This window comes from Argiope bruennichi, chromosome 1 (genome assembly GCF_947563725.1).
Source record: "Argiope bruennichi chromosome 1, qqArgBrue1.1, whole genome shotgun sequence".
Classification (NCBI taxonomy): Eukaryota; Metazoa; Arthropoda; class Arachnida; order Araneae; family Araneidae; genus Argiope; species Argiope bruennichi.
Genome location: NC_079151.1, coordinates 31889675 through 32148182, shown reverse-complemented (window position 1 = coordinate 32148182; position 258508 = coordinate 31889675). Strand labels below are relative to the sequence as shown.

The 258508-nt window shown below is 31.1% G+C and overlaps 3 protein-coding genes across 5 annotated transcripts; 2 read left to right on the top strand and 1 right to left on the bottom strand.

Moving 5' to 3' along the window:
- Positions 1-22634: 22634 nt before the first annotated feature.
- On the top strand, positions 22635-23630 carry LOC129972214 (uncharacterized). The gene has a single exon (XM_056086254.1). The coding sequence runs from the start codon at positions 22635-22637 to the stop codon at positions 23628-23630; it is 996 nt and encodes a 331-aa protein (XP_055942229.1).
- Positions 23631-64638: 41008 nt separating this feature from the next.
- Positions 64639-169593, top strand: LOC129964684 (cAMP-dependent protein kinase catalytic subunit 3-like). 3 transcript variants are annotated; one of them, XM_056079123.1, is made up of 8 exons: positions 64639-65347; positions 140650-140818; positions 142823-143086; positions 145509-145628; positions 146279-146374; positions 151863-151920; positions 159258-159335; positions 168851-169593. In XM_056079123.1, exons 1-8 carry the CDS (start codon positions 65209-65211, stop codon positions 168974-168976), a joined length of 1050 nt encoding a protein of 349 aa, XP_055935098.1. In that variant the 5' UTR covers positions 64639-65208; the 3' UTR covers positions 168977-169593. The 3 variants fall into 3 exon arrangements, with proteins under 3 accessions (XP_055935098.1, XP_055935097.1, XP_055935095.1); XM_056079122.1 differs by lacking the exon at positions 168851-169593 and adding an exon at positions 161421-161689; XM_056079120.1 differs by lacking the exon at positions 168851-169593 and adding an exon at positions 161418-161689.
- A 3686-nt stretch (positions 169594-173279) lies between these two features.
- Positions 173280-185643, bottom strand: LOC129963832 (protein SEC13 homolog). Its single transcript, XM_056078410.1, has 9 exons — positions 185506-185643; positions 185245-185288; positions 184197-184312; positions 181926-182077; positions 180519-180652; positions 180269-180429; positions 177177-177297; positions 175823-175963; positions 173280-173422 (listed from the first exon to the last, which is right to left on the bottom strand). Exons 1-9 carry the CDS (start codon positions 185513-185515, stop codon positions 173339-173341), a joined length of 963 nt encoding a protein of 320 aa, XP_055934385.1. The 5' UTR covers positions 185516-185643; the 3' UTR covers positions 173280-173338.
- Between the last annotated feature and the right edge of the window lie 72865 nt (positions 185644-258508).

The window sequence follows — 258508 nt, the reverse complement described above, 5'->3', positions numbered from 1 at the left end:
AGCTGAATTTGAGAACCTTCAGTATTTAACTTCGAACCATTTAGTAGTCAGTAGTTATTGTTTTCTTTTCTCTGTTCTTTCCATAGGAGTCAGTCAAAGCGACTGTTAGTAGTTCCAGAAATTTTGGATCAAATAAAAAAAAAATTCCCCAAATTCTTCTAATCTTGTAGAGATATATGCATATTTCTCGGGAAAATTTCTGGATGTAAGAAACTTTAGTAATCGAGTGAATATGTTCTCAATAACAATTTTATACTTCTACTTAAAGGTCAAAGGAACTGGTGTTTACAAAATAAAAGGAGAAAAAAAAATGTGAAAGCCCAATAAAATGATTCCTAGAAGAAAAAAAAAAGGGTTTTAACTCTGTTTTTTTAATACAAGAATGAAATTAAACTTTTTTCCATCATCAAATCCTTCGCTTTTTGAACGGTATGAATTTCAAAATGTAAAAAAAAATATATTTCAGAAAAAAAAATTAAGAATGTAAGCGATTTTTTTTCACCTGTGCGTGTGACGATACTTCTGTGTGTGTCAGTGGATGTATCTGTATGGCGAAAGAACCTATAATTTCAGTATAAACCAAATCATCATCTCCATTACATCTGTCTTTCATGGAAAGGATGGAAAACAGGGGGAGCTTTTTCTGACTGTGTGAGCGAAAGAAACGTCATTTACATATTATATACATTGTGGCTTTGTGAATAAATGAATTACTATTCTTAACCTTTTCAAATTTCAATATAAGAGCTTTTTTAATAGACTGTTACATCATTGATGCAAATTTCGTCTTATTCTTCCTTTTTCTTGCTATTACAACATGAAATAAAACAATGTTACAACCACTTGTCCTTATTTCCTTTGCCTCTACATGTGCTCACTTCAACACAACGATTCCCAACTTTTTCAGTTATGCTGAAATATGTATAAAAACATATTTTGAGGTCTACTAGCTAAATATGCAAATAAAAAAATACTAATACACATATATAAATACTATTATTGAAAATTTCAATTCAAAATGTGGTGGATGTACTATTAAAATCCAACAGGTTCATTAACGGTTTCATTCTACGCAATAGCACAAACATACTGTAGCAGAGCACAGTCGAAGTATGCACAAAACCAACAACATACAAGCTGGAAATCACTATATAGCAACAGCAATAGCACAAAAAGCCCAGAAAGAATTCGTTGAATATCAGCATTCCAAAGACAGACTTCGCTCAATTACTCGCTTGAGCTCAACTCAACTGACCGACTCCTCTCTAATCTGTGAGCATTAGTTTTTTTAACTCCCATGGTAGGGCATCGGGTGTTTTAGAACAAGCTCAGAACTAAATTCCTAATGAAGTTAACGCCGCGACTCTCGAATATTCAGAATCTTTTGTTTCCAATAATAGTTGAAGTAGAAAATTTTCGAAACAAATAAAAAAAAATAAACTTATTTATTGAAATTACTTGTCAGAATATTTTAGTTCTATATTCACATATTTAATCCAATAATCGCGTTCAATTTAATGTGTGAAACCTTCCTAAAGTCGTCTGAAAGCTCTATGATCTACCTCGATTTGTTTAAACAACTTCACCAATAGAAAAAGATTTTCTATTCATTGCAGTTTCAAGAAGTAATGAGATAGAACAGTTTAAAACATAAAGAAAATCGATATGCATATTATGAAAACGATCGCCCTCTCATCTCAGGGAAGAAAGTGACAATAAATATACCATGCACAATATTCAATGTGCCATCTACCACCTCGCAGAATGTATACGCGAATGCACCGCCCCCTCCCAATTAACTGAGATTTTTTTTTTTCTTGATATAAGAAGGTACGATGCCAAGTACTCATGAACAATCCAAATACCCTACTAGACAAGATTATTTTGTGAATGTTTACAAATAAACCTGTATCATGTACACAAGCTGTTGATTTGAATGTGGGTGTGCATTAAAAAAGTGTCCGTGGTTTGCATCGGAGAGCCTATCTTTTGCAACGGGGGGGGGGGGAAGTGAAAAATAGGCCTCAGACTAGTTCTTGCATTGGAATTTTACAGAACGATTCCTGAACCAAAATGTCAGACATCCGAATTGGTCTTCTAGTGAACTTTTTTCAGATGAAATGATTTTCGTTCTTGGAAGCAAAATAAATAAAGTTACTGTTACGAATCTGTGATGCGGCTTCCCAGCATAGTTGGTTCCATAGGAGGTCCCAGAGCTTCGCGACAAACTTGGCGACCATTTGGCGACGAATTTGGAGACTTTGGCGCCAAAATAGATTATACCCGAAACATCGAGAATTTTCCCGATCCGTCCAGTAGGAACGGAGATATGCCTCGAACGTTCCTGATTGGTTGAGAGGCTTCTAACCCCGCCTCCTAAGACCTATAAAAGGAGCTGCAGCTGCTGGGGAGTAGTGGTGAATTGAGTAGTCGAAGAGTATTCGGAAGCGACAGAGAAGAGTGGTCGTGAACCAGTGGAGTCGACAGTGAAGAACTGGTCTTCCAAGGATAAGCGGAGCAGCTACGGAGTCAAGATAGTGCTGAACTAGGCTGTGCGCTACTGTCTGCAGTAGAGTCTGTTGGATGCTGCACGTCTCGGCTGAAGATAATCGTCTTTTATGCTGTATATAGTTGTCGTCTTTGTGCTGTCCTGTGTGTCTTCGTGTAAATAAACGTCGTTGTTTCATTTTCTACTGCCGCCTGCTGATTGAGTGTTCTCCACACCATATAACACCCACTATCCAAACGAACCCCGGAAAATTTCGTAACGTTACCATACTTTTGAGTAAGCCAAACTCCTCTTGGTACTTGTTCACTTGCATACGGTAACAGATTGTCGTAACTATATTGATAAGGATAGATCATAAATCATAAATGTTTGATTAGATTTTACCTATTGTACAATGAGAGCAAACATCATATTTTCCTGGAAGAGTTTTACTACTTCAAGTTATCAGGACAACTATCCGCATTCCTTTTTTGAGTAAATAGAACCCTCCGTGATAATTGTACACATGCATATCTGCAGCAGATTGAACTAAATATCTAGGCTGAGATAGACCTTAAATGTCCTCCTAAATGGATCCTATTGATTGTCCCCTGAAATAAACATCGAGCTTTTTTAAAGAATTTTATTGGAGTTGCTTCAGGATATTAGTAGTCATCTGCAATCATATGCGATTCCGATATAACAAGAGATTGCTCATCTTCTCTTTGACGGGAGTGTGCATCTTAATAAAATGCATGGAAACACTAGACTGGGCATATTGAGTTATCCTGTGCCTTCAGGAATATCTAATCGTTGTTGTTTTTTGCCAGGATATTTTTATGGGGCCATTTAAAGAGTCCTGGGTACACAATACTCGTATAGTCCACAAAAGACCAAATGACTTGATTATCCATTGCGGCAATCATTGTAGATGGAAAATCCAGCATTTTCTACGAAATACGTCAGTACTTATTACGCCCCTGAATTGCACGAATAATTTTTGATGGAGGGCGTTTCACCATTTATCATAACGTTCTCCAACAAATTTCTACGTTGTAGCATGTTTGCATCTAATAATAAAATTGGGCTTGATTTCTTGTATGTTTGCAAGATGTATAGATTTTGAATAAGTTCCAATCAGTAATGAAAGATTTAGTTTGATATTTCACTATTAACGAGTAGGGCATAAATTCTGGAGTGCCTTTTATTTGTTTATATTTTTGTTGCTAAAAAAACATCACATATATTTTTTAAATTCTTCTTTATAAAATTATTTTATGCATTTTACAGAATGTTAGTAATTAACAGAAAATTACATTACATTAACACATTATATAGAATGTTAGTAATTAATAGAAAATTACATTAAATTAACACATTATATAGAATGTTAGTAATTAATAGAAAATTACATTACATTAACACATTATATAGAATGTTAGTAATTAATAGAAAATTACATTACATTAACACATTATATAGAATGTTAGTAATTAATAGAAAATTACATTACATTAACACATTATATAGAATGTAAGTAATTAACCTAAATCGCTCAAAATCATCTGTTGTATGACTGAATAGCTCTACACAAGGTTGACGTACTTAACACGTTGACTGCCATGCGACTCACCAGTGGGTCACACTTACTATCCAATTGTACCAAACCATCAATCTAATTAGATGACTTCTTTTCTACTATACTTAAGAGAGAGCAAAAAAAGGGGCATCTAATTAGATAGATGGTCTGAATATTAGATGTAAGTCGTTGCGATGAACACATAAGAAAGAATAGGAAAAATTATGCTTCCAAATTTTTTTGGTGGGGTGAAAAAATATGTGCAATGTCAAAAAGTGATACAAATATTAGGAATGGATATAACAAAATTGAAAATGGAATTGAACATAGCAATGAAAATGGTCTATTTCAAAACGATTACACACGTCATTAATGCTCACTGCACATTTTCAACAGCAAAATATAACAAATAACAAAGATTATTTATGACTTTCAATACTACTTTGACATTTAAAATAATTATATCTTCGTTTCCAGCGACGTTAACTGGAACCTTCATAAAGTGTAGGAAGGTAAAACGAAACATTCTGCTTAGTTGGTTCTCGGATTGCTTGTTGGAACTCTCCCCATGTCTTTACCATCTGAATTACAAGCTCTACTTTTGCCTATGTAACTGTAAGTTTGCATTTTGAATTTTTACCAACATTTTTTTGAAAAATTTCAATAATGCAAATTCTGGTAGCCCCTCTTTACATTATATACAATTCCTGTTTTCGGATTCATTATCTGTCTGCCTGCCAAATGTGGTCTATTCTAGTTGTTTCATTGAATACAACTATGATGTCAGTTTAATTAACACAATTCGTTATGTTAATGAAACACAGAATAATGCATTCTATCTTCTACTAGTTCTTGGCTTTGGATTCGAACAAAAAATTTTTTTTAAAGATGTCACTATATAGATTAGACTAACGGGATTGTGTTACATTTTATGGATACAATCTATAAGTAAAAGGAATTGGGATCGTTTATACCTTTAAAATCATTAATTTTTCAATTTTAATCTAATAAAATATGGAAAATTTCTTTGATTACAGAAATGTATAATTTGCATAGGTTTGAGAAGTTGAAATTTTATAAATGATCTTTTAACAATTAATATAATAGGAGTGCCTTTGGCAGAAAGATAAGTTTTTTTGCCTTTTTCTCGAAACATGCTTTTTTCGAATTTCAATGCGTTTACGAAGCATATTGTTCGTTACAATAGTATAATACCTTATACAACAATATTTGTGTTCTGGGCGTCCTGGGTTCGAGTCCCAGTTTGGGCATGGTTGTTCTTCATCTGTTCTATCTGTGAGATGTGTGAATGTGCCCCCCTGTAAAAAGGGGTTGTGCAAGCGAATGAGATGTGTAAGTAGCTAAGACGTACTCTTGGCCCTAGTTGGCGCTACTAAAACAAGAGACGCTCCCTTGGCTTAAAATCGCTGACTTCGTCAGTGAGCTTGTGCATGGCAAGTGCCATTATAAACAACAACAACAATATTTATAAATATTATGTATCTGTTATTTTATTATTTATTTTATTTTATGTTATTTTTACTTTTTCTACCCAATACTATTAATATTTAGAGTTTATTTAACCTGTTAAATATCATGTATTATTTAGATTTTAAAATTAATCATTCATTACTTTTTGAAATATATATTATTAGGATATCATCCAGAAAATCGGTTTTGTTCAAAATTTGACTGCAATCTGCTAGTTTAGTGTAAAGTTGGTAAAAATCATTTCGTTCTAACTTGAAATGTCCTTTATTTATCGTGCTCTAAAGAGACTAATAAACATTATTCTAAAAAATGTGCTTTTCGTACTCGGAGATTTGTTAAAACTCCCTGGAAAGTAACTGTTTGGCGTTTTCTTAGTCGTTGCTTCCGATAAATGGAAATTTGCATATATTTATGTAATCATATTTTAATATCTAATTTAATCCAAATTAATTTTCTAAATTTTTGCCTAATTCAGCCCATGTCGGGGTCATTCAAATGTGTTCTCTTGTTTCCTGATCCCATTTCACTGTTGAAGCTTGGTAAAAATGATGCGCCATCAGTTCCACGTTGTCGTGGCTGGTTCGTGAGTGCTTTCAATAAATAGGCAAATAGAAAACTTAACAGATTTATTTCAGATACGTTCGAGTTACTCTGCTCAGTAACTCCTTCTCCTCCAAGAGCCAACCCTCGAATGACCTCACTCTTTTAATTACACTAGCGCTAGTTGTCTAGCGCCATCTATGAACGTTTATTTCCTAACGCTTCAAAATCCAATTACTACACACGTGTCAAGTGAAAATGATCTCTTCGGTGCCCTTACCCAAAGTCAAGACGAGTATTAAATCGACATGTGGCCGGAAATCCCATGTTATATAAGACTAGTCATCATTTGTTTCGCCCCTTCCTTACTTCTTTTTGTTCCGTGCTGTTGGGGATGTGTTCTGTCCGCGCCTGCTTGTAAATAAATCGCCTTCCCGGGATGGATTAAAAAGAATTTAAAAATGTAAAAAGTCTCTTCAATGTCTTTAAGCCTACTACTTTAAACAAAATAATGCTTACATTTATATGTGAAATCTGATCTCGATGTACACGAAATCGATTTTACTGCTTCTTGTCACCCCACTTATGCATCTACTGGTGTTGTTGTGTATTTAGAAAGGGAGTTGTAACCATGATTCAAATTTTCATGCACATTGGGCTCTTTGCAACAATGTAAGCTGTTATTGCTCATATCAATCAGAGAATCATTTTTACTTTCTCAAATATGAAGTATACAGTGAGAATGTATTGTAAGCGTCAAAAAAATTTAAATTCGAATTTTAATGAATTTTTGCGTTTTATACTTTCCTGAGCTCGAAAAACACATTTTTTTTGGAAAATGTCTGTCTGCCTGTTTATGAAAAAATAACAAACACACTTTGAACTAGATAGTTGAAATTTTGTATTTGGTCTTTACGCCCAATTTGCAAATTTCTATCAGATTTTGAGTAAAATCTGTTCAGAGGAAATCTGTCTGTCTGGCTGTTCGAATATAAGTTAACACTATAACTACAAAACGAAAAGAGCTAGATAGATAATATTCGGTACACGGAATAAACATCTATAATGTAAACACTTGCCAAATGTTGAACCAAATCCAACTACTGGTTGATTGTCTGTCGGTCTGTACTTTTAGAAACATGTAAACACGACAACTCAAAAACGCTTAGTTTAAATTTATCAAATTTGGATGGGATTTTGTGACTGCAAGTGCAGTGCTATGTCAAATTTTTGTTTCAATCGGTTCGGAAAAATGTTCTAAAACACAAATTCGATTTTTGTATACTATAAAGTATGCTTTTTGTATACTATAAAGTATGCTTTTTGTATACTATAAAGTATGCTTTTTGTATACTAAAAAGCATATCAGGGATTAATCCCAATAACTCGCCAAGGATGACATGATAGATTCAGTGAAAATGCTAAATTCAAGCCAAAAGATAAAATTTCGTAACTATTGCTCACTAATGGCATGTAAAGCGTTCTCTGACATGACAAGTTTATGCGAGAAAGTTTGGGGGAGACTTCTTCACCTGGTTTAAAACCCAGTATCGGACCATGGTCAATCTAGAAGCCGTTAAGAAACGTTGTCTTAGATTGGACCTAATTTCCTCTTCCGAAGTTAATTTTCAAAATAAATATTCTAAAAGCGTTATCGCTTTTAGTCAATTAATTTATTAATTTTCACGTTATTATTTTTACCACTAATACTGGCAATAAAATTGCTTGTCTCTTTGTGCTCAATTTGAGTAAAAATACTCGAACACTAAAATTCTATTAAATGTCTAATTTCAGTCGAATGAATGCCTTGAGAAAGAAAATATGTTTTGTACCAGTCGTCATTATTCTTGTTGTGCCAATAGAATGATCTTTTGTGATTTAAAATATAAGCCATAAAAGTAATGAAAAATTATAATCAATTTTTTCCCATTGTTAAGGTTTCCTAAAAGATTATTACATTGGTGAAAAAAAGGAATGAATTTTTACCTACAAAAGTTAGTAGCATTATTTTTCAACAAAAAATATTGCTTGATAATTGCAAGATCATTAACTTTGTTACAAAAATCCTCGTATTTGTTGACAAGAGAATATTACCGATGATTTTGAAATTCAAAATGTTTCAGATAAATAGTTTTCTACCTTTTTATCGAAAAGATAATTCAATTCAAAATATAATTGGATAAATGGCAGAAATAAATATAAGATGTTTCTCTTCCATTATGTTTAAAATGTACATAACAGATTTATTCCATTTATAATATTATATTTCAGTAAATCAATAAATGCATTTATGAAACATGTGAATCAATGTACGGATAGATCTATCTAGATTTTTTTTTTCGTAATTTACGTCTGACTTCCATAGCAGATTCTCAGTGCATTCTTAATTTCATTTTATAAAATGAGATTTAGTTCAGAAATTCTAATAAATTCTTAGGAGTATATAAATGTTTTTAAAATGTATCTTCAAAAATGTGTAAGCAAATGATTTTTTTTTCTGTGAAAAAATCAGACATCATGTTTTTTCTGAAAACATAAATAATGATTCGATTTTTAATGATGAGCTGATTGGAATGATGTTAAAAAGGATTAATTAAGAGTTCTAAGGAAATTCTTCAAATAAACTACCGTCAAAGGACTCAGTGTTTTCAAAGATACTTTAAATGTAACTGGTGTTTTTTTTTAAGTATTTGGTACAATGATTATTATCCAAAAGCCAAACAATCATCCAGTCACAATTCATAAATTCATTTTCGCATTATTTAATATCTCTGCAATATTCCATACCAGCAGACTATGTGGACGTGGTTGGAGACTGAAAACATATTTTGCACTTTTCTTCAACATGATCTTTTTCTTATTTCAAGTAACGATACTTATTTCACTACGATCTCACAGATTACACATATTCATTTATTATTTTATTTCGTTTTTAATATGTTCATTTAATCGATGGATGCTATGCTACCATTTGAACGATTTGAAGCATCTAATGCTTCAAGTCTTAAACGATTCTAAATGTTTCAGTGTTCACTTGAATGAAAATAAGAATGAGTACAAATGTCTTTACCTACGAATGGCTGTTATTCTTTCAACAAACATCGTTTTGGTTATTATTAATTCTAAAACTTCAATTTCCTCATGGGAATTCGAAAGTGATTATACTTATCTCGCAAAAACTGTTTCGTTGCTTCTGGTAATTTCAGAAAATCTATATTCAGTATTACCTCATGGAATATTTCCTGTTTCTTATATGCTTGTTTGTCACTGTCTGCTCAAGATGTTGAAAAGCATAAAGGAAATGATGGAAGGTGGTTCACCAGAAGATTTCGAAAATATCACGAAATCTTATATTCGCATCAGAAGGTTGGTCGGTGCAGCAGATGATGTACTGTCAATACCTATGTTCCTTTTCTGTCTTTTTCATGCAGTGACCATGCATTTTTGTGTGACGTGTCTGATTCATCCGTCTGAATTCGCCAAATTATTGATCCGGGCTTCACATTGGATTTTGTTTCTTGGAATTAACTTCGCTTTCATCTGCATGTCGGGTGAAGCATCACTGATTTACGAATATAACATCAAACTCGGAAATATGGCTCAAGAATTGATGGCTAAAGAACCAAATCCAAGTGTTTGGCAGAAAAATTTTGTTTCCATAGTGGATAAAGAGATGTCGCTGAGCGTGTGGAAAATTACATCGGTGAAACGTAGTTTCATATTAGTCACTTTAGGAACTGTTTTAACCTATAGCATATTGTTTGATAGTTTGAGAATTTAGGGAGAACACAAAGGCTTAAACTAATGATAAAAGTTTGTATAAAACATCTTTGAAGATAGTAATACAAAATTCTTTTTTTTTTTAATAACTGAACAAGTGAATATTTTAGAGTGAATAAAATTTCAACTTTTAACGAAATGGGGTTTTGAAAAATTACTGTTGTAGAAGAATTCAGACGTTATTATGGATGTTTGCCACCCCATTTTTTGATAATGAAGTTATTGAATGTCTTAAAACTGTCCTAAATTGTAGTGTTATTTAATACTTTGCAATAAGAATTTAGGGACAAGACAAATTCTTGCTCAGATGACCAAATGTCAATATAAAATAACATTTGAAGGCAGTAATACAAATTTTTTATTATTACTTAGTCCTGCTCATTTTTTTTATAATTGAACAAATGAATTTATATAAGAGTAAATGAAATTTCAATTTTTAATGAAATGGAGTTGAAAGAAATTACTCTTCTAAGGGAATTCAAACATTTTTTTGAGTGTTCACCACACCATTTCTTAATAATCAAGCATTGAAGGCAAGACAACAGATGCTGTGTCTAGTGTTATATAACAAATTTCTGATAACCTACGGTGAAAACTAAAATAGCACCTTGATATTTTTCGAGCTATAATAAATGAATCCAAATAGTTTTTGCGCAAGAAGTTTTATAATCTGACGAAAATTTAAAAATACTTTCAAGATTTCCAAAGTTTTATATCCCAGTATAAGGGATATAAAATGAAATACACATTATTAAAATTTATTTGTATAACAACGATAAAGTAATTAGTTTTTCTCTAATCCCGCATTTAAATATTCACCAAATACATTTTGATATCACAGAGCGTATTTTTTATACATTTTAATGAATTTGACTTATTTCATGTTTTTCAGAGGGGGTATTTTTATAATTCTGCTTTTTTTGCTGCTTTTGAGACAAATTATTAAATAAAATCCAAGAAAAAATTCATCTTTCTTCATGCTACTTAAAAATCTGATTAATTTATATCATGTTTCCCTCCAGTTTAACATGCCCATGTTTTAGATAGGGTCAGGATGTGACATCTCAGCACAAAATAGGCATTGTACAATTAATTATCAGATGGCAAGTGCGATTATATTCTATTACACAAATTATGTAATTATAAAGTCATGCAAAAACTGATTCCGTTGGATGCATGCACTATTGTGAAACACTACTATGATACAAGTAAGATATTTTTATATATTTTGAGAACTTAATTATATGTTAATCAATAAATTTTAGTTCTAACTGTTGGTGATATAAGGAGATAGATTTGAGGGAAAAAATCATTTAAAATGATGGAATATAATATATAATATAGACAAAAAAAATTAGGAAATAATAAAGATAAAATTATTTCTTTAAACAAGATTATATTAAAATTATTAGACGTAGAAACATAACGTAGAAATGATTATTAACGTAGAAATGATTTTGATTCGGAATATGACCTTCAAAATAAATCGTACCAGCATCTTGTATTAGTACAAATACTCAGAAAAAAAATTAGAGTTTCAATTGCATTTATAACACATTTAAATATAATGTAATTTATATTACCCATATTTATCTCAAATAATTTTTAATATCCTTTACATATAATAAATGAGAATATGTGCATGTATGTGTTGGCCTTTTACAAGCTTGATCGCTAGATTTAAGTGTACGCAATTTAGCACAAACATACTTCGGAAGGTGGGAATGTGCATTTTGAAATCATTTTTTTAAGTTAGTAGAAAACTATTTGAATTTGAAAAAATAATTTCGGGAAAAAATGATAAAAAACGTTTTTTTTTTTTTTTTTTTTTTTTTTTTTTTTTACGTCTTCAGAAAATTATTAAACAAATAGATTTTTATGTATCATACGATATTTTCTCTACAATAATAATTTTAGAATATTTTGCACCACTAATTTTGACTGTTTTAATCAAATTCGTTTTCATTGTTACTAAAAAATACTTTTTTTCACAGGTTTCTATCTATGAAATATTGGCCTATTTCTTGCATTTTATGTAGGTTCCTTTTAAAACACTTCTTTATTAAAAGTTTGGATTATTTTTATATTTTGTGATAATATTACAGACAAACACTAAATTATAAGTAAGCAATAATAAACATTTTATATAGTTTCAGCATTTCTCATCATTGTTATCCATGTTGTAATATAACTAATTGGATGCATAAAAATATATAATAGCTCATTTGGCTCTTTAAACTTGATGTTTTGTTTCATAGCGTCGTGCACTATATTTGACTGAGTCAGTAAAAAAATCACGTATACGATATTACAAAAATTGTGAATCCTATTCAGTATTATAAAAAAAATCGAAGAATCGCTGAATGATTTCTCTTCCTATATTTATATATTTTACAAACATTTTTCGATCGACAAGTAATTTGGGATTCGGTGGGTAACTGAAGTTTCATCATTTTATGTTCCTCATCAAATTTCAAACTTAGAGTGAGATTGTTTATAAAGAGAATAAAGACTTGTCAAAAGTAGAATGAGAAGATGAGACTTCTGAAACAGTAAAGATTTCATATCTATTAAGATTAGAAAAAAAATCCAAAAATATTTATTTTGCTGAGGAAAATAGTTAAAATCACATAAAAGCTTTTATTAAAATTTTTCTTAAAATAATAATTCCACAAAAATGAAAAATTGTCTGGTCGACCAAGGCGGCTTGTATAATATATAATCCAACAATAAGAATATTTATATATTTTATTGTTATATAATTTGTGATTAATATTCTAAAAAGAATTTATATCAATAAATATATGCTTATGTTTGCAGGTTAATTTAAAAGAACCATTTCTATAAATCTATAGCAATTTATCACATAACTTATTCTTTAGTATTTAATTTATTTTATTTCCTCTATATAAATAATTAAGTAATACTTTAATTACATTATATTTAATATATTTCAAAATTCATTAATTCCATCATGATTCATTTTAAAACGTAATATATCTAGTGGAAACAGATTTAAAAAAATTACCTTTAATGGAAAGCTTTAAAAAAGTAGAAATTTTTATAATTTAATTGATTCGCATATTTTAGACTTTAAATTATAAACCCAATTTTTATCCAACTAGCTTTCTTCGCTTTGTATTTAGAATATTATGTTATTTTCGAATAAGGGACAGAGCAGACTCTCTCTGAATGGATTTTGCTCAAAATTTGGTAAAAATCTACAAATTTGGTATTAAGTCCATATATCAGATTTCATCTGTCTAACTGAAAATGCTGTTGAATTATCTTTGTCACAACAGGCAGACAAACATTTTCCAAAAATGTTTCTTTTTTAACTCAGGGAAATCTAAAACATGGAGATTCCGCAAAATCCCATGGTTAGTAAATTTAAGGGTTTTCTCTGTGCTTCGTATATGAGGAAATGAAAATGATCAAACTCAAAGCTGCATCTGCTCTGATTGCTGCTCCAGCGCATCTAAATATAAAGGGAGAATATAGTTGCTTTTTTTCCCTTGAAATCAATCAGTTAGTTAGTTGTATGTGCTGTGGACCTTTTGTAAGTTGCACGATGAATCCCCCCCCCCTCCCTGACCTCATTCCTCCTGCTAGTTGGTTCATTTTCTGTCTTATCTTTACGTTTCTATTCCTTTATTGCATTTTCCTTGTTTATTGTATTTTCTAAGCGAGTAAATACTAAAAAGCATCGAAGTCCCAAAATGAAAAAGTCAGAAAATTCGATTTTAAAAAAAGAAAATTTAGCTTTTAATATAAGTTTAGGAGATTTTGCAATTCTGCAGCCCTAATGGATTAACAACCATTGCGTTATTGTTAATGAATCATTCTAGGAATTCTTAATTGCTGCAATGCATATACGAAGTGCTTCGTTTTATTTTATCCACAATCGTTTCTAATTGCTTTTTATGCAAGACAAGTGACATTAGTAAATATGAAAATAATTTGTTATGAATTTCAAAATTAAAAAATATACTTCTTTGTGACGAATGATTTTTTTTTCTTCTGCTTTCCAAAGAATTTCGAAGCACAATAAGAGTTTAAGATTTACAAAGAATATTAACAAAATCTTTACTGAAATCCCGCAAGCATATTTAAACACAGTAATTTTCATAATTAAATTTACACTTCTCTTGTTTCCGACTGTTTTGACAGCTTAACGCTGAAATATTAATACCGAATAATGAAAACGAAGTTTTAAAAAAAACTTAAACTTATTCATATATTTATTGACAGTTTCCTTTGTATAACTTGCTTTTGAAATCTTTTGAAAGCTTTATTCTAAAGCGTTTAAATGGGAAAGTTACTTCTCATAAAAATAGAATCTGAAAGAATAGAACCGAACACAGCTTTAGGACGCATAAACAAAAACCTTGTTTACATCATATGCAGAGAAAATTGTTTATTTTTAGAACAATGAAAATAAATCGGGTTATTTACTTCGTTCATTGCTCATTGTAGTTTTATCTAGAGAATTCAAATATTTCAAAAGAGAAAAAACATTTTTTTTTCGTCTTTTCAAACTATGTAAAATGAAATATTTAAGCTTAAAATATGCAAACGATAGTTTTGCGCTTTATTTTTGCAAAATAGTGTTGAAGTACATGTGACATTTTCCCATCATCGTGTTTCCAAGAATATTTCGAAACATTTGATCTTAGATTTTCAAATTGAAGTTGACTAAGTTTTTAAAATACGATATTAATTATATTTCAACAGTATTAATTACTTTATTTTAATCCTTTAGATAATATGCCGAATAATTTAGTTTTAGAGAATGAGTTGTTTTATTTTGAAAAATACATATTATTAATAAAATCAAAGGAAACATCTTTTTTTCATTAATCAATCATTTAATTCTCAAAAAATATAACACTTAGAGTCAATGGATTTACTGGCACTTTCGAAGAATTCGAGAATGTTGGATGCTATTTCCGATATTGCTTAGGTCTGGATCTCAATTAGATCACAACTTTAAAAAAAATCTTGAGAAATAATATTGTTACGGAAATTTCCGGGGTTCGTTTGGATAGTGGGAGTTGTATGGTGTAAAGAACGCTCAATCACCACGCTGCAGTAGAAAATAAAACAACGACGTTTATTTACACGAAGACACACAGGACAGCACAAAGACGACAACTATATACAGCACAGAAGACGATTATCTTCAGCCGAGACGTGCAGCATATAATAGTATACACAGCAGCTCTATCCGTCGCTGCTCCGCTAGTCCCTGGAAGACGAGTTCTTCACCGTCGCTTCCGACTACTCTTCCACTCCACTGGTCCTCGACTACTCTAGCCGATCTGGTTCACCCTACTCTGCTCTGACGCTTCCGACTTCTCCTCAATTCACCGATGGTTCACCACTCGACTCACCACTGCCCAGCAGCTGCGGGTGCTTCCTTTTATAGGTCTCAGGAGGCGGGGCTAGAAGCCTCTCAGCCAATCAGGAACGTTCGAGACGTAACTCCGTTCCTACTGGAAGGATCGGGAAAATTATCGATGTTTCGGGTGTGATCTACTTTTGCGCCAAAGTCGCCAAATGTTTGCCAAGCTCTGGGACCTCCTATGGAACCAACTATGCGGGGAAGCCACATCACAGGTTCGTAACAATATTATTTGAAAGTGAAGAATAATTTCTTAATTTTGAAGAAAGTAACTATGAAAAAATATAAAACTTAGAGTCAATTGTCGTTTCATTTCAATAATTTGGAGAGTTCCATTTAATAAAAGTTCAACGTAATTTACATTAATTTTAGATATGAATGTGATACACATAATTATCTCTTATTGAACAATTTCATTAAAGAAAAATAAAATACAACAAGCTATTGATTGACCGGGGATCATTGCCTAAAACTTAAAATTTGATTTGCTAGCATTTTTGAAGAATTTTAGAATATTGGATATTCTTTAAGATTTTTTTTTGGGGGGGGGATTTAGATATCGATTAGACCATAAACTTAAAAAAAAAAATCATGAGATATAATTTTACTTGAAAGAAAGATTTCTTGATGTTGAAGGCAGTGTCTATGATACTAAGGATATAAACTCATTATTTTACAAAGCATAAATATATACTGATGAATTAGCAGTGGTTAAACGAATGAAAAAAGTTAGACAGCTATGAAAAATCGAATTGTATCGATGAAATAGTATAGTCCAGTATTGAGGCCGTGCAAAATGAATCAATATTATAAGAAAATGAAGAAAGGAACCTCACTCAAACGGAATTTTCCATTAGTACATGGAAGCACTTCTTAGTTAGTATCTACACCAAGAAGATACCAGCTTCGTGGAGAAATTAAACTAGAGAAATCTACATAAGTACCATTCGAAACAGCCTATTTGAAAGACATCAATTTATTGTCTTACTCAAAACAGTCATCAAATATGTAAACTCTATCCTTTATAAAATACTAATACCTTCTTCTTCAGTTTCGTATATATAGTGATTTACCTGGATTTTTATTTTCCGTGATTTTTTTTGGAGAGGGATAACTGAGAGTCTTAATATACAAATTTGTGTTTCATTTCTCTAAGTCATTTACAATTCGGTTTCCCAATATTTTAACGAGTAATTGCAAATTAAAGCTTACTTTTTACCTTTACAGATATGAAATATAACAGAATAAATTTTTGTGTTCGTTAAGAAATTGAATAGATTTAGATTGTTATTTCATGTAAGGAACTTAAAAAGGACTAAACGCGAACCACTGGTTGCAGAAACTTTTCAGCTATTGTAACTATCTCTCATCTGCTTGAAGTTCAGTGGTGTATCAAAAATAAGGAGCGCCCAGGGGAAAGCATGATCTTTTCGCCTGCAATAGTCATCATGTCCTGGAAAGGGTAAATGGCTCCAAAGATATAAAACTATTTGTCACTCCTAAATAGTTTTATAATATAATAATATAGTTGAAATCATATAATTTCTCACACTAAGAACTATAATTTGTTTAAATAATAAAGCATGTTTTTAATAATAAAGCATGTTTTACCAAATATAGTTTATCTAAATCAAAGCGAAATATGCCTACGAATATACAGAAGGCAAACAGTCTATCTTTGACGGATTTTGTTCAAAATTTGATACGATCCTAAGTTTTAGATGCTAAAATTGTATACCACATTTTATTTATCTAGCTTTTTCCGTTTTGAAATTATCTTATTTACATGAAATAGAGCTGACAGACAGATGCATCTCCTGTGAATAGATTTCATTCAAAATTTGACAGAGATCTTCAAATTTGGTGCAATGACCACATATCAATTTTGATCTCTCAAGTAATTTTGAATAATCGTGTTCATAAACAGATAAGAGGACATAATTTCAAAAATGTTTTTTCAAACCTAGGGAGCTGGTAGTTAAATCAAAATTCCATTTTGAATTTTTTGACGCTTGCTGGTTTTTCTCTTTGTATACATCATATATGAGTGGGTAAAAAGAGGTGTTTTAGTACAAAGGAAAAAACAACCAATAACAATTTTTTGTAAAAAAATAAATCAACACTTTTATATAAAAATCTTGTTTATATACATGTTATGTCATGCTTATATTTTATCATCTATGTTTATAAGTTATATGTGTAACCTCATCTTTACTATAAACAGAAATTTCTCAAAAACATTTTAGTATTGATTTGTGTTCCTTTTCAAACATTTTCGCATTAATCGCGAAGTTCGCTTATTTATCATTGACAGTTTTTCCTCGGTTCTGTGAAAAATTCGTTTTTATTTTAACTTTTATAATTCAAAGCCCACGTTTGATAAGCAATTAATAAGCATGTACAATAACATTTAACTCAATGAAGACAAATAGCAAAAATTCTTTTTAGCAGTCTAAATTTGCCATACTCCAAATAGCTGACACTCCTAAACATAAATAAAGGGCGGCACTACAAGGAGCTTCCTGGGGTCCATGTCCTGAGTGGCCGACAGTAAACGACGCCAATTTTTTTTTTCTTATTTGTTGAGTTTAATGCACAATTTGCATTATCTAACTAACTCAAATGTCTTTCGATCTGACTTGGCTCAAGTGATACTATGTATTCCATCTTATGGCTCTTTGACAAAGAGCCAAAAGAGTAAGCAAATAGAAACTCAATACGAAACAGCAAAACGATGCAATGAAGATAAAGTTAACCCATTAACTGGAACCAAAGGGTTGAGCTGACTCTCCTGGAATGAATGCATCTATTATCTGCTCCTAATATTACGAATCCTTCACCAAAGTGCTGCTATAAACGTATTTTAAAGAAAACAGATAAAATACATTGTCAACTTCTTAGTTATTAATTTGTAATTCATTTTTATAAATAAGGCGAAATTTTGTAAACATTTTTTTCTGAAATTCACTACCAGATGGCATTTTTTGTATTGAATCAAAATATAATTTAAAAAATTGATTAATTGATAATAAGTAAATAATTGATAGGTTGAGCTCAGATAAATAAGTAATTAATAATTATTTTACTGATAAGTAATAATAAAGTATCAAAATAATTGATAATTAAATAATTTAAAATATCACATTCTTAGGAATTCACTAGTATACGTCGGAATATTAATTAAATCATTTTTTGTGAAATATTAAAAAAAAAATAAACGTACGGGTAGGCAGCATAGTCCAGTGTTAAACGGTAGTTAATGTAGAATTATAAACGTGTGTGTGTGTGTGTAATGATATTTTAAAATCTAATTTAAGTTTAATTAATTTTCTAATTTTTCGTTCAATTCAGCACATATTAACTTCATTCTAAAATATTCTCTTGTTTCCCGATCCCATTTCACTTTTTTTATTTAATTAATGCAACAGAAAGCTCTGTAAAAATGCTTTCGTCAACAATTCCCACGCCCCGAGTGAGAGGATAAAATATTGCTGACGTAAACAAATTCTTCTGAAAGATCCCTGTGATTCCTTTGCCTGTGGTCGACACGTGTAAGAAATCCCTATCAAAATCTCACAGTATATATTCACAGGGATAAAATTCATCAAGCTTTTCCTCTGTGTTGTTTTGTGTTGTGTGTGTGTGTGCTTGTCGCTTCAGCTTGTTCAAAAAATCACGCCTCCCGAGATAGAAATAAAACGATGTTAAAAATTCAAAGTGTCTTTTCTGTCACCGGCTACGACTCTGCTTCAAAAATTATGTTTACAAATATATATATTATCAAATAAAGCTATTGTGTATTTCTGTATTGAAAAAGTATGATGAACTAAATGCAATTTAGCTCATCAGCTACTTATTAAAAGATAAAAAGAAAAACCACTTGATTCTTTTTTAATAAAACTATTAAAAATATTTGCCAACGATGAGATTTTTAAATTAATTTCAGAAAAATCTTTGAATTTATATTGAATGTTTTAAATAATTTATGAGCAATTAATGTTTTATAAGGAAATGCAAAGGATACCAAATATGCTTGCCATGCAAGATGTCTGAGAATTATTGGTTACATTAAAAGCTTTGTAATATAAATAATTAGAAATAATGGTGTTTCTTCGATGCTTCATATTACTAAAACATCTCAAAATGCCTTATTTTGTAATATTATTATTCCTCAGATCCGATAGATGGCACCAAGTATGGTTTTATGATGATTTAATGAGAAAATTTCTTATTAGTTATCCCAAGCGATTTTTTAAATTAAATTTAATTGTGTGCATTAGATGCCTTGTTCTAATTTTCAGTATTTAAAGCACTGTATCACAACTGCTGTTCAATTTGTAACTTCTCAAGCGTTTAGCGTGAAATTAATCTTTGCTTACAACATACATAGAGTCATCTATTGTATTCTGAGAAATAATGTTATTGTGAAAAAAAATACTTAATGGGCCATATCAGCAATATTCAGCACCGTAGAAATGCTATTATTTCTAATTATAGTTTTTTATTTAATTTTGTAACATGTGCAAGAATTATCCGATATAAGATACGTCTTATTCTTTCGGTGAATTAATTAAATAATAACTCATTTGTAGAAATGTTTATTATGTAAAATTGATTGCATTATTTTTTAAAAATTATTATATAGTTTAAACATAATAATTTCTTAAAAATACAAGAATGTGTGTGAATTATGATTCTCAATTTTCAAAACAATCCGATGTATTTAATAGATTCGGATTTTTACCAGATATGCCCTCATATGCTCGAAGGCCCCTGAACGAAAATATTTTCATAATAACAATGCTATTAATACATTTAAAATAAATATTTGCTCGAAAGGTTTCAAATTTACATAGGAGAATTTTAAGATGCAAGAAAAAGAACTTTTAAGACTTAGCCGTTAAATTAAAAAAAATAAAACATGTAAGAATATAATGAAGTTTTTTAAATCGCTATTATCGCTCATGGCTCATTTATGTACAAACATATGAGAAATGAGACGAGATTAATTCTAATAATGAAAAGATTATATGTAAAAATTGATTTTATTATAATTTTATGAATTCATTTAATGTTATTCTGTTATTAATAAATTCATTTAAGAAAAAGCTATGTTTATAAATTTATTAGGTAAAATATGGAAATATTTTACTATCACAAAAATTTAATATTCTTATTTTAATATTTAATTTTTGAAATTTATTGCAAAAGATAAAACTATCTCCTATAAATATATCGTTTGCAAACTTTTTAAAAATAATGCCTTTTTGTTGCTTTTTTTTTAATTAACGCGTGGGCTTTTAGTAAATCTTTCTTATAAAAATATCTTGTTTTAATAATCTTTCTTAAAATAATAACAACATGTTAATTCTTTTAAATTTTATTAAAAGAGACCATAGAAATGTTATTTCCTTTTTCTTATTGAATGACTGTTAGAATTAATTCGAATTCTATATATGGAAGATAGTCAGTGAATTTGAGTTTTAAATATTCATACTCAATTTCTTTCGCTCTATGTAAAAGGCAAATATTTTTGGCGATCTAACTGATTCGTTAAGAAATCTCCAAAATATCGAAGACTAGGAAAATGAAATTTGGCAGTTACGTAAAGAGGCATTAAGTCTCTTGAGAAAATGGATGCTCTATAAAAAACAAAAAAAGATAATTTTTAAATATCTACTAGATCCTATTTACTTAAATGCTTAAGTCATACTAAATGTTAGATATATTTAGCATAGCTTAAGCTAATTATAATACATTTATATTAGCTACTATATTTATATACTAGCGTATTATTTATATTAGCCTACTATGTATTTTGACTTACCAGAAATAGTTGATTCTACATTATTGATTCAAGTTATAATTATGGAATCACAGTTTGCTCCTGGGAGTAACTATCTACATTTTGCGGATTCCATCACACTATCGCTTCCAATCCCAATTCCAGTCGCTGTGATTTCCGGCAGCGAGGAGAATTGGTTATTTGGAAAGCTCGGGGGCAGTTTCTGACCCCTGAGGTTTGCCACAAGCAAGTCCCTGTTGTGAGTCTGAGGCCGGAATTATATTCCTGTGGATATTTTTAATGTCTGTTCGATTATAAATGCTTCTAATTTTATTTATTTTTCCTTAAAAAATAATACTTAGTAAAATATTTTTTACTTTACTATCAACATATATAATAAAGTAGATAGCGATTTATTATTAACTAAAATCATATGTAAAATATTAATAATCTTTCTTATTGCCTTTCCATATTATGTTGTTCACATAAACACGGGCGTTCAGGCAGAATTTCCATAAACGAATCTCGTTCATCATTTGATTGATGCCAACAATTTCAGTGTAATTGAATTTCGGTCCTTTTAAGAAATCGTTTAGTTTAGTTTAGTTTACTTATATTAACGACCCGTTTGAAGCAACGCTAGGGCTATTTTAGGACGGACTTCGTCATTTTGAACCGCGGTCAGATGACGAGGACGACACCTGAACTGGCAACCCCCTCACCACACCACACCAGCGGGAGGACGTTTGGTCAGGACGGATTTAACGTGCAACAGACCCCCTTACACGACGGTTCTTCGGTGGAATCGGGTCTCGAACCTGAAACCTTCCGGTTCCGAAGCCGAGACCATACCAACAGGCCACTTAAGAAATCGTGTTCACCGTCAGATAAATAGACCAATACTTGGGAATTGTTCGAAAGATACAATTTTTTTTTTCCTTTTTTTTACTCTCTTGTATACGTAGTACAGAGAAAGTATAATAATCGTCAAAAAATTCAAACTTGATATCTTGATGAATCCCCACGTTTTAGCTCTGTTTGCTTCCTGCTTCTCATGGACAGCCAAAACCCCACGTGTTGGCCGTGCGTGGCGACCCATTTGAAAGACGGGTGGTGTACTGTGGTCCCCTGTGCATCAATCGGCTGGTCGCTAACCACCTAAGTGGTTAGTTTGCTAGGGATCAAGCCAAGGGGTTACTCCTTGGGCTTGGCGTTAAGGGTGGTCACTGTCCCCGGGGGTAACTCCCAGCGTATAGGTACCGATTAGCACTAGGGTGGATGCCGAGGCTGGGAATAACCAGAGCCGGTAATTGCCTTCCCTTGTTGGGCTCCGTGGTGGGCGGTGCCGTCGGACCCGAATCATTCTCTATATCGTATGGGCTCCTCCAAACGTGGTCCCTTTAGTGGGCGTCAAAAAGTACACATTAATTCTAATTTTAAACATTTCGACCGATATTTTATTATTAAACGTATATCTGACCAAAATGAAACTTTTGATACTGTGTCTCCTTTCTTAGTGCAGAAATCTGTCTCCGCAACAGTTGGGGAAGTTACGTCTATTAAAAAAATGAGATCTGGTGACTTGCTTATCGAGGTCAGTACTCGAAAGCAAGCCCAGAATATTCAAAAAGTGAAAGCTCTCGCCACGATCCCTGTTACTATCAGCCCTCACACATCATTAAACACGTCTCAAGGCGTCATTACTTGCGGGGAAATATTTAACCTCCCTTTAGATTATATTCAAGACGAGTTAAAATCACAAGGTGTTATAAAAGTTCGCCGCACTACCATCCGGCGAGAAGGACAAATACTCGAAACCAAACATCACATCCTCACTTTTAAGTCACCAAAACTGCCAGACTTCATATATGCAGGTTATATCAAGCTACCTGTCCGGCCATATATCCCAAACCCACTTAGATGTTTCAAGTGCCAGCGTTTCGGGCACTCGAAAGCTAATTGCCGCGGAACTGTTACTTGCGCTCGTTGCTCTGAAAAAGGGCATGAAAGCCAACAATGCTCGGCTCCAGAGAAATGCGTAAACTGCAAGTGCGAGCATACTTCTTACTCCCGGTTATGTCCACGCTGGAAACTGGAAAAACAAATCACCACTACCAAATTTAAAGAGGAAATTTCATACCCCGAAGCAAGAAAGAAAGTACTTGCACAGACACCGTTACCTGGTGTAAGCTATGCATCCGTGGTCCAGAAAAGCTTTTGTGAAAACTGCAGTTGTGGAAACTGCACTAAGAAGGCTAAGCAAATAAAATCTCAAAAATCGTCGGATTCTGACACAGAAGAATCCATAAACAATATTTCTGACTCTGGAAAGCCAGATAAGAAGCAAAGGAAATCGAAATCTAACAAATCCCTAAAATTAAAACTTGCAAAGCGAGGACTGTCAAAGTCAGACCTATCTTTGAAACTAAAGAAAACCGTTTCTAAAAACTCTGTAGCTTTGGGACTTGCTAGTCAAGGGATAGCTCATAGAGATTTAACATCCATTTTTGGAGTCCTGATCTCAAACTTCATCCTTCTGAGGATGAGGATGAATTTAGGATGAATTGCGATATATCAGCAACACAAACCACTGCCAATATTTCCCCTTCTGCAACTAGAATTTCTTAATGGGTACCTTCCTTTCTTGGAATTGTCGTGGCATTCGGTCTAAAATACAAGACATCAAATCTATTTTTAACAAATTTCCTCCTGTTTGCTTCGGTGTTCAAGAAACCTTCTTGACGTCTAACATTCCACTTAAATTAAGAGGCTATAATTGTGTGCGGAGAGATACAGACACTGGATCTCGTAATTCGGGTGGTGTTTGTATCTTTACTTCAAATTTGTATCCTAGCACACCTCTTGCTTTACATACTACTTTACAGGCTGTGGCTGTACAAGTCCACATACAAACGTTGGTCACAGTCTGCTGTATTTACTTACCGCCTCATGATGTCATATGTCAGCAAGAACTAGATAACTTAGTAGACCAGCTTCCTTCACCTTTCATTTTATTGGGCGACTTCAATGGACATAGTACTTTGTGGGGTTCGGATAGCACAAACTCTCGTGGACGACAGATTGAGCAGTTTATTACTAACAACTGTCTTTGCCTGCTCAACAGTCAAGAGAAAACATACTTCCACGAACCCACACGTAACTTCCATAGTCTTGATCTGGCCATATGTACACCTGAACTGTTGCCATTTTTCACTCTAACAGTTAGCAATAATCTTTACGGCAGTGATCATTTCCCAGTTATTGTCTCCCATGTTGATGGAGGTGGTGCGACTACTTGTCCACCAAGGTTCTTATTCAAGCGGACAGACTGGGATGTGTTCACTCAATTAGCAGATATCACAGAAACTATGGTCAGTACTTGTGACATCACAGAAGCAGTACAACATGTCATTGACAGAATAATAAGTGCCGCAAATGCCAATATCCCGAAGACTTCCCCACGTCTAAGAAAATTTCTTAGACCATGGTGGAACGAAGCTTGCCGTGATAGTCATAAACAACAAAAAAAATTATGGAACATCTTTCGAAGGTACCCGACAACAGAAAATCTTGTTGCTTTTAAACGAGCCAAAGCCCTTGCTCGTCGAATTCGTCGCCGTAGTCAGAGGGAATCTTGGATTGAATTCGTATCATCTATCACATCCTCCACATCCAGTAAGCATTTATGGAAGAAAGTTAAGGCTGCTAGTGGAATATATTGGGAAACCTCTATTCCTGTTTTAAATACAGGAAATAAGACACATTCCGATCCACTAGACGTGGCCAATGCTCTCGGTCAAGCTTTTGCACAGGTCTCCGCATCAGATTCGTATAGTCCTACATTTCTAGCAGTTAAAAATTCCGCGGAACGGATGCATCTGCGCTTTAATGACAGATCATCTTTCCCCTATAACTGTGAATTCAGGATGTTTGAACTTCAAATTGCCTTATCTCAAGCCCATGATACCAGCCCAGGGCCAGATGGAATCACATATAATATGCTCCGCCATCTGAATACAACTTCCCTTTCGAATCTGTTATTACTATTTAACAGAATATGGATTGAACAGAAGTATTCTTTACAATGGCGTGAAGCTATTGTGATCCCAATCTTAAAGCCTGATAAGGAACCATCAAATCCTATGAACTACAGACCAATTGCTCTGACGAGCTGCCTTTGTAAGACCTTAGAGCGCATGGTCAATACACGCCTTGTATATGAACTGGAGAAACAAGGATGCATCTCATCGTTGCAGAGTGGTTTCCGTAGAGGTCGATCTACATTTGATAACCTCGTTTTTCTGGAAACCCAGATACGCAACACATTTGTTAGGAGGAACCACCTTGTCTCCATATTTTTTGATATTGAGAAGGCATAAGACCGAGCATGGCGCTATGGCATACTTTCGACACTTTTTAAATTTGGTTTTAGGGGAAATCTTCCCATATTCTTGCAGAACTTTTTATCACATCGGACTTTCAGAGTACGTGTAGGCAACTTTTATTCAAGCTGAGGGAGTTCCGCAGGGAAGTGTCCTCAGTGTTGCACTTTTTGTTGTTCATATTAGCCAAGTTTTATCTGTTTTACCTTCAAGTGTTCAGGGATCACTTTATGTTGACGATTTGCAGATCTCATGTCAAGGGAGCAATATGAATTTAATCGAGAGACAATTGCAAAATGCAGTAAATAAGGTAGTGGCTTGGTGCGATAACAACGGGCATACTATCTCTACGGAGAAGAGCCGATGCGTCCATTTCTGCAGGAAAAGAAATATCCATTTAGATCCTGTCATTCAAATACGAAATACACCCATCTCAGTTGTGGATGAAATACGATTTCTGGGAGTGATTTTTGATCGGAAACTCTCCTTTCTTCCACATATCTCAAACCTTCGGAAGAAATGCGAGAAATCTTTAAATATTTTAAAGGTTCTCTCCAAAACATCTTGGGGGGCCGATCGGACATCTCTGCTCCATATTTACGAAGCCGTTATGCTCTCTCGCATGGATTACGGATGTATGGTGTATGGTTCCGCACGTGCTTCTATACTGCGACGCTTGGATACCATTCACCATTCTGCCTTAAGGATTTGTTCCGGAGCATTTCGTACCTCTCCCGTTGAGAGCCTCTATTCTATTTGCAACCAGCTACCTCTTGATTTAAGGCGTAAAAAATTGTCTGCCTGTTATTATTTCCGTACAAAATCTGTGCCCAGTCATCCCATTTCTAATATAACACTACCAGTTAGTCTTCGCAGACTTTATGAGGCCCGTCCCTCTCACATTCTTCCATTTAGTGAGAGAGCAAAAGTACTTTTGCATGACTCGGGCCTTTCAAATGTTACAATTAAGACTGTAGATTTATTTTGCTTCCCCCCCTGGGATATACCACAATTTTCATACATGAATCCCTTCTCCGGATTTAATAAATCGTCAAATGATCCAATTATTTTCAAATGCCTGTTTTTGCATCATCGCTGTCGGTATTCCTCTTTTATACCGATTTTTACGGATGGCTCAAAATCAGATGGTCATGTTGGATGTGGCATAATTCTTCCTTCTGATACACTGAACTATCGTTTACATAATTGCTGTTCTGTATTTACTGCTGAGTTGATGGCAATTTTCTGTGCTCTGGAAAAAATTTCGCCGTCCTCTCAGCGTAACTTTATTATTTATACCGATAGTTTGAGTGCTCTGGAGACACTCTCGCACTATAGCAATCGGATGGATCCAATTGCTATTAGAATCCTATTTACTTGGCGTCTCCTACAAAATGAAGGCTTTCATATCCTTTTTTGTTGGATCCCGAGTCACGTAGGCATTTCTGGGAATGAAGAAGCTGATTCAGCGGCAAAATCTGCCGACTCCATTTTGTCCCATAAACTTCCGTATTGCGACATTAAGTGATTTTTCATTAAACATATTTATTCAACATGGCAATTAACATGGGATTTGAAGACGGAGAATAAACTTCATTCCGTCAAGCCTACAGTTGATTTATGGCCTGTTCACCCTATACGGGAGGTTGATGTGAAATTGACTCGCCTCCGAATAGGACACACCCGTTTTACACATCGTCATCTCATCTTGGGTGAAAGGGTGCCAATTTGCCCCACTTGTCATATTGCTTTTAGTGTGAACCATATTTTAATTGAATGTCCCGATTTTAATGTTCATCGTCATAACTTTTTCTACTCGTCTTCTTTTACCTTGCAAGACCTAGTGGGTGAAAAATACCACCCACTAGGTCTTGCAAGGTAAAAGACCCAAATATTTTTAAATTTTTAAGAGCGATTGGTTTCATCAACTATATATAACATCTATTTCATCTGTTTGTTCTTCCTTTTATATTAAATGTATTTTTTATATGATTATTTTACATTTACGTTACTCATTGTCCTACTTTGAGACAGTTTTTCAATATTTGTATCGACGCATTTTACGTGGTTTTTATTACTTTTACTTGTTATTAAAATGTGTTGTTTTAAATGTCTGATCTGATTTTACCGTGTGCTTGGCGCAGTATAGCCAAATATGGCTCTTGCGCCAATAAACCATATACAACAACAACAACAACCCCACGTTTTAGACTTCAAAAAACACATTTATGGAAAATGTCCGTCCGTTCGTCTGCCTCTTACTAAGATAACTAGATAACTCAAAAACGCCTTCAGCTAGGTGGCTGAAATTTGATAAATTTTCTTTAAACCAAATTTGCATATTTCTGTGAAATTTTGTGTAAAATCTGTTCCGAGGAAATCCGGCTGTTCGAGTATGAATTAATACGATGAATACAAAATGAAGAGACCTAGAAGATAAGATTCTGTGCACAGATTTAACATCTGTCAATATTCATATGAAAAGTTTAACCAACGAATGTTTAATAACTCAATCCTCGATAATTTTTAAGAAAACCTATATAAAAAAATTAAGCATGTATGGATTTTTTGAAACCTGTATGTAGTACTGAATTTTCAGTTTCTAATTAATGAATAGTATAAATGATATCACGTGGCTTGTATTTTCTGCAATCCTCGTATATTTATAGAATTGCGTCACTTTTAAACCGTTTGGGATGTATTGATTATTTGAATGTAGTGGTCATTTTAATTTAGACCCAAAGTGGTCCCTCATCTCTACAAATCAAAGTAATTTTTATAACTGGACTCTGAAGACGACTAGTCAATTTTTATCTAACGATGGATAAGCAAAATATTGAATCATGGATCAAGACGTTTTCGTTGTCCCCCAAATATGTGAGAAAAGGTTTTGAACCCAAACTCTGCTATGTGTCAAACGCGTTAATCTTCTTTAGATACGCCTAAAGTCACCTCCTCTTCAGATATCATTCATTAATGTAGGATTGATCATGCTTCTTTCCTATAAAATGTGATTATCAACAACCATAAACTCCTCATCTATAATCTCCAAATCACTGACATTATTAAAAAATTCTTGTAAGTTAATTGTCGAAATGTCATGGTCGATATATCAGTAATATATAATCTGTATTGAACTGCGATCCAATCTGATTTTTCAAAGTTCCAATCTAGAAATTAATCCCAAAAACATGGTGATAAAAAAGTATGTGAAATAGAACTACACGGATCGGGTATTTCGTTAAATAGCTGGTTACATAATGCGAGTTTTTTCTTAACCTGCAATACGCGCCACTGACCAAGCATGCGCTTACGATAGATTAGGATGTAAGAAACAATAGAAGTAGTTTTTCTTTTAAGTCAACGAATGCCAGTTGCAGAAAGACAAAATAGTTTTCTTTTCATTTTGTCCAGTGGCAGCGCGTGATGTGATGACCTTTGTGATAAACAATGTAATTTTTAACAGAGGTTTATTTTATGAAGCAATAAGCATAACGAAAAAAAGCTGCAAATAGTTATGATGGCAAAAGGATAAATAAAATTCTACGTTTCATTATGATAAAAGTAATGACCTCATGCTTATTTATATCACACATGATGAATTTGCGGTTTATATCAATTGTCACTGAGGTCTATTCAAAGTGATAGAAATCTTATTAACACTTACACGAAAAAATGCAAAGAAAAAGATTTGCAATCTTCAAGGAATTCAAATTTGATATTTTGACGTTTATGTTTCGTCGAAATTTTCCAAATGCCTTCAAAATTTTCACTACCAATTTTTGAAATTATGCTTGTCTGTGGATCTGTCTGCGACACTTTTAATCAAAAATGTCTTGAGAGAAACGGATGAAATTTGGTGTGACACATTGGCTACTACAACCCACCTTGAGGTACACGGAAAAATCTGAATGACCGGACCACCGCGATAACATTAGCAGGAACTACTGTTAAGTCGTGAGGACTATGACTGGCCGTCATTCTGTCTTTGTAATATCGATCACAGAGCAAGTTCTCGAACTTTACGCAGATCGCTGTTACTGTTTTCTATTTAGCGTCTGCTTATGTTATTGGCATTTACAAGAAGTATTCTATGTGTAAAATATGGCCGTGTTTTTGCTATGTGAGGTACGTGTTTTCTTATGGTGCAAAATGTCATTTTCCATATTGTTTTTTTAAGGCAATATAACCAATTAAATGATTTTCTTAGCAATGCTTACTTTAAGAACTCGAAAGGTTTGTGATTGATATTTCTTCGTATTGACGTTATATTTCTCGTGCTGCATACGATTCGTTATTCGTGTAAGTGTTGCTATTCTTTTATGAATTTGTATTCCTATGCTGAAGACTTTATGTCGTGTATCCTTTTCTTTTACTAAATTCCTTAACACAGATCTCCTGTTGCATTGGTATTAGCAGTTATTTTTTGTAGTAAAACTGACTAATTTTGATATGCCTTATTCATAAGTAACGTTCACACGAGTCCAATTATTGAGATGCAATAAAAGGCTAGGCCTAACTCAAGAAAACCAACTGACCCCATTCAAACAGTGTCAAATCTTTGCACCTTTTCAAATTAGGACAATAATGAGACAACAGCAGAATGACAAATAGTATGCCTAATAATTAGGTTATTGTGAACTTTCAATTTATAAACGACATCTCTCTTGCATAAAGTGTGCTCTGCATTGTAATGGAAATTTTCATATAAAGAGTACTAAAAGTAAACAAACATGTTCCTTGCATAATGGATTTTCCGGTAAAAGTATTGTTAATTAATTTTTAAGATGGGATGTTTCATAATTTTGAAATACATTTATTAATTGCTTCCAATTTTCACTTATTCAAATATAAATGCAAAATTTTATATGGAAGCCTATTCTTTCTTTTACAAACTTAATATGAAGCAGGCGTCCTGGCATAGGGGTAGCGCGTCTTCCTCGTGATCTGGGCGTCCTGGGTTCGAGTCCCGGTTCGGGCATGGTTGCTCTTCATCTGTGTTCTATCTGCGAGGTGTGTGAATGTACCCCCCCCCCTGTAAAAAGGGGTTGTGCAAGCGAATGTGTGAGTTTCATCTTCATATGAGCTAGAAGTCAGACTTCTGCCCTTGGGTTCTCAGGGGTCTTTACCCTCAGAAGCTACTGGAACCCCTTTCCGTGGTAACGCGGAAACGACATTATCATCACAAACTTATTGTTTTTTTTATAACTACTGTTTTAACTGTTCGACATACTTTTTAAATTTAAACGCACGAGCACACACACGCACATATATTGTTCCTTTTTCACGGAAGAACTTGATTTTCTTTTCCGAATTCGAAAGTAACATTACCGAATAATTGTTTTTGTTAATGATTTTTAAAATAATCATTCTCATTAAAACTCGGGCCTCATTAAAAATAGTTCAATAATATTAAAATGAAACTTTTAATATAAAAACACCTTTTCTGGAAATTGAATAGAATATTCTTTCCGTTTTTTTTAATTTCTTAGTTAAATTTTTCATTTTGAATGGATTTGGCGTTATTTCAAAACACATCTCAGTGAATAGAATGAACATAATTAGGCAGTTGGCAACATTTTGAGAATTTCGGATTCACTATCTAAGTTGCAACGAAATAAGAATAATTTTGTATCCAACTTGAAACAAGTGTAAAACTCTCTAGACAGCAGATTATTCTCAATATTATTTGATTTGGTTCCATACTTGCTGCTCGAAATATAAAGATTTAATTGTTACTGAATTGCACTGGAAAATAAATCCTCTGTATATAAATTTTAATTGAGGAACATTACTGTTACTATTTTTCCATGCTGCTACTTATTCGTAGGAAATTTTCGGCATGCTTTGAAGCACGTAAGTTCTATTAATTTTATAAAAATGAAATATTAATTTTACTGTTTCATAAAAGTCTCTCTTAGTTTGATTCGATTCTTTGGTGAAAAAAAACTTCTAAAAAATAATTGTTCTTCTAAAAACTTCTAAAAAATAATTGTCCGTTATTACTTCAAGTTTAAAATAGAATGAATCAACTGTGATACAATAATAAATTTTGGTAAAATGCATTAATATAATTTTTTTTATTTATATAAATACTAGTTGAAAAGATAAATAAGATGGTGATATAATCCACAAAATATTCGGTCTCAAATATTTTAGAGATTCTTGAGATTTGTGGCTTTACCAACATAAGTCAAAAATCTGAAGACTCTAAAAAAAAGAGAGATTTCTGAAATTATATCTCTTCATAAACGAAATTAAAAACTCAACAACTTCAGTGGAGGAAAAAGTGATAAATGGTCTTTGCATTAAAAATGTAGATTTCCATAAATTTTTAGGACGAATTAGGTCAATGGAAAATCTGCTTCTCATCCTGTTCGTTTCTTTGCTTGCCAAAGTGTAAATTTCAAAACGCAACAACTAAAAAATTGAAATTATTCCTTGCTTTTATAACTACAATTATATATCTCAATCAAAATTTAAAATACAATATCAATGAATGAGGAGAACTGAGTGTAATTTATCTTATTTTGACCAAACTTCGATAAAACTCTTAGAATCAAGTTTTTTATACAATCAGATTATTATGATTACATATTCCAGGGTAAAAGTATATAGTCTACCGGCTGAATGAGTTAGTCTAAAATTTGTCATAAAGCTTCACTTTCGATATGAAGATGACATGCAAAATTTCATTCATCTTTTTTTTTTTTTTTTTTTTATCTTCTGTAGTTATCTATTGTACAAACACATGAGCAGACTACCGACAGATACTTAACCATTTGATGGTTTTCTTACAAAACTTGTAGTTGATCTACAATTGAGGAAATAAAAGTATGTTTCAAATTTCATCTGTATACTTGTACTATTTTTCAACTATTGTGATCACAGCCGAAGCTTATCCTCAGAGTTGTTCTCTGAAATGCGCTGCGAGAGACTCATTCAAATACTAGTCTGAGATAAGAAAAAAAAATGGTGTAGAGGGTAAACTTACCTTTTATTATTTCTACATATTGTCTGTATAAAGAAGTTTAAAGCTTTGTATATGCATAGATAAATGTAAGTAAAAACATTTTACCAATTAAACATTTTTATTCTGTATATATCATATAAAAATATAAATTAATTTTTTTTGTGTCATGAATTAACAGAGATGTACTCATTTATCTTATTTAATGAAATTATTTAATGAATTATTATTAATTGTTATGAAATATTATTATTTATTAAAATAATAATATTATTTAATGAAACTATATAATTAAAAGTATACTTCCAGATGCAATATTTAAGGAAATAAACGATAATCCCATTTTTTTTGGGGGGGGGGAACTCATGCCCTTAGTATAGCTGATAGTACAGTGGTTGTTTGGGTGTTTAAAAGCACCAACTTTCAGTAAAATCTAACATTAACATATTTTGACTTCTAAAATGCCTACTATTAAATATAAATTTCCGCTTATTAAATATAAATGCAGCTGTTTTGAACTTCCGATGGACAGTAAAAAAAAGATGTATAAACACTTTTATGTTCAACACTGTTATCCTCCGAAATCTTCGCCGTTAAAATTCGAAAATTTATCGCAACGTTGAATCAAGTTTTCGATCCCCTCTTCGAAGAACGTCGAAGCAGTGCTGTAAGATGATGCTTAACTTTCGTTTGAAGTTTCTCGTTAGTCTTAAAGATCTTGAAGTTTTCTTTAATGACAAAAATATTGAATTTCTGGAATAAGGAATGCCTAAACATTCACCTTCCATAATCACAATTTTGGCAAGAGGGTCGACCAGCTCGTTATCTGGAAATTCCAACTTTTATCTGCTCCTTTCCAACCACTTGTTGGAAAAAATCTATTGTTGCAAATTTACTTCCTTGTCAATTTTGATCGAGAACATGTCATAAAATCATGTAATTATCATGTTTTACCAGAATTGAGGAATTGTTTAGGAGAACAAAATTTCCAAATAAAGAGGGGCTTAAAAGAAATGTTAAAGCCTATTTCACTTAACAGGTGACAACGTTCTTCAAAGAGGGAATCGGCATATGACAAATGCCTCTGACATCATAGCGTTTTAACCAAAAATTATAAAATAACATTTCACCAGATGTTAGTGCAAATTATATCAGATCAGGGAAAATTTACTGAATTACTACTACAGTTTCGGAAAGATGCAAGACAGCACATGTGTTTGTGAGGAAAAATCCTCAGTTCAGTACTACAAAACAGAATGTGTCGAACTCACAGAAAGTAGAGGAAGACTCATTATGGATAGTAATTTTAACACAATATTAAAATTTCCTGGAAATTTAAAAAGACTATAAAAACGGGTGGAAAAAATTTCTAGCCTTTTACCAACAATGTGACGATTCTCTGAACTTTAATTGGCAATTGTTCTCTTATTCAAAAGTTGGATAGTTGATGTTTACAACAGCCAGTCACAATGATCCCTGTTTGTACGGCTTAGTTCTGTGGTAACGGAGGGACTGGATGCAATTAAAAAAAACCCCATTACGGCGATTATGTCAAAAAGTAATTGTGTTTATGCATAACTTTTGATGATAAATTCATTTTGTTCTCTACTTTTTTTATTATGATCCATTAGTGATTGAAAAAAATACACTAATGAGATTGCAACAGTCATGGTTTCACAGTAAATTTAAAATCGTCTCAATCTGCTAAACAAAATACAAAGACATATTGTAAAAGGAAGAAACAAGCACACGGAGCTCAATTTTGTCGTTTTATCGATGGATCCTTTTGACGTGATGAAATAAGATATTTTCAACCATAATTCACGCTCATTATAAAATGGCATCGGAAACCCTCCTAAATGGGAAAAATGAAAGATACGACATGAAAAATTCCTTCACTCATTTCTTAGCGGTTCGGATAACAATGGCCGAGTCTTTTCATTACTGTTCCTTTTTTTTCATTCGAAACGAGTCGGAAAAGACATTAATTTTAATTTTAACGTCAACTCTTCTAACAAAAGGAACAAACGAATCTTTTATTGAAAGACCCGACGCGTGTATTTCGCACTCATAAAAGATAAGCAACGATATAAGCTCAATCCTTGGCTCTATTTTTAGCCGCGGCGAAACATTTAATTATTGCTGCTGCTGATTTTTCATCTTTCTTGCAAGTTAGGGTTAATGAATTCTCGACATTTATGACAGATTTTTATGAGTTGTAGGAAGGGGTCATTGTTCTTCGCCTTTATTTTCATCCATGTTTTATTTCTTTCAGCGAGGCTATGTATCTGGATACACGAAACGGTTTATGTTTACGGTCTAGAGAAAGCTCACTGCTTAAGAATTTCGAGGAGCTTAAGACAGAAAATCGGGTGCTTTCTGGTGAATCACAGCATGGTGATAGTGAGAGGGGTTAAACAACAAAAAGGAAAACGTAAAACGGGAGAGAGATTGAGAGAATATTATATTCGAATCTTAAAGATTAGTACCAATATAATAAAAAGATTCATTTATGTTAGTGTTAACCCTTTCTAGTACGTGGGAAGTACGCTTCCCACCAAATTTATCAATCTTTGTATGAAATGATGTAGGTTGGCATAAGTTCTGACAAACTTTTTTAGAAAGACAGAAACTTAGCTGCTTCAGCTCTTTATCTCACACAAAATGATGTGTCTTGGTTTGTCACTTAATTAGTAATTAACCAAATTAATTAATGAATCAAATTAAATTTATCTAATAAGCTAAATGAATCCCTTTTCTTATTCTAATTTCAAGCCTAAAAATATTTTAACATATGACTAGAAAAATATGGCCCTTTAAAGGGTTAAATCAAGAGCAGTTTGCTGGTAGTTAAATTATTTTCAAAGATGTTAAATCTTCGTTGACTGCTTCGGCAAACATTTTGGCGCAAATCGATGTAGCAAGCTAACAGAATCACGCAGGAAGGGGGGGGGGGAGGTCATTCGTTACTGCAGTAATTTTTAAGAATTTGCATAATTACTAAACTATCGAATGTATTCGGTCAGTCTGAAATTGACTCCGAAAGAATTTTGTGATATTTATATTATTTTTTGGCTTTGACCCTTTAAAGGGTTAATTTAAATGATGCCAGAAACGCATGCTAATGATGCATGTAAATACCAGCAGACATAACTGTTTGTGCTAACTCATAATATGCTGAGTTAAGCTGTTTTTTTTTGCTTGAACGATATGCAATGGATTTCAAAGTTAAACTGGCATGGCACATTTTACATATATAATCGGATACCCAACTGTCTTCTTACTGTATATTAGTATATGCTAGTTGTAAATGGTAGTTCAGAATATATTAAGAAGTGAAGTTTTTTGTTCATCTTGAACGTTGTGCAATTGATTTTAGAATTAAATGAGCGCGATGCGTTTTACTTGTATTATATTCTTCCTTATAATCTTCTTATTTCATAGTAGCTGGATTTGGCGGCCAGCATGTCCGCCAGGATCAATGCTTACTCATTTTTTTAATTAAATATTTGATTTAACTTGGTATTTTAACAACTTTTTCAGCAAAATATTTTTAAGTTCACATTTTTGATATTCGTATAACCCATACATACTGTTGAGCTGATACTATATGGAATAAATTGTTGGAAAATATGTTTAAAACATTTTTTAAATTGATAAAAAAAATCAATTTTATTAAAAATATTATTTTTATTTATTTTTTAAAAATTTAAGTTAATTTAAAAATTAAATTAAATTATTTAATTTATTTTTATTTATACATTTAAAAACCTGATATCATTGAAAGGATAATTTTTCGACTTTAAAGATGATGTAAAAATCATTTTTGGAAATTATCGTGGTAAAAACTGCAAAATTTCGCCTAATTTTTAATTCATGTGGCGTAAGATGGACTTCTTGATTGGGGACCTGTTCCTGCTCACTAGCGCTACAGACGGATTGGATAAAAATTAGCGAGTTTGACGCCAGATTCGGTATAAAACGACTAGACGAAGTAAACGGCTCTTAGGAGAAATTTAATGAATATAGCTAATTGTAACTTAAAGACGATGACGAACTGTGTTTTTATTTTTCAACCCTTTTATATATTTTCCCTTTAATATCCTAATTCCAAATCTGTAAAATCCTTTATATCAATTAAATATTTATATTTCAATAATCGTTGATTATTGCCGCCTGCCATCCCCCCACATTCATTTAATTAAAAATTTGAAAAAATCGCTCCAAGGTGCGCATATCCGCTCTGCAAAGTATACAAGTGTCACTTTTAGCAGCTCTGGTTCAAATGGTCTAAATGTAGAGAGAAAACATATACATACATCTTTATTATAAATAAAAATGAGTATATGAGAACTGTTGCAAACACAACTATATATGCCATCCTAAAATAATTCTATATGGCTCATAGTATGATACAAAGTTTTACCCTTTACCCTGAAAGATGTGCAATTAATTTTAGAATTAAACTGGGGCGCCACTTTTTATTTGAATCACATGTTCGTCTTCTGTTTTCTTATATTACAGTACTTACTTATTTCTTACATTTTGAACAACTTACGGACGATAGATTTATTTGAAAGCCGAATTGAAGTTACTTACCTTTAACTATAAATCATCTTAATTCGTGTAAATATATTGTCTCACAGTCACTAGCCAAATTCGGCGAAAACTTTTAGCTTATTATATTAACATCATCATTTTAATTATGCTAGTCAATTTCATAAACTACATACTATCACAAAAAAAGGTATTATTTTAAATTAAAATTCCACAATAAGCATTGAGCATTTTTATTGGCGCATGTTCGTAAAGTGGCGATTATTAGTTAGCGAAGAAAGTATAATGGTTATAGAACTTACCAAATTTTTTTTATTTATATCACGAAAATGGAGGGTGCAGAAGAAAATTGGGCACTAATAATGTATCTAAATAATATGAGCATCCATAAAATAAAAATTGGTAAAATTGTAGCAGTGATTGGGCTTGGGCGATTTAGTTAATGTTTTTCTCTTAGAAAATATAGGGTGTTAGGGCAACTATTGATTATGTATTTAGGGGTGATGAAATTTCATATGAAATGAAAATTGTTGGTATTAATACAATGGTTTAGTTTGGGGAACTTTGTCTGGGTTTCGACAAGAAGCATTTGAATAATAGTTTTGAAATTGCTCTGAAATATGAGGTGGTCGGTGACAGGAGACCATTGGTGGCACAAACTAATCATAAACTTTCATATAAAATAAAAATTGTCAAAATAGTTATTTCAACAATAGTTATATCTATAGTACAGGTTCTTTGTAATTCTTAATTATTTTAAATGTGTAGAAAGCTAAAAAAAATAAGTTATTTTCCCACTAGCATTTTTTAAACTCTCTATATCTCACACATATACCTTCATATGAAAAAAAGAGAAATACACTCTGTCTTAATATTTCTTATTTAAAACAACCAAAATCCTCTTTCCATACACTGTAAGGCTGATTTAATGAGCTGCAGATGCAAAAAAGTAAAATGAAATCTTGGCTTATAAATATATTAATGTCCAAGACAAAGTTAAATTCAAGTTCTTCTGGAGCCATTGACGACAAATGAGATTTCACCGCACAAATAACTCTTAGATAAGCACTTATGTCAATTTGAAGCAAAATTCAAAACAGTAAACACTATTATAATTTTTAAGGAAATTCTTAAGATTATTAATCATTTAGCTGAGACTTCATTTCGTTTCAGAAAAAAAGCCAGAACACAGTTTATGGCGTTGACTTCCAAATTTTGAACGTATATTTAATTTCGTGCTCAATTAGTCAAATAAAGACATCCAAAATGTTAATTTAATTTTTTTTGCAATACTACCTGTATATTTAAAATAATTAGGAAAATAAAAGTTCTTCAGTTACAATTACTTCTCCGATTTCGCCCATTTTTGTTTCATGCAAAAATTTGTGGCCACAGAAATTATATAAATGATGGCCTGCCTTCCACCAGCCCTTAGTTTTGAGAAACAATTCAAAAATACTACTTCAAGGCACATTCTCTGAGGGGAAAAGACCATTATAGATACCCCATCCACAAAGATAATACCGATTTCGCTATCTTTATTTCATATTAATCTAAATTCATGAGCCTTAGTTATGTTATGAATGGTCACTTGTTTCCCTCCATCCCTCATTTTCGAGGGAACGTCGCTAACTGAAAATTTAACGTAACTCTAACAAATGTACCGAATTTTAAAAATTAATTTCGTCTCTAATTAGCATTTTGTTACAGTGAGATATAATTAATAAAAGTTGATTGACATTACCAAATTGAGGCTATTGATATCGACAGCAAACGACTGGTCGCCAAAGGCAGCTTGTGAAAATTAAAACAAATCGAAATACACCGGAATGTGTAAGAATTTGAGAAAGGAAAGGAAGTTAACTTTCATCGCTTTTTTTTATCGTAATAGATATTATTAATATTGTTTTGCATTTTTATTATCTTTATTTATAAGAGCTTTTAATTAATTACTTAATTGTTTTTAAAATTAGGTTTTTTTTTATTTTAAAAGTTGATCAATTATTATTGAAAATAGATGATTTATTTCTCCTTAAACTTCTATTATAAGACATTTACCGGAATCGGATTAAGCCATCTAGTGTCCTCTAGACATCACAAATCTAGGGGGTGCCTACAACCGTTTTCTTTTAAAATCAAATATTTTTATATACTTCAATTTAATACTTATATAAGAAGTCAGAAGTAACAAATTTTTACAAACTAGTAAAATATTTAATTGCGGATCATTTTCAAAATAAGTGATTTTAGTAAATTCTGAATGAAAAAAAAAGTTTTCGGCTAAATATTTAAAATTAATTTTAAATCAAATATAAACCAGTGAAATTATCTCCCCAAAATTTTCTCCAATGCTCTCTAATAAAGGTGTTACACCAGAGAACGCCTTGCGTGTCATTGAAGTACAATAGTTACAAAATACTAATTTTTGGCGTGAATTTAGCCTTTTTACTGAACCTGTCATATGATCCTTGGCGAGTTTTTTTGGCGATTAATCCTTGGCATGCTGTTAATAGCGTTCATAAATCAGATTTGTGTTTTAGACAAGTTTTTTTAACAACCGTTTGAAACAAAAATTTGACCCAAAGCTACGCTTGTAGTGAAAAAATTATATACAAAATTTGATATATTAGAGTCATTCCATTTTTGAGTTATCGCTTTTACATGTTTCTGAAAGTACAGACCGACGGACAGTCAGCTCCTTCAGGGTTTGGTTCAAATTTGATATATGTTTACACTATTGATGTTAAACTCCAGTTTTATTTATCTAGCTCTCTCATTTTATTTATTTTATAATGTCTCCCGAATTTTATTTTCCTCCATTTTATAATTACCGTATTAACTTATATCCAAACAGCTGGACAGACAGACTTCCTCTTCATGAATTTTGTTCAATTTTTGATAGAAATTTACGAAATCTGTGTAAATACCCCATACCAAATTTCAACTGTTTAGTTCATAGTGTTTTTGATTTTCACAGAAAGACGGACATTTTCCAAAAATGTATTTTTTGAAATCGGGAATGCCTTAAATGTGTAAATTTATCAAATTCGATTCAAAAATTCGAGTTTGAATTTTTTAATGATTACAGTACTTTCTTTATAGTTCGTAGACGAAAAAGTAAAATCAGAGATATCTAAAAAATTGTATCATTATTTAATTAATATTTATTTCATAGAATTTGATTTTTTTTTTTATTTAAAGGAATATTGTTTAAAATAAATGCAATAGTATCAAATTATAAACTAATAAAAAATAAAATGGCTATTAGAATAACGCTCAAAAATGTAAACAGTACTTGATTTTAATTTAATACAAATTCGGGTATAATAAATTCAATTAAATTCGTTTGCACAGGCTTTATGACAAAATACAGCAGGCAATTTGCCTGTGCATAAGTACTTTATGACAAATACTTATGCACAGGCAAAGTTACACAAAATACAGCAGAAATTTGTGTAACTTTGAAATAATCGCCAAAAAATCTAGTAAATGCGGAACCACCTAAACAATTGTCTACTTTTCCTGTTTTATAATCCAGGTCTGACATCCGCTCTCATTTAATCAGACGAACAAAACAAATTGCATTTATAGAAGTGAACATCTGATTCCTAACTAAATACTTTACGCAAAAATGTGAACCATTTTGATCTTCCATTCATTTATTAAAAGCGAGTCTATGAAGTGAAATCTCTGACGATTCACTTTCGGAAAAGTATTTCAAACGATGAGATCTCGAGTTAATTTTCTTTCTGTCGATTAAACACTCGAATCTTTTGAGGTCCAAAAGTCGATTACTCTCTTCAGGTGGAGAATACCGAGAGTGTCACTGTGGAAAGACACGTAGGCGCTCTTCAACCCCCCTCGAAACCATCCGCGTGTTTTAATCGGGAAAGAGAATTCATTTGATTCAAGAGTTCATCAACAACTCACCGAGGAGGAAGTCTGATTTTTGTCGTGCAAATATGTTTCTCTCGTGCAGAGCAGAATATCTCTGAAATGGATTTGTGGTTCCATTCAACAGATGAATGTTTAAGTTCCTTTAGAATAAATATCTGACTGTGGTGCGAAAGTTTAAAAATTCCCTAAAATGGAATTCTTGTCTTTTAATTTAGTACTTAGACTATCTTGACTTTTTGGTTTTCCTTAGATTTTTGACCATTCACATGCACATTGTTACGTTCCTGTAATACCGCTTTCCTGCAATTTTAGAATCAAAGCTAACAAAAGATTTGCAGGTATTTTTAATATATGTTGAAAGGATACCAGGTTAATGACCCCTGACCTTGACTACCTTTCAGTGATTTGACGACGCATTTAGAAATTGAACGACAAAAATAAAGGTTATAAAAACCACAACAATTATGGCCCTATTTTTATTAGTACCTGAGATCTGGAAGATCTTTTCGAAAATTCCATACCTTGTTCGGAGACTGTAAAAGACGAAAACTTCACACAACGAGCCATTCTGTCTCTAGAGTTGATAATAGAACGAGCTCTCTTACTATACAGTGTGACAGTAATTATTGTTTCCTAATTAGAGAATTTTTTTTTTTTGTCTACATGTGTTGTGAGTTCTTTATGAACCCTTTGGCTGTGTTTTTGCTAACTGTGTAACATAATTCCTGGTGAAATAAAGCATCATTATCCATCATTGAGGATGTTGGAGGTTTTGCATCGTACACCAACAGGCTTATTTTTTTCGTAACAATGCATATTTACTTTGTAAAAGTTTATCGCATAACAGTATTTCGTTTGTGCATACAGCCGAATAATTCCTTAAATGAACTTACCCGAGTAACATTTTAAAATAAATATTTCTAACAGAGAACAAGGTTCTACATTTAGTGTTTTAATGTCAATTTCATTCTCCGATAGTTTGGGAAATGAAATTGATATTTTAAAAAGTATCGCTAATATCTGTAACAATATATGACCGGGATAGCCTGGTTGGTAGGGCATTGGATTCGCATCTCTTGGATTGTGAATGCGAAGCCCGCCGGCAGAAGTCTCTCCTTGTGTGTGGTGGCTGGCTCACGTATAAATCTGTCGTGGCCACAAAGTCCCCCATGTCCAGAGTAATGCCACTGGGGGTACTAATTCAGAGGTGATCGTTCTCTGATGCCGGTCTAAATTACGATTTGTGGCTGAGTGATTGAAATGCATGAATGAAGTCAGCCCTGTGAAAAGGGTTGTGATGCTTGAACAGTTAAGACGTACTTTTGGCCCTAGATAGCGCTACTGTAAAACAAGAGACGCTCTCTCGGCTTAAAATCGCTGACTTCCATCAGCGGGCTTGTCTATGAAATTAGAAACAACAATATTAGAATTACTGTAGAGTAATATTCTGTAACACTTCTTTGCTACCTAAGTGACTTACATTAATGTATTGTAATTGAGTCATTGCTCTGAAATTATTATTTTACGTTGGAAGAAAATAAATCAAAAATTTCAAAACAAACATTTTTTAAAACATTTTTTTTTTTTTTTTTTTTGAGAAAGTAAAACACACCATTTTAGTTTTAAGACTTTTCCTATTCAAAAACGGCTATGTTTTAAAAAATATTTAATTTATTAAAAGGAGATTATGGAAAATTTTCAGCAAAAATAGTGTCAAATTTAAAAAGGAAAATTAATTTATTTCCATTACATTGAAACATCGAAATAAATTTACCTTAGAATAAAATGCTAAAAGCAGAAAGATACTTTGAACATGATTTTATTTCTTATTATAACGAAATTGAAAATTAAACAATTATAATGAAAATGAACATAAATTAATAATAATAACGAAAATCTCTTTAGAACGATAAGAAATGAAAAGACGGGTAATATACTTTAATAATTGTAACAAAATTTTGAGAACTTTTTTGTTATTCCTTTGTAGTAAGTATTTTCAAATCAAAAAATTTCGTGAAAATACTATCGTAAAGTCGATGTATCTTACTCTGTCAAATTTGATTCATACCTCGAATCCTATTGCAGTGTTAGAAAAAAACTTAAAATTATTGATAAAAGTTATTTTTTAAAAAATAGCATTTTTTAATGTATTAAAGAGTGAAAAATAATTCTATATCAAAATGGTAATGATAAAAAAAATCTCTACACAAAATGTAACTCTTATTACATCTGAAATTTACTTTCATTTTTAAAAAATATGAAGGAATTCTCTGTTTTATGATACTCATTGTGACTTATCGAATTTTTAAAAACGACCTAGGATTTAACGATTTTTGTTTTTGATTATTGATTTTTCTCATAAAAAATCCCTTTCCTGTATAAACATATTTCGGAAAGCGCTTTCTTTTAATACTTTTTAATACTGTAGTTCAAAATTCGTCAGATCATTATAAAATATTGTAATCAATTTTTCGATCAAATTTTCTATGTGATGAGACCTCTAATTTAGAAACAAAATTAAATTTAAATAATACGATTTATTAATAATTAAGTTAAACGAATGTTAAAATATCATATTATCGTCGTTAATATATATATCTACAAAAATTCAGAATTCTTGGATATTTTGAAGTGATAATTTGAAGTGAAATTCCATATGTATATATTCCATATATATTTTATATATTACATATATAAATTATTCATCCATTAATTCAATAAAAGCTTGTAAAATTTGTATGAAATTACAACCGAGAACTGAAGGATAGAATTTATAACACATTATTTTCGGTAATTAATTCCTGTAATGGTCCTTATCCATGACTGACTTTATTAATATATTTTAAATATTAACCAGCCGCCTTCAACGAGCAATTACTCCCTCTTTATATTAAAAGTAATTTTTTTAGTCATATCAACAAAATTTTATAAACTTATCACAATAAACACAAAATACTATTTTACCTGACTAATATACATAGAACTCTATGATTGGTTATCTGTTCTTGCGAATTGATGAAAGTAATTATTGCATAACCTAGGCGAAATCGGTCCTGCTGTTAAATCTGGAATCTCTCATAAAATTTTATTTTGTGGTGCCTTTCGGAACAAGCATGGTGGGTGGTGACTATTGTTGATATATATAAAGGTCCTTAGTTTCCATATGAAATAAAAATGACATTGGTTGTGACAGGGGATGGCTTCTGAGATTTTTTTCTATAAATAAAGCATAAGAAGTAGTGTTTTTGAGATATCTCTTGAAAATAGGGAATGATATATAGGGGGCAAGCGGCAGCTGATGACATATAGATATGTCAGGATATTCGATAGATGTACGGTAATTTTCATTAAATAAAAATTGTCAAAATTGAACCACTAGCTGGAGTTGGGAAACGAGATCAGTGATTTTTTTTCTTATTATTTTAAATATGTAGACATTCATAGCAAATATTAATATATTTTAAAATCCACAAATTATTCTATAAATAGAATTTGTAAAAAAGAACCTGAAATTTATTGATTTGAAACTTCTGTGAAAAAGTAAATATCTGCCCGTTACTGTATCACAATTCCATTCTAAAAAGTCATTTATACCCACATAATTTCACGAAAATGCAAAAACAAAATGTCTACATTCTTCTAAATCAGCTGCAGAAAAGGACCGAATCATTTGAACCAGACAGAAGCGGACGAGACAGTAAACAAAAATAACTAGCAGTCTACACAAATATCAATTCATTTATACAGGACGCAATTTTATTCATTTTTCATACCATGAGAATAAATGCCATTTAGCCACAAGGGATGTTTAAAGACAATGATGTAATCTTTATAGCCATTTTCATAAATATTGTCGCAGAAATCTTTATTTACGAGATGAAGAATTCAGATTCGAATTCGTGGTCGGCCAAACATGGAAGCTATCCGTATTCTCCGCAAATCATGTTCTAATTGAATTATTGCTTCCGGAAGATTAAATCATTGCATTTAGCTGGAAAACATTTCTCGCTCGTTAAAAACAACTTCCAGGCACCGCTCCCAACATCAAGAAACATATGAATGGATTGCAATGAAAATTCCAAATAAAAGTAGATACATTATTTTGGCCTGTTTACTTTTCCGTCAAAAATTAGGATTAATATGTTTATTATTCATTTCATTTCTTATACATGAAATATACCGAGAGTAAGCATTGTAATCATTAAAAAATTTGAACACGGAACTTGGGCAAATCTCCGCGTTTCTAACCTACCTTAGTTTGAAAAAAATGAGGGCCGCGGTGGCCTGGTGGTGTGATCTTGGCTTCGGAATCTGAGGGAACCTTCACTGGAATCGTGTTCGGTAAATATCATAATCTAAATCTGTTAATAGACATTTAGCATACGATTCGTTTTCAGACATTTTATAACTTCTACTATTTTTATTATGTTAAAATATTATTAAAAAGTAAAAGCAAATGATTTTTTACTTTGATAAACATATTTTGTTAATATTATTTCGTTTATTTTTTGTATAATAGCTGATGATCAATTGTAAACCTTCTGGAATCTGGTAATGTTTGTGAGATAAGCTGTTATGTTGAAAGAATAAACAAGCCGATGGAATTCTAAATTGCTTGGAGTAGTATTTTAGTTTTAAGAATTTAAGATGCTCTGCAAGCTATAGTTTGAAGATTAAGAAAACGGGTAGTTTTCTAAAAAGCATGCAAAAAAAAACGAGATCCGATTTCCAGAGAAGAACGGACGTGCAAGCGAGTCTGACGCATATTAAAACCGTAAGGGTCAAACGTCCTCACGTGGTGTAGTGCAAAAATTAAGAGTAGGGGATTGCAGCTCAGGTGTCGTCTTCGACATCTGATTGCGGTTCAAAATGGCGAGTTCCGTTCCGAAATAGACCTTGTGTTGCTTTTAAACGGGACGTTAATGTAACTGAACTGAGCTGAACTCAGTTTGTAAAACATAAAAATTTTGGAATGAAGTCAATGAATACAATAACACAGAAACAGTTTTGGCTATAAGAATGAAATTTGATATATAGTCTTCATATCAAATTTATAGATTTCTATCAATGTTTGAGCGAAATTCCATTTACAGGAAATATGTTTGTCCTGCTATCAATACAAATGAACACAATAACTATAAAACATAAAGAATTAAATATGGGAAATTTAATACGCATCTATAATATCTATATATGCTGTTATGCAGCATATAAATGCTGTATATGCAGCATATAAATGCTGTTATTCAAAAAGCAATAATCTAATAAATGGAATGTGGTATGTATTGTTGTTATTGAAAAATGTAGTTCTATGTTAAATTTTGACTTCAATTGGTTCAAAAAAGGCGTTCAAAATGCATTATGGGTCTTTTTCATTATGCTACGAAGTACAAAATGCTCATGTTCGAGAACCTGAAAATGAAAATCAGAGCATCTAGTCATATCCATTGTGGGTGTGGGTGGGGATAACACCTTTATTAAAGAGTATGTGAGGAAATTTTGGGGGAACCACTGGTTTATTATTTTCATGAACTTTGGTTTTGTTCTTTAAATTCCAACAATTTACATACAACACAATCTCGTTATCCAAAATTCCTCGTTATTATTTTTTTACGATAGAAATCGGAATAAAATCTAGTCTAATATTTATAAACTAAGTCTGCTCATACAAAGTTTCAAATATTTATAAAATTTTCATTTTATGGATATTTAAAAGTAAATCAACTGTATGTTAAAATAATTAGAACACAGAACTATTGTCCCAACCTCATTTATTGACTTGATATCATCAATTTTTATCGCTTTTTGAAGTTTACGACTCCGTAAATAAATGATCAATGACCTATATGTCCTACCACCACTCATTTTCTAGAGGTATCTCAAAACAACGTGTTTACTTGTTGTTATTTAGACTCTGTGGGGAAAAAAAAACCCCGATAGAATCCTCCAATCTCAGCTATTGCACCTGTTTCGCGAATTTTTATTTTTCTGTGAAAATCCGCTACTTTAAATGCATCATTAATGGTCGCTTGCCTTTACGTTCCTGCAGTTTCGAGAGAACATGCAAAGTAAATATCTGTCAGAGCGCCCATACTAAACAACTGAACCGATTTCGCCATTTTTGCTCCACATTTTTCAAATATAGCGAACCAATCGGAATACTCTACGTTAATTTGAAAGAATCATTTAAAATAAGATTTTCTCTGCTTCTGAAATTCATTCAATTGGCTTTGATCAAATGAATACAATTAATATGATAAGTAAACCATTGATCAAAGAATGTAGCTAATTTTTACTTAAGCCATTATATATTTCTGCCATTCTATTAATTATGAAAAACTATCCAACTTGTACCTTTGCAAGTTAATTTAAATAATAATTAAATTATGTCTAATTTATCTGTATTATATATCATATTTATTTTTTCATCATTCTTATTATATTGTTAAAATTTAAAAATAGTTAATACATCACATTACTAGACAAAATACTTACGTTTTCATTTTAATATGCCTTAACAAAGCCATGTGTATAATAAAGTTCATAAATTTCTAAAGAATTAATCTACGTTAAAATAATCATTATATAGGTTGCATGTAATAAAATGCAATTTAAAATAATGTATTCAATTAGCTATGATTCAAAATAATATGAGGAAGATTAAATACGAGAAATGCGTCTCTTCTTTAATTAATTTTCATAATTAGATTTCATTTTAAATGTAATTTTATTCTATCAAAAAATTATTCAGGCCTTTTTAATGATTATCATGTTAAATTATAATTTGAACTAATAGAAGGCATTTTAAAATTATATATAGCCTTAAAGTAAAAAATAAAATAAAATAAAATAAAAAATCATGTAGTGCCGATGTTGGCATTAGAAATTGAAATATTAAATCAATAATTGGGATAATAATTATTCCTTTTCTCCTTTCTCGTATACGAAGTACGTATAGAGAAAATATTGCAATCGTCGAAAAATTCGATCTCAAGATTTTAAGAAATCTCCATGTTTCAATTTACGAATCCTCGCGAAATTTCCGAATTCAAAAAACAATTCTTGGGATTGTGTCTCTCTAGTTGTGAGCATAATAATTCATAAACAATGTAAGCTAGACAAACGAAACTTGGTATAAAGTTGTTACATGAAATTTATAGCGCTCCTTCAAATTTTAAGCAAAATCCATTCAGAGAAAGTCTGTCTTTCGGCTGTCCAAAAACCAAAGAATGCAATAACTACAAAACGTAAATAACAAGAAAGATAAAATTTGATACACATATTTAGCATCAAAAGTATCAAATTTCGTGTCAAGTTTCGAACTTCATCTATCAACGAATTGACAGTTTGTCGGTCTGTATCTTCGCATGCGAAGTGCAAACAGAATGCGATAATTTAAAGATGCCATGATTTAGATAAATCAAGTTTGTTATGGGATGGATGGATGGTAGGATTTAGTGCCGCAAGAGCCATATTTGTCCATACTGCGCCAGTCTTATGGTTAAAATATATAAGACGTTTTTATGGAAGATTCTGTAGAATTAGAAACTGATTAATAAAATTGCAAGGCCATGTCTCCTAACATTGTAAAAACTGGCAACAAATTGAAACGTTAAATAAAATTATAAAAACCAATTGCTTTTAAAAATTTAAAAAGGTTTTTGTAGGGACGTTCCCCCACGAGCATTTGCATGTCCACTGCTGAAGCACAGAAAAAGCTTAAACGATGATGATCAAAACTAGGACACTCTATTAAAAGATAAAGAACGGTTAAAATCATGAATTAAACGGTTTGTTATGGGATCTTGTTACTAAAATAGTAATTTTGAGTCAAGTGTTGATTTTAATCTATCGAAAAAAATGGCATACAAAATACATATTCAGTTTTCTTTACTATTCTACGAAGCACACAATTCCGATGTGTAAGACTGTAAAAATAGAAAAAAAATCTGAGAGCTTGTGACAGTCACGAACTTGCCCGAGATCCATAATTTTATGCAGATCGGAACGATAATATCTTTAATAAGACATGTGAGAAAACTTCGATGAAATCACTCCCGTGATTTAAGAAAACGTTCTCTTTAAGGCAATTCAAAGTTCATGTTTCTAGCGATCAATTTCATGTGTTGATTATTACATTAAATTGTCTTCTAAAATAATAAAATGCAATTCTTTTATGAAATCTTGATGTAAAGAACAGAATAATAATAAAATAAATACAACATAAGTAGTCACCATTCAAAAACAATTATTTGCCCACAATATTAACAGAGTAATTTAGTATAACATAGTTATAAGAAGATATTACAGCAAACGAAAGCACTGCTTAAAATTGTAATCGAAAGGATAAAAAAACCATCAACATTCTAATTGATTACATAACGCCACAAAATGCCGGCGTCCTTGCATAGGGGTAGCTCATCTTCCCCGTGATCTGGGCGTCACGGGTTCGAATCTCGGTTCGGGCATGGTTGTTCTTCATCTGTGTTCTATCTGTGAGGTGTGTGAATGTGACCACCCACCCTGTAAAAAAGAGTTGTGCAAGCGAATGTGTGAGTTTCATCTTCATATGAGCTAGAAGTCAGACTTCTGCCCTCGTGTGCTCAGGGGTCTAGTTACTGCACCCCCATTCCGTGGTATATAACGGAACACGACATCATCAACAACAACAACCCCACAAAATGGCGAACAAAATTGGTCACATTGTTCCAGTTGTTGGAGTTGAGAAATTGAATAAAGAATTTCTGTTATATTGAATAAAGAATTTCTGTTGGCTGTGGAGTACAGTGGGCATGAGAAGATGATTAATTTATGGCACTGAAGTATCCTGTGTCATAAATTTGCAAAATTAGCAACATCGGTACAGTGGTTGTGGCTGCACTGAGGAACACTGGAGGATTGGGGACTTCTTTGTCAAAAATAGAACAAAGAATTACTATTTTTGGAGATTTTACTTTAAACTTTTCAAAGTAGAAACTTTTTATATCAATAAAAGTTAATTGGATCATAATAATTCTTTGTTTTTTAAGAGATAAATCTCTCGCAGCGAATGATAAAAAAAGTGTTAAGAATTGATTAATGATAAATAAATTTCATATTTCACATCGTTGCCAAAAGGCATTTTTATTCCTTCTCTATAAAATTCAAGCTACTAATTTAATTTTATTTTTTAAATGCAATCTTCATTGAAAATCAAGCTATTTAACTATAACTGAAAAATAAATTATAAAACTCACAATTAAACCATTAACTGCGAATTTTTTTCTTTGAAAATTTTGGCCACATAAGATATGTATTCATAAAAAGTTGTATAATAGTATAATTTGATTCAAATTATGTTTTGTTTTAAAAATATTTGATATTTTTGAAAAAAGGTATAATTATAAAATGATCAATAAATTCATTTCAATAAAAAACAAGACTCCATAATTAACGACCGCATCTTTAAATTCTAAATTAATTCATAGCTATTTATGCTCGGAATTTCATTATAATATAAAAAACATTCCAGAATATAATACTACGTATATGAAAATTCTGCTATGTTCAACTTACAGACGATTTTCAGATTTGTTCACTGGTTGTAAAGATACGAAGCACAAAGTATATACTTTCTGCTACATGCAGTATTGACTGATATATATGTAAACATAACTTTTTAGTCGTGGCTGCAGAGACAGAAGACACTTTCGTAATTTAAACACCTCTTTTATTCCATCCCGGGAGGCATAATTAATGTACAACCACAAGTGACGAGGAACATTAACATAGAACGACACAAGAGCGAAAGGAGGAAAAGCTAATGAAATAATAATCCCTATGATTATATACTATGAGATTCTGATAGGGATTTCTTTACACGTGTCTATTTAGCTAAGGGAAATTATAGGGATCTTTTAAAAGAATGTCTTAGATCGACACATTTTTATCCCTTTACTCGGAGTGTGGGATCCGCTGACTTAAGCATTTTTACAAAGCTTCTGTTGAATTAATTAAATAGAAAAAGTGGAATGGGATCAGGAAGTAATAAAATATTTTAGAATGAAGTTATTAAGGGATAAATTAAGATAAATGTTTGGAAATTCATTAGGATTAAATTAAATTTTAAAATATCATTACATATATATAGAGAGAATAAAACTAAACTATGAGGTAAACTAAATATATTTTTGGCACCTAGAGATATAAGTAAAATTTCAAAATCCGCAAATATGGATCATGTCAGCTAATGGGTTAAACTCCAGTTGCTTTAATATAGATGGGGTAAAAAAATAAAGTTACGAAAAGAAGCTTCAAAAAGCGACGATCCACTTTTTAACCTAAAATCATCACTTCATTTAGTTTTCGGATTAAAAAAATTAGTAGAACATAATGCGCATCAACCCCATTCTTGCTTGCCACATCCGTTCGTTTGCACAAGAAGGCTTGTATAAAGTTACATCAGTATAACAGCTGGTGAGGCAAAAAATGATTGAATAATTACCTAATTTCTCGGAAGTTCTGACCTACTTTGACTTAACGCCTCGAAACGTTTTAATTTTAGAAGAAAAATCGACTCACTTTTTACTACTCTAAAGAATTGCGGTAGTTCCAGCGAAATGGAGGTTTTAATCACTTTAAATTTTTAAAAAAATGGTTAATTATTGGAGTTAAGTAAAAATAACCTCATATTAAGTTACCTTGGTTTTGTGGATGTTATTAGGTTTCTTATTTATTGTTTTTTATTTAAGTTATAACATGTTACACCAGTTCTTGGAAAAAGTTTAATCATTTTCTCTGTAGAAAATGCTTATATGTATGTGGTAGCAACATTGATTTAATCAAAAAAAAAAACGCTCATTTTATAATTCTATTTATTTAATATTTTTCCTGCCTGATGTGATGTTACTATGTGCTGATAATCTTCTCGTATAAATAATTCATTTTCATAGTATTATTTGTAAATATATTCATCTGTTTTTACAAATGATCAAGTTTAAATGAGTATCAAAATCATCTACACATATTTATATTAATTAGCTCCCATTATAATTTTGTATTTTAACTAGAATGTATAATTTTTAAATCTATCTGAATGTGGGTATTATAGAAATCACAGAAAAAGAAAAATTTTCAATTATTCTAGAATTTTTGATAGTAATTTGATACAGTTTTTGCCGCAATATCCAGATAGACATGATATTTATTTAATAACTAACCGCCGTTCGTGACCAACTTGTTCGCCATTTTCCGCGTTTTTACGCGATAACTTCCGAAAATATTACAACACTAAATTTATTTTTATAAGATCTCATACTTTAAAAAAATAGTGTTTCCAATGATATCGCTGATTTAACCTATAAATTATTTTTCTAGTTTTAATGAGTTTTTCAAAAAAATATTTTAATTACAATTTCCAACAATTTATTTCAGAAAAAAAAAATGAAAATAAAATGTAACCTGCACAAGCATGTTACAAGTGAGAGGGAAAATTAACTTTTGCTGCTCAAAATTAGCATCACGCTGATCAAAACACAATTAAAAGATTAAATGAACTCTTATTGCAAACTAAATCTAGGAAAGTGTACTGTTCAGCATGTGTTTGTATGAAAGGGAATTAACATGAAAAATGACATTTTCTTTAAAAAATGATGATGCTCTGTGATGTTTTAAAATAGTTATTTTAATAATTCAATAATTCAGTTTTATTTCATACATGTATACATGATTTAATATATACAAAATATCCATTCTAATCAGAGTCCAACAGCCAATATTTAAAACTTTATTAATTAACGTATATATCTATAAAATATGGTCTAAATTTAATAAATAATTATATTTTATGTAGTGGAATCAATAAATGTTCTGATGAATAACGAATTTTCAATTTTTACACAAATCTTCTGTTTTGTGACTCATATTTAATATGATATTCATCAGACATTAATACTTCAAAGAAAAACGTTCGACTCTTTTGAATTAAAATTTATTTAAAAAATTTGAATGTCTCTATTCTGTATAATCATTGATAAATAGATAATAATTAAAAATACTGCAATGTTCAATTCTTTTTGTAAATAAATACGAAAGTGGTATTTCTTACATGTGTATTTATTTTATGCTACAGCTTCATGTTTTGTTTTTCCATCGTTTAACCTCATGCCGGGTTTACACTCGGCCAATTATAAGACGGCCAATAACGCATGCGCAGAAAGGGACTGATTTATGTTTACTACAATTTCATAAGATAAATGCAGGCATTCCATGCTTGGCTATAAATTGCCGTTTTGGTTTCTCCTGAATTTTTCTTTTTTATTGTGTATTGTATTAAAATGATGAGAATCTACACAAAGAAACATAGTAAAATAAAAAAAAAGGAGCAACATATCTAAATTTGGAAAACTGTAAAAAAGAAATGCCAAATGAAATGGAAAAAAAAAAAAAAAAAAAAAACCCACACACACGCCTCCAAATTCTACAAACGCATGCGCAGTAAGAAAATAATTCAGTACAGCGACATGTTGTTTTCCAATCTGGACAATTACTTGCCGTGGACTGAACAGCATTTTTCAGTCTCTCTACACATGCACTGTCTACTGGCCGTCTTATAACTAGAAAGTGTAAACCCGGCATCGGTCGGGAAAATTTTTGCAAGCGCGGAAGTATTGATCGTCAAAAAAAAGTTGAAAATTTATTTTGAAACTTTATTTTTTATTTTAAAAAATTAATAATTTCTTTATTAAAACTTACATACATTAATTCAAAAATATTGTAATTATTATTCATTAACTAATAATGAAATTATTCAATAATTAACTTGAAGCAAAGTTTTTAATTTTTGCAAAAAAAAAAAAAAAAAAAAAAATCCGTCACTGTTTTTAACGAGCTTTAAGGGGGAAAAAAAGGGAATAATTTTTTGTAAAAAATAATTCAAAACTTTTACCAAACTATAATTGGAGACACATCTCCGTAAAAAAAAAAGGTTTTGATAGAAGTAGAAAAAAGAGTTCAAGAAATAATTAAATTTAAAATGCTTTTAACACAGAGAAGGCAAAACAAAGATTTATCCACTCTCATACATACTAATGACAACTCTTTTAACACTTATTATATGAATGCGACAGAAATGTAAAGAATGCGACATTTCTTTCTTAAAATATGTTATTCCGACTGGTAGAAAATACGCCATTCTGACATAGCAAACGATATCAAACCTTGTTGCCATAACAAATGTAATCAATATTATGTATTTATCTCATTTGCCCACGAATATTTTTAAATGGAATAATAATTTACTTTGATACATTATTGATTTTACGAATTAATTAATTTGCTTAATATTTAGAAAATTCAAAATAACATTTTTCTCATTAAATTGGATATTTTGTAATATAGATATTAAAAGTAAATTAAAACACCATTTAAAATATTAAAAGAAAGAATTACTTCATTTGTTATGCAGAGTACGAGCAATTTAAAATATACAGATATATGATTTATGAAATACTATAGAGATTATTGAATTCCACCTATTCTTTCAAAAATAGTTCTTTAGGAACAAAGAAATTCCTTTAACTCTGCTGGAAATTAATTTTAAACGATTAATTATCTCTTAAAAATTTTTTTTACATTTCAACTATTAGTAAATTTTCAATAAAATGAGTCATTCGTATTCAAAATTTAAAAATTGAAACTAAAAGAAAGGAATCATTAGAGAAAATCATTTAAAAAGTTTCTTTTTCGAAGTTGTTTCAACCTAAATAGCATATTTATTACTTTATTCGGTTTTCGGCTATATGTTTTCATAAATGCATTCAAAATAATGTCATGATTCCATTGAAAAAAGAATCTTAATTTACAAACCATTGAAAGCATATAAGTATTAACATGTCTCAAAAATCTGTATATCACAAGTGAAATAGATTGATTATATAAAAAGGAAAACTATTTCTAAATTAATAATTTCTTACAGGTATTTGGATTCTTTCAAGTGTGATAAGTTAATAGAAAAATTAATGTTGAAATCTATATCTATATCTATACTTATAATAAAGCTCAATGTGTGTGTGTGTGTGTTGGCGCTCTACAGGCCAGACCGTTTGACATACAGCTATCAAATTTGGTACATGTATACCTTGGAGGTTGGGAATGTGCACCTGGGGTTTCTTTTTTCGAATTTTTAATTAGAATTTTAATTATTAATTAAAAACTAACTTTCCCGCCAAAAATATCTTTCATTTTCCCCACCGCCAACTTTTTCCGCCAAAAAAATCTTCCATTATCCCCAGCGCCAAACGAGAAAGGCTTCAGTTTTTTTTTTTTCCTCCCAACAGTAATGAGGCTAGGGTTAAAATTTTTCGGCGGATTATTTCAATCGGTTCTGTTTATTTTCTTAATGTTTGATGCATTTAAAATTAAACATTGTTAATTAATCAATCTTTCAGATTCATTCTGAAGTACTTTTAAATTAAAATAAAACAGAATAAAGGAAATTAAAAATTTCTAATCCGCATAGCGTTACCCCAACTGGCGTAGAAAAAATCACGTATTTGCGTTACGTAACCGGCGAAGAAAATTCACGCATGCGCATTCTGTTCTGATTGTTGCCATGACAACGTTATCAATGGATGATTTAAATTATTTTTGGGTTAGTTGCATGCTTTTGTAAGTAAATTGTATTTATGTTAGTTATATATTTTTTGTATATGCTTATAGTTTTAAGTACATCGTTTTTTAAGTAGTTTTTTTAAAACCTGTTTTCAACCGTTTATTTCAAACGATTCGTTTTATTTTCTTAGTGTTTGATGCATTTAAATTTAAACATTGTTAATTAATCGATCTGCTCATAATGAATCTAAGAAAATTTTGTTGACCAACTCTTGAGATATTACATAAATTAAAAAAGATATTCTTTAGTGTCCATAAAGTTTAAACGCTTAGTGACTCTATTTTCAGTAATCAGATTATAAAAAAATGCTTTGTTTCAGTAAAAAATATTATTATATTAATTGAAGATAAATTCTTTCCACTTTAATTTAAAGCATAAATTCTACGGGTGCTAACAGAAAATGAGAGAGATACATATTACGTTATGACTGAAGGCCTTTATAATATTATGAATGAATTATATGATAATCAAAATTTGAAGTTTTAAAATATTTTGATGAAGAAGCTATTAAAGTAGAAATTGCATAAAATATTTAATTATTAAAATTTTAACGAACATTAAGATTGGCGAACCGGCTGGTCGCCAAAGGCGGCTAGTTTAAAATAAAATTAAATGAAATACTTAAAAACGCTGTATTTATGAGCAGTTTAGCTAAAAAAATCTAATCTTTTGCAGGGAAAGAAAAAAATCAAAGAATAATGTTGCAGTATTCAATGTTAAAATACATAATGAAATAATTAGATTGCTTCATTCTAGAGTACATAATACATACATTGCAAGATAAATTATATAGTAAATTGTAAAAAACAGTTTTTGATTGAAGCTTCCAATTCAGAGTTGTAATTATTCTTACTATTTTCTTGCTGTCCTGCAATCAAAGAAGTGGTAAAAATTGCTAGGTACCTGAAAGAAAAGCAAATTTAGAGTAGAATGTATATAATATAAATTTCTTTTTATCAATCCCACCTAGTCCACTGGCATATCTATTATTACGAATTACTTGTACGAATTACACCTAATATCGTGTATAATTAATATCTAGTATTTAGAATTCTAAGACTTTAAAACAACTAGATTGACTTTCTTGTCTTTTGTTCTTTAAAACAGATACAAAATATTGTAATATAATATCAATAATATATATTGGATAATAAGGTTATTAAATAAAGTTTCTTTTTGAAATCTATTTAGGCAAAGGAAGCATAGTATATATAATTTCGTTTCACAACAGGCCATTTGTAACTTAAAAAACTTTGCGTTGGCTATAGCTACTGTGACTAACTATATATATTTTTAATATGTCATCATAAATTATTTTACTAACTAAGAGTATAAATAAAAACAACTATTTTAATGCTATAAATTTCCATTTTAAATTGATCCCTTAAAAGCAATTTAAAATGGAAAATCCAACCCAAAAAATTTATGAAATTTAATTCCATATCTATATTACAATTAGGACTATATTTATACTTTACAGTGGCATTTCTATATTTATGTTTTCAGCTTGAAATCTCTATATGATCTTAATTTTATTGATAAAATAATTAAATTTCAAAATTTTCATGATGATTCTCAATAAGTAGCAACGACAACACAAATTATAATAATTAAGGGTTTTTTTCCCTTTACAAATGTAGTCAAAGATATCAATAGACCTTTTACAATTATTTTTATTATCTCGTTATATTGCACAGAAAAAAAAAATAAAAAACAGTATAGGATCACAAGAATTTAACAACACACATTCGAGAATGTAATCAAAATAATGTAACACGTGATAGTAAATTCCATCTGAAAATCATTTTACGGAAACTATATTTAAGGAAGATAATATAAATTTTTACATTTTTACAAAAAAAAAAATCAGTTAAGTTCATTCAGTTAAATAATTTTTAATAAAAAATTTTGAAACACATTTTAAATTTATCGATCTCGTACAGAAGAATTTTATATAATTGTCTAATTTTGCCACCAAATGTTGTATAAATGTTTAAATGAAAATTAGATTGATCAAATATAATGCAACCTTTGTACATAGATAATGTAAACGATAAGCCGTTAATAACAGTAATGTCCAAAGAACCATCTAAAATATTTTTTCACACCGGTAAAACCTTTTACTAAATAGAAACAGAAAAAATATTGGTTTTTTTTTTCGGTTTTTCAATTCATCTTTGCTTTATTAAATTTTATAAGAAATAAATTTGATAATGCTCAGATGAATTCATGAATTTCTTCTTTGTTGAATATTTGGTCAAAGTCTTAATGCCGTAGGTCTGTAAATGACTTTCATAATGAATAGATTTCTTAAAAGAAACAAAATCACAGTTTCTATAGCAACATCAGACGATAACTAAAGCTAAATTAATAAAATCATTTATGTAATTTGTATTTATTAAAATTTAATTAATTTATAAAAATTTTACTCTTCGAATATATTATTAATTCTTATATTGATAATATTGAAATTTGAACAAAATTAATAAAAAGTTTCCTTTTCAGCATAAACTAGTATAATTTTTCCTTAATTTCAGTGTATGTCAATTTATTTAACATTTCTTATTAAAAATTTCTTAATTTGCCATTATCATTCTTATTTAAAAACATATCGTTTAATATTCTTCATTTAACCATTATTGTTCATAATTATTATTGTTCTGAAAATTAAACATGCATGATTCATAAGATTATGAATCTGAAAACCTTGGAGAGCAACCCATGGCATTGATCTCAAGGCTATTTCATATTTATGGAATTAAATTAAATTGTGCGAATGCAAGGAAGAAATATGTAGGACAAAAAGTTAAATATAATTATATATTTATAATACATTGGTGAATCGGCATTTTCAAAATATTGCTTGATGATATTCTGATATAGTATTTGCTTTTTTTTTAATAATAAATTATATATTCATTCGTTTCAATAATATTTTGATATAAGGTTTATGAAAATAACTTTCTTGTTTCTACGGGATTAAATATACAGAAATTTTACTCAGAAAACAACAGGGAAATGTAATTAAATTTTTTTGATAGAACACAAAAAGTAAAACTCAAATATATCTATTATACAGTTTTTATCCAGTGCAATTTCACAGTCTACTGCGTTCTAAAGAAAACATTTCAATAAGAACAATCTGGAATAAAGCTGTATATTCGATTTCGGAGAATTTATATCAATAAATGATTAAATCTGCTTAAGAATTGTTTTTATAATGTTTGTTCTTCGTAAATGATAACATTATTTTGTAAGATTCAAAGAAATTAAAAAATCAAAGTTTTGAGAATAGAGACGTGTTTAGAACAGGTTTGCAACATTACTATTTTTTTAATTATGGACATTTAGCCTTTTTCGAAGAACCTGGCCTTGAGTATTTTTATTTTATCTTCTTTATAATTTCGGTTTAATTTATAATGATTGTATTTTATATATAAATTGGGAAAAAAATCTCTGAACATTATAATAATTTTGAATATATATTTATAATTTTCGAAATAATTAATTCATTGGAGAAATGCGGAGATGAAGCATGGAATAAAATATGCAAAAAAAATTCTTGCTAAAAAAAATATGCATCTGTTTTTGAGTTTATACCAGCATGTTAAAAAAAACTCAGAAATAATCAAATGATTAAAAATAATATAAGCAAATAAAATAAATGTATACTAAATTTTTCTGTTTGATGTTCGAAAAATTGTGTTGAAACTACAATGTTCTTAAAAATTTTACTTATGAATTTTAGAAGTATTTGATTTAGAGTTTTTATGAGTTTTCTAAGAATATGTAAGTTACAATTTATATATCTTTGTTCGAGAATTTGAATTTGTTCGGAATTTTTAAAACAATATGAAAATTAATATCTTATTAATTGATGATGGAATTTCATTGCGAATATTCGAGGATATTGTCAAAAAATAGACTTATCTGGTTGGACTTATCTAAGAATATCCAAGTAAAAATATAAATATCTTTATTCAAGAATTGAATTAGTTCAAGATTTTTAAAACAATATTAAAATTAATATCTTATTGACTAATGATGGATTTTTATTTCAAATATTTGAGAATATTGTTAAAAATGAACGTCTCTGTTTGGTCATGTCTAAGAATAGCTAAGTAAAAATTTAAATGTCTTTGTTCGAGAATTTATATTGGTTCAAAATTTTTAAAGCATTATGAAAAGTAATATCTTATTAAATGACGACTGATTTTCATTGGGAATATTCGTGAATATTGTCAAAAAATAAACATCTTGTCATCAAATCATAGCGGTTAAAATAACTATTATGACCCCAAAAAATGTATATTACTGAAAACTAGAGCTCAAATTACCACTATAAAATACATTTATTGAAGATTGCATAGCCAATTTCAAAAATTACTACTAATTAAATTCACTCCCTCTTTTATTTATTTTTATTTTATTTTATTTATTTATTTTTATTTTATTTTATTTATTTATTTTTATTTTATTTATTTATTTCTATTTTATTTAATTTATTAAAAAAATTACACTGTTAAAGTTTTTCTTAAATAGTTGAGAAATATATCAAGTGAAACAGATATATATGCAAAAGAAATAACAGCTTATGAACGACTAAGTAAAAATAGTAAATTAAAATGATATTTTAGAATTATCAAGCACTGAATTAAAAAAGAATTTGTTTTATTCCGAGAAGAATTTTGAATTAAAAGCAAGCATTAATCATTTAAACAAAATGAAAAAAAAAACGAAAAAAATACGGTGGAACATAAAATGTAAAAGATTTACGAGAATTTGTCAAATATTCACAAAGGAGAAGAATAACATGGGGATATAAAAAAAATTCTTTGGAACTGGAAAACTAAAATTTATTGCAATCAATATCAAGTTCAACGACTTAGATGTACGCATTGGTACGTTATAGCTAGAACTACTTCAATTTTCTTGAAATCTTGTTAAAAAAATTTAGCCCAATTCCATAAAAAAAAAAAAAATTGTTCGGTTTTCGAGAATTGATTAAATCTAATGCAGTTCTCTTAAAAGTTTAATGAGATTCGAGTCAATATTTGAATTTCATTTTCTCTATGGACTGGTAACCCTAATTTAGAATATGTTAATTTTGGTCAAAAGAAACTTGTTTAGTGAAACGTATTTTTGAGGATATACAGGACGATTTTGAAAGGAAACTTACAATTTCGGTGGATAGTTTGGCACTAGCAAAGAACAGGATTTCACACAGGAAAGTCGAATCGTGAGTATTATATGGAAGAATAAAATATACTTGAAAGATGAAGAAATGGTCAGTAAGTAGTAAGTCAAAAATCGCCATTTATTTCTTATTCATTATAATGCAAGCAAAACAGGTACTTAGAATTGAATTTCTTATATTTAATCCAATTTCAGGCAGTAGTCCTTCGAATTTATTGTAATAAAAGAAGTACCGAAAATGTTTTTATTAAAATAAAACATTAACTCATAGATCCATAATTATTATACCTGCTTCAGACACTTCTTTCTCCAACTATAGAGCATTCCTAATTTCATATCATACTTTACAGTCGTTTTTACAAAACCTTTCAAGATTTGTATTGTATTTTCCCTTATTGTATCAATAGTTTCAAAAAAAATATTCAGTATTAAAATTAATTTCTTACTTATAGAAAAAGAGAAAAAGAAATAACCGATTTTTGTTCCTTTTGTGAGGATTTTCTGCATTTCTTTACCAATATATACTATTCCTATTACTATTGTTTTCCACTCACAAATTGATTATTTACCACTTTATTTTACGAGTATAGAAAGTGGTTCATTCAGTTTCCAATTTCCTTACATGCTTTATTGGCAATTTAGTGTTCTATAAAAATAGATTTCGATTAGAAAGATTTCACTATATGAAGATATGTGTAATATAAGATATATACTTTTTACAGATATGGAATGGAAATCGCAGAGCTTCATTCTAAATTTCCATTCATTTATTCTGCATATCATTAATTTCCATCATTGTTGCATTTTTTAAAACTATTGATTATACTGCATTATGCTGCTTCTAATATAAATAGAAATTTAAAAGCAAGTATAATTCTAGGGATAATTATTACATATATAGTTATAAGAATAATTGTTCCATTGGATGCCTTTAAGAAGTATTCTGTTTAATAATTGAAAACTTATATAATATTAATTATGATTAAACATTTAATTAAATTGACATAAAAATGCAACATTTATCAACTAAATATATTAAATGGAATAGTAAAATTATTAAAAAAGAATTACAAATTGTAATAATACATATAAATGTAATTTATCAAAAACTAAATAATTATTTACACACTTACATAATAAAAGATTGTCAGTATATATATATATATAATATAAATTTTGTAATGTTTAATTTCTCAAAGGTTTAAAATTCATTCAAAAATAATATAATAGCAGCACTTAACAGAATTATTTAACAAATTGCGATTATTCATATAACTGATATCAAATAAATAAAATGACCCCAAACATTTTATGAAAAGTCGTTTATAAGCTCTTATCTTCTATGTAAGAATCAAACCTTTTTTTTTTTAAAAAGTAAAAACTTGTAAATGAATTAATTTCCTTTGAAATATTGAGTAATTTTTTTGTTTCAAAATATTTTTGTCTATCAAGAGAAGTTCTTATAAATTATTATTTTATAAAATGTTAAAATTCAAACAGATTGAAATGTATTGTTTTAAAATTTTATTTGATACACTTTTAACGCCACTGTATCTTGTGCCTCCCTTTCTTCATATCAGCAAATGACCTGAATCACCCTTGAAAATAAATCTGACTGTTGTGAGAAGAATACATACCAGCCTTTGATCCAGCTAACGTGATCTTGTCTAACGCAAGCGAGCTTTTCTATGCCATCGATTAAGTTTTGTCCATTTAGTGTGACTGGTCAGCCTACACAAGTGATTTTCTTGCATTTAATCCTTTGCTGAGAAGATACCTTCGTAACATAGTATCGGATATTCTTGTCCCTGTCGCAGAAAAATAAATAGTTTATAATTAGTTGAAGCACATGTGTGGTCCTCCTTCTGTCCGATAGTGCGAACAAACGATCTTTTAAAAGGGAGGTAATTCATGGCCAACACTTTAGGCCGAATAATATGTTCCGGTATAGAAATTTCTGGGTTGAAACTATTTACAAAATCTTTGAACTATATCTCTATATTCATTAAACCTTTTAGCAGCGCCAATTTCTGTCAAGCCCATTTCTATTCACCCTATCGCGCGTTATTTCATCGAATTGGATAAATGACTACTTGAAGATATTACTTATAAAATTTTTAATTGCGAACAATTCTATCAAGCATTCATAGAATTGTTCACAAATTCAGCTTTCTTAGGTTTCTATAAACATACAATTTTTTTTTCTCAAAAACTATGAATCAGATAAATTTTCTTGGCTTAATTTAATCAATGTTACCCAGCATACTTCACATAAACTATATCTGTTACTTTTATTTGCATTCATTTAATAGTGAGTTCCAAAACGGGTTGTACATTAATTTATAGATGCCAGTGATGTAATAGCAGCTTCTACTAAAATATGATGCACGAAGTAAAAAATATGAATATGGTTATCGCAACTTATCACAAAGCCTAAAACATTTATTTAATTTTTAATTTTTTTAAAAGTGACTACTTAAATTGTCAAATGTCACGAATCAGTGTGTTCTTTTTTAAATAATCGAATAACGAAAGAAACCAATTCGACTTCCATCTATAAGAGACAAAAAGAAATTACTATTATGTGAGAATTTACAATTTGTTTTGTTTTGCTTTCTTAGATATGTAACCATAAGCAGCTACTCTGACCTGACCGAAGGCACACTATGATCAAAATTCCTATAGGAGATCATCATGATAAGTGAGCTGACCCCACATCATTTCTATACCCGTTAGAGTGGCGAAATCCAACCATCATACTGGAAGTTTTTCATCTCCATACTTGAAAGGTCCCCCGTGTAATCTTTCAACCTATCGGATATATTGCTTAATATCTCAAATGCCTTTAAAATAGGCTGCTTCAAATTTGATAAAATATTTTTTAAAAAATCAAAATTCTTAATGAAAGTGCCAAATATGAATGTTTTCAAACATATAGGTTTTCCTTAAATATCAAAATATATAAAAAAGGATACATATGTTGAAACAATGAAAACTGTTTCAGTTTCATTGTAATCATAAAAATCATTATTACAAATATTACACAATTTTTAAAGTTTTTTTAATTTGATAAAAATTTTCTCGACAATTAAATTAGTATAATTGAAGAATCAATTTGTTTTTAATTTAATGTTCGTGTAAAAGTTTAGTTTGATTCTGATCATATTTTTCATAAATTATCTCCAAAAAATGCAAACATTTTGATTAAATTTTAATTAAATAATGCACTTAATTTTTTTAAAAAAAATGCGTTCCAAAGTACACTTTGCAAATTTTTTGAAGTATATTTTAACCAATTTTAATAATTGCAGTTCTAGTTATCTTCTTTGTCGAGTTCCAACGAACACGCACATGTAATGTAATCTATTCAATTTAATTTGGAAATTGATAGAACTATCAGGATATTTCTGAGAAGAAACATTAAACGAACTTCTTCGAAATAATAATAAAAGAATTCGTCAGATATTTTTTTTAATAAATTCTTGAGCTGATTTTCGAGAAAATGTAATCGTTTATAGAACGACAGTCAGATGTACCATGTCAAAAAAAGGAACAGGAAAATTAAGCTATTTGAGAATAAGAAGCATAAATCTTCGAAGCACCAAAAACAACTTATTTTCATTCATCCATCCTGTCATAAAGAAAAGAAAGAAGAAAAAAAAAAAAACTACTCCCCTACTGTTACGTCACGCTAGGGATCGTTTGGTTATCCATACTTCTTTTGCCGATTCTATCATACAACTTTTTATTTTATTTTTAACCGTTTTAGAAACTTGTTCTTCGACGACCCTTCAGCGGTTGCCTTGTTTTACAATAAAAATAGTGGAAGGAAAAGGTAGTAGAAAAAAAAATAGCACACGTGACGCTCTTCACCAATCACAGAGCTTTCTTCAACTACAGAACTTCAGCAAGTTTGGCACCACATTACTTCAAAGGTGAACCCGGAAGTGAGAGGACTGTAAGATCGTTTGCTCTTGTGTTCCATCGTTTGGTTCCTTCCCTTCAGATGATTTCGTGAAGGTTTTATTTATTTATTTATTTTAATTCTTTCGTGTGTTCGACTTCAAATTCTCGACTAGGACATCAAATTAGCGTCTGAATAACGCATTTTCGAAACGTTATAATCAATCAAATAATACATACCTAGATATTATGTATCAGAATATAGTTTGAATAATCAGAAAGAATTACATTCGTTCTAGTCGTTTCATTCTAGAATTTTCAGAATATTGTGCAATTTTTTATTCTATTCGAAAGTCAAAGTATTCTGATTCGACGCTTAGAATTCTTTCAATAAGAAAACGTGCAATCGCAAGTTGCAGTCTTAGCGAGGTTTCCATTATTTTGCAAGTCCCAAGTGTAAACAAGGTCTGACAATCGTCGCTTGAAGTCATAATTAAAGCAACGAGTAGCTTCTTATGTGAAGCTGTCAGTTCATTTTTAGTTTTCGGTTTTTTAATTATGTTCTGTGGACTGTGCATTTGTTGACATGGCATCCTCTAAAGTAAGCAGAGAAAAACTGAAGCGGAGTGGCTCTTTCCAAAAAAAAGAACCTCCTCCTCCACCACCAGATGAAAATCAATTTCCTGATGTCAAATTAGAAGATTTTGAGATGCTAAAAACTATCGGTAAGTAAACAATGTTTTTTTTGTTTACTTTTTTTCTCTGTGTTTGAATATTTTTTTTTGCTATTAATTATGTAAAGAAATATTAATTTGATGCAGTTATAAAATCTGAAATCTTCTGATAAATGTTGTATTTAATATGGAAGAGCGCCTCTAAGTGTATAAGTTGGTTATGGAAAATGAAAACCATTCCATTTTGTTGCCCAACAGTCAATTTTAAATTAAATAATTTATTTTAGAAAATTATATCTTTAGAATTTTTTTCGTAATACATTTATTTCAAACAGTACTTTTGTAATTTGATTCCGAGAATAGCAGATTATAAAACTATAATTGGCAATGCATTTAAAGTCCTATAATTATTCTTCCATGTGATGACGAAAACTAAAATATGAAATTATGTTTATTATTATTTATAGCATTCTTTAAATCTGTGATTTTTTTAGACTTATTTTTGTAAGCAACTCAAGGTCAGTAAATTGTTTAATATATTGGACTATTTAACTTTTAAAATGATCTAATATTTACTTTTAAAGAAATATATAGTATTGTAAGATCAATATAGGAACCGTAATTGTAAATAATAAGTTTTTATGTAATTGTGTATTTTTTAAAATTAGATTTCATTAAATTTTATTCTGAAAATGAGGAAATTGTCGTTAAAAGATCTGATTGTATTATGTAATTGTACAATTGTTAAGTTTTCGAAATCTACTTTTTCAATAACAGTGTTAACGGATTTCCAACTTTTTCAAAGTATGTAACTGCCTACGGCCTCTAGACTGAGAGGGTAGGTACAGGCATGTCGATTAAACATATTCTTTGTCTATTTACTAAATAAATTTGTAAAAATGTTAAATTCTAGGAATTATGAAATACTATGTTGCGATATGTGTTAACATTAAATTATTAAAATCACCATTAAACTAATTAAAATATAATTAATCACTTATAATATTTTGGAATATTAATTATTAATTTAACTTTTTATGCTCTAATCCATTTAAACGATCCTGTAAAATATAAATTTCAAATATAATAATAAAAATTATTTATTTTCTTTTAATCTTTCATAATAATCGAATGCTTTTATTTGTAAATAAAAATCATTAATAAATAATTATGGGTTATTCTTCATTTTTCAAAATAAAACAATATATATTTTTTCAAAGTTACTAAAATAAAAAAAATGGAATAAGATGAATTTTTAAAATGTTGACTTAACAAAAAAAAAAAAAAAAAAAAAAAAAAAGTGCTGAAATGTGAAACTAATTTGACCTGTTATTAAAAGAGATATCCCAGAAAGTTCACTAGAACTCGAAAATGTCTAAATTCACCATTGGCTGTTAATTTATTTTATTGAAACTGTGCTATATTATTATTAAGAATATTTATTATTTTCAAATATTGAAAGATTTTATTTTAAATGGGAACATTTATCATTTTCATTTTCTTAAATGTTATTATATTAAAGCATTTATCCTATGTATTCTTTCATACTCTTCGATGTATTTTACGTGTGCGATATGCAGTAAAGGTTAATGAACTCGTGTGTCTCTAGAGTTTTGCGTGTTCTTACAAACAAAACTATTCTCACATCAAGCTACGGTAATTATATGCGAAGAAAATGAGTCTACACTGAAATGAAACGGAAAGACCTGAATAGAAGAGGGAAATAATGGGGAAAAATAAATTTTCAATCAAACTAGGTATAAAGATGCGTATGTCACATATGAGAATCACTTTTAATAATATTTGCTTCACTTTTCGACATTAAAATCCAGAATGTGCATATTTTACTCAACCTCTATCCTGTTTTCTGAATTATTTTTGAAATCTACGAACTGATATCTCGGCCGGTACTATAAGTATTAATTCAGTTTATTTAAAATTGCTTACAATGACACTCAGTCGCTTCAAAATCTCTTCTAAATTTTTAATTTAAATAGAGCAAAAACATATTTTTTTCACGAATCAAAGCTTGAAAAGTTTAGTTTTCATTATTGTTTATTATAAATTTAAACGACTCTACTGGGTGCGAATCGTCGTGATGAATTTAAATAACATTCTCTCGATATTCATGAGAATCACAGATTTAAAAAAAAAATAGTGGCTGATCATAAAATAACTTTCCTATTTGGTAGCATTTGCAGCTAAAACTAGAGAATGAAACGAAACCAGCATTTTATACAGGTATAAAGTAAAGGTATGAAGCATCATATAAAGGTAAAAGGTGCAGGTACTGTAAAAGGTATAAAAAGTAAATAAAACGAACGTAAAATTTTGTTTTCAGATGTGACTACATTTAGGATGAATTTTTGTAAAACTTTCGAACATAGCTATATTTTGAATTTTTGTATGAAAAAGATCGAAAAAACATTTGTAAAATTAAAATATACCATTTGAATGGCAAAATATTAACTGGAAAAAATGCTTTTATTGAACCACAAAAAGGCATAATCAATTTTTTTTTGTTTGTTTGAAGGTTTATCATATGATTCTCTCAAAGTTTTGACGATAACTGAAGAAATATTTTACCTAGTTCATGAACTAAAAAATAAGCTGTATTCTTGTATTCCACTCTTTAAAAATTGAGATTCAATTAATAAATAAAACAAAATTTACAAATTTTTTTTCGCACTTCGAAGCATTAAAACAATTATAGAATATTTCTAAATGGAGAGATTACTTATTTTCTACCTTAGGAACTGCAGAACATATAGAAAATTTGTTATATCAAATTCGAACAAAAAAAATATACATTATATTTTGATTTATGAGAATTTTCGTACAGAAATTCTACCATAGATTAGCATTTGAAGAAATAGCAGTTGAAGATGCAAAATAGTATTGAAACGTGCATAAATGTATATAAAATTCAGTTTAATTTCCCAAAATAATGGACTTAGAAATAAAATCCAAACGGTTTTATAAAGAAAATTGTCGAAATATTAAATCTTTTAAAAATTCGTATTTTTGCAAAAAATGGACTTTTTAATATAGTAGGAGAAGAGCATTGATGAATTATTTACTGTGCGATATGCCATTCATTTCTGAATGTGCGTTTTTACTTTCTCCTAAACGTAATATGCAAAGTATTGCAATCAAAAAGAAATTTTCGAACTCGAGATTACGATAAATCTTCATGTTTTAGGCCTACCTGAGGCCGAAAAACGCATTTTTGCAATTTCGGATACCTATAAACATGATCATTCAAGAACGATTAATTGGTGTGCGATCTTAATATTAATTTTTTCAGATTTCATTGAAATTTTGAACTGATTCCATTCATGAGAATTTTGTATGTCTGTTCAAATACAAGTGAACACCGCAACTAGAAAACGTAAAGATCTAAAAGAATAAAATTTGGTTCATAATTTCAGTATCTGAAGTGTAGAGGCAAATTAAAATTTTGAACTAAACCCTCTTTTCGGTCAGTATATTTGAATACATGTAAAACTTATAACTCAGAAACAAAAAACGTCGCAGACAGATGAAATCTTTTGTGATCTTTTAACTAAAATTGCGATTCTGTATTAGATTTGATTTTCAGATGATCGGCAACAAAGGTATGCAAAGAATATACTTTTAGTCTCTTTAATAAGAGGTATACTTCTAGGTTTTACTGGGAAATATTTCATAGTAACTAATTAATTACTTACTTTTACAAAATTTCTTTAACAAACAAAATATTTTGCAGAATTCATTTCAGTTCCGACAATACTTAATCTTTATAATCAGTGACTTTTGCTACTATTTTTTAAACATTTACTTTTTAAAATTTATTTCCCTATGCATTCGATTGTCTGTAAATGTAATGATTTCCGTTTTTTAATTTTAGTAATGCAGTAATTAATTAGTAATTTTTAGTAATGCAGATGCTTTACAACCGAACGTTATTTTATGACCACATCTTAATATTGATTATTTATATTAGGAATTTTTTGTTTTGCATTGCGTTTTCATATCAGACCGACAGATTTCCAGTATTCGATTAGATGATATAAGTTTTCTCCATGAGTAATCAGTTACACAGTTGCTTGAAATACTCTCATAGTATTCCGTTTATCGGCAATAAGAAAATTATAAATTCTGTGAACTCCAATCTGCTACAAAAACTGCAGAATAATTTTGAACAATTTGGCACTATGCCAATCCATTCTTTTTCTCTGTCTTAAATTGTAGGTATTTTTAACTATTTGCATATGATATTCACTTGATTAAAGTACTTTCGATTCAATATATAAAAAAGATTAAATGCAAAGGATTAAAAGCGAAGGATTAAATGCAAAATTAAAATTATATGTAAATTAAAAACAAATAAATTGTGTTTTAATTTATTGACCTTTAGCACTGAATCTAAAAAAGTGAATAAACATAATTTTGGATCCAAGGAGTTTCAAAACTTAAACTATATTTTTTATGGAACTGTTTAATTTCTGAAATGGCTCTTGTTCTCGAACATTTCTTAACTATTTAACTGCCACATTTCACGCTTGATATTCGATCCATCTAATTAGATGCTATGCTGTGTGTTTATTATCAAGTAGGGGCCACCTAATTAGGAAATTAGTATGAATCGCAAATGATTCACGCAATAATCAATATTGTAAAAAATCAGGATTCTGACTTCGAATCAGAAGATTGCAGATTCGAGTCCTGTCACAGGCGCCAGTTTGTAAAATATCTTCAATCATTACTATGGATGTGATATGAGAACACCTTAATTGCGAATATTTACATACAAATTTTGAAAGTGTATTTACATCGATAAAACAAATCTGAATTGAATATTTTGCTTGCTTTCTAGAAAACTACCCGTTTTCTTAAGCTTTAAAATATAGCTTGCAGAGCATCTTAAATTCTTAAAACGAAAATAATACTCCAAGCAATTTAGAATTCCATAGGCTTGTTTATTCTTTCAACATAACAGCGTATCTTACAAACATTGCCAGATTCCAGAAGGTTTACAATTGATCATCAGCTAATATACAATAAATGTTAACAAAATATGTTTATCAAAGAAAAAATCGTTTGCTCTTACTTTTTAATATTATTTTAACAAAATAAAAATAGTAGCAGTTATAAAATGTCTGAAAAGGAATCGTCTGCTAAATGTTTATTAACTGATTTAGATTATGCTATTTACCGAACAGAATTATTCCATGTGGAGTTGAATTCTAACTGGTATGTCGCATACAAATATGTTAAATATTATTCGCTTAAAACTCCATGACTTTATTAATATATTTCTGTATTACAATCCATTTTTGTATTGTATTTAATATAGTTCATATATTAACGATATATTAAAATGGAACTTATGATATACCTTTCCCGCGCTTGTAACGTCATTACAAAACAGAACAATGAGGTCACGATTTAACGAGGTTTGACTGTATTATTCGTCCGTGACTCTGATATTTCATCCGAACCTAATCACGATGTCATCATCCTTAGCTTCTTTATGGCAACTAAACATTACGCGGGCACAATCACAAAGAGTCGTAATATTTGATAGCTTCACTTTATATATCTGTAAACTTCCGAGTGTGTGCGTAAATTCCTTTGAAACCACCTACCGGGGGGATTTGGCAACCTTTATTTTTCATAGGAAGGTTTAGTTCAGCTGCAGGATATAGCTGCTACGATAGTAAATAAACCTTTATTGTTTGCTTCTGTTAAAGATGCGTTGAAGGGGGATCGTTTTTATTACTGTTTGGCTTATGGTATTAAAGAATTTAGGTAGAAACGGAACTCGGGTTTTAGAAGGCTAATATTTGCCTTCATTATGTGAAAATTTATATACAATTTCAATAGTTTTCATCTCTGCCAATAATAAATTTGTATGTGTATGTGTGTGGCACTTAGAAGACCTTGAGCTGCCAAACTTGGCATATTATATTACTTTGGAGTGCAAAAATGTGCATCTCCGAGCGATTTTTTTTCATAAGATTTTAATTAATTAAAAATTAAACGAAATTTTGATTTTTCCCACTTTTAAAAATATTCCCGCACAAAAAAGATTTTTATTACATTTTCTGCACAAAAATGGTTAAAGATTAACGATGATAAAATTAAAATGATTTTAAAATATTCCGCACAAAAATGATTAATGATGATAAAATTAAAATGATTTTAAAATATTCCGCACAAAAATGATTAATGATAAAATTAAAATGATTTTAAAATATTCCGCACAAAAATGATTAATGACGATAAAATTAAAATGATTTTAAAATATTCCGCACAAAAATGATTAATGATGATAAAATTAAAATGATTTTAAAATATTCCGCACAAAAATGATTAATGACGATAAAATTAAAATGATTTTAAAATATTCCGCACAAAAATGATTAATGACGATAAAATTAAAACGATTTTAAAATATTCCGCACAAAAATGTTTAATGACGATAAAATTAAAATGATTTTAAAATATTCCGCACAAAAATGATTAATGACGATAAAATTAAAATGATTTTAAAATATTCCGCACAAAAATGATTAATGACGATAAAATTAAAATGATTTTAAAATATTCCGCACAAAAATGATTAATGACGATAAAATTAAAACGATTTTAAAATATTCCGTACAAAAATGATTAATGACGATAAAATTAAAACGATTTTAAAATATTCCGCACAAAAATGATTAATGACGATAAAATTAAAACGATTTTAAAATATTCCGCACAAAAATGTTTAATGACGATAAAATTAAAATGATTTTAAAATATCCCGCACAAAAATGATTAATGACGATAAAATTAAAATGATTTTAAAATATTCCGCACAAAAATGATTAATGACGATAAAATTAAAACGATTTTAAAATATTCCGCACAAAAATGATTAATGACGATAAAATTAAAATGATTTTAAAATATTCCGCACAAAAATGATTAATGACGATAAAATTAAAACGATTTTAAAATATTCCGCACAAAAATGATTAATGACGATAAAATTAAAATGATTTTAAAATATTCCGCACAAAAATGATTTTTCATCTTTATAAAATCAAAAAAAAAATTATCTTTTCAATGATATTAATTTAATTGCTGTAACATTCTTTAATCTAGATTTAATTCACTTTTAAATATATTTTTAAATATATTTCATAACAATATTTTCATTGCTGTAAGTGGAAACTCCAATCGTTATAATTGTTTCATCAAATATTTGATCGCGTGATTTTTCTTCCATTGTAGAAAGATAAAGAATTCTGTTTAATATCTGTGTAATTTACAAGACAAATAAAAAAAGTGAAGCTACAATATCGCGAAATTATGAACCGGATATTTACATTTTCAATAGCGCTACAATGTTACGGGTCTTTCTCCATCAGAATCACTCAGATGCATGATAAATAGAATTTTACTAAGATAATTAAGATAAAACGGTTTTAATGTCAGACAACTTGGCGGTATCATGAACATGAAGTCATAAAATCCGATTTATCTGAAATCATATATAACCAACTGGTTGCCTGAGGTGGCAAGCTTTTATTAAAAATGTTAAATATTTTAAGTGTTTTTCACAACAATATATATCATTGTTGAAGGGACTTTCAAATCGTTTTCATCGTTTCAACTAATATTTTATCTTAGCTTTTTCTTCATTTTTTGCGCGAGATATGGAGATATGATTTATTTTTCTTGTTGAGTATCAGTATAAGGCATAGTTTTGATGACATTTTCGAAATTTTACTGTACTTACAATTAACGTTTCATTCAGAATCTTGCAGTGGTGTAATGTTTTTGAAGTATATCCATTTTTATCCATTACATATCTATAGTTTTTGAAGTATATCCAAATTGTGTTGCTCTTTCCTGTAATATAATTGGAAGTATGGAGGTTTAGGCAGAAAATTAGTGAAATGCATAGCTTAGTGAACAGAATGGTATAAGCTTCTTAAACAATATAAATTATATATATATCTGTCGAAATTGAAAGTTTATAATATTTACCTGCCATCTCACCATACTCAAATTTCGAGACTTATAAAAAAAAATAAAGTTTTGTTTAGAACCACGTTTCTACAAAATTGGCCAGATTTTCCCAATGTTATTTGCCAATATACTGAGAGAGTTAGTGTCAGATTACTCAATGCAATTATGCAATTTCTAATATTACTTTTTTTAGTTGTTCTAAGATGTTATCCATCAAAGTTAATTGATAAAACTAATTTAGTACTATTAAAACGAACGGCAAATAGTAGATGCCGTGAGTGGCTTGTTTATAATGAATCTCTGAAGGAGATAATTCACTTGAAAGTTGATAAATTTAATTACGTTTATTATCTAATTAGATGGCAATAATCTTGTGGTAAGCTCCCAACTTTGAATCATGATGTTTCCAGGTTCTAAGCCAATTCCATCGTTGATTCACTGAATATATTTGAAATTTAGACTCAAATGCCTTTCTGCTGGTGTGTCCTGGAAGTTCTGATACGATATGCAAATGTCATAGTCATATACAAACGCTTAAAAATATGGCAAGACCAATTCCAAAATAGAGAAATTGACTTGCAATCAAACGGGTTTAGTTTTAACTAAACTGGCATCTGACGACAAAACATTTTTCTGATGCACCATCCGGAATAATGAGTGAATAGCTTCCAAAACTGATTCATTCACTTATGAATTAATCATAGAAAAAATCTGAATGATCAGCAAATGATGTTCACAAGAAGTATTCATCAAGTCTACTTGTTGTATGCAAATTTTTGTTTTCATTCACCTTATCTCTCGGGTTCTTTAAACATGTCAACAGTCGTTAAACGTTGACGTTTGAGTGTAAATTATCTATAAATAAAGACAAACCCAAATAACCATGTCAACAGATTTGTAAGTCTGCTGTCACGGTGTGCAGTTTGTGGACGAATTGGGGATCATGAATCATGTCTTTTTATACCTCATCGCCTATGTGTGGCACAGTAATTAATGCAAACTTTGGCCATGAATGAGTGCTTTTATTTAAATTCGAAAAAGGAGGGAGAATTTAAAAAAAACAAACTTGTATTTTGTGAATGATTGATTTTTTTTTTTTTTTTTTTTTTTTTTTTTTGATTTTCAGTAATTACCTGTGGCTGAAATCGTCTTCTTGCTGTAACCATCTTATTCACAAACTCTGTGATTCTTAATAATAATTATTGGACATTCTTCCTGCTTGTGACAGCTGCACTTTTTCTGAGCTATATTAATGCTAATGTTAATACTGCAGATTTTGACCTAACCACATTGTCATTAGGGCAAAGAGATCAGCAATTAAGAGATCATAATTGTTTATCTCTTTGTTAAATATATCTTTCCTCCGGTTTTGTAATCAAGTGTGAAGAATTCTTCCCAAATCTAAGTGAAAAATTATATCTGATAAATGCCTATCATAACGCTTTTACTGTTCGTTTCATTATTCTGAGACGACCACTTTTCGGCGGTTCTATCTCACTAAGGGGTGACACACGAAAGAATATGCACCATTTCCGGAATTTACACTATTTTTAAATGTAAACATCTCCTTTCCTCTCACCCCTATTTTGCCAAATTAAACCCATCCAAACGCATGCGCAAAAGCGCATAGAGTTTCAGAATCCGCTGTCAAACAATACTTAATCTGAGACGACCTCTTTTCGACGATTCTATCTGATTAAGGGGGGAGACGCGGAAGGATGAGCGCATTTTCGGAATTCTTCGTCATTCTTTGACTTTGATTTTCGCCCTATTAGATACTTTTTCGTTAAATTTTTTTTCACATGTATGTGAGTATGATGTGGTTTCTGACCGTATTATTTTAATTCAGTCCGCGAGTTATCCGAGTTTTTTTTTATTGTTACATATAAACATCTCCTTTCATCTTTCCTCTCACCCCTATTTTGACGAATTAAACCTATCTTAACGCATGCGTAAAAGCGCATAGAGTTTTAGAATCCGTTGGCAAACAATACTTAATATTTACTGTTCGTTTCAGTATTCTGAGACGACATCTTTTCGACGATTCTATCTCATTAAGGGGAGAGACGCGGAAGGATGAGCGCATTTTCGGAATTTTTCGTCATTCTTTGACCTTGATTTTCGCCTTATTAGATACTTTTTCGTTAAATTTTTTTTCACATGTATGTGAGTATGATGTGGTTTCTGACCGTATTATTTTAATTCAGTCCGCGAGTTATCCGAGTTTTTTTTTATTGTTACATATAAACATCTCCTTTCATCTTTCCTCTCACCCCTATTTTGACGAATTAAACCCATCTTAACGCATGCGTAAAAGCGCATAGAGTTTTAGAATCCGTTGGCAAACAATACTTAATATTTACTGTTCGTTTCAGTATTCTGAGACGACATCTTTTCGACGATTCTATCTCATTAAGGGGAGAGACGCGGAAGGATGAGCGCATTTTCGGAATTTTTCGTCATTCTTTGACCTTGATTTTCGCCTTATTAGATACTTTTTCGTTAAATTTTTTTTCACATGTATGTGAGTATGATGTGGTTTCTGACCGTATTATTTTAATTCAGTCCGCGAGTTATCCGAGTTTTTTTTTATTGTTACATATAAACATCTCCTTTCATCTTTCCTCTCACCCCTATTTTCACGAATTAAACCCATCTTAACGCATGCGTAAAAACGCATAGAGTTTTAGAATCCGTTGGCAAACAATACTTAATATTTACTGTTCGTTTCAGTATTCTGAGACGACATCTTTTCGACGATTCTATCTCATTAAGGGGAGAGACGCGGAAGGATGAGCGCATTTTCGGAATTTTTCGTCATTCTTTGACCTTGATTTTCGCCTTATTAGATACTTTTTCGTTAAATTTTTTTTCACATGTATGTGAGTATGATGTGGTTTCTGACCGTATTATTTTAATTCAGTCCGCGAGTTATCCGAGTTTTTTTTTATTGTTACATATAAACATCTCCTTTCATCTTTCCTCTCACCCCTATTTTCACGAATTAAACCCATCTTAACGCATGCGTAAAAACGCATAGAGTTTTAGAATCCGTTGGCAAACAATACTTAATATTTACTGTTCGTTTCAGTATTCTGAGACGACATCTTTTCGACGATTCTATCTCATTAAGGGGAGAGACGCGGAAGGATGAGCGCATTTTCGGAATTTTTCGTCATTCTTTGACCTTGATTTTCGCCTTATTAGATACTTTTTCGTTAAATTTTTTTTCACATGTATGTGAGTATGATGTGGTTTCTGACCGTATTATTTTAATTCAGTCCGCGAGTTATCCGAGTTTTTTTTATTGTTACATATAAATATCTCCTTTCATCTTTCCTCTCACCCCTATTTTAACGAATTAAACCCATCTTAACGCATGCGTAAAAACGCATAGAGTTTTAGAATCCGTTGGCAAACAATACTTAATATTTACTGTTCGTTTCAGTATTCTGAGACGACATCTTTTCGACGATTCTATCTCATTAAGGGGAGAGACGCGGAAGGATGAGCGCATTTTCGGAATTTTTCGTCATTCTTTGACCTTGATTTTCGCCTTATTAGATACTTTTTCGTTAAATTTTTTTTCACATGTATGTGAGTATGATGTGGTTTCTGACCGTATTATTTTAATTCAGTCCGCGAGTTATCCGAGTTTTTTTTATTGTTACATATAAATATCTCCTTTCATCTTTCCTCTCACCCCTATTTTAACGAATTAAACCCATCTTAACGCATGCGTAAAAACGCAGAGTTTTAGAATCCGTTGGCAAACAATACTTAATATTTACTGTTCGTTTCAGTATTCTGAGACGACATCTTTTCGACGATTCTATCTCATTAAGGGGAGAGACGCGGAAGGATGAGCGCATTTTCGGAATTTTTCGTCATTCTTTGACCTTGATTTTCGCCTTATTAGATACTTTTTCGTTAAATTTTTTTTCACATGTATGTGAGTATGATGTGGTTTCTGACCGTATTATTTTAATTCAGTCCGCGAGTTATCCGAGTTTTTTTTTATTGTTACATATAAACATCTCCTTTCATCTTTCCTCTCACCCCTATTTTGACGAATTAAACCCATCTTAACGCATGCGTAAAAACGCATAGAGTTTTAGAATCCGTTGGCAAACAATACTTAATATTTACTGTTCGTTTCAGTATTCTGAGACGACATCTTTTCGACGATTCTATCTCATTAAGGGGAGAGACGCGGAAGGATGAGCGCATTTTCGGAATTTTTCGTCATTCTTTGACCTTGATTTTCGCCTTATTAGATACTTTTTCGTTAAATTTTTTTTCACATGTATGTGAGTATGATGTGGTTTCTGACCGTATTATTTTAATTCAGTCCGCGAGTTATCCGAGTTTTTTTTTTATTGTTACATATAAACATCTCCTTTCATCTTTCCTCTCACCCCTATTTTCACGAATTAAACCCATCTTAACGCATGCGTAAAAACGCATAGAGTTTTAGAATCCGTTGGCAAACAATACTTAATATTTACTGTTCGTTTCAGTATTCTGAGACGACATCTTTTCGACGATTCTATCTCATTAAGGGGAGAGACGCGGAAGGATGAGCGCATTTTCGGAATTTTTCGTCATTCTTTGACCTTGATTTTCGCCTTATTAGATACTTTTTCGTTAAATTTTTTTTCACATGTATGTGAGTATGATGTGGTTTCTGACCGTATTATTTTAATTCAGTCCGCGAGTTATCCGAGTTTTTTTTTTTATTGTTACATATAAACATCTCCTTTCATCTTTCCTCTCACCCCTATTTTGACGAATTAAACCCATCTTAACGCATGCGTAAAAACGCATAGAGTTTTAGAATCCGTTGGCAAACAATACTTAATATTTACTGTTCGTTTCAGTATTCTGAGACGACATCTTTTCGACGATTCTATCTCATTAAGGGGAGAGACGCGGAAGGATGAGCGCATTTTCGGAATTTTTCGTCATTCTTTGACCTTGATTTTCGCCTTATTAGATACTTTTTCGTTAAATTTTTTTTCACATGTATGTGAGTATGATGTGGTTTCTGACCGTATTATTTTAATTCAGTCCGCGAGTTATCCGAGTTTTTTTTTATTGTTACATATAAACATCTCCTTTCATCTTTCCTCTCACCCCTATTTTCACGAATTAAACCCATCTTAACGCATGCGTAAAAACGCATAGAGTTTTAGAATCCGTTGGCAAACAATACTTAATATTTACTGTTCGTTTCAGTATTCTGAGACGACATCTTTTCGACGATTCTATCTCATTAAGGGGAGAGACGCGGAAGGATGAGCGCATTTTCGGAATTTTTCGTCATTCTTTGACCTTGATTTTCGCCTTATTAGATACTTTTTCGTTAAATTTTTTTTCACATGTATGTGAGTATGATGTGGTTTCTGACCGTATTATTTTAATTCAGTCCGCGAGTTATCCGAGTTTTTTTTTTATTGTTACATATAAACATCTCCTTTCATCTTTCCTCTCACCCCTATTTTGAAGAATTAAACCCATCCTAACGCATGCGCAAAAGCGCGGAGGGTTTTAGAATCCGTTGTCAAACAATATTCGAATATAATATTTTCACTAATTCTGTTACTAATTATTCTATTACGCTGTTGATCGCGTAAATATAGAAATTTATTTAATTTTACTTCTGTCTGTAATATGTTATTAATTTATAAAGAAAATAATAAATAATTGAACAAAAAATATATCATAAACCAGTTGGAGGTAAGACTGCAGAAATAAAAAGTCCTCCTCCTCCACCACCAGCAAAAGCGTTGTTGGGAGAAAAAATATTTTGTTGACAATATTAAATGTTTTGCTTATTTGATCCCATTAACATCCCGTCCTGTAAAATAGCGAGAGGTGCACGAAATTAAAAGTTTTAAATAAAATAAAAGTAAATCTTGATTTTAAATTTCGGGTGACAAAATAATTTTTTTCATAAAAGATGTATCGAACTTAACATTTTTTTTCATTTGTGATTTTATTTTTGAAATCATTGCTTTTTATTACAATTTTACTAAAAATATTTTTAAACTTTATTCCATTTACGATTTGATATAAGATACTTTACGGTAGAAGATATGAGATTCTACATCCCTAGAATCAATATTTAATCTGTTTGCAATATTTAATAATTAATTCTGTAACACAGTTTAAGTAAAAAAAGTTGTTTAAGAGAAAGTTTATTGCTTTAACTGCTTTTATTTTAAACGAAAGAATACAAAATCCTTTTTATTTGTCTGGGACGTTTTCCCTCGCGTCGTTTTACGATGATTAGCTATAAAAATAGGAATTCTTCTCTGCTATAAGAAGTAATTTTTTTCTCCGCTTTGAAGGAGCGCTCTTTTGAGATCTGGGGACCAAGCATGTAAGAATATATTTTACGAGGCTGTTATTCGTATTTCATGAGATGAGGTGGTTGTTTCATCAAGCTAAAGTACACTTTAGCTTATTACTCTGTAGGAGAATCTGGTATAAACCAGAGTTGTGATTTTTTTCACAGTTTACTGAGTCTTGCTTTCAAAGGCTATGATTATTTAAACAACTGAAGCTTAACCCCAAAGTGAACAAATGAGTCTGGAATTTTTGAAATAAAAATAAAGTTGATTTGAAAAAAAATAGGAACGGAGGCTAGCGAAATTACTTTTTTGGGGGTATTTCTTAACCTTTTCCTCAACAATGACGGGGTAGACTGGTTATGACCTTGTAATGAGTAGCTGTACGGCGACGAGCTATAGCCTCAAACAATTAAGAATACGCTGGCGCGCTTAAACATGCACAAAATGTGTGCAAGTGCAATTTCAAAAAATTAAAAAAAGTCGTTGCTTTCTTTCTGATATTTTAATAGCTAACACAAATCAAATTATGTAGTGCTTTATTGCAAATTTTGTCAGGTTTAAATCATAACGAATTACTGATATAAAATATACAATGCTTAGATATGAAAATCTATTATTTTAAATGTAAAGAAGTAACACAATTTTTAATTTAGTTAAACATGACATGAAATATTACTTACCAGTCGCTTCCATAGACTGAATATAGAACATTTCTGTAAAATTTTTTATTCGAATCTTAATCGAAATCGTCTCCTCATCAGAAATACTTTACTAAGGGGACCGTTCAGAACCAAACCAAAATTTTGCCACCAAATTTTCGAATTTTGATAAGCACGTAATTTGTATTATTTAAAAATCATAATTTTTTTTTATGCGATGCATGTTCCAATTCTTTTCTGTCCGGCATCTCAACTGAAATTTGAGTTTTAATTTTAAATGAGAAATGGTTAAATTTCAACCAACTGATAATGTGCTTGCTGAATCAATTTACTGTCATAAAATATATATAAATATTTTTAGGAAAATGAAATCCCTCAGAATTATAGTGTAAACAGTACCAAATGTATTTCATACTTTTTGCAATATTGTTGATATATATATATATATCATATTTTTTGTAATATTTCAACCAAAATGTTTATTAACTGATCCAATAAGAATTTATAATACTACAATTAGAAATCAAAAGTTTAAGTTTAAAAGGCAATAATATATTATTCTTCATTCCAATTATATTACAGAAAAGAATAGTAATGTTTAGAAATATACAAATTATTAAAATTGTTCATTCATTTCTTACTTTTGAAACTTGCCTGTATCTGAAACTACCATTACTAAAAGAAAAAAAAAATTCAAAATTTTTATTGCAACCAAAATTTAAATAAGAACGTATTGAAACAAAGAAACAAAATCAAAATCTCCATAACAAGGCTGGCTCACAACAATGTAATAAATACCTGGAATAAAATATTTTTAGTCATAAAATAATTTGAATTTCGTTACAAAAATAAAAAGTCTTGTTATCTTTAAAAAGCATTTTTATCATTAAGCATTTAAAAGCTTAAAAGCATTAAAAAATTTATTAAAATTAGAGGAAACAATTGTACAGCAACTGAGAAGGTATCATAGAAAATCAATTTTTCAAATTTCGGATAGTTTTTAAATTTTTTTTATTATTTTCCGAAGTTATGAAGGGAAAATTTCTGTAGTTTGATTTTCCAAATGTGAGAGACTCCTGCTTTTTTTAGCCATATAACATGGAAGTACGTTTCTTGTGGCCTTTTTCACTTTCTTGTACACAAAGTAAGGAGAAAGTATTGTAAATGTCAAGCAATTCGAACTTAAGATTGTGACGAATCTCCACATTTTAGACCTCCTTGTCTGTTTTTGAATACGATAATTCAAACCACTTTTGAATAAAAACCAGATGAAGTCTGCCTATTTAGTTGCTAATTGCAAGTGAACTCGATGGTTAAAATACAAATATTTAGATACATAGTATTTGGCACACTGGTTTAGTATCTAAAAATGTAGATTTTTATCTGATTTTGAACCAAAATTTGTTAGAGCTGACCACTTGTTAGTGTCAACTTTCACTTGCATGCAAACACTATAATTCATAAACCGAAAAACTTAAATATACAAATTTCAAGTTTTATTTTATAATTATCTCTGAAGAGTTCCGTGTCCAATTTTCGTTTCATTCGGTTTACAAAAAATATTCAAGCAATAGATTCAGTAAAAATCCTGTATTCACGCCAAAGATCTATATTTCGTAACGATTATTCGCCAAATCCAAACAAGGTATTTAGGGCCTTATTCAAAGTCCATAATTGCATGCGGCGTGAAGAGAATAAGACTTTATTTGGAGAGTATACGAAAACGTTTCAGGCGGACCACTTATGTTGGTTTGCCGCCCACTTGAAACTTCATTTTAGATTGCTTTATAACTTGTATTAATGATTATAGATAGATAATATTCCAAAAAAAAATTTCTCTAAGATGAAATTTTCTGCCAAACTGTTACAAGAATTAAAATGCGCCGTAGTCCTGGCAAGGGGTAGCGCATCTTCCCCGTGATCTGGGCGTCCCGGGTTCGAGTCCCGGTTTGGGCATGGTTGTTCTATCTGTGAGATGTGTGAATGTGCCTTCCTGTAAAAAGGGGTTGTGCAAGCGAATGAGTGATGCGTGAGTAGCCAAGTCGTACTCTTGGCCCAAGTTGACTCTACGATAAAAACAAGAGGCGCTTCCCCTTAGGCTTAAATCGGCTGTCTTTGAACAGCGGGCTGGTCCGTGGCAAGTGCCATAAGAAACAACAACAGAATTAAAAGGCGATTTGCTTATTCAAGAATTATGTCTTTGAAATGTTGATTGTTGAGCGAGTTATTTAGCTGTTTAAAATAAGGTGACTGTTTTCCTTTAAACGACTTTGTCTACTTATGTTGTTAGTATCTACAGTTATTATTCCTGGCGTACATCTTGGTTGTGTTTCCGTTACCTGTGTTCAATATTTCCTGGAATATTTGTCGAATAAAGCATCGTTTTTCATAATCCAGCGGGTTAGACTACTTTCTTTCCATGATTTTCGAAACAATATTAATGAAATTAACGAGAAAGTCGAGGAAAGAAAAGTTAACCCTTGATTAACCAAAATTTTCCTTTCGATATAATATATTCTCTACGTCTTTTATGAATTACTTACTGAAATATTCTCGTTTGTACAGTGCAGACGGTTATATATTGTATCGATTTCATTCTATCGCTAACCGTGAGTTGAAATTTAATGATCCTTAGTACTTAAATCACAGTGGAACTTCAAGCCGAGACCTTCATCTTTACACGAATAGCTAGGCAATAACTTTTCTAGATTCGCAAACTGACAGTTGTCAACAAATGTAGCCATTAAATATCTGAAAAGTAAACAGAAAACCATAACTTAAATTTCTGTCTTCAGATTTCTACAAATTGAGCTGACTTTAAACACATTGCTTCGTTGATTTAATAGTTTTCCTGCACTTACATGTTTCCTGTCTGCAGACTGAATTTTCTTTTCTAGAGCGATTGTAATTTATTAACTTGATAGTACGTATTTATTGCTTGGTTATTATCTGTAAATTGTATGAAACGACATGCACGGCTCCAAAATATAATTCATTGAATATTTATTTCGTGCTTAATAAAAACATTTTTAACAAGCCTTCTTGCGTAATAAAAACGTAAAAGAAAAGTTTAAAAAAATTTTTAATCAAATTTCAATTAGAAATTGAAGGAAATGTCATCTTTTTACCTCGATAGTTTTGAAAAATATTATCAGACAAAAATTAATTTTACATCACTTTAAAATTCAAAAAGTTGACTTTTCAATGATCACAATTTTATTTCCGTATTGATTGTATTTTGATCTAATCTCGGATAAGCGAGGTTCTTGCGTCATTAAACTGCAATAAGTTAACCACCGAATAATCAGTGTTTTACTTTTTTAGAAGCTTAAAAAGAAAAATATTTCATCTCTTCCATAAGAACTAATAAAAATACTTATAAAAATCAATTGAAACTGGATTCTTATAAACAGCACGAAAATTATATTATTAAACTAGCCGCCTTTGGCGACCAGCCGGTTCGCCAATCTTAATGTTCGTTTAAATTTTAATAATTAAATATTTTATGCAATTCCTACTTTAATAGCTTCTTCATCAAAATATTTTAAAACTTCAAATTTTGATATATAATTCACTCATAATATTATAAACGCCTTCAGTCATAGCCTGATATGTATCTCTCTAATTTTCTGTTACCCCTCGTAAAATTTATGCTTTCAATTAAAGTGTAAATGATTAATCTGCAATTAATATAATAATATGTTTTACTGAAACAAAGCATTTTTTTAATAATATGATTACTGATAATAGAGTCACTGAGCGTTTAAACTTTATGGGAACTAAAGAATATCTTTCCTAATTTATGTAATATTTCAAGAATTTGTCAACAAAATATTCTCAGATTCATCATGACCAGAACGATTAATTAACAATGTTTAATTTTAAATGCATCAAACACTAAGGAAATAAAATGAACCGTTGAAAATAATCGGTCGAAAACAGGTTTAAAAAAACTACTTAAAAAACGATGTACTTAAAAATATAAGCGTATACAAAAAATATATAACTAACATAAATACAATTTAATTACAAAAACATGCAACTAACCTAAAAATAATTTAAATCATCCGTTGATAATTGTTGTCATGTCAACAATCAGAACACAATGCGCATGCGTGAATTTTCAACGCCAGTTACGGAACGCAAATGCGTGAGTTTTTCTACGCCAGTTGGGGTAACGCTATGCAGATTAGACATTTTTAATTTCCTTTATTCTGTTTTATTTTAATTCAAAAGTACTTAAGAATGAATCCGAAAGATCGATTAATTAACAATGTTTAATTTTAAATGCATCAAACATTAAGAAAATAAATAGAATCGTTTCAAATAATCAGCCGAAAAATCTTAAGCCTAGCCTCATGACTGTTGGGAAAAAAAACTGGGAAAAAACCGCCAAATGAGCTAGTTGGAAACTAGCTCATTTGGCGGATGATTTGGCTCAAAAAAAGGGCTATCCTATCTTTTAAGTTAGATCAAACTGCACACGGTGTGCAAATTTGATTAAAATCGGTTAAGTAGTTTAGGAGTTCATCGCGGACAAACAATGTGACACGTAATTTATATATATTAAGATGATTAAATAAAAAATTAAATTATTTGGATTGTGCTATTTAAAAGGCATGGTTTGATGGTTTGACTAAGAATTAGAGAAATATATGTAATACTTCATGATAAATTAGAATTTTGTCTCTTAAATATGCGTACTTAATTCAGATTTCATTATAAAAGAAAAGAAGAAAAAAATTTAGAATATGAACGCTTATCGATTGTATATAGTTATACGAAATTTACGTTAACATTTTATATGATTACCAGCCGCTTTTGGCGACCAGTTTATTCACCCAGGTTATTAACATTTTAGGCTGTTAAAACATTAATATAGAATTTTTTTTTTTTGATTTCATTTTTCTTTTTCATAAGACTGAAAAAATGGGAATTGAATCGAATCAGTCTATTGCATATTCTGTGAAATAAACCAGAAGTGAAAATTCTACTTCGGAGTTGATATTCAAAGAAGGCAATTTTAAAAATTTAATTTTTACAATGGCAGAAATTACGCGATTGAATGTTTTGATGGATGATTTTGAATTTCATCATTATCATTGCACTAAAAGCATTGTTACAGATTGTGTATCAAATCAAATTTAAAATAAAAAAATATATGGAAATTGATACGTTTAAAAAATAACTATTTGAATTTTAGTAATAATATTTTGTGATATAATAATTTAGGAACATATAAACATCAATTTTCATTTGATGAAAATTATCTATTGGTACCTACTTACCTGTTTGGTAGCCATTAACCTATTTTCGCACTTATTTCAATCTCTTGTCTGACACTTATTTCTTGTCACCTTCATCTTCTTTTGGATTTTATTTACTGTGACTGAATAAAGGTTTTGGTTATACAGCGATTCCTCCTCCTAGCATTTCTAATATTTCTAGGAGAAAGAACTATTTTTAAGATAAGAACGATTTTTGTGCTTTGCGCGTTAGCGTTTTATATCATAGATGATTTTATCTGGGAAAAAACATAACAAATTTATATTTTATCTCTTTTTGTGTCTTATTTGAACTACACTCGTATTCAAAACGAAAAAGGGATCAATGACCTTAAAACGATACTATTCCTTTCTCAAAAACAATGACCGCATTTTCATGTAAAACAATACTTCATAACCATGTTTTCAGTAGTTACTTCAAATCGATTTGCTTCATCACGTTTCTTGGACAATATCACCATGATTTATTATGTATTATTTTTTTAACTCGCGCTTTGCCTCCGCTTTACCTCACGAATAAAAGTGCACTTTATTTTCATTTCGATTTAACCTACTTCTAAACGTTTTGCTTTCATTGTTTAGATTCGACGACAGTTTACAAAAATGGAAATGCGGATTCGATTCCATTTCATTTCTAGAATGTGATTGCTTAATGGAAGATAGAGCCCTGGCTTGAAAAATACTTTTTGGTTTTGAGATTCTATTTAGAACTATAATATATGACGTGTAGTGGTATATATACTTCTGTATGTAACCATAGTATATATTTTTATAATCTTACATTGTCTTGAATCAAATTATCGAATTATAAAATTAGGATTTTACTTAGATGCGCCATTTTGATATCTGACTTCTATTAAAAGTTTATTGCAAATGACTCTGGGAACAGTTTAAGAAGAATCACTATTATTAAATACTAAATATACCTTTATATTTATTATATAAAGTAATATATTATAAATATATATATTATATATTTATTATATATATTAAACACTAAGATATACCTTTCGTTTTGTTTTTTCGATTAAAACGTTGGGAAAAATCAAAGAATTTTTGACTGAATTGATTTCTGGAAGGAAATCGGAAAAAATTACGATCTTGTTTTTTCACATTGATAAAATTATATTTATATGATTTACATGCCGTAAAAAAGGCCATTAGATTTATTAAAAGTTTCTTGTCCATCCTAAATGGAACGATAATCAAACCTTAACCTATATTCTCTGGTTAAGGTATTAAAATGGTTAACATAACTGGTTATGAAGAGCTAACTGTCTAGTTAATCCTTTCTAGGGCCGTGGGAAATATGCTTCCCACCAAATTTATCAATCTTTGTATGAAATTATGTAGGGTGTCATAAGTTCTGACACATTTTTTTAGTAAGTCAGAAACTTAGATGCTTCAGTTCTTTATCTCAGACAAAATGATGTGTCTTGATTTGTTACTTAATTATTAATGAACCAAATTAATTAATCAAATTAAATTTATCTAATAAGCTAAATGAATCCCTTTTCTTATTCTAATTCCAAGCCTAAAAATATTTTAACATAATATGACTAGAAGAAAAGGGCCCTTTAAAGGGTTAACTTAACTTTTCATTTTACTGGCTCTATTGGATTCCTTATCTTAGTTAAAACATTTATTTTTGAATCCGGCATGAATCTCTTAATGGTATTATTAATATGCCCATTATCATACTCCAATGAATCTCATTTTCTATCTAATTCAATTACCAATTGTTTACTATTAATCGTAGTTAAAGGAATCTTCATCTAATTGGATAGGTTTGAATCACAGGTTGTTTCAGCTTTCGTCAGCAGTAGCCAATATATGAATATGCTTCTGAAATTAGTAAGAGCTTAGAAAGATTAAACTTAGACAAATTTGGGTAGCTGCGTTAAAACTCTGGCAAGAGAAGTGAGACAACGGATAAATCGGCGAAGCGCATATAAATAGTACCCAAAGTCTCAAACAAGTCTATGGGATGAAGGTTGAGAAGATGCTATGCTCATTTCAGGACATGGTCCTTTCTCATCATGCCTTTTTTTCGCTATAGCCTCCGAATCAGTGCATCTATGATAAAAAAGGCGGTGCTGGCGTCCTGGCTTAGGGGTAGCGCGTCTTTCCCGTGATCTGGGCGTCATGAGTTCGAGTCCCGGTTTGGGCATGGTTGTTCTATCTGTGAGATGTGTGAATTTTCCCTCCTGTAAAAAGGGGTTGTGCAAGCGAATGAGTGATGCATGGGCAGCAAAGTCGTACTCTTGGCCCTAGTTGGCGCTACTGAAAAAACAAGAGACGCTCCTCCACCGGTTTAAATCGCTGTCTTCGTAACAGCGGACATGTCCATGGCAAGTGCCATAAGAAACAACAAACAAAAAGAGGGTTCATTGTACTTCTCTACAAAATATCCACTAATCATCTTTTAGCATTTCCAATCTTCTATGATAGAAAATAAACTACAATAAGGTGAAAAATAATCCTCACAAATAATTTTTCAAAAACCCGATTTCAAATTCTAATGCGCCTCGTATGATGAAACCAACTGCCTTCTAGAAAAATGTCATTTTGAATCTAGCAACGTAAAACTTTCCCATTTTATAAAGGGTGTCCTAAAATTACCGCAAGATTTGAATTTGTCACCATCCGTGCAGTTATGTATTGGCAACCCTGTTTAAAAAAACATTTGACAACTGATAGTTTAGGGTTAAAAAATCAAACATTACATGATAGAAGAACGTGTTTTCGTTGTTGAGCAATATTTCAAAAATAATGAATTTCTGGCGGCCACAGTTCGAAAATTTGAGAATTGGCCCCCCCTAGATCGTGTGATTTAACACCAATGGATTTCTTTTTATGGGGTTATTTGAAGTCAAAGGTGTATATCAACAAGCCCACAGGCACGCGTACATTGAAAGACGAAACTTAACGCCACATCAACGAAATTCAGTCATGTTTATGCAAAATGTTCATGGAAATTTTCGACAAAATTGTGCGTATGTGGCAGCAAAGCCGTGGAGGCTATTTACCCTATTTATTATTCCATACTTAACCCTATCCTGTGTACTTTACAATTCAATAGAAGTATAATAAATTAAAGAAAAAAACTGTTTTTTTTATTATTATTTAATTCAAATCGTGTATTTACACGTTGTTTTATCGTGTAATGCTGCATTTTGACTAACCCTAAACTATCAGTTGTCAAATGTTTTTTAATAGGGTTATCAACGTTTTTCTGCACGAATGGTAACAAATTCAAATCTTGCTTTAATTTTGGGACACCCTTGATATTGTTAATGATATATAGTTACTTTTCTACTGCTTATTAATTATTAATTTACTTTCCTATGCCCATTATTTATGTGCAGTGTTTTATATTAATATCTTTCTTTTTTAATTTATCCCAGTTTCTTTTTCCTTTTCGCACCCATCCCTGTCAAAAGAATAATAAATAAATAAATGATATTTATTCTCTGTCCACCTAAATACGAATGAAGCTTTTTGGATCGCAAACTCTGGTGGCTGGTGGTATAATATGAAAAATAAAATGCGTTTATACTTAGAGCACTACTCTTCGAATAAGCTGAAAGCATGGATCAACCGCTCATTCAGTTTGTTGTGAGGTCATTGAGCAGCCTTTCATTTCAAGGCAGGCGTATTTTTAACTCGTGGGGCATTTTGTACGAGTGATAAGCATCTCCTTCGTATTGTTTGCGAAGGTCTGACACGTCGACACTCTTTTGAAATTTCCTTCCAACTATTGTCTAGACCATAAGCTAACGACCTTGCTGAACTAAGATGACCTGCGACCATACCTTATATAATATGTATTTTTACACAAATCTCTATTTCGAGTAATTCTATTAAACTTGAAGTCCTTCCTTGTTTCGCCTGTAGTAAAATTCATACCAAAACGAATTTCTAGAAGTAATATACTTTAGTTATGAAGTTAGTTACCATATTGTGCTCTCATTTTTTTTGTTAGATTATAGTTTTATTAAACGAGGAAGTATTTTTGTTCTTAGATTGAGTGAATAAAAATTTAATGGATTGAAATGAAAACTGCCAAAAGAAGATTTAAACCCCAGTGCAAAAAAGATTCAATTTCTTTGAATTCTGTCTGTCAGCGGATGAAAAATTATTATTAGAAACTAATTAAAGTATATATTTTTTGTTGTTGTTGTTGTTGTTCAAATGGCTGTATAGTGATCACTAAAACTAAATATTTAATTATCGAAATTTTTAAAAAATTAATCATGAATTTAAAAAAATTAATCTTTTATTTATCAAATTTGTTTATAATTTATATATTAATTAAAATTTTCATTGTTAAATACAAATTGCTGATGTTTTTAGTTTTAAAAAATCATTCATTCATTCATTTAGTCTGATTTTTTGTTAGTACTTTTTTTTTTGTCAGAGTTCTTTGTAACCAATTTTTATTGTGAACCAGTGGCTTTAAAATTAACTTAATTCATTACACAATTTCTACATAAGTGGTAGTAACAAAAAGCGAGTATATCAAAGTATAATTTTGCGTATAAACACATAAAATTAGCTAATTGGAACAAGGGCTTGGAAAACAGTTCTTTTGTAGAAAAGTATATAATAAAAAAGACAGTTTTCACACACGTTGATTTAAACATAATATAAAACTAGTTGGAGTAGTCACCCCCAAGCTCTCTAGTATATTCTTTAATAAAAGTATTTTTTCCCACTCCTGCAAATTATGTGAACCTTGGGTAAAGAAGAGAATGGCTTGCAAAGCACCGGCGTACATTAGTTGAGTATTTAACATTTTAACTGAATCTATCGTGTGATTCTTGGAGAGTATTTTTGGCGAGCATTTTTTCCCCTAGCATGTTGTTAATAGCATCCTGAAATATAATCTGTGTTTCAGATTCGTTTTACCCAATGACTGAACTCAAAATTTGGCACAGAACTATAACTGTAGTCGCAAATTTACATACCAAATTTCATGTATCTCATTGGTTGCGTTTTTGAGTGATCGCCTTTACATGTTTATGGAAGTACAGACTGACAAACCCTCAACTATTTGAAAGATCTGGTTCAAAATATAATACTGCAGGGGTGTTTGTGCTCCGGGGATTTTGAACTTCGATACCCGGAAATTCCGGGGATCGTCGTTCAGAAGGAAGTAGGAATAATAATGAATTATTTATTTTGATCTGGGTAATTTTGTTTGCTTTGAAAGCAGAAAATGCAAGGTCAGTGTGTGTGGTGAAAACTTTTCCTTTCTTTCTCCAAAGGCAGTGATAATGCGTGAAAAGGGGGAAAAAACTTCTTTTTTGTTCTTTCCTTATTGCGAGTTATGACTCATTCCCCCGGTTCTCGGACATTCTCTTCTGGATTCTTTTCGGCAAGTAGGCGCGGCAGAAAAAAAAGGGAGAGACTTCGTTCGACCAGATGTGCGATCACGTGACCTGGGTTCAAAGGTCTTAATTTTGCAAAAAAAGTAACTCATTGAACTTTTATAATTAGGTCATTCAATACTTCATAATCGTAATTTTTCATTTCTCCCCCCCCCCTTCTCGAAACTCCAAAATGTCGGTAGTAAGTCCGTAAAAGTTTCCGGGGATTTTTTGGGGTCCCACAAACACCCCTGATACTGATCTTTGCTAACACCCGGGGGGGGGACACCACGAAAAGAGGATGAGATGCTTCCGGTACGGTGGTTAGATCTCGCCACTCTGGAGAATACACAAAAAAAGGGGGGGGTCTGGCTCCTCCCGTCGATGATGGGACGTACTTTCTTCAGGAAGGGTTGTACCGTGGCCGGTGATGGCCCTTAGGACTCAACCACAGTTCCCACCAGTGTTGCTGTTGCGGCGGTCCGGTCATTCAATTTTCTTTATCTGTGTGTGGGTCGGAGAGTCAGTGATATGACTTAGTGATCTATGCTTATGATGTTATAATAACGAAGAGTTTTCTAAATGTAATACTGTTCTGTTGAATTTCTGTTCATTTGAACTCTAATAGGTGAACAGACAGACTTCATGTGAATGTATTTTTTTCCATGTTTGATAGAAATATCTAAATTTGGTGAAGAGACCCTGTACCAAATTTTATCCGTCTAGCTCTAACAGTTCTGAGTTATGTTAGAGATATGATGTAAAAATGTACTTTTCAGAGTCGGGGAGGGGATGGGGGTCTGAAATGTGGGGATTCGACAAAATCTTGAGTTATTTATTTATTGAGAATTATAACACTTTCTCCATACTTCGCATGCGAGAAAGTAAGAATAAGTGTCGCACAAATAAGAGTTACTTAGATGTCGGTGGCGTAAAAACTTACAAACACATCTGACCCTTTTTTCTTCTGTAATTTTTTTTTCACGATAAGTTAATATTATTTTTACAAAGAAAAAAATACTGTACAGTTTATTATCGTCAGAAAAATTCGACGTGGAGATTTTGACGAATCTTTACATTTCAGACTTTACGGAGTCTGAGAAACAAATTTTTAGAATTATGTCTGTTTGTGAACGTGGTAGCTACAAAACTTTTGGAGATAAACGGATGAAAATTGGCTTGTGATCTTTTCGCCAGATTTGTAAATTTCTATGAAATCCATTGATAGATGTTTTTGGATCTGTCTTTTTGTCTGTCCAATTACAAGTGAACACAGTAACTGCAAAGCTACAAAAGACCATGTAGATTACATTCGGTACACAATGTTAGTATTTGAAGCTGGGATCCGTATTAGATTTTGATTGAAATTCGTTTATTGGTTGAGTGTTTTTTGAACTGTATCCATTAATAGATTAACTCAAAAATGCAATGACTTAGATAAATAAACTTTGACTTGTGATTTTGTTACTAACCACTTAACTGTTTTATTTTCTTTACTATCTAATAAGATGACACCTTCTATTTTGGGAATATTTTGATTCAAACCCATTGAATACTTGACTCATCTAAGTATTCGAAGTAATTTTAATATTGAATTATAATCGTTATGAGTAGTTTATTTTTTGATTACAGCTATCAAAATTTGATAAATCGATGCACGTATGACACTCGGGCAAAACAGTTAAGCGGTTAAAATAGTAGTTAGGTATCAGATTGTGACGTCACTCGATCAATAAAATGTATATTTGTTATTCTTCATTGTACTATAAAACACAAAACACACTGTGCGGAACACTGAAAATAAAAATCTGAACCCTGGTGGTGTTCGCAGCCTTCTTGTGAGTTCTACCGTTTTTATGCTGAATGGAAAGAGATGAAACCTTTATAATGAAGTATGCGTGAAAATTTCGGAGGGACCACTCCTCATCCTCACTGCATCCTCACAGTCTCTTGGCGTATGAGAAAACCATCGCCAAGTCTTAGGAAGATTGAAAAAAAAACGCCAACTTTTTTTTTTTACATGCAAAACTTGCATAGGGTAATTAAATTTATAAGTGAAAATAGAGATCTCATCTTGCCTCCAACATCAAGTGTCATACACTCAAGGGAAAAGAGGGGGACAGCACCACGGTTTCTTCACATTCATATGCCCATAAATATCCTTTTAATAGATATTTTCTTTGTAATCATTAACCAAATTATATTAGATTTTTTAACTGCCCTTTCATCTGTTATGTTATAATGAAAGCAATAATCACAGAACCCTTGTTTCATTTTTTTTAAATTCATAATATCCTTCTGTTTATTACTATTCCATATAATTTTCTATCCTGTTTCAAAGTAGAAAACCGTCATAAACAGTTTTATATTATTATCATTGATTATATGATTGTTAATTCTATGCACACTTAATTCTATTTTATTTTCTGTAAATATTCTGGTGTTTAAGAAAAAAAAAAATCCCCGTGACATGCCTATTGTTCAGTGACCAGAATGGTTACAGATATGGGAGTATGAGGCGGCATTCTGTTATTTGTTTTTATTGGAAAAATGTAGGATAATATTTTACAGTGGAAGGTATTCAAAGCTGGAAGAGGAAATAAGAAATAACATAATTTCATATTAATCATATAACGTAAATCCATATTGGTCGAGATAGCGTCATTCGGTCCTGAAATTTAAAGAGTGCACGGACTTGAAGATGACCTTGCTTATATCATTATCATCAACCTACATCGTTACCAAAGTATTTTTCATCATTAGCAATAATGGGATACCCATGGAGCCATAAATGTTCATAACATTATAACCAAGTGTCATCTGGATGATGATCGTAACGCACAGTTGGCGATTCTTCTCCCCTATCGCATTAGAGCGCATGACGCTTGTCACAACAAGGATTAACTGTTGTTTTTGATTTCCTCACCTGCGTGTTGGCGGGGTGCTCCTGAACCGGAACCGATTCCCGCCCACGCATTCGCTCTTCTCGTTTTTTTTTTTTTTTTTTTTTTTTTTTTTTAGCTGGTAATTCTCGGGTGAAATTTGAACTTGATTAAACTGATATGAGGTAAAAAAATCGGGTCATTAAGTGATATGGTGGGTGGCCATCCTGCTTGTGGGGGTGTGAAAGAAAAGTGGGTCTGTGTCAGTGTTGAATCTTTCCGGATTTATTCTTTTGGTGTTATTTTTTTTTCTTCCGCAATAAAACAAAATTATTTTAGAATTTTAAAAAAAAGAAATCATTTTTTTTATTTAAAAAGATTTGTTTTTAATATATTTTTTTAAGATTAAATTAACTGTGTTCCATTGACTATATCTCATTTTTATTTCATTCTTTTTTTTAACTTCTTTCATGATTTTTTAAAAAAAATGGAGTTTTGTATTATGGCTTAATTTTTTTAATATATTACTTTCATCGCCTTTGGTTTTATTTCTTTTCAAAATTTTGATAAAGAAATTGATTTTTACATTTTAGTTTACCGATTAAAATGCATTTTTTTTAAAAAAAATTAATTTTTAATTCTTTAATAAATTTCATAATTCATTCCTATAATTATTATGGAATCTTATAATGTTCTTCTCAAATTCGCTCCAGATAGCGCCTTTCGTATTGAAAATAAAAAAAAATATTTTTGATATTTATTTATTAATTATTTAATAAGTTCCGTAATTCATTATTATAATTATTATGGAATCTTGTAATTTTTTTTCTCAAATTCGCTCCAGGTGGTGTTTTTAGTATTTATTCCTAAACAAATAAAATTGAATGATTAATTAATAATGAAGTTCTGAAAATAATAAAGCTAAAGCAATTTCATGTTGCTAAATATTTCAGAGTTCAATTCTTCGAAAAAAAAAAAGTAGTTAAAAATAGAACAACGCAGTTCCATCTTTGCAGTAAGGAATCGATAACATTCTTTGACGAAGATAGCATGGAATTCTTTAACAACTTCTATTCTTCGTGATTTAATGAAATATTCCAATTTTTATCTGTTAACAAGATTTCATTTTTAAAACCCATGATGAATACATAGTAATAAATAGAAGTAGATAATAGAAAGTAATAAATAGAAAGAGAAATAGCAGGAAAGAACAATCGTGAGAAAGTATTTTGAGCGTATATAGTTTCAGAAAGAACTTTGCCAATTTAGCCCTTTGTTGGAAACTGAAAGCCCATTCAACTCAGAAGTTAAAGTTACAATTAAGCCTAAGTTCAAGTTATTAGAAAATTATTTGTAGGAAGATTAATTCCAAGTTATTGTATATATTCATTAATGAATATTTTTGCATAAGAAATGCCTGGTAAAAAACGCAATTACATTTCCTTTCTAAATAAGCTAAAATTCTATTTTAAGAATATATTATGACTTTCCATTTCCCTTTTCTATTCTAAATCTGTAACTTTCTGTTGAATTCTTTAATCGAAAAGTTTGAAAAAACTATTTAGTGATACCTAAGCTTTGGATCAAACCCTGACTTACTCTGTTTATTTCAAACTTTGAATAAATTCTCTATCTCGTTAAATAATCGCTCTAGGAAAAAGGCGTTCTCCTTTAAAATAAGCTCCCTGCTTTTAATGAGGGTAATCTGAAACTTATGCGTGTTTGTGCCCCCGAGAAAATCTTGTGTTTGTATTTAAATTGCAAGGCCAGAAAGGTTTCGAGTCAATTTACAGAAGTTTTACGCGGAGTTTCTTATTGTTTAAACGTGCTTTGTTTAAATGTTTTAGAATTCTATTTAAATCGTATTTCCCAGCTTTTTTACCATTCAAAATACAACTTTATATTTCTATTTTTCCAGAGGGGTTTCGTTTAATTTTATTTCTATTTCAGTTAATTATTAGTTCTAATTAATTACCGTCAAATCTTTTTATTATATTTATTCACTAATCTTGTGTGATTTTTATTTCACAATCTCAAAACATAAATTTATATTTATAATTAATTTATATAAGTTTCTTAATCCAAATTGATTTAAAGTTGGAATTACTAAATAAGAATCCCTCTATTAATTTTATATATTTCATTTCTTCTGTTTATTAATTAATTCCCTCTTACGGCACCTTTATCACGTGACATTTCAGGCTAACGACAAAAAAAAAACAGCGCGTATCATGAGTTATTTATTTGATTGCGGCATTTAGTGTGACGTCATGTCCATCTTGTTTTCGTGTAAGAAATGCAGAAAAACAAAATACAGCAATGACCACAAAATCATCCTCATATTTTTTATGAATTTCCACATTTTAGAATTTGAATTTGAAAAGTATCTACCAGCATGATAATACCAGCGCTCTCGCTTTATTGAGCCTTGATTCAAAAATTTTTATCAAATGTTTCGTCAGTACAGTGACAAGCCTTTCTGTTGTAAAGTGTGGTGAATGTTTGATCCAATTAAACCTGATCTAATATTTGACTTTTTGACACGACGGTTAAACGCGGACGAAATTGCTTTATTGCTCCCGCAGCAATAGTATTGTCTTGTTCCAAATTGTTAATACAAGAAAAATGAATAGTCTGAAATGATTATTTACTTTAATAATGACAAATAATAACTCGTGCCATGTAGCCGAAAATTCACATAATCGAATCGAACATTTGAAGATGTTTGAAGTGTCAGCAATGGCAAAATACGCTTGAAAAGATGGAATCTGACTTGCCATTTTTATTCAAAAGGTACGCTTCTAATCCTGTTTCTAATTTTGATTCTCTGTCTTCTATTCTCTGTCCGATGGCTTGGTGGTAAGGTCCCGGCTTCGGAACCGGAGAGCTTCAGGTTCGAGACCCAATTCCACCGAAGAACCGTCGTGTAAATGGCTCTGGTGCACGTTAAATCCGTTGGGGTCAAACATCCTTCAGCTAGTGTGATGTGGTGTAGTGTGGAGAAGGGGGTGCCAGCTCAGATGTCGTCTTCGTCATCTGACCGTGGCTCAAAATTACGAGGTCAGTTTGTTGTCAGGTTGTTACTTTAAAACGGGACGTTAATATAACTTAACTGAACTAAACAAACCTTTCTTCTAGTCTTCTCTCGAGCATTTGTAGTTTCTCGTGCATGAAGTTTTGAGTATTGTAATGGTCAAAGAATTCGAACTTCAGGTTTTGACAGATCTCCAGGTTTTAGACCTCCTTGTGTTCAAAAATCATATTATATGACAGATAATCTTATATATGACATATATTCATATTATATCTTGACATAAGATTGGCATACCTTTGGAATATTTCTTTCCGTCTGCCTATCCATTCGTCCATCCGTCTGTCTGTGACAAAGATAATTCAAAAGCACTTTGAGCTGGGAGAATGAAATTTGTTACTCTATATTTATATCAAAATTTGAGCTAACTCCATTCAGGGGAAGTCTTTTCGGCTGTTTGATTATAAGTTAACACGGTAGCTGCAAAATGAAGACAGATGTATGAATAAATTCGGTTTACAGATTTAACATCTATACTGTAGACACTTAGCAAATTTTGAGCCAATTCCAACAAGGCGTTGACTGTCTGTCGTATCAATACTTTCAGAAACATGTAGAAGCGATTGCTCCAATACCTAATTATTTAAATAAATCAAATTTGCTATGTGGTTTTGTGACTACAATTGTAATTAGTGCCAAATTTTGGGTTCAATAAGTTCAAGAAAAACGAGTCTGAAACACAAATTTGAATTTCGGATATTGTTAACTGCATGCCAGAAATTAATCGCCAAAAACTCGCCAAGGATTACTCGATAGATTTTCAGTAAAAATGCTGAATTCACGCTGAAGGTTAATATTTCGTAACTATTGTACGTTAGTGCCTTTCAAGAAGTTCTCTGCTATACCCTAGGTTCACAATTTTCCCAAATCTTCTCACATACTCTCTAAAAAAGGTGAGAAATATACACCTATATTACAGAGTATGCGAGAAAGTTTGGGGGACACCACTTCCATTGATTTGACTGTCTGACAACCCGTCAGTCTGTGTGTACGTGAACGCTATTATTCAAAAATATATCAGATTAGGAGAATAAATTTCAGAAAGTCTTTTAACCAGTTAATTGCGGATTTTATATGTTTAAAGTCCTCACGTCCTCCTCTTTAAATGGGTCCGCAGTGCCTGGTGGTCTCGGCTTCGGAACCGGAGGGTTTCAGGTTCGTGACCCGATTCCACCAAAAAATCGTCGTGTTAGCGAGTTTGGTGCACGCTAAATCCATCGGGGCCAAACTTCCTCCCGCTGATGAGGTGTGGAAGTTTGGAGGGGGGCGCCAGCTCAGGTGTCTTCCTCGTCTGACCGCGGTTCAAAATGACGAGGCCCTCCCAAAAGAGCCCTAATGTTGCTTTAAAAAGGGTACGTTAATATAGCTAAATTAAACTAGATTAAACCGTTTCTTTAAAGTCAAGCGATAACGCACATACTAGTTGAATTAAATATAAATGATTGCATAGTAAATTTTGCAGAAAATCGTAATAAAACGAATAAGATTTCATTTTCTTAAATAAAAAAAAATTGAGCATCTATCTCGCTAAATTGATTATTTGGATTAATTTGTATATACATGGTCATAATACCTGGACTGGTCATAGGTATTATCCTCTTAAAGAAATTCAAAGGACAAACGTAGATAGTGAAAAATACGAATTAAAATGTAATTTAATATACATTAAGAAAACAATTTTATATATTATCAATATATTGAATTTAAATTATTTGCAACTGCTTGGTCTGCTATTACAACGAAAAACCGAGAAAAATCGGCTGTTAAGAATTCTTTTTCCTCGTCATCGACAACTGTTTCTGCGCGCTGCCTTTCCAGAACTAAAGAAAAACATCGGCCACCTGCCTCATTCGAGGAATCCAATTACGTTTCCACCTCTTCGAATCCCCCCGCTGTAAGTAAGTGTAAATTGCAAATCCCGATAAATATTGTGATGAGTGTCGGGCGCCAGTAATTTAAGAGATCGAAGGCAGGCACTGCCTAATTTGATTCGGATGCGGCGGGAAAAGGGTGATCACGTGATGGAGGGTCCCAAGGCTCCTCCGCAAGTATTTTTAGACTTCCCATTTAGACTCCGACAACAAACACACTCCTTGCACTTTCAACTCCTTCTACCGATTCCTGAAATACCTTTTCGACCACGAGGACACTCATCGCTTCGCAGGGATTAATGACTGGAGGTTTCCCGGAGAGGGCGTTTTTTTGCAAAAAAATAATTTTCCTACGAAAAATGCAGTGGTACGACTTGTGCAAGACAAATCGAGTGGGAAATTGTTCTTTGTTTTATGTTGTGGACAATGGCAGTGATATTAAGATATAATAATTGTAATTTCAATATTTTGATATCTCAGTCCTATTGGGGGCATTTTTTTTTACTTGCATATGAACTTTTTATTGAATTTTTCACAATCCAAATTGACGAAACGTTTTGTTAAATATCATTTCCTATTTATGCCAGTACTTTGCCTCAAGTGGTTGTTATTCATTTTATATTTAAGTTCTTTTTTGTCGCTTGGTCATTATTTTTAAATTTTTATTAACTTATTATCATTTATTATTTTACTCATTATGAGCTCATTCTGAAAAAATAAGATTTGCTCTTTGATTCTATACATTAATTTATTTAGTTTTTAAAAACCTTAATGCGACCAAGTGTTCTTGTTTTTTGTCTTTCATTGTAGATTTTTTTGCATTTTTTTCTTCTCAAAAAGACGCGATTTACTTTTTTTCTCCCATGCTTGTCCATTGACCTCGGTTGTGCTATCCGGAATACTAACACTGATTGGATATCCAATATTCCAGTCCACACTTGACGAATTCTAATCGGTCTCTGCCTTTTCGATAGATTTTGAAATGCTTTCACCCCACTGGTGTGTATGAAGTGATTGCGAATGTTCAATTAACGCATTTCATTTGCCTTTCTGGAGAGATGTGATTGGCAAAATATCGGATTATAAAGACCAGGCGCATATGTTTCTTTTTCATCTGTACAAATCAGCTGTTTTTAGTGAAATCAATTCATGCTCGCGTGATTTAGTGTAAATAAATTAGTTAAGGAACTCTTTGTGCATAATATAGTTTAGTTAGGTAAATGTCCAATTTTCAAGCTACACTATAGACTGGTGCTAAGAATGCCTGATAAGTTTGAAAGGAGGTCAGATGACATAGACGATCCAAAACTATTAACCTTTCTCTAGATGCCTTTCTACTCATGTGGCGTAGCAAGGAGTGGGAGAGGAAGAAGGGGAAGGATATTTTTGGGCATATTTTAGGTTTTCGACCCTTTGCACTCCAAAAGCTAATGCGATGCATTATTATACATGCGATTGCAAGGATTCGTTTTAGTATTTATAAATCTCAGAAATACTTATAGCTTGTTATAGTTCCTAAAAGTTAATGTGAAAGTTTTTGCTATTATATAGCTTTTATAATAATCATTGTGCTATAAAAATGTGGAAACGAAGTTTGGCAGTTTGACTGGACATAGGAGTGCAAAGGTGGAGGAGGCGAAGGTATTTAAAAGTCTCGCTGAATCTACGCCTTGAATGTTCCTATCGCCTAAGTTGAAGGCGTTTCAAAATATTTCACGTGCACCAAAAGCCCTCTTATATTCCATAAATTTGGCGATATAGAATCTCGATTTGGCGAGATTCTAATCTTGAAACTTGATCAAGCCGCGGTGACTTAATGGTAAGTCATGAATTAGAAGACGGAGGATTGAAGATCCACTATGTAGTATGTTTAAGCCGCTAGGGTCAACTGTTTTTCCACTTCTGTAACGCAGAAAATTCGAGATGAAGACATTTCGGCGTCAACTGATATCGTCATCTCGATTAGCATTGAAGATTATATGATCGGTACCAAAAATAGCCCTATTTGTGCTTTAAAACAGTCTCGAATTCGGAGCCTTAGGGTTCAACATCCAAATTGTAAGCAGACCTGATGTACGTTTAATTCGCTATTTCCAACTATGTTATCACTGATGTAACGCTGAAAATTGGAGAGGAGAGTGCTTCGGCTTCAAATGATTATTCGTCTGTCCTCTATTTAAGATTGCATGGTCTGTCCAAAAATAGACCTATTGTTGTTTTGAAACGAGACGTAAATATATCTAAAATAGGCCCGAAGGTTTTTCTTATGTTCCCTTGTTTTCAAGTAGTTATTTTTTCTTTATATTTCAGCATAAAAAAATGAATAATTTCATTCTCTAGAAACATCATACTGTTTCAAAACTTGATGTTGTAGAATATATGTTTGTGTGTGTATTATTTTAAAATTTAATTTTAATCCTTATTAATTTCCAAAGCTTTACTTTAATTTAGCCCATATTAACTTCATTCTAAAATGTTCTCTTAATTCCTGATCCAATTCCACCTTTTTTATTTAATTAATGCAACAGAAGCTCTGTAAAATTACTGAAATCGACGTTTCCACACACCGAGTGAAGGGAGAAAAATTTATCGATCTAAAGAGATTCTTTTAAAAGATTCCTATCATTCCCTTACCTAAATCGACAATGTGTAAAGAAATCCTTACCAGAAGTATATAATCATGGGGATAAATATTTCGTTCGCTCTTTTCTCTTTTCGCTCTTGTGTTGTGTGTGATTGACTTATTTCGTCTCTTCTGCTTGTACATAAATTATGCCTCCCGGGATGGAATAAAGCAAAGTTTTAAAATTACAAAAGTGACTTTTCTGCCACGAATGTTTATATATAATATGTAATGATGTCCCTTAATTAATTTCCTAATTTTTATCTTAAATTATCCCATGTTAACTACATTCGTAAATGTTCTCTTGTTTCCTGATCCAATTGCCACTTTTTTTTTATTTAATTCTTTCAAAGACGCGCTTAACAAAATTGCTGATTCCGTAATTCCCATGCCACGAACGAAGGGATAGAAATCCTTAACGCATGCATGTTTTTAAAAAGATGCCTAAGATTCCTTTACTTAAATTGACGCTTGGCAAAGAAATCCCTATCAGAATCCCATAGTATAATAACTGAAGGGTTAAATTTTGGACACTTTAGCACTTGTGTTACGATATAAACAGAGGTCATCACTTCTCTCTTATACAGATGATTATGTCACCCATATAAAATAAATCGAACATAAAAAAAATTTCAAAAGTTTCTTTTCGGCTATTTATCTGCAAAATTATGTTAATATATATAACGATATCTTTTTAGATCTCTTAATTTCAAAACAAACCCATTTGTGCTTCATAGATTAAATTTATATGTATTTAAAAACATCCATTTAAATATCAATTAATGCTAAAATCATTCTAGAGAATTCTAGCTGCGAATATTTAAAATTCGCTGTCACTCTGCCACTGGTGCAGTACTTATAAACAAACTTAAGCGAGCTCATTTAAAGCGGTTCCGTTAAAAATAATTAATGGTATTTTTTGCTGTGAACTGTGCCAAATCACTTGGGAGACCTCTGCGTCTTAGTTGCAAGTCGGCGTGACCATGTAACCTCCAAATTAATTACGGAGCTAAATTGAAAACGAAAACAGAGTATTCAAATTCTTTCATTCCAGTGGCAATGTAAAGCAGTTTTCTCTCCAGGAAAAAAAAAAAAAAAGTAAAGTTGCCATGAAAAAAAAATGTTTGAACATTAAACGGAAGTCCTTATTGTATTTCATTAGATTCAACATTTTTTGAATGTTCATACACAGAACATTTCGGTTAACCGAACTATTGGAGTCGAGGATATTTCGGAAATGTTTTCTTTAGTTCAGCCATGAATATCCATTATTATTTCTAAAATTATACATCGGGTTGGGATAAAAGAAATCCATTATTTTTACGTGAAGTTTAAGACTTTATTTAACATGTTTCGGATTACCAATTCTGGTCAAATATGCACCGTTTTGTTCTATAATTTGTTGCCATTTTAAAGGTATCTTCATAATGCCTCTCTCAGAGTAGTCTTGGTCCCTATTGAGGAAAAACTCTAGTAATCGATTTTCACAATCTTTTCTTGATGCCAGTTTCTTATCACGAAGGAAGTTTTGCAATGCAAGAAAAACATGGTAATCGTTTGGTGCCAGGTCTGAACTGTATGGTGGATGCATCAAAATTTCCCAACCCAGCTCCTGAAGTTTCTGGCGATTCATTATAGAAGTGTGTGGTCTCGCGTTGTTCTGATGAAATACAAGACCTCTCCTGTTGACCAATTCTGGCTGTTTCTGGTCAATCGTTATCTTCAAACGATGCAATTTTTTTTTATAATTACAATAGAGACAATAGAGATAAAAATACAAGAGATATCAGTATATATTTAGTTTACAGCATATTAGTTAATCATTGAATTAAAAACGCAGTAATTTTCGTTTGTTTCATGCCTTCCTCCAAACGGTTTCGAAGAATAAAATCGCACTATTTTTCTATGAAAGAAAAATGTCGAATCACTGCATTTTTCTATAAATCTTAGGACAACCTAAAATAAAAATTATACCCATGCAGTATAAAACGGTTCTTTATATTTGCGATTTCAAAGACATTTTTTAAATCCGAGTTTGGTTAATTGAGGTGTTATTTACTTACAAACATACAGAACCGAAAGGAATATTCAAATTATGAAAAGATTCCTTGACTGTTGTTATGATGAACACCCACTAAATATGCTAATTTTGTAGAATTACTAAATTTTACGGGATGGATAATTATTCAATAATTTCCAAAGAGTTCAGGATTTCAAAACCAAGAAATAGTAATATAGTAATTTTTTTAAGCATCATTGTGTCAAGAAAAGTAGAAGAACACAATTTCTTTCATCTCAACGTTAGTGTTTTGTCTTCAGGAAAAAGAATTCAAATAACAAATAAAATGCTTGAACATTAGACAAATTCATTATATTTTATTAGATTTAGCCTCACTTAGAGGTTCATATGCTTATAAATGTATAAATCCAAAGGGAATCTTAAAATTATTGGATGATTCCTAGATGGTGTCATACTGAAAATTCATCAAATAAGCTGAGTTTGTAAATTTAGTTTATTCATGTTCTTTTCATCCAAGAGCCATTCCTGAAACATTCTGCGCATTTAATTTCTTATTAATTATTATTAAATTATTATTAATAATTATTATTGCCGGCGTCCTGGCATAGGGGTAGCGAATCTTCCCCATCATCTGGGCGTTCCGGCTTCGAATCCCGGTTCGGGCATGGTTGTTCTTCATCTGTGTTCTATCTGTGAGGTGTGTGAATATGCCCCCCTATAAAAAGGGGATGTGCAAGAGAATGTGTGAGTTTCATCTTCATATGAATTAGAAGTCAGACTTCTGCCCTCGAGTGCTCAGGGGTCTTTACCCTCAGAAGTTACTGCACCCCCTTTCCGTGGTAACGAGGACACGACATCATCGTCATCATCAATAATTATTATTAATTAATATTACTTATAATTCATTTTAATTTAATTTCTTCGCATTTAATCATCTATGAATGTAATGTGGAAATTACATGAAAAATATTCATTCTTTTATCTCGAAGAGCTTTTAAGTTATTGCGATCATAGGCAAACATAATTACGAAAATTTATTTATTTATTTATTTTTTTAAATTCAGGTCTGAAACTTAGAAACTCGTTAAGATATGAAGTTCGGAATCTTTAGACAACACGTTTTCTTTGCATACTCCACATGTGAGAAAATAAATGCCATAAAATTACAGACCCGTTTGTTTTAAATATTCTTGTAGAGTTTCATTAGATAGAATATCATTCATTGAAATTCAGTTCTATTAAACTGGATGTAATAATACATTTTACAACTTTCTACATATTGCTTATTTAAACTTGCATTGGTTAAATCTTCTGCCTTTTTTTCTAATTTTTTTTCTGTTGTAAAGGTTTTGAAATACATCTTGTGTGTAAGAAGTGTCCTGAAATTTTCTTCCTAATACAGCTCTATTACAATGCAAAGATTCTTTTCTAAAGAAGACATTTTTTCAGATAAAGCTAATTTGAAATTTTAAAGTCTAGCCATCTGAGAAAATGTTTTGTTTTTTTAAATTTTAGATTATAATTTGTAATACGATAAGGTTCGGAGAATGTCTTGGACCTTTTACTTAAAAAATTTATCATTAACCCTGATGCCACAGTTGTCGCAGATCTTGTGCGCCATTTATTACAGCCGCAACACCATTATTCTCTGCTCGCACACAATCAATTAAAACTTTTTTTTAATCCGCGGCTTTATCTGATCATGACCTTGAACAGAGGCCATGCTCATTGCCGGTGCCAAACGAAAGTGGGCACCCCTTCAACTTTTAACCCACTCCGAGCTCGATTCCTCGAGTAACACAAGAATAAAATTCTCGCAGGCGAATGCTCAGTGGTTGGGTATGCATCTTCCGTGGAAAATTCTTCTGGCAAGAACGCTAAAGGGTTCGTCATTTCGTCTTGGGAAAACAATATCCATCTTTCCCACTGTACGTCTCATTAGCAGGCATGAGAAAGGCGCCCAACTACCTACGTCTGGAGCCCCTGCAACTGGAGAAAAGGCATATTTTTGATATACTGGCTTCCCACGTTTTCCGTTATGTAAGGTTACTTAATTACAAACCCGATATGAGTTGGCTTTAAGTAAAATTTAAAATCTGATATTGAGTTTAGACAGGTGGCGATTTTTAAAGGTCTTCTGCAAACATCACTTAACCCTCCAGCTGCTTATCCTTCGATTTCCACGGGTTGGCAATCAGGTCATTTTTTAGGGCACCCCGCGTTTTTCTTAGTTTAGAGTGTTTATCTTTACGATTACAGATTTTTATAATATATTATTATCGTGTAACATATAATATCAGTTAACTTTCTTTGAAAAGTTTTTGAATTTATTTGCAAACATAGCAATTAAATAGTGATTTTAAAAAATTACGCAGTCAGAGGGTTAATTGCTTTTTCGTTATTGATGGATGCATTTATATTCCTCGATAATAACAGAAGATTGTCAATCCCATTTTCTGGCAAAACTGATATTGATAAACTTGTTGTTAATCCGGCTATCGCCCATTTAACAATCTTAAAACTTTGTTGCCTTTACCTATATTGATTCTAAATGATCCTGCTATAGTCCATACTTTCAGCTGGTAGTGCTTGACATGTAAATCCATATTAAAAGCGTGTGCTGGCAATTAACAAACCAGATCATTTGATCTATAATGACTGAACTTGGCCATATATCAGCTGGGGGGATGAAAATGTGACCATCGGAATTTAACTAGAATTTTAACTGATAAAAAAATTAAACGAAAATCTAATGTTTCCTGCAGTAATTTACAAAACAATTACAATACGTCACCTTAAAATTCAAAAAAAAAAATTCTCAATTATGAATTTTTGCCTTGTAATTTTTCTTTTATATTTAATCAGTTCGTTGATTATCTGGGTGTGAACTTTCGGCTCATTTCAGTATAAGGCATGCTTTTAATAAAATTCTTGAAATTGTCTTGTAATTACAATTAAAGGTTAACTTCAGAACCAAGCAATGGTGAAAAACTTTAAAATATGCCGACCCTTAAACGCTGCTGCTCTTTCCTGTGATACAATCAGCTTTATAAATAAATAGATAAAAATTAGGGAAATTCATAGCAAATTGTCAAAGGAGCCATTAAGATTTAGGTACACATAAAATATAATTGATTTTTTTTTTTTGCAACTTTAATCACTGTGAACCAATTGATTAGTTCATCCATCAGTAAAATTTAGTATCAGTTTTCAACAAACAGACTAATAAATAATCGAATCTTAGAATTTGTGAGAAGTAAATGGCATGTGCTGTTTTTCTAATATCGAAAAAACAACAGAGTTGCATCTGTATCGTTCGATGGATTGAGTTTTATTGATTTTTTTCACATATTATGTCTTAAAAGGTATGAAAAAAGCAGAGGAACTTTTCTTCACTGCTACCTATGAAAGCAGAGGAACTGCTTCACTGCTACCTATTTTGAAGCTTCAAAAACCCTAAACCAAAATAATATCTTGTTCTCATATGATAATAAAAGCTTTTTTAATTCCATCGTAAGTCGCACGACCTTGCGCACGTTGATGGCGTGGACCTGAGAAATAGAAGCTGAAGAGTTTAAAAGAAATTTCCGAATGTGAATTATAAACCTGACTGTAATTAGTGCGAATTATTGACGCCATCGCTGAGATTTCAAACTCTTACTTCGCATTATGCGCAAATTAGTTTAATAAATTGACTGCTTCAAACATTTTGACGCATTTCATGTGAGTTTTATTCTACCGGTTGAATTGTCGCCATCTATATCTCAATCCACAGTTCAATATTACGAGATGCATCCCAAAATAATTGTCATGTGACTTCTAAACTGAAGCTTCATCAGAAGAAAATCGAAATGAACAAAAAATTAGCATTTTTTTATCATTTACTCTGTATAAAAAATAATACTAAAGAACATGTTAGGAGATGTCAAATTATTCTGCGTGTTCAAATATAAAATTGTTTAATTATTCAAAATAATGACATTTTCGTTTTTGGATATCACTGGTATTTCATATCATACAAAAACATGAATTTTGCTATTTCAGTAAGATCCCGACTCTTTTGAATCGAAACTCGAGTTAACCGATACATCCTGAAATTGCAAATCTAAAAAAACTAGGTACCGAATTGCGCGGAAATAAGCTCGAAGATATAAGAAACAAACAAAAATTACTAAATTTTTTAATGATTAATTCATATGCTGTAAATTATTAGTAAGTATATATTGTAGTTGCTTGTTGTAATCCTAAATTCTAAAAATGTAGTTTAACTTTTATGAGGAACATTAGAGTACAGAGTTTTACATTCATTTTATACTTAAAATATACCAGAATAGGAACTTATTAATTCGAAGAAAATAATTTCTTGTTACCCCTATATCGACAGAAAGGGCAAATCTCCAAAGATTTCGAGGCCAGTCCAAAAAAATGAAAATAATAATAAAAATACACGGAAGAGAAGGTCAGTGCATTTATTATCAACTACGACCTCTGTCATTATTATTTTGCCGATACAATGAATACAATTGCCTTTAAAGTCATTTGGTTGAAATGCCGCTGGAGGGTCACTGTAACAAGTTTGTGACGTCATCGAGGCTACTCATAACGGATGTTAGGATGATAATCAACTTTCCTCCATTTTCAATGTGATTGAGTCACAACTTCATGGATGGTGTGCTCTACTGCGGGTTTTTGTTTATTTGTTTGTCTGGCATATTAATGATCTTTTCAAGGTTTATAATTTGCATCTAGAAATGGTCACCGATTGCTCTTGACTTATAAATGTATATCTATGTCAAAGTTAAAAGTGATCTAACTGGAACAGAGTGCCCTTTTTTTGTTTTTATTTCGGTAACTAGTAAAATATTATAATAGAAATAAAAATCTGTACAAGGATATTTAATGAACCAATTTATTATTATTAATTAGTGACTTAATTGGAATACAGAACCAGATATAACCAGAATTCAGAATATCTTACCTTAAATCACCTTAAATTATCACCTTACCAGTATCAAAGCGAAATAACAATAGTTTTACTTTGTTATTGGTGGATCGCTGCCTTGACTCTCGATTTCATTAAAAGTTTCCGCTTTATTGTAATCTGATACATATTGAAGCTATCAAGGGGAGGAATGGAAGTTTCGAACGGAATTTTTGAGTGAGATATTTTTCTCATCATCACGATGTAAATGAAGAGGTACGAACAACAACAAAAAAAAGGCTTGAAAATTATTCTTTTAACCCTTTTGTGGGCATTGGGAAGATTACATCCCATCTATATTATCTTACAGCTAACATAGCGTTAGATAATAGACAGATATTCTTAAAAAAAGATGTCTTGTTAGCTTGCCAGCAAAGAATTGTGCAATTCCAGATGTTGTGTGCTTAGCCAGTATGGGAAATCATATATCAAAGAGGGTTCCCAACCACAGACGATGTAGGAAATGTTGCGCACAGGGACAAGAAAAGAGGACACACTACATGTGTGCAGAATAGGATATACTTTTGTATATTGTAACATGATTCTCATCTTCTCATGGCAAAAAATCATCATTAAATTTAATTTTTTTCATGATTGCATATGATTCCATAGGAAGTATATTTCTCATCCCTGAAATTTAAGTGTAAACATAAAGTTCTTCAAAATAAAATATATTTCCTTAAATAATACTTTTTAATAATTAATAAAACTTAAAAAAACTGGGAGAAGTTCAGAAGTAAATGGCCCATGAAAGGGTTAAAGTGACACGTTAATCTAACTGAACACTAGGTGAGATATGTATTCTACATCAAAGATTGTAATTTGATAACTTATTATTAACAAATCCTGCTAAAAAAATGTAAATCCTAATTGCTTAACACTAGAAATACCAGAGACCACTAGGATTACCAAAATTATCAGGTAGATATAGATTCTACCTGAGATCAACCAATTATTTTAACTGGCTCAGTAATCGTAGGGTTAAGGCACAACATCTGTATACTGTTCCGTCGGTCACTCCTCTTTTACAGATAGACAATTTTTATAAAGCTATAATGGACATTTGGAAAATGCGTTTGACAACGATATGCCACTGTTTAAGGTACAGCATCTATATTACTCCGTATATTATTAAAAAAAACTTTTCTCGAGGCAACTGTAAAGGACATCCAGGCCTTAAGATCAATAGGAATGGGGACTTGATAGCGATTTGGCGATATTTCCTTTTCCCGCTCATAAATTCTTCCTTGATGTCAGACAAAATCTGGTGGACATTTGTGGAGTGTCCCTTAATCTAACATTGTGGCCAACGATTGCTTTTATGTAATCAAGATGTTGCACTCAATAAAGTAGACAGGCGAAGTTAATTTAGAGCATCTGTATTGCTGATAAAAAAAAGTTAATTTTATAATCATCCGTAAAGAAGCCCTTTACTCCCACGCAAAAATCGTTTTCTTAAAAATAGCTTTGAATAGAAGTTTATCTTTAATTGTCAGGAGGCGTAATAATGAGAATGATTTATTTCCTAAGTGTGATTTGTTCTCCGAATGACGGGGTGGTTTTCTTGTTTTATCTTTTCCAGTAACATCTTGTCGGGCGCTTTCTTTCAATCACACAGGCACTGAAACGTTACACTCTCCAAGTTCGTCAACCTGCATTATTTATATTTTTAGGGGAACGTAATTGCCGTTTTTAATTTGGCACTGAACTTCACAGAAAAGAGAGGGAAGGAAAAAGAAAGTAAAAAACAAATAATAATATTTGACAACAAACCATGTTTTCAAATCTGTATTAAAGCGGGTCGCTTAAGACGATAGGGAAAGCAAAGGCAACTAAAAAAAAATAATGAGAACCCCCACACGTATTCATAAATGAAACGACAGCTTGGCAAGAAGGGAGGGGGGGGGGAGTAAGATATTTCTTGGATCTGTGCCTGGACAAGTTGTACATCGTGGGCAATTGTCTTTGAAAAAAGATCGCAGTGACAGAGCAGATAGGGACTGTCTCTTTCTCTGTTCTTGGCTTTGTTTTTTAAGCGCTCTTGGCGTCCTTTCAAGAGGTTCCGGCACTCTTTGAAGCCGCGAGGGTAATGCTGAGAAACGGGAAACGTCTTTCCAGATTTCCATTTTTCACGAGTTCTTCCAGTTTAAGGCGATATTTATAGGGTGAGGAAACATAATTTTTTTTTCCGAGGGCCGTTTTCATTGAGGTTATGTCTTTCTGGGTGATTGCGATTCAGTGGAAGTTTTGCCACGTCTAGAGCTTTTTTGCAGTGTTTTGACTGCGTTTCTAAATGCGGGTACCAGCGCGCGTTGCATCGCAACACTACATCATAATAATAGCTTGCGATGATCCCATCGTGCGTCAACTTATCGTGGCGTAATCCGTTTTTATGCTCTTTCTCTTCCATCTCCCTTTTCCTGGTTGCGAATTTTACGATTCTTCTCAGATTGTCGCTTCGCGATTTTCGGTGCTGCGATTGGAGTAAGTCTTCAATTTATGCACATTAGATTAATTTCATCAAAAATTGAATACCTGTAATTCGATATGAAAGGTACCTGTAATTGTAACATATTATTGAAAATTTTTATAAGAACATTCATTTTATTTTAAGCAGGGTTGTATGGATGATAATTACTAATGGCAATTTTTCCCCTCGTCTTTTTCAAATACTCTATTTTAATAGTATCACGACGTAGTATAAGTTACTCTATCCGTTCTGCTTTGTGAAAAGGAGCCAATCGGGGCCACATGAGGTCACAAATCGGGTCCCTAAGGCACACGCAAACAACTGAATGACCGAACCACCGCGACGGCAGCACTGGCGGAAACTGTAATTGAATTCTAAGGACCATATTGGCCATGATACAACCCTTCCCGTGGGAAGTATGATCCGTCATCGATCGGAGATAGCCAATCCTCTTTTTTTTCTGTCTCCACCGGGGTGGCGAGAACCAACCACTATTCCGCAAGATCCTCATCCTCATTTCTGAGGTGACCCTGGTGGGAGAGGGTGACATGAGATAGAAACTGTGTACATATGTGCATATTCCATATTGTTGATTGATGACATGATATTGTTGGTATTACATGGCTAAGTATAACGACTAGCAATTATCTTGTGTAAGCAAAGTCTAACATACTTTAATGCCATCCTCTAATTTTTGTGAATCTTTCACATTTTCAGAATGCTGTGTGTGAATTAAGGGATTTATATATGACAAAACAAAGAAAAACCTGAATTTTGCGTTGTATTACTGGACGGATATTTTGGAAAAATAGAATACGATGACTGCTAGTTTTCTTTGCATTGATTTTTATTAATTTCATATTTTTACTTTTATTTGTTTTTATATGAAATATTTTCTGAGTGGTTCCAAAACGTCATCCTCTTAGTTTATTGTGGAAATGTGGGAAAAGATCTCTGGCTCATGTATTATCATGGTCATTGAATCACTTTTCAAAATTACTGGATTTGTTCCAAAATATCTCTTGTGATAATTTAAAATTAATCATTCTCTCTAAATGCTCAAAACTTGAAAAAAAAATTAAGATTTTTCAGTTTCATAATTGCTCAATATGTCTTTCTCCGATTCTTAATATAAGTCAACGGTTTCCAACCTGTTGATTGTGGACTACCTGTTGAGTAAAAAGTATTTTGTGGCGACTGACTAACTATGCATATTTAAAATACAAATATATATATATATAATAATTTCAGTTTATCGGCATTCTAAAAATGGTTATTTTCTAATCATACAAATTAAAGCTTAACTTCAATTTCTGATTTGCGGAGGCTTTTATTCACCTTTGACGTCTCTAACATGTGTTACAAGAAAAAATGCTTTTTCTTCGAAATTCCATTCTGAAATTATAAAAGTTCAAAATATGTTCATGTGGCATGTTTTTCCCTTCTTTCTAACTTCCTATTCTAACTGCGTTTCCCACAGGACATAGCACTTGCAAATAAATAATTGATAAAAAGAATAATAATAATGGATCGAAATTAAACTTTCTCTGTGACATCATGAAAAATAAAAGCTCCCTGTTAAAGCACACTAAGCCGGCTTTTTCATAAATCGAAAATATTGGTTAGATATCCTCTAAGTAATACATTTTATATATTGTTTCTAAAGCCAAAAATAACCCTTTAGATGTCACAGTGTAAGAAAATTCAAAAGCATTCGATCAAGGAATTCAAAATAAAAATTCAATGGGATTTACGACATTGTTTGTCTCCCATGAAAAAGTCAATATTTGAACAAACTTTTAACAGCTTCAGCTTCAAGTCACTTTCTACATTTTATTTGTTTCTGCTTTTATGTTTAAAAAAGATATCAGCGCGAAAGTGCTTTCTCAACTTGTAAGCGATGAGAACTCTGTTAAATGTCTCAGTATATGTTGACGAACATTAATCCAGATCAGGACCAATGACATGGTTTTAAAAAGCGATTTTTAGGTCTGCTCGCATGATAACTCAGTTACTGTGTCGTCTTCATTTCATGGTAGTTTCACTTCTTATATGTATTATTTTTTTCTCAAAAGAAGTTTCGATCCATTGGTTTTCAACTTCAAACATCTGGAAAAGCAAGCTTCGCTCACCAGTTTTGTAAAATCGTGTTTTTTTCGGAGAAAATATTTAGATACGAATCACATACTGGTTTGCATATGAATATTTTTCAATATTTTCTACATATAAGCTGGTCGTTTAACCCTTTAAAGGGCCATTTTTTTCTACTCATATTATCTTAAAATATTTTTAGGCTTGAAATTAGAATAAGAAAAGGGATTCATTTAGCTTATTAGATAAATTTAATTTGATTAATTAATTAATTTGGTTAATTAATAATTAAATATCAAATCAAGACACATCATTTTATCTGAGATAAAGAACTGAAGCATCTAAGTTTCTGTCTTTCTAAAAAGTTTGTCAGAACTTAGGCCAACCTACATAATTTCATACAAAGATTGATAAATTGGATGGGAAACATACTTCCCACGGCCCTAGAAAGGGTTAAATAAAAAAATAATTAGGAATGCTCTTAGTTTTAACAGGTTATTCAAAATAATCTACTATATTGCAGTATTCATTTTAAAGTTCATCTGTTATTACCTACATTTTTTAACTTACACTCAGTTTTACCACGGTGAAATCATGTCCGAGATGGCGTTATATGACATTGTCAGTATGGGAGCCAATCGAAAAAGGCTTTAATAGTTTTAAAAAAATGTTTTGTCTGTGTAAAATCATTTTTTTTCTGGAAAGACGCCTGTATACATAAACTTAAAAAGCAAAAATATTAAATATAAATACGTAAAGAAAAAAAAAGCGTAACTCGAACCGAGGACCCCGCAGCACACGCGTCATTTATGTTTTCTGACCACTGTACTGCACTGCCCACACTCGAAGTGGAAATTGAATATACTTATTTTAATAATTAGTTATTAAAAAAATGTATTTTTTTTGTGTAAAATTTTGTTTTTCCCACGAAAGAAACCTATATAGATAAACTTAAAAAGCAAACCTTATCCGAATATAAAATTTGATTCAAATCGTTAAAGCACTTTCTGAGATACACGAAATAAACTTTATATACAGGGTGTTTATTTAGTCCCGGATCCATTTTGATGTTTAATAACTCATAAAATAATAAAGATAGATTAAAATTAATAACATAAATGGTTAAATAGACTCAAAAAGTTTCATGCCCCTTGTCAATGAACTTCCACGTGTGCTCCCTTCCTAGTGGAGGATCTTTTTGGTAAATTCTTCTGAAATTTCTCTGTGCTTGCATTATCGATTTCGTTTCTATCAACCACCATAAAATCTGTGCTTTCTCTTGTGGTGTATACATTCTCCTTAATATTCGCTCGAATAAAACATCACATACAAAAGTACTACATAGAACAAACACATCAAAAGTAAACATAACATTGCAGTAGTTGCCAAAAACAAAAGAGAGAAAAATGCAATTAATAAGCAGACGATATTTAGAAAAGTACAGATATTTAGACTGGAAAATGAAATTATCTGAAATTAACCACACGCGCAGACGATATTTACAAAAGTAAAAATATTCAAACCTGAAAAGGAAAATATATGAGTTATTCCATCAATAAATGCCATAAGTTTGTTTATATGTTTATTATTTTATGAGTTATTAAACATCAAAATGGGTCCGGGACTTTATAAACACCCTGTATATTTATGCATGATTTGCTGTTTTAAGGTTATAAGATTTTTTGGGAAAGAATATGAAAAAGCCGTTTTATGACCCATTCATATATCAACGGTCCATAGATTGGAAATGACTGTTACATGTGAAATGGCAAATTCTAAGACAAGGCTTTTTAAAGTGAAAATATAGGTTGCGCTTGAGATCAGAATAGGTTAATCAGGCATAGAAAAAAATAAATGTGCTATTTTTCTGGTTTGATTTTTTTAAAGCGATGACAGATTTTATACGAAATATTCTTTGCTGGAAGATGGCCAGACTTTTTCCCACGCTTTGGTTCACCAAGAAAAATAAATATTTTAAAACTAAAAATTCGTGAAATAATCTGTTTTAAAATTATGTCGAATAAATAAAGCTAAAAAGTAGGTCAGTGTGTCAGTATCTGTCCGCAACGTATTAAATAGTCGCACGATGATGAAGGTGGTTTGAGCTTTATGATTTAGTAAAACAAATATTCCGTTCACCGTGTAAACGGTAACTCAAAGCAGTTAGCTCCATGTGCTCAAAACAGATGCTTGACGCAAGCTTTATTTGAAGTTTTTCTGTAGGAAATCCCCGCTTTATAGATCAGAACTCATCAAAGTATTTTAATATTTAACCCTTTAGGTACATTTGACGTAGCAGAACGTAAAGCATTCTTTTGAACGTGTTTCATTTTTTTTTTGTAATATTAAATACTCTAAATTATCTCAATATCGTAAATAATATGAAATTAATTTTTGCATAAAATCTACTGCTTTTAAATATCCAAAAAAAAAAAAAAAATTGTGCACCAAATGCAGAAAAAAAATGTGTACCCAAAGGGTTAATAGCTGAATTTTAAACCACAGTTTAAAACAAGGGCTCTCTCATCCTATGGAGGAATAAACAGGATTATTTAAAAACGAAGGAGCAGATTTGAAGTATTTATTTCTAACTAGCCGCCTTTGGCGACCAGCCGGTTCGCCAGTCTTAATGCTAGTTAAAATTTTAATAATTAAATATTTTATATAATTCCTACTTTAATAGCTTCTTCATCAAAATATTTTAAAACTGCAAATTTTGATAGTCCTATAATTCACTCATAATATTATAAAGGCCTTCAGTCATAACGTAATATGTATCTCTCTCATTTTCTGTTAGCTCCCATAGAATTTATGCTTTAAATTAAAGTGGAAATGATTAATCTGAAATTAATATAATAATATTTTTTACTGAAACAAAGCCTTTTTTTTATAATATGATTACTGAAAACAGAGTCACTGAACATTTAAACCTTATGGGCACTAAAGAATATCTTTCTTAATTTATGTGATATCACAAGAATGTCTACAAAATTTTCTCAGATTCATCATGAACAGATCGATTCATTAACAATGTTTCATTTTAAATGCATCAAACATTAAGAAGAAAAAAAAACAGAATCGTTTAAAGTAATCGGTCAGAAACAGGTTTAGAAACAATGTACTTAAAACTATAAGCATATATAAAAAATATATACAAAAAATATAAAAATATATAAATATATAAGCATATACAAATAATAAATCAAGTCCGCATCCATTGAAAATAGTTGTCAACAATCAGAACACAATGCGTATGCGTGAATTTTCAATGCCAGTTATGGTAACGCAAATGCGTGAATTTTTCTACGTTAGTTGGGGTAACGTAATGCAGATAAAAAAAAATTTATTTCCTTTATTCTGTTTTATTTTAAAAAGTACTTCAGAATGAATCTGAAAAATCGATTCATTTACAATGTTTAATTTTAAATGCATCGAACATTAAGAAAATAAACAGAATCTTTTGACATAATAGGTCGAAAAATGTTAAACCTAATCTCATTTGCGTGGGGAAAAAACTGAAGCCTTACTCATTTGGCGGTGGGGAAATGAAAAGATTTTTTGGCGGGAAAGTTAGTTTTTAATTAATAATTAAAATTCTAATTAAAAATTCAAAAAAGGGACCCCAGGTGCACATTCAAGATCTCCAAGGTATACATGTACCAAATTTGGTAGCTGTAGGTCAAACAGTATGGTCTGTAGAGTGCCACACACATACATTGAGCTTTACTATAAGTATAGATGAACAATAATATTGTAGATAGAAACACTTAAAATACATCACTGGACAGAAAAATTTCAAATTATTTTCAAAATGTTAAATATGAGTTTTATTTGTTATGGTACTAACATTGGGAATGGAAATTCAGTTCTTGCCATTCGTGAAGTAATTAGTGCCTGGTTATAGAGCTCAAGATCGAACTGAAACACTTCGATCTTGATATGAGCGAACATACGTCTTAAGCATATGCTATATCGTTCTTGACAAGTAACTGATTCCTGGTAAGTAAGCTCAAGATCGAAAGGTATCGATCAAGTTCGATCTTGCAGATCTTGAAAATCAGCAAGCATACATTTTAAGCTAACGCTTTATCGTTCTTGCGAAATTCCAAGCTTTCTGCTTCTTCTGTATATGGATTTTCTATAGGTTCCCTATTAGCACAAAATATTGTACGATATCTCCACGATGTTGTTCGATGTTTTGAATGCCAGCCAACATCGTGAAAATATCGCAACGATGTTATGGGTACTTCGTACTAATCAGATTGCATTCGAAAACTAGTCAAATATGCTCCACATTTTCTTTTGAATACGAGGACTACCAGTACTTTTTCTATTTCGCATTCAACCACTTTCTACGAATTCCTTGTGCTAACTTGAAATATGTTTATTGTTGTTCATAATGGCACTTGCCATGGACAAGCTCGCTGACGAAGTCAACGATTTAAAGCCAAGGGAGCGCTTCTTGTTTTAGTAGCGCCAACTAGGGTCAAGAGTACGTCTTAGCTACTCACGCATCACATTCGCTTGCACAACCCCTTTTTACAGGGGGGTACATTCACACATCTCACAGATAGAGGAAGAACAACCATGCCCGAACCGGGACTCGAACCCAGGACGCTCAGATCACGGGGAAGACGCGCTACCCCGTGTCAGGACGCCGGCTGAAATATGTTTATAGCAAGGCAGCTCTTCATAGAACTTGCATTTAAATGTATGTTATAATGTAGCAGTGATTTCATCCTTTGTTTCTACAGCATGCAAAACGATTTTTCCAGAAGCATCGACATTTTTTTGCAACTAAAAATGCTGCTATTTACCGGAATTTTCAGATTTCAGAAAATAAACTTCTGATCATTTTTTTTATCCAGTGATGTATCGTATATCTCTGTCTATTGCTGTTTTCTCTAGAAATAAATATTTTGAGTCTTCCTTTCTTTTTGAATAATTCTGTATTATTTACTAGTAGTACAATTTTTTTTATTGGCATGGTTATTACATAAAAAAAAATATTTGTGTAAAAGGGCGTTTCTTCCATATTTTGTTTCAGTATTTATTATTCAGATACAGATATATTTTGGGATAAGTTTACATTTGGACAGGATAAAGATAGTATATTTTTCTGATTCAAATGTACATTTTTGATCGACAGATCTGGCCGTATACTAAAATACTCTGAAAAGTAATGTTTCTGTTCAAAAAAGAAATACATTTTAGATATTTCATGCATCAGACATTTTATGATTGAGTTTTTTTTTAAAAAAAAAACCACTGTTATGCTATACTAAAGCATGCAATATTTTTTTTTTGTTTTAAATTCCAAATATTAATGAATTTCTAACAAAGTTATGAAATGTCTGATGCCTTTCAATAACACATCGTATCTTTACAATAATGTACTTTCAACTATGTTATTAATTACTTAATGTTAGTTATGATTGTAACTTGATCCTAACATACGCTTGAAATCAATGATTTTGTGAAATATCTCATAATTAGCTTACTTGAAATCTTTATGAATTTCAGAAGATTTGGTTTATCCAAATGGCAAAGTGGGCCTGGGGTCCCACAACTTTTTTTTAGGATGGGGGGGGGGGTTAGGGCGCAGAATAAAAATTTTTATATCATTTTCAAAATAATTGAATTCTGCGCTTACACTCGATACTCAAGGGCCTTGTACACAAAACTTGTTCAAATTATAATTGTTTTATTATAATTATAATAAAATTCTAATTAAATTTGAATGTTTGATGGTTTATAACGTCATCTTTGTATACTTCATTTACGAGAAAGTAAAGATGAATTTTACTGGAAAAAATGTAGGTATTATATATGCCTATCTATACTGAAGAAACAAAATTGGAAAAGGAAAATCGAAAAAAACTGAAAAACACAGTAAGTTCTAAATTGGCCCGCAATTTATTTTTCGTTCTGCCTTCAAACTCGCAATTTGGCATTTACTATATTTCCCATTTCAGTTTATAACTCATTGTAATAAAGAATCCAGCTCACAATTGCGAAAGGATAAAAATTAAATGTTCGCTGCTAGAATTAAAAATTTCAACTAATTTTCGTCTATATAATTCAGACTTTGCCCTTGATTTCTTTAGCTGATTGTAGAAACTAAAATTTTCAGATATTTATTTTCATGGCAGTGATATTCAGATGAACAAGAATTAAATTAAAACAAAATAAAAGTAGTTTCAATCTAAATAATATGATTTTTAATTAAAGAAATGAAGCTCATATATCACAGCAAAAAAAATGGAGACGACACCCAGTTGTAATAATTCTTCTTTCATAAGACATTACTTGGACATGTATTATCAGACAAGTCTCATCTTTAATACTTTCATACATATCATTTCTTTTCTATCAAAGCAAACATGGTATTGTTTTACAAATAAAATCGATAACGTCTGTATTGTTAAGATATGTCTAAGTATAGAAATAGTTTATAAATGTAACAAGAGTGATGTATGTCAGGTTTTCTGAAGGATAGCAAATAAACTTCACTTCGAACTAAAAATTAAAATATTATCAGATTATTCTATTTGGAAAAGAATTCAGAGCATTTCAGATTGTCTTCATTTTATCAAATACTCTAAGTTAGTTTCAAATAAATATACATTTTTCACATATGCAAAGTATACAAAATATTATGTAGATAAGAATTACACTACAGAATTTTCATGAATTTCCGCTATTAAGTCAAATATTTTCGGACAGAGAAATTTCTGAATTACTTTTGTCTCTGTAAAGATGATACCAAAAAAAGCAGGAAAGGGCAGATAGAATTTTGCATGCGGGTTCGAGACCAAGTTTTTAATTGTTTTGAATTTTTGATGAAATAGTTTTTATGAAAGTGAGGGAGTTTTTTTGGTTTTCTTATCAGATAATTTTTTCTTTCTTTCGCTATTTATTCTTCTATCCGTATACATGAAACTATTAATTCAAAAACTCAAACAGCTTCTAGAAAGTTACTGTATTATTAGAAATATTACGGGGCCTCGGAAGCCACCCAGTAATATCTGGGGGCTCGGAGATCTCTGGGTTCGAAACCCGATTGCATTAAAAATCCATTATTTATGTGGGCCTGGTACGCTCTAAATCTGATGTCTCTGTCCAAATTTTCTTTCATTGGTTTGATATATAAGTTTGCAATAAGATTGCCAGCTCAGATGTCGTCCGGAGTTTCAGACTTGCGAGGTCCATCCCATAAATAGCTCTAGTGTTGCTTACAAAAAGGGATGTTTATAATAAACTTAATATAACTAAACTTAATCAAATAACCTATTAGATATATTGATGTATATAAAAGTTTGGGTTAAATCCGTCAAAAGAGAACTCTGTCCTTTCAACTATGAGTATGAATTCGCTATAATTCAACGATGCAACATTTAGATGAAGCAAATTTGAATATGATTTTACCTCCAGAATTGTGAATTTTGATCGGAACTCGTTTATGTGTTGAGTGTTTGTCAATCTATCATGTGTGTATATAAGAAACTACAATTGAATTTAGTTATTTAGACTACATAGACCAGAAACGACCCAATGAGTAAAATGTCGGTGAACTGACAATTTTTGGAAAATGCTGGATAATTGATTTCTTTGACAATTTTGGTAGAATGCTGGATAAATAATTTTTTTTTTTGTTAAAAAATGTAATTTTTATTATTACGTATTAACTTAATTACAACCAAGCCAAAGTTGTTTTGTATACTGACATACTGTATTGTAATATCGTTATTTAAGTATATTTATTAATCAAAACCGATTATTTCTTTATTTTTGCCGAGGAAGATTTATTTGTGATTTTTTTTATATTCTCATATACGAAATTTGCAAAGAAAAAAAATGTTGTCAAAACATTTCATTGAAATTGACCTTACATAGTACCCTTTCATGTATGCCGAAAAACGTTTTTTAATTATGTCTGTCTATGAACAGAATACTTCAAAATTCTTTGAGCTGAACGGGCGTTGTTGTGTTGTGACTTATGGCACTTTACAAACCCGCTGACAATTATCTATCAACGATTTTAGCCGAATGAGCGTCTCTTGTTTTTTCAGTAGCGCCAACTAGGGCCAAGAGTACGATTTAGCTAATCACACATCACAACCCTTTTTTTACGGGGCGGACTTCATTCATGCATTTCGTTCACTCATGCACAGATCGTAATTTAGACCTGAATCAAAGAACGATCACCTCTGATCCAGTACCCCCAGTGGTATTATTCTCGGCAGGGAGGACTTTGGGACCACGACAGATTTATAGTGCTCCAGCCACCCTATACACGGAGAGTCTTCGGCCGGTGGGGTTAGAACTCCCAACCCAAGGGATGCGAATCCAACGCCCTACCTGCCAGGCTATCCCGGCCTTCTAAACTTACGTGTTTGATATATATATTAAATTTATTTATTTCAAATTTTGAAAGAATTCCATTCGCAAGAAATTTGTAAGTCTTATGTGTCTAAGATTGGCAAGCTTCTTGAACTGAAAAAAAAGTGTAACGACGACTTCTATATTCGCCATGCCACTTACAACTCAACTCCCCATGGAATAATTCAATTCAGATTTGTTTCTGTCGATGTAAATACACTTTCAAAATTTTTTATGTAAATATTCGTAATAAAAGTGTTCTCTTACATTGCACCCATAATAATAATTTTTTTTTTTTTTTACAACTACAAAGCGGTGATGAAGGAATTTTGGCGCACAGTTTTTATATCTAGAGCGTAGATTGGTATCACATTTAGATTTTGATCTATTTATTCTCTTTTCTAGTCTGCACATTCGCATACTACATAACTGCACATGCAAATACGATAAACAGCAAATGCGATAACTGAAAAACGATAAGACTAGATAAATGAAATTTATTATGTGATCTTCTTACAGAAATTCTATTGTCAAATTTCGCCTATTTGAATTTTTACTACACAACGAAGCGTAATATGTCACGTGAGGGACTGTAAAAAGTAAAATCTTGGCTTCCATGGCTTTGCGCAAAGTCTACATTTTTTTTTGCGGGGTAGGTTGTATAGCATTTTTCTTGGGGAATTTGCTAAAATGTTGCAGCAGAGCAGGTCCGATGGTTTTCAAAGCGGCTCGGATAACTATAATTTAGGTAGTTAGTCTTTTACAGTGAATGATATTTTGTTTCTAGCCTTTGCATGTCTATATAAAATTTGTGTGCCAGTTGGACAACAGAGGAATGACAGATTGCATATTCGGTTCACTTCAGTGTACTTCACTGCATTGTGTAAGCAAATGTGAAAGCCAAAATTAAGAGACATTCTCACTGATTAAAAATTGAGAACATTTTATAGATTGTGACATCATCTTCCTTTTGATTTCGATTTATCGCTCGACGACGACGTGATGAGTGTTTCGGCGGAGCACCTGGACTCGTAGGTCCTTAATCTCCGAAACCTTATCGCTCTTGTGTATTATTTCCTTAATCCTCTTTTTCATTCTCCCTTGGTAAGTTGTCAAAAAAGAAGCTATTTTATAAATCTGGTTCCAGAATTTCCATAAGTAAGGAATTCTACTTTTCCCAATTTGAAGACTGCTTAATATTTCCAGACGTATCCCCAGTTCCTCTTATAGCTTCAAATTGGTGCGCTAATATAACAAATCAAATTTTACACTTTTCTCAAGAAATGCTACCTAAATAATCACACCCTATGTAAACTTTTCTCCTTACTCCAATCAGACCACACCTAAATTGAATTTCCATTTCTGCCATCAAGAAATCCCTCATTTCTGTTAGCTTTCTCCGAGACCCCCCCCCCCCCCTCCCTCCCCTTTAAAAACGGGAAAACCGAACGTCTCGCACACTCCTCGTATCGCTCCAAAATATTACTTTTGCTGCAGGATATGCACCATTTGTGGGATCAAAATTGATACTTTCTCAACCCACCCCTCAAATGACAGCAATCGCTCGCGGCAATTACTTCAACAACCGTCATTTCCCTTATGCCCCCCCCTTCCCCTCGCTTCGGGTGGGAGCGTCAAAATTTTCTTTGCGCCCGCTGTAATTGTCGAGCTACGGAAATTAACTGCCATACAAGCCGACTGGTTTAAATTTCTTTGGGGAAAGTAATTAGTTGTTTAGTATTCTAATGAGTCGAGGGAATATCACTCGCGCGGAGAAGGTTTTTGCTCTTTTTTCTTCTATTCCGAGGGTTGCCCTTTGACCTTCAAGAAAGATATGGTAAGTTTTGGATGAAGAGTTTCTTAGTGGTATGAGTTTTTGTAGAGGGATTTATTTTTTTCCCTTGTTTAATCTAGAGCTTCAGGGTAATTAAATATTGAGGCAGAGTTTAATAATGTGCAAATACAGATAGCTCGCTTTTACGATGTATAAGAAAAGTATCACTAGATCTTGTATGAGAACAGTATTTCCGCCGCATATGTAGCACCATATGCGGCGGAAGAGAAGGATTTCAGTGTGGAAAATTGAATTGTTTCCCACTCAACCACATCTAACATCATGAGTTTTGTGCTACTTTTTAGCTCTATTATTCTCTAATGTCTATTGAGTTGCGGCGGTTTGAAGGGAATTAAAGTGAATGGTAGAATGTGGCCTCAGTTTGATTTAGTGGTCAACATTACTTCATATTATAGTCCTCTCTTGTTTAAAACATTCCCTCTATATCTTCCTTAATGCTTTGCGCCAATGAGGAACATTTTGGATGGAGCACCTGAACTCTGTGGTTCTACATCTCCGAGTCCTGATAGTTATTTTATTAAGACCTAGTTAAAGATATTGCTTTAGGCCTGGATATTACTGGTGCCTTTGTGTTGTTGTTTTTATCTGTAAGAGAATTTTTATTTCGTGACATGGTATATATAACCCCTTCATCCTTTCGTTTAACATTCACACACACGCACACTCTTAAATAAAAAAAAAAAAAAAAAACGATACTACCAAGGGGGAGAGAGAGAGAATACGTCAACCATCTAACTCTCCGACCAGCCCGAAGGCACACGGATTTAAACCATAAAACTGAATGACCGGACCGCCGCAACAGTAACATTGGCGGGAACTGTGGTTGAGTCCTAAGGGCCGTCACCGGCCACGGTACAACCCTCCCCGAAGGAAGTACGTCCCGTCATCGATGGGAGGAGCCAGATCCCCCACCTATTAGTGTACCCTCCAGGGTGGCGAGATTCAACCACTATGCCGGAAGCATCTCATCCTCATTTAGAGGTGCCCCCCCCCCAGCGGGAGAGAGAAAGGATAAAGAAAAAAATGTCTATTTCTCACTTTTTTCTGTTTGTTTGTAGCTATTACTGGTACGTTTTCGTATCTTTCATCTGGCCAGTCTTTGCAAGGGCTCGGATGGCTTAGTGATAGTGACTCTCCCACTCAGCCCTGATAAGAGCAGGTACAATCAACTATTAATTCGTTAAGATGCCTACATCTTTTGTCTTCCTATTTTGCACTTCCAAGCACTCGAGTACGGGGTCGTTGACTATCTTTTTCATTGTACTCAATCTGAAGCTTAATACAACTGGCATGCAACTGGTAATCTATGAAATCGAAGTTTTGGATGAAGTATCTTGGTAAAACGTGACAAAACTTTTAAAAATTATTTTTTTGCCATATTTTACATACTTTCTGCCTCGCTGACTGATTTGACAAGATTTAATTTAGATGTATGATTTTAGTATAAAGACCACATACCAATTTTTTTTAATATATACTCCTTTTTATTTTTCCGCTATCGTATTCAGGTACAAATGAAAGAATAGGTTTAAAGATATAATTCCACTTTCTTTTTTTTTATACGTAGGAAGTCTAAAAAGTGGAAATTATCAAGATGTTACAATATAATTATGTTTGCATATTGATGTTTTCTTTATTTTAAGACTATGCCAAACAAAAATCTCGATTAGACATGTGGCCGGCATAGTGTTAACCCTTTTCTCTCGTAAAGGTAATTCGATGCATAATTCGCTTAATACATGTTTATTACACCAAAAATTAAATACATACAATTAATTATTTTAAGATGAATTTCACTGAAAAAAATGAATCTGCATCTTTTTACATTCTGTAGGTATTTTTAACAATTAAAATTAAAAAATAAATCAATAAAATGTCAAAATGATGCACCGTCTTGAATGGTGAGGGAGATGCACCATCTGAGTGCAAAAGGTTATATTAACCACACGAAAAAAAAATCTTTTCGTATCAAAATCTTGAAAGGCAAAATGAAAAAAGTATTTTCAATCCAAAGTTTATTAGATAATTATCGACCATGTAGTGGATCTTAAATGCATTCATTGAGTCAATGTATTTCGTGCAGCATTTGCAGTCATGGAAATTAAATTTATAATTTTGTTTCAAATCACAGCTTGTTTTTCTAAATGTAGCAAAGCATTAATATACCCTTTATCTGTTTACGAAAATCCTCACTCAAAAACGGTTTTGCATCTGTTCAGAAATAAATCTTATGAGTTGCCCGTGCCAAAAAAGAACGTCGTACATCTATCTGTCTTCATTATCTTCCTCCATTGTTGATGCCACACCACAGTATTTTAGAAGAGCTTATTTCTGGATTTAAATATGGATGAGTAATAATGCAGTATTAGCGCATCTGTACAGATGGAAAACTACAGATTATTTTATCCCAATCATTTGATCCCCAATAAATTATTTTTTAAGTCATTTGGGGGTTGCCTATGTGCGTATGAAGCAGAAAAGCTGATTTTTATTTCTTAACCTTCTGTTCTAAGATTTTTTAATACGTTATTTGCATTTCCTGTCTGCTTGAAGGCGTATTAAACTATGCTGTTGTACAAGCAGCTCTCGCCTTGTTTTTATCATCCTTGAGGATAAGGATCCGACCAAGAATATCCTTTGCTGTTACATTCCTCGTATAGCTAGATTTATTTAAGTCTCTTTATCGACCGACTGAGAAGATAGGCAGTAAAAAATGTGGCAAGCTCAAGTGGTCGGATCTGGTCTGGACTTAGAAGGAGATTTGGTAATAGCAGGTATGTAGGTCTTTAATAGAAATGTCTAAATTCAAGATCACCTCAGTGCTATCCAGGATGCTTAGGCTTATCTTCTTAAGAGGTTGTTTGATCTTTACCGCCTTCGTTTTTTAAATAAGATTTAGGTTGAAGACCTAGGAATGTAATTATATGCTACAGAGATGCAACCAACGCCATCTTAGAATAAAATAATAAACAAAAAAAAAACTAATGTTGAATGGACAAATTTATATTGAAACATGAAATTCAGCATGTAACTAGTATCAAAGTTATGGTGCGTTGAATTGATATCAATTCAACTACAGGATCTGTAATGGATAGGCTTATGAAAGAACGATAACTTTCCTAAATTCAATTATCCCTTTGAGACCTCGCCAGGAAACCATACTTTAGTGTAAAAATGAAAAAAAAAATCCAAATAAATAGCAATCGAAAGAGCATAGTGAAACATGTTTTTAACGCATAAATTATTTGCCCTCGTCTCCCCGTTATCGAAATATGAAATCTTAAAGTTTCTAATTTATTTATTTACTTTAGACAATATAAATAAAGAAGAAACGCGGTTTCAGAACCTTCTATTTTTCGCCAAAAGTCCCGCAAATTGCATTTATCTGATCTTATCATAAAGTCTCATTTGTCTTATGTAATGTTGGCGACTTTTCTACATAGCCAAGCATAGAATATTCTAGAATAGTCGCTATAACTTCGTTCATATTTAAGATATTGATATTCTGAACACTATTACCAAAACCTTCAATTTATCTCCAAAAGTCGACGATTTTGGCGACTTTTCTTAAAATTTCGCTAGACTTTCAGAGCTTATTATCTCAATACTAGAGAAATGAAGGCAAATTATTTATGCCTCAAAAAAGGTTTCACTATGCTGCTTCGATTGCTACATATTTATACTTTTTTCATTATTACAGTATTCGTGTGGTTCCCTGGTCAGTACATTCATGTAATGTGGGTAAGTGACGCTTGGAGTTTTTGTCATCAGTTGTCATCTGTAGATTAGCCAAGTGCAAATGAGTCCAAAACATGACATTTTTTATCCCTCATTAAATTTGCCTTTAAAACTGAATTAAAGAATTCTCAGAATAATTTAAAATGTGCATCTGAAACTTCCATGCTCCCTTTCCACTTTTGTTATGCCACTGGTGGCTTGATAGTAAAACCTGGGATCCAAATTGAAAGACACGGCCTCGAAATCCGATTTCACTTTATGTGTTGGTCAGATAATCATTAAATCTGTTATCATGGATCAAACATTTGTTCATTAGCTTAGTGCGAAAATTTGCAAATAGATTACTAGTCCAATTGTCCTCGTCTTCATTCAAATTACAAGATACAAAAATATACCCAAAATTAACCCTTATGTATCTTTATCACAGGTCATCGATCTTTACAAACTAAATTAAATCCGCAACCTTTCAAACTAAGTGATAGCGAATTATTTTTATTTGGAAACCATATGGACGCATCTGTTAGTTCTGAAATGCTCATTCATTTGAATTATATCCGTTATAGTTATGCCATATTGAAAAAAAAAGTTACGTTTCTGATATGGTCAAAAAATGCACGGTTTTCCCACTTTGGAAATTTTAAACGCTTGCTCAAATGTTATGCAATCACTTTTAGAAAATTCCAGTAAATATTCAGAATGTTGCAAAATCATTTTCAAGCGCTGGTTTTACTTTTGTACGCATTAAATGTAGTTGCACATTTCGTTGAAATATCTAATAATTTTTTTTTATTTATTTGCCATTTATTTTTAAATTTTAGATTATATCTAAAACTTTTTTTCTTTCTTTTGTTAAATGTATAGATTTGGCATTTAGTTACAATTATATAATAAGGAAGAAACTCGAAAATGCACATTTTGACATAAAAGTTGTTTCCTAAAAATATAAAAGAAAAATTCTAATATTTCATATTTCTAGGAGTATTTATTAGAATCCAATTAGTCGATCCTGTTACAAAGCAAAATTTAAATTTTGAATAACAAATTAAATGTACTTAAATGTAATTTAAAAGAATGAACTCAAAATGCACAAACTGTTAATTAATAACCGATTGAATTACTGAATTCACACGTCTATGTTCGAAATACGAAATTCATGTTTCGAATTGCTTCAAAGCAAGATAAATATGATAAAATTATCAAAATTTGCGATAATTCAGTCTGTATAATCCATAGTTTACTCCATGTGCTACATGAATTTTTCCAGGAACAATCCAAATGCGAATGTTTGAAGAACCTTGGTCTAAGTTCGGGTAGTTTACTAATAGTCTTAATGACGTTTAAAAATAACTTTTTCCCCAAAACCGTTAGACTGGCAGGTTTTCTCCAAAACGCCTTTTTTTTACAGACCATGCTTCTGTAGAAAACGATTAGTAACATCAGCAAGAATTAGTGAATTTGAAATCCTTGCAGGGTTAAGTGTGGGAGTTCCACCAAGTAACGGTTTTTATTTTTTGCGATGATTGTCTAGCTACTGCTCAGTATCTTCAAGGTGTTTCCTGGTTTCTGACTCTTTATCTCATGGCGGATGGCCAAGTCTACCCAAATAGGATTCAGGAACAATGTTCGTGCACCCCCCTGTTCGCCGAATTCATCCCTTTCTCTCAAGGGTAACCTTTCAAGACCATGCCAATTCTCGATTTTTTTTCTTTCTTTTTTTTGGGGGGGGGATGGAGTAAACCCACTCGAGCATGTATAATTAAAATCAACGGGAGAACATGTGCAATTATAGAACCTAAAAAAAATTTTTTAAAAAAAAGTAGATTTATATGCGTAGGATAACAAGATAGTCTGATGTCGTATTTTTAAAGTGTAATTATTTTCCGTCGGCAAGTATTTTTTTTTTTTGGTCAATGATCTTTTTGTAATTATGCTTGTCACTCCTTTTTTGAAGCTGTTAATTATAATTTTTCTATCATTTTTTTAATTGGAAAAAAATGAAATGTCATTTTATATTTTAAAGTTCTCACATTTTTCGCAACCTTGTTTTGGAATTTTATGCAATTAATCCTCGGTATATTTATTGGCATCCAAGAAATACTATGTAAATGTGCGAAGCACCAAAACATTCACACATCGTCTTTTATTATTTATAGAGATGGTCATAATGTTTGGATTTTTACCAACACAGCTCCCTTAACCTGCAACTAAGATTGCATGCCATGGTTCCAAATATTGCATGCTGAAGTTCAGAAAATCTTATTACTTTAGCTATTCGAAATCGTATATTTGGGACACCATGTACACATGCTAAAGCGCAACTAAAAAAATTCGAATAATAATAAAGATATCTGCTTAAAAACATAGTTTTCATAAAAGTATGTGAATATTGGATAGTGTTTAGAGTCCTTCTATCCATGGTTTCATAACTCGATTCCAATTTTGATCCTAATATTGAGCTTGCTAGTTATTTAATCTCTCAATGAAATCGTTGAAAAAATATTGATGCATAAAATGAGTTTTCCATCTGAAATGCAACAGTCAGTCATTCTCCTCTGGTATGGATGTTTATTTCCTTCAGTTCTATGCTAGCTGACAATCTTTATTGATTAATCTATAATGAAATATCTGCTTCATCATCTGACCACAGTTTATAATTATTTAATCTGTCCCAAGATACCTTTGTGTTTCCTCAAAACGATTCTTAAACGTAACTAAACTAAAATTAAAGTTTGTCTAGTCATTAGAATTTTGAACTGAAATAATTGAAACTGCTTATAATTCAGAGCATGTGCAAACCAATAAAATATTTACTACTGATGCAATAATTTCAACAGCATTGTTTTATTTTTTATTTAGAACATAACAAAAAATGAATTTTACTAAAGTAAAAAAGAAGTTAAGAATGAGCTTGCTATAAAATATAAATATTGCTCTCCACTATCAATGAGGCGATTTTTAAATTAAACTCAAAAACTTTGCTGACCACAGTTTATGAATTTCTAATATAGAATATTTTTTTTCTATCTAATATTGAATAATTTAATTTCTCTATAATTGGATATGTATCTTTGATACGAAATCTTTACAAGACTCAGTTTGGGAATTATAGTCAATTTATAATAATCTTAAAAGGACAAAAAAATAATGTGTATATTTCCCTGTTATTTCAGAAAATCTATTTATTGAAATTAATGATGTTTTGCATCATTTTCTATCAATTCTTTAAAACCCCTTCCTCTTCATTAAGAATTGTTCTTTTCCCAAAATAAATGGAGGTGGTCTTTTTGAGTTATATTCTTTAAAAAATAAACGAATCATAGTTAGTTCATAATAATCTAAAAAGGAGAAGAAATAATGTGTATTTCCTGACCTTTCAGGAAATAAATTTATTGAAATTAATGATATTTCATAATAACATCATTTTCTATCAATTCTTAAATCTCTTTCCTCGCCATTAAGAACTGTTCTTTTCTTAAAATAAATAGAAGTGGTCTTTTTGAGTTATTTTCTTTAAAAAAAAAAAAAAAACTAAACGCCATAAGTATGCGGAATTCATAACAACACATTCTATTTTCTTCTTGTTATGATTTTCTGTGAGGGGACATAGCAGAACATTCCTTCTTTCTTCGTCAGCGGAAACAAACTCACCTTCTAAAAGGGTATTTTGACTTCGATAGAATGTATACACGTATCTCGTTTCACAACAACCTTTCCGAAAAAGTCGAGAAAGAAAAACGACTTCATTAGCAAAAAACTGGCCACTGAATCATCCCTTCCTTGGCATCGAGAGAAGAAAAGAAACATTTCTGAAAACAGTGTTCTGTTTCCAGAAAGAAACTGTATTTCGCAGTCCTTCAAACTGCGCAGACGATACAATAACAAGAAGGTATTTATTCTAAGTTAAAAAGACAAACGCTTCCGTGCTGGGTAATGAATATATAAATTTTTAACACCTCATTCCACGAGGACCTTGCTGAGTTAAGATCTTTTGCCGCTGCTGTCACTTATAGGTTTTTTTACGGTCTAATTTGTTTTTCTTCTATTTTTAGCAGCGAATGGAACTACTATTAACGGCCCCCAAAAGTTTTGCCTTTTGTTTTCATAGTTAGAGAAAAAGAAACAAAGAATTTAATACTAACAAGAATTCTAAATTTTGTTTAATTTTTTTAGTTGCAGCTAAATTGTTTGCCAAATACTTTATAGCCTTGTTTATAAAACAAAGGACAACTTTTGTAAAATGTTTGCTGTCCTTCCTTTTTAATTTATCGTATACTAATCCATAGCAGGTATACATGTATTGTATATTTAATACAATACATGTATACCTGCTGTGGATTAGTCGTGTTGCTTTATCTTGGGTACCACGTATTCTAAGAAGTAATGTCATCGTCAAAAAGTTTGACGAATTTCCACGTTCCAGGCATCTCTGAATCCAAAACTATTACATTTTTAAAATTATGTCTGTGCAAACAATAACAAACGGTTTGCGGTTTGGTTTCCCCCAAGCTTTTTTGCATACCCTGTACTAAGTTTCTCATGCCAAGAAACGCTTTACGTGGCATTGACGTACAATAGTTACGAAATAATAACAATTGATGTGAATTTAGCATTTTTGCTGAATCTATCGTGTCATCCTTGGTGAGTTATTTGGCGATTAATCCCTGATGTGCATTAATAGTATCCAAAACTCGAATTCGTGTTTTAGACACATTTTTCTCAATTATTTGAAATAAAGATTTGACACAAAAATGCACTTGTAGTCATAAAATCTCATACCTAATTTGATATATTTAAGTCATTGCATTTCGGAATTATTGCGTTTATATGTTTCTGAAAGTACAGACAGACAACTCTTATATAGATCTGGCTCAAAATCTGAAAGGTGTCTGCGCTATAGATGTTAAATCTGTGTACTAAATCTTATCCATCTAGCTCTCTACATTTTGAAATTATCATGTTAACTTATATTCGAGCTGCTGGATAGATAGACTTCTTAACAGATTTTACTCAAAATTTTATAGAACTTTCCAAATTTGGTGTAATATCCGTTTACCAAATTTCACCCGCCTAATTCGAAGCGTTTATGAGTTATCTTTGTCACAGACAGACAGATAATCATTTTCCAAAAGTGTGTTTTTGGAACTCAGAAAGGTCTAAAATGTGGAGATTCTTAAAAACCTTGAATTCGAATTTTTGGGGGTTTACTGTACTTTCTCTATACTACATATATTTTAAGTACTTTCTCTATACTGCATATACACTTAGATCGATAAAATTTGCTATACAATTTCATTATCTCGAGTATTAATTTCTATCAAATTCCAAACAAATCTGTCAAGAGATTGGATTGTAAGTCGATCTGTACATTCAAATATGAAAGCTGAAAAGGCAACGATTTAGATAAACGAAATTTGATGGGTGATACTGTAACTAATAGTTATATGTCAAACTTTGATTTCATTCGATCAATAAAGAAAAGCTTCTAAAGTGTGAATTTTCTTTTCGTCACTACCGAGTTCAAAACGCTCATATGCAAGATGCAAGTAATAAAATATGGGACTCGTAACATTCACAATCTCGCTGAGTATCCGTAATTTTAACCTGGGAAGGAAGAGTGATAACTTCCTTTACCAGGGATTATGTAAGAAAGTTCCGAAGACCCCTCCCGCTGGTTCATTAAAAATTTGCAGCTAGAATTCATTTTAAAGAACTCATAAAAAGGCTGGTAATTCTAAACTTTTAGGGTGAACTAGTTGGCATAGCTCAAAGCTGAAAAACAATCGTTAGTGTTAAAATGCTAGCAATTTCTTTTGAAAAACTTAAGAATTGTGAGAAAGAAATGCAGTAAGTGGTAAAGTAACGAACGGTATGAAAAATGCGAATAAATCTGCAGCGAATGCTTTCTTTTTTAATTTATAGAAATGGACTACGAATGCCGCAAGAATAAATCATTCGTTTAAAAGGAACACATCTATTTCAGTTTTCCAGATTTTAAAAGAATAAGAAAGAAACACAGTGTTCTTGCTATTTCTTATTCTTTCCCCCATATCTAGTATGAATATCTTATCGTATTTACATATTAGATTTGAAAAGAATTAGAAATAGCCCTTATTCGTTAATAAACTGTTTTTTTTTCTTTGCAGATATAAAAATTTGGAAAGAATTGAGATAGATGTTTTGTTTGTTAAGTGACAAAATTCAAAAAACGTCAAAAATTCAAAATATAAGAATGGCATCTTATTTCTGTCTATTGGTCGCGACCATAGAAAAAATGAGCAGGGACTGAAGATAATGAGAGACAGCAATAATAAACGCTACGCAAATAGATAAGAGCGGTAATTGGAAAATTGAAAATCTGAAGTACAAACTTTTAAAATTCTGTAAAATGTTTCCACACCGAGATTCTAACATGTATTGACTTTTAAAGAATTGCGTATTTTTTTTAAATTTTATTTTGTGAAATTTGAAAAGTTTTTATTATTATTTAAAGTGCTTATATAAAGAAAAATCATTATTAAAAAATTAGCCCAAGTTTAAAAACACATAAAATACTAAGTTAATGTTCTTTAAAAAGTAGAATTATATAATAAAATATTAGGCAAATAATTAACAATTATTTCAGACATCAAAAAGAATTATTTATGTTATAGTAAGAAAATGCAATATGTGCAATGAATTTTAAATTTAAACTGATATGACGTACTTTCACATATCGTTTAGTCATGGATCGATTCCATTGAAAAATGAATCTTTCGTCAAGAATAATATTCGCCACTTCTGTATTGTAAAAGATTTTAAAAAATCAGATTCCAGGATATTAAATTACATGGAGAAAAAAATCCATCTAAATAAGTAAACTAAAGAAGAAATTTTTTAAAAAATTATTTCTTAGGAAAACGATAGTTTGGAATGGAAATTCTTTTTTTTTTTTTTAATTCGCTTTTCATTCTCAAGGAAAATTTGCAAAGAATTTTCATTGAATTCTTTGCAAACTCAAAATTCTAATTTCAGCAGTTGTCAAAGAATTTAATTGAAAAATAAGTGGCATTTTTTTTGAAGAAGAAATGAAATGAGACTAGGACCTCTTCCCATATTTTGCACTCAAATAAATAGAATCTTAAAAATAATACATTTATCTTTTTCCAAATATAAATTTAAGAAAAACTCGTAGTATTTGTTGGGAATTCTAAAGGTTTATATATTATTCTAAAAGCTGGATGTTTTTGCGTCCAATGAAAATTGAAACAGAGCAGATTTTCTTCATACGTTGGCTATTTTCCAAGGACAAAAACTCTTCTTGTGTTACTCATGGTATTGTTTCTTCCAGGTCAATGGACTATTTTTCTTTGTTCTGAATCACTGAGTTATTTTCCTTTTCTTCACAATACCGAATTTCTCCAACTGTCATTGATATCGCGTTGTATGAGTGGGTGTTTTGAAATTCGAAAACAATGCCATCCAGGTTTTTTTTGGTACCTGTAGTTGGAGCTCTGCTAGTATTTTTCTTAAATTTAATTATTGTATTCTATATTTATTTTATATGACTTTCCTTATATAGCAATACAAATATTAGATAATAAATTCCTGATACCTCTTTTGAGACAAATTAATAAAATTGTCAAAGAATATATTTAATATTTATATATTAAGAATAATAAAATAATAAGAATAAGAATAATAAGAATATAAAAAAGTTTAATATATTCATAAAGATGAATTATTGAATAAATTTATTGATCCATGATTTTTTTTTCTCTTTCCTGTTGTGAAAACAATTATCTTATTCAGTTTTTGAAGATGATTTGTGAAGTATTGTCATGGAAAATATTTTATACACTTTTATTTAATTAGATCTGTTTCATACTCATAAAAGTGGAGTTTTGAATTTCTCATTCATTTCCATATGAGTTTGAAATCTTGTATACTTATGTGTTTGCTTTGGCAATACATTATTTCAATATTTTCAGAATTTAGTTACCCTTTAATCGATAAATATGATAAAATTTTATTTTCTTAGAAGTGGCGCTACCTAGTTCTTAATTTCAGAAATAATTGATTTAAAAGTGTTATGATATATTCATAATAATGAATAATTTTTTAAAGATTAATAAACAGAAATCATTAAAAAATATACATGCATTTCGCTGATAAAAGTGTGTTTTTATAAACTATTTTTATTAAATTTATTATCGTGTTTCATGGTATTGTTTCAGATCGAAATTTTGGAAAAACCTTCCGTCAACAAATATAGAGCTTTAATTCTTTAGCATACAAAAAAAAATGTCTGGCTCATCAAAAGACAGAATTTTGATATTTAAATCCATAATTAAGTAAAAGCAACAATATATTTAAAAGACAAAAATTATTTGGATTAATAAATAGAAAGTCACAAGTAGTTTGACATTCGGTTGTTAAAACGAAATTTTTTTATTTGATTATTTTGCGAAAACATTTTTCAAATTTTCTTTTCATAATTTTGAATTATTGAAAATTCGACCTTACATATATTTACTCTAATAATGCCAATAAACACAAATGTTACGAAGAGAAATAGAAGATTGTAGTAAACAAATGAGATGAACTTTAAGAACAAGAACAATAGAAAAAAAATATTTCTAAGACGGAACTAGAACAGAATTGAAGAAGATATAAAACATAAATACTTTGCGAATCACTTGTCGCTATTTAAATATCAGATATAAAAACAAACAACATTTAAAAAAGAAAGTTCGTTATTTCTAGTTCAAAATATCATTGTTTGGTAATATTTTAGGTCTGATTCATCTGAATTGATTGCATCAGCCTTTACATTCTATGCGTAACGATTTTTACACCACGCAATTTACAGAAAGAATGGCCAACCAAAGAATTAAATGTTCATTAAAGAAAAAGTGAAAAAAAAATCTATTTTGAAATTAATGTCTGGGATAAGCGATTTTTTTCAACATAATTTAAACATTGGCAAAAGCAGACGAGTCGGCAATAAAATTAGTTTCATTTAAATACAAAAATAAAAAACATTGATAAAAAATATAATTAAAATTAATCTTGAAAAATTCAGGAAAATTTATAAAAATTGAACCGACATAAAGTTGGTATCGAAGAAAAACTTTTGTATTCTAACATTTATGTAAAAGTTATTTTAGATAATAATATATTTCGAAGTTATTGAGAGAAAAAATATCAAAATTTTGATTAACTTTTGATTAACTAAATTTTTTTAGATTTTTAATAGCTCTAATTAATCTAATTCAAATTTTGTAAATTCTTATTTTTTAAAAAATAAGAACCTACTACTAAAAAGTAAATGCATACCAAATTTGGTAGCTGTGGAACCTAAAAAACATTAAGTCTTCTGAGTGACAATTTTCACATCGCACAATTTACAAATAATATGCCAGATTAAAACCATTACCATGTTAAAATTAGAAATTGTTTTAAACAGCAAACGTTTTTTTTAATTTAACAAGCCACTGCATTCCAATTTTGATTGTCGAGACAAACACGTTGCTAATGAACATGAAATGGAATGTTCCAAATGATGAGTGAAAACCGCAGGTGATAAAAATTACGAATAAAATTCAATAAATGAAGCTGTTACTGATTTTGTATGGTTATTTGTTTATTATTGCACTTCCATATAGAGAAAAAAAACGATATCGAGATTAAATTCTGAGATTTCACTTAAAATAAATCTGATAATGTAAAGATTCGAGGATTATTTCTCAAAAATAATCATGTTTCCATCACTATTCGAAAAATATATTGCAATATCAAAAATAAAGCCGTATATCCTTATTTAAATTTAAGATTGTTTTTCAAACTTGTTTATCCTCTGATAGTTTCAGACGAAATTCTGAGAAATTTTATTGGAAAAGCAATCTAAAATTGTTTTAAATCGTTTGTTTTTCCCGCCTTTTTCCTTTGTCTTTTATTTAAGGAAATTTGTATCTAAAAAGCAATAAGCAGATCAAAAAATAAGTAGCTTCAACTTATTTCATTTCTTTCGATAATGATTTTTTTTTCAATATCGTTATCGTAATTGTTTATTATCGAATAAAATTTAACAATATTTAAATCTTTTTCCTGAAGTAAATTTGATATTTGGAAGTGCAATTTCTTATGTTAAAATTTTTTATTTTACTCTAATTTATGAAAATGAAAAGTTCTTGAACCATAGGTAAATAAAAGATATATTTATATATAAATTATATAATTAAATGGCCTTAGGCAATCGTCTTGGACGAAAACACAAATAAGATGCTGCTTGTCCATCAAATGAAATTGTCTTTCGTCCATCGAAACACAGCATGCATGTAACTATAATAGTAAATGTAATATCGAAAATTTTAATGAATTATTAATTCTCAAAATTCTAGTTAATGAATTTTATTGAATTCTTTTTTTTCGTTTTTGTTCAATTAAAATGCTTAATTCGTTAAAAGTACAATTCTTTTTTAATATTGGCTTTATGAAGTTCGAACATGCATGTTAAGTTAGGCAATACCAGAACAATGCGTTTATCAAATTTAATTATGTAAACCAATTCTTATTGTATAATTTTTTTAAATATTCGAGTTTTCTAAAGAAGGTATTTTTTTTATATGTTGTTTGTAGATTTTAAAATTAAATGTTTGCACTTTTAAAATATCTAATGTACTTTTTAGAGTTTTTCAGATTGAATTCATTTAAGTCTTTCTTTTTTTTATGCATTTTTAGATTGACTATATACACAGCCTAGTGTGTTTTATAATATTCTTGCCATTCATTGCATACAACTTTTGTTTTCTGTGTGTTTGTTACTTGTTTTGCCATGCGCTCTGTGACTGGTAATTTTCTGTAGTCTGCATTTTTTTTAAATAAACATATACTGCAAAATGGCGCAAAAATTTCTTTTCCTTTCCTATAGATGCATAAACATCTCTCCGCTTAGGAGGGTTGTTTGCGTCGGACCTATTTAAACGGAAATGCAATTAAAACAATTATTTGGGAAATTTGCATGAAACATATCATTTTATGCATTTTCTTTTCTTTTTTTTTTTTTTTTTCTTTTCTTATTTTTTTAATTTTCCACTTTTTCTTAATATCTTATATATTTGTAAAAATACAACGTTGTAATCAATTTTCCGCTTCCTTTTCGATGCCTTCGAATTCTGAAATTTGGTACAATCATGTGTTCCAGATGACAAATCAATTAATCGATTAAAATCCCGTAATTTTTTTTATTTCAAATTAGGTAAGTTATTTGCTATTGATTTGAGAAAAGTTAGACTTCAACATTTCATAATATTTATTATAATAAATTACAATATATAATGACCAAAATAGACTGACAAACAGTAACTGTATCAAATAAAAACCTGTCTATCAGTTTGATTCAAAATGTAACAATTATCTACAGTTTTAATGTAAAAGATCACATATCATTATCATTATCAAGTTACTGTGTTCACAAACAATTGGCCAGACGGACATATATCCAGAAATGTGTTCTTCTAATTCGGGTAGATCTGAAACATGGTGATTCGTCAAAATCTCGAGTTCGAATTTTTGGACGATTTGCAATATTTTCTTCTTGTATACTTCTTTTACAAGAAAATATAAAAATGGTCCATCTGAGTGGAAATTTCTCAGATCAACCCTCCACACCTGCTGCTTCTGGTCTCCATCAGCTTTTGAGAGGGCGGCAAATTCGGGAAACGATCGCTATAAAAACGCCCTCCCTCGGAATCGATCAGGTCGCTGGGAGGGATTGATAAAGCATTGGAAATGCTTGCGTTGGAGGTGAGAGCTAGGAAGGGGAGGGAAGGCAGCTTTAAAAGGGAAGAAAAGGAAGAAAAATATGCTAGTCGAAATCATTTATTGGAATAAGAGCCTTTTTTTTTCTGACACTTGGAAGAAATTATTTTTTATATCACAAGAGATATACTTCAGAAAGAGATTTATTAAAAATCGAGAGATTTTATTTTTTTTTATCAGCGGCGAGTGCAAAGGTTCTATTTATTTTTTATTGTTGATTTAATGCAAGGAGTAGGTGTATTGGCAAAGAATGATTTCGAATTTTAATTAAAAAAATTTTGTTTTTAAACTTTTATTTGATTAATTGAATTGTGAATGAATTGAATTAATGAATGTCCAGACTTCAGTCGTTATAAATTTATTTAATTGTTCAGTGAGATACTTTGAAATTATATCTGATGTTGTTTTGGAAGGACATTTTGAACCATAGTCCGATGATATGTTCCGAAACCGTCTGGTGAATGTATGGTGATAGAAGTTCAATGTGCTGGGTAATGGAAGACGATACTTTATTCCGGAAATATTCTTGAAATCTCGAAGTGCAGATAATAAAACTAAAGTCCTGATATACTCAGAAAGAAAAAAGAGAAATCGTGAAAGTGACTTCACTCTGCGCTTAACCCACCAACAAAGAATTTATCCATCACTTCAACCTTTAAAGTTTCTGTAGGTTTTCCGATGAGCTTGGCATTTCATGGAATTATCCGGAATTGAATAATAGAGATAATTCCGGATAATCCCATGAAATGATAAAGTCAAAATTCTTGCAGTTTCCAGAACTTTCATTGCATCGCCACGCCGGGGTAGGAAGTCATTGAATCATCCATTTAGTATCTATTAAGAATATCTGTAAATCCCTCCTCCTTAAAAAGAAAACTTTTCAGGGAAACGATATTGCTGATTCGTAAGAAAATCTGAGTCTGCACTCGCTTCTCCGAACATCTCCACTACTTGCTAGGGAAGGGTTATCTTGATAGATATGTACACAGCAGATTTTTGTTAAAACCGATTGTTGATGCTTTACATGTTGTTGAAGACTGAGAAAATGTCACTTTTCAGATTCTTTATTATTTTTAAACAAAATGAAACTGACTTTTAAGTTTCAATAAAGCTTTTCTGTAATTATTTTGGAATGCGTTCATTAAGTACCCATGTTAAATTCTCCATATTTAAAAAAAATATTCGGTTACCAATTTGGATTCACAATAATATTTTCGATTTAAAATATAATCTCTCATGAGAAAAATTAAGGTTAGAAGTTTATACACTGGTGTTTTTAATTCAGTAAATCTTAGTAATCTTTAATGAGAATGCTTGTGTTTTATTTCTTATTGTGCTGTCATAAAGAATTTCACATTTTTATAATAACTATGAAATATTTTAGATATTTGTAATTCTCGGCATAAATTTGTAGTGAAATTTTTTTTTATTTTAATATTTTTTTCTGTTTTGAACATTTACCTTGTACTTTAATTTCACTTTGGCATTCAGAATAATATATCGTTTGGCGATTTCGGCAATGACAGAATCCAACTCTTTCAAATAATTTTTACTTATTAAGTTTTAATTAATCAGAATAGTTGCTCCTAGCATATAAAATTAGAAAATACGTTCACGCAGAACAGTAAGTGTCTTCAATATTTTTAATGCATAATAAGATATGTTAGATAATTTTTTTGCCGTTCGTACTTTTTTTTTTTTTTTGCTTTAATTATGGTTTTGGAAGAAATAATTTGTATTATCATTTTTATCTTTGTATCCAAACTTTTATGTTTGCTGTAAACATTAAAAAAATTATTAAATACAATGCCTTTTTTCTAAATTATTTTACTACCATTTCATCAATTTACGTTCATTCGTTTTTATTGCAGGCACCGGCTCCTTTGGACGAGTTGTTCTATGCCGTCGGAAAAAGGACAACAGGTACTACGCAATGAAGATCCTGGAGATAGCTGACGTCATTCAGCTCAAACAAGTGGACCATGTCAAAAATGAAAAGTCTCTTCTAGTCCAAGTCCAGCATCCCTTCATTATTGAACTGTAAGTCTCGTTTCTTACGAATGAAAATGGATTGAGGTATCATCAACTGTATTTCCTCGCCAAAGCAGGGTCTTAATAATAAGGACTAACGAAATGGAATAAAAAATTGAATTTTGGGATCGCAAGAACTTTGAATGACCGTTCATTGTCATATTATTCATCATTAAAAATCAAAAATAATTCGTTAGTTCAAGCGTATTGGAATGATTTCATTGATTTTTCCTTAGTTAATGTATTTACACTAATTTGTTATAATTTTATAAATTAACGGCTCCCTAAATCATTATATTATCCAATTTACATGTACATTTGGGATAACAGAAAAATGCAATGCAAGTGAATTCAATTTTAGAATACTGTAGCGGCGATTTTAATTTTACGACTTGACGACTAGATTTGGCTTTAAATGCCTGTTTATGAAATGTGAGATTTTGAAGACTGGCGGCGTTTTGTTTCTCTTATCTCGTCAAATTATATGGGGCCGCGGTGGCCTGGTGGTAAGGTCTCGGCTTCGTAACCGGAGGGTTTCAGGTTCGAGACCCGATTCCACCGAAGAACCGTTGTTTATGGGGGTCTGTTGCACGTTAAATCCGTCCTGACCAAACGTCCTCCCGCTGGTGTGGTGTGGAGAGGGGGTGCCAGCTCAGGTGTCGTCCTCGTCATCCGACCGCGGTTCAAAATGACGAGGTCCGTCCCAAAATAGCCCTAGTGTTGCTTCAAACGGGACGTTAATATAACTAAACTAAACTAAACAAATTCGTCAAATTTTATAGGACAAACAACTGCTTTGGAGTTGACGTATCTTATTGCTGGAATATAATCGCATCCTATGGCAATTTGATTTTGAATCAGATAAAGTATTCTTCTTCTCGTATTCGAATTTGTAACTTTCTCACTGTAAATTCAACTATTTCAATTCCAAAAACATTTAACGTCAACGTTCGTACTTCCTTTCATAAGTGAAAATTAGTATACAGTCACTTTTTTTTGTACTGCACTTTTTTTATGCGATTTTACTTTTGTAATTTTTTACGTAATATATGAATACAACGATGTTTGCATTATAACGCCGTTGCAATGTTTTCTGTCAGTGTACATATGTATACTAATACAATGTGTATGACATACAATATATGTACATGTCACATCCACTAATTCCAAAAATAAATAAATTCTAATATCTTCAAGTGATGAATGTGATTTTGAGCCAATTCATCATAAGAAGATGCGTGTTTTGAATTACTAGGAGTAGAATTGAATTATATGCATTTTGAAATTATTTCATGTATAAAATGGGAAATTGAATTTTTTAAAATGTTTTCATGCGTAATTTAACTATTTATTTTATTTGGAAAGCACTTTCTCCTTTATTTCTTAAATCTTCGACAGATTTTCTAAGTGAGATTTTTTTATGTACGTAGTCCTACTTCATCGCATAATTTTTTTTTTCTTTAATTTGTTGTAAAAAAATTGTTTTAGCTATTTATGAAGTTTTAAAATATTTTTTGTACGATTTCTTTTATGTAGTCCCTATCTACCACGCAAAAAACATATACTGTTAAATATTATGTTTTTCTGCCAAAAACGGATACCACGTGAAAAAACTGTGTGTAGCTAGCTATGTTGTAGAGAAAATATCCTGGGTTTACTAGTATTACTGTATTTTTTAATGCAATTTTAAAATTTCATTGACATGCCCCACTCGCTTTCTAATATAAAGTCTCTATATGAGTTTCTATATGAATCTGTATGAGTTTCTAGTATAAAGTCTCTTTATATCAGAAACTCATTGTTGTAAATTGCATATTAAGTTTCTCCTGCACATACTTGTTTTTATGTTTGTAATTAGTTATCCATTCATGGTGATTTAAAGTTGTAAATAAATGAATAATAGAATTTATTGTTTTATATAAATAATACTTTTCATCTAATTTGTGTAAATTCTCTGTTTTATTTAAATAAATGAAAATAAATTTATCCTGTTCGCTTTATTTTTGCCTATAGTCTGTGGACACACCACGATGAAACCTGCCTGTACATGCTGTTCGAGTATGCCTGCGGCGGTGAACTGTTCACGTATCTCCGGAACGCTGGTCGCTTCTGTAGTACGACGTCCATGTTCTACGCCGCGGAGATCGTCCTAGCCCTGGAGTACCTTCACAAGCTGAGCATCGCGTACAGGGATCTCAAGCCAGAGAACCTTCTCTTGGACAGGGATGGACACCTCAAGATCACCGACTTCGGTTTCGCCAAGAGACTCACGGATAAGTAAGTCATACTGGCTTGAATCACATTCGCCATTAGCGAAAGTTTTGAAACTGATTTTATTTTAACTGTGTCATTAACGTTACATTCGATGCTAAATAAGTCACATTGGGTTGAATGACATTCGTAACCAAGTGAAAGTTTTGAAGCAGACAGGTTTTAATTTATCTGGGTCATTATAGCAGTATTTGAAATTAAATTAGTCATACTAATTTTAATTACATTCGCAACTAGGTGAAAGTTTTGAATCAATTTTTGATTTTATTTTAATCAGTGTAAATGGAGCTGTTTCTGAAACAGAAGAATAATATATATGCCGAGAAGAGAGAAAAAACTCATTTTTTATACTCATTTTTTATAAAATAATTATTTACATATTATTTTTTAAATCAAGAGCAGTTTGCTGGTAGTTAAATTATTTTCAAGAGATGTTAAATCATCGTCGACTGCTTTGGCAGACATTTTGGCGCAAATCGATGTAGCAAGCTAATAGAATCACGGGGCGAGGAATCATTCATTACTGCAGCAGTCTTTAAGAATTTGCATAATTACTAAACTTTCGAATGTATTAGGTCAGTCAGAAATTGAACGCCGAAAGAGTTTTGTGATATTTATATTATTTCTTGATATTTACTATGGGCAATGCTTCTTTTGGAATTTATGTAAACTGATTCAAAAGAAAACACTGTGGGTATACTTTTTCTTCGACTGTTTCGCTTACTTCTATAATGTGCATATTTTCTGTTTATCTCTACCGTTGAAAATAGATACATTTTGGAGCTTTGAATGATTGGAAAATTCGAGGGCCACATGCTCAATTTCAATCATCCATCTTCTCCCATTTTTGAGTTATATATTCACTTATAAATCGATATGTAAAAGACAAGCAGGGTACCTGTAGACGAAATGGTGCATAATATGAGGCAAATCTGAATTTCTAGGGGGGGGGACTGAAATTGGTCAAAATTTCGAGTTTGAATATTTGCCGATCACAATACTTTTCCTGTTTATTCTTCGTATACGGGAAAGTAAAAATACTGAATGGAATGTTTAAAAATTAATTTTCCTCAGTATCTTGCATCATGTGAGGGGGTGAGTGCAGTGTCGCAACGATTGAAGGGACAGGAATATAAGGCACCAGGCTTAGGAGGACAACATGAAGACCAAACATCGCAGTATTTGTGTGAATTTTTAATGTGGATTATGATGATTAGTAAAAAATAATAAGGCTACGCCCTGGATTACATTTTCTTAACCATTCGTGGTAACTAGGGAAGAAAAATACTATACCACTGGATGCGTTACCCCCCCCCCCTTTTTTTTTACAAAAATCCATTACATTAGAAAAAAAAAACTTTGAAAAGAAAACCGTACATTTTTTTTAAAAAACAAAGGAATAAAATAAAGCTCTAATTCAAATAGCTATTTATACTTTAATTGTACAAATTCTTTTATGACGTTGGAGAAGTAAAAAATACCCTGCCTTTTTGGTTAACGACATTATCGGATGCGAAATCCCAGCTTCTACTGAAGCGTCTAGCAACTAAGACATTAAGCTTTTTTAATGTAAAGGTTTAAATTGATTGATTTATGGGTGTACTAATAAAGAATAAATAAAAATTAGCTATGCCATCGTAAACTTCACATTTTATTTACTTTTTTTTTCTTTTTTACAGAATTGTAGCGAAGATTAATGAGACGAGGCTTGCAAATTTTATTATTTTTTGTTAATGCCGTTTTGTAGTATTCTTACATCAGCCGAGTATCGTTGCTAATATTCCCTTCCAACATAATTTTTTTTATATTCGTCGTCACATATTTCTGGTAGTAAATCACTATTTATTTCAAACCGATTTTAGCGATTCATTTTGATTTGAGTTTTCATATGGATAGGTGAAGGAAGCTCTATGGGGGGGGGGGGAGATCTCAATACAAAAAAAATTAATGTTATTATATATTTACATCTAAAATATACTGCAAATAATATAATATTCTGCCAAAGTGCGTGATTGTCCACTACTACGTTCGTTAATTAATCTGTGAAAATGTATATCGAACTATTTTAAACAAAAGAACAGTGCGTCTAGACAGGCATATCTTCTAGTATAATAATATTCTAAATATCGATACATTTGATTTTTGAAATTTCTTCTATTAAATATTTTAATTGGCTTTCATATTAGTCTTCTATCGACTTTTTCCCTTTAATTAGAATGTTTGTTTGAATAGTGTAAAACATTTTTTATCAAAAGATCAATAGTCCCTTCATTTAAAATGTTTGTTTGAATAGTGTAAAACATTTTTTTTTTTTTTTTTTTGTAAAAAGATCAATAATCCCTTCAATTAACATGTTTGTTTGAATAGTGTAAAACATTTTTTTTATAAAAAGATAAATTGTTTTGTAATTAGTTTCTTCTGTGTTTAGAACGTGGACCCTGTGTGGGACGCCTGAATATCTTGCACCAGAAATTATTCAGAGTAAAGGTCACAACAAGGCCGTTGATTGGTGGGCCTTGGGAATTCTTATTTATGAAATGCTGGCAGGGTGAGTATTTTCATGCTATGAAAATTAAGCGTATATTAAGCAGCAAATTAGAATTAATAAACGCTTCTATTACAACTTTATTGTATTCCTTGAGATTGCCTCCAATACAGTAACCCAGACAAGAAAGCTAAGTAGTTTTTCTAGCAGCCCTATTTACAATAATGTATACTTTGTCAACCCTCTGGATTTTTAGCTCTGAGGACTTGACATAGTTTATACTCTCGGCGAAGTAAAGAAGTACATTAAAGTAGATTTCAACCTTTTATTTTTTAAAGGATAATTATAATGGAAATTAAAATTTACATTTGAGTCGTCAGTGACCATTGGCTTGCTCATCAGCACAGTGTTCAAGTTTCATTTAAACTGGATGTGTATTAACCACATACCATTGGCGAACTTTAGACTTAACATGCCATTGATGAATATAGTCAATAGATTAACATGATATCTTTAGCAATTTTCGCCTTTAAAATAATATTTCTTTTTTTAAAAAACGTTGCAAATAAGCTTTTGATCAATTTGATGGTTAACTTAAAATAAATTTTATGACGTTATTCAATAATATAAAAAACTGGTCTGTCCTATTCTTCTTAATGGCAATTCTTGAATAAACTTATCTCAAAAATAAAATATTCTTCTTTATTTTTCAGTTTCCCGCCATTTTTTGACACGAACCCATTTGCAATCTATGAAAAAATACTGGCTGGTAAAATCGACTGGCCCAAGCACATAGATCCCATTGCCAAGTAAGTCAGATGAAATGTCATTAGCATTCTTAAGTTAACCACCAGTTGAATGTGAATATTGTTATTTATCTGCACATTCTGTAAAGTCAGATTCGAACTTTTATTTCTGCTTATCCGTAGTTATGAAAATTAATGTACAATTATTTATCTCCATAATATTCTTCATTATTTATTAGAAAATATTTTTAAAACAGTGCCTGTTAAAAAAAATGATATAGGATAGAACCTAGATGCATCAGTCTATTTTGTTTCCATAAATAGGCAAACATTTCAAGTACATTAACTGCTCTGAATAACATTTGTTGCAGCTTTTCCACAAATGAATGAATGTTTTTTTTTTCTGTTATTGTCCCTGATAGTTAATAAAACGCTTATTTTACTACAAAAATAAGAAAGAACTGTTGCGACATAAATCGTAAATATTTTATTTAAAAGTAGCTAACGATTATTTTAATAATTATAAATTTTATTTTGTAAATAGTTGTAAAATTCAGATTGGCAACAGTGATATTTTTGGAACTTGTTGTTTAAAAACGATGCTAGAATTTTTGAATGAAAATAAGTTGATGTAAATTTGATATTATTATCTATGATGTAATAAGATTTAGTTTTATAGTAAGTTTGTCTGCATTTTATTTTTGTTGACTGATGAATACAACAGAACAATGATGCAGCCAATTTAAAAAACATAGTATAATGATGTCTCAAAACAAAAGTATAGCAATAAAAATATGTTTCTTTTGAAAGGATAAAAAATAAAATAATTGGTTGCCTCATATTTCGTTTTTGTTCACTCGCATAATAGCTCTTAGAATACCCGCGCGGATTACAGAAATTTTTCCTATTTATTTACGTATGACAATATGGCGATTCTAATTATATTTTATCCGCTGTATACAGAGTGTCACAAACATTTAGGTAGGGTAGGATACATCTAAACGTTTCGAAATCGTATAGCAATGCTAGGTTGGAAATGCTTGCCAGACGCGGTAAGTAGCGTTCTCGCACTGAAACGAAGATATTTCAATATTCTATAGTAAGATTCAATAATCATACCAATGAGTCAAGTTGCGTACGTGGATTGGTCATGATCATAACCAATCAAGTAGCAATGACGTCACAACTACAAAAAATTATCCAGTTAAATGAATAAAATGGCCTTTCTTTTCAAGTAATGAAGAAAATGGTTTGTTAAACGCTATCACAAAATAAATTTTTAAAAAAGAAGTCGAAGATGGTGGGAGAATTTGCCATTAACAGTGAAATCTTATTTTATGTTATGATAACGCTAGTTATGATTATTGAGCCTTGTTTTGAGTAATTGAAATGAAGAGTCTCCAAGAATGCTCGGAAATCTCATGCTTATGCAACACACTCTGTTGGCAAAAATTTCCAAACCAGCATTGCTATATGATGCTTAGAAGTTTGCACCATTTGTGCTGAGACATCCGTTATAACCAATCCATGGGGATTTGATTCATGCGTAAAAGGGAAGTCAGTCATCTGACTCTCCGACCCGCCACGAAGGTACACGGATTTAAACCATAGAAACTGAATGACCAGACCGCCGCAACAGCAACATTGGCGGGAACTGTGGTTGAGTCCTAAGGGTCGTCACCGGCCACGGTACAACCCTCCCCGAAGGAAGTACATCCCGTCAGCGGTGGGAGGATCCCCCACATATTAGTGTATCCTCCAGGGGGGCGAGATCCAACCATCATGACGGAAGCATCTCATCCTCATTTCGAAGTGTCCCCCGGGGGTTTTGTGTAAAAGGGAAATAAAGTTTTTTCCTTGATCAAAACGTTTAAGATTACTTAATGACAGACTTTCTTACTTACCTCTTAGATAAGGCTAGTAGAAGCAACAATTCATGCAGAGTCTTTTAAGAAAAACTTGCCCCCTCTGCTTGAAAGAAAAATGTGAAGACATTCAGTAGCCAAACCTGTTACTGATTGATGAGCATGCTACTGTAGCGGATTATTATGAGCAAGGATAGAACCTGGGACTTTGTGGTTCGCAGCCGAGTAACAAGACCACAAGACAAAAGCAATTGCCCGTGTTTCGTAGCTGTTATCTGGCCACAATATTACAATATTAAAAATATAATTGTTATATATATAATAATATGAAAACATTTTATAATGAGCATATACAGAATCTATTGGAGTGCATCCTTTCCTCATAGTGCCCCTATTACTTATTTGCAAATAAATGACATTTGGACATCGAAACATCTGCATCGGATAAACATATAATGCTGTTCTAATTTTACTTGAATGTGATTTAGTCAAAGAATAAAGCTTTCAATACCAAAAAATTTTTTCAGTTACTGATTTTATGACTAATTTTTCGAAACTGCTACATAATCTTTTATTTCAAATGAATTTCTTACAATTTCGTCAGACGAAATGTAATTTCAGCCTGACCGAAATATTTCAGCCATATAGATCTTAATATGGGACCAAACTTTGCGATTGTTATATTAATATTTAACCAGATTTTATATTAATCGGATCGGACCAACTTTTTTTATAGGATAACACAAAATTATTTACAATTCATATCCACATCATTACCTTTATTTATTATTTCTATATATCTTTGTTAAAAAAAATTCACTTCAGAATTTAAAAAAAAAAAAAAAAAAAAAAAACATATTTCCATTTAATCTTTTAAAACACGGGAAAAAAAGGATTCTCATGCGAAAGTATTTTTAAAAAATTCTTTCCGTACGGTTTCTGTTAAAGAAATGAATTAAAGTAAATTGCCTTCATTAATTTCAACGTTTTTAATTTGTCAAAAACTGAAATTAAACAGAACTCCGTGATCATTTATCTTTGCATTAATGTATTTTTCCGAGTGAGCTGTTCTTAGTAAATTTAAGTTCTTTCGGTTAAATTATGGTTTTAGTAACATATTCCAGTTACTATATAAAAGAATAAGATATACTCTCGAAATTCTATAATTAATTTTATTCCCTAAAGATAGTTCGTTCACCATATTTTTTAATTTTTCTTCATCAATGTATCAAAAGTAATTGCGTTCAACTATATACTCAGCAGTTTTGCAGCAGTAGGAAAATGAATAAAGTTATTATAAATAAAGGAAGCATAACCTATGCGCTCTCTATTAAAGACGAATTAATCTTACACCAAAAGCTTTTTCGTTTTTTAGACTTAAATAAATAAATCTTAAGTAAAAATAATGAAGATAAGGAATAAAAATAATTTGAAAATTTGAATTTGATTAAACTTAGTTTAAAACATTAGTTTTTAATTAAAAATTTTCCTTATTTCAGTAAAGAATTTAGTATGCGATCAGTTTTATTTATTAATTACTAGCCGCCTGTGGCGACCAGCCGGTTCGCCAATCTTAATGTTCGTTAAAATTTTAAAAATTAAATATTTTATGCAATTCCTACTTTAATAGCTTCTTCATCAAAATATTTTAAAACTTCAAATTTTGATAGTCATATAATTCACTCATAATATTATAAACGCCTTCAGTCATAACGTAATATGTCTCTAATTTTCTGTTAGCTCCCCTAGAATTTATACTTTAAATTAAAGTGGAAAGGATTAATCTGCAATTAATATAATATTTTTTACTGAAACAAAGTATTTTTTTTTGTAATATGATTACTGAAAACAGTCACTGAGCGTTTAAATTTTATGGGCGCTAAAGAATATCTTTCTTAATTTATGTAATATTTCAAGAATTTGTTAACAAAATTTTCTCAGATTCAGCATGAACAGATCGATTCATTAACAATGTTTCATTTTAAATGCATCAAACACTAAGAAAATAAAACGAATCGTTTAAAATAAACGATTGAAAACAGGTTTTAAAAAAACTACTTAAAAAACGATGTACTTAAAACTATAAGCATATACAAAAAATATATAACTAACATAAATACAATTTACTTACAAAAGCATGCAACTAACCCAAAAATAATTTAAATCATCCATTGATAACGTTGTCATGGCAACAATCAGAACAGAATGCGCATGCGTGAATTTTCTTCGCCGGTTACGTAACGCAAATACGTGATTTTTTCTATGCCAGTTGGGGTAACGCTATGCGGATTAGAAATTTTTAATTTCCTTTATTCTGTTTTATTTTAATTCAAAAGTACTTCAGAATGAATCTGAAAGATCGATTCATTAACAATGTTTAATTTTAAATGCATCAAACATTAAGAAAATAAACAGAACCGATTGAAATAATCCTCCGAAAAATGTTAACCCTAGCCTTATTACTGTTGGGAGAAAAAAAAAAACAGAAGCCTTTCTCGTTTGGCTGTGGGGAAAATGGAAGATTTTTTTGGCGGGAAAGTTAGTTTTTAATTAATAATTAAAATTCTAATTAAAAATTCGAAAAAAGGAACCCCAGGTGCACATTCCCAACCTCCAAGGTATACATGTACCAAATTTGGTAGCTGTAGGTCAAACGATCTGGCCTACAGAGCGCCAACACACACACACATTGAGCTTTATTATAAGTATATAGATTATATTTTTAAAATTAAACATATAGAAAAATGTCCAACTTCTAATTTGAAACATTATACAGTGATAAAGTTTTAAAATTGATTCATCTGTATTGTATTCTGATTCATCATAGTATTCTGAACGTATAGATTTCTATATTGAAAAATTTTCATAAATAATATCAGTCTTATAATAACTGTTAATATAACTTGTTTCTATCCTTTCTCTTTTTCATGCGTCAGTTGTAACACATTACTGTTTAAAAATAGTATAACTATAGTATAAAAATAGTTAGGCATTACGGCCCTTCTTTAATATTTCCTTTTAAAATTTACAACTTATTTATTTTAATTGATTTTTTATTTTAATAATTTTGTGAAAAGGCATATTTTTATTTATTGTGATTCATGAATGTATAGCGCCTCCATTTGTACATAATATAATTTAAGCCGATGCTAAATGTTTATAAATACTATAAATAAGTAAAAGTAATGAAAGAAATGGAAATCAGGCCAATTATATTTGATAACATGTTAATAAAGTCGTTATATTTCTTTAAAATTCGTGGAATTTTACTTTTTATAAACGTTGTGGTGAAAGCTTATAAGCCAGTTAAGAGCTACGCTACCCGAGCAATTGCTTTTGTATCGTGGTCATGTTACTGGGCTGCGAACCACAAGGTCCCAGGTTCTATCCTCACTCATATCAATTCGCCACGGTGATTCACTTGCCACTTATATTAATAACTATTTTAATTAACCTGTCCGTACTCTTCCCCTGCCCCAGAGTTTCTAGGCAACTGCCTAACCTGCATAGGATTATACCAAACTCTGTCACTGTTTATACCAACCTGAAAACATTATTGTGCTAAAGTGATTAATATGATAACGATGCAAATCTATATTCACGAATAGTTTAGGGTTAGCAACATACTCTACACTATAAACATTCCGTGAATATTATTTTCTTTAATGCATTTTTTATTTTTTCAGAGATTTAATAAAGAAATTACTGGTGCCTGACAGAGCTAAAAGGCTTGGAAATATGAAAGTAAGATTTTTGCTCTTTAATATTTTAAGAAAAATGTTTTTATATACATTTTATCTGCTCTTCTTCTCCGATACTTTGGTTCACGGATATTTTGTCAAAATTCTATGAAATATTTTGCAAATATGTCGCTATTTTGGAGAATTTTTTTTTTTTTTCGAAAATTATAATAGCGTAAAAGTATTTTTAACAAAAGAACGGCTTAAGGACTACATAATAGTATAAGTGAGTTATATTACTATCAAAATTTGAAGCTTAAAAATATTTTTCTGAAAACCTATTATGGAGACAAGATATATAAAATGTCGGCGTCCTAGCTTAGGGATAGCGCGTCTTCCCCGTGATCTGGGCGTCCCGGTTCGAGCATGGTTGTTCTTCTGTGTTCTATCTGTGAGGTGTGTCCTCTTGTAAAAAGGGGTTGTGCAAGCGAATGTGACGCATGAAGTAGCCAAGTCGTACGCTTGGCCCTAGTTGGCGCTACTGAAAAAACAAGAGACGCTCACTCAGCTTAAATCGCTCAGATAACTGTCAGCGGGCTTGTGAAATGCCATAAGCCACAACACACATATATAAAATATTAATTGAACCTTTTAGCTTTCATTAATACTGGAGAACCGGGTAATTTATATTTCTTTGCTAATTTATTTATCTAATATATTTAAACTGAGAAAAATCGTCATGATTGTTCTATGAGAATAAAAATTACACTAAAATGTTTTTTTGTTATATTCATTTCCCGTTTCTGTTTTTGATAATGCAAGCTATGCAAAAACGCGTGCTAATTCGACACTTGTAGTAAGCGAGCGTGGAAGCGCAGCACGAAATCTGTTCCTCGCCCCACAAATACCGAATTTAAGAATTCCTTATGTTCCCAGACTTGCATGCTTCAAGCGGGCCAAATGCGTTTCATGTCATTACCACTCATTCGTGTCAACGCTTCCCCGCTAAAGCATATTTCTCGTGCAATATTTGTATTTTATTCTTTTCCTTTCTTAAGAGAAAAATTCTCAAAATAAAAATTCCTCTTGTAATTTGATAATCTGCAAAGGCCTGCTAGATTTTTTTAACGGTTCAACTAGATTTTTTTACGTAACTAACCATTTTAGCACAAAATGCCGAACAATATTGTCACCATATCTTCCCGGCATTGATCGGCATCGAGAGCATCTAATAACATCGTGGGAATATCGTAGAATATTTTGTGCTAATAGGGTTATTTTGCTATAGCTAGTTTCCTCAACGAAATATAATTATACTTCAAAATTTAATAGGCATATAACTCATACTATTTTAGAAGCCTTGCACCGTTTTGTTCGTTGCTGTATGAATTTCCCTAATTTTTTTGTTCGTATCGAAACAAATTGACTTGAAAACAAAAATTTATATCATTGAAAAGATAATTTTGAGAATTTTAAAATGACGTAAAACTAATTTTGTTGTTGTTGAAATGTAAATTTAATTAATAATGTAAATGCGTATAAATGTAAATAATAACGTTGTAATATTTCCGAAAATTATCGTGGGAAAGAACGCCAAAAGTTTGTTTAAATTTTTAGTTAAAATTCTAATTAAAATTTGAAAAAGATCTCTCCGAAGGGCATATTCCTACTCTTCAAATTATATATTATTATGTTTGGTAACTCTAGGTTGGACGGTCTGATAGAAGAGCTGTAACACACACGCAGAAACGTACATACATACCTTCTATTATTAGTAAAGAACGGAAGATGTTTTAAAGTAAAAAGGAAAACTAAAGAGGCAACTTCAACCACTAATCCTATTTCTTTATTATTATTATTATTTTCATATCCATGATCCCTAGCGACATCGCCAGTGATCGCTTGAGCCTAATTTTGCTTCTGATTTTATTAGAGAAATCTCTAAATATTTTATTGTGCTCTTTCAAGAGGAGGGGGTGGGGAGGCTCTGGAGAATTCTTAACACCACTAACATATGGCTTTCACTAATTTTCATTTCATTTGAAATCCATCCGCCGACCCTTTTTTTGTGAGATATCGCAAAATAAATCCTTGACATACCTCACAACCTAAGCAACTGAATCGATTTCGCCAATTAATTTCGCTATCTTGTATGCGCAGCTAACCATTCAGAATGCTCCATTTTATTGTGTTACTATTTTTAATATATTTTTAAAAATTACTTTCATGTAGTATGATACGATGCAGTTCCTTAAATTTGGCTTTACTAAATTACCATTATTATTATAATGGGTAAACGTCTGGTCACGTAAGGCGGCTAGTGTTTGTATGTAAAATGGAAAGTTGGAATAAAATTTGAATTTCTTCGAATTCTAAAATTGAAATTTAACTTAACATAAATTTATCAGTGTAAATCTAGTATTTTTAATAAAAACAAAATGTATTATTTACTTTTTCATATACAAAGCTTATTGAAAATGAAACCAAAAAAATATATCCAGTCTTCCCGAGTTTGAAAAACTACTTTTTTTTATTGTGTCTGTCTGCGTTGTCTTTGAATATGATAACTCAGAAATTAGAACAAGCCAGCGAATCAAGTTTAATAATATGTTACATTTTCGCCGAAATGTTAGATTTCTATCAAATTTTGGACCAGATCCATCTACTGTTCGTCTCTCCGTCTATGTATACGCTACCACGATAACTCAAACATGCAGACGTAAGTTTGGCAAATGATTTCATCAACAAGAATTAAAGATTTATATCAAGTAATAGCGGCCTGTTGGCTCAGAAATTAGCAGTGCTTAAAAATTATTTTGGAATCGAGAAATAGCTATTTAATAAAGAAAAATATTTTATGCATAAATAGCTTAACTTTTTTTATTTCAAAACCAGATAATGAATTTGTCGCATTTCAAACATGTTAGATAACCAGTTCATGATATATGCCTTGTAGTGTTTTCAGTAGAAAAGTTCGTTAAAAATGATGATTTAGCAGATAAAAGAGCCACACCCTCCTTCCCTCCCCATACATTTTCCATCGTTTTCCTATCATCTCGACAGAACTCACCCAAAATACTTTTCTCGTACTTTATACATTGGAGATAAATTGAAGTTGTGAGATATTATATTAGATCTTTACCTTAACTTTCATTTCTTCATACTCATTACATAATTTTGTTAATGCATGCATGCGTATTTTTATTTTTAAATTTTTTACACTCATACATAACTTTATTAATGAGCGTGTGCGTGCATATGCGACTTTTATTTAATTTTTTTCCAACTCATTACATAATTTTATTAATAGGTGTATGTGACCTTTATTTTCACTTTTTCCCTCACTCATTACATAATTCTATTAATATGCTTTGCACGCGTGTATGCCTTTATTTTTATTTTTTCATATTTATCACATAGTTTTGTTAATATTTGTGTGTCTGAATCTTTTTTTTTCACCACCCCCCATCCTTCATTACATAATTTAGTGGGAGACGCGGTGGTCTGGTGGTAAGGTCTCGGCTTCGGAACTGGAGGGTTTCAGGTTCGAGACTCGGTTTCACCAAAGAACCGTCGTGTAAACGGATTATGGTGGACGTTAAATCCATCAAGGTCAAACCCCGTCCTCCCGCTGGTGTGGTGTGGAAGTTTGGAAAGGGGATGCCAGCTTAAGGTCGTCTTCGTCATTTGATAGCCATTAAGGTCGTCTTCGTCATAAATTTCGAGGTCCGCCCCAAAATAGCCCTAGTGTTGCTTTAAATAAAGGGACGTTAATATAACTAAACTAAACTACATAACTTAGTGTGTGGTGTGCTTGTCAATTTTGAAAAGAATAGAATAATTGTTTCAATGAAACATAATCACGTGAAGGATTATTTTCCTCATAATGTCAGTATGATTTGTGTTTAATATTGTTTAAAGTCAGAAATGTAATAAATCTCTAAATCACTTTTTTTTTTCGTTCTTCCTTTCTTTGCTGTGCTGTTTTCTTATACCATTAAGTGCAATAAACCAACAGAGCTTCATACAAAAAACTTAATTTAGTTAAATGATTTTAAAATTTCACCTGGTTTGTGCAATTAAAAATGGGAAACAACATATTCGAATAATTATGAAATATAAGTAATCTAAATGGAATTTAATGCTAACTAATCCAATTACTGTCAAAACTTTTGAAACATTACGATAGCAAATAAGATTATTCACTTTTTGGTAAGATGCCAAATCTTGACTACTTAGTTCTTAAAGGGCTTTTTTTGGAAGTAAATAATAATGTTAAATAAATAAACAGTTTAAACATAAACATAAATAAACTGTTTATATTTTAATTAAGTGGAAACTCGTAAGAGAGCCAGGAACTCGGCTCCTTAATAAGAGGAAAAAAAACTGGTTGAGGTGTTTTCTCAGTTTTTAGTAGAATCAGTAGCGGCTCTATTTTGTAGATTATTGAAATGGATAAATTGGAATTTTTAGTTGCAAAAACTGTCATCCCCTAACGCCAGAGAATCAAATATAAAAAAAACTTCAGTCAACAAGGAAAAAAATACAGAAAGCACTTATAAAAAACAGTTTTTTGGATCAAAATTTAAAAAAACGATATTTTTTTAGTAATTGAAAGTGAGTTTTGCTCCAGAAGTTTGTTTTTTGAGTTGAGTTCTTTAAACAGTTCGCGAGAATATGTTCAATGTCATTTTCTTGGTTACAGAAGAGACAGTCATCGTTGATATAAAGTCCAAATTTATTCTGTACAGCTGGGGTGATGATTATACGGGTAATTAGACGTGCTGTTAATGCATCTTCTCTTCTATTTTTACGCCTCGTGGAAAGAGAAAGAATGGTTGGAATATCACCCAAAGCTTCTTGGTAGCTGCTATTTCGATAAATTTGGTGCATGTTTTGAAGCGAGATATCATAAGAGATCATATCTTCAACCGCAACCCATTCAAAGTATGGGTACGATCTCTTGACCGTTTTTGCGAGATAATCTGTCTTTTCATTCCAAGCAGTGTTTGAATGCTCTGGGGTACATACCAATACGATTATTTTTGCTTGAGATGTGTTCTAATTAGAATCTTTTTTAACTATTCAATGAATAATTCTCGGAGATTTGATGGATAAATTTTCCAAGGCTTCAAGGACAGAAAAACTGTCTGTTAACAATAAAAGATTTTTTTTCTGAATTTCTGGCTTATCAGTGTCAAGACAGATTGCTAAAGCTTCGGGTGCAAAGATAGAATAAATTGGATACCCGAAGGATTGAATGTATGCGAGGCCTACGTTAGAAGTGAGAAATTGTAATTTAGATGCATCTGTGGCGGTGGTTTACTTTGTAGCTGTGGAGTTGCTATAACTCATACTACAATGCACAGTGATGCCTTTTGGTATTATTTAAACTTTACTTTTTCAAATTAATTTTGAATAATTTAATTATTAAATCATTAGCCGCTTTTGGCGACTAGATTATTCAGGAGATATTTTGATAAAATTTCAGTTGAATCTTTAGTAAGTATATTAAGGTTAGTTTTGACAACTTTCTCAACAAGGTATTTTCAAATTTCAAGTTTTGGTGTTTATGTAACTCATAATATTCTAGAGACTTTATTCAGTTTTGTTCAACATGATATAAGCCTCTTTCATTTTCCAATTCTGCTTAAATTTCAAGTTTAAATGGCAATGTTTTGCACGTTCGTAAAAAAAATATATCGATTAAAAAAATTACTGTTTTAGTTTTGAAGATTTATATGTACTACAGAATATATTTTATGATTACTATTATCTATCAAAGGTTCTCCAAAAAAACAAATCTGTTCAATAAAAGTAATTTAGCGTGTTACAATTAGAAAACAAAACGTCAAGATAAAAGAGCGAAATATATTATTAGCTTTAATTGTTACAATTATCGAAGATTTTATTTGATGTGCTTTAAACAAAATCTTATTCATTATGAAAAAATTAGTATAATCTTCATATATTGATCATCAAAAATGGAAGAGAAGAATTGGCGGAGGTATTTGCCATTAAAATTACGAATTTTCCTTGACTTAAAGAATGTATTCTATAGTTCCCCACCCCCAACTACATTTCTCAGATTTTTGTTTTTAATTTTTAATATTATTTTTATTATTTTTTCGTTGCTTAATTTTTACTTTAACTCGGAAACATTGCATGATGTTGTGTGTGTTGTGACTTACAAGCCTATTGACAGTTATCTATTAGCGATTTAAGTCGAGTGCGCGACTCTTGTTTTTTCAGTAGCGTCAATTAGGGCCAAGACACTGCATGATAATACCAATAATATTGCCGCATTGAAAAGACGCAGCCGACTCTCCATGGCCGAATGGTCATAGCACTGGTCTCTTAATAAAGAGATCGTTAAGTTCGAATCCCGCTATAGACAATGCGCTTAACAGTCTGTGTAAATATTTAATTCCTTGATTTTTATGTTTTCCTTTATTTCATGTTCCAGAAGATTCTGGACATTTCTTTAGTTTACCAGACAAGTGTTCTGGACTTTTCTTACTGTCTCCAGAAAAGTATTCTGGAACTTTCCCTGCTAGTATAAAAGCAGAAGATCTGTCAGCCACTGTGTTCTCAGTTCAGAGTCGAGTTAATAAATTGGTTTAGCTCTACTTCTTGTGTGTGTCATTGAGTTCCACACTAAAGTACCTACGTGACAATATATACAATATTTCATACAGATCCTTTTCACAAAAGGATGATTCCAATTATTCCATTTCTCTTTCATATGTTCTCTTTTATTGATAATAGTAGTCATCTATTTTAGCAACGAGTCAACTCTAAAAAAATTATCAATGCAAATTTTATTGAATTTTTATGTCAAAGTACAGAAAAGAGAAATATTATTTCTGTGCTACTGCTGAATTTAGATCATGGAAGGGCTGGCTGCTTCTAAAAGTAAAAATGTTGCAGAAAAAACTAAAACATTTCGTCTTCGCATTTTAAATTAGTTAAATAAACAGGTTTACAGGTGGAAGTTACAATTCTTGACCTATTTTATTTTTCTTTATAAATGTGTTTTAAGTCGTTAAATCTTTAAGTATTCTCATTCAAAGTTTTATTAAAACGTTTTCTTTTTTAATTTTTACTGAATAGTTGTGGATGCAGATTGTAACCAATATTTTCTTATATGTAAACGGCGAGTGATCGATTTATGAACCAAAAACGGTATCCACTGATCTTCCATCTATTTTTATAGAAATAAATCTGTTTAATCCGTTCTGGGTAAAGATATTTTTTGCGTTATAATATTTTATATTAAAATGAGAAATTAACATTTAAATTTAGGCGGGGGGGAGGCAATATTGGCACATTTTTTCATAAATTTTTTTCCTCCATTTTGGTTTTGCTTTTACTTATCGAGTATGTGCTTCTTTTTTGCAGCATGGAGCCGATGATGTTAAAAGGCACAGGTGGTTTAAGAACATCATATGGGAAGATGTTTATTACAAAAAAGTGCAAGTAAGCATTGATCATCTCCAAAATACATTTTTCTTTCTAAAAAATATATATCAATATGTAATAAATCATCACATGATGAAAACAGATATTTGATAATTAAAAAAAAGCGATAATGATTTGTAATCGGCAATAAAAAATAAGTTTAGTTAATATTTTCTTCTGTAAAAAAACTCGAAGTTGTTAAACCTTAGAAAAATTTTAAAGAGTTTTTACTTTTAAAAATATTATTGGCAGAGTTATCCCTTCTTTTCCTATTTTATGTTTTCTAGAAAGCTTTTTATTACACTTTTCTATCACATTACAACTGTGTTTTCACTTTCTATTCAACGTTCTACGTTTTTTAACGTCATTTTTCATCCGTTACATGCAATATCTCACTGGTTTCACATTAGAATTTTGTCTTGTCTAGGAATTTGGTATTTTAAATCAAAATAAAATGCATTGCTTTGTTATTTTTATTGACATTGCTAGTCATAATATCATGTGTCCTCTAATAAAATTTAAATTAAGTTAACCATAATTAAACAAAAAACGTCACAAATAGCTCAACAGACTAATGAGTCGCAATATTAAGCATTATTAAGCAATATTAAGCATTTCTTAACGGGCAATAGTGATGCTGTACGAATGGACTAATACAACTGCCGTATCAAGCATTTTTTTATTTTTTTATTACAAAGACATACGCTAACGAACATCTAAACATGCACCACGTGCATTCTGTTAAAACTTGAGTTAACTTCTGTTAAACTTCTCCAATAATACATGGTTAGAAATTTCAAAGGATTCTCGTATAACGTGAATTGTGTAATGCGATGGGGGAAAAAATGAGTTTTGTTCTCATACAAAGCGTTAATATTATACATAAGATAAATATAACATTTTCATAGTTTTCAATTTTTTAACTGAAAATATTATATCACGAATGTTAAACACTTACCTATTTATATACAAAGAATAAAGCTGAACACTTGAGAAACCAGAAGGATGGTTTCCCTGAAAATTTGCATACTCCTACAATAAATATTACCCACCCCCTCCCACATATACACATGAAATTTCGGATCTTGAATAAAGCTGTAAACACTATTAAGTGCTCAGTTGTTGTTTCTGTTTCCATATGAGCGTTTCCTACTTCGTAGCAAATTGAAGAAAATCGAATTTGCAGTTTAAAGGACTTTCGTAGACCGATTTAAACCAAAATTTGTGATGAATCTACAATTTTGGTTATGAGATCATATACTAAATATCATCCATTAGAATTTTTGAAGCTTTGAATTATTACGTTTATATGCATGCAAATGCACAGACAGACAAACGATCAAATCAATGAAAGATTTAGTTTACAATTCGATATTTACTTACTCTTTAGATGTTAAACCTTTGTATTAAATTTTATACATCTAGCTCTTTACATTTTTATAATGTTCTTTTGCTCTAGAACAGACAAATTGTCTGTGCAGGAATTATGTTCAAAATTTTAGGAATCCATACATTTGGTGTAAAAGCCACATACCAAATTTGATTCGTCTATTTCAAAATGCTTTTGAGTTTTTGCGTTCACAGACGGGCAGTCATAATTTCAGAAATGCAGTTTTCGAACTAAGGGGGGTGGGGGTGGAGGAAATCGGCAAGGAGGTCAAAATGTATAATTGTAACAATATTCAATACTTTCTCTTTGTATACTTAATGTGTGAAATAATAATAATAATAAAAAAAAAACATCACACTATTAAAATGTGCAGTTACAAAGTAGGCACATGTTTGACCTTGCATAAATTTGCCCTATAATGTATATCTCATTTAAAACTCATCCTAATTCCACAGATTGTATTCCTGACGTTATACGAGAATCTTACATATTTTTATTACCTCATTTCATAGATGTAACAGACGGACCATGGCTCACAAGTCGTTCTGTTTTAAAACTTCTCAATGAAAATGTTACAAAAACCACAAAATAATTATCTCTTCATGAAATCTTTATTCTTCTTTTATTGTTTTTCTTATGTTTTTTTTTATTTCTTTTCTGGTGGTGGTTTCTTAATCTATCCTTTTTTTCTTCTCTGTCCTCCTGCCAAGCAGCCTCCCATCGTCCCCAAAGTGAGTTACGAAGGAGACACCCGGAACTTCGAGGAATACCCCGAAAGGGATGAGAACGCCCATCACTCCTACATCCACGAGGACTATCTAAACATCTTCGACGACTTTTAATTAAATTAATTACAAAAAATATATATTCTTGTAAAGTATTTCATTTATTCTGCCATGTACATAAGATCTATACTTTTATGACACTGAGCTCCTGATCATCGCTGATTGTGATAACAATAAAAGTTTTCATCAACATGTCATCTCTACATTCTGTTATTTAACTCGACTTCCTTCATAGTTGCAAAAATTGAATCTTATAATCAAAATTTCAGTATCTCTTAGTTAAAATAAATTTTGGTTCTTTATCAGTGGCGCCATCTGGTATTCGAGAAAATATATAAATCTTAAAATTAAAAAGTAAAGCATAAACAAAATTTTTAAAAAATAGGTTGTTTAGTATGCACTAAAGAAAGTGCGTTTTTTTAAAAAAATTTTTAATTATATTTATTTATTAATCGAAATATTTGAAATCGAGCAAAAATTTTACAGAAACGCAACATAATTTTTTAAAATTAAGTAATGATTTTAAAAAATTTACATTTTTTTTTCAGTAGTCCTTCCTGTTTATGTCTGTAATTATTTAATATACATAAAAAACTATATTTCAGTTCTTTTCTTTCTTTTCACAGTCAAAAGTCAGCAGATAATATTCAGTTATATTTTCACAATCCGAAATAATAGAGCGGCAGTAAAAACAAAGAAAAAACGGTCTTGATGATGCTTTGATACTTTTCATTTAAGAGACAACTCTTAAGAGAAACATTTAAATATTTTATTTTTAGTAACACTTGATTAGTAAATTTTGTATTACAATATTTTTTTATTACGTTAAACGTAAGACTTACTTTACCATCCTTTCTATGACATTTGCAATTTCCTTCATTTGCTGACAACCACTTAGCTATCTCAAGTTGCGATGAGACTGCATGCATTTAAGCCCATTATTTTGGGATCTTTAGATTAAACTTTATAAAAAATACATAATTTTTAAAATATATATCTTCAACTAACAATGATTAATGCAGTCTAAACGAAAAATATATTGTTAGTTAAGAGTGATTGATGTAGCCTAAACGAAAAGTGCAAAGTTACTGATGAGGTATGAAATGAATGTATACTGTCAGTCACCAATAACTGACGCGGTCTGGGCGGAAATATAACTGATGATTGACATGATGCCTAATGTGTTAAATCATATTCAAGCATATATAAAATTATAAACTACAATAAAATGTCTTTAGTGTTGGCTCAAGAAAAGCTCCAAGGCGATGCACTCATTAGAATGAAATGGTACCAAATCTTGATACAAAACTAATGAACTATGTATTTTAACTATGCAATATAATAATTGCAATGCAGTATTTCCAATAACATTTCATCATTGTTTTTTATGCTTATAATTTCGGGAAATGTTAATAAATTTAGGGGGGGAGGGGGAATGTAACTATCTTTTTTTAATAACAGAATAAATAATAATTACAGCACTTTTACTGCAGCGATGCTTCTTAGGTAACCTTAGGAGATGGTTCCCTTGTTTGAACCTTAATATTTTTCTTAACCCTTTAAAGGGTCATTTTTTTCTAGTCATATTATGTTAAAATATTTTTAAGCTTGAAATTAGAATAAGAAAAGGGATTCATTTAACTTATTAGATAAATTTACTTTGATTAATTAATTAATTTGGTTAATTAATAATTAAGTAACAAATCAAGACACGTCATTTAGTGTAAAATAAAAAACTGAAGCATCTAAGTTTCTGTCTTTGTAAAAAAAAATTGTCAGAACTGATGCCAACCTACATAATTTCATACAAAGATTGATAAATTTGGTGGGACTCATACTTCCCACGGCCCTAGAAAGGTTTAATTTACAGCGATAGATAAATAATTGTAATTAAAAAAGAGATTCTTTTGCAATTTATTTATTTTTAACATATTGTAATTAACTTTTTAAGAATTATTAACTTTCAAAGTATTAAAAAAACATTAAAATTTTTGTCATACACCCAATTAAAAAAAAAAAAAGAACGGTTTTTTAAATTAGACCATTAATTTGTTTTAGCATAATCAAAGCAAAAGTATTTTTTGATCCTGACGCCTTGCACCCATTAATTCTTTGCAACTCAGTAGTTAATCTAGGATACGGATATCAGTGATTCATTAGCATAATGCAATCACGGCATTCTTCGTTAAAATACGCAAACAGAAAAACTTGGCTAACAAAACAAACAATTAACGGTTTCGATGAAATAACAGCCGACGTTCAAATTAAGTTATGTGTAAAAATCTAATTTGTTTGTTTCGACCTCAGAAATTTCAAGGTTGTTTGTAATTACTTTTATGTCCCAATTTCGAAATAGAGGAATCCCAATGGTTAACTGTTTTTCTTCCGGTTACAACACAGTTTTGGAGAAGTGCTTTTTCTCCTGAGAATTAATTGCTAAAGAAGGATCTAAAAACATATCATGGCTTCTTTTTATTAATCACAATGAATCGTATTATAAACAATATCTTTGCATACAAGTTTTATAATTTTTTCCGAATCTTAAAAAGATTTAAACTCTCTAAATTGAAACATTCTAATTCAGGCAGCTTTTGAACAATAAAAAAAAATGTAAAATATAATTAAGTTATTATTGAATAATTATAATTATTTAAAGATAAATAACTGTGAGTAGTAAAGTTTTAAGCCGCTTTTGGACAATAAAAACAGTAGAAAATCTAAAATATAATTCATTTATTATTGAATAATAATTATTATTTAAAAGATAAATAACTGTCAGTAGTAAACTCGAAGCAGCATTTTGGACCATATTCAGATCGTTGTAACAAGATTTATTAATTCACTGTTTGATAGAATTGATAGAAAAATCGTGTTTTTACGAAATTATAATTTTTTCTTTTAATATTCTTACTGTTTAAACAGGTTTCTTTATAAAATCCTTAAAATTTTGTTTCTAAATCTGTTTTTGGGGAAGTTACACCGATTTTTATACTTGCGTTTGCATATGTATTAATGCTTTTTTACATATTCAATGCTATCTTCTCAAATTCTAATCTTTGATATGAAAAATGATCTTTTTTTATAAAGAACCACATAAATCATAACCTGACGCTTATTTTAGTTCAAATTTGGCATAATAATTTCTCAATGTGTTCTGCAGTTTCTGAACTAGAGTAATCGATTCATTTAGAAATATTTCATAGTTGTTTAATGCTTCACTGTGTGAAAAAAAAATCGAAAGTTTCGTGTTATTTATCTGTCGAATCGCAATATTTATAAAATGGATGAAAATACAACTTATTTTTTTAGTTCACGAACCAGATAATATATTTCTTATGCTATTTGCAAAATGATAAGCAAATCGTTTGATAAATCTATAAATTAGAAGATTTTTGCTTTATTCTTCTTTTTCAGCAAAAAAAAAAAAAAAAAAAAAATCCATTTTCCCAATTTTTAAAAAACATTTGCCATTTAACACTTATGAAACCAAGGTATACCAGCTTTTTTTTTTTTTTTTTAATCTATAACTATTTTTGGAAGGTTTTTCAAAAAAAAAAAAAAAATTCATCCGAACATAATCATATACCTTAAGAACAAATATGTTTACTTTTTCTCACATAGGTATTGTTTCTTAGTGTGAAACATCGCAATAAATCAAAGCTCTCTTTTGCACTGAAGATAAGAAGTTTTTTTTATGCAATTCCTAAATTTTATGAATGGTATATATTGATTGGTAATATAAAAATAAATATAATATATTGTTTGCATAAATAAAATATATTATTTGCAACACATTTAAAAAAAATTATGCAGTAAATAAAACTGCATAAAAAAATCTCACGTAGAAAATGATTCAAAAACTCAGCTAAAAAGTAGTTTTCGAAACAAGGTAAAAATTAATTTACGCGCGGGAAACTCTTTTAAATGTTTAATGCTTTAATTTTATATTACAGGTACGAAAATGTTTCAATGTACATGCAAAAGTTATTTTTTATCCATACAAATTTACAATGGTAATGTAACATGCACCATATTTTTGTAATATGTGAGCCGTTTATACGTTATTTTCTATTAATTACTTTTTATTCATATTATGCATTTTAATGGACTTTTCCTAGTATATACTGCATAAAAGAAAAACAAAATCGCTCAAAAAAGTGCATAAAAAGATTTGGCTATATATTTTTTAAACAGTTAATTGCGGAATTTATTTTGCGGTGATCCTTTCATCAAAATGACGTCATTAATAATAAATTATGAAAACATTAAAAAGTTTTTGCTAGTCAATCAAATTCATATTAAATAAGAATATAAATCTCGTGAACACAGAAACAAATACAGTTTGCTGATAATTAACACTTTCAACGCTACCAACGAGATAAAGACAAATATCACTTACACTGCGACCTCATCTTCATGAAAGCACATCATCATATTTTTTTAAAGTCCCTCAAGTTCCCATTTTTTAAAGTCAAGCGATGGCGCATATACATATACAAGTGCGAATTTTGCAAAAACAAACATAATAAAGCGAATAAGATTTCATTTTAATTTGATGGAAAAATACAATCGAACGCAACAAAATGAAGATTTAGATTATCCTGTATATTAGTTTAAAAAAATAATTTAAGATTTTAAACTATGCACTATCAAGTTCCTGCTGCACTGTATAAAATTTATTACAGAAATATTACATATTACTTTAAAGGGTACTTGTCAGTTTTAAACGGAGACCGGAAAGCGCCAAGAAAAATGTTTACTAATTTGGCGATTTCTATGGTTAAACTATATAGCATGTGATTCGCACGTTCAAAATTTTTCATAATAAATAAATGCGAGTTCGCAAATTGTACAGACTAAGTTATGGCAAAGGATACCGACGTGCTCTGATTGGTTTAAGCCTTGGCATCTTTTTGGCAATGTTGTGCACTCATAATAGTGTAGTTTTCGCTTAGTTGGCTCAAACCTTGTACCTTTCATTAGTTTTATGGAAGATACGAGTGAATATCAACACGATCTCATTTTTATTAATATAATTGTTTTCCCTAAATATTACTACTAATACTAATTATTATTAATAATAATAAATATTACTAGTAATACAAGTAACTAATGTTGTTTATGTACAGAAGTATAAAAACTAAATGAAAGTAATTACTCAACATATGATGCAGCAATTAAATAATTCCTCTTTTTCTATGATTTTCGTGCTTTTATTAGATAATTTATGCAGTCATTGAAACTTGTTGCTGAAAGTTTGTTATTTTCCCATCAACTACATATGGGGAGATGATTACTTAATGCCCAAAACGTATAAATATGTAAGCTTTAAAGGAATATGTGATTTCGTAGCTAATTTTAATTTTCGTAGCTAATTTTCGTAATTAATATTAAGAAGAAACACACAAAAAAATATTTTTAATAAATTGTAATTTTCATATTTCCTGAATTTAGGTTTCAGGATTTGATATTTCCTGCTGTATATGTGTTCCAGATTAATATTACATGTAAACCGTAAAAAGTAGGGAGAGGGGGAATAAATTCACAAATTTTATTTATTTTTATAAAAATATATTTCGGTATGGCATCTTTTTAGCAAAACATTGCCAAAACGATGCCAAGGCTTAAACCAATCAGAGCACGTCGGTATCCTTTGCCATAAACTTAGTCTGTACAATTTGCGAACTCGCATAAATAATTATGCACTTGTGTGTATTTTAATTATTAATGAGGCGAAATTTTTTCTTGGCGCTTTTTGGTCGCCGTTAAAACTGAATTGTTCTCTTCAAAGTCATGATTTTCTCAACTTATCGAATATAGCGACATCTTCCAAACTATTTAAAAAGTTATAACTCATCATTCATTTTTTCCCCTCTCGCTTCAATCGAACTAATTTGATACATGTTGCAGGCCATCTAGGAACTAGTTCGCTTACTAAACGGAAGATAAACCAAACTGGTCGGAATAGTATTCATTGAAGAAGACTCACTGATCGACCTTGACGGCTAATGCGTGTTGCCCGCTGACCTAGAAATAGAGTCGGAAATTCAGAAAACTGGAACGGATTTGGAATTCAAAACCTAATTAGTCCGCTTGCTTAACCTGCATAGCTCGCATGCAAATCGAGCTCAGAGAGACGACGCTGTTAGCAAACACTACAATTTAAACATTCCATTTATATTTAATTAAAGAATGATGCCAGTTAATATTTATGAAATATTCCAGTAATATTATGTAATCGGAGTTGGGAATGGATAATTTATAAAGAAATTGTTAATTTGATGTGTCATCGTCTATAAGAATATTAATTATTTAAAAAATGAAATATTTTTGCATTTTGTAGTTATATATAATCTTTACATAAGTTTCAAAAATAAACTAGGACTATAAATGATTTTTTTAAATGAGTATTATCTTCATTCAATTAAAATATAACTTTAATCAATAAATCCTAACATAATAATAATCTGGTTATTATCTTTAAATTATGTTATATATATATATATAATAAAAAATCATTCAAAACATTTTAGGGGCCAGACCGTTAAATATAGAGCTATCAAATTTAGCATAGCACATAACTTCTTTAATAGTAGAAGCACAATGGAAAAGGGTTTTTTTTTTTTCAAAATTTTAAATACATTTTTAATTAAAAATTAATCAAACTTTTCACATTTTCTTCATTAAGTTCCCAATATATATATATATATATATATTTACAAAATTTTAAAATATAAAAAATTACATTTGGTTTCATTGATATTTGTACGTAATGATATTTGAAACTGACAGTCTGGAGTGTACTACAATTTGTATTGTTAAGCTAATTCATTCTAAATATGTTTGATTCAAATATATTTTAAAGTATTTTATATACATTTCACCAAACTGTCATGCAGTTGTTAGTTTTAAACGTAATGTCTTATTAAGATGTCGCTAATTACAGCTATTTCAATCATAATTTATCATGTCACAAAACTACTCCGACCTCCAAGCTATCATAGCAAAAAAAAAATGAAAAAACTAGCTCTCAGTATTAAATTTAGTTTTTATGTTTTAGTGGAACCAATTTGATTTCTTGATTTATTATCAATTTCTATTTAAAAAAAAAAAAAAAAAAAAACAGATATATTAGACAGCAAAATCGTTAAAGAGAAATAACATTTTTGAAAATAACAAATTTATTTTCTTGTTGGAACAAAAAATATTCATGAAGCGATTGAAGTAAATGTAGAATTCAAATCGTGAGTCAGTTTTCTATTAATGGTTTTGCAAATCCTTTCACAAAATAAAGCACATTTTGCTGTGCACATATAAGAAAAACTATAACTTTGTTCTATCTCTCTCCAAAATTACAGGCACCTTTAGTACCAAAGTTGAGCCACCCAGGAGACACACGGTACTTCGACACTTACCAGGAGAAGAAAAGCAAAGCGAGCACCCCCATCAAAGAAAGAGACCTCAACTTATTTAAAGACTTTTAAAGAGATTTATTTCAACATGATGAATCACATTTTTATAGATTTATATTTACTTCATCATGCAATGGAATCCATTTGATTCATCTAAGATGGTAAGACAGTTTTTTTCCATTGAAACTGCTGCTAAAATTTAAAAAATAATGATTATTTTCCCGTTTGCTTGAGCCCAAATGAGATTTACTTTACCAGTTTGCAATAAGCTGAAACTTAATGAATATATTGCTATCAAGGAATGGCCACATGTATATATTAAGCACTGACCATTTTCTGTCAAATGGAATAAAGAAAATATTATAGTTATTCTGGATGTCCCAAAAGAACGTTTACAAATACATAAGGGTATATCAGGCATACAAAATTAAGTATTATTTATTACATTAGAACATGGCAGTTGCAAAAACAATGAATAACTACAATAGTTTGTCAGTCTACTAAATAAAAGGAAAGAATACAGCTGATAAAATGTTAACTCAGGTTTAATAGAATACATATTCTCAATAGCATAACATAACTGCATGAATAGTAATATGTTTCGCTTCAAATGGCCAGTTCTTTGAACATTTATGTTAATTCCTTAATTATTTTGGGTTTTCTATTAACTAATTAGGTGACAACTTTCATATCTTATACTGATTCAATTAAGAATCCATTGAATATTTGTGGATTATGGGTAATTTCTGTATTGAATTATAACACAGTTAAATTGTTTAATTTCAGCCTATATGTTTGAGAAATAATTTGATACCCATATGTTGTTCAGACATAATGATTAAGAGACTAAGTACTTCTGAAGATTTTTATTGACATGACATTCAAAGATCAACTTCTTATTATGTATTGTGATGTGTATATATGACCAGTTATATTATCCATACAACTTTGTTATGCTATTAAGAATTTGTATTCCATTAATCCTGCATTATATTATATTCATGTACTGATGAACTTTACTTAATACATTAGCAAATATCTCTCCCTTAGTGGTTACCCTTTTTCATCCTATATTCTATTGTAAAAATTGTATCTGGTCTATCTTAAAAACTTGTAAATAATCTTTTAAAACATTATACAGTCACTAAATAATAATTGTAATAGCTGATATTTCAACTGTATTACAAAAATTCTGAGAGAAAAATATTTAGTTTCGTAGTATTTGATAATACGATACCCACCCTATATTACTATTTTAGCATGACAAATAGTTTTTTACATTGTGATTCAATGCAAAACAGTTTGATATCTGTTACTGCATAGTCAACAACTTTCTATATGTCCCACAACCAACGAACATTATCCAATCATATATTTTTAAATACATTTTACAAACGGTGATCACATGACATTTGTGATGACTATCATCTTAAACTGCCAGATGTTTTTCAAATGCCAACAATATGTTTAAATTTTTGATGTGCAATAGCAATTAGTCCACTTTGCATGCCGATTAAAATCCTGGGGGGAAAACTGACTTTAGAAGAAAGAGTCTAGTTACAGTTGAGTGACAGATATGTGCAATTGCATACATGGTTTAGCATTCATAGAGGAAAATCAGGCAGCATTCAAAGTATTAAAATAAGTAGTATATCATATTGCTATTCTTTCTAGTGTTGTGTGTGTTTTTTTAACAAATGTCTCAGATTAAAAGATGAATCTGATGCTATTTTTAAATTTATCAGTAACCTCTAAAATGAAGCAAAATTAAAATTTTACATGCAAAGAATAATCATACAATTCAAGAGTTATTTGCCCAATTGTTGAGTGATACCTTGTCTGCTTACAAACTTTTAAAGGTAGAAACGCTTATTAAAGTTTTTGTAAATTTTAATGGTAGACCAAGTATAAAGACGAATCTTTTGGCAATAAAACATGAAGGAATTTTGTCAATGAATCAAATAAAAGAATGCATCAAGTAAAGTGTTTAATATGTTTAATGGAATATAATTTTGGTATAGTTGCATGAAAAATAGAGTGCATCTTTTCAGATAGTTGGTTTTGTTATTATTTACTTCAAGTAATTCTGGAGTTCATAACAAATACTGTATTCTATTAGTCATATCATATTTGCCATACTGCATGCAGCTTGTAATGTTTTTATGAATTTGCATTCCATTAAATCTATATTGGCTATTTTATCTAACAAAACTTACTTACTTATTCATGAACAAACATCCTCTCTATTGTGCCCTCCTTTCATTTTGCTCTCTACTGTAAAAATGATTTACTTTCTATATGCTTGATTTACCCTTAAAAGTTTGTAAACAGACTTTTGAGATGTAAAAACAGTTGCTTCTATATATATAGGCATCATTATATCCTTCCTACATATTTCATATATAGCAAGTGTGTTCCATTGCATAAGAATATGTTAGCATAAAACGCACAGCTGGTATGTTGCATAGAAATGTACAATATTTCATGGCTTTAGTGCAGCCGGTATGCAAGATTAAAGTCTATGAAAAAGGAGGCTTATGTCATTTAGAAATATATATTTAATTATTTTTCATTCTTGCTATTAAAAGTTAATATACTATAATTAAATTAAATATAAAACTTTTTTTTTTACCATAGTACAATAACTAATTTTAAAATCATTAGAAACTGGTTTGCAATTTCAACTGAAACATTTTTTTTTAATTGTATAAGCATTACATTTAGATTGAGTCAAATTTACTGAGTCCACATTTTTTATAAATCATAGTTAGTAAAATAATTTTGAGGTACCAACATTTTAAACTATTTCAATGGGATTCCAAAAACTAATTGGCTTAAAATAATGAAATTCAAAATCCTTGTAATTTGATCAATTTTTGCCACATAAAGTATTTTACTAAAGTGCCAGGATTCTGTATGAAAAAACTCGACTTGGTAATTTCTTCAGTTACATATTGATACATTTTGTATATAAAGTAGAAGGCGAAATACCAAAGAACTTTTTTCCCTCTACTAACAAATCAATAAAAACATTTTTTCGGAGCCAAAGCAAAATTTTGCATAACCTACTGCAGCAATTTTTTAAAGATTTCAATAGAATATTAGTAATAGTGGTTTTTAACTGATTAGCATGCATTTTAAGAATATATACTTGCTATTTATATTAAAAAGACAACTTACTTCCGCTCTTCCTCTCTGCTTCAGATCTAAAGCATATGTTGAAAATCATATCATAATTTAATAATCATCAACATCAGTGACTTATGGTATCATCATAATGAATATTTCATGAAATATATATACTTTATATCAGATATGGCTTTTAAAAAATCTGCAATTAGTATTATTTTTTTAATAAAATTTTCTTTGTGTAGTTTTAATAATCCAATAGAATGCAATTATAATAAATAATGAGTCTAAGAACTTTAATGGAGAGGGGGGAGGATATTTAGAACCACTTATCTATATCAAGAACCAATACAAAAATTTATATTAAACAGTAGCTCCTAGGATTCTTTTGTAATATATATATATATTATGGCAGCACACTGTATGTTTATTCAATATATTATACGTGCAATAAAAATATGTGGTGATTGTAAAATAAAACAATTACTTTGAACAAATGTATTTATATTTAGAGTTGTTTAATAAAAATTATTATCTAACATAATTAAATTTAGTGTCTAGTTTTTTTAAATAAAATTTAACTGGCATTCTTTAATTTGGCCCAAAGCTTCAAAACATTCTTATATGCATTTATATAGTGATTTGTTAGCAGTTTATAATAATAAAATGTAAGTTATCAAAATTATATAGTATGAATTATACACTTGCAAGATAGAAGAATGAATTAATGTTTCTTAATATTAAATATAATCTTTATAAACAGGAAAAAGCAGGCACATGTATTGATGTGCATGATTTTTCAGTTACAAAGATGCAGAAAGTTATTGTTTTAGAAAATATGAAAACCGTTTTTGATAGTGCTAAAGAAAGAATTAAATGTATTAATTCCTTGAAAATTCAAATATTGTCTCATTACAGACTATATAAAAACCTACAATGCACCTATGCATCGAAATGAATAAAATTATTTATCAACGACAAATCTTACCATTATTCTCAAGAATAAACAGCTAAAAATTTATTTAAAATTACTCAGATATTAAAAGAAAGCCACTATATATTATATTGCTTAAAGTCTCATGGCTGTCTTTCAATATTGTATAAGCATAAATTTATAAAATGAAATTCTGGATAACTGCATTCAAATAAGCTTACTGAAAGAGTGATTGAAAAAACATTTTAATTCTATTATGGAAGAAAACAGAATGTGAAGCTATGAACATTGTCTTAATATTTTTAAAAAAAAAAATGTAACATTTCATACAGTTGAAAAATAATTTCTTTGGAATACTTCTAAATGAATGATTAGCTCTTCCTTTCTTCAGAACCTTTATTTACATCATTTAGACGGACCCATTGATGATCATTTACTGCTTTCCATAAAGTAACCTAAAATTATAAAATATATTAAAACAACCATCTCATGAGAAAAACATATATTTCCAAAAGGCAACAAACCATTCACAAAAATAAGTATTTTCTTTTTCAAAAAAATTTATATTAATTGAAGTGTTAGTAAAAATTCCCTAATACATAATTAGAACTTCAAAATAATTAGTAATTTTTTTAAACTTTATTTCTTTTAAGACCTTTTTTTTCTTTTCTTCAAATTACAAGGTTTAATTTCTAATTTTTTCATAAAGCTATGCAGGGAAAAATTTGTTCACTGCACATGAACATTCAAAAATAATTGTTTTGCATTCTAATCAAGTATGCGTCCAAAAATTTTTTAGATTTAAACCATAAACTGAGAAATAAAATATTATTAAATAATTGATAATAGATTAAAGTATTTTCATCCCTAGCACCAAAATGAAATATATTGTTACAAAATTTTTCTTCTACAACAAATACCGCTAATCAATCTTAATGACGCAGCGCATTTAATCTCTAATAGTTCATTAGTTCAGCAGCTTTCTTGCTGTCTCATCCTCTAATTTCTCTTATTTGTCGGCGACTCCGACTCCTCTCACACACACACAACTTTTGACGATCCACACAACTTCTTCCGATACACACGACTTCTCACTATCCACACAACTTCAGAGTGCCCGCCGTCTTTTATAGCTCCGGGAGGCGGGGCTAGAATCTTCAGACCAATCAGGGCGTACCTAGGTGTATCTTAGTTTCTACTGGATGGATCGTGAAGCTTCTCGAACTTTCCAGTGTAATCCATTTAGTCGCCAACCTCGCCAAATTCATCACCAAGCCGCCAAATTTGTCGCCAAGCTCCGAGGTTATTGACGCGGCACCCACTCAACATGCACAGGACAGATCGTACAATTGTCTTTCTTACGATGACACTATTCGGGCCAGGTAGCAAAATTACAGATTTGTAACAATATATATATAAAAAAAAAGAATATGAAAGTTGAGATTGAATTTAAAGTAGGAGAGGCTGATATATATATGGAGAGAGAGAATAATCTTAAACACGAATTTCTCCACAAGCAAATAGAATTTTAAACAGTAAACTTGGTATTATACAGTTTATTGTAGATATATTACCTTCTTGAATTCTTAAATAGTTTTTTAAAATTTAATATTGCTGATAATTATTTAGAATGAGAGGGGAAAAAATATCATAAAAGAACAGATGCAGCAGTAATTAGATTGAAATAAGTTTCAATTCCATTTGAAATATCACAATGCATTGCATACTTATTTTACAAAACATTGAGTAATAGTTTTATGTTCTAAAGATATTGTTATAATTCAGCTATCATTAAATGAGTATGAAAATGTCTCCGAATTAGTTCAATACACTATTTTCCAAACAGCATCTATTACTAAATAAGAATAAATACACAAATTTAACAAATAAGATATATTTTCTCTTGCAAATCAAATTTTAAAAATAATGTTTATAGGTTTATTATATAGAATCAGATTGAGTAATTATGAATGACAAACGAAGATGTTAGTATTTTCATTTTATTTTTCAATGTCATTTATATATATAGATTTTTAACAAAATTTGTATAAAAATATTGTGGTAAAACTTATAGAACAAAATAAAAATGCAGTTTATATGAAAATTTGAATTTAAATAAAAAGAGCAAAGAAAAATTTTGTACATTTAAAATGTTATTCAAGATTTAGCATACAATTATGTAATAATAGCATACAATTTAAATAATGATATTATAATTTCATTTTTAACATTTTATAAATTATTTTAATAAATAAATGCATAATATTTTGATTATGATAGATGTGCACTTTCTATTTAAAAATTATAGTGTATAGTTAATTTGTTTAAAGTTTTTCAATTATAAAAATGTTTATTTTTTAGTGATTATATTAGCATATAAAGTAAAACATATATGGCAGAACGGATATAAAAACAAAAGAAGTATGAATTTTTAAAATAAATTGAATAAATACCATAATAAATTGACATTATTATCATATTTTAACAGTATATAAATAGAAAATTCAAGGAACTGAAGAAAAATTTTGGTTAAATTAGCAGTGTTTTATGGTATGATTTTAAAAAGTTATAATAATTAAATTTTAAATGCATCTTCCATTTTGTGCATTAAAATAACACAAGTTTTTGATTTTTTTTTTTAATAGAGCATTAATATCACAGAAACTTAAATCTGTGATCCTCCTAATAACTTGTTACACATTAATTTAACATAACAAAACTATAAAGAGTTATGGAATCTACAATGAGTCCAGAATACTTTTAGACTATTCCATCCTTCTTCCATCAATATTAATTCAAACAATCGCAAAAATCTTACATCAAGAACATGTTAAAAATTCATAAAATTAGCCTACCTTATTATCACCTCCAGACACAGCTAAAACATTTCCAGTAACAGACCAACTAACATGCCACACAACATCATCAAATGTGTGAAGAACTTTTGGAGTCCACAGTGTTTCCTTAGTTTTAGTCCATATCATAACTCTTTTATCCTAAAATGAATTTTCATTTTTTTATGTGTAAAATAGAAAACCAAATTTCAAATATTGCAACACTTAACAATAATGGAGCTTTATTGACTAATATGCAAATATTTCCAAGTTAATAAAATTGTGATTAAATAATTCCTAGGCCATTTTCTAAAACTTACACAATAGATTGAATATAAATCTTGAATCATTAGGAATTTTAGTATATATAAATGTCTTTAAAATTAATTGAAATGCAATTTCAGGTTCAAATAGTAATTATATTCTAGTAAGGACAATGATTATTTCAGGGAAATTATTTTGAAATAATGTGAAAGGAAAATTAGCTCATTATAAAGGAAATAATAAAAAAAGAAATTAATTAAAACCCATTTACATAAACTCAACTAAAGTTAAACAATATGGAATAAAAACCAATTCATAATTTACAAGTTTCGACAAAAATTTTATAACAATTTTAATATATTTGTATCATAAAATTTCAATCAGACATTAATTTCAATAGAGATTTTTTTAATTACCAAAATTGCACATAAAATCTTGTTATAATAGATCTATAATTTTGCATACATAATTTTGCTCATGATTTTATTCATAACTATGCATAACATTTTATTTAAGAGCAAAATAATACAAATAAAATAAATTTGAAGAATTTATTATTCAATTAAAAGGGTATAAAGTACCAAGTAATACAAATTTGAGATACAAGTAATGCACATGTACAAAAACCTTTATAACTTGGATCATTAGTCTCAAAAAACAAAATCAAAAACCACTTCTTTCAACAGAAAGATTGAATATGAAATTTAATATAAATCTACAATTTTTATGCAAAAACTACATGGAAATTTTTATCCAGAATTTTTTTTTCTATACACAATTTTTCAAAAGTTATTTTTTCGCTCTTCATTTAATTTAATGGGATAATATCACTACTCATTAAAATAATACATTTTAGGTGATTAAAGTATTTAAAATATATATAAAATTTTAAAAATTCAAATTGAATTTTTATGAATATGTCTTTTAATGAATCTTGAAAATGGTCACATTTATATAATTAAGAGTCAAACTAAATCAAGGCATGTTTACAAATTTAACCAGCATGAAATATTCTTTCTCCTCCAAACAATATATTTAAAAACTAGATATACATAATTATTGCTTTTAACAAAAATGAGAGGCTGTAATTACAGATGTGATTCAACAATACCTGTGAACAACTAGCAATAACACTTTGCCCAAAATGTGCAGATGGTGCCCATGCAACATCTCTAACCCAATTAGAATGTGCTTCTAATTTCTCTTCTTCTGTCCATGTGTCGTCTTTATCTCTGATGGAAGCAAAGTACAAATAAAGCATTGCAACAACAAAAAGAAGAATCAAAGCATAGCAAAGTAACTATGAAGTCAAATAAGCCTTTCAATGTGTTAACACCATTTTCAATAGGTGAATTTTCTGGTTAATAGACATTCAAATTCATAATAATCAAATCATCAAATTTAATCAGAAAACAAATTTTAGTATGGAATAGGATACGTTTAATTTTATATATAAAGCCAATACATAAATCATGCTTCATTGGAAATTTTTCACAAATATTTTATTTTTTTAAAAGAAAAAATTACTTATAAAATAAATTTTTCATTTGCAAAACAAACTAAAGAATTTACAAATGGAAAATTAAAAACTGAAAATAAAATTTAAGGGATGATATTTTAAGCTATTAAAATTTATCAAAAGTAAAGGACAATTTTTTTTTTCTCCCCTAAACGGACTAATTACTTACCCAACAGACATTTTAAAATTTATTGATAAATTGTTAGAAAGTGTTCTGAATTCCTACCCTCTACTTTTTTTCCCCCTCAGTTTTCTTATAAGCATAGATGTATTTCTTTAGTTCACATAGTTCGGATCTTTTGAGACAAATTATTTAAAACAGTTGCATAATGCGAATTGTAATGAAATTTAAACATTAATTCTTTACCAATTGCTCCAATAAAGTATTTTATAAGGGTTTTGATTATTTTAAAATATATTTATAACTGGGATATTACATTATATAACAATTTAAATGCAAGTTAAAATATATGGAACTGTTATTCTCCAATATCTATCTCAATTAACTATAAACACATATTTATCTTATTTCAAAAAAACATACATATTCATTATTGAATATATAACTTCTATTAGATTACATTGTCATAATAGACAAGAACTAGTGAATTACATACACGCACATTTCCACTCATCAAAAACCAAGAATCCCACTGCAATTATTGAATGATTACTATAGGATCTTAGAATACTTTGCTTGTCATATAATTATGAATCTTTATAAGTCATAGGAAATTATAAATACATTCATTACTAAAAGAAAATTTCCTGAAACATCAATTTCCAAAATTAAAATTTTCTGAGAGCAGATATTATATAACAATATATATAATTCTAAGATGTTTAAAAATTGGAATTGCATTTATTTCTTTTCCCTTGTTTCAATACGATGTATTTCACTAAAATTAGCTGACATACTGATAATATTCGCTGAAGACAACAAATATCAATAAGACAAATTGGGTTGTGTCAATTAAGTTTGATGAACTACAGCTTATAAAAAAAAGTTAAATTATACTCAAGCAATAATGATAGAGCATTCATTTATTAGCTATACTTCAAAGTGGCAAAATTTATTAGCAACGTTCCTGTAGTTTGGAAACTTCACACCTTGCACAAAACCACTTTATATCTCTATTTTGTTCTTCCCAACTAGATTTTTTTATTTATAATTCTTCAACAATTTCATTTGCCCTTTCTTGTTTTCAGTGATTTCTATAATAAAAAGTGGTTGATTTACACTCACTTTTTTATATCAACAATTAGAAAAATCATTGTCTTGGACTTTATGCAAGCATATAAATAATCCAAACATGCGAACTATTCCCAAATGACAATTAACAAATTTGACCTGATTTTTTGTACACATAAACATTACATATAAAGAGAAAGATATTTTAAAGCTTAAATATAATTTTTTTAAATGAAAATATTCTAAACTTTCATTAAAAAAGTTACTTATTTACATATGCAAACAAAATAAGAGTTTCAAATTCATCAATATTATCTGCAATACAAAAAAGTCAATGAAATTTAAAGCAATCAATTTAGTTTAACCAAATAGCTTCTGTTAAGTTATTATTTGAACAAACCTTTCAAAGCACCATTTTTAAAATAACCATAGGCAAAAAAATTTTTTTTTTATAATTTAGTAAGTTAAAAAGAAGAAAACTAAAAGACATTAAGAAAGCAATATACAAAGCTTTTCATTAAAGACTTTTACATAAAGGAAATATTCAGAAAAGTTAAATAAAGATGAAATTTAATTATGTTTGAAAATCATTGTGAAAATAATATGATTTAAAACAATGTGGCTATATTGACATCGTTAAAACTCGGTACAACAACTGATTTAGAATGAATGATCAAATTATGGTTCCATATTTTTTTTTTTTTTAAACAAGTAACTGAATGATAATTAACCCTCTTGTGGCACATTCCGTGATTTCCACAAGCAATGTAGAAGTGGCAAAATTTGTGCAATCCACAATTTCTGTGGGGATGCATTTTTCCATCTATTTAGCTGTGCAACCCGCTCTTTTCTCGTTCATGGTTTCATTTAGATCTGAGCTAACAGATAGTTGTCTATGGTTCTGCAAAATATACAAGCACATGTTTTATAGCATTTTGTGTGCTCTTTTCAAAGCTCAAAGATGTCTGGCAAGAAACGTTTCACTATTTTTAAAACTATTTTGATAAAAGAATTATGCAGGGAGAAAGTTAATGAAAGTATATTAAGAAAATCTTGCAAATGGGGGAAGAAAAAAAAAACTTATATTTTAAAAAAGCGTCTTGGCTGTTTTATATTGAATCAAATGGTACACCATTTGAATATGATTACTATTCCTAATTTTGAAAGCGTTTTCAAACTACATTTAGAAAATCAATTTATATGTTAGAATATAGAATACAAGCGCAAAAAGTATGAGCTTATTTACTCTTCAGGCAGCCAAAATGACTTTTTCCATTATGAATGTTTAGTTACAAAATAATTTGTATCGTTCCACATATTTAAAAAAAAATTGATGGGAAAAAAACTTCAGATAATTAAGATTTTATTTCATGTCCCCAAAAAGATTAAATTTAAGCAGAAAATAATATGATCAAATCAAATGTCTACCTAGAGATTTTAAAAATTTCATTTCAAAGAATCACATTAAAAAGAAATACACTTCGAAACTTACGAATATTTCCAAATCTTCACAAGATTATCGCATCCACCAGTTACAAAACGCTTTGTAGAGCTTGCTGTAGCCAAATTTGCATTAGATCCTGTGTACTCTACATTTCCAGAATAAACTAATTGAGCATTCACAGGTGCCCAGCTTACTGCATTGCATCCAATCTAAAAAGTTCAAATTAATAAGGTATCATTTTTATTATCTAAATAGAGCTAAGAAGAAAAAAAAAAGGAAGAAATTCTAATAAACTTACTGTATGAGCATTATGTATCTTTTTTGTATCCCAGCGACCACCACCAGTACTAGCCAAAACAGATACAGATCCATCAGAACTACCACAAGCTAGTATAAGACCATATTCATATGGAGCCCAACACAGAGAATTCACTGGAGACAAAAAGAAAATTTCAAAAATGTAACATACATTTGTTCAATTATGGAGAATCAAAAATTCTAATTTTTATATTTCCCATTTCTTTAATATCAGGACTTGCCCATACTTTGACTAAATTAATTGAAAAGATAAGCTCAAGATCCAGCCATGATTATTATATAAGTAGAAAATCTATATACAAAGATACCTTTGACTACTATAAAGTCACACAACAGTCAAAAAGGAAAGAATGAAAGTTTTTGCACAATACCTGTAGAAAGCTTAGATTGATTATAATATTCTAATTCACTTCTGCGGAGTCTTACTAAGACTGTTTTCAAGATGGCAAAATGAATTAGAAAAGAAAAGTATATTGAAAATTTAAACTTGAATAGTTATGCTCGAAAGGAAAAAAACTGCTCAAATATTTTAAAACATTTAACAAAAAACTACATAAATCCATAGATTTACCTCTGATACAGCTAAGGAAGGAGAAATTTGGTGTACTTAATATCAATTAATTATTACTTTACTTCAATTAGTAAAAAGTTTATAGCTTCAAAATTAAATATATTTCATTATTCATATTTGAGATAAAGCAATAAGATAAGTTAGAAGCTAAATTTAAATTTATAATGACTTAAAACTAATATAATGATTTCACACTTTCTTCAACTAGTTACTCAGCCAATTCCATAAATCATTTTAATAATTTATTCCAAGGAAAAAAATTATGAAATTTGATAAAAGATTTGTAAATGTTTATAGCCAGGAAAAATTATGAAAGATGGATTTTTTCCTCAAACCACTGCTTTTTTGCAAAATCAAAAAAATATATATAATTAATAGCCTTATAATCAGTAGAGACAAAACAATATAGTATATGAGCTTCATTATGCCCACATAATATCTCAAAATAATTTATATTAATACACTTAAAAGAGAATTTGGTTAAAAAATAATCTGTATATTGAAACCATAGTTAAAGCAAAAGCATTCTTGAAACTTTTTTAAAAAAAACAGAAAATTGCATTATACCCTAGATTAATGAAACAGTTGTTTAGCAGCTTCCTACTTGATTTTGACATAACTTCTTATAGATTAGAAATTCTTAACTTTTTTTATGCAACTAATTTCTATTTATACTTATAAAAGAACAAAGTGCTATAGGAAATATTCATCTGAAAATGCTATAATAATAAAGCCCTGTAAAAGAAATCAAAATAAAATGAACTATAAAAATTATTTTATAAAATAAATTTAAAATTGCATTTCTCAAATACTTACCTGAAGAATCATGCTTATTGTATTCATATATATTTTCCCAATTACCATCCGTCTCTTTCCAGATGATAACTTTTCTATCATAAGAACAAGAAGCTAAAATAACTCCAAACATTGGATGAGCCCATGCAACTTGCCAAACCGGTGCTTCATGCCTAGAAGATAAATTCAGTTTATAATTCATGCTATCAATTTTTCCAATAAAGGAAACTTTTTAAAAATATATTGATAACTTGCAGTATCAACAGGATTAGTGATTAGGATTGATTACAAATTATCCAGAATATTAATGCAATACACATAAACACACATTTTGTTTGTTTGTTTAGACAGGGTGAAACTGTCTTTGTGATTAGATACATTTTTTAAAAAAAATATTTATTCAACAAAGTAAAAAGTATTTTTTTAAAAATTCATTAAAAAACATGTTATTTCCTAACACTATTACTCAATTCTTTTAGAACAGGGGACAATAACTTTCGAGAACTGCATTAATATATATACATATTAATAACTGAAACCCTCTGTAACTAGGAAAACATTTTAAAATAGACAATAGTGTACTTAGCCTTCCAATTATTATGTTAGATCCTGAACTTAAGCACATTATTGCAAGGTTGACAAAGTTTTGACGTGCTTGCTGGAATACAATTCTGAAGTTTTATTAACTGTTCATAAGTAACTTATAGTTTCAAATTTTCCACTAACTGAGTAAGAAGTTCTCCTCTGGAAAATTATCCCTCATTTGATGAATATTTTTACAGCTAAATATTATAATAATAAGGACTGATTTCACCTCTTTTCAAATATATTTTGTAAGCTAACAAGGAGTAAAAAAACAACATAATTTCAAATTATACAAAATGTTTATGAGAAATAAGCACATAATATGTTTTACTACATTTCTTCAATGAAGAAAAAAGTAAATTTTTTTAAAATTATTTTATTGCATTATTTCATAAATTTGGCAGGGAAGGGGGGGGATACTGAGAAGATAAATTTTGGAAATTACATTAATATATCTTCAAATGTCAATATCTGAAAACTAATTATAATTAGTGAAACAGTTTAAAATAAACAAATATTTTCTTAGCCTTTCAATTATTATATTAAAATCTGAAATACAAAAAATGCATAATAGGAAAAGAATTTCAGTAAGCACTATATGGTATTCAATAATTTAATGAAGAATTTTCGTAAGCACTATGTAGTATTCAATAATTTATCATTAAAATTTTCACAGACAAGGTGTCAAGAAGGACTTGCACAAACCTACAACTGATATTTAGGCTATCAGTTCTCAAGGATGTTCTATATAATATCATAAATTCAATAATCCCTCAATTATATATTTGTTCTATAATAAAATTTCAGAAAGAATTTAATATTCACAAATATTAGAAATTCTAAATTTAAAAAAGTAAAAATGTAGAATCCTGGCTATATTAGATGTACAATCATTTTTATAATTCATGCACAAGTAACTTCTTTATAAATTATATAAACTGAGTAAAATAAAAAGCTATATTTTATGATCCAACATAAAATGATCCCTTTTAATTTCAAACAGGTAGAAGTCAGTAAAATGTTGCAACTTTTAGATAATCTGCATTAACACAATTTTCTTATGAATAATATGGTTATGTTAAATTATACAAAACACAGAAAAATATATCAGTAAACAAATGGTCTGAAAAAGCAGTAAATTAATGACAAGAAGTTAATAATTAAGAATGTGAATGTTAGAAGACAGTAAAATATATTGTTTATGTGGTATTTAGATGCCTTTAAAAGTTGATTTCAAGCAAATACAGCAAACAACAACAATCACAACTAATATAATTTCATTAAAAAACTGGTATAGCATTGAAATGACATATTACTGCAAGATTTATTTCCACTTTAACTGCAAAATTTTAAATGACTAATTAAATTCAAATTAAAGTCATTAAGTTTTGGAGATAATTATGTTATCCATCTGACATCTGAATTAAATAATGTTTATGAATAAATTAACTTATATTTAAATTATGAAAATTCCGTGAACATTTACTAATACATAAAAAAACTATTTAAAAAACATTAAACATTTTGTCAAAGTATTAATTTTACCAGATCTAATCAAATGAAAGTTTTTTTTTTTTTTTTTTTTTTTTTTTTACAATATATCATGGAAAAATAGCAGATAAATGTTTATATAATAACTATAAATATTTAAATAATACAAACTATCTCATAAATTTAATTGAACACGAATGAGAAATTGAAACTCACCCCTTCAAAGTAGCCACCTGTTTCTGAGCTCCATTACGAACATCAAAAATTTTTACAGTTTTATCAGAAGAACATGTAGCCAGGCGAATGCCATAATAATCCATCTGTGCATCATGCTGAAATAAAAAAAAAATTAATTAAATTCCTGTAAAAAAATCAAACATCTTAGCATACTACACAATTATAAATTCTAAAACTATTGCTTTAAAAATTCCATAATTTTCAATTTGAAGATTTTATACTGAATATAATGGATAAAACCCAAATAATTTTCAGATGAATAATGAAACTGAAATTAAATACCATGAATTTACACTTATATTTAAAGCTAAAATGCTAACAGAACTAACTGCATATTAAATACAGAACATAAATTTATAAAATTGATTCCAAAACAAAATCGTATAAGCCTTAATTCATACAGTAAATAAATAGGCAAAAACAAAAGTTAATGGAATCTCAAGATCTAATAAAACTGAAAAAGAAATAACATATAATGCATGCACATATAAAAACCCTTTCCACCCTTCCTTGAAAAAAAATTCACCACAAAGTTCTAAAATGTAGAAATAAAAACAAAATATATTAAAAGAATAAAATTTCAAAATAAATTAAAGCAAATCCAATAATTTATACTTTTTCCCGTAGAAAATGTTCATATCCCAAGTTAAGTTACAATACATAAAAAGTAAACATATGGTCATATATAAGAACAGTTTAAATTGAAATGTTTTATTGCAAAACAGATTTTTGAAAAACAATGGTCAAATATGCTTAATGTTAAAATCTTTAGAATGAAATAAAATTAGTGATACATTAAACTGGTTGAAAAATGGTATCAAATCCCAAGAAACTGTCATTACATTAAAAAAAATATGCCATATTTTAATGGAAAAAAAAAAAACCTTCAATAATTTTCTGCATAATCTTTAAGTAATAACTGTAAAAATTGTAAATCATTGCACTGATTTGTTTCTTAAATTATAACACTACATACATATATATACATTATATCGTTCAATTTTGTTCTATCAGTTTCTTTACTTACTATCATATCGGAGTGGCCGGTATCGACATCTTGAATCACATTACCTACAATATTCCACAAAAAATATAAATTACATTAAAGAAAAACATCATAGTCAAATTATGCAGTCTAATGAGAAATGATATAGGATTAAAATTCGAACTACAAAGTAACTTTTTTTATACATATTCAAAATAATGTTTATATTTTCAAAAATGAAAAGATATCGTATTTATAAGGAACAAAACAGATTTAAAAATACAAAAACGAAAATAAATTAACCTGAGGTCATGATTCAAATTATAAGTGATAAATAACTTTAAATTAAATTATGCACTAAACTTATAAGAAAAAAAAATTATATTTGATGCTTCTTTAGGCGATACGTGTTGACATCAAATTATTACACGCGGCGCGGTTAGTTAAGGAAAAAAACAAAGTAGCAAATGACGTATACTTTCGATTTGAAATAAAATAGGCTTAGTCAATAGCATTTGTGTTGTACATGGAATTTTTTCAGAGATTCAGAAAGAAATATAATTTTCTCAGATTTTATTCATACACTGTATAATTTTATTTTACTGTAATCAAATGAAAAACTTAAAAAATAGTTTAAATATGAACTATTATTTTGTTGTTGTTTTTTAACTTCGGTGCATGTAATTTCCGTGCTTGAATACCACTTCCGGTAATATAATTTCTGAGAAGAATTTTCAAATTTAGCCTTTAACGTTCAAAATATCATTGAACATTTAAATTCTTCATTTTATTGCTGAAGATACTTCGATAGTACAGAAATTGGGACTTTTATTTTGGCAATAACGTAAAATATCTTATTTTATGAAATAATTATCATAATTGTTTTGATGTCAAACTTTCAGTATATCTAGATCTCGCTCAAATGTATGTGTGAGCAAGATGTCATGAATTTCTTTCACTAGCTGTTGAAAGAATTCAAACTAGAAGGAATGCAGAATCCATTATTTTTTTATTTTTTTAATAGAAGTAATAAATTAGTTCGAATTTTGCGCTCTAAATAAAAGATCAATTGGTAACTATTTAATACCGAAGATTATTGTACCAAATAGCACATAATATTGCAAAATTTGTAAAAATAATACTATACAATATTATTTTACAAAACTGAAATAAAGTAAAGTATAAGATTTTTATTATATTGCTGAATATTGAGTAATGTAGCTTTCCCGGTGTTCACCAAATTAGTTTTCAAAGTTACAATTATTCTGACAATTGATTCTAAGTATTTATTCGACCATGAAAAGCAATATTAAAGGAATTAACTCTTTCCTTCATTATTTTTGATCTAAATGATTGTTCTTCGACTGGGATTCGAACCTGAGACCTCTAGGTTTGAAAACGTCGTCTTATCCATTGGGCCTGTCGATTACAGAAACTATACGCTCCTATCTTTAAGAATGGCATATGCCACTTCCAATTTAATTTTTGATTGTCCTCTTAATTTAATGGGTTTTTTTGTTGCAATTTCAATTTAAGAATGTGATTTTAAAGACGGAAGAAGCGACTTCATTCGTAATTAATGTTTTTATTTAAAATATATTAAGGGAGGTAGGTGCAAAAATAATAACTTTTAAATATATGAACCAGTAATTTTTAATTTTTATTTTTCCGAAACTATTTAGCACTTCAATTTCAATTTTAAAGAGAGAAAAAAATAAAGTTCTCTTTAAATAAGGGATGCTCGTAAAAGTCTTGATAGTTTGCTCAAGTATAATAATTTGGCATGTTTTATCTAGAATTAAAGTTGGATGACGAATGTTTTAAAGGCACAGTTTTTTTAATACGAATTTTTTTTTTTTTAAATTTTGTTTCTTATAATTTCCTTTATTTACCTTTCTTTCATCTTCTAATGGTAATCATTTTAACTTTAGATAAACAAAGAATGAGCTAAAGCATTTTATTAAAAAGAGTTTTTAAATCAGGAATCGTATATTAAAGTCAAAATCAAGGTATCAAAAATGTAGCCGCACTGTCTCATCACTTCAAGTAAAACACGCAAATCATCACGAAATGTACACGAGTGAATAAATGGAGAATTTACAATATTTAGAAACGTTGTTCAGTGCAGAATTTATAATATAGTTTTCACAATATTATTCAATGTTGAGTTATGAATATTTTGTAGAATATTCAGCTTTTAATGAGAAATTGTTGCAGTTAATTTTTTGGAATAAAATCTCAAATTAAATACATTATTAAGCTATGTCGTTCCAAATTTTTCTTTATCAGTGTTTTTAAAAAATTCTACAGCTTTTGAATATTGTTACATATAGTACAATATTGCTTATACGATATTCGGTATTTCCCGGCATTCAAAATATTGATGGGCATTTCCCAAATATTATGCAACCTTATGGTGCTACTAGGTATCCCAAGTAGCATATAATATTGTATAATATCAAACAATTTGCAAAAGTAGTATTATATAATATTTTCCCCAATATTGACAAAAAAAATTATACAATATATTTCTTTTATGATATTGAGCATTATTATGTATGGAGTATAAGATTTTACAATATCGAATAAAGCTATACAGTATTATATAATATTAAGCAGTATCATATTTCATAATATTACACAATACGGGAAATCTATATTGATTTATTAGCACAGGTAAACTTCTCTAAACTTTAATCATCTAATTCTACGCTCTGCTCTTATGAAATATCTCGTTTTTGTTATTTGTGACTTCCCTTCTGTTTTGGGATGACGAATATTATAAGAGCGGTTATTACGTAACCAATATCAAAAAGTCACAAATACCAGTGATCAATACTTTTCAAAAAGGGGTGTTATTCAAATCCTTGACCTGATCTTATAGGTGATATTTCGATAAAAGGTCTTGGATCACGACAGAAAGTCACAATCGATACTATTTGTTCAATGGAAGCTATCAAACAAGAATTCAATCATGCAATCTATGAATGGGTTGAAAAGTGAACTTATTAAATTCTTAGAATTATCTTAGGTTATTCTTAGAATTAGGTTATTCTTAGGTTAGACTTAGGTTATTCTTAGAATTATCGTATCATTGAATCGCATATCACTGAAAGTGGAGCTATCACAGGGAAGTGTTCATAATTGTGAAGTCACTGCTCCGCTATGATAACCGCTCCGTTTGACTTTTCGATATTCGCATTTGACAATGCGTTATCCCGTGAAGATCATTTCTAATTGCCTGTGACATGACTCTCTAATGGCATACATTCCTTTCACTCTGCAGGCGTCATCTATTGGCAGAATATGGAACTAAAGTGAACATTTAAAAAAATGACTTTTAAAATAAATATATCTTTTCAGAAAATGTTTACTCCAATAAATAAATTAAATTAATAATTTTGAAAAAAATTAAAATTAAGCTGAAATAGATAAATTAATTTAACCACACGTTACTTAAAATAGTAAATTAAGTATTAATTACAATTAATAAACTTTATATTTAATAATAATTATTAATTTTTAATTAATAATATGATTGAAATAACAGATATTTGGAAGAAATATTTAAAAATAACAATATCAAAATTATTTGTTATTCAAAAAATTGTGGATTATGTATTTCTACTTGTGTTTCGAAACAGGGACTTTCGATTTGATTCGTGGGTGTCTTACCCATTGGACTCAGGAGGCATTTTCGTAGACTGTGTAATGGAGTTTCATGAAGGAATTCTATTTCATATAAAGTAGCATGCTATTATTTAAATTAATTTCGAATAGACTTTTTAATTTTAGTTCAATTAATCTTTTACAGCTTCTAGTTGATGTTGCAATTTAAAATAAAAAAAAAGAGATACTTTTTGTGCTCAAAATCATGTATTTACTCTCAAAGTAAATTAAGGAAGTATGTATAAAAGTAAATGCTGAAATAAATGCGCAAATTTTCGAAATAATTTACAGGTTTATTTTTTAAATTTTATTATTTTTTTTGAATTTTATTTATTTTATAAAAGAAGAAATTTCTACGTTAAACGAAAGGGGGCAGTTATCTGTAAAACGAGGGTTGCTCATTTAGTTTGTCTAAACAGAAAAAAATGAAAGCGTTTAATAATTTCTGAATAATAAAATGATTAGAGGCTTGGGTCAGATTTTTTAACGCTTTAAGAAGATATGCGAACACGTTTGGAATACTTTTTTAGAAAAACATGGTGTAGACATACTTTAACCATATTTCTGGGTTTAAGGATATCAATATTTGAAATAAACATTAAAATTTTTTGAAAATTGGTATTTAATAGAATAAATTTAAGCAAATTCTTTAAAAACTTCAAATTGGCTACACTAAAAATTGTTGTTCTCATCCAAAAAAACTTATACTAAAATAAACTAAATAGTATTCTCTAGGGAATGAACTACAATCGTATGGTCATAATAATAAATAAAAATTTTAGAACCAGTCGAAAAATTTGAAATTATGAAATTTTTAGTAAATTTATGACGTTATTGTTCAAACAATAGGGTGTTAATTAAAATGTATTTCCTCAATCAAATTCTTTCAGTTCATTTTCTAGAAAATAGTATAAAGACAAAATCCACCAAATTTCATTGTAATATGTTAATTATATTTTGAGTTATTTGATTTGAAGTGAGCAAAAAAATAAGAAAAAATTGATTTTGAGAAAAATGCATTTAAAGTATGCACTAACATATTTTAATAATAAATTACGTGTATACATACTTACAATTCACCACATATATAGGCTATACCTTCTTTCTCTTCAGTATTTAATAATTTCCCTTTTTTAATCATTTAATTTTTTCTGGCAATTTTTGTGTTTGGCAGTGAATGCCGCCTAGATTTGTATATTCTGTTTCTCTAATTGCATTTTTATTATTATACCCTCCAAAAACCTTAAGAACATTCAGTAATCCTATAAAACCTTCGTTAAAATGTATTACAGACATAAATGCCCCTAATCTGAGGGTTCGGAACTCAACAAACAACATCTTTAGGTACAAATTTCCACAAAACACCGTTAAAACTTTCATTGGCATTTTTCATTTTGCAGTGAAAAAAAAAATGTTCCTTATTTAAAACTAAATTTGTGTTCATACAAATTTTTAATATGTTTTTGGCCCTTTAAATCGGTACTTCCGGCTATTTAAATGTCCACTTCTGATTTATCGATCATTACGAAAATATTAATATTTTGACTTCTAATTAACGTAGAGATAAAAGTAAACCTGTTTTGGATAGCTCAAAAACTGGTCTATCCAATAATTTTTTTTTTTAAAAAAAAATTTCTTTTTTGGCAAAAATCGACTTTTTCAACGTGTTCAGATACCTTAAATGTGTTAAGAGATGTCTGTTTATAAAATTTTGCTGTATTAAGAATCAAAGACAGCTTTTAATAATTATTGAAAAAATTAAACGTTTATAAAGTTTTAACGGAAAGAAAGAAACTTTTCGAAATTAAAATGAGTCAGCTCCCTCTAAAAGGGAATGCTTTCTTGCTGTCAACAGATGACAGCATATCATGGTTTATAAAACAATAAAAACGATTTTATTATTTCTACATTTATCGATGTAGGTCGGTATGAGCTGATAAATATAGAATTTATAATATAGCTTTAATTGCATTGCACAATATGACATATTTTCAGTATTTTGGCGTATGATTTCCCCGGTGAACGTTTTAATAATAATAACTGAAATCAGTGATATCCTGAATTAAGATTAATATTTTTATGCTAAACTTTTTATAGTATTTTTGAAAATTAAGAATCTCAGAAATATTGTTACATATTTTGCAATGCTTTGGAACATTGTAATGCCCATATAAATTCCAAATTTAGTTTCTCATTCATCGTATATCCAGGTACAGGTACACTGTACAGTGAAATATTATAAAAAAATTTAAAAATAATATTGATATAATATAATATTTTACAATATAAAAACAGTGTAAGACATAAGATTTTTGTTACACTTTTTAATTACTAGAGTTTGGTGAGCACCAGTAAAATAGGTAATTATTATTAAATCTCTTATATATAGCTTAATGTTTGTGATTCCATCAAGAAAATAATTTTAAGCATAAAATTATGACAGATATCAAAGCCGTGCAATTTTGATATCTGTCCTCTTCATTATGTATTTTAACAGAATCAAATACAGTGACATCATAGTAATATTATAAAAATAACTTTCAGAGTAATCTAACTTTTCTGCTGTTATAATTTCATGCCCACGATTCCACTAAATCTCTGACATTAATGCCGTTGCTTTATTCGTCTTGATTAAATTCTGTTTATTATGCACATGAAACCTTCTTTTTGGAGATACTCCCATAGTATCACAGCACAATTAAAAACGTAAATATCGGTTAATAGATCTTCTAAACTTCGTAATATTTTACCTTTAATTTTTTATTTGTCTTATAAACTACACAGATATTAAACAGAATCATTTTTCTTTAACTTACAACAATAGAAAAAAAAACATGGTTATGAATTTGAGGAAATAATAAAAATGGTTTGAGCTTCAAGGAAACAATGTAATTAATTGTTGGAAACTTTGACCATTAATTTATTAATCATTGTTGTAATCATGAAAAACCCACTCAAAATTTCATATATTTAAATCATTGCACTTTTGAATTATTGTTTTTAGATGTATGTGAAAGAAGAATCCAATTAAAATGTCAGCCCTTTGAAGAATTCAGTTCCAAATTTGACAGGTACCAATGTTTGATATTAAACTTCCAGAAATATAATATTAAATGTCAAAATATCTATAAAATTAATTAAAATTTTAAGCATCGATGTCTCGCACTAGCGCAGAAATCATCCGTATGCTTAGCATTGTGCATTTAGAACTAGATTTCCCTCACATTTTAAACTTGGTAACTGGTGTCAAGAATCTTAGACTGCAGTTCTGACCGAGGTCAGCGTGTCCTGGTGTATTGAACGGCTTATCGTGTAACAATCCTTTTTGGTTGTCTTAAATTCGAGTCTGGAAGCCGTTGATTAATAATTTTTATATTTATTTTTTTAATTATTTTTCTCCACACTGATTCTATAGATACTAGGTATTTGAAAAATATTTATACTTTCAGAAATATAATATTAAATGTCAAAATATCTATAAATTTAATTGAAATTTTAAGCGTCGATGTTTCGCACATGCGCAGAGATCATCCTTATGCTTAGCATTGTGCATTTAGAACTAGATTTCCCTCACATTTTAAACTTGGTTATTGGTATCAAGAATCTTAAACCGCTGTTTTGTCCGAGGTCAGCGTGACCTGGTGTACTGAACGGCTTATCGCGTGACGCTCCTTTTTGGTTGTCTTAAGTTCGAGTCTGGAAGCCGTTGATTAATTATTTTTATATTTATTTTTTAATTATTTTTCTCCACACTTATTCTATAGATACCAGGTATTTGAAAAATATTTATACTTCCAGAAATATAATATTAAATGTCAAAATATCTATAAATTTAATTGAAATTTTAAGCGTCGATGTCTCACACATGCGCAGCGATCATCTGTATGCTTAGCATTGTGCATTTAGAACTAGATTTCCCTCACATTTTGAACTTGGTTACTGGTGTCAAGAATCTTAGACTACTGCTCTGTCGGACGTCAGCGTGGCCTGGTGTACTGAAAGGCTTATCGCGGAACGTTCCTTTTTGGTTGTCTCAAGTTCGAGTCTGGAAGCCGTTGATTAATTCTTTTTATATTTATTTTTTTAATTATTTTTCTCCACACTTATTCTATAGATACTAGGTATTTGAAAAATATTTATACTTCCAGAAATGTAATATTAAATGTCAAAATATCTATAAATTTAATAGAAATTTTAAGCGTCGATGTCTCGCACATGCGCAGAGATCATCCGTATACTTAGCATTGTGCATATAGAACTAGATTTCACTCACAATTTAAACTTGGTTATTTGTGTCAAGAATGTTAGACTCCTGCTCTGTCCGAGATCAGCGTGGCCTGGTGTACTGAACGGCTTATCGCGTAACGCTCCTTTTTTTTTTTTTTTTTTTTTTTGTTCTCTACGTTTAAACTCCTTGTGTGCCAACAAGTATACCACAAGGCTTACAGATGTAAGTCAGTACGCAATCGACAGTAAAGTAAATTTCAAATATAAGGTCGCAGGTACAAATGCAAAGATAGAAGAAAGAAAAATAGGGGAAAACAAGTAGATACACAAGCAAAAGCAAAATGAAACAAAATTGCGCACATTGTAACAGAAACATACAGTAAATGATATAGAACAATTGAATAAGCATGATCAAATAAAATATACAAATACAAAAGTATATATGCAAATATATGTAGGCAAACACACTAAAGTAAAGTTTAAATCATACGTGGAAAAATACTATTGATATATGTACAAAAGGAAATGAAAGATGATTTACACTGTACAAAGGCAGATAAATGAGGAGGCCAAGCTATATTGTTCTTTCGAAGGCAGTTCTTGAGTTTTCGTCTTTCCGGAATAAACTTGGGGCATTCAAATATCAAATGCTTGACATCCTGGACTGCGCCACTGTAGCACGAACACCTATCAGTCGGCGACAAATTGAATCGTTTTAAATATGCTTTAAAGTTTCCATGCCCAGTCAGAAACTGGATAAGCTTAAAATTCGACTCAAAGTAGTTGTTAGCCTTTAGGCGTCTCTGTATGGATGGAATAAATTCCTTTGTGAGCTGCGCATTAGTCGATGCTTGATATAAAGTATTCCATTCAGATATAACTTTATCTTTAAAGACATTCTTTAAATAAGATTTCGGAATGCTCATAGGAATGGAATTAACTAGTTTCGTCGCCTCTTTGGCAAGCCAGTCGGCGCGTTCATTGCCATAGATTCCTGTATGACCTCTAACAAAAGAAAAGGAAACTTGCACACCTCTGCCTTGAAGATGACTCAGGTTGGATTGTGTTTTAACAATTATTTGGTTTAGGGAATCGATGTTATTTAAGGCGTGTAAAGATGAAAGGGAGTCGCTGCAAATTAAGAACTTTGATAAAAGGTTTTCATTGTCACAAATCCAAGAAACTGCTTGAGCTATGCAAAGCAATTCAGCCTGAAAAACACTGCATTCATCTCTTATTCTGAATTGATGAGTTTCAATTTCTATGTAATCTTGGAAAACAACAAATGCAAGCCCAAACTTTTTGTTAATTTTACTACCATCTGTAAAACAGACAACAGGAAAGTTGTCTTCGATATTATTATGATAACTAATTAAATTAAGAGGAAATCTTTCAGCAGGATGGGGAAGTTCAGAAATTTGAAGGATATCATCTAGATTCTTATGGGCCAGGTTCTTAGCTGCGTTCTTGAATTCATTACTATGGTTTATAAAGATGTCAATAGGTGGAAAGCCGGAGATAGAAAATACAGCTTCATAAGATATCGTTCGATACCCAGAAATAACTCGTAGCAGCATTCTCCTTTGAATTTTTCTCAAGAGCCGACAATTTATTTTTTTCTTCAGAGCAGTACCCCAGACTCGAGAACCGTAACAAATAAATGGTACAATACCTTGTTTGTAGATGAGGGATGAGACATTAGATTTGAGACCAAAACTATTTCTGGCAACTCTACTAAGACGAAGCAGAATTTTTTCACATTTATTCGAAAGATGTAAAATATGTTGCTTCCAAGAGAATTTACTGTCAAGGACAATTCCAAGATGTTTTAATTCCTTCACATACCAAAGAGGAATTCCATTAAGGGTGAGGTTACTATTACGAACGTGGTTCTCTCTCCTCTCCAAGACCATTACTTTTGACTTGATGGCGTTGAACTCTAATTTATGGTTCTTTGCCCAGTTCGATACAAAATCAAGAGAAATCTGTGCTTGTCTGCTTGTATCGTGAAATGATTTTCCCTGAAAACAAAGAAGCAAGTCATCAGCAAAAGCAATCGTTTCACAAGAAGAGAAAGCTGTGATTTTTTCCAATAAATCATTTATAATAATATTCCAGAGAAAAGGCCCAGAAACAGATCCCTGAGGACACCCCCTTTGTAAAACCCTCTCCTTTGAGGAGTGACCTAAGGACAAGCTTGCAGTTCTATCCTTCAAGAAGCTAGAAATGACGGCAAATAAATTGCCAGGGATGTTTGCTCCTTTTAATAGATCCATAATAGCAGGCCACCAGGCATTATCAAAAGCACCTTTAATATCCAAGAAAACCAGGATTGCATGAAGGTTTCTCTTTTTTCCGTTTAAAACAAATTTATTAAGATTCAACAAAGCATCTTCAGTGCACTTTTGAGGCATAAAACCAAACTGATTTTTATTAAAATAATTATCCTTGTGCAAACGCCAAGCTAATCTGTTGACAATAAGTCTTTCAAAACATTTACCCAAAGTTGACAGTAAACTGATACACCTTAGGTTGTCTAAATGCGGGATACAGACATCGTTATTTTTGGGAATCAGAATAACTCTAGCTTTCTTCCAACAGCGGGGGAAAATCTTGAGACGATGACATGAGTTAAAAAGTTTTAAGAAAAGATCGGGGTGCATTTCGTGTAATTTCTTGATAACTTCGTTAGATATAGAGTCCGGACCAGGAGACTTTTTTAATTTCAATTTTCTTATAACAGAATCAATTTCATGGATGGTAAAAGGTGGATCATTCGCTACGTTAGTATTTAAAAGAGCGTCGTGTCGTATTTTCTTATGACAATCATCATCATCATTCTCATTATCCTCGGGAAAAGAATGGGAAAGAACAGCATTTATTGTCTCTTCAAAAGAATTCGTTACGGTTCCACATGGAAGAGCTATTCCACTGAGTTCAACTCTTTTCTGAAACTTCTGTTTTATTCCAAAGGTATAAATTTTTTTCCACACATTAGTTTCATTAATTTCATCTAAAAATTTCTTCCATGAGCTTATTTTCGCATCCAAAAGTTTTAAATTATATTTATTAATTAAAACGTTGTATTTATTCTTATAAATTTCTTTCAAAGTGACATTTTTACATTTCTGAAATCTCCGTCTTGCAGCATTAACATGCTTTCTCATGCAATCGATTTCTGTTGTCCACCAGGGAACACTGTGCATTTTTTTTCTTTTTAATCGGGATGGACATTTTACAATACTTTTGGATAATGGAAATGAGCTGATCTGTGAGATCATGCAGAATTTCTGGATCTTGGCAGGAATCAATGAGATCACTGATACTTGACAGCAAATATTTCGATGTGTTGTAAAAGAGTTTCCAATTCGCTTTTTTAAGATGGAAAGTGCAACTGTCGCCTTCTTTTGATGGAGGATGTGGATCCAGTATTACTTCAAACTCAATTGATTTGTGGTCAGATAGAGAATCATAAGTAGGCAAATGCCAACAACAAACATCTTCCAGTAAATCCGTTCCAACAACAGTTACATCAATGTAACTAGATCCTTGTGATCCACAAAATGTAGGACCGCAATCTTCATTGATGACAAAGAGATTATGAGCACTGATAAATTCGGTGAGTTTGATTCCTCTAGAGTCGGAAAGGGGACTGAACCATGTTTCAGATTTACTATTAGCATCCATAGACCAGACCAGCTTGTTTATGGGAACGTTGGAGAAGAGTTGGTTTATTTTTTGTAAGTCAGAATCAATATTCTTGGAGGGTTCGAAGTAGTACGAAACAAATAGATAAGAAATTTTGTTAATATTGAAATGCACTGTCACCATATTATAATCTAGATAATTTACATCCAGGAAAGCTGAAATATTTCTATTTCTGACTATAATAGCTGCTTTAATTAGGTCAGAATTTTGACTGTAGAAAACTCTATATGACAAAGGAAATCCCGGAAGAGTTCCTTTATAGGAATGAGGTTCTTGAACCAACGCGATATCAATATTCCGAGATTCCATATTCAAAATAAGCTGTTGTGTAGCCCACTTTGATTTATGCAGATTGAGCTGAATAACACGCAAATGTGTTTGTGAGAGAAAACTATTCATACTGAGTCTGGGATACAGTAAGTTTCTCCATAAATTGATGGCATTTGCAGCAGCTAGAAAAGGGTTTATGATTCACATCAACTTTTTTATTTGGGGCTTTTGTCTTCTTATTGAACCTTATGCAGTTCACGCAAACCTGCGTAGACAAATTGCATTCACTACTTTTGTGCTCTCCCGCACACTTGAAACAGCACAAGCCATTTTCACAGTTAGCAGCTTTGTGGTGATAACCGAGGCACTTAAAGCAGCGATTGATGACAAGAAAGTCCTCTATTTTGCAAATGTTCCAGTTGGCTCTAAGGAAATTCATTTTCAGACACACTTTCCGACATGTTGGATTGACTTCTAAAACCAAATGCCTTGAGTTATCGAATCTTCGCAGAGTGAAGCGAATTTTTGTTTTTTCCCATAATTCTTTTTTCTCTTCCAATTCAGGATTCTGCTCTTTCAAAAGCTGAAGAACCTCCTGATCACCAATTTCATTTGGAAGATTTTTTAAAAGCAGATTTGGATTTCTTCGCTTCGGAGAAGACACATACAGGATATTAGTATTTTTTTTTACAGCATTCAAAAATCTTTCTTTGTCAATTTTTGAGACACATTGAACAAGCACGCGGTTGTTGTTGATGGTTCTCATCTTTTTAACTCCTACTTGCAGCTCTATTGTAGTTAACTGTGCTTTAAGAATTTTACGCACTTCCTCAGATGTAGAATTGTTATCATTTGAGCAGACAATGACATTGTTGTCACTTGAATGAATCTCATTTTCAACAATAGATGGCGCCACGACACTAGCATACGTTGGTTGTTTAACCGACGCTGTTATATCATGATGGATATCATTATGTTTTATACTAGCAGATCCATTCGAAACTTTTATAAAATGCAACTTTAACTTACCCAAAGCAGTCCTTGCACCTTCACGCAACTTTTTGCTTGGGTTCCCAACGCAATTTAACACATTTTCCAACGATTCGAAACATTCCTCAAGAGACCGAAATGACGCGTCAACATCAATGGCCGCCATGTTGGGGTCCCTTCCGCTCCTTTTTGGTTGTCTTAAGTTCGAGTCTGGAAGCCGTTGATTAATTATTTTTATATTTGTTTTTTTAATTATTTTTCTCCACACTTACTCTATAGATACTTGGAATTTGAAAAATATTTGTACTTCCAGAAATATAATATTAAGTGTCAAAATATCTATAAATTTAATTGAAATTTTAAGTGTCGATGTCTCACACATGCGCAGAGATCTTTCGTATGCTTAGCATTGTGTATTCAGAACCAGATTTCCCTCACATTTTAAACTTGGTTATTGGTGTCAAGAATCTTAGATTGCTGCTCTCACCGAGGTCCGCGTGGCCTGGTGTACGGAACGGCTTATCGCGTAACATTCCTTTTTGGTTGTCTTAAGTTCGAGTCTGGAAGCCGTTGATTAATTATTTTTATATTTATTTTTTTTAATTATTTTTTTCCACACTTACTCTATAGATACTTGGAATTTGAAAAATATTTGTACTTCCAGAAATATAATATTAAATGTCAAAATATCTATTCATATAATTGAAATATTCAGCGTCGATTTCTCGGACATGCGCAGAGATCATCCGTATGCTTAGCATTGTGCATTTAGAACTAGATTTCTCTCACATTTTGAACTTGGTTATTGGTGTCAAGAATCTTAGATTGCTGCTCTGTCCTAGGTCAGCGTGGCCTGGTGTACTGAACGGCTTATCGCGTAACATTCCTTTTTGGTTATCTTAAGTTCGAGTCTGAAAGCCGTTGATTAATTATTTTTATATTTATTTTTTTAATTATTTTTCTCGACACTTAATCTATGGATACTTGGAATTTGAAAAATATTTGTACTTCCAGAAATATAATATTAAATATCAAAATATCTATAAATTTAATTGAAATTTTAAGTGTCGATGTCTCACACATGCGCAGAGATCTTTCGTATGCTTAGCATTGTGTATTTAGAACCAGATTTCCCTCACATTTTAAACTTGGTTATTGGTGTCAAGAATCTTAAACTGCTGCTCTGCCTGAGGTCAGCGTGGCCTGGTGTACTGAACGGCTTATCGCGTAACATTCCTTTTTGGTTATCTTAAGTTCGAGTCTGGAAGCCGTTGATTAATTATTTTTATATTTATTTTTTTAATTATTTTTCTCGACACTTAATCTATAGATACTTGGAATTTGAAAAATATTTGTACTTCCAGAAATATAATATTAAATATCAAAATATCTATAAATTTAATTGAAATTTTAAGTGTCGATGTCTCACACATGCGCAGAGATCTTTCGTATGCTTAGCATTGTGTATTTAGAACCAGATTTCCCTCACATTTTAAACTTGGTTATTGGTGTCAAGAATCTTAAACTGCTGCTCTGTCCGAGGTCAGCGTGGCCAGGTGTAATGAACGCCTTATCGCGGAACGTTCCTTTTTGGGTGTCTCAATTTCGAGTCTGGAAGCCTTTGATTAATTATTTTAATGATTATTTTTTTTAATTATTTTTCTCCACACTTACTCTATAGATACTTGGAATTTGAAAAATATTTGTACTTCAGAAATATAATATTAAATGTCAAAATATGTATACATTTAATTGAAATTTTTAGCGTCTATGTCTGGGACATGCGCAGAGATCAACCGTATGCTTAGCATTGTGCATTTAGAACTAGATTTCCCTCACATTTTAAACTTGTTTATTGGTGTCAAGAATCTTAGACTCCTGCTCTGTCCGAGGTCAGCGTGGCCAGGTGTACTGCACGGCTTATCGCGTAACATTTCTTTTTGGTTGTCTTAAGTTCGAGTATGGAAGCCTTTGATTAATTATTTTAATAATTATTTTTTTTAATTATTTTTCTCCACACTTACTCTATAGATACTTGGAATTTGAAAAATATTTGTACTTCAGAAATATAATATTAAATGTCAAAATATGTATACATTTAATTGAAATTTTTAGCGTCTATGTCTCGGACATGCGCAGAGATCAACCGTATGCTTAGCATTGTGCATTTAGAACTAGATTTCCCTCACATTTTGAACTTGGTTATTGGTGTCAAGAATCTTAGATTGGTCCTCTCATCGAGGTCAGCGTGGCCTGGTGTACTGCACGGCTTATCGCGTAACATTCCTTTTTGGTGGTCTTAAGTTCGAGTCTGGAAGCCGTTGATTAATTATTTTTATATTTATTTTTTTTAATTATTTTTTTCCACACTTACTCTATAGATACTTGGAATTTTAAAAATATTTGTACTTCCAGAAATATAATATTAAATGTCAAAATATCTATAAATTTAATTGAAATTTTAAGCGTCGATGTCTCGCACATGCGGAGAGATCATCCGTATGCTTAGCATTTGCATTTAGAACTAGATTTCATTCACATTTTAAACTTGGTTATTGGTGTCAAGAGTCTTAGACTGCTGCTCTGTCCGAGGTCAGCGTGGCCTGGTGTACTGAACGGCTTATCGCGTATAATTCCTTTTTTGGTTGTCTCAATTTCGAGTCTGGAAGCCGTTCATTAATTATTTTAATATTTATTTTTTTTAATTATTTTTCTCCACACTTACTCTATAGATACTTGGAATTTGAAAAATATTTGTACTTCAGAAATATAATATTAAATGTCAAAATATGTAAACATTTAATTGAAATTTTTAGCGTCGATGTCTCGGAAGTGCGCAGAGATCATCCGTATGCTTAGCATTGTGCATTTAGAACCAGATTTCCCTCACATTTTAAACTTGGTTACTGGTGTCAAGATTCTTAGACTGCTGCTCTGTCCGAGGTCAGCGTGGCCAGGTGTACTGCACGGCTTATCGCGTAACATTCCTTTTTGATTGTCTTAAGTTCGAGTCTGGAAGCCGTTGATTAATTATTTTTTTCCACACATACTCTATAGATACTTGGAATTTGAAAAATATTTGTACTTCCAGAAATATAATATTAAATGTCAAAATATCTATAAATTTAATTGAAATTTTAAGCGTCGATGTCTCGCACATGCGCAGAGATCATCCGTATGCTTAGCATTGTGCATTTAGAACTAGATTTCCCTCACATTTTAAACTTGGTTATTGGTGTCAAGAATCTTAGACTCCTGCTGTGACCGAGGTCAGCGTGGCCTGGTGTACTGAATGGCTTATCGCGTAACATTTCTTTTTGGTTGTCTTAAGTTCGAGTCTGGAAGCCTTTGATTAATTATTTTAATAATTATTTTTTTTAATTATTTTTCTCCACACTTACTCTATAGATACTTGGAATTTTAAAAATATTTGTACTTCCAGAAATATAATATTAAATGTCAAAATATCTATAAATTTAATTGAAATTTTAAGCGTCGATGTCTCGCACATGCGGAGAGATCATCCGTATGCTTAGCATTTGCATTTAGAACTAGATTTCACTCACATTTTAAACTTGGTTATTGGTGTCAAGAGTCTTAGACTGCTGCTCTGTCCGAGGTCAGCGTGGCCTGGTGTACTGAACGGCTTATCGCGTATAATTCCTTTTTTGGTTGTCTCAATTTCGAGTCTGGAAGCCGTTCATTAATTATTTTAATATTTATTTTTTTTAATTATTTTTCTCCACACTTACTCTATAGATACTTGGAATTTGAAAAATATTTGTACTTCAGAAATATAATATTAAATGTCAAAATATGTAAACATTTAATTGAAATTTTTAGCGTCGATGTCTCGGAAGTGCGCAGAGATCATCCGTATGCTTAGCATTGTGCATTTAGAACCAGATTTCCCTCACATTTTAAACTTGGTTACTGGTGTCAAGATTCTTAGACTGCTGCTCTGTCCGAGGTCAGCGTGGCCAGGTGTACTGCACGGCTTATCGCGTAACATTCCTTTTTGATTGTCTTAAGTTCGAGTCTGGAAGCCGTTGATTAATTATTTTTTTCCACACATACTCTATAGATACTTGGAATTTGAAAAATATTTGTACTTCCAGAAATATAATATTAAATGTCAAAATATCTATAAATTTAATTGAAATTTTAAGCGTCGATGTCTCGCACATGCGCAGAGATCATCCGTATGCTTAGCATTGTGCATTTAGAACTAGATTTCCCTCACATTTTAAACTTGGTTATTGGTGTCAAGAATCTTAGACTCCTGCTGTGACCGAGGTCAGCGTGGCCTGGTGTACTGAATGGCTTATCGCGTAACATTTCTTTTTGGTTGTCTTAAGTTCGAGTCTGGAAGCCTTTGATTAATTATTTTAATAATTATTTTTTTTAATTATTTTTCTCCACACTTACTCTATAGATACTTGGAATTTGAAAAATATTTGTACTTCAGAAATATAATATTAAATGTCAAAATATGTATACATTTAATTGAAATTTTTAGGGTCGATGTCTCGGACATGCGCAGAGATCATCCGTATGCTTAGCATTGTGCATTTAGAACTAGATTTCCCTCACATTTTAAACTTGTTTATTGGTGTCAAGAATCTTAGACTCCTGCTCTGACCGAGGTCAGCGTGGCCTGGTGTACTGAACGGCTTATCGCGTAACATTCCTTTTTGGTTGTCTTATGTTCGAGTCTGGAAGCCTTTGATTAATTATTTTTGTATTTATTTTTTTAATTATTTTTCTCCACACTTATTCTATGGATACTTGGAATTTGAAAAATATTTGTACTTCCAGAAATATAATATTAAATGTCAAAATATCTATAAATTTAATTGAAATTTTAAGCGTCGATGTCTCGCACATGCGCAGAGATCATCCGTATGCTTAGCATTGTGCATTTAGAACTAGATTTCACTCACATTTTAAGTTTGGTTATTGGTGTCAAGAATATTAGACTCCTGCTCTGACCGAGGTCAGCGTGGCCTGGTGTACTGAACGGCTTATTGCGTAACATTTCTTTTTGGTTGTCTTAAGTTCGAGTCTGGAAGCCTTTGATTAATTATTTTAATAATTATTTTTTTTAATTATTTTTCTCCACACTTACTCTATAGATACTTGGAATTTGAAAAATATTTGTACTTCCAGAAATATAATATTAAATGTCAAAATATCTATAAATTTAATTGAAATTTTAAGCGTCGATGTCTCGCACATGCGCAGAGATCATCCGTATGCTTAGCATTGTGCATTTAGAACTAGATTTCACTCACATTTTAAACTTGGTTATTGGTGTCAAGAATATTAGACTCCTGCTCTGACCGAGGTCAGCGTGGCCTGGTGTGCTGAATGGCTTATCGCGTAACATTTCTTTTTGGTTGTCTTAAGTTCGAGTCTGGAAGCCTTTGATTAATTATTTTAATAATTATTTTTTTTAATTATTTTTCTCCACACTTACTCTATAGATACTTGGAATTTGAAAAATATTTGTACTTCAGAAATATAATATTAAATGTCAAAATATGTATACATTTAATTGAAATTTTTAGGGTCGATGTCTCGGACATGCGCAGAGATCATCCGTATGCTTAGCATTGTGCATTTAGAACTAGATTTCCCTCACATTTTAAACTTGTTTATTGGTGTCAAGAATCTTAGACTCCTGCTCTCACCGAGGTCAGCGTGGCCTGGTGTACTGAACGGCTTATCGCGTAACATTCCTTTTTGGTTGTCTTATGTTCGAGTCTGGAAGTCGTTGATTAATTATTTTTGTATTTATTTTTTTAATTATTTTTCTCCACACTTATTCTATAGATACTAGGTATTTGAAAAATATTTGTACTTCCAGAAATATAATATTAAATGTCAAAATATATATACATTTATTTGAAATTTTAAGCGTCAATGTCTCGGACATACGCAGAGATCATCTTTATGCTTAGCATTGTGCATTTAGAACTAGATTTCATTCACATTTTGAACTTGGTTATTGGTGTCAAGAATCTTAGACTGCTGATTTGTGCGAGGTCAGCGTGGCCTGGTGTACTGAACGGCTTATCGCGTAAAATTCTTTTGTGGTTGTTTTAAGTTCGAGTCTGAAAGCCGTTGATTAATTATTTTTGTATTTATTTTTTTAATTATTTTTCTCCACACTTATTCTATAGATACTAGGTATTTGAAAAATATTTATACTTCCAGAAATATAATATTAAATGTCAAAATATCTATAAATTTAATTGAAATTTTAAGAGTCGATGTCTCGCACATGCGCAGAGATCATCCGTATGCTTAGCATTGTGCATTTAGAACTAGATTTCCCTCACATTTTAAACTTGGTTATTGGTGTCAAGAATATTAGACTCCTGCTCTGACCGAGGTCAGCGTGGCCTGGTGTACTGAACGGCTTATTGCGTAACATTTATTTTTGGTTGTCTTAAGTTCGAGTCTGGAAGCCTTTGATTAATTATTTTTGTATTTATTTTTTTAATTATTTTTCTCCACACTTATTCTATAGATACTTGGAATTTGAAAAATATTTGTACTTCCAGAAATATAATATTAAATGTCAAAATATCTATAAATTTAATTGAAATTTTAAGCGTCGATGTCTCGCACATGCGCAGAGATCATCCGTATGCTTAGCATTGTGCATTTAGAACTAGATTTCACTCACATTTTAAACTTGGTTATTGGTGTCAATAATATTAGACTCCTCCTCTGACCGAGGTCAGCGTGGCCTGGTGTACTGAACGGCTTATTGCGTAACATTTCTTTTTGGTTGTCTTAAGTTCGAGTCTGGAAGCCTTTGATTAATTATTTTAATAATTTTTTTTTTAATTATTTTTCTCCACACTTACTCTATAGATACTTGGAATTTGAAAAATATTTGTACTTCCAGAAATATAATATTAAATGTCAAAATATCTATAAATTTAATTGAAATTTTAAGCGTCGATGTCTCGCACATGCGCAGAGATCATCCGTATGCTTAGCATTGTGCATTTAGAACTAGATTTCACTCACATTTTAAACTTGGTTATTGGTGTCAAGAATATTAGACTCCTGCTCTGACCGAGGTCAGCGTGGCCTGGTGTACTGAACGGCTTATCGCGTAACATTCCTTTTTGGTTGTCTTATGTTCGAGTCTGGAAGTCGTTGATTAATTATTTTTGTATTTATTTTTTTAATTATTTTTCTCCACACTTATTCTATAGATACTAGGTATTTGAAAAATATTTATACTTCAGAAATATAATATTAAATGTCAAAATATGTATACATTTAATTGAAAATTTTAGCGTCGATGTCTCGGCCATGCGCAGAGATCATCCGTATGCTTAGCATTGTGCATTTAGAACCAGATTTCAGTCACATTTTAAAATTGGTTACTGGTGTCAAGAATCTTAGATTGGTCCTCTCATCGAGGTCAGCGTGGCCTGGTGTACTGCACGGCTTATCGCGTAACATTCCTTTTTGGTTGTCTTAAGTTCGAGTCTGGAAGCCGTTGATTAATTATTTTTATATTTATTTTTTTTTAATTATTTTTTTCCACACTTACTCTATAGATACTTGGAATTTTAAAAATATTTGTACTTCCAGAAATATAATATTAAATGTCAAAATATCTATAAATTTAATTGAAATTTTAAGCGTCGATGTCTCGCACATGCGGAGAGATCATCCGTATGCTTAGCATTTGCATTTAGAACTAGATTTCACTCACATTTTAAACTTGGTTATTGGTGTCAAGAGTCTTAGACTGCTGCTCTGTCCGAGGTCAGCGTGGCCTGGTGTACTGAACGGCTTATCGCGTATAATTCCTTTTTTGGTTGTCTCAATTTCGAGTCTGGAAGCCGTTCATTAATTATTTTAATATTTATTTTTTTTTAATTATTTTTCTTCACACTTACTCTATAGATACTTGGAATTTGAAAAATATTTGTACTTCCAGAAATATGATATTAAATGTCAAAATATCTATACATTTAATTGAAATTTTAAGCGTCGATGTCTCGGACATGCGCAGAGATCATCTGTATGCTTAGCATTGTGCATTTAGAACTAGATTTCCCTCACATTTTGAACTTGGTTATTGGTGTCAAGAATCTTAGATTGGTCCTCTCATCGAGGTCAGCGTGGCCTGGTGTACTGCACGGCTTATCGCGTAACATTCCTTTTTGGTTGTCTTAAGTTCGAGTCTGGAAGCCGTTGATTAATTATTTTTATATTTATTTTTTTTAATTATTTTTTTCCACACTTACTCTATAGATACTTGGAATTTTAAAAATATTTGTACTTCCAGAAATATAATATTAAATGTCAAAATATCTATACATTTAATTGAAATTTTAAGCGTCGATGTCTCGCACATGCGGAGAGATCATCCGTATGCTTAGCATTTGCATTTAGAACTAGATTTCACTCACATTTTAAACTTGGTTATTGGTGTCAAGAGTCTTAGACTGCTGCTCTGTCCGAGGTCAGCGTGGCCTGGTGTAATGAACGCCTTATCGCGGAACGATCCTTTTTGGTTGTCTCAATTTCGAGTCTGGAAGCCGTTCATTAATTATTTTAATATTTATTTTTTTTAATTATTTTTCTCCACACTTACTCTATAGATACTTGGAATTTGAAAAATATTTGTACTTCAGAAATATGATATTAAATGTCAAAATATGTATACATTTAATTGAAAATTTAAGCGTCGATGTCTCGCACATGCGCAGAGATCATCCGTATGCTTAGCATTGTGCATTTAGAACTAGATTTCTCTCACATTTTGAACTTGGTTATTGGTGTCAAGAATCTTAGACTGCTTCTCTGTCCGAGGTCAGCAAGGCCTGGTGTACTGAACGGCTTATCGCGTAACATTCCTTTTTCGTTGTCTTAAGTTCGAGTCTGGAAGTCGTTGATTAATTATTTTTGTATTTATTTTTTTTAATTATTTTTCTCCACACTTACTCTATAGATACTTGGAATTTGAAAAATATTTGTACTTCCAGAAATATGATATTAAATGTTAAAATATCTATACTTTTAATTGAAATTTTAAGCGTCGATGTCTCGGACATGCGCAGAGATCATCCGTATGCTTAGCATTGTGCATTTAGAACTAGATTTATCTCACATTTTGAACTTGGTTATTGGTGTCAAGAATCTTAGACTGCTCCTCTGTCCGAGGTCAGCGTGGCCCGGTGTACTGAACGGCTTATCGCGTAACATTCCTTTTTCGTTGTCTTAAGTTCGAGTCTGGAAGTCGTTGATTAATTATTTTTATATTTATTTATTTTAAATTATTTTTCTCCACACTTGCTCTATAATTGCTTGGAATTTGAAAAATATTTGTACTTCCAGAAATATAATATTAAATGTCAAAATATATATACATTTAATTAAAATTTTAAGCGTCGATGTCTCGGACATGCGCAGAGATCATCTGTATGTTTAGCATTGTGCATTTAGAACTAGATTTCCCTCACATTTGAATCTTGGTTATTGGTGTCAAGAATCTTAGACTCCTGCTCTGACCGAGGTCAGCGTGGCCTTGTGTACTGAACGGCTTATTGCGTATCATTCCTTTTCGGTTGTCTTAAGTTCGGGTCTGGAAGCCGTTGATTAATTATTTTAATATTTATTTTTTTTAATTATTTTTTTTTACACTTACTCTATAGATACTTGGAATTTGAAAAATATTTGTACTTCCAGAAATATAATAATAAATGTCAAAATATCTATACATTTAATTGAAATTTTCAGCGTCGATGTCTCACACATGCGCAGAGATTATTCGTATGCTTAGCATTGTGCATTTAGAACTAGATTTATCTTACATTTTGAACTTGGTTATTGGTGTCAAGAATCTTAGACTGCTCCTCTGTCCGAGGTCAGCGTGGTCCGGTGTACTGAACGGCTTATCGCGTAACATTCCTTTTTGGTTGTCTTATGTTCGAGTCTGGAAGTCGTTGATTAATTATTTTTGTATTTATTTTTTAATTATTTTTCTCCACACTTATTCTATAGATACTAGGTATTTGAAAAATATTTATACTTCCAGAAATATAATATTAAATGTCAAAATATCTATAAATTTAATTGAAATTTTAAGCGTCGATGTCTCGCACATGCGCAGAGATCATCCGTATGCTTAGCATTGTGCATTTAGAACTAGATTTCCCTCACATTTTAAACTTGGTTATTGTTGTCAAGAATCTTAGACTCCTGCTCTGACCGAGGTCAGCGTGGCCTGGTGTAATGAACGGCTTATCGCGAAACGTTCCTTTTTGGTTGTCTTAAGTTCGAGTCTGGAAGTCGTTGATTAATTATTTTTATATTTATTTTTTTTAATTATTTTTCTCCACACTTACTCTATAGATACTTGGAATTTGGAAAATATTTGTACTTCCAGAAATATAATATTAAATGTCAAAATATCTATACATTTAATTGAAATTTTTAGCGTCGATGTCTCGGACATGCTCAGAGATCATCCGTATGCTTAGCATTGTGCATTTAGAACTAGATTTCTCTCACATTTTGAACTTGGTTACTGGTGTCAAGAATCTTAGACTCCTGCTCTGACCGAGGTCAGCGTGGCCTGGTGTAATGAACGGCTTATCGCGAAACGTTCCTTTTTGGTTGTCTTAAGTTCGAGTCTGGAAGTCGTTGATTAATTATTTTTATATTTATTTTTTTTAATTATTTTTCTCCACACTTACTCTATAGATACTTGGAATTTGGAAAATATTTGTACTTCCAGAAATATAATATTAAATGTCAAAATATCTATACATTTAATTGAAATTTTTAGCGTCGATGTCTCGGACATACTCAGAGATCATCCGTATGCTTAGCATTGTGCATTTAGAACTAGATTTCTCTCACATTTTGAACTTGGTTACTGGTGTCAAGAATCTTAGACTCCTGCTCTGACCGAGGTCAGCGTGGCCTGGTGTAATGAACGGCTTATCGCGCAACATTCCTTTTGGGTTGTCTTAAGTTCGAGTCTGGAAGTCGTTGATTAATTATTTTTGTATTTATTTTTTTAATTATTTTTCTCCACACTTATTCTATAGATACTAGGTATTTGAAAAATATTTATACTTCCAGAAATATAATATTAAATGTCAAAATATCTATAAATTTAATTGAAATTTTAAGAGTCGATGTCTCGGACATGCGCAGAGATCATCCGTATGCTTAGCATTGTGCATTTAGAACTAGATTTCTCTCACATTTTGAACTTGGTTATTGGTGTCAAGAATCTTAGATTGCTGCTCTGTCCAAGGTCAGCGTGGCCTGGTGTACTGAAGGGCTTATCGCGAAACATTCATTTTTGGTTGTCTTAAGTTCGAATCTGGAAGCCGTTGATTAATTATTTTTATATATATTTTTTTTAATTATTTTTCTCCACATTTACTCTATAGATTCTTGGAATTTGAAAAATATTTGTACTTTCAGAAATATAATAATAAATGTCAAAATATCTATACATTTAATTGAAATTTTCAGCGTCGATGTCTCACACATGCGCAGAGATTATTCGTATGCTGAGCAGTGTGTATATAGAACCAGATTTCCCTCACATTTTAAACTTGGTTACTGGTGTCAAGATTCTTAGACTGCTGCTGTGTCCGAGGTCAGCGTGGCCAGGTGTAATGGACGCCTTATCGCGGAACGATCCTTTTTGGTTGTCTCAATTTCGAGTCTGGAAGCCGTTCATTAATTATTTTAATATTTATTTTTTTTAATTATTTTTCTCCACACTTACTCTATAGATACTTGGAAGTTGAAAAATATTTATACTTCCAGAAATATAATATTAAATGTCAAAATATGTATACATTTAATTGAAAATTTAAGCATCGATGTCTCACACATGCGCAGAGATCATCCGTATGCTTAGCATTGTGCATTTAGAACTAGATTTCCCTCACATTTTAAACTTGTTTATTGGTGTCAAGAATCTTAGACTCCTGCTATGACCGAGGTCAGCATGGCCTGGTGTACTGAACGGCTTATCGCGTAACATTCCTTTTTGGTTGTCTTATGTTCGAGTCTGGAAGTCGTTGATTAATTATTTTTGTATTTATTTTTTTAATTATTTTTCTCCACACTTATTCTATAGATACTAGGTATTTGAAAAATATTTATACTTCCAGAAATATAATATTAAATGTCAAAATATTTATAAATTTAATTGAAATTTTAAGCGTCGATGTCTCGCACATGCGCAGAGATCATCCGTATGCTTAGCATTTGCATTTAGAACTAGATTTCACTCACATTTTAAACTTGGTTATTGGTGTCAAGAGTCTTAGACTGCTGTTCTGTCCGAGGTCAGCGTGGCCTGGTGTACTGAACGGCTTATCGCGTATAATTCCTTTTTTGGTTGTCTTAAGTTGGAGTCTGGAAGCCGTTGATTAATTATTTTTATATTTATTTTTTTTAATTATTTTTCTCCACACTTACTCTATAGATACTTGGAATTTGAAAATTATTTGTACTTCAGAAATATAATATTAAATGTCAAAATATGTATACATTTAATTGAAAATTTTAGCGTCGATGTCTCGGCCATGCGCAGAGATCATCCGTATGCTTAGCATTGTGCATTTAGAACCAGATTTCCCTCACATTTTAAAATTGGTTACTGGTGTCAAGATTCTTAGACTGCTGCTCTGTCCGAGGTCAGCGTGGCCAGGTGTAATGAACGCCTTATCGCGGAACGTTCCTTTTTGGTTGTCTCAATTTCGAGTCTGGAAGCCGTTCATTAATTATTTTAATATTTATTTTTTTTAATTATTTTTCTCCACACTTACTCTATAGATACTTGGAATTTGAAAAATATTTGTACTTCCAGAAATATGATATTAAATGTCAAAATATCTATACATTTAATTGAAATTTTAAGCGTCGATGTCTCGCACATGCGCAGAGATCATCCGTATGCTTAGCATTGTGCATTTAGAACTAGATTTCTCTCACATTTTGAACTTGGTTATTGGTGTCAAGAATCTTAGATTGCTGCTCTGTCCAAGGTCAGCGTGGCCTGGTGTACTGAAGGGCTTATCGCGAAACATTCATTTTTGGTTGTCTTAAGTTCGAATCTGGAAGCCGTTGATTAATTATTTTTATATATATATTTTTTAATTATTTTTCTCCACATTTACTCTATAGATTCTTGGAATTTGAAAAATATTTGTACTTTCAGAAATATAATAATAAATGTCAAAATATCTATACATTTAATTGAAATTTTCAGCGTCGATGTCTCACACATGCGCAGAGATTATTCGTATGCTGAGCAGTGTGTATATAGAACCAGATTTCCCTCACATTTTAAACTTGGTTACTGGTGTCAAGATTCTTAGACTGCTGCTGTGTCCGAGGTCAGCGTGGCCAGGTGTAATGGACGCCTTATCGCGGAACGATCCTTTTTGGTTGTCTCAATTTCGAGTCTGGAAGCCGTTCATTAATTATTTTAATATTTATTTTTTTTAATTATTTTTCTCCACACTTACTCTATAGATACTTGGAAGTTGAAAAATATTTATACTTCCAGAAATATAATATTAAATGTCAAAATATGTATACATTTAATTGAAAATTTAAGCATCGATGTCTCACACATGCGCAGAGATCATCCGTATGCTTAGCATTGTGCATTTAGAACTAGATTTCCCTCACATTTTAAACTTGTTTATTGGTGTCAAGAATCTTAGACTCCTGCTATGACCGAGGTCAGCATGGCCTGGTGTACTGAACGGCTTATCGCGTAACATTCCTTTTTGGTTGTCTTATGTTCGAGTCTGGAAGTCGTTGATTAATTATTTTTGTATTTATTTTTTTAATTATTTTTCTCCACACTTATTCTATAGATACTAGGTATTTGAAAAATATTTATACTTCCAGAAATATAATATTAAATGTCAAAATATTTATAAATTTAATTGAAATTTTAAGCGTCGATGTCTCGCACATGCGCAGAGATCATCCGTATGCTTAGCATTTGCATTTAGAACTAGATTTCACTCACATTTTAAACTTGGTTATTGGTGTCAAGAGTCTTAGACTGCTGTTCTGTCCGAGGTCAGCGTGGCCTGGTGTACTGAACGGCTTATCGCGTATAATTCCTTTTTTGGTTGTCTTAAGTTGGAGTCTGGAAGCCGTTGATTAATTATTTTTATATTTATTTTTTTTAATTATTTTTCTCCACACTTACTCTATAGATACTTGGAATTTGAAAAATATTTGTACTTCAGAAATATAATATTAAATGTCAAAATATGTATACATTTAATTGAAAATTTTAGCGTCGATGTCTCGGCCATGCGCAGAGATCATCCGTATGCTTAGCATTGTGCATTTAGAACCAGATTTCCCTCACATTTTAAAATTGGTTACTGGTGTCAAGATTCTTAGACTGCTGCTCTGTCCGAGGTCAGCGTGGCCAGGTGTAATGAACGCCTTATCGCGGAACGTTCCTTTTTGGTTGTCTCAATTTCGAGTCTGGAAGCCGTTCATTAATTATTTTAATATTTATTTTTTTTAATTATTTTTCTCCACACTTACTCTATAGATACTTGGAATTTGAAAAATATTTGTACTTCCAGAAATATGATATTAAATGTCAAAATATCTATACATTTAATTGAAATTTTAAGCGTCGATGTCTCGCACATGCGCAGAGATCATCCGTATGCTTAGCATTGTGCATTTAGAACTAGATTTCTCTCACATTTTGAACTTGGTTATTGGTGTCAAGAATCTTAGATTGCTGCTCTGTCCAAGGTCAGCGTGGCCTGGTGTACTGAAGGGCTTATCGCGAAACATTCATTTTTGGTTGTCTTAAGTTCGAATCTGGAAGCCGTTGATTAATTATTTTTATATATATTTTTTTTAATTATTTTTCTCCACATTTACTCTATAGATTCTTGGAATTTGAAAAATATTTGTACTTTCAGAAATATAATAATAAATGTCAAAATATCTATACATTTAATTGAAATTTTCAGCGTCGATGTCTCACACATGCGCAGAGATTATTCGTATGCTGAGCAGTGTGTATATAGAACCAGATTTCCCTCACATTTTAAACTTGGTTACTGGTGTCAAGATTCTTAGACTGCTGCTGTGTCCGAGGTCAGCGTGGCCAGGTGTAATGAACGCCTTATCGCGGAACGATCCTTTTTGGTTGTCTCAATTTCGAGTCTGGAAGCCGTTCATTAATTATTTTAATATTTATTTTTTTTAATTATTTTTCTCCACACTTACTCTATAGATACTTGGAATTTGAAAAATATTTGTACTTCAGAAATATAATATTAAATGTCAAAATATGTATACATTTAATTGAAAATTTAAGCGCAGAGATCATCTCACACATGCGCAGAGATCATCCGTATGCTTAGCATTGTGCATTTAGAACTAGATTTCTCTCACATTTTGAACTTGGTTATTGGTGTCAAGAATCTTAGACTGCTTCTCTGTCCGAGGTCAGCAAGGCCTGGTGTACTGAACGGCTTATCGCGCAACATTCCTTTTGTTTTGTCTTATGTTCGAGTCTGGAAGTCGTTGATTAATTATTTTTGTATTTATTTTTTTTTAATTATTTTTCTCCACTCTTACTCTATAGATACTTGGAATTTGAAAAATATTTGTACTTCCAGAAAGGTTGGTTGTCCTTTTTGGTTGTCTTAAGTTCGAGTCTGGAAGCCGTTGATTAATTATTTTTGTATTTATTTTTTTTAATTATTTTTCTCCACTCTTACTCTATAGATACTTGGAATTAGAAAAATATTTGTACTTCCAGAAAGGTTGGTTGTCCTTTTTGGTTGTCTTAAGTTCGAGTCTGGAAGTCGTTGATTAATTATTTTTGTATTTATTTTTTTTAATTATTTTTCTCCACTCTTACTCTATAGATACTTGGAATTAGAAAAATATTTGTACTTCCAGAAAGGTTGGTTGTCCTTTTTGGTTGTCTTAAGTTCGAGTCTGGAAGCCGTTGATTAATTATTTTTATATTTATTTTTTTTAATTATTTTTTTCCACACTTACTCTATAGATACTTGGAATTTTAAAAATATTTGTACTTCCAGAAATATAATATTAAATGTCAAAATATCTATAAATTTAATTGAAATTTTAAGCGTCGATGTCTCGCACATGCGGAGAGATCATCCGTATGCTTAGCATTTGCATTTAGAACTAGATTTCACTCACATTTTAAACTTGGTTATTGGTGTCAAGAGTCTTAGACTGCTGCTCTGTCCGAGGTCAGCGTGGCCTGGTGTACTGAACGGCTTATCGCGTATAATTCCTTTTTTGGTTGTCTCAATTTCGAGTCTGGAAGCCGTTCATTAATTATTTTAATATTTATTTTTTTTAATTATTTTTCTCCACACTTACTCTATAGATACTTGGAATTTGAAAAATATTTGTACTTCCAGAAATATGATATTAAATGTCAAAATATCTATACATTTAATTGAAATTTTAAGCGTCGATGTCTCGGATATGCGCAGAGATCATCTGTATGCTTAGCATTGTGCATTTAGAACTAGATTTCCCTCACATTTTGAACTTGGTTATTGGTGTCAAGAATCTTAGATTTCTCCTCTCATCGAGGTCAGCGTGGCCTGGTGTACTGAACGGCTTATCGCGTATAATTCATTTTTTTGTTGTCTTAAGTTGGAGTCTCGAAGCCGTTGATTAATTATTTTTATATTTATTTTTTTTAATTATTTTTCTCCACACTTACTCTATAGATACTTGGAATTGGAAAAATATTTGTACTTCCAGAAATATGATATTAAATGTCAAAATATCTATACATTTATTTGAAATTTTAAGCGTCGATGTCTCGCACATGCGCAGAGATCATCCGTATGCTTAGCATTGTGCATTTAGAACTAGATTTCTCTCACATTTTGAACTTGGTTATTGGTGTCAAGAATCTTAGATTGCTGCTCTGTCCAAGGTCAGCGTGGCCTGGTGTACTGAAGGGCTTATCGCGAAACATTCATTTTTGGTTGTCTTAAGTTCGAATCTGGAAGCCGTTGATTAATTATTTTTATATATATTTTTTTTAATTATTTTTCTCCACATTTACTCTATAGATTCTTGGAATTTGAAAAATATTTGTACTTTCAGAAATATAATAATAAATGTCAAAATATCTATACATTTAATTGAAATTTTCAGCGTCGATGTCTCACACATGCGCAGAGATTATTCGTATGCTGAGCAGTGTGTATATAGAACCAGATTTCCCTCACATTTTAAACTTGGTTACTGGTGTCAAGATTCTTAGACTGCTGCTGTGTCCGAGGTCAGCGTGGCCAGGTGTAATGAACGCCTTATCGCGGAACGATCCTTTTTGGTTGTCTCAATTTCGAGTCTGGAAGCCGTTCATTAATTATTTTAATATTTATTTTTTTTAATTATTTTTCTCCACACTTACTCTATAGATACTTGGAATTTGAAAAATATTTGTACTTCAGAAATATAATATTAAATGTCAAAATATGTATACATTTAATTGAAAATTTAAGCATCGATGTCTCACACATGCGCAGAGATCATCCGTATGCTTAGCATTGTGCATTTAGAACTAGATTTCTCTCACATTTTGAACTTGGTTATTGGTGTCAAGAATCTTAGACTGCTTCTCTGTCCGAGGTCAGCGTGGCCTGGTGTACTGAACGGCTTATCGCGTATAATTCATTTTTTTGTTGTCTTAAGTTGGAGTCTCGAAGCCGTTGATTAATTATTTTTATATTTATTTTTTTTAATTATTTTTCTCCACACTTACTCTATAGATACTTGGAATTTGAAAAATATTTGTACTTCCAGAAATATGATATTAAATGTCAAAATATCTATACATTTATTTGAAATTTTAAGCGTCGATGTCTCGCACATGCGCAGAGATCATCCGTATGCTTAGCATTGTGCATTTAGAACTAGATTTCTCTCACATTTTGAACTTGGTTATTGGTGTCAAGAATCTTAGATTGCTGCTCTGTCCAAGGTCAGCGTGGCCTGGTGTACTGAAGGGCTTATCGCGAAACATTCATTTTTGGTTGTCTTAAGTTCGAATCTGGAAGCCGTTGATTAATTATTTTTATATATATTTTTTTTAATTATTTTTCTCCACATTTACTCTATAGATTCTTGGAATTTGAAAAATATTTGTACTTTCAGAAATATAATAATAAATGTCAAAATATCTATACATTTAATTGAAATTTTCAGCGTCGATGTCTCACACATGCGCAGAGATTTTTCGTATGCTGAGCAGTGTGTATATAGAACCAGATTTCCCTCACATTTTAAACTTGGTTACTGGTGTCAAGATTCTTAGACTGCTGCTGTGTCCGAGGTCAGCGTGGCCAGGTGTAATGAACGCCTTATCGCGGAACGATCCTTTTTGGTTGTCTCAATTTCGAGTCTGGAAGCCGTTCATTAATTATTTTAATATTTATTTTTTTTAATTATTTTTCTCCACACTTACTCTATAGATACTTGGAATTTGAAAAATATTTGTACTTCAGAAATATAATATTAAATGTCAAAATATGTATACATTTAATTGAAAATTTAAGCATCGATGTCTCACACATGCGCAGAGATCATCCGTATGCTTAGCATTGTGCATTTAGAACTAGATTTCTCTCACATTTTGAACTTGGTTATTGGTGTCAAGAATCTTAGACTGCTTCTCTGTCCGAGGTCAGCAAGGCCTGGTGTACTGAACGGCTTATCGCGCAACATTCCTTTTGTTTTGTCTTATGTTCGAGTCTGGAAGTCGTTGATTAATTATTTTTGTATTTATTTTTTTTTAATTATTTTTCTCCACTCTTACTCTATAGATACTTGGAATTTGAAAAATATTTGTACTTCCAGAAAGGTTGGTTGTCCTTTTTGGTTGTCTTAAGTTCGAGTCTGGAAGCCGTTGATTAATTATTTTTATATTTATTTTTTTTAATTATTTTTCTCCACACTTACTCTATAGATACTTGGAATTTGAAAAATATTTGTACTTCAGAAATATAATATTAAATGTCAAAATATGTATACATTTAATTGAAAATTTAAGCATCGATGTCTCACACATGCGCAGAGATCATCCGTATGCTTAGCATTGTGCATTTAGAACTAGATTTCTCTCACATTTTGAACTTGGTTATTGGTGTCAAGAATCTTAGATTGCTGCTCTGTCCGAGGTCAGCAAGGCCTGGTGTACTGAACGGCTTATCGCGCAACATTCCTTTTGTTTTGTCTTATGTTCGAGTCTGGAAGTCGTTGATTAATTATTTTTGTATTTATTTTTTTTTAATTATTTTTCTCCACTCTTACTCTATAGATACTTGGAATTTGAAAAATATTTGTACTTCCAGAAAGGTTGGTTGTCCTTTTTGGTTGTCTTAAGTTCGAGTCTGGAAGCCGTTGATTAATTATTTTTATATTTATTTTTTTTAATTATTTTTTTCCACACTTACTCTATAGATACTTGGAATTTTAAAAATATTTGTACTTCCAGAAATATAATATTAAATGTCAAAATATCTATAACTTTAATTGAAATTTTAAGCGTCGATGTCTCGCACATGCGGAGAGATCATCCGTATGCTTAGCATTTGCATTTAGAACTAGATTTCACTCACATTTTAAACTTGGTTATTGGTGTCAAGAGTCTTAGACTGCTGCTCTGTCCGAGGTCAGCGTGGCCTGGTGTACTGAACGGCTTATCGCGTATAATTCCTTTTTTGGTTGTCTCAATTTCGAGTCTGGAAGCCGTTCATTAATTATTTTAATATTTATTTTTTTTAATTATTTTTCTCCACACTTACTCTATAGATACTTGGAATTTGAAAAATATTTGTACTTCCAGAAATATGATATTAAATGTCAAAATATCTATACATTTAATTGAAATTTTAAGCGTCGATGTCTCGGATATGCGCAGAGATCATCTGTATGCTTAGCATTGTGCATTTAGAACTAGATTTCCCTCACATTTTGAACTTGGTTATTGGTGTCAAGAATCTTAGATTTCTCCTCTCATCGAGGTCAGCGTGGCCTGGTGTACTGAACGGCTTATCGCGTATAATTCCTTTTTTGGTTGTCTTAAGTTGGAGTCTCGAAGCCGTTGATTAATTATTTTTATATTTATTTTTTTTAATTATTTTTCTCCACACTTACTCTATAGATACTTGGAATTTGAAAATTATTTGTACTTCAGAAATATAATATTAAATGTCAAAATATGTATACATTTAATTGAAAATTTTAGCGTCGATGTCTCGGCCATGCGCAGAGATCATCCGTATGCTTAGCATTGTGCATTTAGAACCAGATTTCCCTCACATTTTAAAATTGGTTACTGGTGTCAAGATTCTTAGACTGCTGCTCTGTCCGAGGTCAGCGTGGCCTGGAGTACTGAACGACTTATCGCGTAACATTCCTTTTTGGTTGTCTTATGTTCGAGTCTGGAAGTCGTTAATTAATTATTTTTGTATTTATTTTTTTAATTATTTTTCTCCACATTTATTCTATAGATACTTGGAATTTGAAAAATATTTGTACTTCCAGAAATATGATATTAAATGTCAAAATATCTATACATTTAATTGAAATTTTAAGCGTCGATGTCTCGCACATGCGCAGAGATCATCCGTATGCTTAGCATTGTGCATTTAGAACTAGATTTCTCTCATATTTTGAACTTGGTTATTGGTGTCAAGAATCTTAGATTGCTGCTCTGTCCAAGGTCAGCGTGGCCTGGTGTACTGAAGGGCTTATCGCGAAACATTCATTTTTGGTTGTCTTAAGTTCGAATCTGGAAGCCGTTGATTAATTATTTTTATATATATTTTTTTTAATTATTTTTCTCCACATTTACTCTATAGATTCTTGGAATTTGAAAAATATTTGTACTTTCAGAAATATAATAATAAATGTCAAAATATCTATACATTTAATTGAAATTTTCAGCGTCGATGTCTCACACATGCGCAGAGATTATTCGTATGCTGAGCAGTGTGTATATAGAACCAGATTTCCCTCACATTTTAAACTTGGTTACTGGTGTCAAGATTCTTAGACTGCTGCTGTGTCCGAGGTCAGCGTGGCCAGGTGTAATGAACGCCTTATCGCGGAACGATCCTTTTTGGTTGTCTCAATTTCGAGTCTGGAAGCCGTTCATTAATTATTTTAATATTTATTTTTTTTAATTATTTTTCTCCACACTTACTCTATAGATACTTGGAATTTGAAAAATATTTGTACTTCAGAAATATAATATTAAATGTCAAAATATGTATACATTTAATTGAAAATTTAAGCGTCGATGTCTCACACATGCGCAGAGATCATCCGTATGCTTAGCATTGTGCATTTAGAACTAGATTTATCTCACATTTTGAACTTGGTTATTGGTGTCAAGAATCTTAGACTGCTCCTCTGTCCGAGGTCAGCGTGGCCCGGTGTACTGAACGGCTTATCGCGTAACATTCCTTTTTCGTTGTCTTAAGTTCGAGTCTGGAAGTCGTTGATTAATTATTTTTATATTTATTTATTTTAAATTATTTTTCTCCACACTTGCTCTATAGATGCTTGGAATTTGAAAAATATTTGTACTTCCAGAAATATAATATTAAATGTCAAAATATATATACATTTAATTAAAATTTTAAGCGTCGATGTCTCGGACATGCGCAGAGATCATCTGTATGTTTAGCATTGTGCATTTTGAACTAGATTTCCCTCACATTTGAATCTTGGTTATTGGTGTCAAGAATCTTAGACTCCTGCTCTGACCGAGGTCAGCGTGGCCTTGTGTACTGAACGGCTTATTGCGTATCATTCCTTTTCGGTTGTCTCAAGTTCGAGTCTGGAAGCCGTTCATTAATTATTTTAATATTTATTTTTTTTAATTATTTTTCTCCACACTTACTCTATAGATACTTGGAATTTGAAAAATATTTGTACTTCAGAAATATAATATTAAATGTCAAAATATGTATACATTTAATTGAAAATTTAAGCATCGATGTCTCACACATGCGCAGAGATCATCCGTATGCTTAGCATTGTGCATTTAGAACTAGATTTCTCTCACATTTTGAACTTGGTTATTGGTGTCAAGAATCTTAGACTGCTTCTCTGTCCGAGGTCAGCAAGGCCTGGTGTACTGAACGGCTTATCGCGCAACATTCCTTTTGTTTTGTCTTATGTTCGAGTCTGGAAGTCGTTGATTAATTATTTTTGTATTTATTTTTTTTTAATTATTTTTCTCCACTCTTACTCTATAGATACTTGGAATTTGAAAAATATTTGTACTTCCAGAAAGGTTGGTTGTCCTTTTTGGTTGTCTTAAGTTCGAGTCTGGAAGCCGTTGATTAATTATTTTTATATTTATTTTTTTTAATTATTTTTTTCCACACTTACTCTATAGATACTTGGAATTTTAAAAATATTTGTACTTCCAGAAATATAATATTAAATGTCAAAATATCTATAACTTTAATTGAAATTTTAAGCGTCGATGTCTCGCACATGCGGAGAGATCATCCGTATGCTTAGCATTTGCATTTAGAACTAGATTTCACTCACATTTTAAACTTGGTTATTGGTGTCAAGAGTCTTAGACTGCTGCTCTGTCCGAGGTCAGCGTGGCCTGGTGTACTGAACGGCTTATCGCGCAACATTCCTTTTGTTTTGTCTTATGTTCGAGTCTGGAAGTCGTTGATTAATTATTTTTGTATTTATTTTTTTTTAATTATTTTTCTCCACTCTTACTCTATAGATACTTGGAATTTGAAAAATATTTGTACTTCCAGAAAGGTTGGTTGTCCTTTTTGGTTGTCTTAAGTTCGAGTCTGGAAGCCGTTGATTAATTATTTTTATATTTATTTTTTTTAATTATTTTTTTCCACACTTACTCTATAGATACTTGGAATTTTAAAAATATTTGTACTTCCAGAAATATAATATTAAATGTCAAAATATCTATAACTTTAATTGAAATTTTAAGCGTCGATGTCTCGCACATGCGGAGAGATCATCCGTATGCTTAGCATTTGCATTTAGAACTAGATTTCACTCACATTTTAAACTTGGTTATTGGTGTCAAGAGTCTTAGACTGCTGCTCTGTCCGAGGTCAGCGTGGCCTGGTGTACTGAACGGCTTATCGCGTATAATTCCTTTTTTGGTTGTCTCAATTTCGAGTCTGGAAGCCGTTCATTAATTATTTTAATATTTATTTTTTTTAATTATTTTTCTCCACACTTACTCTATAGATACTTGGAATTTGAAAAATATTTGTACTTCCAGAAATATGATATTAAATGTCAAAATATCTATACATTTAATTGAAATTTTAAGCGTCGATGTCTCGGATATGCGCAGAGATCATCTGTATGCTTAGCATTGTGCATTTAGAACTAGATTTCCCTCACATTTTGAACTTGGTTATTGGTGTCAAGAATCTTAGATTTCTCCTCTCATCGAGGTCAGCGTGGCCTGGTGTACTGAACGGCTTATCGCGTATAATTCCTTTTTTGGTTGTCTTAAGTTGGAGTCTCGAAGCCGTTGATTAATTATTTTTATATTTATTTTTTTTAATTATTTTTCTCCACACTTACTCTATAGATACTTGGAATTTGAAAATTATTTGTACTTCAGAAATATAATATTAAATGTCAAAATATGTATACATTTAATTGAAAATTTTAGCGTCGATGTCTCGGCCATGCGCAGAGATCATCCGTATGCTTAGCATTGTGCATTTAGAACCAGATTTCCCTCACATTTTAAAATTGGTTACTGGTGTCAAGATTCTTAGACTGCTGCTCTGTCCGAGGTCAGCGTGGCCTGGAGTACTGAACGACTTATCGCGTAACATTCCTTTTTGGTTGTCTTATGTTCGAGTCTGGAAGTCGTTAATTAATTATTTTTGTATTTATTTTTTTAATTATTTTTCTCCACATTTATTCTATAGATACTTGGAATTTGAAAAATATTTGTACTTCCAGAAATATGATATTAAATGTCAAAATATCTATACATTTAATTGAAATTTTAAGCGTCGATGTCTCGCACATGCGCAGAGATCATCCGTATGCTTAGCATTGTGCATTTAGAACTAGATTTCTCTCATATTTTGAACTTGGTTATTGGTGTCAAGAATCTTAGATTGCTGCTCTGTCCAAGGTCAGCGTGGCCTGGTGTACTGAAGGGCTTATCGCGAAACATTCATTTTTGGTTGTCTTAAGTTCGAATCTGGAAGCCGTTGATTAATTATTTTTATATATATTTTTTTTAATTATTTTTCTCCACATTTACTCTATAGATTCTTGGAATTTGAAAAATATTTGTACTTTCAGAAATATAATAATAAATGTCAAAATATCTATACATTTAATTGAAATTTTCAGCGTCGATGTCTCACACATGCGCAGAGATTATTCGTATGCTGAGCAGTGTGTATATAGAACCAGATTTCCCTCACATTTTAAACTTGGTTACTGGTGTCAAGATTCTTAGACTGCTGCTGTGTCCGAGGTCAGCGTGGCCAGGTGTAATGAACGCCTTATCGCGGAACGATCCTTTTTGGTTGTCTCAATTTCGAGTCTGGAAGCCGTTCATTAATTATTTTAATATTTATTTTTTTTAATTATTTTTCTCCACACTTACTCTATAGATACTTGGAATTTGAAAAATATTTGTACTTCAGAAATATAATATTAAATGTCAAAATATGTATACATTTAATTGAAAATTTAAGCGTCGATGTCTCACACATGCGCAGAGATCATCCGTATGCTTAGCATTGTGCATTTAGAACTAGATTTATCTCACATTTTGAACTTGGTTATTGGTGTCAAGAATCTTAGACTGCTCCTCTGTCCGAGGTCAGCGTGGCCCGGTGTACTGAACGGCTTATCGCGTAACATTCCTTTTTCGTTGTCTTAAGTTCGAGTCTGGAAGTCGTTGATTAATTATTTTTATATTTATTTATTTTAAATTATTTTTCTCCACACTTGCTCTATAGATGCTTGGAATTTGAAAAATATTTGTACTTCCAGAAATATAATATTAAATGTCAAAATATATATACATTTAATTAAAATTTTAAGCGTCGATGTCTCGGACATGCGCAGAGATCATCTGTATGTTTAGCATTGTGCATTTTGAACTAGATTTCCCTCACATTTGAATCTTGGTTATTGGTGTCAAGAATCTTAGACTCCTGCTCTGACCGAGGTCAGCGTGGCCTTGTGTACTGAACGGCTTATTGCGTATCATTCCTTTTCGGTTGTCTCAAGTTCGAGTCTGGAAGACTTTGATTAATTATTTTAATAATTATTTTTTTTAATTATTTTTCTCCACACTTACTCTATAGATACTTGGAATTTGAAAAATATTTGTACTTCAGAAATATAATATTAAATGTCTAAATATGTATACATTTAATTGAAAATTTATGCATCGATGTCTCACACATGCGCAGAGATCATCCGTATGCTTAGAATTGTGCATTTAGAACTAGATTTCTCTCCCATTTTGAACTTGGTTAATTTTGTCAAGAATCTTAGATTGCTGCTCTGTCCGAGGTCAGCGTGGATTGGTGTACTGAATGGCTTATCGCGTAACATTCCTTTTTGGTTGTCTTAAGTTCGGGTCTGGAAGCCGTTGATTAATTATTTTAATATTTATTTTTTTTAATTATTTTTTTTTACACTTACTCTATAGATACTTGGAATTTGAAAAATATTTGTACTTCCAGAAATATAATAATAAATGTCAAAATATCTATACATTTAATTGAAATTTTCAGCGTCGATGTCTCACACATGCGCAGAGATTATTCGTATGCTTAGCATTGTGCATTTAGAACTAGATTTATCTTACATTTTGAACTTGGTTATTGGTGTCAAGAATCTTAGACTGCTCCTCTCTCCGAGGTCAGCGTGGCCCGGTGTACTGAACGGCTTATCGCGTAACATTCCTTTTTGGTTGTCTTATGTTCGAGTCTGGAAGTCGTTGATTAATTATTTTTGTATTTATTTTTTAATTATTTTTCTCCACACTTATTCTATAGATACTAGGTATTTGAAAAATATTTATACTTCCAGAAATATAATATTAAATGTCAAAATATCTATAAATTTAATTGAAATTTTAAGCGTCGATGTCTCGCACATGCGCAGAGATCATCCGTATGCTTAGCATTGTGCATTTAGAACTAGATTTCCCTCACATTTTAAACTTGGTTATTGGTGTCAAGAATCTTAGACTCCTGCTCTGACCGAGGTCAGCGTGGCCTGGTGTAATGAACGGCTTATCGCGAAACGTTCCTTTTTGGTTGTCTTAAGTTCGAGTCTGGAAGTCGTTGATTAATTATTTTTGTATTTATTTTTTTAATTATTTTTCTCCACACTTATTCTATAGATACTAGGTATTTGAAAAATATTTATACTTCCAGAAATATGATATTAAATGTTAAAATATCTATACTTTTAATTGAAATTTTAAGCGTCGATGTCTCGGACATGCGCAGAGATCATTCGTATGCTTAGCATTGTGCATTTAGAACTAGATTTATCTCACATTTTGAACTTGGTTATTGGTGCCAAGAATCTTAGACTGCTGATTTGTGCGAGGTCAGCGTGGGCTGGTGCACTGAACGGCTTATCGCGTAACATTCATTTGTGGTTGTTTGAAGTTCGAATCTGGAAGCCGTTGATTAATTATTTTTGTATTTATTTTTTTAATTATTTTTCTCCACACTTATTATATAGATACTACGTATTTGAAAAATATTTATACTTCCAGAAATATAATATTAAAAGTCAAAATATCTATAAATTTAATTGAAATTTTAAGAGTCGATGTCTCGGACATGCGCAGAGATCATCCGTATGCTTAGCATTGTGCATTTAGAACTAGATTTCTCTCACATTTTGAACTTGGTTATTGGTGTCAAGAATCTTAGACTGCTGATTTGTGCGAGGTCAGCGTTTCCTGGTGTACTGAACGGCTTATCGCGTAACATTCCTTTGTGGTTGTTTTAAGTTCGAGTCTGGAAGCCGTTGATTAATTATTTTTGTAATTATTTTTCTCCACACTTATTCTATAGATACTAGGTATTTGAAAAATATTTATACTTCCAGAAATATAATATTAAATGTCAAAATATATATACATTAAATTGAAATTTTAAGCGTCGATGTCTCGGACATGCGCAGAGATCATCTGTATGCCTAGCATTGTGCAGCTAGAAATAGATTTCCCTCACATTTTGAGCTTGGTTATTGGTGTCAAGAATCTTAGACTGCTGCTCTGTCCAATGTTAGCGTGGCCTGGTGTACTGAACGGCTTATCGCGTAACATTCCTTTTTGGTTGTCTTAAGTTCGAGTCTGGAAGTCGTTGATTAATTATTTTTATATTTATTTTTTTTAATTATTTTTCTCCACACTTACTCTATAGATACTTGGAATTTGAAAAATATTTGTACTTCAGAAATATAATATTAAATGTCAAAATATGTATACATTTAATTGAAAATTTTAGCGTCGATGTCTCGGCCATGCGCAGAGATCATCCGTATGCTTAGCATTGTGCATTTAGAACCAGATTTCCCTCACATTTTAAAATTGGTTACTGGTGTCAAGATTCTTAGACTGCTGCTCTGTCCGAGGTCAGCGTGGCCTGGAGTACTGAACGACTTATCGCGTAACATTCCTTTTTGGTTGTCTTATGTTCGAGTCTGGAAGTCGTTAATTAATTATTTTTGTATTTATTTTTTTAATTATTTTTCTCCACATTTATTCTATAGATACTTGGAATTTGAAAAATATTTGTACTTCCAGAAATATGATATTAAATGTCAAAATATCTATACATTTAATTGAAATTTTAAGCGTCGATGTCTCGCACATGCGCAGAGATCATCCGTATGCTTAGCATTGTGCATTTAGAACTAGATTTCTCTCACATTTTGAACTTGGTTATTGGTGTCAAGAATCTTAGATTGCTGCTCTGTCCAAGGTCAGCGTGGCCTGGTGTACTGAAGGGCTTATCGCGAAACATTCATTTTTGGTTGTCTTAAGTTCGAATCTGGAAGCCGTTGATTAATTATTTTTATATATATTTTTTTTAATTATTTTTCTCCACATTTACTCTATAGATTCTTGGAATTTGAAAAATATTTGTACTTTCAGAAATATAATAATAAATGTCAAAATATCTATACATTTAATTGAAATTTTCAGCGTCGATGTCTCACACATGCGCAGAGATTATTCGTATGCTGAGCAGTGTGTATATAGAACCAGATTTCCCTCACATTTTAAACTTGGTTACTGGTGTCAAGATTCTTAGACTGCTGCTGTGTCCGAGGTCAGCGTGGCCAGGTGTAATGAACGCCTTATCGCGGAACGATCCTTTTTGGTTGTCTCAATTTCGAGTCTGGAAGCCGTTCATTAATTATTTTAATATTTATTTTTTTTAATTATTTTTCTCCACACTTACTCTATAGATACTTGGAATTTGAAAAATATTTGTACTTCAGAAATATAATATTAAATGTCAAAATATGTATACATTTAATTGAAAATTTAAGCGTCGATGTCTCTCTCAATGATGCGCAGAGATCATCCGTATGCTTAGCATTGTGCATTTAGAACTAGATTTCTCTCACATTTTGAACTTGGTTATTGGTGTCAAGAATCTTAGACTGCTTCTCTGTCCGAGGTCAGCAAGGCCTGGTGTACTGAACGGCTTATCGCGCAACATTCCTTTTGTTTTGTCTTATGTTCGAGTCTGGAAGTCGTTGATTAATTATTTTTGTATTTATTTTTTTTAATTATTTTTCTCCACTCTTACTCTATAGATACTTGGAATTTGAAAAATATTTGTACTTCCAGAAATATGATATTAAATGTTAAAATATCTATACTTTTAATTGAAATTTTAAGCGTCGATGTCTCGGACATGCGCAGAGATCATCCGTATGCTTAGCATTGTGCATTTAGAACTAGATTTATCTCACATTTTGAACTTGGTTATTGGTGTCAAGAATCTTAGACTGCTCCTCTGTCCGAGGTCAGCGTGGCCCGGTGTACTGAACGGCTTATCGCGTAACATTCCTTTTTCGTTGTCTTAAGTTCGAGTCTGGAAGTCGTTGATTAATTATTTTTATATTTATTTATTTTAAATTATTTTTCTCCACACTTGCTCTATAGATGCTTGGAATTTGAAAAATATTTGTACTTCCAGAAATATAATATTAAATGTCAAAATATATATACATTTAATTAAAATTTTAAGCGTCGATGTCTCGGACATGCGCAGAGATCATCTGTATGTTTAGCATTGTGCATTTTGAACTAGATTTCCCTCACATTTGAATCTTGGTTATTGGTGTCAAGAATCTTAGACTCCTGCTCTGACCGAGGTCAGCGTGGCCTTGTGTACTGAACGGCTTATTGCGTATCATTCCTTTTCGGTTGTCTCAAGTTCGAGTCTGGAAGACTTTGATTAATTATTTTAATAATTATTTTTTTTTAATTATTTTTCTCCACACTTACTCTATAGATACTTGGAATTTGAAAAATATTTGTACTTCAGAAATATAATATTAAATGTCTAAATATGTATACATTTAATTGAAAATTTATGCATCGATGTCTCACACATGCGCAGAGATCATCCGTATGCTTAGAATTGTGCATTTAGAACTAGATTTCTCTCACATTTTGAACTTGGTTAATTTTGTCAAGAATCTTAGATTGCTGCTCTGTCCGAGGTCAGCGTGGATTGGTGTACTGAATGGCTTATCGCGTAACATTCCTTTTTGGTTGTCTTAAGTTCGGGTCTGGAAGCCGTTGATTAATTATTTTAATATTTATTTTTTTTAATTATTTTTTTTTACACTTACTCTATAGATACTTGGAATTTGAAAAATATTTGTACTTCCAGAAATATAATAATAAATGTCAAAATATCTATACATTTAATTGAAATTTTCAGCGTCGATGTCTCACACATGCGCAGAGATTATTCGTATGCTTAGCATTGTGCATTTAGAACTAGATTTATCTTACATTTTAAACTTGGTTATTGGTGTCAAGAATCTTAGACTCCTGCTCTGACCGAGGTCAGCGTGGCCTGGTGTAATGAACGGCTTATCGCGAAACGTTCCTTTTTGGTTGTCTTAAGTTCGAGTCTAGAAGTCGTTGATTAATTATTTTTGTATTTATTTTTTTAATTATTTTTCTCCACACTTATTCTATAGATACTAGGTATTTGAAAAATATTTATACTTCCAGAAATATGATATTAAATGTTAAAATATCTATACTTTTAATTGAAATTTTAAGCGTCGATGTCTCGGACATGCGCAGAGATCATTCGTATGCTTAGCATTGTGCATTTAGAACTAGATTTATCTCACATTTTGAACTTGGTTATTGGTGCCAAGAATCTTAGACTGCTGATTTGTGCGAGGTCAGCGTGGGCTGGTGCACTGAACGGCTTATCGCGTAACATTCATTTGTGGTTGTTTGAAGTTCGAATCTGGAAGCCGTTGATTAATTATTTTTGTATTTATTTTTTTAATTATTTTTCTCCACACTTATTATATAGATACTAGGTATTTGAAAAATATTTATACTTCCAGAAATATAATATTAAATGTCAAAATATCTATAAATTTAATTGAAATTTTAAGAGTCGATGTCTCGGACATGCGCAGAGATCATCCGTATGCTTAGCATTGTGCATTTAGAACTAGATTTCTCTCACATTTTGAACTTGGTTATTGGTGTCAAGAATCTTAGACTGCTGATTTGTGCGAGGTCAGCGTTTCCTGGTGTACTGAACGGCTTATCGCGTAACATTCCTTTGTGGTTGTTTTAAGTTCGAGTCTGGAAGCCGTTGATTAATTATTTTTGTAATTATTTTTCTCCACACTTATTCTATAGATACTAGGTATTTGAAAAATATTTATACTTCCAGAAATATAATATTAAATGTCAAAATATATATACATTAAATTGAAATTTTAAGCGTCGATGTCTCGGACATGCGCAGAGATCATCTGTATGCCTAGCATTGTGCAGCTAGAAATAGATTTCCCTCACATTTTGAGCTTGGTTATTGGTGTCAAGAATCTTAGACTGCTGCTCTGTCCAATGTTAGCGTGGCCTGGTGTACTGAACGGCTTATCGCGTAACATTCCTTTTTGGTTGTCTTAAGTTCGAGTCTGGAAGTCGTTGATTAATTATTTTTATATTTATTTTTTTTAATTATTTTTCTCCACACTTACTCTATAGATACTAGGAATTTGAAAAATATTTGTACTTCCAGAAATATAATATTAAATGTCAAAATATGTATACATTTAATTGAAAATTTAAGCATCGATGTCTCACACATGCGCAGAGATCATTCGAATGTTAGCATTGTGTATTTAGAACCAGATTTCCCTCACATTTTGAACTTGGTTATTGATGTCAAGATTCTTATACTGCTATTCTGTCCGAGGTCAGCGTGGCCTGGTGTAATGAACGGCTTATCGCGAAACGTTCCTTTTTGGTTGTCTTAAGTTCGAGTCTGGAAGTCGTTGATTAATTATTTTTGTATTTATTTTTTTAATTATTTTTCTCCACACTTATTCTATAGATACTAGGTATTTGAAAAATATTTATACTTCCAGAAATATGATATTAAATGTTAAAATATCTATACTTTTAATTGAAATTTTAAGCGTCGATGTCTCGGACATGCGCAGAGATCATTCGTATGCTTAGCATTGTGCATTTAGAACTAGATTTATCTCACATTTTGAACTTGGTTATTGGTGCCAAGAATCTTAGACTGCTGATTTGTGCGAGGTCAGCGTGGGCTGGTGCACTGAACGGCTTATCGCGTAACATTCATTTGTGGTTGTTTGAAGTTCGAATCTGGAAGCCGTTGATTAATTATTTTTGTATTTATTTTTTTAATTATTTTTCTCCACACTTATTATATAGATACTAGGTATTTGAAAAATATTTATACTTCCAGAAATATAATATTAAATGTCAAAATATCTATAAATTTAATTGAAATTTTAAGAGTCGATGTCTCGGACATGCGCAGAGATCATCCGTATGCTTAGCATTTTGCATTTAGAACTAGATTTCTCTCACATTTTGAACTTGGTTATTGGTGTCAAGAATCTTAGACTGCTGATTTGTGCGAGGTCAGCGTTTCCTGGTGTACTGAACGGCTTATCGCGTAACATTCCTTTGTGGTTGTTTTAAGTTCGAGTCTGGAAGCCGTTGATTAATTATTTTTGTAATTATTTTTCTCCACACTTATTCTATAGATACTAGGTATTTGAAAAATATTTATACTTCCAGAAATATAATATTAAATGTCAAAATATATATACATTAAATTGAAATTTTAAGCGTCGATGTCTCGGACATGCGCAGAGATCATCTGTATGCCTAGCATTGTGCAGCTAGAAATAGATTTCCCTCACATTTTGAGCTTGGTTATTGGTGTCAAGAATCTTAGACTGCTGCTCTGTCCAATGTTAGCGTGGCCTGGTGTACTGAACGGCTTATCGCGTAACATTCCTTTTTGGTTGTCTTAAGTTCGAGTCTGGAAGTCGTTGATTAATTATTTTTATATTTATTTTTTTTAATTATTTTTCTCCACACTTACTCTATAGATACTTGGAATTTGAAAAATATTTGTACTTCCAGAAATATAATATTAAATGTCAAAATATCTATTCATATAATTGAAAATTTAAGCGTCGATGTCTCGCACATGCGCAGAGATTATCTGTATGCTTAGCATTTTGAATTTAGAACTAGATTTCCCTCACATTTTGAACTTGGTTATTGGTGTCAAGAATCTTAGACTGCTGCTCTGTCCGAGGTCAGCGTGGCCTGGTGTACTGAACGGCTTAACGCGTAACATTCCTTTTTGGTTGTCTTAAGTTCGAGTCCGGAAGCCGTTGATTAATAATTTTTATATATCTTTTTTTAATTATTTTTCTCCACACTTACTTTATAGATACTTGGAATTTGAAAAATATTTGTACTTCCAGAAATATAATATTAAATGTCAATATATCTATAAATTTAATTGAAATTTTAAGCGTCGATGTCTCGGACATGCGCAGAGATCATCTGTATGCTTAGCATTTTGAATTTAGAACTAGATTTCCCTCACATTTTGAACATGGTTATTGGTGTCAAGAATATTAGACTGATGATCTGTCCGGTCAGCGTTGCCTGGTGTATTGAACGGCTTATCGTGGAACGTTCCTTTTTGGTTGTCTCAAGTTCGAGTCTGGAAGTGGTCGATTAATTATTTTTATATTTATTTTTTTAATTATTTTTCTCCACACTTATTCTATAGATACTAGGTATTTGAAAAATATTTATACTTAAAGAAATATAATATTAAGTGTCAAAATATATATACATTAAATTGAAATTTTAAGCGTCGATGTCTCGGACATGCGCAGAGATCATCTGTATGCCTAGCATTGTGCAGTTAGAAATAGATTTCCCTCACATTTTGAGCTTGGTTATTGGTGTCCAGAATCTTAGACTGCTGCTCTGTCCGAGGTCAGCTTTTCCTGGTGTACTGAACGGCTTATCGCGTAACATTCCTTTTTGGTTGTCTAAAGTTCGAGTCTGGAAGTCGTTGATTAATTATTTTTATATTTATTTTTTTTTAATTATTTTTCTCCACACTTACTCTATAGATGCTTGGAATTTGAAAAATATTTGTACTTCCAGAAATATAATATTAAATGTCAAAATATCTATAAATTTAATTGAAATTTTAAGCGTCGATTTCTCTGAAATGAGCAGAAATCATCCGTATGCTTAGAATTGTGCATTTAGAACTAGATTTCCCTCACATTTTGAATTTGGTTATTGGTGTCTAGAATCTTAGACTGCTGCGCTGTACGATTTCAGCGTGGCCTGTTGTACTGAACAGCTTAACGCGTAACATTCCTTTTTATTTGTCTTAAGTTCGAGTCTGGAAGTCGTTGATTAATTATTTTTATATTTATTTTTTTTAATTATTTTTCTCCACATTTACTCTATAGATACTTGGAATTTGAAAAATATTTGTACTTCCAGAAATATAATATTAAATGTCAAAATATATATACATTAAATTGAAATTTTAAGCGTCGATGTCTCGGACATGCGCAGAGATCATCTGTATGCCTAGCATTGTGCAGTTAGAAATAGATTTCCCTCACATTTTGAGCTTGGTTATTGGTTTCCAGAATCTTAGACTGCTGCTCTGTCCAAAGTTAGCGTGGCCTGGTGTACTGAACGGCTTATCGCGTAACGTTCCTTTTTGGTTATCTTAAGTTCGAGTCTGGAAGTCGTTGATTAATTATTTTTATATTTATTTTTTTAAATTATTTTTCTCCACACTTACTCTATAGATACTTGGAATTTGAAAAATATTTGTACTTCCAGATATATAATATTAAATGTCAAAATATCTATTCATATAATTGAAATTTTAAGCGTCGATGTCTCGCACATGCGCAGAGATCATCCGTATGATTAGCATTGTGCATTTAGAACCAGATTTTTCTCACATTTTGAACTTGGTTATTGGTGTCAAGAATCTTAGACTGCTGCTCTGTCCGAGGTCAGCGTGGCCTGGTGTACTGAACGGCTTAACGTGTAACATTCCTTTTTGGTTGTCTTAAGTTCGAGTCCGGAAGCCGTTGATTAATTATTTTTATATATATTTTTTTAATTATTTTTCTCCACACTTACTTTATAGATACTTGGAATTTGAAAAATATTTGTACTTCCAGAAATATATTATTAAATGTCAATATATCTATAAATTTAATTGAAATTTTAAGCGTCGATGTCTCGGACATGCGCAGAGATCATCTGTATGCTTAGCATTGTGCATTTAGAACTAAATTTTCCTCACATTTTGAACTTGGTTATTGGTGTCAAGAATCTTAGATTGCTGCTCTCACCGAGGTGAGCGTGGCCTGGTGTACATAAAGGTTTATCGCTTAATATTCCTTTTTGGTTGTCTTAAGTTCGAGTCTGGAAGCCGTTGATTAATTATTTTAATATTTATTTTTTAATTATTTTTCTCCACACTTACTCTATAGATACTAGGAATTTGAAAAATATTTAAACTTCCAGAAACATAATATTAAATGTCAAAATATCTATAAATTTAATTGAAATTTTAAGCGTCGATGTCTCGGACATGCGCAGAGATCATCCGTATGCTCAGCATTGTGCATTTAGAACTAGATTTCTCTAACATTTTGAACTTGGTTATTGGTGTCAAGATTCTTAGACTGCTGCTCTGTCCGAGGTTAGCGTGGCCTGATTTACTGAACGGCTTATCGCGTAAAATTCCTTTTTGGTTGTCTTAAGTTCGAGTCTGAAAGCCGTTGATTAATTATTTTTATATTTATTTTTTTAATCATTTTTTACCACCCTTACTCTATAGATACTTGGAATTTGAAACATATTTGTACTTCCAGAAATATAATATTAATTGTCAAAATATCTATACATTTAATTGAAATTTTCAGCGTCGATGTCTCAAACATGCGCAGAGATAATTCGTATGCTGAGCATTGTGTATTTAGAACCAGATTTCCCTCACATTTTAAACTTGGTTACTGGTGTCAGGATTCTTAGACTGCTGCTATGTCCGAGGTCAGCGTGGCCAGGTGTAATGAACGCCTTATCGCGGAGCGTTCCTTTTTGGTTGTCTCAAGTTCGTGTCTGGAAGCCGTTGATTAATTATTTTAATATTTATTTTTTTTAATTATTTTTCTCCACACTTACTCTATAGATACTTGGAATTTGAAAAATATTTGTACTTCCAGAAATATAATATTAAATGTCAAAATATCTTTTCATATAATTGAAATTTTAAGCGTCGATGTCTCGCGCATGCGCAGAGATCATCCGTATGATTAGCATTGTGCATTTAGAACCAGATTTTTCACACATTTTAAACTTGTTTACAGGTGTCAAGATTCTTAGACTGCTGCTCTTTCCGAGGACAGCGTGGCCAGGTGTAATGAACGCCTTATCGTGGAACGTTCCTTTTTGGTTGTCTAAAGTTCCAGTCTGGAAGCCGTTGATTAATTATTTTTATATTTATTTTTTTTAATTATTTTTTTCCACACTTACTCTATAGATACTTGGAATTTGAAAAATGTTTATACTTCCAGAAATATAATATTAAATGACAAAATATCTATAAATATAATTAAAATTTTAGGCGTCGATGTCTCGGACATGCGCAGAGATCATCCGTATGCTCAGCATTGTGCCTTTAGAACTAGATTTCTCTCACATTTTGAACTTGTTTATTGGTGTCAAGAATCTTAGACTGCTGCTCTGTCCGAGGTGAGCGTGGCCTGGTGTAGTGAACGGCTTATCGAGTAACGTTCCTTTCTGGTTGTCTTAAGTTCGAGTCTGGAAGCCGTTGATCAATTATTTTTATATTTATTTTTTTAATTATTTTTCTCCACACTTAGTCTATAGATACTTGGAATTTGAAAAATATTTGTACTTCCTGCAATATAATATTAAATGTCAAAATATCTATATATTTAATTGAAATTTTAAGCGTCGATGTCTCGGACATGCGCAGAGATCATCCGTATGCTTAGCATTGTGTATTTAGAACCAGATTTCCCTCACATTTTAAACTTGGTTACTGGTGTCAAGATTCTTAGACTGCTACTCTGTCCGAGGTGAGTGTGGCCTGGCGTACTGAACGGCTTATCGCGTAACATTCATTTTTGGTTGTCTTAAGTTCCAGTCTGGAAGACGTTGATTAATTATTTTTATATTTTTTAAATTATTTTTCTCCACACTTACTCTATAGATGCTTGGAATTTGAAAAATATTTGTACTTCCAGAAATATAATATTAAATGTCAAAATATCTATAAATTTAATTGAAATTTTAAGCGCTGATGTCTCGGACATGCGCAGAGATCATCTGTATGCCTAACATTGTGCAGTTAGAAATAGATTTCCCTCACATTTTGAACTTGGTTATTGGTGTCAAGAATCTTAGACTGCTGCTCTGTCCGAGGTCAGCGTGGCCTGGTTTACTGAACGGCTTATCGCGTAAAATTCCTTTTTGGTTGTCTTAAGGTTGAGTCTGGAAGCCGTTGATTAATTATTTTTATATTTATTTTTTTAATTATTTTTTTCCACCCTTACTCTATAGATACTTGGAATTTGAAAAATATTTGTACTTCCAGAAATATAATATTAAATGTCAAAATATCTATACATTTAATTGAAATTTTCAGCGTCGATGTCTCACACATGCGCAGAGATAATTCGTATGCTGAGCATTGTGTATTTAGAACCAGATTTCCCTCACATTTTAAACTTGGTTACTGGTGTCAGGATACTTAGACTGCTGCTCTGTCCGAGGTCAGCGTGGCCAGGTGTAATAAACGCCTTATCGAGGAGCGTTCCTTTTTCGTCGTCTCAAGTTCGAGTCTGGAAGCAGTTGATTAATTATTTTAATATTTATTTTTTTTAATTATTTTTCTCCACACTTACTCTATAGATACTTGGAATTTGAAAAATATTTGTACTTCCAGAAATATAATATTAAATGTCAAAATATCTTTTCATATAATTGAAATTTTAAGCGTCGATGTCTCGCACATGCGCAGAGATCATCCGTATGATTAGCATTGTGCATTTAGAACCAGATTTTTCTCCCATTTTAAACTTGGTTACTGCTGTCAAGATTCTTAGACTGCTGCTGTTTCTGAAGACAGCGTGGCCAGGTGTAATGAACGCCTTATCGTGGAACGTTCATTTTTGGTTGTCTCAAGTTCGAGTCTGGAAGCCGTTGATTAATTATTTTAATATTTATTTTTTTAATTATTTTTCTCCGCACTTACACAATAGATACTTGGAATTTGAAAAATATTTGTACTTCCAGAAATATAATATTAAATGTCAAAATATATATACATTAAATTGAAATTTTAAGCGTCGATGTCTCGGACATGCGCAGAGATCATCTGTATGCCTAGCATTGTGCAGTTAGAAATAGATTTCCCTCACATTTTGAGCTTGGTTATTGGTGTCCAGAATCTTAGACTGCTGCTCTGTCCGAGGTCAGCTTTTCCTGGTGTACTGATCGGCTTATCGCGTAACATTCCTTTTTGGTTGTCTAAAGTTCGAGTCTGGAAGTCGTTGATTAATTATTTTTATATTTATTTTTTTTTAATTATTTTTCTCCACACTTACTCTATAGATGCTTGGAATTTGAAAAATATTTGTACTTCCAGAAATATAATATTAAATGTCAAAATATCTAAAAATTTAATTGAAATTTTAAGCGTCGATTTCTCTGAAATGAGCAGAAATCATCCGTATGCTTAGAATTGTGCATTTAGAACTAGATTTCCCTCACATTTTGAATTTGGTTATTGGTGTCTAGAATCTTAGACTGCTGCGCTGTACGATTTCAGCGTGGCCTGTTATACTGAACAGCTTAACGCGTAACATTCCTTTTTATTTGTCTTAAGTTCGAGTCTGGAAGTCGTTGATTAATTATTTTTATATTTATTTTTTTTAATTATTTTTCTCCACATTTACTCTATAGATACTTGGAATTTGAAAAATATTTGTACTTCCAGAAATATAATATTAAATGTCAAAATATATATACATTAAATTGAAATTTTAAGCGTCGATGTCTCGGACATGCGCAGAGATCATCTGTATGCCTAGCATTGTGCAGTTAGAAATAGATTTCCCTCACATTTTGAGCTTGGTTATTGGTGTCCAGAATCTTAGACTGCTGCTCTGTCCAAAGTTAGCGTGGCCTGGTGTACTGAACGGCTTATCGCGTAACGTTCCTTTTTGGTTATCTTAAGTTCGAGTCTGGAAGTCGTTGATTAATTATTTTTATATTTATTTTTTTAAATTATTTTTCTCCACACTTACTCTATAGATACTTGGAATTTGAAAAATATTTGTACTTCCAGATATATAATATTAAATGTCAAAATATCTATTCATATAATTGAAATTTTAAGCGTCGATGTCTCGCACATGCGCAGAGATCATCCGTATGATTAGCATTGTGCATTTAGAACCAGATTTTTCTCACATTTTGAACTTGGTTATTGGTGTCAAGAATCTTAGACTGCTGCTCTGTCCGAGGTCAGCGTGGCCTGGTGTACTGAACGGCTTAACGTGTAACATTCCTTTTTGGTTGTCTTAAGTTCGAGTCCGGAAGCCGTTGATTAATTATTTTTATATATATTTTTTTAATTATTTTTCTCCACACTTACTTTATAGATACTTGGAATTTGAAAAATATTTGTACTTCCAGAAATATATTATTAAATGTCAATATATCTATAAATTTAATTGAAATTTTAAGCGTCGATGTCTCGGACATGCGCAGAGATCATCTGTATGCTTAGCATTTTGAATTTAGAACTAGATTTCCCTCACATTTTGAACTTGGTTATTGGTGTCAAGAATCTTAGACTGCTGCTTTGTCCGGTCAGCGTGGCCTGGTGTATTGAACGGCTTATCGCGTAACATTCCTTTTTGGTTGTCTTAAGTTCGAGTCTGGAAGCTGTTGATTAATTATTTTTATATTTATTTTTTTAATTATATTTTTCCACACTTACTCTATAGATACTTGGAATTTGAAAAATATTCGTACTTCCAGAAATATAATATTAAATGTCAAAATATATATACATTTAATTGAAATTTTAAGCGTCGATGTCTCGGACATGCGCAGAGATCATCTGTATGCCTAGCATTGTGCAGTTAGAAATAGATTTCCCTCACATTTTGAACTTGGTTATTGGTGTCAAGAATCTTAGACTGCTGCTCTGTCCGAGGTTAGCGTGGCCTGATTTACTGAACGGCTTATCGCGTAAAATTCCTTTTTGGTTGTCTTAAGTTCGAGTCTGAAAGCCGTTGATTAATTATTTTTATATTTATTTTTTTAATCATTTTTTTCCACCCTTACTCTATAGATACTTGGAATTTGAAAAATATTTGTACTTCCAGAAATATAATATTAAATGTCAAAATATCTATACATTTAATTGAAATTTTCAGCGTCGATGTCTCACACATGCGCAGAGATAATTCGTATGCTGAGCATTGTGTATTTAGAACCAGATTTCCCTCACATTTTAAACTTGGTTACTGGTGTCAGGATTCTTAGACTGCTGCTCTGTCCGAGGTCAGCGTGGCCAGGTGTAATGAACGCCTTATCGAGGAGCGTTCCTTTTTGGTTGTCTCAAGTTCGAGTCTGGAAGCAGTTGATTAATTATTTTAATATTTATTTTTTTTAATTATTTTTCTCCACACTTACTCTATAGAATGGAATTTGAAAAAACTTTGTACTTCCAAAAATATAATATTAAATATCAAAATATCTTTTCATATAATTGAAATTTTAAGCGTCGATGTCTCGCACATGCGCAGAGATCATCCGTATGATTAGCATTGTGCATTTAGAACCAGATTTTTCTCACATTTTAAACTTGGTTACTGGTGTCAAGATTCTTAGACTGCTGCTCTTTCTGAGGACAGCGTGGCCAGGTGTAATGAACGCCTTATCGTGGAACGTTCATTTTTGGTTGTCTCAAGTTCGAGTCTGGAAGCCGTTGATTAAATATTTTAATATTTATTTTTTTAATTATTTTTCTCCACACTTACTGAATAGATACTTGGAATTTGAAAAATATTTGTACTTCCAGAAATATAATATTAAATGTCAAAATATCTATAAATTTAATTGAAATTTTAAGCTTCGATGTCTCGGACATGCGCAGAGATCATCTGTATGCTTAGCATTGTGCATTTAGAACTAAATTTTCCTCACATTTTGAACTTGGTTATTGGTGTCAAGAATCTTAGATTGCTGCTCTCACCGAGGTGAGCGTGGCCTGGTGTACTGAAAGGTTTATCGCTTAATATTCCTTTTTGGTTGTCTTAAGTTCGAGTCTGGAAGCCGTTGATTAATTATTTTAATATTTATTTTTTAATTATTTTTCTCCACACTTACTCTATAGATACTAGGAATTTGAAAAATATTTAAACTTCCAGAAACATAATATTAAATGTCAAAATATCTATAAATTTAATTGAAATTTTAAGCGTCGATGTCTCGGACATGCGCAGAGATCATCCGTATGCTCAGCATTGTGCATTTAGAACTAGATTTCTCTAACATTTTGAACTTGGTTATTGGTGTCAAGATTCTTAGACTGCTGCTCTGTCCGAGGTTAGCGTGGCCTGATTTACTGAACGGCTTATCGCGTAAAATTCCTTTTTGGTTGTCTTAAGTTCGAGTCTGAAAGCCGTTGATTAATTATTTTTATATTTATTTTTTTAATCATTTTTTACCACCCTTACTCTATAGATACTTGGAATTTGAAACATATTTGTACTTCCAGAAATATAATATTAATTGTCAAAATATCTATACATTTAATTGAAATTTTCAGCGTCGATGTCTCAAACATGCGCAGAGATAATTCGTATGCTGAGCATTGTGTATTTAGAACCAGATTTCCCTCACATTTTAAACTTGGTTACTGGTGTCAGGATTCTTAGACTGCTGCTATGTCCGAGGTCAGCGTGGCCAGGTGTAATGAACGCCTTATCGCGGAGCGTTCCTTTTTGGTTGTCTCAAGTTCGTGTCTGGAAGCCGTTGATTAATTATTTTAATATTTATTTTTTTTAATTATTTTTCTCCACACTTACTCTATAGATACTTGGAATTTGAAAAATATTTGTACTTCCAGAAATATAATATTAAATGTCAAAATATCTTTTCATATAATTGAAATTTTAAGCGTCGATGTCTCGCGCATGCGCAGAGATCATCCGTATGATTAGCATTGTGCATTTAGAACCAGATTTTTCACACATTTTAAACTTGTTTACAGGTGTCAAGATTCTTAGACTGCTGCTCTTTCCGAGGACAGCGTGGCCAGGTGTAATGAACGCCTTATCGTGGAACGTTCCTTTTTGGTTGTCTAAAGTTCCAGTCTGGAAGCCGTTGATTAATTATTTTTATATTTATTTTTTTTAATTATTTTTTTCCACACTTACTCTATAGATACTTGGAATTTGAAAAATGTTTATACTTCCAGAAATATAATATTAAATGACAAAATATCTATAAATATAATTAAAATTTTAGGCGTCGATGTCTCGGACATGCGCAGAGATCATCCGTATGCTCAGCATTGTGCCTTTAGAACTAGATTTCTCTCACATTTTGAACTTGTTTATTGGTGTCAAGAATCTTAGACTGCTGCTCTGTCCGAGGTGAGCGTGGCCTGGTGTAGTGAACGGCTTATCGAGTAACGTTCCTTTCTGGTTGTCTTAAGTTCGAGTCTGGAAGCCGTTGATCAATTATTTTTATATTTATTTTTTTAATTATTTTTCTCCACACTTAGTCTATAGATACTTGGAATTTGAAAAATATTTGTACTTCCTGCAATATAATATTAAATGTCAAAATATCTATATATTTAATTGAAATTTTAAGCGTCGATGTCTCGGACATGCGCAGAGATCATCCGTATGCTTAGCATTGTGTATTTAGAACCAGATTTCCCTCACATTTTAAACTTGGTTACTGGTGTCAAGATTCTTAGACTGCTACTCTGTCCGAGGTGAGTGTGGCCTGGCGTACTGAACGGCTTATCGCGTAACATTCATTTTTGGTTGTCTTAAGTTCCAGTCTGGAAGACGTTGATTAATTATTTTTATATTTTTTAAATTATTTTTCTCCACACTTACTCTATAGATGCTTGGAATTTGAAAAATATTTGTACTTCCAGAAATATAATATTAAATGTCAAAATATCTATAAATTTAATTGAAATTTTAAGCGCTGATGTCTCGGACATGCGCAGAGATCATCTGTATGCCTAACATTGTGCAGTTAGAAATAGATTTCCCTCACATTTTGAACTTGGTTATTGGTGTCAAGAATCTTAGACTGCTGCTCTGTCCGAGGTCAGCGTGGCCTGGTTTACTGAACGGCTTATCGCGTAAAATTCCTTTTTGGTTGTCTTAAGGTTGAGTCTGGAAGCCGTTGATTAATTATTTTTATATTTATTTTTTTAATTATTTTTTTCCACCCTTACTCTATAGATACTTGGAATTTGAAAAATATTTGTACTTCCAGAAATATAATATTAAATGTCAAAATATCTATACATTTAATTGAAATTTTCAGCGTCGATGTCTCACACATGCGCAGAGATAATTCGTATGCTGAGCATTGTGTATTTAGAACCAGATTTCCCTCACATTTTAAACTTGGTTACTGGTGTCAGGATACTTAGACTGCTGCTGTTTCTGAAGTCAGCGTGGCCAGGTGTAATGAACGCCTTATCGTGGAACGTTCATTTTTGGTTGTCTCAAGTTCGAGTCTGGAAGCCGTTGATTAATTATTTTAATATTTATTTTTTTAATTATTTTTCTCCGCACTTACACAATAGATACTTGGAATTTGAAAAATATTTGTACTTCCAGAAATATAATATTAAATGTCAAAATATCTATACATTTAATTGAAATTTTAAGCGTCGATGTCTCGGACATGCGCAGAGATCATCTGTATGCTTAGCATTGTGCATTTAGCACTAGATTTCCTTCACATTTTAAACTTGGTTATTGGTGTCAAGATTCTTAGACTGCTCCTCTGTCCGAGGTCAGTGTGTTCTGGTGTATTGGACGGCTTATCGCGTAACATTCCTTTTTGGTTGTCTGAAGTTCGAGTCTGGAAGCCGTTGATTAATTATTTTTATATTTATTTTTTTTAATTATTTTTTTCCACACTTACTTTATAGATACTTGGAATTTGAAAAATATTTATACTTCCAGAAATATAATATTAAATGACAAAATATCTATAAATATAATTAAAATTTTAGGCGTCGATGTCTCGGACATGCGCAGAGATCATCCGTATGCTCAGCATTGTGCCTTTAGAACTAGATTTCTCTCACATTTTGAACTTGTTTATTGGTGTCAAGAATCTTAGACTGCTGCTCTGTCCGAGGTGAGCGTGGCCTGGTGTAGTGAACGGCTTATCGAGTAACGTTCCTTTCTGGTTGTCTTAAGTTCGAGTCTGGAAGCCGTTGATCAATTATTTTTATATTTATTTTTTTAATTATTTTTCTCCACACTTAGTCTATAGATACTTGGAATTTGAAAAATATTTGTACTTCCTGCAATATAATATTAAATGTCAAAATATCTATATATTTAATTGAAATTTTAAGCGTCGATGTCTCGGACATGCGCAGAGATCATCCGTATGCTTAGCATTGTGTATTTAGAACCAGATTTCCCTCACATTTTAAACTTGGTTACTGGTGTCAAGATTCTTAGACTGCTACTCTGTCCGAGGTGAGTGTGGCCTGGTGTACTGAACGGCTTATCGCGTAACATTCATTTTTGGTTGTCTTAAGTTCGAGTCTGGAAGACGTTGATTAATTATTTTTATATTTTTTAAATTATTTTTCTCCACACTTACTCTATAGATGCTTGGAATTTGAAAAATATTTGTACTTCCAGAAATATAATATTAAATGTCAAAATATCTATAAATTTAATTGAAATTTTAAGCGCTGATGTCTCGGACATGCGCAGAGATCATCTGTATGCCTTACATTGTGCAGTTAGAAATAGATTTCCCTCACATTTTGAACTTTTTTATTGGTGTCAAGAATCTTAGACTGCTGCTCTGTCCGAGGTCAGCGTGGCCTGGTTTACTGAACGGCTTATCGCGTAAAATTCCTTTTTGGTTGTCTTAAGGTTGAGTCTGGAAGCCGTTGATTAATTATTTTTATATTTATTTTTTTCCACCCTTACTCTATAGATACTTGGAATTTGAAAAATATTTGTACTTCCAGAAATATAATATTAAATGTCAAAATATCTATACATTTAATTGAAATTTTCAGCGTCGATGTCTCACACATGCGCAGAGATAATTCGTATGCTGAGCATTGTGTATTTAGAACCAGATTTCCGTCACATTTTAAACTTGGTTACTGGTGTCAGGATTCTTAGACTGCTGCTCTGTCCGAGGTCAGCGTGGCAAGGTGTAATGAACGCCTTATCGAGGAGCGTTCCTTTTTCGTTGTCTCAAGTTCGAGTCTGGAAGCAGTTGATTAATTATTTTAATATTTATTTTTTTTAATTATTTTTCTCCACACTTACTCTATAGATACAAGGAATTTGAAAAATATTTGTACTTCCAGAAATATAATATTAAATGTCAAAATATCTTTTCATATAATTGAAATTTTAAGCGTCGATGTCTCGCACATGCGCAGAGATCATCCGTATGATTAGCATTGTGCATTTAGAACCAGATTTTTCTCCCCTTTTAAACTTGGTTACTGGTGTCAAGATTCTTAGACTGCTGCTCCTTCTGAGGACAGCGTGGCCAGGTGTAATGAACGCCTCATCGTGGAACGTACATTTTTGGTTGTCTCAAGTTCGAGTCTGGAAGCCGTTGATTAATTATTTTAATATTTATTTCTTTAATTATTTTTCTCCGCACTTACTCAATAGATACTTGGAATTTGAAAAATATTTGTACTTCCAGAAATATAATATTAAATGTCAAAATATCTATACATTTAATTGAAATTTTAAGCGTCGATGTCTCGGACATGCGCAGAGATCATCTGTATGCTTAGCATTGTGCATTTAGAACTAAATTTCCCTCACATTTTGAACTTGGTTATTGGTGTCAAGAATCTTAGATTGCTGCTCTCAACGAGGTGAGCGTGGCCTGGTGTACTGAAAGGCTTATCGCTTAATATTCCTTTTTGGTTGTCTTAAGTTCGAGTCTGGAAGCCGTTGATTAATTATTTTTATACTTAATTTTTTTAATTATTTTTTTCCACACTTACTCTATAGATACTTGGAATTTAAAAAATATTTGTACTTCCAGAAATATAATATTAAGTGTCAAAATATATATACATTTAATTGAAATTTTAAGCGTCGATGTCTCGGACATGCGCAGAGATCATCTGCATGCCTAGCATTGTGCTGTTAGAAATAGATTTCCCTCACATTTTGAACTTGGTTATTGTTGTCAAGAATATTAGACTGCTGCTCTGTCCGAGGTCAGCGTGGTCTGGTGTACTGAACGGCTTATCGCGTAACATTCATTTTGGTTGTCTTAAGTTCGAGTCTGGAAGTCGTTGATTAATTATTTTTGTATTTTTGAAATTATTTTTCTCCACACTTACTCTATAGATGCTTGGAATTTGAAAAATATTTGTACTTCCAGAAATATAATATTAAATGTCAAAATATCTATACATTTAATTGAAATTTTAAGCGTCGATGTCTCGGACATGCGCAGAGATCATCCTTATGCTCAGCATTGTGCATTTAGAACTAGATTTCTCTAACATTTTGAACTTGGTTATTGGTGTCAAGATTCTTAGACTGCTGCTCTGTCCGAGGTTAGCGTGGCCTGATTTACTGAACGGCTTATCGCGTAAAATTCCTTTTTGGTTGTCTTAATTTCGAGTCTGAAAGCCGTTGATTAATTATTTTTATATTTATTTTTTTAATCATTTTTTTCCACCCTTACTCTATAGATACTTGGAATTATAAAATATTTCTACTTCCAGAAATATAATATTAATTGTCAAAATATCTATACATTTAATTGAAATTTTCAGCGTCGATGTCTCAAACATGCGGAGAGATAATTCGTATGCTGAGCATTCTGTATTTAGAACCAGATTTCCCTCACATTTTAAACTTGGTTACTGGTGTCAGGATTCTTAGACTGCTGCTATGTCCGAGGTCAGCGTGGCCAGGTGTAATGAACGCCTTATCGAGGAGCGTTCCTTTTTGGTTGTCTCAAGTTCGAGTCTGGAAGCCGTTGATTAATTATTTTAATATTTTTTTTTTAATTATTTTTCTCCACACTTACTCTATAGATACTTGGAATTTGAAAAATATTTGTACTTCCAGAAATATAATATTAAATGTCAAAATATCTTTTCATATAATTGAAATTTTAAGCGTCGATGTCTCGCACATGCGCAGAGATCATCCGTATGATTAGCATTGTGCATTTAGAACCAGATTTTTCTCACATTTTAAACTTGTTTACAGGTGTCAAGATTCTTAGACTGCTGCTCTTTCCGAGGACAGCGTGGCCAGGTGTAATGAACGCCTTATCGTGGAACGTTCCTTTTTGGTTGTCTCAAGTTCGAGTCTGGAAGCCGTTGATTAATTATTTTAATATTTATTTTTTTAATTATTTTTCTCCACGCTTACTCTATAGATACTAGGAATTTGAAAAATATTTAAACTTCCAGAAACATAATATTAAATGTCAAAATATCTATAAATTTAATTGAAATTTTAAGCGTCGATGTCTCGCACATGAGCAGAGATCATAAGTATGCTTAGCATTGTGCATTTAGCACTAGATTTCCTTCACATTTTAAACTTGGTTATTGGTGTCAAGATTCTTAGACTGCTGCTCTGTCCGAGGTCAGTGTGTTCTGGTGTATTGAACGGCTTATCGCGTAACATTCCTTTTTTGGTTGTCTGAAGTTCGAGTCTGGAAGCCGTTGATTAATTATTTTAATATTTATTTTTTTAATTATTTTTCTCCACGCTTACTCTATAGATACTAGGAATTTGAAAAATATTTAAACTTCCAGAAACATAATATTAAATGTCAAAATATCTATAAATTTAATTGAAATTTTAAGCGTCGATGTCTCGCACATGAGCAGAGATCATAAGTATGCTTAGCATTGTGCATTTAGCACTAAATTTCCCTCACATTTTGAACTTGGTTATTGGTGTCAAGAATCTTAGATTGCTGCTCTCAACGAGGTGAGCGTGGCCTGGTGTACTGAAAGGCTTATCGCTTAATATTCCTTTTTGGTTGTCTTAAGTTCGAGTCTGGAAGCCGTTGATTAATTATTTTTATATTTAATTTTTTTAATTATTTTTTTCCACACTTACTCTATAGATACTTGGAATTTAAAAAATATTTGTACTTCCAGAAATATAATATTAAGTGTCAAAATATATATACATTTAATTGAAATTTTAAGCGTCGATGTCTCGGACATGCGCAGAGATCATCTGCATGCCTAGCATTGTGCTGTTAGAAATAGATTTCCCTCACATTTTGAACTTGGTTATTGTTGTCAAGAATATTAGACTGCTGCTCTGTCCGAGGTCAGCGTGGTCTGGTGTACTGAACGGCTTATCGCGTAACATTCATTTTTGGTTGTCTTAAGTTCGAGTCTGGAAGTCGTTGATTAATTATTTTTGTATTTTTGAAATTATTTTTCTCCACACTTACTCTATAGATGCTTGGAATTTGAAAAATATTTGTACTTCCAGAAATATAATATTAAATGTCAAAATATCTATACATTTAATTGAAATTTTAAGCGTCGATGTCTCGGACATGCGCAGAGATCATCCGTATGCTCAGCATTGTGCATTTAGAACTAGATTTCTCTAACATTTTGAACATGGTTATTGGTGTCAAGATTCTTAGACTGCTGCTCTGTCCGAGGTTAGCGTGGCCTGATTTACTGAACGGCTTATCGCGTAAAATTCCTTTTTGGTTGTCTTAATTTCGAGTCTGAAAGCCGTTGATCAATTATTTTTATATTTATTTTTTTAATCATTTTTTTCCACCCTTACTCTATAGATACTTGGAATTTGAAAAATATTTCTACTTCCAGAAATATAATATTAATTGTCAAAATATCTATACATTTAATTGAAATTTTCAGCGTCGATGTCTCAAACATGCGGAGAGATAATTCGTATGCTGAGCATTCTGTATTTAGAACCAGATTTCCCTCACATTTTAAACTTGGTTACTGGTGTCAGGATTCTTAGACTGCTGCTATGTCCGAGGTCAGCGTGGCCACGTGTAATGAACGCCTTATCGCGGAGCGTTCCTTTTTGGTTGTCTCAAGTTCGAGTCTGGAAGCCGTTGATTAATTATTTTAATATTTTTTTTTAATTATTTTTCTCCACACTTACTCTATAGATACTTGGAATTTGAAAAATATTTGTACTTCCAGAAATATAATATTAAATGTCAAAATATCTTTTCATATAATTGAAATTTTAAGCGTCGATGTCTCGCACATGCGCAGAGATCATCCGTATGATTAACATTGTGCATTTAGAACCAGATTTTTCTGACATTTTAAACTTGTTTACAGGTGTCAAGATTCTTAGACTGCTTCTCTTTCCGAGGACAGCGTGGCCAGGTGTAATGAACGCCTTATCGTGGAACGTTCCTTTTTGGTTGTCTCAAGTTCGAGTCTGGAAGCCGTTGATTAATTATTTTAATATTTATTTTTTTAATTATTTTTCTCCACGCTTACTCTATAGATACTAGGAATTTGAAAAATATTTAAACTTCCAGAAACATAATATTAAATGTCAAAATATCTATAAATTTAATTGAAATTTTAAGCGTCGATGTCTCGCACATGAGCAGAGATCATAAGTATGCTTAGCATTGTGCATTTAGCACTAGATTTCCTTCACATTTTAAACTTGGTTATTGGTGTCAAGATTCTTAGACTGCTGCTCTGTCCGAGGTCAGTGTGTTCTGGTGTATTGAACGGCTTATCGCGTAACATTCCTTTTTGGTTGTCTGAAGTTCGAGTCTGGAAGCCGTTGATTAATTATTTTTATATTTATTTTTTTTAATTATTTTTTTCCACACTTACTCTATAGATAATTGGAATTTGAAAAATATTTATACTTCCAGAAATATAATATTAAATGACAAAATATCTATAAATATAATTAAAATTTTAGGCGTCGATGTCTCGGACATGCGCAGAGATCATCCGTATGCTCAGCATTGTGCCTTTAGAACTAGATTTCTCTCACATTTTGAACTTGTTTATTGGTGTCAAGAATCTTAGACTGCTGCTCTGTCCGAGGTGAGCGTGGCCTGGTGTAGTGAACGGCTTATCGAGTAACATTCCTTTCTGGTTGTCTTAAGTTCGAGTCTGGAAGCCGTTGATCAATTATTTTTATATTTATTTTTTTAATTATTTTTCTCCACACTTAGTCTATAGATACTTGGAATTTGAAAAATATTTGTACTTCCTGAAATATAATATTAAATGTCAAAGTATCTATATATTTAATTGAAATTTTAAGCGTCGATGTCTCGGACATGCGCAGAGATCATCCGTATGCTTAGCATTGTGTATTTAGAACCAGATTTCCCTCACATTTTAAACTTGGTTACTGGTGTCAAGATTCTTAGACTGCTACTCTGTCCGAGGTGAGTGTGGCCTGGTGTACTGAACGGCTTATCGCGTAACATTCATTTTTGGTTGTCTTAAGTTCGAGTCTGGAAGACGTTGATTAATTATTTTTATATTTTTTAAATTATTTTTCTCCACACTTACTCTATAGGTGCTTGGAATTTGAAAAATATTTGTACTTCCAGAAATATAATATTAAATGTCAAAATATCTATAAATTTAATTGAAATTTTAAGCGCTGATGTCTCGGACATGCGCAGAGATCATCTGTATGCCTAGCATTGTGCAGTTAGAAATAGATTTCCCTCACATTTTGAACTTGGTTATTGGTGTCAAGAATCTTAGACTGCTGCTCTGTCCGAGGTCAGCGTGGCCTGGTGTAGTGAACGGCTTATCGAGTAACATTCCTTTCTGGTTGTCTTAAGTTCGAGTCTGGAAGCCGTTGATCAATTATTTTTATATTTATTTTTTTAATTATTTTTCTCCACACTTAGTCTATAGATACTTGGAATTTGAAAAATATTTGTACTTCCTGAAATATAATATTAAATGTCAAAATATCTATACATTTAATTGAAATTTTCAGCGTCGATGTCTCACACATGCGCAGAGATAATTCGTATGCTCAGCATTGTGTATTTAGAACCAGATTTCCCTCACATTTTAAACTTGGTTACTGGTGTCAGGATTCTTAGACTGCTGCTCTGTCCGAGGTCAGCATGGCCAGGTGTAATGAACGCCTTATCGAGGAGCGTTCCTTTTTGGTTGTCTCAAGTTCGAGTCTGGAAGCAGTTGATTAATTATTTTAATATTTATTTTTTTTAATTATTTTTCTCCACACTTACTCTATAGATACTTGGAATTTGAAAAATATTTGTACTTCCAGAAATATAATATTAAGTGTCAAAATATATATACATTTAATTGAAATTTTAAGCGTCGATGTCTCGGACATGCGCAGAGATCATCTGTATGCCTAGCATTGTGCAGTTAGAAATAGATTTCCCTCACATTTTGAACTTGGTTATTGGTGTCAAGAATCTTAGACTGCTGCTCTGTCCGAGGTCAGCGTGGCCTGGTTTACTGAACGGCTTATCGCGTAAAATTCATTTTTGGTTGTCTTAAGTTCGAGTCTGGAAGCCGTTGATTAATTATTTTTATATTTATTTTTTTAATTATTTTTTTCCACCCTTACTCTATAGATACTTGGAATTTTAAAAATATTTGTACTTCCAGAAATATAATATTAAATGTCAAAATATCTATACATTTAATTGAAATTTTCAGCGTCGATGTCTCACACATGCGCAGAGATAATTCGTATGCTGAGCATTGTGTATTTAGAACCAGATTTCCCTCACATTTTAAACTTGGTTACTGGTTTCAGGATTCTTAGACTGCTGCTCTGTCCGAGGTCAGCGTGGCCAGGTGTAATGAACGCCTTATCGAGGAGCGTTCCTTTTTCGTTGTATCAAGTTCGAGTCTGGAAGCAGTTGATTAATTATTTTAATATTTATTTTTTTTAATTATTTTTCTCCACACTTACTCTATAGATACTTGGAATTTGAAAAATATTTGTACTTCCAGAAATATAATATTAAATGTCAAAATATCTTTTCATATAATTGAAATTTTAAGCGTCGATGTCTCGCACATGCGCAGAGATCATCCGTATGATTAGCATTGTGCATTTAGAACCAGATTTTTCTCCCATTTTAAACTTGGTTACTGGTGTCAAGATTCTTAGACTGCTGCTCTTTCTGAAGACAGCGTTGCCAGGTGTAATGAACAACTTATCGTGGAACGTTCATTTTTGGTTGTCTCAAGTTAGAGTCTGGAAGCCGTTGATTAATTATTTTTATATTTAATTTTTTTAATTATTTTTTTCCACACTTACTCTATAGATACTTGGAATTTGAAAAATATTTGTACTTCCAGAAATATAATATTAAGTGTCAAAATATATATACATTTAATTGAAATTTTAAGCGTCGATGTCTCGGACATGCGCAGAGATCATCTGTATGCCTAGCATTGTGCAGTTAGAAATAGATTTCCCTCCCATTTTGAACTTGGTTATTGGTGTCAAGAATCTTAGACTGCTGCTCTGTCCGAGGTCAGCGTGGTCTGGTGTACTAAACGGCTTATCGCGTAAAATTCCTTTTTGGTTGTCTTAAGTTCGAGTCTGGAAGCCGTTGATTAATTATTTTAATATTTATTTTTTAATTATTTTTCTTTACACTTACTCTATAGATACTAGGAATTTGAAAAATATTTAAACTTCCAGAAACATAATATTAAATGTCAAAATATCTATAAATTTAATTGAAATTTTAAGCGTTGATGTCTCGGACATGCGCAGAGATCATCTGTATGCTTAGCAATGTGTATTTAGAACCAGATTTCCCTCACATTTTAAACTTGGTTACTGGTGTCAAGATTCGTAGACTGCTACACTGTTGAGGTCAGCGTGGCCTGGTGTAGTGAACGGCTTATCGAGTAACATTCCTTTCTGGTTGTCTTAAGTTCGAGTCTGGAAACCATTGATTAATTATTTTTATATTTATTTTTTTAATTATTTTTCTCCACACTTACTCTATAGATGCTTGGAATTTGAAAAATATTTGTACTTCCAGAAATATAATATTAAATGTCAAAATATCTATAAATTTAATTAAAATTTTAAGCGTCGATGTCTCGGACATGCGCAGAGATCATCCGTATGCTCAGCATTGAACATTTAGAACTAGATTTCTCTCACATTTTGAACTTGTTTATTGGTGTCAAGAATCTTAGATTGCTGCTCTGTCCGAGGTGAGCGTGGCCTGGCGTAGTGAACGGCTTATCGCGTAACATTCCTTTTTGGTTGTCTTAAGTTCGAGTCTGGAAGCCGTTGATCAATTATTTTTATATTTATTTTTTTAATTATTTTTCTCCACACTTAGTCTATAGATACTAGGTATTTGAAAAATATTTATACTTCCAGAAATATAATATTAAATGTTAAAATATCTATAAATTTAATTGAAATTTTAATCGTCGATGTCTCACACATGCGCAGAGATCATTCGTATGCTTAGCATTGTGTATTTAGAACCAGATTTTCCTCACATTTTAAACTTGGTTACTGGTGTCAAGATTCTTAGACTGCTACTCTGTCCGAGATGAGCGTGGCCTGGTGTACTGAACGGCTTATCGCGTAACATTCCTTTTTGGTTGTCTTAAGTTCGAGTCTGAAAGCCGTTGATTAATTATTTTTATATTTATTTTTTTTAATTATTTTTCTCCACACTTACTCTATAGATGCTTGGAATTTGAAAAATATTTGTACTTCCAGAAATATAATATTAAATGTCAAAATATCTATAAATTTAATTGAAATTTTAAGCGTCGATGTCTCGGACATGCGCAGAGATCATCTGTATGCTTAGCATTGTGCATTTAGAACTAGATTTCCCTCACATTTTGAACTTGGTTATTTTTGTCAAGAATCTTAGACTGCTACTCTGTCCGAGGTGAGTGTGGCGTGGTGTACTGAACGGCTTATCGCGTAACATTCATTTTTGGTTGTCTTAAGTTCGAGTCTGGAAGTCGTTGATTAATTATTTTTATATTTTTTAAATTATTTTTCTCCACACTTACTCTATAGATGCTTGGAATTTGAAAAATATTTGTACTTCCAGAAATATAATATTAAATGTCAAAATATCTATACATTTAATTAATATTTTAAGCGTCGATGTCTCGGACATGCGCAGAGATCATCTATATGCTTAGCATTGTGCATTTAGAACTAGATTTCCCTCACATTTTGAACTTGGTTATTGGTGTCAAGAATCTTAGACTGCTGCTCTGTCCGAGGTGAGAATGGCCTGGTGTACTGAACGGCTTATCGCGTAACATTCCTTTTTGGTTGTCTTAAGATCGAGTCTGGAAGTCGTTGATTAATTATTTTTATATTTATTTTTTTTAATTATTTTTCTCCACACTTAGTCTATTGATACTTGGAATTTGAAAAATATTTGTACTTCCAGAAATATAATATTAAATGTCAAAATATCTATAAATTTAATTGAAATTTTAAGCGTCGATGTCTCGGACATGAGCAGAGATCATCCGTATGCTTAGCATTGTGGATTTAGAACTAGATTTCTCTCACATTTTGAACTTGGTTATTGGTGTCAAGAATCTTAGACTGCTGCTCTGTCCGAGGTGAGCGTGGCCTGGTGTACTGAACAGCTTATCGCGTAACTTTCCTTTTTGGTTGTCTTAAGTTCGAGTCTGGAAGCCATTGATTAATTATTTTTATATTTATTTTTTTAATTATTTTTCTCCACACTTATTCTATGGATACTAGATATTTGAAAAATATTTATACTTCCAGAAATATAATATTAAATGTCAAAATATCTATAAATTTAATTGAAATTTTAATCGTTGATGTCTCACACATGCGCAGAGATCATTCGTATGCTTAGCATTGTGTATTTAGAACCAGATTTTCCTCACATTTTAAACTTGGTTACTGGTGTCAAGATTCTTAGACTGCTACTCTGTCCGAGATGAGCGTGGCCTGGTGTACTGAACGGCTTATCGCGTAACATTCCTTTTTTGGTTGTCTTAAGTTCGAGTCTGGAAGCCGTTGATTAATTATTTTTATATTTACTTTTTTTAATTATTTTTCTCTACACTTATTCTATAGATACTTGGAATTTGAAAAATATTTATACTTCCAGAAATATAATAATTAATGTCAAAATATCTATAAATTTAATTGAAATTTTAATCGTCGATGTCTCACACATGCGCAGAGATCATTCGTTTGCTTATCATTGTGCATTTAGAACTAGATTTCCCTCACATTTTAAACTTGGTTATTGGTGTCAAGATTCTTAGACTGCTACCCTGTCCGAGGTGAGCGTGGCCTGGTGTACTGAACGGCTTATCGCGTAACGTTCCTTTTTGGTTGTCTTAAGATCGAGTCTGGAAGTCGTTGATTAATTATTTTATATTTATTTTTTTTAATTATTTTTCTCCATACTTGCTCTATAGATGCTTGGAATTTGAAAAATATTTGTACTTCCAGAAATATAATATTAAATGTCAAAATATCTATACATTTAATTAATATTTTAAGCGTCGATGTCTCGGACATGCGCAGAGATCATCTATATGCTTAGCATTGTGCATTTAGAACTAGATTTCCCTCACATTTTGAACTTGGTTATTGGTGTCAAGAATCTTAGACTGCTGCTCTGTCCGAGGTGAGCATGGCCTGGTGTACTGAACGGCTTATCGCGTAACATTCCTTTTTGGTTGTCTTAAGATCGAGTCTGGAAGTCGTTGATTAATTATTTTTATATTTATTTTTTTTTAATTATTTTTCTCCACACTTAGTCTATTGATACTTGGAATTTGAAAAATATTTGTACTTCCAGAAATATAATATTAAATGTCAAAATATCTATAAATTTAATTGAAATTTTAAGCGTCGATGTCTCGGACATGAGCAGAGATCATCCGTATGCTTAGCATTGTGGATTTAGAACTAGATTTCTCTCACATTTTGAACTTGGTTATTGGTGTCAAGAATCTTAGACTGCTGCTCTGTCCGAGGTGAGCGTGGCCTGGTGTACTGAACGGCTTATCGCGTAACTTTCCTTTTTGGTTGTCTTAAGTTGGAGTCTGGAAGCCGTTGATTAATTATTTTTATATTTATTTTTTAAATTATTTTTCTCCACACTTATTTTATAGATACTAGGTATTTGAAAAATATTTATACTTCCAGAAATATAATATTAAATGTCAAAATATCTATAAATTTAATTGAAATTTTAAGCATCAATGTCTCGGACATGCGCAGAGATCATTCGTATGTTAGCATTGTGTATTTAGAACCAGATTTCCCTCACATTTTGAACTTGGTTATTGGTGTCAAGAATCTTAGACTGTTGGTCTGTCCGAGGTGAGCGTGGCCTGGTGTAGTGAACGGCTTATCGCGTAACATTCCTTTTTGGTTGTCTTAAGTTCGAGTCTGGAAGCCGTTGATTAATTATTTTTATATTTATTTTTTTTAATTATTTTTCTCCACACTTAGTCTATTGATACTTGGAATTTGAAAAATATTTGTACTTCCAGAAATATAATATTAAATGTCAAAATATCTATACATTTAATTAATATTTTAAGCGTCGATGTCTCGGACATGCGCAGAGATCATCTATATGCTTAGCATTGTGCATTTAGAACTAGATTTCCCTCACATTTTGAACTTGGTTATTGGTGTCAAGAATCTTAGACTGTTGCTCTGTCCGAGGTGAGCGTGGCCTTGTGTAGTAAACGGCTTATCGCGTAACATTCCTCTTTGGTTGTCTTAAATTCGAGTCTGGAAGCCGTTGATTAATTATTTTTATATTTATTTTTTTTAATTATTTTTCTGCACACATAGTCTATAGATACTTGGAATTTGAGAAATATTTGTACTTCCAGAAATATAATATTAAATGTCAAAATATCTATACATTTAATTAATATTTTAAGCGTCGATGTCTCGGACATGTGCAGAGATCATCTGTATGCTTAGCATTGTGCATATAGAACTAGATTTCCCTCACATTTTGAACTTGGTTATTGGTGTCAAGAATCTTAGACTGTTGCTCTGTCCGAGGTGAGCGTGGCCTTGTGTAGTGAACGGCTTATCGCGTAACATTCCTTTTTGGTTCTCTTAAGTTCGAGTCTGGAAGCCGTTGATTAATTATTTTTATATTTATTTTTTTTTAATTATTTTTTTCCACACTTACTCTATAGATACTTGGAATTTGAAAAATATTTGTACTTCCTGAAATATAATATTAAATGTCAAAATATCTATATATTTAATTGAAATTTTAAGCGTCGATGTCTCGGACATGCGCAGAGATCATCCGTATGCTTAGCATTGTGTATTTAGAACCAGATTTCAATCACATTTTAAACTTGGTTACTGGTGTCAAGATTCTTAGACTGCTACTCTGTCCGAGGTGAGTGTGGCCTGGTGTACTGAACGGCGTATCGCGTAACATTCATTTTTGGTTGTCTTAAGTTCGAGTCTGGAAGACGTTGATTAATTATTTTTATATTTTTTAAATTATTTTTCTCCACACTTACTCTATAGATGCTTGGAATTTGAAAAATATTTGTACTTCCAGAAATATAATATTAAATGTCAAAATATCTATAAATTTAATTGAAATTTTAAGCGCTGATGTCTCGGACATGCGCAGAGATCATCTGTATGCCTAGCATTGTGCAGTTAGAAATAGATTTCCCTCACATTTTGAACTTGGTTATTGGTGTCAAGAATCTTAGACTGCTGCTCTGTCCGAGGTCAGCGTGGCCTGGTTTACTGAACGGCTTATCGCGTAAAATTCATTTTTGGTTGTCTTAAGTTCGAGTCTGGAAGCCGTTGATTAATTATTTTTATATTTATTTTTTTAATTATTTTTTTCCACCCTTACTCTATAGATACTTGGAATTTGAAAAATATTTGTACTTCCAGAAATATAATATTAAATGTCAAAATATCTATACATTTAATTGAAATTTTCATCGTCGATGTCTCACACATGCGCAGAGATAATTCGTATGCTGAGCATTGTGTATTTAGAACCAGATTTCCCTCACATTTTAAACTTGGTTACTGGTGTCAGGATTCTTAGACTGCTGCTCTGTCCGAGGTCAGCGTGGCCAGGTGTAATGAACGCCTTATCGAGGAGCGTTCCTTTTTCGTTGTATCAAGTTCGAGTCTGGAAGCAGTTGATTAATTATTTTAATATTTATTTTTTTTAATTATTTTTCTCCACACTTACTCTATAGATACTTGGAATTTGAAAAATATTTGTACTTCCAGAAATATAATATTAAATGTCAAAATATCTTTTCATATAATTGAAATTTTAAGCGTCGATGTCTCGCACATGCGCAGAGATCATCCGTATGATTAGCATTGTGCATTTAGAACCAGATTTTTCTCCCAATTTAAACTTGGTTACTGTTGTCAAGATTCTTAGACTGCTGCTCTTTCTGAAGACAGCGTGGCCAGGTGTAATGAACACCTTATCGTGGAACGTTCATTTTTGGTTGTCTCAAGTTCGAGTCTGGAAGCCGTTGATTAATTATTTTTATATTTAATTTTTTTAATTATTTTTTTCCACACTTACTCTACAGATACTTGGAATTTGAAAAATATTTGTACTTCCAGAAATATAATATTAAGTGTCAAAATATATATACATTTAATTGAAATTTTAAGCGTCGATGTCTCGGACATGCGCAGAGATCATCTGTATGCCTAGCATTGTGCAGTTAGAAATAGATTTCCCTCCCATTTTGAACTTGGTTATTGGTGTCAAGAATCTTAGACTGCTGCTCTGTCCGAGGTCAGCGTGGTCTGGTGTACTAAACGGCTTATCGCGTAAAATTCCTTTTTGGTTGTCTTACGTTCGAGTCTGGAAGCCGTTGATTAATTATTTTAATATTTATTTTTTAATTATTTTTCTCCACACTTACTCTATAGATACTAGGAATTTGAAAAATATTTAAACTTCCAGAAACATAATATTAAATGTCAAAATATCTATAAATATAATTGAAATTTTAAGCGTCGATGTCTCGGACATGCGCAGAGATCATCTGTATGCTTAGCAATGTGTATTTAGAACCAGATTTCCCTCACATTTTAAACTTGGTTACTGGTGTCAAGATTCTTAGACTGCTGCTCTGTCCGAGGTCAGCGTGTTCTGGTGTATTGAACGGCTTATCGCGTAACATTCCTTTTTGGTTGTCTTATGTTCGAGTCTGGAAGCCGTTGATTAATTATTTTTATATTTATTTTTTTAATTATTTTTTTCCACACTTACTCTATAGATACTTGGAATTTGAAAAATATTTATACTTCCAGATATATAATATTAAATGACAAAATATCTATAAATTTAATTAAAATTTTAAGCGTCGATGTCTCGGACATGCGCAGAGATCATCCGTATGCTCAGCATTGTGCATTTAGAACTAGATTTCTCTCACATTTTGAACTTGTTTATTGGTGTCAAGAATCTTAGACTGCTGCTCTGTCCGAGGTGAGCGTGGCCTGGCGTAGTGAACGGCCTATCGCGTAACATTCCTTTTTGGTTGTCTTAAGTTCGAGTCTGGAAGCCGTTGATCAATTATTTTTATATTTATTTTTTTAATTATTTTTCTCCACACTTAGTCTATAGATACTAGGTATTTGAAAAATATTTATACTTCCAGAAATATAATATTAAATGTCAAAATATCTATAAATTTAATTGAAATTTTAATCGTCGATGTCTCACACATGCGCAGAGATCATTCGTATGCTTAGCTTTGTGTATTTAGAACCAGATTTTCCTCACATTTTAAACTTGGTTACTGGTGTCAAGATTCTTAGACTGCTACTCTGTCCGAGATGAGCGTGGCCTGGTGTACTGAACGGCTTATCGCGTAACATTCCTTTTTGGTTGTCTTAAGTTCGAGTCTGGAAGCCGTTGATTAATTATTTTTATATTTATTTTTTTTTAATTATTTTTCTCCACACTTACTCTATAGATGCTTGGAATTTGAAAAATATTTGTACTTCCAGAAATATAATATTAAATGTCAAAATATCTATAAATTTAATTGAAATTTTAAGCGTCGATGTCTCGGACATGCGCAGAGATCATCTGTATGCTTAGCATTGTGCATTTAGAACTAGATTTCCCTCACATTTTGAACTTGGTTATTTTTGTCAAGAATCTTAGACTGCTGCTCTGTCCGAGATGAGCGTGGCCTGGTGTAGTGAACGGCTTATCGCGTAACATTACTTTTTGGTTGTCTTAAGTTCAAGTCTGGAAGCCGTTGATTAATTATTTTTATATTTATTTTTTTTTTAATTATTTTTCTTCACACTTATTCTATAGATACTTGGAATTTGAAAAATATTTGTACTTCCAGAAATATAATATTAAATGTCAAAATAT

What these genes read in the sequence shown, in the direction of transcription:
- LOC129972214 (XM_056086254.1), top strand. Translation starts at nt 22,635, where the DNA reads ATGAGATCTGGTGACTTGCTTATCGAGGTCAGTACTCGAAAGCAAGCC.
- LOC129964684 (XM_056079120.1), top strand. Translation starts at nt 65,209, where the DNA reads ATGGCATCCTCTAAAGTAAGCAGAGAAAAACTGAAGCGGAGTGGCTCT. An exon ending in TGAGATGCTAAAAACTATCG is followed by an intron (nt 65,348 to 140,649) that starts GTAAGTAAACAA and finishes TTTTTATTGCAG; the next exon opens with GCACCGGCTCCTTTGGACGA. An exon ending in ATTTATGAAATGCTGGCAGG is followed by an intron (nt 145,629 to 146,278) that starts GTGAGTATTTTC and finishes TTTATTTTTCAG; the next exon opens with TTTCCCGCCATTTTTTGACA.
- LOC129963832 (XM_056078410.1), bottom strand. An exon ending in TTATTGCTAGTTGTTCACAG is followed by an intron (nt 175,964 to 177,176) that starts GTATTGTTGAAT and finishes AATTCATTTTAG; the next exon opens with GATAAAAGAGTTATGATATG. An exon ending in TGTCTGGAGGTGATAATAAG is followed by an intron (nt 173,423 to 175,822) that starts GTAGGCTAATTT and finishes TTATAATTTTAG; the next exon opens with GTTACTTTATGGAAAGCAGT.